The 251,898-nt window shown below is 44.4% G+C and overlaps 4 protein-coding genes across 4 annotated transcripts; 3 read left to right on the top strand and 1 right to left on the bottom strand.

Annotated features, from left to right (window-relative positions):
- Nucleotides 1-35,261: 35,261 nt before the first annotated feature.
- Nucleotides 35,262-71,153, top strand: LOC311138135 (sodium-coupled neutral amino acid transporter 3-like; the record flags this gene model as incomplete). Its single annotated transcript, XM_084172802.1, has 16 exons — nt 35,262-35,470; nt 36,078-36,110; nt 36,351-36,435; nt 36,590-36,705; nt 52,616-52,689; nt 52,974-53,066; nt 55,642-55,723; nt 60,744-60,826; nt 62,066-62,124; nt 62,588-62,725; nt 66,587-66,666; nt 67,095-67,195; nt 67,730-67,854; nt 68,071-68,215; nt 69,275-69,378; nt 71,049-71,153. 16 exons carry the CDS (start codon nt 35,262-35,264, stop codon nt 71,151-71,153), a joined length of 1,632 nt encoding a protein of 543 aa, XP_084028928.1.
- Nucleotides 71,154-79,811: 8,658 nt separating this feature from the next.
- On the top strand, nt 79,812-191,371 carry LOC311138601 (guanine nucleotide-binding protein G(i) subunit alpha-2-like). The gene is made up of 9 exons (XM_084173353.1): nt 79,812-80,670; nt 159,197-159,239; nt 161,337-161,478; nt 167,530-167,690; nt 183,750-183,878; nt 189,368-189,497; nt 189,660-189,813; nt 190,083-190,297; nt 190,445-191,371. Exons 1-8 carry the CDS (start codon nt 80,553-80,555, stop codon nt 190,271-190,273), a joined length of 1,068 nt encoding a protein of 355 aa, XP_084029479.1. The 5' UTR covers nt 79,812-80,552; the 3' UTR covers nt 190,274-190,297; nt 190,445-191,371.
- Nucleotides 191,372-193,051: 1,680 nt separating this feature from the next.
- LOC311138687 (cadherin-related family member 4-like) lies at nt 193,052-217,022 on the bottom strand (the record flags this gene model as incomplete). The annotated part of the gene is made up of 20 exons (XM_084173475.1): nt 193,052-193,107; nt 193,257-193,284; nt 193,383-193,439; nt 193,531-193,591; nt 193,678-193,728; nt 193,987-194,120; nt 194,246-194,445; nt 194,550-194,691; nt 194,869-195,008; nt 195,122-195,325; nt 195,452-195,554; nt 195,792-195,942; nt 196,656-196,836; nt 197,688-197,824; nt 197,977-198,080; nt 198,178-198,285; nt 198,412-198,503; nt 198,648-198,804; nt 199,264-199,477; nt 216,952-217,022. The coding sequence occupies 20 exons, from the start codon at nt 217,020-217,022 to the stop codon at nt 193,052-193,054; spliced, it is 2,391 nt and encodes a 796-aa protein (XP_084029601.1).
- A 4,150-nt stretch (nt 217,023-221,172) lies between these two features.
- On the top strand, nt 221,173-226,694 carry LOC311138213 (PAK4-inhibitor inka1-like). Its single transcript, XM_084172885.1, has 3 exons — nt 221,173-221,289; nt 221,408-221,445; nt 224,633-226,694. Exons 2-3 carry the CDS (start codon nt 221,443-221,445, stop codon nt 225,596-225,598), a joined length of 969 nt encoding a protein of 322 aa, XP_084029011.1. The 5' UTR covers nt 221,173-221,289; nt 221,408-221,442; the 3' UTR covers nt 225,599-226,694.
- The last annotated feature ends 25,204 nt before the right edge of the window (nt 226,695-251,898 follow it).

Below are 251,898 nucleotides of genomic sequence, written 5' to 3'. Positions count from 1 at the left end.
AATTCCCTGTCTTAGGTCAGTTAGTTTCCCCACTTTATTTTAAGAATGTGAAATGTCAGAATAATAGTAGAGAGAATGATTTATTTTAGCTTTTATTTCTTTCATCACATTCCCAGTGGGTCAGAAGTTTACATACACTCAATTAGTATTTGATAGCATTGCCTTTAAATTGTTTAACTTTGGTCAAACATTTCGGGTAGCCTTCCACAAGCTACCCATAATAAGTTGGGTGAATTTTGGCCCATTCCTCAAGACAGAGCTGGTGTAACTGAGTCAGGTTTGTAGGCCTCCTTGCTCGCACACACTTTTTCAGTTCTGCCCACACATTTTCTATAGGATTGAGGTCAGGGCTTTGTGATGGCCACTCCAATACCTTGACTTTGTTGTCCTTAAGCCATTTTGCCACAACTTTGGAAGTATGCTTGGGGTCATTGTCCATTTGGAAGACCCATTTACGACCAAGCTTTAACTTAATGACTGATGTCTTCAGATGTTGCTTCAATATATCCACATAATTTTTCTTCCTCATGATGCCATCTATTTTGTGAAGTGCACCAGTCCCTCCTGCAGCAAAGCACCCCCACAGCATGATGCTGCCACCCCCGTGCTTCACGGTTGGGATGGTGTTCTTCGGCTTGCAAGCTACCCCCTTTTTCCTCCAAACATAACGATGGTCATTATGGCCAAACAGTTCTATTTTTGTTTCATCAGACCAGAGGACATTTCTCCAAAAAGTACGATCTTTGTCCCCATGTGCAGTTGCAAACCGTAGTCTGGATTTTTTATGGCGGTTTTGGAGCAGTGGCTTCTTCCTTGCTGAGCGGCCTTTCAGGTTATGTCGATATAGGACTCATTTTACTGTGGATATAGATACTTTTGTACCTGATTCCTCCAGCATCTTCACAAGGTCCTTTGCTGTTGTTCTGGGATTGATTTGCACTTTTCGCACCAAAGTACGTTCATCTCTAGGAGACAGAACGCATCTCCTTTCTGAGCGGTATGATGGCTGCATGGTCCCATGGTGTTTATACTTGCGAACTATTGTTTGTACAGATGAATGTGGTACCTTCCGGCGTTTGGAAATTGCTCCCAAGGATGAACCAGACTTGTGGAGGTCTACAATGTTTGTTCTGAGGTCTTGGCTGATTTCTTTTGATTTTCCCATGATGTCAAGCAAAGAGGCACTGAGTTTGAAGGTAGGCCTAGAAATACATCCACAGGTACACCTCCAATTGACTCAAACGATGTCAATTGTAGCCTCCTGTAGCTCAGTTGGTAGAGCGTGGCGCCTGCAACGCCAGGGTTGTGGGTTCGATTCCCACGGGGGGGGGGGGGCAGTATGAAAAATGTATGCACTCACTAACTGTAAGTCGCTTTGGATAAGAGCGTCTGCTAAGTGACTTAAATGTAATTAGCCTATCAGAAGCTTCTAAAGCCATGACATCATTTTCTGGAATTTTCCAAGCTGTTTAAAGGCACAGTCAACTTTGTGTATGTAAACTTCTGACCCACTGGAATTGTGATACAGTGAATTATAAGTGAAATAATCTGTCTGTAAACAATTGTTGAAAAAATTACTTGTGTCATGCACAAAGTAGATGTCCTAACCGACTTGCCAAAACTATAGTTAGTCAACAAGAAATTTGTGGAGTGGTTGAAAAACGAGTTTTAATGACTTCAACCTAAGTGTATGTAAACTTCCGACTTCAACTGTACATTACATAAAACATTTCGCCAAACAACCAGTAGGCTTACATGAGGGAAAACCAATTAATTAATAATTCTGGAAAGGCGGCCAGGGCCATAAAGGTTGTAGCTTACCATTTAGAAGAGTTGCAGCCTCTTCGATGCTTTGTTGAACCTCATGAGAAGTTTCTGATTCCCTTCTCCTTCCTAGGCAAAATGTACTTGTCAGGTCCCTCTCAAATTCCAGCTGGAAAAGTTGGGCTTTTTGTTGATGTAACATACTCTGTGTTCAGAGTCTGTGTTCACTGAATACGTTCTTCAGTGTGGAGAACACATTTTCGCACATTGCTGTAGATGCCCCAATATTTATTTTTGCATGTTTCAGTGCCAACAGCTGTAATGTAGTGGTGTTGAAGGAGTCAGGTGCAGGAGGGTAAATCACAGAATAACAGGCTTTAATCAGCACAAATACAGGGTTACGCAGAGATGCGTCAAACACACTCCAGGGCACAAAACAGGTGCACTGGAAAATACAAGGCACACGGGAAAATACTCCCGTCGAACAAAATACACGATCTCCACCGAGCTTCACTAACTTTCACATTAAAACAATCACCCACAAGGACAAGGGGGCAGAGGGAACACTTATACACATACTAATTATGGGATTAGAACCAGGTGTGTGGGATAACAATACAAGACAATTGTGATGATGATTGGGGCGGCAGTGGTTAGTACTCCGGTGACGACGAACGCCGAAGCCTGCCCGAACAAGGAGGGGAGGCAGCCTCGGCCGAAGTCGTGACAACAGCACGGTCGGCATTACTGACAAAGGCCCGCCGTATCTTTGAAGAACACTGAGTGGGGTCCATTTGTTGTTGCTGTGGTTTCGATTTCACTTCGCAATAATGTGCGAGCCATAATAAACTCTGCTTCCACTTCTTCAGTTTTGGTTAGATTCAACAAGTTGTCATGTGCTAGTGGCCGGGGTAACGGAGGTGCAGGTGCTTGTTGTGATGTTACCCTCGTGCTGCTGGTGCTAGGCCCTGGCTCTTCTCGATCTTGTTGGTCAGAAGGCGGCGTGGGGGATGGGCTGGTATTACATTTGATGCTAGGCTACTCAACCTTGGGATCGGGCCTGCAGGCTGGTTGGTGAGCTTGGCATCACTCTCAACATGGTGGTCCTCAGTATTTTGGCTCTTGGCAGTGCCCAGCCATTTTTGGGTATCCATGCTGATCAAAGCGTAGCCAACTAGCTATATTTATTCAGCGCGCTGCTACCAAAACTTAACAAAGCTAGTAGCCACTAGCTAGACTATTATTAGCTGTGGGCCTAGCTGTCTGCAAAAGTGAAACACTTTTCCCACTCTCTGTGAGAAAGAAAACCCCACCCTGGGATCCAATGAGCTTCCTAAACAAAGTAATGAAGGCGGTTTCTTAAGACTTTGCAAGGCTAGGTGCCCAATCAGAACGCATTTTTGGATTTTAACTACTAAATATTAAATTATTACATCCCCCCTTCATTACCCCTCCTCAGATCATGAGTGCACACCCGGCATATAGCCTCTGTCCCGGTCTGTGCTACTGGCAGGCCAGGAAGCGCTACATTGGCAAAACCGGGCAGGGTAATTCATATAACATTTGTTATGTTTATGGGGAAACAAAACTGGGGGGGCACAAATTCTATCTGGGGGGTCCATGCCCGGCTTTGCCACCCCATAGAGCTGGCCCTGCAGGTTAGGATAATTAACGTTGTAGGTTAGGTGAATTAGCGTGGCAGGTTAGGAGACTGAGGTTAAGGTTAGGAAAAGGGTTAGGGTTAGGCTTAGCTACAATACTACAGTTGTCAACAACTGTTGTCCCCGACAGGAAAGAAATGGCCACGGAACAATGGTGAGCTTCAATGGGTGTAACTTGACATACAGAAACACCGATATCACAAAACGCCCCTAATTGTGTTCTGCAAATACACCCATCTCAAAAATGCAATTTGTACGGCCCACACTGCAAAACAATTTGATCTTACCTAGATGACCCCAAGATGGTGTTCTTGGGGTCATAGGCAGCATTCCTCCTCCTCCAAACACGGCGAGTTGAGTTGATGGCAAAGAGCTAGATTTTGGTCTCATCTGAGCACAACACTTTCACCCAGTTCTCCTCTGAATCATTCAGATGTTCATTGGCAAACTTCAGACGGGCCTGTATATGTGCTTTCTTGAGCAGGGGGACTTTGCGGGCGCTGCAGGATTTCAGTCCTTCATGGCGTAGTGTGTTATCAATTGTTTTCTTGGTGACTATGGTCGCAGATGCCTTGAGATCATTGACAAGATCCTCCCGTGTAGTTCTGGGCTGATTCCTCACCGTTCTCATGATCATTGCAACTCCATGAGGTGAGATCTTGCATGGAGCCCCAGGCAGAGGGAGATTGACAGGTCTTTAGTGTTTCTTCCATTTGCGAATAATCGCAACAACTGTTGTCACCTTCTCACCAAGCTGCTTGGCGATGGTCTTGTAGCCCATTCCAGCCTTGTGTAGGTCTACAATCTTGTCCCTGACATCCTTGGAGAGCTCTTTGGTCTTGGCCATGGTGGAGAGTTTGGAATCTGATTGATTGATTGCTTCTGTGTACAGGTGTCTTTTATACAGGTAACAAACTGAGATTAGGAGCACTCCCTTTAAGAGTGTGCTCCTAATCTCAGCTCGTTACCTGTATAAAAGACACCTGGGAGCCAGAAATCTTTCTGATTGAGAGGGGGTCAAATACTTATTTCCCTCATTAAAATGCAAATCAATTTATAACATTTTTGACATGCGTTCTTCTGGATTTTTTTGTTGTTATTCTGTCTCTCACTGTTCAAATAAACCTACCATTAAAATTATAGACTGATCATGTCTTTGTCAGTAGGCAAACGTACAAAATCAGCAGGGGATCAAATACTTTTTTCCCTCAATGTACATACATATAAATACATATATATATACATATTCTTTTTAAAAATATATTTCCCTTTATTAAACTAGTGAAGAACAATGCTTAGGCCTCTACTTCCAGCTTAAACATACTATACACATTTTATGGACACAGTCAATTTAACAATAATTCTATTTTGTTTGTTTTTACTCCTGAACTTCTTCTACCCTCAACCTCCAATCATTTTCATGATGTCCATCCGGTTTGCTTCTATATGCCATATCTTTCTAACTGTGCTCTTTCACAAAAGCTCTCAACCTAAAACCCATATTCTTATTTATTATGGACACAGTATGCTTTACATTAGTTATCCTATTGTTATTAGTTGTTATTAGTCCCATCCTTCAGCTCCATTCAACACCTCCCATCTATCTCTTATTTGCCATATATTTTTCAACTGTACTGGGATGTTTCACAAACGTTCTGAACCCTTCTATTCTCATTGTTTCTACAGATTATAAATTGAATTTTTTTTTGTTGCTAAAAGTATTATTATATTATTGATCGATTGATTATGACTTTTCAGATCACTCAATAGTGCTATCTGCAGGGTAAGATATATCTTACCATTATAATCAAATCAAATCAAATTTTATTGGTCACATGCGCCGAATACAACAGGTGCAGACATTACAGTGAAATGTTTACTTACAGCCCTTAACCAACAGTGCGTTTCTTTTTAACAAAGAAAGTAAATATAAAACAACAACAAAAAAAGTGTTCAGAAAAAAAGAGCAGAAGTAAAATAAAATAACAGTAGGGAGGCTATATATACAGGGGGGTACCGGTGCAGAGTCAATGTGTGGGGGCACCGGCTAGTTGAGGTAGTTGAAGTAATATGTACATGTGGGTAGAGTTAAAGTGACTATGCATAAATAATTAACAGAGTAGCAGCAGCGTAAAAAGGATGGGGTGGGGGGGCAGTGCAAATAGTCCGGGTAGCCATGATTAGCTGTTCAGGAGTCTTATGGCTTGGGGGTAGAAGCTGTTGAGAAGTCTTTTGGACCTAGACTTGGCACTCCGGTACCGCTTGCCTTGCGGTAGCAGAGAGAACAGTCTATGACTAGGGTGGCTGGAGTCTTTGACAATTTTGAGGGCCTTCCTCTGACACCGCCTGGTATAGAGGTCCTGGATGGCAGGAAGCTTGGCCCCAGTGATGTACTGGGCCGTACGCACTACCCTCTGTAGTGCCTTGCGGTCGGAGGCCAAGCAGTTGCCATACCAGGCGGTGATGCAACCAGTCAGGATGCTCTCGATGGTGCAGCTGTAGAATTTTTTGAGGATCTGAGGACCCATGCCAAATCTTTTCAGTCTCCTGAGGGGGAATAGGCTTTGTCATGCCCTCTTCACGACTGTCTTGGTGTGTTTGGACCATGATAGTTCGTTGGTGATGTGGACACCAAGGAACTTGAAGCTCTCAACCTGTTCCACTACAGCCCCGTCGATGAGAATGGGGGCGTGCTCAGTCCTCTTTTTTTTCCTGTAGTCCACAATCATCTCCTTTGTCTTGGTCACGTTGAGGGAGAGGTTGACTTGGTTGCATTGACTTGACGTCTTACCAAGATAAATTATCACTGGCAGATAATTTAGCTTTCTTTAACATAAAAGTGGCTTGAAACAAGTCAGAATATATTAAAACAATACAAATTATCTTGATGCATTTTCTGGGTAAGCAAAATCAACTAAAAGCAAGTACATGCATTTTCTGGGTGATAGAGATCAAATAAATGTAACTTCATTATCTCAATACCTAAAATTGTAGGTAAGATTTATATTTTTTGCAGTGCACTGTGCTCCAACCCCTTCATAAGCAGAATGTGAGGAACTCACTGAGAGAAGCTCCAGCATAGTGGGGTCAGTGAAGGCTTACCATAGGGAGGTCAGTGAGTGCTGCGGTCCACTTGTCTAGGGACAGATCCCTGCATTTGCTAGTACAAGATACAAGATAGATAGCTTGGGTTCTTCATCATATACTTCAGAAGACTTCTACTGCATCAACACAAACATACTTCTTATGAGCATCCTGAACAGGATATAAGAATCTTCACATCAAAGCCTGATCTTTTATTTATTTTTATTTCACCTTTTATTTAACCAGGTAAGCCAGTTGAGAACAAGTTCTCATTTACAACTGCGACCTGGCCAAGATAAAGCAAAGCAGTGCGATAAAAACAACAACAACACAGAGTTACACATGGGATAAACAAAACATACAATCAATAACACAATAGAAAATATATATACAGTGTGTGCAATTGTAGTAAGTTATGGAGGTAAGGCAATAAATAGACCATAGTGCAAAATAATTACAATTTAGTATTAACACTGGAGTGATAGATGTGCAGAAGATAATGTGCAAATAGAGATACTGGGGTGCAAATTAGCAAAATAAATAACAATATGGTGATGAGGTAGTTGGGTGGGCTAATTACAGAATGGGATGTGTACAGGTGCAGTGATCGGTAAGCTGCTCTGACAACTGATGCTTAAAGTTAGTGAGGGAGATAAGAGTCTCCAGCTTCAGAGATTTTTGCAGTTCGTTCCAGTCATTAGCAGCAGAGAACTGGAAGGAATGGCGGCCAAAGGAGGTGTTGGCTTTGGGGATGACCAGTGAGATATACCTGCTGGAGCGCATACTACGGGTGGGTGTTGCTATGGTGACCAATGAGCTAAGACAAGGCAGGGATTTGCCTAGCAGAGATTTATAGATGACCTGGAGCCAGTGGGATTGCCGACGAATATGTAGTGAGGGCCAGCCAACGAGAGCGTACAGGTCACAATGGTGGGTAGTATATGGGGCTTTGGTGACAAAACGGATATAGGTATTTGTAGTTGTTCACATATTCTAAGTCAGACCCGCCGAGAGTAGTGATTCTAGTCGGGCGGGTGGGTGCAAGCAGCGTTCGATTGAAGAGCATGCATTTAGTTTTACTAGCGTTTAAGAGCAGTTGGAGGCTACGGAAGGAGTGTTGTATGGCATTGAAGCCACTCCTTTGAAGAGGAGGATGACCGCGGCAGCTTCCAATCTCTGGGGATCTCATATGATACGAAAGAGGGGGGGGGGGGGGGGGGGGCATGGGCAAGTTGCAGCGGAGGGTGCAGAGCTGGTGGCCGGGGTAGGGGTAGCCAGGTGGAAAGCATGGCCAGCCGTAGCAAAATGCTTATTGAAATTCTCGATTATCATACATTTATCGGTGGTGACAGTGTTTCCTAGCTTCAGTGCAGTGGGCAGCTGGGAGGAGGTGCTCTTATTCTCCATGGACTTTACAGTGTCCAAAAACGTTTTGGAGTTAGTGCTACAGGATGCAAATTTCTGTTTGAAAAAGCTAGCCTTTGCTTTCCTAACTGATTGTGTATATTTGTTCCTGACTTCCCTGAAAAGTTGCATATCGTGGGGGCTGTTCGATGCTAATGCAGTACGCCACAGGATGTTTTTGTGCTGGTCAAGGGCAGTCTAGTCTGGGGTAAACCAGGGGCTATGTCTGTTCTTAGTTCTTAATTTTTTGAATGGGGCATGCTTATTTAAGATGGAGAGGAAAGCACTTTTAAAGAACAACCAGGCATCCTCTACTGACGGAATGAGGTCAATATCCATCCAGGATACCCGGGCCAGGTCAATTAGAAAGGCCTGCTCGCTGAAGTGTTTTAGGGAGCGTTTGACAGTGATGAGGGGTGGTCGTTGACCGCGGACCCATTGTGGACGCAGGCAATGAGGCAGTGATCGCTGAGATCCTGGTTGAAGACAGCGGAGGTGTATTTAGAGGGTAAATGAGTCAGGATGATATCTATGAGGGTGCCCATGTTTACGGATTTAGGGTTGTACCTGGTAGGTTCCTTGATCATTTGTGTGAGATTGAGGGCATCTAGTTTAGATTGTAGGATGGCCGGGGTGTTAAGCATATCCCAGTTTAGGTCTCCAAGCAGTACGAACTCTGAGGATAGATGGGGGGCAATCAATTCACATATTGTGTCCAGGGCACAGCTGGGGGCTGAGGGGGGTCTGTAGCAAGCGGCAACAGTGAGAGACTTATTTCTGGAAAGGTGGATTTTTAGAAGTAGAAGCTCAAACTGTTTGGGCACAGACCTGGATAGTATGATAGAGCTCTGCAGGCTATCTCTACAGTAGATTGCAACTCCGCCCCCTTTGGCAGTTCTATCTAGACTGAAAATGTTGTAGTTGGGGATGGAAATTTCAGAGTTTTTGGTGGCCTTCCTAAGCCAGGATTCAGACACTGCTAGAACATCAGGGTTGGCAGAGTGTGCTAACGCAGTGAATAACTCAAACTTAGGGAGGAGGCCTCTGATGTTAACATGCAAGAAACCAAGGCTTTTACGGTTACAGAAGTCAACAAATGATAGCGCCTGAGGAGTAGGAGTGATACTGGGGGCTACAGGGCCTGGGTTAACCTTTACATCACCAGAGGAACAGAGGAGGAGTAGAATAAGGATACGGCTAAAGGCTTTAAGAACTGGTCTTCTAGTGCGTTGGGTACAGAGAATAAAAGGGGCAGATTTCCGGGCGTTGTAGAATAGATTCAGGGCATTATGTACAGACAAGGATATGGAAGGATATGAGTACAGTGGCGGTAAACCTAAGCGTTGGGTAACGATGAAAGAGATAGCATCATTGGAGGCACCGATTGAGCCGGTCTCTGTGTGTGTGGGGGGTGGGACAAAGGAGCTATCTGAGGCAGGTTGAGCGGGACTGGGGGCTCTACAGTAAAATTTTATAATAAGAACTAATCGAAACAGCCATAGGCAAGGCATATTGACATGGGAGAGAGGCATAAAGCAATCACAGGTGTTATTCGAGAGAGCTAAGACAACAACTGGTAATGGTAACGAAAGTTTGGGCTGAGGCTAAACAGATAAACAGGACAGATAAACAGGATGGGGTACTGTGTAAAGGAACAGTCCAGCAGGCATCAGCTGTGTAGCTGAGTGATCATAAGGTCCAGTGAACAGCAATAGGTGAGTCCGGGAGCAGTTAGATGGCTGCAGTTCGATGGCTGCTACGGCACAGGTGAGCAGGAGGCACGGCTGTTGATTGCGTGTGCTAGCGGGCTGGGGCTAGCAGATGGATATTCATGGTCGTCGCAACGGGAAGCCTGTTGAAACCACATCAGGCGATTACGTCGGCAGACCAGTCGTGATGGATCGGCGGGGCTCCGTGTTGGAACTAGGAGGTCCCGTCCGGTTGACAGAGAGGTAGATAGCCAGGAGATGTGGTGATTAGCCAACAACAACATCCATTCTGTTGCAGCTAGCTAGTTGCGATGAACCGGTGTTAAATGTTCAGTGATTCAGTGATTCCGGCAGAAAATCCGATATGTTCTTGGTCGATAGCGCGCTGTGCAGACTGGCCAATAATTGTCCAGGCTAGAGCTGGCTGGTAGGTAGTGCAGGCCACGGACAATGGTGAAAACCGCGGCTAATCGCAAGTAGCTAGCAAGTAGCTAGTTAGCTGGCTAGTTTCAGCCGGTTCTAGATAAAAAGGTATAAGAAATAATAGAATCCGTTCCAAATTGGGTGAGGCGGGTTGAAGGACAGTATATTTAGTTGAAGGATGAAAGTGACATTGAGAAATATATACGAAAAAAAAACAAAAAAAACTGGCTATTTACACAAGCGCACTACAGAATACAGAATATAAATATCTCAAGGATTTGTGAGATTGTGGTTTCTGGTAAGTCTTTGAGCCTTGATCTCATCCCTTTCAAATGTCTATTGATGTATAATTTCAGTTCCACCCCCACCTACCTCCCTCTTGGGGCCTTGTCCCTCTTTGTCTGGGGCACCTGGTGTCTCCCTTCGTGGAATTCCTCCTGCAGAGAGGACCAATGCTCAGGGGTTCTTTGTTTCCAATACAGTGTCTGTGCTCCACGGCGCAGGTTCTCTAATGGCCTGAGCGCGAGGGGGCGGGAGGGAGGGGGGGGGGGGGGGAGGGAGGGAGGGAGGGTGGGGGGGGGGGGGGGGTCCGTGTGTGTGTTTATGTGTGTGAGAGGGGGTGCTCTGTGAAGTTGTCCTGTGAAAACTTTCTCTGTCGCTTGAAGTCTTGAGGAAATAACAAACAACACTTCAGTGGTATGACAGATGTCTCCTGTTGATGAACACTTCAGAGACTCGCTGATTACACCGGCTGGCTGGTACAGCAGCATTATGTAACAGCCACAAATGCTGCATGTCAATTTACACTGCTGCTGTCTATTGGTGCCACTCCAATAGATCTGCTGGACGATTCAGTTGCCCATGCTAGTATGACAGTTATTTTACCAGAAATGAGCCCAGCAGACTTTTTGGCAGAGATCTCAGACACTGTAGTGAATTGGGTATTTGGGGGTTTTGAGGGCATCTGACTAAACCAAAATCCCCTAGTAATTACTGTCTGTGTGTCTCTGTGTGTGTGTGTGAGTGTCACCGCCACAGGATCTGAAAGTTCACACCATATCAGCCTCTAGGTGATGACACAGCCTTCACTGATCTCCCGCTGATGATGTCAGTCATGCCGCTGCTGCAAATACACACAGGAGATGTGTGTTTGTGTGTGAGAGGACATGCACGAAATACAGTGAACATTTGAGGACACTTGCTTTAAATTGGTCCTCAAAATACAAAACCACCATTCACAGTCAGCAACATAGCGCTGTGCAAACACCCTGTTGATATTCTTGAAACGCACAACTATTACAGCTGTGCTCCAGTTTTATTCTTGATGACTCAGATGACTTTTACATTCCTACACTGATTGCTCCATTGTCGAGCATGAAAATGATGTGAGATCTTATCTCGACTTCTTGGTTTTTATCTCTATTCCTGGAACAAATCAAATAGCTAGTTAGGAGGGAGTTTACCTAGAGCAACTAATGTTAGATGTTCTACATACTGTAGTCTCACTGAGCTCCTTTGAGACCAAATTTGGCTTGATTATTAAAATCACTGAGAGGATGGAAATTAAATGGGAATCCAGCCAGTGTTACAATGGGATTTAGTGAGGGGTTTACGCAAGGCTGCCTCACTTGAGGAAAACCAGATAGGGCCTCAGATAGACTCTTAATGGTGTAGACTTCTATGCCAACTGGGAATATCAGAAGCTTTAGAGTGGTTTGTCAATCATATTTCTAATTGATAGAAGTCATATACTGTCCATCATAAATGTACTTTGCCCCTTAGGGTCACCATATTACACTCCCTAATGCCACCAGATTTAGAGAGATCACTAACTGGTCTTCGTGGACCAACAGGGCAACCAACCACAGTGAGTCATTGGAAGTTAAGGGATGACTGAGTCTGTAAAGGCACCATCACAGAGATGTAATCACAGAATGTCATGAAACAGAATAAACATAAAGGTTTGAGCTTCATCATTTGATTTCTAAGTAGAAAAACTATTTGATTATTCAGTGTAATGACCCTGCTCAACAGAGTCAGCATTAGAGGTGCTTTCTTCAGACACCTATGTGACTCACATCCTCATTCACGCAGGCAGTGTGTCAAGTGTCATCAGTGTTAGCGCCTCCGATATCCAGCACCTCTCACAAGGATTTAGTGATTCACTGGAACAACTTCTGACTTTCTATAGCATTACACATTATTCTTATATCATAATCTGCTCCCTCATTTCAGTAAAGAATTAGGGCGTTTGCAGACTCATTTCTAAAATATTTCCTATCTTATTTGTGAGGCGCCCACTAAACAGGAAGAAGTGCTGATGTGTCACTTTATAGTGACATTAAACATTACTCACAATATGGTGAGTCTCTCTTATTCATATGGCCCAACATGTTGTTTATGAAAACAAAGTGAATGGCAATCCTCCCCCGACAGTCAAAACCAGGGGGGCCTGAAACATTGACCTTAATTGGGTTTGATCGTAACATTTCCCAACAGAACTCAGCCAATTGATTGGGTGTAGTGATCTGTGAGGGGATCCTTTTCTTTCTCTGACCCCATTATGTGCTGAAGGTAGAGGGTTGCTTGGCTCTGTGTTCATGTCCATCTCCATAGGCCACAGACACACAGGCTTGACAGGACATGCAGACGCAGGCAAAGCAGGCTAACGGCAGTTTTGATGTTGTCATTGCACAAGACAGCCTGTCAAAGGTCTCTTCTTGAGGTATGGACCATCGCATCAATGGACCATCGCTGTCAGTATGGTTTTGTCTGTCGGGGGAGGATTGCCATTCACTTTGTTTTCATAAACAACATGTTGGGCCATATGAATAAGAGAGACTCACCATATTGTGAGTAATGTTTAATGTCACTATACAGTGACACATCAGCACTTCTTCCTGTTTAGTGGGCGCCTCACAAAGTCGCTCTGGATAAGAGCGTCTGCTAAATGACTAAAATGTAAATGTCAGTAAAGAGTGTTATCATGGGAACACTTAATATGCAATTGAGCTACTCCAATTAGGTAAACAGGAATATTATACCTCGTTTTGCCTGATTGGTTTTCATTTAAAATGACACTATCTGGGCCAATTATTTTGTAAACATTAGACTTGGACCAATCCAGTTTGGGAAATTCGATGATGGTTTGAATAATCTCATCCACCAGTCAGCTAACTTGGCCCAGTACATCCAATATCTCTCTCTCTCTGTCTATATGCAGTAGCAATTGAGCCTTGGGATGAGGTTATGGCTTGAAAGGCGATTAATACATTAACCATGGATGTAGTAGCCCCTCAAAATGTTATGAATCAGGGATTTTTCAAAATGATGTTTAGCCTATACACCCTAACTTTTGTGCTTTTTTGAGAGTCCCTCTGCAGTAGAATCACTTTATGAAGGAGACAGCTTTGAAGTCACACACACCTGAGCCCAGCACAGCAGGAGAAACCAGGAATGAACACACGCATGCACACGCACGTATGCAGGCATGCACGTACACATACACACACACACACACACTTGGATGATTCAGCTGGAAGGAAATATCAGCACCTTCAAGGGCCAGTTACCAGGTGTCCTCTTCATTGTTCCTGTCTGAATTATTTTTCTTCATTACCTGATAAGACAAATAAAAGCGAGAACCATAGTGTATCTATTGTGTGCGAGTATATTTCAAGTGTCCAAATGTAGGCTAAAGGTCGAACAGTTCCAAATGGATACTGTAAATCAACATCTCTCTAATGAGAGACAGAACTGTGTCATAGTGTACATCTGCCCTTGTTCTCCACTGACCTTTGAACTGCGCATGGTGCTGCCTGCGCCTCCATGGCCCCTCCTCACTAGGTAACCGATCCCCACCGGGCCCTCTCGGAACAGCTGCTGGGCTTCTAGATTCCAGAGGTGAAATGTCTCCTGCACTCCAAACTAGGCCTGCAGTCCTCTGACAACTTCAAAGGCGATGGAGTGGCCCATCCATATAGAAGATAGAAGAGACACCACAGGAAATAAAGCTTGTTTGAGCATGGTATTTGTAGGCTATGTGTAGTGTCACGAGGGAGTAAAATATCGCAGCTGTAATTCCGGTGGCCATATAGTGCTGTGTCTCTACTCCTATTAATAATTCACACACTGAATGTATCCTATACCTGTGATGATGTATCTATGTGAGCCTTTGTAGAAAAAAATGGCAGGGCATCACAATCATCATCCTATTCATAAGCTATTGGAGCCCAAGGTGCTGTTTAGAGAGGAATTAGATATAGCCTCCAGGCAGTAGGCTATAAAGCAGGTAGGGAGCTTCCCCTGTGAACATGAGAAAAAGGACACCTTGAGCATATGACATCAGTATGCACTCTCATGAATAGCCGACAGTCAATGACCCAGAAATGGTGTGTGTTTGTAAAAAATGGCATCACTGTGGAAGCTGCTTCAATGCAGGTCACTGCAAGTGGCTGCTCATTCTGCCTTGAACAGGAATGAAATGGCCAAATAAATTAGAATACTTTAAAGAAAACACTGTCTATTTTTTTTACATTTTATTTTACATTTTAGTCATTTAGCAGATGCTCTTATCCAGAGCTACTTACACTTAGTGAGTGCATACATTTTCATACTGTTTGTGTGCATATATTTTGTGTGATATGCTCCCTTCCATATTATTGGGTAAATTGTCTATGCTCTATGATGCAGTTATTTAATCATGCATCTTTTGTCTTGATTAAGTCTAAACGTTGAGAAAATATAAACATTTGTTAAAAACCAAGCAATCATTTCAAATAGTATGCTACAGGCAACATGCTTATTAGGCAATCATGGATATAATGATTTCTGCATAGTTTATTCAACGTAAAATTCAAGTCTAGAACGAAGAAATGTAGGCTGCCATGTAACACAGACTAGTACATGTCATTTTGTTGCGCTCCAAGAGAACGCGTGCCGCGTGAAAAACGCTCCGCGCGCTCTGGAACCGCACAATAGAACCAATTGATTGGAGGTTGCATGCAGTAGGCGGAACCTGGACACGCTCAACATCCCACATTCAATAGATTATGAGGAAAATGTTAATGGTGAACACATGACATTTACACAGCAATTGAGAAGGAGCACACACGGATCTCATAAAATATTTATTGCCATATAACAGGTAACGGAGAGAAGAGCCACAAGACAGAAAAAACAGCAAAGAAGCGGAGGCAAGATTCGTGTGGAGATATTCGGACTGAGTTCACATCGGCACACTAGTTATCTCTGGTAAGATTATTATTCACCGTCAATATTCAGTGGAATGTCTTTACATAGTCGGCTATTCATTCCTTCATTCCCTTTGTGGTCTACTGAAACCATATCCAATATGGCTATCAGACAGTCAGGAATATTAATATCTGAACCGGTTTATCGAATAGTGTTGCCATCAAGAGCCATGGCATGCATTGTAGCTCGAATAAAAAGACAGCCTATCTTCTCGAGTTAATTTTGGCTAAAGAATGGTGTTATGTTATAGTTACATTGTTACATTATTGTTAAATTGGTGTTATATTACTGAAGTACAGGTTCTCAGTGAGCGCTGATCCAGGTGATAATTGATGCTGCACGCTGGTCTTGTCATGCCTTGGTTATCTACAATTTCACAAAGTAATTTAAATAAAAACAGTTTACTGGTCCTCTAGAGTAGGCTAGACTATACTCACCATCAGTTTAGTATCCAGCATGTGGTGTATTTGCCACAGGTCTTCGACACCTCTATAGATTATTGGGCATTCTTAATATGCATATATACTACACTGAACAAAGATATAAACGCAACATGTAAAGTGTTGGTCCCATGTTTCATGAGCTGAATATAAGATCCCAGAAATGTTCAATATGCACAAAAAGTTTATTTCTCTTACATTTTGTGCACAAATTTGTTTAGATCCCTGTTAGTGAGCCTTTCTCCTTTGAAAATATAATCCATCCACCTGAAAAGTGTGGCATATCAAGAAGCTGATTAAACAGCATAATCATTACACAGGTGCACCTTGTGCTGGGGACAGTAAAATTCCACTCTAAAATGTGCAGTTTTGTCATACAACGCAATGCCACAGATCTCTCAAGTTTTGAGGGAGCGTGCAATTGGCATGCTGACTGCAGGAATGTCCACCAGAGCTGTTGCCAGAGAATTTAGTGTTCAGTTCTCTACCATAAGCCGACTCCAACGTCATTTTAGGAATTTGGCAGTACGTCCAACCGGCCTCACAACCGCAGACCATGTGTATGGCGTCGTGTGGGTGAGCGGTTTGCTGATGTCAACGATGTAAACAGTGTGCCCCATGGTGGCGGTGGGGTTATGGTATGGGCAGGCATAAGCTAGAGAGAACGAACACAATTGCATTTTATCGATTACAATTTGAATGCACAGAGATACCATGACGAGATCTTGAAGACCATTGTCGTGCCATTCATCTGCCGCCATCACCTCATGTTTCAGCATGATAATGCACAACCCCATGTCGCAAGGATCTGTACACAATTCCTGGAAGCTGAAAATGTCCCAGGTCATTCATTGCCTGCATACTCACCAGACATATCACCCATTGAGCATGTTTGGGATGCTCTGGATCGACATGTACGACAGCGTATTCCAGTTCTCGACAATATCCAGCAACTTCGCACAGACATTGAAGAGGAGTGGGACAACATTCCACAGGCCACAACCAACAGCCTGATCAACTGTATGCGAAGGAGATGTGTCGTGCTGCATGAGGCAAATGGTCGCAGGTAGCTTAGTGGTTAAGAGCATTGTGCCAGTAACCAAAAGGTCGCTGGTTCTAATCCCCGTGCCGACAAGGTGAAAAATCTGTCTGTGCCCTTGAGCAAGGCACTTAACCCTAATTGCTCCTGTAAGTCGCTCTGGATAAGAGCGTCTGCTAAATGACTAAAATGTAATGTAAAATGTGGTCACACCAGATACTGACTGGTTTTCTGATCCAACAGATGCATATCTGTATTCCCAGTCATGTGAAATCCATAGATTACGGCCTAATGAATGTATTTCAATTGACTGATTTCCTTATATAAACTGCAACTCAGTAAAATCTTTGAAATTGTTGCATATTGTGTTTATATTTTTGTTCAGTATATTATAGGCACATATAGGCCTAACTGTATTATCAAATAGGCTAGTCCAATATTGTTTTCATTTGCCCTTTGCAAATCAGGCCCCTTTAGTTCCAAATGCCTCAAAAGTGACAAAGGCTATAGTGCATTTAGAAGCAAGTTATCTGGTGTGTTTGGTTGTTTTATCCAATGTAGGCCTACACCCCCACACACTAACTCTGTGTCACTCTGCACTAGACAGGTAACGACCATTCCTCCGCTAACGAGCACCCTCCGCTGCAACTTGCCCATAACCCCCCCCGCTTCTCCTTCACCCAAATTCAGACAGCTGTTGTTAATAATAATAATAATATGCCATTTAGCAGACGCTTTTATCCAAAGCGACTTACAGTCATGTGCGCATACATTTTTACGTATGGGTGGTCCCGGATGCCATGCTCTACCAATTGAGCTACAGAGGACCTCTTCTGAATGAGCTGCAAAATCTGGACCCCTACAAATCAGCTGGGCGAGACAATCTGGACCCTTTCTTTCTAAAATTAGCTGCCGAAATTGTCGCAACCCCTATTACTAGCCTGTTCAACATCTCTTTCGTATCATCTGAGATCCCCAGAGATTGGAAAGCTGCCGCAGTCATCCCCCTCTTCAAAAGGGGTGACATTCTAGATCCAAACTGTTACAGACCCATATCCATCCTGCCCTGCCTTTCAAAAGTATTTGAAAGCCAAGTTAACAAACAGATCACCGACCATTTCGAATCCCACCGTACCTTCTCCGCTATGCAATCTGGTTTCTGAGCTGGTCATGGGTGCACCTCAGCCACGCTCAAGGTCCTAAACGATATTATAAACGCGATCGATAAAAGACAGTACTGTGCAGCCGTCTTCATCGACCTGGCCAAGGCTTTCGACTCTGTCAATCACCGCATTCTTATTGGCAGACTAAATAGCCTTGGTTTCTCAAATGACTGCCTCACCTGGTTCACCAACTACTTCTCAGATAGAGTTCAATGTGTCAAATCGGAGGGCCTGTTGTCTGGACCTCTGGCAGTCTCTATGGGGGTGCCACAGGGTTCAATTCTCGGGCCGACTCTATTCTCTGTGTGTATCAATGATGTTGCTCTTGCTGCTGGTGACTCTCAGATCCACCTCTACGCAGACGACAGCATTTTGTAAACATCTGGCCCTTCATTGGACACTGTGTTAACAAACCTCCAAACAAGCTTCAACTCCTTCCGTAGCCTCCAACTGCCCTTAAACGCTAGTAAAACTAAATGCATGCTCTTCAATCGAACGCTGCTTGCACCCGCCCACCCGACTAGAATCACTACTCTCGGCGGGTCTGACTTAGAATATGTGAACAACTACAAATACCTAGGGGTCTGGTTAGACCGTAAACTCTCCTTCCAGACTCACATTAAGCATCTCCAATCCAAAGTTAAATCTAGAATCGGCTTCCTATTTCGCAACAAAGCCTCCTTCACTCATGCTGCCAAACATGCCCTCGTAAAACGGACTATCCTACCGATCCTTGACTTCGGCGATGTCATTTACAAAATAGCCTCCAACACTCTACTCAGCAAATTGGATGTAGTCTATCACAGTGCCATCCGTTTTGTCAACAAAGCCCCATATACTACCCACCATTGTGACCTGTACGCTCTCATTGGCTGGCCCTCACTACATATTAGTCGCCAAACCCACTGGCTCCAGGTCATCTATAAATCACTGCTAGGTAAATCCCCGCCTTATCTTAGCTCATTGGTCACCATAGCAACACCCACCCGTAGTCTGCGCTCCAGCAGGGATATTTCACTGGTCATCCCCAAAGCCAACACCTCCTTTGGCCGCCATTCCTTCCAGTTCTCTGCTGCCAATGACTGGAACGAACTGCAAAAATCTCTGAAGCTGGAGACTCTTATCTCCCTCACTAACTTTAAGCATCAGTTGTCAGAGCAGCTTACCGATCACTGCACCTGTACACAGCCCATCTGTAATTAGCCCACCCAACTACCTCATCCCCATATTGTTATTTATTTTGCTAATTTGCACCCCAGTATCTCTATTTGCACATCATCTTTTGCACATCTATCATTCCAGTGTTAATACTAAATTGTAATTATTTTGCACTATGGCCTATTTATCGCCTTATCTCCATAACTTACTACATTTGCACACACTGTATATAGATCTTCTATTGTGTTTTTGACTGTACGTTTTGTTTATTCCATATGTAACTCTGTGTTGTTGTTGTTTTTATCGCACTACTTTGCTTTATCTTGGCCAGGTCGCAGTTGTAAATGAGAACTTGTTCTCAACTGGTTTACCTGGTTAAATAAAGGTTAAATAAATAAAATAAAAAAGATCCTAGAGACACCTGGGTTGCTGAGACGCCGCAGAGTGCGGAGCCCCTTCTGTGGGCTATTTGTAGGGAGGGCAGCAGGTGAGACTACTGTGTCTGCTGGACCTGACAGGAGGGAGCAGGTGAGATTTCCTGTTCTGTCAGCCTGTCAGGACTGTACTGTTGCTATATTTGAATGAGCGCTGGCCTGTCAGTGAGTCGTGCTCTGGCTCACTCTCCCCCTTCAAACCTCCACCCCCACTCCAGAGCATTGGTTCACAGCTGAGTGGACTGATGCTCCAGCCGGAGCTGTGTGCTCTGAACTGCAGAGTCACACAAGTCTGTTTTATGGAAGGTATTTTTTGATTGAGCGTAACTTAGCATATATTTTTATCGTAGGCTTATGGGATGAGGCTTGATTTTCATCCTTTCAGAGTGCCATGTCTGACTGAACATGACTCTGCATATCTCAGCGCTACAGGCAGTAGTCAGTGGGTTTGTGCAGAGCTAGCGAGAGAGATACAAGTGTAATCGTTTTCTCATTGAGTCATTATCCATGTGAAATTACAGTTATTTTCATCTTATTTGATATACATTTTGCAGTAGGCCTTCAGTTCAAGTATTTTAATAATGACCTAGTAGGGAGTGCCTTTGATCAGCCTCAGATTGTTTTCCATGCATTCTGAATCTCAATCTTAAAGGGCAATTCCACCACTTTTCAACCTCATCTCAGCACAATACCACTGTCTACATATATGAAAACATCAAAAGTTGACATTTTAAAAACAGTGATTTTCAAACACAAATACAAGAGGGAGATACAAACACATGTTAACATACATGCAAGACTGACAAGTGCAAAAGGGATAAATAACAAATGCATCCCACATGCTGGACTGACAGGAAATTGTACTAAGGAATTTGGCAGTAGCATATAAACTTTAACATCAACTAAACAGGATCTTAATGTTAACAGTTATACATATTTTTCAGTCAAGTGCACACACAACATAGAAAGGAAAACAAGTTGGCCGCCCCCTGCATTCACCAAAAGGAATAAGAAAGACTGGAGGGAGGAACTGCTGCTTAAATAGTCAATGGTGCTAATGAGCAGAGTGGAGTCAGGTGAGGTGAGTGGCAAGGGAGGTGGTGGCTAGAGTAGAGTTATAGCCTGGTTTCTGCCTTTAGCCTTTGTAACATACCCTTTAAGTGCATTTGGTTTCTGCTGTTCATGTAATCATGTAATCCCACATTACAGCGCCTTGTATCATCTTCTCTATGGTGTGTGAGAGTTAATGGCCTGGTAAGTTGGTAGAGGGGTTCACTTTATTCCTACCTTATTGGATCAAAGTATTTCATCCATTTGTAATATTTCCCCCTCCTGCCTACAGGTATTGCTTTACCTCAGCTGGAATGACAAGTCAACATGAAGTGAATTACATTTAAACATTTTGAACTCACAATGCAATGCAGGAAGACTGAACTCCCCTACAGAGACTTGAGCCCCAGAGACTTAGATTATGAGAATGCATAAGCCACTGTCTCGTCAAGTGTTTTGATGCTGTGATTTGCTGTGTCTCACTGAAATAATGAAATGATGGGAACATCAACTTCAACAACAACTAATGTTTTTGCACTCAACCTCTTTCACCTTAATATGATGGTTACTTGTAGCTAAGTAAGAAATTAGTCTTTGAAATTACATTGAACAGCGTTACGATTGATGTGGTTATTACATGTGTTATAACACATGTAATAACATATTAACTTATGTTTCCCCACATAGCTGAAGCCAGCCACTGCTTACTGTGTGCTCCTGTTCAACACAATTTCAAAGTGTATCAGAATGATAAGAAACACCTAACCTAGTATGTATGATCAGACACAGTAGTCCAAACGAATTAGAGAAATCCTCAGCCATGAAAGCCAAATTATTTTTGAAGTTCTGTTTGTACATTGAAGTACTTTGTAAATCCGTAGTCTGGGAGGGAAAATTGACCTGTAATCTCTTAAATTGTCTAAACTACCAAGGCTAGGGAGTTAGGAAGGTAGTTTGAAAAATACTTTTTTGGCTGACCAGTTTGAAGCAGGTGAAGTGAGCTTTTTTCTGGAAATGTTCATGACATCAGCGCGGCATTGTAAGAGCATCCACTCAAAGATCTTTGGCCTTCTTTGAACAGTTTTAAAAGAGTGCTTAAAACGAATTATTTCACTGAGTCTTAGAATACCCAGCACTCACATGCTTTTAGATTTGCTGGAGAGAAAGTGATGAAAACCTCAAATGAAATTGTTAGTGTCCAATTTGATGGTGAGAATGCCTCCAGGTCCACCAGACAACTGTTTCATATTCTACTGTTGGACTTCTATACCACTGCATCGGTAAAGCTCATGTGTTTGTCACAAGTTAACTCACAATTTAACATCCGTGAGCTCAGTGTTTGCGGGCTCGTGGAAGACATCTCAGAGGAAGTGCATAAGGGAGTCACACTCTTTAACTCAGCATTGATCAGGGTGTCATTAGGCATGGGATGCAGGGCTAGAACTAGAAGTAGGCCAGACTCAGAGACATGCCCTTACCCCTCTATTATCTCAATGGCCTCACTGTGACATCAGCAGCAAGGGTGAGGAGAGGTACTAATCTATTTAGGACAGCTGCTTGGGAACACAGCCCATTGGCCGGGATTCACTTCCTAGACTGTCAGTAATCAGGATGTGACTTTATACATTCTGAATGCATTACTCTGTTCTCACTCAGCAGAGCCAGAGCCCTCTATTTCTGTTTCCAAATAGAAAGGTCTGAGCTGAGCCAGAGCTTTGTTTTGGGTTCTAATTTAGAGGTATGGCACACATCTCACAGTTTGTGAAGTCCTAGTAGTTATCTCAGCTGTTTTGTGGAACTATAAATGCTTTTGAAAGAATTGAACCTAAAACCCTTGGCAACATGTGCTCACAAGTCCTATGAAAGCGGGGTTAGCCTAGCCCTAGACCCACCTGGTACGATGGCATATGATGTAGTCTGGTCCACGGCGCTGAACCATGGTGGAGGCCCCTTGCTGGGAGTTGTATTTCCAGCTGGATGGTTTCACCAGTGATGATCTCTCTCCTCGTCCACGTGATGGAGAGAAGAGAAGATAGGGAGCCAGGAGAGGATGCTCTTTTGTCTGGGGCCACATGACTGAGATAAGTAGGCGCTGGCACTGAGTGGTGCAGGAAGAGCCTCAGCCATACATACAGGCTACAAGCCCATGTGCTGACTAAAACTCTGCCATTGTCACAGCTGACACATGCATACCAAGCATCCATATAATGGTTTCCTCATGGGCCCCATGCCTTCTGCTGCTGCTGTGTCAATGCTCTCCTTTATGACAAGCACCTTGCTCAGTGCCACAGACAAGCTGCTTTGTGCTATGGATGGATGGAGCCACAGTGGAAACTATACAGCTGGCTGGCCCTGTGAACGTATAGGAAACTACTTCTGATGTGGGTACAGTCTTAGCTGTTTGGTTACGGCTTTTAATATCTTGAGGATATCAAATCAAATCTAATGTTATTTGTCACATGCTTGGTAAACAACAGGTGTAGACTAACAGTGAAATGCTTACTTAAGGGCCCTTCCCAACAATGCAGAGAGAAAAATTATAATACAAGGAATAAATACACAATGCGCCACAATAACTTGGCTATATACAGTACATGTGGTACCAGTATAGAGTCGATGTGCAGCAGTACGAGGTAATTGAGGTTGATATGTACATATATGTAGGGCTAAAGTGACTAGGCAACAGGATAGATAATAATTTAAGCATTAGCAGTAGTAGCAGCATATGTGATGAGTCAAAAGAGTTAGTGCAAAGGGGGTCAATGCAGATAGTCCAGGTAGCTATTTGTTTAACTATTTAGCAGGCTTATGGGGTGGAAGCTGTTCAGGGTCCTGTTGGTTCCAGACTTGGTGCATTGGTACCACTTGCCGTGTGGTAGCAGAGAGAACAGTCTATGACTTGGGGGGCTGGACAATGTTTAGGCTTTGACAATGTTTAGGGCCTTCCTCTGACACCGCCTGGTATAAAGGTCCTGGATGGCAGGGATCTTCAGTCCCAGTGATGTACTGGGCAATACACACTACCCTCTGAAGTGCCTTGTGGTCAGATGCCAAGCAAAAGTATTTGGACACCTACTCGTCGAACATCTCATTCCAAAATCATGGGCATTAATATGGAGTTGGTCCCTCCTTTGCTGATATAACAGCCTCCACTCTTCTGGGAAGGCTTTCCACTAGATATTGTAACATTGCTGTGGGGATTTGCATCCATTCAGGATTCAATCTTAGTCCTGTATTGACGCTTTCCCTGTTTGATGGCTCGTCGGCGGTTGTAGGGGGATTTCTTATAAGCGTCTGGATTAGTGTCCTGCTCCTTGAAAGCGGCAACTCTAGCCTTTGGCTCAGTGTAGATGCATGGCTTCTGGTTGGGATATGTACGTACGGTCACTGTGGGGACGTCGTCGTCGATGCACTTATCAATGAAGCCAGTGACTGATGTGGTAAACTTCTCGATATTATCGGATGAATCCCAGAACATATTCCAGTCTGTGCAAGCGAAACAGTCCTATAACTTAGCATCCGCTTCATCGGAGTTCTTAGTTCATCTCCCATTCACCCAGCCGGCTAATCACGATGGGACTCAATGGGACTCAATGGGCCTGGAATCCCTCTGAGAGCCACTGAACAGAGAGAAAAGAGGAGAGAAGAGAGAGCGAGGCGGAGAGGGGAAGAGAGAGGGGATTAAGTATTGAGTGGGGAGAGGAGATTGGGAGCGAAAATCGAATAGAGAGATTGTAAAGGTGAGAGTAATATTAATAGTAATATTTTGGTAGGTGCTTATTTTTGTCCTAATTCACACATGTACAAGTGTGTATTAGTACGCATGTGTGAATTGGAAATGTGTTTTTTGCATATCCCAAGTCCCCCTGAGACACTCTCGGAGAGTGGGGTCAACCCTGGATCAATTAGGTTTAACCCAATTAACAACAAACGTTCCCACAACTTTAGAGAATGTTCCCTTAAGAGTCTCATTAGGTCATTACCTAACATTTTCATAGGAATGTTCAAGTGATCTGCAAGGACTGTTTCCAAGAGACCATTCCCATAATGTCAAACAGAATTTACCCAGAACGTGGTTAACATGTTCTCAGAATATTCAATATTAATGTTCTAAACGTTGCAAGAATTTTCCAGTGTCCTATTTTCTGAGGGTTAGGAGAATATTCCATCAACGTCACACCAAACATACACAGAACATAGTTGCCATGTTCTCAGAATATAAGATATTAATGATCTAGACATGTTTCATGGGAACGTTGCAAAAACATTCATGTGTCCAATGATGAATAAAACATAGGACGTTCTGTCACGGTCCCCTGGAGGTTTTTGTGTAGTTCCCAGCTTGTTCTGGGGACGTCCCTTAAAACAATTTTAGGGCGTCGCCTGATGGTCTGAAAGAAACGTTCTCTCCACCCCTCAAAAAACATGTTTCTTTATAAACCACCCATTGTTACTGTTGCAGAGCCCATCAAGGCCCTGATTGGTGAACCACTAATATATTTACAGCTTTTTGTCTGTTGGCAGGAATAGGGACACACACAGTGCTTTTAATGTACAACGTTTCAACTTACATATTTGACACACATGATTACATTGTGCATGTTCATTTATACAGTAAATATTATTCAACATGTCCTCACCTGGGATTTAAATTCATAACCTCTTGGTTCACAACATTCCAATCTTCCTGCTACACCACCATGTCTGTGTCAGTTGTCAGTTAATCTCTCATTATTGATTTGATTTACTAGTTTCAGCAATTTTATGGTTGTCTAATGTTGGTGGGGCATATTACTCTGTTTTAATGTTAATCCTTAATCACTATGATAAAAAAAATAGTTTTTCTTGAGTGTGCACAATGTGTGATGAAACAAGTCTTTTTGGGACCATCACGCGACGTCCTAACAACATCTTTAGTGACGTCCCTGGAACAAGCCGGGAAGTAGACAAAAACCTCAAGAGGACCATGACAGAATGTCCTATGTTTTAAACGTTCTTGGGCACAAGTAACCATGTTTTGTGTATGTTGGGTGTGACGTTGATTGAATATTCTCCTAACCATCAGAAAACTGGACACATTTACAGTGGGGAAAAAAAGTATTTAGTCAGCCACCAATTGTGCATGTTCTCCCACTTAAAAAGATGAGAGAGGCCTGTAATTTTCATCATAGGTACACGTCAACTATGACAGACAAAGTGAGAAAAAATAATCCAGAAAATCACATTGTAGGATTTTTAATTTATTTATTTGCAAATTATGGTGGAAAATAAGTATTTGGTCAATAACAAAAGTTTCTCAATACTTTGTTATATACCCTTTGTTGGCAATGACACAGGTCAAACGTTTTCTGTAAGTCTTCACAAGGTCTTCACACACTGTTGCTGGTATTTTGGCCCATTCCTCCATGCAGATCTCCTCTAGAGCAGTGATGTTTTGGGGCTGTCGCTGGGCAACACGGACTTTCAACTCCCTCCAAAGATTTTCTATGGGGTTGAGATCTGGAGACTGGCTAGGCCACTCCAGGACCTTGAAATGCTTCTTACGAAGTATTGAGAAACTTTGTTATTGACCAAATACTTATTTTCCACCATAATTTGCAAATAAATTCATTAAAAATCCTACAATGTGATTTTCTGGAGAAAAAAATTCTCACTTTGTCTGTCATAGTTGACGTGTACCTATGATGAAAATTACAGGCCTCTCTCATCTTTTTAAGTGGGAGAACTTGCACAATTGGTGGCTGACTAAATACTTTTTTCCCCACTGTATGTTCTTGCAACGTTGCCTAAAACGTGTCTAGAACATTAATATCTTATATTCTGAGAACATGGTAACCACGTTCTGGGTAAGTTCTGTTTGACATTAAGGGAATGTTCTCCTAACTCTAATGCCAAACATGCTAAATACATTTTTTTCTAACATACATAGAATGTTCCCGTAACTAAGAAAACTGGACACTGAAATGGCAAGGGCACATTACAAAGATGTTCTCTCTCCCTATAATTGTTAGCTGGGTAGTGCCTTGCTCAAAGGCACATCGACACCTTGTCGGCTCGGGGATTCAAACTACCAACTTTTCAGTTACTGGCCCAACGATCTAACTACCTGCCGCCCATCTTGGGAGGACGAGAGAGAGGATGGTAGGAGTGTGAGAAAGAAGGGATAGAGTGAATTAGAGCAGGGGAGAGCAGTGAGTTCTTGGGGAATGGGTAATGAAAAAGAGAGACACCTGATCACATGCACTAGCACTAGCAGTAGCCATAGGGCACGGGTCTGTGATGTGAGGGTGAGAGGAATTCCGTCTGAGCATCAGAACAGAAGTGTCTGACTTTGTTAGTGTCTCAGCAACCTCACTTGCCATTCAATGTATTGGTCTGTGACTGACTGGAACTATTTGAAACAAAGAGAAATCAACACACGTAGATATAAAGTGGAGCTGAAGGGTCCCATGTGTAGATTGATTTAGTTGGTTAAGCACTTAATTTAGCAGTCCAGTCCAGGTTATGCTGCTGAAAGAACACCAAGTAGTATGCTGAATGGAAAGCTGATGGTTACAGCTGGTGCCAGTGCATCCCCCTCACACTGAAGTATTTGTTGAATGAAATGAATATAGCAATGTGGATAAATGTGAAGCACACCCTTGTCTGATTGCTGTGTGTGAAGAACCAGAATAGACAGATGACAGTTCAGCCCATCCATAATGTTTACTAGCACTGGCGTTTCACAACTGTTTACCAGGCAGGTTTACTTCAGGTGTCCACTGCATCCATCCATCCATTCATCCGTCCGTCCATATTCACACGTGCTGCTGCTCAACACGCCTCTGTGACATGAGGCTATTTTTAGCAGCATAGTGAGTTTGTGTTTTTGTGTGTGTGACACGCATGGGAGGTTAAATCCTGATTTCCCACCTGAGTGAGAGTGGCTCTAGTATAATCCAGTCATCCTAGGGATAGACAGAGACAGGCTGTCAGAAGCCCCCAGACTCTCCTCTCCACTGTTTGCTCTTAAACACAGGGAGACACACATCTATTAATATAATAATAATAATCACGCACACACACACACGTGGGCGATAGAAGTAATCAGTGTTGGTAGATGTGGTGTGTGGGTCAGGGCCCTGCTTTGGAGTGGTCCTGGGATAGTGGTAAACACTAGCAGCTCATCAGATAAATTGTGTGGAAAAGTGTAATCTCTTAAACTGTTGGAAATCTCTCCACACTGAACGTTCAGCCCGCTAGAGAGATGAGATGTTTTCTAGTCAGACGCGTTGTCACTCAGGGCCCTGGAGATTTCAATTTGACAGCCAGCTAGACGGAAAAAACGAAATACCTCAGTGGCACAATATGATATTTTCTCATGGTAGCCGAATTGTAGCCTCTGTAGCCACAGGGGTTAGGGAAAATCGAAGGGTTTTGCTGAGGAGAGTAACAAAACTGCAAAAATAAATCCCTTATGGTTTAATGATAGTCCAGAGCCTCTTCAACAGATTAAGCTCAAATGAAATTACAGTGGACTAATGAAGCACAGGGCCTTGACAGTGTTGGAGAAGGGTTGGGTATTATAGCCTGATTATTCCTCAAGCAGACTATTCACACACACACCCACCTACAGACACGCACACCCACCCACACACACACATACATACACACACACACCGCACACACACACGCACACGCACACACGTGGGCGATAGAAGTAATCAGTGTTGGTAGATGTGGTGTGTGGGTCAGGGCCCTGCTTTGGAGTGGTCCTGGGATAGTGGTAAACACTTCTCATCTGGTCCTCATACATCTCCCTCCTGGGGTGACGTCATTAGCCATGTAGCCTACGTCAGAGCAGCCTCAGCAGCACAGACGCTGGTCTGAGGGTGAGAAATGTAGGAGTTTATTTTGGGATCATGGCTCTTCAAGGCTTGGATAAACAGCAAGCCTCTGACAGATTAGACAGGGAAGGAGGACATTGATTTTCTCCCACACGAAAGCGTAACACTGTGACATTTGCTCTTGCGTAATTCTGCCCCTATTCCCACCCCCCACCCCCACCCTTACCGAACAAGCTCCCTTTCCTCTGGGACACGGCCTTCTGTCTACACAAAGCAGAGACCCAACAACAACACCCATGAAACCCTGCGAGAACAGAACACAACAGCGGTTTATAAAACCACTGCATCCACAACATCCACTGGCTTAGGGCGCAATATAGGGATCATTGCCAATAGTCATTCTGTGTCAGCCTTTCCATGTGTATCTTAATGCAGCATGCAGAGCCGTAGCAAATAAACTCCATCTATTAATAGTTTATGATAGAGAGACCTTTAAAAATAACAGCATGTTGAATTTAATTAAACGCTCTCAATGTAATTAGCCAACGCCACATGTGCACCTCCCTAGAGGTGGTGAGTAAGCCTGCATGACGTTCTCCCAACAACCCACTTCCTGTCAAACTGCTCACACACACACTTTTAGGAGGCCAATCTGGGAAAGTGAGGTGTTGAGATTTAAGTGATGATGTCTGGGCAGGCAGGCTTTGTTAATTGTGTATGAAGGGTTTGTGATGATGGTGGCGTCATGCCGTACAAATCAGTGGAGAGCGGTGCCGTTTAAGATGAGGGAGGACCATTTTTTTGTTTTATGAGCATGGCCTTATTTCTATTACTGTCACGTTCGTTGTATAAAGGATTGGACCAAGGTGCAGCGTGGTATGCGTACATAGTCGTTTATTCTAATAAACACCGACAAAATAACAAAATCCAACAGAACGTGAAGTTCAAGAGGCTAAACATCAAACAAGCCAAACAAAACAGAAACAGACTCAGAAACAAGATCCCACAACATAGGTAGGCAAAATGGCTGCCTAAGTATGATCCCCAATCAGAGACAACGATCGACAGCTGCCTCTGATTGGGAACCACACCCGGCCAACATACAAATGTATAACCTAGATCTGTCAACATTCACACCCTGACCAAACTAACTAGAGAATAACAGGGTCTCAAGGTCAGTGACAGTACCCTCCCCCAAAGTTGCGGACTCCGGCCGCAAAACCATGACTCAATAGGGGAGGGTCCGGGTGGGCATCTAGCCTCGGTGGCGGCTTCGGACGCAGTACACTCCTCTCCCATCCTGCCTCCCCTTTGCACGCCCGGTCCGGTCTGGACTCCGGCGCGATGCTTCCCCTCTCAGTCCTCCCACGATGCACCAAGCCCTGTCTGGACCCTGGTGTGGGAGCCCTCGACCCTGGAGAGGCGTTGACGTCTGGTTCCGGCTCGGCAGTCCTCCCGCGATGCACCAAGCCCTGTCTGGACCCTGGTGTGGGAGGCCCCGATCCTGGAGAGGGGTTGACGTCTGGTTCCGGCTCGGACCCCGGTGGAGCAGACGGCTCCGGCATGGAGGAAGAGTAGACGACCGGACCCGGACTGGGCACCGGTGAAGTGGACTGCCCCAGCTCTGGTAGGGAGCAGATAACCGGAGCTGGACTACCCACAGGTGGAGTGGACTGCTCTGGCACTGGAGTGAAGCAGCTGACCGGTGGAGCGGACTCCTCTGGCACTGGAGTGGAGCGGCTGACCGGAGCTGGACCAGGCACCGATGGAGTGGACTGCTCTGGCACCACTGGTTTGGTGCGAGGAACAGGTACGGGGCGCACCGGGCTGGCGACACGCACCACTGGTTTAGTGCGAGGAGCAGGCACGGGCCGTACCAGGCTGGGGACACGCTCCACTGGTTTGGTGCGAGGAGCAGGCATGGGCCGTACCAGGCTAGGGACACGCGCCACTGGTTTGGTGTGAGGAGCAGGTACGGGCCGTACAGGACTGGAGACACGCACCACTGGTTTGGTGCGAGGAACAGGTACGGGGCGCACCGGGCTAGAGACACGCACCACTGGTTTGGTGCGAGGAGCAGGCACAACCCGTCCTGGCTGAACGCTCATTTTAGCCAGGCAAGAGCGGGGCGCGGGCACCAAGCGCACCGGGCTGTGAATGCGCACTGGAGATACAGTGCGTATCACAGCATAACAGGGTGCCTGTATGGTCCCACGCTCCTTAACGCGAGTGCGGGGAGTTGGCTCTACTCTGAAAGCTGGCTCCGCCAGCCTCTGCTCATTCTCTTTTGCTGTAGGGTTAACTCCTCTCTCAGCTCCTGTTGTCTGGCCAGCTCCTCTCTCCGTGCATCCACTGACTCCTTCTCCCTGTGGGCCTCCTGCAGCACCTCCCTCTGAAGGGAGAGCTCCTGCTCCCTCTTATCTATCAGCCCCCGTAAGGTGGTGGTCTCCTCTCTCAGAGTGCTGAGCTGCAGGTCTTTCAGGGCCTCCTGCTGCTTCACCCACCACCCTGTATGCCCCCCCCAATTTTTTTTTCTTGGGGCTGCCTCTCGGGCTTCCTTAGTGATCGGGACCTTTTGAGTCGCCATTTTTTCTCCCTCGCTGTCTCCGTCTGCTCCCAAGGAAGCGATCTCTTCCCACGTCCATGATCCTTTTCCGTCTAATATCTCCTCCCATGTCCATGATGTCTGCTCCTCCTGTTCACGCTGCTTGGTCCGTTGGTGGTGGGATCTTCTGTCACGTTCGGTGTATAAAGGATTGGACCAAGGTGCAGCGTGGTATGCGTACATAGTCGTTTATTCTAATAAAGACAGACAAAATAACAAAATCCAACAGACCGTGACGTTCAAGAGGCTAAACATCAAACAAAACAGAAACAGACTCAGAAACAAGATCCCACAACATAGGTAGGCAAAATGGCTGCCTAAGTATGATCCCTAATCAGAGACAACGATCGACAGCTGCCTCTGATTGGGAACCACACCCGGCCAACATAGAACTATATAACCTAGATCTGTCAACATTCACACCCTGGCCAAGAGAATAACAGCGTTCTCAAGGTCAGGGCGTGACAATTACAGCATATTGGATGACTGTCATTCATATTCCATTCACTCAGCTCAATGTAACATTGATAAGTTTAGGCTACTACATGATACTCAAATTTTCCCTATATCCTTCATGAGGTTGCTACAACCTAGCCTACAAATGAAAGTTTACAATGTAGGTGCACAGGTCGAGATATATTTTTTTGTAATCTGATAGACAGTGGCATATTCAATACCGCCTTGCACACTCTTTCTTGCCGGCATCTAGCTGATCTAGGTTGTAATCATTAGTCCAACAGTTGCAAATGAGAGTTTCTGTTGTACAAATTCAGGTATGTTTATACCCGTTTCGTTCCGTTTGCTTCCGTTTAAGAAAAGATTTTCAACAGAATCGGCGGAATGAATACAGCCACATACAAACAGCATGATTACACTCTCTCCTCCTCTCACCTTTTCCCTTCGCTTGTGGACTTCAGCGCACAGTACAACAGCTGTCTTCGACCAGGCGAAAAAACCTTTCCAAACCAAACCTTCATACCATAACCGCTAACCGCTACACACAGCCTACATCGTTGTCACCATATTAGCTAACGTCATAGTCAATGTAGCTATCTAGAACTAACACGTTAGTAAACCCGCTACAATTATGCAGTACAGTGTACAGCAAGCAGTTTAGCATTTACACTGGCGGTGGCAATACATTAATAAAACCAAAAGCTTACCTTGACTTGGAAGAATTCCAGTGTTGGATAGTCATAGCCAGCTAACTAACATAGCATATGTCTCTGTTTGAGAAAGGGTGTTTGATTAGGCTCAACTAGCTAGTTGCATTCGCTAGCTAAGTAAGTGAAAGTGGAAAAAAAATTATACAACTCTATCTCTTGCTTCTCCTTCATTTCTTAAGAAATTAATTGGTTCAAAACTGTTCAATTATTCAACTTTCTCTGTCTTTGAGTCAACTACTCACCACATTTTATGCACTGCAGCGCTAGCTAGCTGTAGCTTATGCTTTAAGTACTAGATTTATTCTCTGATCCTTTGATTGGGTGGTTTTGTATTGAAGTCAATGTTCCCAGAGGAGGAAGGAAACTAGCTGTCCTCCGACTACACCATGGTGCTACCCTAGAGAGTGCTGTTGAGGCTACTGTAGACCTTCATTGCAAAACAGTGTGTTTTGTGAATATATTTAGTATATTTTTATCTAAAAATGATAACTTTTTAAAAAATGGACTATTTTGGTTTTTATGAAATTCACTGAGGAGGATGGTCCTCCCCTTCCTCTTCTGAGGAGCCTCCACTGGTACAAATGTGCTATCTTAATTTAACCAGTTTCTCACAGCAGGAAAATAATCCTGCAGCAACAGAAAATGTGAATTATTATGTGGATTATAATTAATTGCCATTTTTGTAGGGGTTGTTAGGATAAATCAAGTCTGACATTTTAAAGCAGAAATTACAAACTTTAGAAGCCTTTTTAAACCTCGAATACACTACAATTTACATTTCCTACTGCACAGGAAAATCCTTTGTGACAACAGAGTGATCAAATTAAGATAGAACATCTGTATGTTATTCAGGATGTGATCTCATCGCTACTGTGACTTGACCTAGATAGACCTCTCCTCATCAACACACAACCTCCTTTTCTCTTATGTTTCATACTGTACTATATGTATACTGTAGGTGTAGTATTCCGGTATTGTTCTATGTGTGATATCCTGGTGGGAGGTCTCCCAGTCCTTCACATGGAGATCTGTGTGTATCCTTGCTGCTTACATCACATGGTGACTGTCCTACATTCCCCATTGTAAATGTCCTCTTCTTCATCGCAACACATTCTCTTTCATTTTCAGTGGCTCGCTCTCTCAGGAGCTTAGTGGAACAATCAACTAAGTCTTCAAACATACTATATTCATACCGTATTCCCTGTGTCTGTGGCTAGAGATCTGTCAGGCATTCTGGCTGAATGAAAACACATTGTGTTTGTGTTTTCACACCCAGCTAGCTGAAGGAGGTCACATGTTGCTTTTGTTAATTTATACAATGGTCATCGGTGATGTGATTCTGCCCAATCAGCTTTGGCGTGGAGAAGCTCCACCCTGTGAGTTCATCCCAGAGATCCCCCCGTGGTTCAGCCAGCCAATCACAGATTCCGCTTCAGTGACAGAGAGACTCCTCACTGGTGATGGGCTCCTAGTGTGTGTGGCACTGCCCCCTGCCCTTCCCCTGCCACACATGTGCGTGAGCGCGGGACCCTGGTAGCTGCGGAATTCAAGGTGGCGTCTTTTCAATTAGGGTGCAATGAATTACCTTTTAAGCCCCTCGAGTGGCCTGGCAAGCTGCAGCCAAGGGGGCCCCGGCGGTATAATGATGCCTGGCACAATAGTGTCACTGTTCTCCGGCCCGTTCCCAGGAAACCACACAACATGCGCCATTGTGTGCCGTGTTTTGCTGGCCGACCACGTTGCCCGGCTTTAGCCAAAGAGACAAAGGAGCCTGGCTGTGCAGTAAGGCTCACATCACAACGTGGTTGGTGGAGGCCAGTAACACAGTAACACAGGCCATGAGGGGCTGCTACTCGATGGAGACCCAGGGTTTATTCACCTCCCTCAGTATTTGATGTGCTAAAATCATTTTACGAAAAGCTACATTTAAAAGGCGGGCAGGGGAGGGGAGGTGGTGGTTGTAGGAGAGGGGAGGTGGGGGTGGGGGTGGTGGGAAGCAGGAGCAGGGGGCTGCTGAGGGGAAAGGCCCAGTGAAGAGGGCTGAAGCACTGAGAGAGAGAGCACTGCCACTACGCTAAGCCCTTCCTAATTAAATAAAAAAAATTGGCAAGCTAGAACTAAAAAATTGGGCACAAAGATGCCCAGAACTGGTTCTAAGCTGGTTGTAGCTGGTTCTGCTGCCTTTCATCTCCTTCTTCTGTGGGTCCCACTATGTGTGTGCCACCTTCTCTAACCCCCCCCCCCCCCCCCCCCCCCCCCCATCCGCACTTTACCCCTGTTTACGCTGCATAGCTAATGGGGAAATTAGTGGTGGTGGCTTTCAGGGACAGCCAGGAGGGAACCGAGGTAGACAGGAACCAGGAGACGCATGTCACAGGAGCCTTTCAGGGGCGTTTCAGGGTCCCGCACACCAGCAGCTCTGCTTAGACACCACTGCAGGGGACCTAGGACACAGGGGCCCCGAGCAGAGGGGCCCGAACCATCCCTCACAAAGCCTAGAGTGTCACAGCTAACTGGGGCCTTTTCTCCTCCGAGGAAGGAGAGAGGAAAATACCTGTCAGCTGACAACTCAATAATGTCAGAGATTCTCCCCGGAAACAAAGGCTTTCCGACTTCAGTGGTGGTGGCTGGTGTTTTTATCTTATGTGCGAAAAACTGAAAATAGAAAGTGTTTGTGTTGTGTTGTCTGCTCCTCTAGCGTTCTTAGAAAGCACTTTATAACTCAGGCACGTTTCCCAGGGGCCTACCAGGAAGACACAGACAGACTCATTATAACTGCCAAGAGCAGGCCTCATTTATCTTTCAACATGTATCTTATAGTCGCCAGCAACTAATTTGTACTCAAGTTGTACAATTTGTATCCCAATTCTGGAGCTAGATGGCTGTGTAAGATGTGTAAGATAAGCGAGCTTATCTGCATTGAATTAACTGTCTGTAATATTCCAGTGATTGTGAACATAATTAAATCATCAGCTGTAGTCTAACTGCCGCTTGTCTATTATTTCATAGACTCCTGAAGGAAACAAGGAAAAGAAAAGAGGACATCAGACACAAACACACACACACATCCATCAGCGCAAAGATGAGTGATGATAAAGCAGCTGAAAGTGTAGAACCTGCTCCACCAGCAGCAGCACCAGCTCCATCACCAGCAGCAGCACCAGCTCCATCACCAGCGGCAGCACCAGCAGCGCCAGCAGAGATGAACTCTATTCCCAATGGGAAAGGCCATGAGCCTGGGGAGGAAGCCATAGCGGCAGCCAAAACACCCCCAGGAGACACCACAGAGCAGTAAGTATTCACTCAAGTACAAGATAGCAGACTACAAACATACGAAAGTATACACAGGCTTCTCATCTGAAAAAGGACAGTATACACTCAGTCAGATAGAAGATAACCTCGTCCCCAGGCTCATTCGCTACCGCATATAGTGTTCGACAGAGAGAGGCTTGGAGAGAGGCTACTAGCTGCCTTGTCCTGCGGGTGGGCTGCGCATGTGACCTACTGCCATCTGAGAGTGTCACATGTCTCCCTTCACACATCCCACAACCACAACACTGCTCTTTGTTAACTACTCCGGATGTGTATGGAAATGTGTGTCATGCGTACCTAGTACTACCTAGCATCAGAGCCTGCGTTACTTTGGCCTACTAATCATGAGGTCTCCTCCATCAGCATGCAACAGACCTGCCCCTCAGTCACAGGAAATGACATGAACTGTTTAACATACAACGTACAGTCTCTCCCCATGCCCCCTTTAGTGCTTAGAATGCATTAGTTTACACAGACTGTGTCATTGTCTCCATCATGGCTGCATTACTGAGGGTGTGGTTATGTTGTTTTTTCTCTTTGTGCTTTCATTGGATGATGGATCGTCTTTCTCTACGCTACTTTGTAGGGAAATTGTTCCTAATAGTGCCCAAAATGTCAGGTATGTAACATTGACAAGGAAGGGATATGTTTCAGTGTACTGTTTATCTCACCTATGACAATCATGAGTTGTGATAAGGACAGAACAGTACCAACCAGCCCCAGACTCCTATAGCAGTAGAATGTTATCCTATATGAGTCCACAGTTTTCTCAGAGAGTGTGTCCTTGAGTTGTGGTTGTATAACATTGTTGTTGTTTAATGTGCTTATGACTGTGCTTTTTTCCCATGAGTCCCCACAGAAGTGAGGATCCAGAGGCTAACCTTGCAGAGAGTGAGGAGTTCCTATCTAACATGGAGGACAAGAAGACCACAGGCTTCACAGACGTAAGCCGAACCAATAGGGTGCTATGGCCCCAGTGGATGTTTCAGATTAATATGTAACGTGTGTTCATTCGCTCCTTCTGTGAAGCAAGTTTGATTGTTTTAAGCATTGTGCTAACAAGCGTGTTCTCCTCTTTGTCTTTATCCATGGAATCAGTTTGAGGGGAAGACCTCTTTTGGAATGTCAGTATTCAACTTGGGCAACGCCATCATGGGAAGTGGAATTCTGGGATTGTCATACGCCATGGCCAACACAGGGGTCGTCCTATTCCTGTGAGCCAACAAGGATGGATGGATGGATGGATGGATAAGCGGATGAATGAGTTCATGATTGTAATGAACATACAGTAGATTACATACAGTTCTACAGAGATGTGGACTCAAGTCACATGACTTGGCAAAAATAAAAAACACTTGACACTCGCCTTCTACTTGAGCATCTATGACTCTGGACTTAAATTGGACTTGAGCTGTAACACTCAAGAGACTCGAGAGACTTGGATTTACCCTCTCAAACAAGCAGCACCACCTTCCTCTCCTTATAAATTCTGCATTACACGGTGAACATACATTCGTGGCAATTCCGTTGCTCAAAGCGGCGAGTCGCATTGTGTTATATGGGAAATAACTCTTAAATTCAGTTCTGCCTAGCGCCGCCAGATGCAGAAAGGCAAGGGGAAAAATAGTGTACTGTCCTATTTTTTCACTGCTTCTCGTTCGAAAATATGCACTCTGAGTAAGAGTTTCCATGAATGTTTATTCTTAGCCAACCACAGACCTCTCAACGTGCATTTAGTGGGCGGGGTAAAAACATCACCACTTTATTCTAATTGGAGATTTCACAATGTTAGTCAAACTGTAGCTGTACTATCAACACTAACTGTGCATCATCATTTGGATGGCCTTTCTATTAGTAATGATGATTCAAAAAACCTTTATTTCTTGATCTGTGATGTTTATTATGTAGACATACAGTACCAGTCAAAAGTTTGGACACACCTACTCATTCAAGGGTTTTTCTTTATTTTTACTATTTTTTACATTGTAGAATAATAGTGAAGACATCAAAACTTTGAAATAACACATATGGAATCATGTAGTAACCAAAAAAGTGTTAAACAAATCAAAATATATTTGATATTTGATATTCTTCAAATAGCCACCCTTTGCCTTGATGACAGCTTTGCACACTCTTGGCATTCTCTCAACCAGCTTCACCTGGAATGCTTTTCCAACAGTCTTGAAGGAGTTCCCACATATGCTGAGCACTTGTTGGCTGCTTTTCGTTCACTCTGCGGTCCGACTCATCCCAAACTATCTCAATTGGGTTGAGGTCGGGGGATTGAGGAGGCCAGGTCATCTGATGCAGCACTCCATCACTCTCCTTCTTGGTAAAATAGCCCTTACACAGCCTGGAGGTGTGTTGGGTCATTGTCCTGTTGAAAAACAAATGATAGTCCCACTAAGCCCAAACCAGATGGGATGGCGTATCGCTGCAGAATGCTGTGGTAGCCATGCTGGTTAAGTTTGCCTTGAATTCTAAATAAATCACAGACAGTGTCACCAGCAAAGCACCCCCACACCATAACACCTCCTCCTCCATGCTTTATGGTGGGAACTACACATGCAGAGATCATCCGTTCACCCACACCGCGGCTCACAAAGACACAGCGGTTTGAACCAAAAATCTCCAATTTGGACTCCAGACCAAAGGACAAATTTCCACCGGTTTAATGTCCATTGCTCATGTTTCTTGGCCCAAGCAGGTCTTTTCTTCTTATTGGTGTCCTTTAGAAGTGGTTTCTTTGCAGCAATTCGACCATGAAGGCCTAATTCAAACAGTCCCCTCTGAACAGTTGATGTTGAGATGTGCCTGTTACTTGAACTCTGTGAAGCATTTATTTTGTCTGCAATTCCTGATGCTTGTAACTCTAATGAACTTATCCTCTGCAGCAGAGGTAACTCTGGGTCTTCCATTCCTGTGGCGGTCCTCATGAGAGCCAGTTTCATCATAGCGCTTGATGGTTTTTGCGACTGCACTTGAATAAACTTGAAAAGTTCTTGAAATGTTCCATATTGACTGACCTTCATGTCTTAAAGTAATGATGGACTGTCGTTTCTCTTTGCTTATTTGAGCTGTTCTTGCCATAATATGGACTTGGTATTTTACCAAATAGGGCTATCTTCTGTATACCACCTCTACCTTGTCACAACACAACTGATTGGCTCAAACGCATTAAGAAGGAAATAAATTCCACAAATTAACTTTTAACAAAGCACACCTGTTAATTGAAATGCATTCCAGGTGACTGCCTCATGAAGCTGGTTGAGAGAATGCCAAGAGTGTGCAAAGCTGTCATCAAGGCAAAGGGTGGCTATTTGAAGAATCTCAAATATAACATATATTTTGATTTGTTTAACACTTTTTTGGTTACTACATGATTCCAAATGTGTTATTTCGTAGTTTTGATGTCTTCACTATTATTCTACAATGTAAAACATTTTCAAAATAAAGAAAAACCCTTGAATGAGTAGCTATGTCCAAACTTTTCACTGGTACTGTATATACTGTACTAGTTGGCCTAGTGTAAGGAAAACAGAAAAAATATAACATAAAACACATAACCATTGACTTGAGGACTCGAAACTCAAAATTAGGGACTTGTGACTTGACCTGAGCTTTGGAACTTGGGACTTGACTTGAGACTTGCCCATTATTACTTGGGAATTGACTCGAGACTCGAAGGTTAAGACTTGAGACTTGCTTTGGACTTGCTCAATTGTGACCTGGTCCCATCTCTGCAGTTCTATATGATGAATGCTAAGATCAATGAGTAGATGCATGTACACGGATGTAAACCCAGTCAGGCATGCTCACAGTAGCCACAGATGTTCCTCTGATTCAATTGCGCGCCGTTTAGTCCCTCTAAACGGAGCTCTTCCCTGGATAGAAATAGCCCTGTAATTATTTAAAGGCAATTAACCAGGCGGTAGACTCTGTATGTAACAGGCCTAATTGAACAGTCACTAGATAAAGGCTAAAGAGTAAATACATAATTACTGTGTAATAGGTATCATAACTACAGCTGTGACACACTGGCAGGTGTGGAACACCTTGTGTTTCATGCAATACATGTGCATTGAGATGAATAGGGGCTTCAAGCCATGTGTGGACTAATGAAACGTAATGTAATGGGGCCGGGGTGGAGAGCTTTCATTAGTATGCCAATAGCAGTGTTGTGCTGCTGTGTTAAACCAATGCAATTACAATTATGGATGCTGGAAATAACCTCAATGTGCTTGCATCTGCATGTCCTATATTTTGCTGTGATTGAATGTGTGAATACTGAGTATACATGAATGCGTTCTCAGGAGTCTGCCATGCCAGCTAGGAAGAATAATCTGGGCTGTGGTGGCGTCTGCTGTCAGGATGAGTCACAGAGAGTTTAGCTTCACAGGTGTCAGATTGGTCATGTAGGGGTTATGTAATGTGTTTGTGGGTTTAGCACTGAACCTGGCCCAAAATATTCTGTGCTGATTATGAGTGTTGCTGCGTGTCTTTACATGACCCTACTGTCCAGTTCAGGTTTCCAGTCTCACCCATAAATCAATGACATATACCATAACATCCACAGTCCCTTGTCTTCCTCCTATTACCATCAAACCTCCTCACCCCAGCAGCTAGGGTACAAGGTGGCAGCAGCCATGGGATCTAGGTAGCTAAGTCTTGTTCCATGAAAAGCTGTATGTGCTGTGTGCTGTAAACTCTCATAATGCTGCTTTTATTAGAAAACTCTCCTAGCCCCAGGGATTTGTTTACCAAGCGACCTTGGATGCATTACAATACAATAGCTCTCTACCTAGAGGTAAAGCAATGTTTGGGATGTGTGTAGTAATGCCAAATCCATTGACTGTTTACTAGCAGGGTCTAAATTCGGTGGAATTGTAGGTAGGGTGACTAACAAAATCTTCTCTTTCCTAACTAGAGGTATACTACCTCTAGTTAGGAAGGAGAAGATTTTGTTAGTCTTACTGGCAGCGTGCCCGCATTTCTCACCAAATGTGACTAAATAAGCGTTGATACTATTGTAGACAACCATCACAGACACAAATATTATTCATAGGCTGTCTCCAAGCTTTCTGCCTCGAGTCATGTCTAGAGGATTTCTTTACACAGTGAGAAAAAACTATTTATTTTGAGCTGAGTGGTTTGTCTGGTCTGGACCGGCTGAACTCTGGGTTACTAAACTACACTGTCTATCTGTCTGTCTGGCTGTCTGGCTGTCTGTCTCGGACACCTGGCTTACTGTATACAACTCATCTGCTCCTGTGCAACATAAAACGAAACATGCCTCACTCACTGTTCATGTGGAATGTAATATAGCCATGTGTGAAACACAGTACAGTACATGTATACTATCTACTAAAAATTACATAGAACCACATGCCTCAAATAATTATGCTCTCCAGCAGCCATGTTGAGTTGACTAGTATCCCAGATAGAGAAAGAGGGAAATAAACATGTAGGGGGAAGGGGACAGCCAGTCAAGCAGCTTTTCAGTTGACCACTGTGTGCTGTGCTCTAGCCTCCAGCGTGCAAGTCCCTCTCCTCTCCTCTCCTTTCTATTTTTTCTGCCAGAGTACCGTGTCAGTCTGAATCTTAGCTGCTCGTTCCCAAAGGGGGACCGCAGACCTACATAGCAGCAGCACACGCTTCTCTGAACACAGAAAAACAATGGGAAACTCAACAACACACCAAACTAACATCACAACAATACAGTGGCATCCCATCCCTCCAGTGTATTCTCCTACCCTTTCCTTTGACCTCATCTAACATCTACTCTGTACATTGGAGCCATAGAGCACTGACTAGCATTCTAGTCATCCACTATTGGTATGGCCTGCAGTCTGCTCTAAGGCATGATGTGTCAGACCACACATCTGACACCATTCATGCCTGTGTATGAGTGTAGGTCCAGGGGGGCCATGGGACCTGTAGCCTATAGCCTCCAACGGGGACCAGCAACTGACTGGTAGGATTGCTGTAAGGACATTACCCAGCTAGCACATTTGGTTCCTTAGAAGTTGTGGGAACATGTGTTTTTGGTTTCACATTGGTTGTGTGAACAAAGCCATACTTTTCCTGACTGGAAATACTGTAAGTTTAAAAAAACATTCTGAGAACAGAAGCTAACATTTTGCCTGTTCTGGGAACGTTTAATTTTTTATTGCAGTGAGGTTCTCAGAATGTTTTACTCTGGTTCCTTAAAGTTTTGCTGGGAGGTTATATTAACGCTCTGAGAATGGAAATGATAAGTTATTTGAAAGGTTTTTAAATAACTTCCTTAAAACTTTCACTGAATGAGACTTTCAATATGTGGACCCCAGGAAGAGTAGCTGCTGTATTTGCAGCAGCTAATGGGGATCCTAATACATACCAAATAACACTGCTAGCTAATTTGTATTAATTTTTTCTTGTGACACAGAATCAGTGATATTCGAACCTATAATGTTATGTTCTTTATCCATGGAATTAGTCCACTGCGCTACCAGGATGGAGCTAGCATGCAATGTTTTTTTACGCATACAAAGCTGGTCATTTTAGTCTATTCAAACAGACCCCATTTCAAAGGAAACAAGCACTTATTAAGATCAGGTGTGGCCAATTAGTGAACGCGGCCAACTGACCTGAACACACTTAACAAGATAGAGGATAGAGAGAGTTTTGTTGATGCTGAGAATGGAATGTGTATGTTTTTAAATAACATTCTTAGATTGTTCTCTGAATGTTGCTAAAGTTTTCTTGTGGTTTTTATGGAACGTTTTCTTAACGATCTTGGAACAATTTGAGGACATTACTTTAAATAGAACCATGAGGAAACATGTAGGGAACATTATGCTGAAGTACTGAAATTCCCACAGAAGAATGTTGTTTCTTAACGTTCTCTGAACTACAGTGGGGAAAAAAAGTATTTAGTCAGCCACCAATTGTGCAAGTTCTCCCACTTAAAAAGATGAGAGAGGCCTGTAATTTTCATCATAGGTACACGTCAACTATGACAGACAAATTGAGAAAAACTCCACTATGGCCAAGACCAAAGAGCTGTCAAAGGACACCAGAAACAAAATTGTAGACCTGCACCAGGCTGGGAAGACTGAATCTGCAATAGGTAAGCAGCTTGGTTTGAAGAAATCAACTGTGGGAGCAATTATTAGGAAATGGAAGACATACAAGACCACTGATAATCTCCCTCGATCTGGGGCTCCACGCAAGATCTCACCCCGTGGGGTCAAAATGATCACAAGAACGGTGAGCAAAAATCCCAGAACCACACGGGGGGACCTAGTGAATGACCTGCAGAGAGCTGGGACCAAAGTAACAAAGCCTACCATCAGTAACACACTACGCCGCCAGGGACTCAAATCCTGCAGTGCAAGACATGTCCCCCTGCTTAAGCCAGTACATGTCCAGGCCCGTCTGAAGTTTGCTAGAGTGCATTTGGATGATCCAGAAGAGGATTGGGAGAATGTCATATGGTCAGATGAAACCAAAATAGAACTTTTTGGTAAAAACTCAACTCGTCGTGTTTGGAGGACAAAGAATGCTGAGTTGCATCCAAAGAACACCATACCTACTGTGAAGCATGGGGGTGGAAACATCATGCTTTGGGGCTGTTTTTCTGCAAAGGGACCAGGACGACTGATCCGTGTAAAGGAAAGAATGAATGGGGCCATGTATCGTGAGATTTTGAGTGAAAACCTCCATCCATCAGCAAGGGCATTGAAGATTAAACGTGGCTGGGTCTTTCAGCATGACAATGATCCCAAACACACCGCCCGGGCAACGAAGGAGTGGCTTCGTAAGAAGCATTTCAAGGTCCTGGAGTGGCCTAGCCAGTCTCCAGATCTCAACCCCATAGAAAATCTTTGGAGGGAGTTGAAAGTCCGTGTTGCCCAGCGACAGCCCCAAAACATCACTGCTCTAGAGGAGATCTGCATGGAGGAATGGGCCAAAATACCAGCAACAGTGTGTGAAAACCTTGTGAAGACTTACAGAAAACGTTTGACCTGTGTCATTGCCAACAAAGGGTATATAACAAAGTATTGAGAAACTTTTGTTATTGACCATATACTTATTTTCCACCATAATTTGCAAATAAATTCATTAAAAATCCTACAATGTGATTTTCTGGATTTTTTTTTCTCATTTTGTCTGTCATAGTTGACGTGTACCTATGATGACAATTACAGGCCTCTCTCATCTTTTTAAGTGGGAGAACGTGCACAATTGGTGGCTGACTCTAACCCGGACGCTTATAAGAAATCCCGCTATGCCCTCCGACGAACCATCAAACAGGCAAAGAGTCAATACAGGACTAAGATTGAATCGTACTACACTGGCTCTGACGCTCGTCGGATGTGGCAGGGCTTGAAAACTATTACAGACTACAAAGGGAAGCACAGCCGCGAGCTGCCCAGTGACACAAGCCTACCAGACGAGCTAAACCACTTCTATGCTCGCTTCGAGGCAAGCAACACTGAAGCATGCATGAGAGCACCAGCTGTTCCGGATGACTATGTGATCACGCTCTCCGTAGCCGATGTGAGTAAGACTTTTAAGCAGGTCAACATTCACAAGGCCGCAGGGCCAGACGGATTACCAGGACGTGTACTCCGAGCATGTGCTGACCAACTGGCAAGTGTCTTCACTGACATTTTCAACATGTCCCTGACTGAGTCTGTAATACCAACATGTTTCAAGCAGACCACCATAGTCCCCGTGCCCAAGGACTCTAAGATAACCTGCCTAAATGACTACCGACCCGTAGCACTGACGTCTGTAGCCATGAAGTGCTTTGAAAGGCTGGTCATGGCTCACATCAACAGCATTATCCCAGAAACCCTAGACCCACTCCAATTTGCATACCGCCCCAACAGATCCACAGATGATGCAATCTCTATTGCACTCCACACTGCCCTTTCCCACCTGGACAAGAGGAACATCTACATGAGAATGCTATTCATTGACTACAGCTCAGCATTCAACACCATAGTGCCCTCTAAGCTCATCACTAAGCTAAGGATCCTGGGACTAAACACCTCCCTCTGCAACTGGATCCTGGACTTCCTGACGGGCCGCCCCCAGGCGGTAAGGGTAGGTAACAACACATCTGCCACACTGATCCTCAACATGGGGGCCCCTCAGGGGTGCGTGCTCAGTCCCCTCCTGTACTCTCTGTTCACCCATGACTGCATGGCCAGGCACGACTCCAACACCATCATTAAGTTTGCCGACGACACAACAGTGGTAGGCCTGATCACCGACAACGATGAGACAGCCTATAGGGAGGAGGTCAGAGACCTGGCCGTGTGGTGCCAGGACAACAACCTCTCCCTCAACGTGACCAAGACAAAGGAGATGATTGTGGACTACAGGAAAAAAAAGAGGACTGAGCACGCCCCCATTCTCATCGACGGGGCTGTAGTGGAACAGGTTGAGAGCTTCAAGTTCCTTGGTGTCCACATCACCAACGAACTATCATGGTCCAAACACACCAAGACAGTCGTGAAGAGGGCACGACAAAGCCTATTCCCCCTCAGGAGACTGAAAAGATTTGGCATGGGTCCTCAGATCCTCAAAAAATTCTACAGCTGCACCATCGAGAGCATCCTGACTGGTTGCATCACCGCCTGGTATGGCAACTGCTTGGCCTCCGACCGCAAGGCACTACAGAGGGTAGTGCGTACGGCCCAGTACATCACTGGGGCCAAGCTTCCTGCCACCCAGCACCTCAATACCAGGCGGTGTCAGAGGAAGGCCCTCAAAATTGTCAAAGACTCCAGCCACCCTAGTCATAGACTGTTCTCTCTGCTACCGCACGGCAAGCGGTACCGGAGTGCCAAGTCTAGGTCCAAAAGACTTCTCAACAGCTTCTACCCCCAAGCCATAAGACTCCTGAACAGCTAATCATGGCTACCCGGACTATTTGCACTGCCCCCCCACCCCATCCTTTTTACGCTGCTGCTACTCTGTTAATTATTTATGCATAGTCACTTTAACTCTACCCACATGTACATATTACTTCAACTACCTCAACTAGCCGGTGCCCCCGCACATTGACTCTGCACCGGTACCCCCCTGTATATATAGCCTCCCTACTGTTATTTTATTTTACTTCTGCTCTTTTTTTCTCAACACTTTTTTTGTTGTTGTTTTATTTTTACTTTCTTTGTTAAAAATAAATGCACTGTTGGTTAAGGGCTGTAAGTAAGCATTTCACTGTAATGTCTGCACCTGTTGTATTCGGCGCATGTGACCAATAAAATTTGATTTGATTTGATTTGACTAAATACTTTTTTGCCCCACTGTATTTGAGAAAATTCCCAATGTCAAACCAGTTGGAGAACGCTCGTAAACATTAACTAAAAACTACATTTATATGATATGTAACCATTTTTTAACTTTTAGGAAATGTTCTATTAAAGCAATGAAATACCAAGAAAATAACTTTTTTTTTTCTGAAGTTCCATAAATGTGCTGAGAATGTTCCAAAGCCAATCAACTATCATGCACCCCTCCCATAAAGTTGTGGGAAGGTTGTATGCAAAATAACCATAGGACAACCACGCTCTCACCAAGCTCTAAGACACATACAGTGAGGGAAAAAAGTATTTGATCCCCTGCTGATTTTGTACGTTTGCCCACTGACAAAGAAATTATCAGTCTATAATTTTAATGATAGGTTTATTTGAACAGTGAGAGACAGAGAGACAGCTCTTTGGTCTTGGCCATGGTGGAGAGTTTGGAATCTGATTGATTGATTGCTTCTGTGGACAGGTGTCTTTTATACAGGTAACAAGCTGAGATTAGGAGCACTCCCTTTAAGAGTGTGCTCCTAATCTCAGCTCGTTACCTGTATAAAATACACCTGGGAGCCAGAAATCTTTCTGATTGAGAGGGGGTCAAATACTTATTTCCCTCATTAAAATGCAAATCAATTGATAACATTTTTGACATGCGTTTTTCTGGATTTTTTTGTTGTTATTCTGTCTCTCACTGTTCAAATAAACCTACCATTAAAATTATAGACTGATCATTTATTTGTCAGTGCGCAAACGTACAAAATCAGCAGGGGATCAAATACTTTTTTCCCTCACTGTATGGTTCTCAGAACATTATGTGCTAGCTGGGTAGTGTGTTTCCTCAAAGCGAAGGGGCTGGAGCAGAGGCAGGCAGAGGGATACTGACTGTGTGTAACACCTCTGGGCCTGACTGTTGTGTCATGTGGGCTTTAGCTGAACAAAGACGGTGTTCAGAGGCTGTATGGAGGGAGCTGGCTGTGCACTGGCCCTTATTTGCACCCCACTCACATCCTATTCACATTTCAATCCCCATTAAACTAGCAATGCGCATGCCCCACCCACCTGAGGATCTGTCTTTTTCAGCCATCTATTTCCTAAGTTTGAGGGGTGCAAAATCCACTTGTCACTTAAATCTGGCTGGCTGGATTGATTTAATTTTACTCCTGTGACTCTTTCATACTTTTGCTTGTGCCTGTTGTTTTTTCCCGTTAATGTTACGACCACGGAAATGTTTGTGATGACCTATCAAACACACCCCGGTAATGGTTGAAATGGGCTCAATGGTTTACAAAAATACAAAATTGTCAAAGACTCCAGCTACCCAAGTCATAGACTTTTCTCTCTGCTACCGCACGGCAAGCGGTACCGATGCACCAAGTCTGGAACCAACAGGACCCTGAACAGCTTCTACCCCCAAGCCATAAGACTGCTAAATAGTTAGTTAAATAGTTACAGTGCCTTCAGAAAGTATTCACACCCTCTTGACGTTTTCCAGATTTTGTATTGTACAGCCTAAATTTAAAATGTATTTTGATTTTTTGTCACTGGCCTACTACACACAATACCCCCTAATGTCAAAGTGGAATTATGTTTTTTCATTTTTTTCTTCAAATTAATTAAAAATGAAAAGCTGAAATGTCTTGAGTCAATCAGTATTCAACCCCTTTGTTATAGCAAACCTAAATAAGTTCAGGAGTAACAATGTGCTTAATAAGTCACATAATAAGTCACTCTGTGTGCAATAATAGTGTTTAACATGATTTTTTAATGACTACCTCATCTCTGTACCCCACACATACCATTATCTGTAAGGTCCCTCAGTCTAGCAGTGCATTTCAAACACAGATTCAACCACAAAGACCAGGGAGGTTTTCCAATGCCTCGCAAAGAAGGACTATTGGTAGATGGGTATTAAATGTAAAAGCAGACATGGAATATCCCTTTGAGCATGCTTACCTTGACTTGGAAGAGTTCCAATGTTGTGTTGGATAGTCATAGCCAGCTAGCTAACATAGCATCTCTCTGTTTGAGTAGGCTAAACTAGCTAGCTGCATTTGCTAGCTAAGTAAGTGAAACTGAAAGTGAAACAACATTTTGAAATCTCTCTCTCGCTCTTGCTTCTCTTTCATTTTGGAAGAAATTAATTTGTTCAAAACTGTTCAACTATTGTCTTTCTCTCTATTTGAGTCAACTACTCACCACATTTTATGCACTGCAGTCCTAGCTAGCTGTAGCTTATGGGTAAAGTTATTAAGTACTCTTTGGATGGTGTATCAATACACCCAGTCACTACAAAGATACATGCATCCTTCCTAACTCAGTTGCCGGAGAGGAAGGAACCCACTCAGGGATTTCACCATGAGGCCAATGGTGACTTTAAAACAGTTACAGTTTAATGGCTGTGATAGGAGAAAACTGAGGATGGATCAACAACATTGTAGTTACTCCGCAATACTAACCTAATTGACAGAGTGAAAAGTAGGAAGCCTGTACAGAATCAAAATATTCCAAAACATGCATCCTGTTTGCAACAAGGCACTAAAGTAATGCTGCAAAAAACATGGCAAAGCAATTCACTTTATGTCCTGAATACAAAGTGTTATGTTTGGAGCAAATCCAATACAATACATTACTTAGTACCACTCTCCATATTTTCAAGCATAGTGGGGGATGCATCATGTTATGGGTATGCTTGTAATCGTCGAGGACTGGGGAGTTTTTCAGGATAACAAAGAAACGGAATGGAGCTAAGCACAGGCAAAATCCTAGAGGAAAATCTGGTTCAGTCTGCTTTCCACCAGACACTGGGAGATGAATTCACCTTTCAGCAGGATAATAACCTAAAACACAAGGCCAAATCTACAATGGAGTTGCTTACCAAGAAGACAGTGAATGTTCCTGAGTGGCCAAGTTACAGTTTTGACATAAATCTGCTTGAAAATCTATGGCAAGACTTGAAATGGTTGTCTAGCAATGATCAAAAACCAATTTGACAGAGCTTGAAGAATTTTGAAAAGAATAATGGGCAAATGTTGCACAATCCAGGTGTGGAAAGCTCTTAGAGACTTACCCAGAAAGACTCACAGCTGTAATTGCTGCCAAAGGTGATTCTAGCATGTATTGACTCGGGAGGTTGAATACTTATCTAAGCAAGATATATTATGTTTTATTTTTATTTTTTACAAATGTTAGAATTTTATTTCACTTTGACATTAAATAATATTTTGTGTAGATCTTTGACAAAAAAAATGACAACTAAATCCATCTTAATCCCACTTTGTAACAGAACAAAATGTGGAAAAAGTAAAGGGGTGTGAATACTTTCTGAAGGCACTGTAACCAAATAGCAACCCGGACTATCTGCCCTGACCCTTTTTGCACTAACTTTTTTGACTCATCACATATGCTGCTGCTACTGTTTATCTATCCTGTTGCCTAGTCACGTTATTCCTAGTTATATGTACATAACTACCTCAATTACCTCATACCCCTTCACATCGACTCTGTACTAGTACCCTGTGTATATAGCCAAGTTATCGTTACTCATTATGTATTTATTATACATTTTATTATTACGTGTTATTACTTTTCTATTATTTCTCTATTATCTTTCTCTCTGCATTGTTGGGAAGGGCCCGTAAGTAAGCATTTCACTGTTAGTCTACACCTGTTGTTTACGTGACAAATAAAATTTGATTTGATACGTTGGCTTTCCATTGAATCTATAAGAATGCTAAAGCTTCATCAGGGATTGAACGCACTGTCTTGACACTTAAATCACAAGAAAGAGAAGAAAGACAACTTTATTTTGATGTGTGTTCATTTTTTGTGGAATTTAAAAAAGTAATAATTTAATACAGTTTACATATTAGATGCACTGAAATGAAAGCCACTTCTGAAAATGTACACTCAGATTATAGTGATAATATGTCCGATCTCGCAAACAATGTAAAGTATGTATAGATAGGTGTAATCTAGAGCCAAACATGTCGATTTTTTATCCACGGGTATCCTGCTATTGACACACTTGTTGAATTATGTAAGAGACTGTGATAACATCAGTGATTCATTAGGCATTCTATACAGCACAGGTGAGTGCAGGTAGGGTAGACAGAGCAAGTGTTTGGTGGATGCAGCCCTGTTCCTCCCCTTTATGTTAATGTTTTCATATATACAAATACAACCAGTGTATTTATGCAAATGAGACACATATATTATAATTATTTTATTACCCCTTTTTCTACACAATTTCGTGATATCTAATTGGTAGTTACAGTCTTGTCCCATCCCTGCAACTCCCGTACGGACTCGGGAGAGGCGAAGGTCGAGAGCCATGCGTCCTCCGAAACACGACCTTGCCAAGCCGCACTGCTTCTTGACACACTGCTCGCTTAATCCGGAAGTCAGCGTGCATGCGCCCGGCCCACCACAAGGAGTCACTAGAGCGCGATAGGACAAGGACATCCCAGCTGGCCAAATCCTCCCCTAACTAGGACGACGCTGGGACAATTGTGTGCCGCCTCATGGGTCTCCCCGTTGCGGCTGGCTGCGACACAGCCTGGGATCGAACCCGGTTCTGTAGTGATGCCTCAAGCACTGTGATGCCACTCGGGTGACGGTCTCATTTTCTTTATTTTAACACAAAATATGAACAAAATATATTGCATTTATTCAAATTGTTTTTAAAACCTTTTAACAATTTCGATGACCGTTGCTAATTAAACCTTAAACCAGCATGGTGAGCCTGAGCCAATATCCCCTGTAGTGTTTTTATACTCTTTGAACGTTACCAATTGTTTTCTTGTGTTTTTTATGCAACGTTTTCTTAATGTTCTGAGAACATGACTTTAAATAAAACCATTAAGAAACCTGCAGTAAACATTATGCTGAAGTACTGAAATTCCCACAAAAGAATGTTGTTTCTTAATGTTCTCTGAACATTCTGAGAACATTACTTTGAATAGAACCATGAGGAAACCTGTAGGAAACGTTACGCTGAAGCATTGAAATTCCCACTGAAGAATGTTGTTTCTTAACGTTCTCTGAACAATTTGAGAACATTACTTTAAATAGAACCATGAGGAAACCTGGTGGAAACATTATGCTGAAGTACTGAAATTCCCACAGAAGAACGTTGTTTCTTAATGTGCTCTGAACGTTCTGTGAACATGACTTTAAATAGAACCATGAGGAAACCTGTAGGAAATGTTATGCTGAAGTACTGAAATTCCCACCGGAGAACGTTGTTTCTTAACATTCTCTGAACTAGTTGTAGAATGTTCCTAGAACATGACCAAAAATGTTATTAAATGTAACCAAGTAACTTTTTAGGAAAAGTTCTGTTAAAGTAATGAAAGACCAAGAAAATAACGCTATTTTGTCAAGTTCCTTAAATGTGTGTGCTGAGAATGTTCCAAAGCCAAGCAACTATCCCGCACCATTCCCAGAATGTTGTGGGAAGGTTGTATGCAAAATAACCATAGGACAACCACGCTCTCACCAAGCTCTAAGAAACATATGGTTCTCAGAACATTATGTGCTAGCTAGGTATACATTAACTGAATGTTTTACATGAGGACTGCAGTGAGGTTAGGACACATGGCAGTAGTACCTCATCATGAGAGCTATAGCATTAATAAGGTTGCATTGCAGAGCTACCTCGCCACCCACAGTCAGACACATCACATGCTAGAGCTATACCACGACTTGCATTGGAGCTTTTTTGATCCGTAGTAGTGGTCTAACGTTTCAGATCATAGTTGGCACAGATCATAGGTCTCAGCCGAGCGCTGGCATGGGCTTTGGCACTGGCCCTGGCAGGAATGCAGTGGGGGAGAGTTGAGTTGAGTTGAACAGCACACAGAGCATATGTCTGTCTGCCTGCCTGCCCGTCTGTCCCACTGTTCCCACCACTGCACCGGCTGACTTCTCCTCCACCACAAATCAGCCTGTACTGCATTCTTACACCACGCCGCCCTAGACACAGAACCATGTGAAACGGCGCAGAGTTGATGTCGAGGTGAAAGACGTGCTTGGCCACTCCGAAGCAAGCTCAGCTCCAGTTGCCAAGAGTAACAATTAGAAAGAAATTCGATAGAGAGGAAACAATTTGGAGTAGGAGAGGAGGAGGAGATGCTCTGGGAAGTGAGCAGAAAGATCAGGTTTCTGTGTTCCGTCTGTCCAGATTGGTCTGTTTGGCCAGATGTTGGCCGCTGGGGGCTGGAGCAGTATTTGGGGAGATCTTGGACCAGAGAGTCTTGTACTTTCCCTCTTTGTTAACTCTGTGGTTTTTCCTCAGCTCGCCAATGTCAGCATTACCTTGTAAATATTTCTCCCTTTAAATAGCGCCCTTCATGTCCTTGTGGTTATTTCTCGTGGTGGGGGAATGGAGGAAATATTTGCAGATAATGCAGCCAGCGAAACTGAGGCTTTGTAAGGCTGAAGCTCTGTATGAGGCTAACCCTGGGTGAACCTGAGTCAGTGGGTTGCTTATTATGAACGCACCCCATAACCCAAGACCCCATAACCCAACACCCAGCTGTACATCCAGCTGAATCAATGGTTTACATGGTCATCTATAGAGCCATGGACTAGGACAGCTGTTACTGTCATAATGCACCAGAACGTACTGCAGGCTGGTCATCAAGTTCAATAAGGATGAGGATGATGATGATGATGAAGATAAAGATGATGATGGTGATTATGATTATTATGACAATGATGGTGTTGATGATGAAGGTGGTGATGATATGATGATGGTGATGATGAGGATGAGGATGATGATGGTGATGATAATGCTCTCTCCTCCTCTCCTCTGCAGGGTGCTCCTGACAGTAGTGGCTGTCCTCTCATCTTACTCCATCCACTTGCTCCTCAAGTCCTCTGGCATTGTGGGTATGTAATCTTCAGACCATGAGCAAAACCTTATTGGAGACCATACAGACCATACAGTCAACCACTACAGGCCATGTCAGGAAGATTAATGTCATGATAACATCCCACAGGCTTACAGGTTGCTTCTTCTCTTTAGCATATTTTTAATTACACTAATCACTTTGAATTCACAGCCCCCTCCCCAGTGCCCTACATTCTACTATGCTTTAATAGCATGGCTTTTCTGCATGCTCTATGCGGCAGTACAGTACTCTATGTTAATGTGCTTGGTGACTGTGACTCAGGCATCCGGGCGTATGAGCAGCTGGGCCAAAGGGCGTTTGGAACGCCAGGCAAGATGGCCGCCGGCATCGCCATCACACTGCAAAACATCGGAGGTGAAGGCTCACACACACACACACACACACACACACACACACACACACACACACACACACACACACACACACACTGCTAGCATAGCACTTGCATAGAAACACGTCATCGGGTCTAATGGTTGTGTTGCTCCGAACTGCACATGTGCAGGCGTCAAATTAAAGGCACTCCTTTGTTTTTGACAAAAATGAAAACGTGTCAGTTTGTCAAGGTTGTAGTAATGACAGGACATTGGCTCAAATCTAGGTTTTGCCTTTACAATTTGAGAAAATAACAACTAAACATACATTTTTCACTTCTCTGATTGACTTGTCAAATCCCAAACCCCGGTCTGGTCTGTCAAGTCTGCTTCGCGACACGTTCCTGGAAGTATTGCGATGTTGCGCCTCTGGGTTTGAAAACTGTGATATGTCCTTGCCAATGGATACCCTGAGAGCAGCCTAGCTCTATGGCCAATTAGCATTGCTCCTTTCTCTTCCTAGTGCCTACATACTGTATCTCTATTCTTCTGTTTTCTCTCCCTGATGTGTATATTGGGAAGATGAGGGGATTCTGAGTCTGTATGATGGGATGCAGGCAAGACCAGGCACACAGCAAATTGGCCAGTGTTACCTAGTGTTGATTTTTCAGTGTAACATTTCTATTGTTGATAACTCTCTAAACGTGAAATTAACACTCAGTGGTGTAAAATAACCCCAGTGTTGGTGTTCTTAACCAGTGTTGAGTGTAAGAGTGTGATTGTGTCAGTTTTACTCTGTGGAAAGTAAAACATTCCCATCAAACTCAGACCCATCGTTATCATATTTCCCAGCATGCTCTACTGCAGCTAGATTTTTTAAAGATTGTTTTTAATATCTGCATTTTTGCATGTACATTGATTGATTACATACATTTTCCTAAACTAATCCAATCAGTTAGTCAGATTTATTGCTCCCATTACTGAAATGGTTGTTCCAGCTTAAATGGTTTAGGTAGTCTCCTTTATCAATGTTCCTAAACCTGACAGTCATTGTGAAAGCAGGTTGCAGTTGAATAAAATGTTCAACTGTTGGATGTCCTTACTCTGGATGGATTCCAATAGGAATTCCACATCACTGCAAGCCAGCATAATGTGACTTGCAGGCCTGATGTGGCCTGTAAACCAGGAGGTTCCTAACACCACTGTGTTAGGGTATAACTTGGCAGTCAAAGTAAGGCCTTATGATATACTGTATGTGTAATGTATTGTCATAAGCCATTTAATTTTAATGATAACATTCACCTACAGTACGAACTCACTTGGTGAACTCCACAGGACTGAAAATGAATGAATTCAACAACCATGTCTCTGTCAATAACAAATACAGTCATGGGTGGTAACTCTACAATTCACTCAAAAAGGCAAGGCACACTGAGGGGTGACACGTCATAAAAAGGACACGGCCAGCCAGCCTATTCCCTATAACGTAAACTCCGACAGTAATATCTTCAAATGTATAAATTCTAATTTAGCCAAATCGTGTGCACTCATGACTACTGGTTTCAATTACATTTTCAGCCAACTTACAAGCAAATACTTTTACTGTTACAAATCAGCTTGCAAGGTTACTAGCCAACTAGCCTGCTAAATGTAGCCCTACCAGCTTGCTATTTTAGCACTGCATGAGTCAGCCAGTGGCTATCAACACCTAGGTGGCTAATCTACAGCTTTGATAGTGAATTGAGCTAGCGAGCTAGCTAGCATACAAACTCAGTAGCACAGAGTAGGTACTCTGAATGACACTGACAATAGTCCATCGAGGGTAATTCCGAAAGACATCAGAAAATAAGTTAATAAATATAAAATAAAATAAAAACAAAACTATTTTTGGAGTTGTAGGTAACCAGATCGTGACTACAACTAAGTTACTAAGTCTTTGACCACACTGTGTTGTTACTTTGGTGAGTAAAAACTCCTGCTTCCTACCCTTTAACTAGTGTTAAACAGAGATTGCCAGAGAGACCGAACACTGTTTTCATTATGTTTTCTATTGTTTTCTAAAGGGGATTTATCAGCACAACATCAAAGTATTACACACTTAAATCTGAAAGGGATAAAACGTGTGTGTGTGTGTTTATGTCATTCGTCATTGTGTGTTTTAGGATATATTTAGATTTGCTGGAATATGAGTGTCTCACTTCGTGATATTTGTTGTCCAGGTTAATATGCACAACCTGCACTAGGATTGAGTATGTATCTGGGTGTGTGTGCATGTGTGCGTGCGTGCGTGCGTGCCTGCATGCTTGTATGTATGTATACTGTGTGTGTATACTGTGTGTGTATACTGTGTGTATACTGTGTGTGTATACTGTGTGTGTATACTGTGTGTGTATACTGTGTGTATACTGTGTTGTATACTGTGTGTGTATACTGTGTGTGTATACTGTGTGTGTATACTGTGTGTATACTGTGTTGTATACTGTGTTGTATACTGTGTTGTATACTGTGTGTGTATAAGTATGAGTGTGTGCGTGTGCGTGCCTGTCCATGTCTGTATACAGTGTATGTGTGTGATCCTATTACTAAAAGCTGTGTGTCTTTGTGTGTCCCTCCCACAGCTATGTCCAGTTACCTGTATATCGTGAAGTATGAGTTCCCTCTGGTCATCCAGGCCTTCCTGGGGGTTGACAAGCCATCAGGGTGAGTAACATACTGCATGTTCTTTACTTATCACAAATATTTCAAAAGTAACATACACTACATGACCAAAAGTATGTGGACACCTGCTTGTCGAACATCTCATTCCAAAATCATGGCATTAATATAGAGTTGGTCCCCCATTTGCTGCTATAACAGTCTCCACTCTTATGGGAAGGCTTTCCACTAGATGTTGAAACATTGCTGCGGGGACTTGCTTCCATTCAGCCACAAGAGCATTAGTGAGGTCGGGCACTGATGTAGGGCGATTAGGCCTGGCTCGCAGTCGGTGTTCCAATTCATCCCAAATGTGTTCGATGGGGTTGAGGTCAGCGCTCTGTGCAGGCCAGTCAAGTTCTTCCACACCGATCTCGACAAACCATTTCTGTATGGACCTCGCTTTGTGCACGGGGGCATTGTCATGCTGAAACTGGAAAGGGCCTTCCTTAAACTGTTTCCACAAAGTTGGAAGCACAGAATCGTCTAGAATGTCATTGTATGCTGTCGCGTTAATATTTCCCTTCACTGGAATTAAGGGCCCTAGCCCAAACCATGAAAACCAGCCCCAGACCATTATTCCTCATCCACCAAACTTTACAGTTGACTATGCATTGGGGCAGGTAGTGTTTTCCTGGCATCCGCCAAACCCAGATTCTTCCGTCGGACTGCCAGATGGTGAAGCAAGATTAATCACTCCTGAGAACGTGTTTCCACTGCTCCAGAGGCCAATAGCGGCGAGCTTTACACCACTCCAGCCAACGCTTGGCATTGCGCATGGTGATCTTAGGCTGGTGTGCGGCTGCTCGGCCATGAAACCCATTTCATGAAGCTCCCGACGAACCGTTCTTGTGCTGACGTTGCTTCCAGAGGCAGTTTGGAACTCCGTAGTGAGTGGACAGGACAGGCGATTTTTACGCGCTATGCGCTTCAGACCTCGGCAGTCCTGTTCTTTTATCTTGTGTGGCCTACCACTTCGCGGCTGAGCCGTTGTTGCTCCTAGATGTTTCCACTTCACAATAACAGCACTTACAGTTGACCGTTGCAGCTCTAGCAGGGCAGACATTTGACGAACTGACTTGTTGGAAAGGTGGCGTCCTATGACGGTGCCACGTTGAAAGTCACTGAGCTCTTCAGTAAGGCTATTCTACTGCCAATGTTTCCCTGTGGAGGTTGCATGGCTGTGTGCTCGATTTTATACACCTGTCAACAATGGGTGTGGCTGAAATAGCAGAATCCACTAATTTGAAAGGGTGTCCATATACTTTTGTATATATAGTGTAGATATATATATTATATTATATTATATATTAGATATGGAGGCCACTGTTCTGAAACAGTTCTGAAAGTATCCGGCAGGCAGGGAGAGGTGACTAGCTGTGTTTTCATCCAGTTGGATGGAAGGACATTAATGTTCAGCAGAAGGAGATATGATCCAACAGCATGTGAATTCCTCCAGTGATCCTGAGCCAGTGTTAAATCACCAAAGAAGAAGAAACCTCCTCTCAGGTTGAGCCAATCTAATTATGTGGTGCCAACTGGCACTGGGAGGCCTGCAGCCCTTCGTGTCACCATGCCAAGCAGCTGGCCTGAGAACAGCTGTTTGTGAGAACGACCCTGGGAGAAGAGGGCACACTGATACAGGCACACATCATTACACAGCCAGGCTCCACAGCTGAAATGTAAACCAGAGGATAACACTATGTAGACCAGAGCAGGTGGCCTGATAGTACAGAGACAATGGCTATTACTCTGGAAGAGGCTGAGGAGCATGTTGCTGTTTGGTATATGATGCCTGCTTGGCTTGTGTTGGCGTGTTATGGCCAGCTGTCTGTGTGTTTATGATGCAGACTGAACTGAATGATGTCCAGGAGGTGTTTTACAGCTACACAGAACATCTTATCTTCTCAGTCTGAACGACATAGTGTGTGTGAGTTGTCCAGAGAATCACCACCCAAGGCTGGGTGTGTGTATGTGTATGCGCGTGCATGTGTGTGTGTGTGTGTGCGTGCGTGTGTGTATGACCAGCCAGGCTATCAGATATCTGCTGTTTGCCTAGAGTGTTGATTTGTGGATTGAGGGTTTGTTTGTGTGAGTATGTTGTTGTTGATGTTTGTGTCTGAATCTGCAGTGGTGTTTTTGCGCATGCATGAGTGTGTGTATGTGTCCTCTATGGTTTGGAAGGTCAGTCCTCTCTGCCCCTCTCTATGATGATGTGTGACTGTGTCACCGGGCCAGATGGTTGGCTGGGGTGTAGGTGAGGCAGCTCTAGTGGGCACACTGAAGGCACAATAAATGGACCACTCTCACAGGTTACAACTCTAGAATACAGATGCTGGATTTCTCTGCCATAGAGAAAACATACATTTAACCTCCAAAAATCTCAATCCCAAAATAGCTACTAAACCCATGTTCAGCGTGGGAGGAACATTTTGTGGATTTGGTTAGTACAGTGCATTCGGAAAGTATTCAGACCCTTCACTTTTTCCACATTTTGTTACGTTACAGCCTTATTCTAAAATTGATTCAAAAGTGTTTTTCCCTCATCAATCTACACACAATACCCCATAATGACAAAGCAAAAACAGGTTTTTAGACATTTTTGCAAATGTATAAAAAAAAAAAAATGGAAATATGACATTTACATAACTATTCAGACCCTTTACTCAGTACTTTGTTGAAGCACTTTTGGCAGCGATTACAGCCTCGAGTGTTCTTGGATATAACGCTACAAGCTTGACACATCTATATTTGGGGAGTTTCTCCCATTCTTCTCTGCAGATTCTCTCAAGCTCTGTCAGTTTGGATGGGGTGCGTCGCTGCACAGCTATTTTCAGGTCCCTCCAGAGATGTTCGATCGGGTTCAAGTCCAGGCTCTGGAGTGCTCTGGAGCAGGTTTTCATCAAGGATCTCTCTGTACTTTTCTCTGTTCATCTTTCCATCGATCCTGACTAGTCTCCCAGTCCCTGCCGCTGAAGAACTTCCCCACAGCATGATGCTACCACCACCATGCTTCACCATAGGGATGGTATTGGCCAGGTGATGAGCGGTGCCTGGTTTCCTCCAGATGTGACGCTTGGCATTCAGGCCAAAGAGTTCAATCTTGGTTTCATCAGACCAGAGAATATTTTTTCTCATGGTCTGAGAGTCCTTCTGGTGCATTTTGGCAATCTCCAAGCAGGCTGTCGTGCCTTTTACTGAGGAGTGGCTTCCCTCTGGCCACTCTACTATAAAGGCCTGATTGGTGGAGTGCTGCAGAGATGGTTGTCCGTCTGGAAGGTTCTCCCATCTCCGCAGAGGAACTCTGGAGCTCTGTCAGAGTGACCATCGGGTTCTTGGTCACCTCCCTGACCAAGGCCTTTCTCCCCCGATTGCTCAGTTTGGCCGGGCGGCCAGCTCTTGGTGGTTCCAAACCTCTTCCATTTTTAGAATGATGGAGGCCACTGTGTTCTTGGGGATCTTCAATGCTGCAGAAATGTTTTGGTACCCTTCCCCAGATCTGTGCCTTGACACAATCCTGTCTCGGAGCTCTACGGACAATTCCTTCGACCTCATGGTTTGGTTTTTGCTCTGACATGCACTGTCAACTGTGGGACCTTATATAGACAGGTGTGTGTCTTTCCAAATCATGTCCAATCAATTGAATTTACCACAGGTGTTCTCCAATCAAGTTGTAGAAGCATCTCAAGGATGATCGATGGAAACAGGATGCACCTGAGCTCAATTTCAAGTCTCATAGCAAAGGGTCTGAATATTTATGAAAATAAGGTATTACTGTTTTTTGTTTTTAATAAATTTGCTAACATTTCTAAAAACCTGTTTTCGCTTTGTCATTATAGGGTATTTTGTGTAGATTGATGAGGGGAAAAAAATATTTCATCCATTTTAGAATAAGGCTGTAACGTTACAAAATATGGAAAAAGTGAAGGGGTCTGAGTACTTTCCGAATGCACCGTATATCCAAAATCAAATCAAATCAACTAAAATGTTTATTGGTCACATGTTTCGTAAACAACAGGTGTAGACTGACAGGGAAATGCTTACTTATGGGTCCTTTTCCAACAATGCAGAGTTAAAGAGAATAAAATAGTTAGTAATATTATTAATGCAATGGATTCCATGTGTCATACATTGGCTTATTTCACTTGTTATCAGACTCTCTATGCATCAACACCTTGGGTGTAGTAGACTATATGAGTGGTCTGCTCCAGTATGCTTAGGGCATGGTGTGTCCGCACCCTAGTTACTTCCCAGACACTGCCGCCTCAGACGGGGCCTTGACCCCATGTTCTCACCCTCCAGACCAGCCAGTGGTCACTAGAGACCTAGGGGAGGCGGACGAAAGGAGGACTGGTGAGGAAGAATATCACTGTGGCCCACTTGGCTAAGCTCTCTAGTTTGGCTCTCTTTCTCTTTCTCTGTCTCAAACACACTCACGTATGCACGCAAACTCTCTCTTTCTCTCTCTCCCTCTCAGAAGCTCTCTTGTTAATGTGGAGTGTGGTAATGTGTAAGTGTGACAGATTTGACAGAGCCTGTTGTTGAGTGTGCTGTCTGTGTGCTTTTAAACGGATTGCTTGGAGAGCTCCGTTTGATGTGGGTCTTAGTAGAACGAGGAGTAGCAGGCAGGCTTATTAAGAGCTTTAACACAGTGCTGTCCCTCTCATACCAGCACCACCTGGGTTAAATGTCTAACGGTTCTGGAAAGACGTGTAGATGTGTGTCATTGAGGGAACACTCCCAGTTCCTCAGGGGGTAAGTCAGTCAGTCCTACTGCTGGCTGTAAAGAGGTGATGAGTTGATGGATGATGATGAGTTGATGGGATGATGGGTCATCACCATCCCTGGCGGCTTGCTTTACTGTTAAGAATTTCTCCTCTTGCCATTTAATAAAACAGAGACATTTAACATTTCCCTTACAAATAAGGACTAAAGATGTAATAAATTAGTTACATAAATATCATAAATATCTCTCTCTCTTTCTCTCCTCCCTCTTTCTCTTTCTCTTCCCCATTTCTCTCTCCAGTGAGTGGTTCCTGAATGGGAACTACCTGGTCATCATGGTGTCCATCAGTGTCATCCTGCCTCTGGCTTTGATGAAGCAGCTAGGTGAGTTTCTGTTAACTGTCTTAATTAAAACCTTAATAATAGTATCATTATTTAATAATCTATCATAAGTAACATTTGTGTTATGTTTTGTAAATTAAGGTTCTCAGAATTTATTTTCGACTTGTAGATGTAAAATGACAGATTCCTACTCTTTTTTCACGCAGGAAAAAAAATCCCGCTTGAACAGTCATTTCATTTCATCATTGTGTTTCCCCATAACCCTTCCAGGGAAAGAAATTATTAGAACCAGTGACCTTTGTCTCATTTTTCCTCTTTCCCCTCTCCTCTTCTCTTCCACCTACTATTTCCCAATCCCCCTCTCCTCCCCCTCTCCTTTCTCTCTCTCTCGTGTTAAGTGGCAAACAATCCCCCACTGTTTTAGGATGGACTTTAGTAAATAGCCGTGTCATGTGAGATAATGTTACTGTCAGCAGTCCTATGAAAATATACAAATACCCAGCTCAGAATACCCTGGCTTCAGCTCCATTTAATGAGCTCTCTAGTTTAACAAAGTGAAATGTCTACACAGATTTCATCAAGTGAGAGTGAGAGTATCTCCCTCTCTGTTGTCTCTGTGTTTTTCTCCTATATGCTCTGTGAGAGAGACCCAGCGTCATGCAAGCCCCGTTCACTGGGGTAGCACTGGCAAAAACGGCTCATATTCAATTACATAAGATAGACAGGGAGAATGAGAGAGAGAGAGGGAGAGGAAGACAGAGTAGAGAGAGGAAGACAGAGTAGAGAGAGGGAGAGAGATGCAGAGAGAGAGAGAGGGAGAGGAAGACAGAGTAGAGAGAGGGAGAGAGATGCAGAGAGAGGGATGGAGGGGCTGGGAGATAAATCTTGACCTCTTATTAAGCGTTTCTCTCCTACAGAGAATTGAGCCGAGAGAAGAGAGAGCAAGAGAAAAAGGGAGAGAGAGAGAAAGGAAAGAGAGCGAGTCCATGCTACCGGAGCCCAGTAATGAGCTGCAGCTCTCAGTACTCCAGTCCTGTTCAGTCTAGTCCTCTGGGCACTCTAAGAACAAACACACTTATGATCTCAAGCCCAAACACATTGTCTTGAAACTGGGAATGTTTGTATGTGTTCCCTATAATTAGCATTGGGAGAAAATATTAAACATGCGGGAAATAAGAGAGTCATTCTAACCTCCCACGCCCCATCCCCGTTTGCCAGAGGATGTGAGAGTGTGATATCTGATGTGAATAGTTCTGATGAAGTGTCTCTGTGTTGTTTCAGGGTACTTGGGCTACACCAGTGGCTTCTCCCTCACCTGTATGGTCTTCTTCCTCATCTCGGTATGCACTGTCATACTCAGCTACTGTATAGACCTCCACGTGTTGCATTGCTCTCATAATGGTCCAAATGACTTTAATGGATTTCCATTGACTTGAATTGATGATTTTTGCACATGTCAGAGTTATGTGCACAGATCTCAAGTTATGATAAGTTATATTCTTCATATCTGCAGTAATCGTCATGTTTTGGCATTCTTGCAGAAAAAGCAAATCAATCACTACGCCTAGCTTAGTCTCACTATCAGTCAGTGATCTGAGGTTCAACCTCATTAATATTCCTCTCTCAGATTTCTGTGGACAAGTTTTGTACCCTGCAGTTTCAGACCGCGTTGGTCTGTGTGTGTGTGTGTGTATGTGTTTGTCTGACCTAATTTTGGTTTTGTGTACTGTGCTGTTATGTATGCAGGCCCATGTCCTCCATGCTCCTCATCTCATCCAGCCAACTCCTCTTTCCTCTCTGCAGGTCATATATAAGAAGTTCCATACCCCCTGTCCCTTTATGGACTTTGCCTTTAACAGCACAGCCATTGTGACTGCTGTTACCAATGACACAGGTTACAACCAAGCCTGTGTTCCCAAAATGGTCAACCTCAACTCACAGGTGGGTTCCTGTACAGTCGACTCCATCAGCCCATCCTTTCCACCCCTGGTATTCAAGAAAATATTTAGCATATTGCTAATGACAATGGAAAAAACTGATCACACACTAGCCTGTTGGCGCTATGAACTATCCCACTCTGTTGAATCACAATGCATTCATCAGACCCTTGTGCTCCAGAAAGAGTAATAGGTCTGAATAGGATGTAATAGGATCATCCATCATGTGAAGGTTAGGGCTCAGCCTCCCAATGTTCTCCCAGTGTTCCCAGACTGAGATGTCAGCTCCTGTCTGACTGGAGAGTAGAACCACTCAGGGGCTCACGTCATTCTCTGGCACTGTATCACAGACTGTAACAGTTCTCTCTCTGTGGGCTAACTCTGGGGAAATGGCCCTGATGAGAAAGGCCTGGCATTTCTGGGGCTCAGTCTCTCTCATGTCTGACTATGACAATCTCTGCAGCTAGTACTCTGCAGCTACACTGTAAAAACAATCCTGTTGTTTTTACGGTACCTTGCTGGCAGCCAGTTATGTAAATTACAAATAAACTTTGGGTTAACAGTACATTACTGTAAACTTTACAGTAATGTGCTGTTAAACCAAAGTTTCGTTGGAATTTACGGTAACATACTGTACTTTAAAAAAAAAAAAGTAACATACACACTATTAGGAAAAAGTGGTGCTAAGTAGAACCATACAGGGTTCTTCGGATTGTCCTCATAGGGGAACCCTTTTTGGTGCTGGGTAGAACCCTCTATGTATGTAGAGTTCTTCAAAGAACCCCCTATATATGGTTCTACCTAGAACCCTCTATGAAGGTTTCTACCAATAACCATTTTATAATCTAAAGGTTCTTCCTAGAACCATCTATGAAGGGTTCTACCAGCCTTATTAGCCTTTCAAATTTAATTATTAATTATTTATGACACTACATTACATATATCATTTGGCCTTTCTTTGAGTGCCTAGTTATACCCAAACACAGTGGTTTTAGGAATCTCCTGGTTTACAGACCACATCAGGCCTGCAAGTCACATTATGCTGGCTTGCAAAGTGATGTGTAATTCGTATTGGAATCCAGCCAGAGTTAGGATATTCAACAAGTGGAATTGTTAATCACCCGCAACCTGCATTCAGAATGACTGCCAGGGTAGATATGATTGAACACTGAGACTACCTCAATCATCTAAACTGGAACAGCCATCTCAGTAATGGGTGCAATAAATCCAATTATTAACCGAATGGATCAGTTTAGAAATCTGTATGTTGTTTACCTTTGTGTAGCATAATATTAATCAACCAATCAATGTACATGCAAAAACACAGATATTATAGTAAAACAAACAATTCTGAAAATCTCCCTGCAATAGAACATGCTGGGAGATATTATATATGGTTCTATGTAGAACCCTTTTTGCCTATCAAATAATAGTTATTGCCTTCCAAAGAATCATCAAAGAACCATTTCTTCCAAAAACGGTTCTTAGGATGTTAAAGGTTCTAAGTAGAACCCTTTGCCTTACATAGAACCCTTGTCTTCAAAAAAGGTTATTCTGAACAAAACGGTTCTTGGTAGAACCCTATTCCTCCGCAAAGAACCCTTTTGGAACCCTATTTTCTAAGAGTGCAGGTAAGCTACTGTAAAAACAACAGGATTTTCTTTTTACAGTGTAGGGCTATTGAAGTGGTTTAAAGCGTCAACTGCTTTTCACCCCCTACCTACATGTACAGTTGAAGTAGGAAGTTTACATACACTTAGGTTGGAGTCATTAAAACTCGTTTTTCAACCACTCCACAAATATCTTGTTAACAAACTATAGTTTTGGCTACTTTGTGCATGACACAAGTAATTTTTCCAACAATTGTTTACAGACAGATTATAACACTTATAAGTCTGGTTCATCCTTGGGAGCAATTTCCAAGCGCCTGACGTTCATCTGTACAAATAATAGTCTTCAAGTATAGACACCATGGGACCACGCAGCCGTCATACCGCTCAGGAAGGACACTCGTTCTGTCTCCTAGAGATGAACGTACTTTGGTGCGAAAAGTGCAAATCAATCCCAGAACAACAGCAAAGGATCTTGTGAAGATGCTGGAGGAAACAGGTACAAAAGTATCTATATCCACAGTAAAAAGAGTCCTATATCGACATAACCTGAAAGGCCGCTCAGCAAGGAAGAAGCCACTGCTCCAAAACCGCCATAAAAAAGCCAGACTACGATTTGCAACTGCACATGGGAACAAAGATCGTACTTTTTGGAGAAATGTCCTCTGGTCTGATGAAACAAAAATAGAACTGTTTGGCGATAATGACCATCGTTATGTTTGGAGGAAAAATGGGCATGCTTGCAAGCCGAAGAACACCATCCCAACCGTGAAGCACGGGGGTGGCAGCATCATGCTGTGGGGGTGCTTTGCTACAGGAGGGACTTGTGCACTTCACAAAATAGATGGCATCATGAGGAAGGAAAATTATGTGGATATATTGAAGCAACATCTCAAGACATCAATCAGGAAGTTAAAGCTTGGTCACAAATGGGTCTTCCAAATGGACAATGACCCCAAGCATACTTCCAAAGTTGTGGCAAAATGGCTTAAGGACAACAAAGTCAAGGTATTTACATATTGTAAAGTGGTTATCCCACTGGCTATAAGGTGAATGCACCAATTTGTAAGTCGCTCTGGATAAGAGTGTCTGCTAAATGACGTAAATGTAAATGTAAATGTATTTGAGTGGCCATCACAAAGCCCTGACCTCAATCCTATAGAAAATGTGTGGCCAGAACTGAAAAAGCGTGTGCGAGCAAGGAGGCCTACAAACCTGAATCAGTTACACCAGCTCTGTCAGGAGGAATGGGCCAAAATTCACCCAACTTATTGTGGGAAGCTTGTGGAAGGCTACCCGAAACGTTTGACCGAAGTTATACAATTTAAAGGCAATGCTACCAAATACTAATTGAGTGTATGCAAACTTCTGACCCACTGGGAATGTGATGAAAGAAATAAAAGCAGAAAATACATCATTCTCTCTACTATTATTCTGACATTTCACATTCTTAAAATAAAGTGGTGATCCTAACTGATCTAAGACAGGGAATTTTTACTAGGATTAAATGTCAGTAATTGTGAAGAACTGAGTTTAAATGTATTTGGCTAAGGTATATGTAAACTTCCGACTTCAACTGTACATAGTACTTAAATCAATCACCTAACCAAATCTACATGTACATATTATCTCATTCAATCACCCCAACTACCTTGTACCCCAGTACACTGACTCAGTACCGGTACTCCTTGTATATAGCCTCGTTATTGTTAATTTATTGTATTATTTTATTGTGTTACTATTTTATTTTAATCTATTTGTTAATTTGCTTGCTTTTTAACTGCATTGTTGGGAAAGGGCTCGTAAGTAAGCATTTCACGGTACAGTCTACACTTGTTGCATTCGGCGCATGTGACAAATACAATTGTATTTAATATTCGTATTATGAAGTACTCTTAGTAACAGTATAGTTGTAGTCTTGTGTAGTCAGTCATACACTAGGGAATTAGCGGTAGATTATTGACTAGTATATACAATCCTATTATCAGCATCCCCTAAAGATGCATGAGATTTCCCTAGTCGCTCCGGCTAGTTAGACCAATCCCTCCTGCTTTTCAGCTTACGGCCCAGGCATCCCTAAGCAGGCTAAAAGCTGGTCAGTAGCCAGGTCCAAGTTAATCAGAGGAAAGAATTTGCTCTGTGTGATGTGTGCTTCAAGGCCCTAATGGGGAGTAAATGCTAGGTTGGTGGTAAGAGGGTTGGGGCTGGCGCCACTGTATCCATGGTGACTTCACAGTGTTCTATTTTTTTCCCAGACTGCCTACACCATCCCCATCCTGGCGTTTGCCTTTGTGTGCCACCCTGAGGTCCTGCCCATCTACACCGAGCTCAAAAAGTAGGTGCCCCACTTTCCCAGGATGCAACATTGTTGCTGTTTACTATTATACCCTGAATTTAGTTCAGTCATCCTGCAGATAGGAAAATCAATATGTCAACTTTGTGCTTGGCTACTCATATGCCAGTGTCATATAGCACACTGCTTTGCATTCTCAGTAATGTCATGTGTAAATACGCATGGCTAGCTTGGTGATAATCTGAATAATCATCCTACTGCCCAATATAACATCTGTCTCTTTAGATCAATCTGATATGTGTTCAGTCACAATATAATATTCCATTGTAAGAGTCTTGGATCTTATTTAACTCCCAAACCAATCAAAAATGCCCTAAAACTCAAACTGGCCTTTTTTTGTGGGCATATTGGTGTGTGGTGTGTGTGTAAGCGTGTGTGACATCACATCATCCAATATTCTCTGATTTCAGCCCTACCAAGCAAAGGATGCAGCATGTGTCCAACATCTCCATTGTAGTCATGTACACCATGTACTTCCTGGCTGCTCTGTTCGGATACCTGACCTTCTATGGTGAGGCCCACTCATCTCCATGTCATACCCCCCAGGCCCATTTTACATAAGCTTCAGGCTAGTTCAGTTCGCTAACAGCAAAGCCACTTCTCACATTTGCTATTCATTTGTACGGACAAAGCTCTTTTTGGCTTCTGAAGCTGTTATAAAATCAGTTAGTTTCAGATGAGATGATGGGTCATGTGGCTTCAGCAGTTTAGATAGTGGTAGAGAATCATTATAAAGTAACTGCTCCACCTGGTGGCCTTTGCTCATATCAGACCATTTTGTAATATGCCAGTGATTCTACTCTATGACATTGTTATAAGCACAATCATAGCAGTATATTACTGTAGTATATATCAATATAAGACTCCGAGCACATAGATGAGCAGCATGTAACATATAAGCCAGACTTTTTATGCTTTCTGATGGAAAAACATTGATGTGATGATGATATGGTGCATATAATTTGTAATACATTTTCTGCTCTTACTGGAGTTGGTGGTTATTGATGCTTCGATAAGCCCTCCTCTGTGTGTCTGCCCCCTATAGGTGAGGTGGAGTCAGAGCTGCTGCACACCTACAGCCGTCTGGACCCATATGACACCTTGATCCTGTGTGTCCGTCTGGCTGTGCTCACCGCTGTCACACTCACCGTCCCCATAGTGCTCTTCCCTGTGAGTATTACCTCTTATCACACACTGTGTCTGGCTCAATTAAACTTTGTATGTCTAGAAGTAAAGATGTATACTATGTATACTTAACATGTATGTCACTGTCACAAACAGCATATTACCATATTAAAGCAGTGGCTTTCTGCTCTTTGATGGAAGGGTGTGTCTGTGAATAAGAATAGTGTTGTAACTGTGCTTTTCTCCCTGTGGTCTCCTCAGGTAAGGAGAGCCATCCAGCAGTTGTTTTTCCCCAACAAGACGTTCTACTGGCCCCGCCACATTGCCATCGCTGTCACCCTGCTCTCCCTCATCAACATGCTGGTCATCTTCGCCCCTAACATCCTGGGCATCTTCGGCATCATCGGTAGGAATTCTAAAAATGCACATCTCTAGAATGTATGCCTCTAGGCGCAAGGCTACCTGTAATTGGACCTCATTGAACGGAAAAGGTCACACCTGCCTGTGAGCAAAAGCTTAGGAATTTAGGTGGTTTGTAAAAAATTATAATGTTTGGTACTAAGGATTTGTGGTTTAATGAGGTGAGACATTGATTAATCTAACATATTATGTGTCATTTAAATTTGTGGCAAAATGAAAAACAATTAGTAACTAAACGTCAGGAATATACTTTTAATTCAAACCTTTTTGGAATAAAGCTGTCTAACTTTCTGCACTGTCATTGTGACTTTGCTAAGAGGAAATATAATTGTGCAGACAGACGGAGGTCTAGTTGCCCTCGGCTACCTTACAGTAAACTAGTAAACTGGGGGGGGGGGTCCTCGCAGCGTGATGATCATAGCCTCTTTCATTTCACCCTAGACCCTTTGATTCCCTATGCATTAACTCCTCAGCCCATAATACTGTACTTACAGTGACAGATTTGGAGACATTTTAGGGGAAAGCTCTTAAATCACCTCAGAAATGCATACTTTCATTTCACCCTAGACCCTTTGATTCCCTATGCATTAAATCCTCAGCCCATAATACTGTACTTACAGTGACAGATTTGGAGACATTTTAGGGGAAAGCTCTTAAATCACCTCAGGAATGCATACTATAAATGATAAAGTCTTGTGATCGAAGCAACTGAAACGTTCAATCATTTCATCAAGAATTATAATGCACTTTACATGTATTTTGTAGTTTTAGCACCTTACTGTCCTAACTCTGAGTAGTTCCATGAGTATTGTTGGGTGAACAGTAATCTGTTGTGTTTAACACTAAGTTTAACACTTTCCATGCCAATAAAGCCTGTTGGTGTCATTCTGACAGTCAGCGAGACAAAGGATACTTTTTGGTGACTTTCCTGACATCGGTAGGCTACTTCCTGGCTGTTAACTTGGGCTCTTGTTATTCTATGGTTCTGTAGATCTTGTTGTTTGGCACAGTGGCTACAGAGTGTCTTTGTCCTCTCCTCCCTCAGGTGCCACGTCTGCCCCCTGCCTCATCTTCATCTTCCCTGCTGTCTTCTACATCCGCATCGTACCCGAAGAGGAGGAGCCCATGCGCTCTACCCCCAAAATCCTGGTGAGTGATGTCCCCTAGCGCCCCCCTACATCCTACAGCACTAAAGACTCCTGTCATTTCTTACTGAAACTCAGCAGATTACTTTTAACTATTGGTTTTTAACCCATAAGAGTCTATGCCCTGTAAGCAGAGGGAGGGGGTCTACTAAGCTATATGGAATTGTCCATGTTTGTGCTGCTCAATTGCTGGATTTTGAGTGGTGCGACGTGTATTGACGCTTGAGGGAGGACGGTCACGTGTGTTTGTAAAGCAGAGGACCCGGGTTCGAGCTCGGTATGTGCCGAATCAACAGGAAGTGGTACTAAGCAGTGTGATGTCCTTTACAGTGGTGCGCAGTGATTCGAATTTACAGTTGCGCTGAGCTCAACGCTAGGGTCACTGTTGAATACGTTTGAGTGGAGTATGTAGAGGTGTGAAAGGGCCACATTTGCGCTGCTCAAATTGCTAGCTTTTGAGTGGCGCGACCGGTAGAGACGGTCAAATGTGTTTGTGAAGCTGTCCACAAGAGATTAAGAGCAGTCCATAGACTGCTTATGTGGTAAGGAAATAAATATCTGAATACATTATTTCACTGAACTATCCCATTACTTTTAAAGAGTTACTACCTTTAGAGGCCCAGTAAAGGTTCCGCCAAATAAAGTCATGTGTGAAAATAGTCTGCGGTTAAAAGACTGAAGCACAGGAAGCATTTAAAGGTTATACATGTAACATTTCTGCCTGCTAATCATACATGTAACATTTCTACCTCGATCACATATCAGTAGTAATTAAGGAATAAAAATCCACTAGAGAAAAAATGGCCGGTCCGGACAGCTGTTGTGTGTAACTACATCTCCCTGTTTTATGATTAGTTTGCATTCGCAAGGTTGACAACATTAGCAAAACATTCACATTACAACTCTTCCTTAAGTCCTTGCAACAGTTGTTTCACAACAGTTTTTGTGAATAAAATGTTTGATATGTTTCCTGTTGTGTGCTTATTCTTTTACCATTGTATGTTCTAGGCTATTTTGAGACCTTAAGGAGCATTAGGTATTGCTGGAACGTCTACCAATGTCCATCTTTTTGTGAGAAATTCCACTGGTCAAGCAAAACATTTATAAAATATTTATAAAGTATAAATAGCCCACACTTTAGATGAGGCCACTCTAAAATATGTAACTAATGATTAGTAAATGGTTTATAAGGACCTATATTAAACTCATGAACCGAGTACAAATCCATTATAAATGCTTTATTACGTGGAGTTATTATAAAGTGCTACCGGAATTTGACTGTGAGCTTTCAATTATATTAGAATATCTACAGAGTGCCTGAAGATTATGTGCTGAAACAATGTTTGAAGTGTTAAATATAGATGATGCAGATTAAATCCATTCAGTATCCATTTGAAATATGTGTTGAGTGAGTAATGCAGTTTTAATGTCATGCCACTCTAATATCATAATTAAAGTAAAGAAATTGGTACACAAGCCCTAGACTACAATAATGATGGTTTAATCACTTTGAGTGCATTAAGGCTGAAACTCAGTGACAGAGTTATCAACTGTGTGAATTACCTCTCTCTCATCCTCTCTCTCTCTCTCTCTCTCTCTCTCTCTCTCTCTCTCTCTCTCTCTCGCTTCCCACTCTCTCTCCCTCTTCTCTGCCTCTCTCTCCCTCTCTCGCAGGCTGCCTGCTTTGCTGGAATAGGCTTCCTGTTTATGATAATGAGCCTCAGCTTTATTCTCATTGATTGGACGTCGGGGAGTAGCAAAGCCAGCAGCGGTCACTAGGCTGCTTCTAACGTCTTCTATTTTTATATTGTAAGTCTAGACCTGTATTGTATTTTCTCTGTTTTGTCATGGATCATATTTAGTAGAAGATGCACTATCTCTTCCTCCAGAAAGAGTGGGCCACAGTGTCTAGAGATGGGGAGTTCAATCTTCTGGAGGTTTCTGCTCCCCGTTGGACTGCTTCTCTCTCAAGGCACATGGAATTGTAGCCCCAGCCAAACTGTGTATAGAGGGCAAGGCCAACAAACTTTCCTGGGGAAGACGATAGTGCATTAGAAACAAATGGAAAGTCATGCTGGCTCGCTGAAACTGCCACCACCTCCCATTCCAGCCCTGCCCTTCCCTCCAGACCAGACCAGACCCATAACCTATTACCCTATAAACTTGTACTCTGTGAATCACAGCAAGAATCTAACTGCCACACTCTAGTCTAGACAACCACATAACTTTCTTCAGCAGTAGGGGAGAAGAAGACACAACAGATCGTTGGGGGCTGGATAGTTCTTTCATATTTGTAGGTCAAGTCTACTGTGTTAAGTTATTCATGTAATTAGGTCATGGCAATATTCGTTGCAATAGCTGAGGAAATGTGGCATTAAAAGCTATTGGACAGAGGCAGAGTGGTGGTTACTGTGGCAATGTCTAGTGACCCGTGCTGGTGTTGTCACCCTGCTGGCCAGGTGCTGTCCTTAATCTACATGCTCGGCTTCACTCCTCACAGATATCAGAGGATGGAACCATACAACTGATATGCAACTGTACAGTGCACAGTGTGTTGACTCTACCATTACAATACAGTATGATATATATACTGTGCCTTCGGAAAGTAAAGTATTCAGACCCCTTGACTTTTCCCACAATTTGTTACGTTTCAGCCTTCTTCTAAAATTGATTAAATATTTTTTCCCCCCTCATCAATCTACACACAATACCCCATAATGACAAAGCAAAAACAGGTTTTTAGAAAATTGTGCACAATCTTTTTTTCAAAAACCCTGAAATACCTTAATTTAATCCATTTTAGAATAAGGCTGTAATCTAACAAAATGTGGAAAAAGTCAAGGGGTCTGAATACTTTCCGAAGGCACTGTATATACAGAGATATATATTTTTTTCATCATTTGTATTTGATAAAGAAAGATATGGTATGGACTTTCCAGTCTATCCTCAGCAACAGTATCAAGGCTATCATATCACATTGGTGTGTCTCTTTGATACATGCACTGAACCTTTTTCATGGTTCGAGGAGTAGCTCTGTCTAAAATGGAAGGAAAGCCTGGCTATGAGCTGCCTCCTCAGTATGAGAGTCTGTTATCGAGGTGTTGGAGGTGGAGGGTACTGTTAACCTGGTCCTGGATCAGTGGGGTTGTATATCGCTGCATCGTCATGTTTTGATGGTGAGCGGGTTCACTGATCTAGGACCAGTGTTCTAAGTGGCAGAGGAGGCAGAGAATCAAGGATGGCGTGTGTATATATTGTTATTTCCAGGACAAGCCCGTTTTTGAGCTTGGTCCCTAACTAAAGTTCAGTCTAGTGACATGGTGCCATGATGAGCACACAATATGGTATCTATGTCTCTCTAACACCCCTGCAAAGTAGGTGGTTAGTTATAGCACTTTCAGCTGATAAGCACAACTTCTTCCGATAGCCAATTAATCAATTGACATGCAAACAATTTATTGTAAGATACTCATACATTTTATAGATATGATTTTAAGGGACTAATGCTAATAATAATTTCTGAAAAATGTGTCTAAATCCTAAGTAAGTTGTATAATCATTTGTATGTTACATTACAAAAATATATGTACAGTGGGGGAAAAAAGTATTTAGTCAGCCACCAATTGTGCAAGTTCTCCCACTTAAAAAGATGAGAGAGGCCTGTAATTTTCATCATAGGTACACGTCAACTATGACAGACAAAATGAGAGAAAAAAATCCAGAAAATCACATTGTAGGATTTTTTATGAATTTATTTGCAAATTATGGTGGAAAATAAGTATTTGGTCAATAACAAAAGTTTCTCAATACTTTGTTATATACCCTTTGTTGGCAATGACACAGGTCAAACGTTTTCTGTAAGTCTTCACAAGGTTTTCACACACTGTTGCTGGTATTTTGGCCCATTCCTCCATGCAGATCTCCTCTAGAGCAGTGATGTTTTGGGGCTGTCGCTGGGCAACACGGACTTTCATCTCCCTCCAAAGATTTTCTATGGGGTTGAGATCTGGAGACTGGCTAGGCCACTCCAGGACCTTGAAATGCTTCTTACGAAGCCACTCCTTCGTTGCCTGGGCGATGTGTTTGGGATCATTGTCATGCTGAAAGACCCAGCCACGTTTCATCTTCAATGCCCTTGCTGATGGAAGGAGGTTTTCACTCAAAATCTCGCGATACATGGCCCCATTCATTCTTTCCTTTACACGGATCAGTCGTCCTGGTCCCTTTGCAGAAAAACAGCCCCAAAGCATGATGTTTCCACCCCCATGCTTCACAGTAGGTATGGTGTTCTTTGGATGCAACTCAGCATTCTTTGTCCTCCAAACACGACGAGTTGAGTTTTTACCAAAAAGTTATATTTTGGTTTCATCTGACCATATGACATTCTCCCAATCCTCTTCTGGATCATCCAAATGCACTAGCAAACTTCAGATGGGCCTGGACATGTACTGGCTTAAGCAGGGGGACACGTCTGGCACTGCAGGATTTGAGTCCCTGGCGGCGTAGTGTGTTACTGATGGTAGGCTTTGTTACTTTGGTCCCAGCTCTCTGCAGGTCATTCACTAGGTCCCCCTGTGTGGTTCTGGGATTTTTGCTCACCGTTCTTGTGATCATTTTGACCCCACGGGGTGAGATCTTGCGTGGAGCCCCAGATCGAGGGAGATTATCAGTGGTCTTGTATGTCTTCCATTTCCTAATAATTGCTCCCATATTTGATTTCTTCAAACCAAGCTGCTTACCTATTGCAGATGCAGTCTTCCCAGCCTGGTGAAGGTCTACAATTTTGTTTCTAGTGTCCTTTGACAGCTCTTTGGTCTTGGCCATAGTGGAGTTTGGAGTGTGACTGTTTGAGGTTGTGGACAGGTGTCTTTTATACTGATAACAAGTTCAAACAGGTGCCATTAATACAGGTAACGAGTGGAGGACAGAGGAGCCTCTTAAAGAAGAAGTTACAGGTCTGTCTTGCTTGTTTGTAGGTGACCAAATACTTATTTTCCACTATAATTTGCAAATAAATTCATAAAAAACCCTACAATGTGATTTTCAGGATTTTTTTTCCTCAATTTGTCTGTCATAGTTGACGTGTACCTATGATGAAAATTACAGGCCTCTCTCATCTTTTTAATTTTGGAGAACTTGCACAATTGGTGGCTGACTAAATACTTTTTCCCCCCACTGTATTTACGGTCTAACATGGTACAAGGATGTTTCCTCCAACTACTTGAAGCTCTTTCTCTCCTGTTCTGTGTCTGCATAGTGCTCAGCAGTCCTGCAATGATTTAAGTATGAACATGGTGTGTGAACATGATGTATGTCTGTTCATCTGCTCCAGTATGGAAAGAACACAACTGTGTACAGTGGATATACTGTAAGGATTGTAAGTGTGTCCATGTTGTTGAAATGAAACATGGATCTATTGTATTTTAATTGTGGTACTTATACACTATATTGTATTGTGAAACGATCAATGGATACATTAACCATATGTGTAATTGAAGTGTTGATCTCTTATCATTATACAGTATTTAAAGAGCATATAAGATTCAAAAGCCTGAATGAACCTTTCATGAATGAATGAATAATCTCAGACTAGAGTGTTGTCAAGTATGAGTGGCATAGTATTTCTGGTCAGTTGTCTAAACATCCCTGTAGCTGCCTTTGAGGACTGTCTGGCAGCTCCTTGTGTTGAGCAGGTTTGATAGATCAGGTGAAATGTCCCCTGTCTCTCTCTGTTGTTTTCCTTGTGATGAAGTTGCAGATTCAACACTACAGTGAGTGCTGTAATATTGTATATGAGTATTGTATCATTGTTCTGTCAAACTTAGTTGTGAGGGCAAAAAACCTCCTCTCTCAATCAATCATTGATCAGAATGATGACCAGTCTGCATGTGCCAGTATATAGAGAGACTTGTCAGTATCAGCCTCTCTATCTAATACTCAATTATGTCATAGTTTAACAGATTATTCTGTTTCCATTTAGATAAAGATCAATGTTTAAAGTAATATATTTTAACAACATGTTTGTGTTATTCTGATGTCATATACAACTGTTACCGATCTGTTATTCTATGTGACATACAGTATCAGCCCTTAAAAGTACAATTTATTAGCACCAGGGGGAGACATTGTGAAAGTGGCTGATATGATACCTCTGACTAGTGTCTGGTAACTGGTTCCATACAGTAGCCTACTCTCATTTCCTTGTGTGATTTAATGAAATTGGTAAATGAGTTTATAACAACTTTAATGAAATATCGACTTCGGCCAGCATTCATAAATAATGTATATAAATGTAAACCCTTTTCATTCAATATGCATATCTAGTTTGCATAATGTAAATAGCAGGTACAGTTTTAGTCTGATAATTAAAAAGATACATGTAATCATTTTTTAAGTGCTTTTAAACCTATTTGCCCTTCAATTTATGTCTTTATTTTCTTGTATATCAATATATTTGAATACATTGCTGGCAGTAATTGTACTGTAAACAATGTTGCAATAAAAATAATAAAATAACATTATACTTTTGGATTTTTCATCATCATGATTTTGGAACTACTAAACATGTCCTATTGCACCAAATACGTCCCTCACTATGGCACTATGTACTAAATAAATGTATAATAAACATATTGCTTCATACTGTGCATGCAAATCATTTCCTAGTTGATGTTCATCAAACAGACACACAAATCACACACATTCTGTCCCATCACCTCTATTAAGCAGTGCTGTTTACTGCACCCAGGCAGATTGCTCACTGAAGTATGATGCGTTTATGTTTATGTGAAAACACACGCTGGCCTTAACTGACACTGTATAGTTACCAATGGTGACAATGAATCACTAGGTTTCAACAGATCACTAATTTGTCAAAACCCCTCCATCAATCAACAAATAGTTATTGTATGCTTCATTATTGGAACAGAATATTGGAACAGTTAATTGGTGTTGAGAAGCTATACGAATTAATGGTTTTGAAAACAAGATTAGTCTATCACTGTGATGTACAGTGAGGGAAAAATCCCCTCCTGATATTGTACGTTTGCCCACTGACAAAGAAATTATCAGTCTATAATTTTAATGGTAGGTTTATTTGAACAGTGAGAGACAGAATAACAACAACAAAATCCTGAAAAACGCATGTCAAAAATGTTATAAATGTATTTGCATTTTAATGAGGGAAATAAGTATTTGACCCCCTCTCAATCAGAAAGATTTCTGGCTCCCAGGTGTCTTTTATACAGGTAACGAGCTGAGATTAGGAGCACATAAGAAACACAAAATAACTGTCAATCTCCCTCGGCCTGGGGCTCCATGCAAGATCTCACCTCGTGGAGTTGCAATGATCATGAGAACGGTGAGGAATCAGCCCAGAACTACACGGGAGGATCTTGTCAATGATCTCAAGGCAGCTGGGACCATAGTCACAAAGAAAACAATTGGTAACACACTACGCCGTGAAGGACTGAAATCCTGCAGCGCCCGCAAGGTCCCCCTGCTCAAGAAAGCACATATACAGGCCCGTCTGAAGTTTGCCAATGAACATCTGAATGATTCAGAGGAGAACTGGGTGAAAGTGTTATGGTCAGATGAGACCAAAATTGAGCTCTTTGGCATAAACTCAACGTGTTTGGAGGAGGAGGAATGCTGCCTATGACCCCAAGAACACCAACCCCACCGTCAAACATGGAGGTGGAAACATTATGCTTTGGGGGTGTTTTCCTGCTAAGGGGACAGGACAACTTCACCGCATCAAAGGGACGATGGACGGGGCCATGTACCGTCAAATCTTGGGTGAGAACCTCCTTCCCTCAGCCAGGGCATTGAAAATGGGTTGTGGATGGGTATTCCAGCATGACAATGACCCAAAACACACAGCCAAGGCAACAAAGGAGTGGCTCAAGAAGAAGCACATTAAGGTCCTAGCCAGTCTCCAGACCTTAATCCCATAGAAAATCTGTGGAGGGAGCTGAAGGTTCGAGTTGCCAAACGTCAGCCTCGAAACTTTAATGACTTGGAGAAGATCTGCAAAGAGGAGTGGGACAAAATCCCTCCTGAGATGTGTGCAAACCTGGTGGCCAACTACAAAAAACGTCTGACCTCTGTGATTGCCAACAAGGGTTTTGCCACCAAGTACTAAGTCATGTTTTGCAGAGGGGTCAAATACTTATTTCCCTCATTAAAATGCAAATCAATTTATAACATTTTTAACATGCGTTTTTCAGGATTTTTGTTGTTGTTATTCTGTCTCTCACTGTTCAAATAAACCTACCATTAAAATTATAGACTGATCATGTCTTTGTCAGTTGGCAAACGTACAAAATCAGCAGGGGATCAAATACTTTTTTCCCTCACTGTATAGCCTCAATGCATTTTTTGGCATGCACTGTAATACATTTTGTTACGTTCAGATGGCATTTTTCAAAGAGAGTCTCATTTTGAACTACACTTTTTGTTTTAAGATTTGCTTGGCAGGGAAACAATTCAAGTACATTTCGACAAAGCATAAGAGACCTCTGTTGTAATGAGCCATCATCAGACAGTGATACATCATTCTGCACAAGATGTGGACACATTCGATACAAGTGGCATATTAAGTGTGTTTCCCTTATACTGTCTAATACTAATAAATTCATTTCAATACTCCTCCAGCAATTTTTAATACTGAAATGTAATTAACTTTGAAAAGGGGCCTTGGGAATTAATGAGTGTAGGCAGCTGTGCTTAAGATGAAGTGGCATATCTTCTGACAACAAGCTAACACAGTTACTCTGCTAAGGAGAGCTCATCAACTAGCATATTTTTTTGTCAAAGACCTTAGTGTGCAGAAATATGCTTCACTCACATTCAGATACAGTACCTGCCATATCAGTTGGCTGTGAGGAAATGGTCGCCTGACCAGTAGACTTAGTACCACGTAGAGTATAGGGTCTAATTGATCTAATCTTAATAGCTGACATTCAGTGTCTTGAGGTTTTTAGCTTTGATTCAATGATTAAGGTAAATAATGCATCCTGAGTCATTTCATGGAAAGGGTCAGTATTTGTAATGTATGTTTTCATTCTGATCATAGACTACAAGACCACAAGGGGACACCCAAGAGCCATAAACGGGATGCTCTCAAACTGGGCGGCAGGTAGCTTAGTGGTTAAGAACGTCGTGCCAGTAACCGGAAGGTCGCTGGTTCTAATCCCCGTGCCGACTAGGTGAAAAATCTGTCGATGTGCCCTTGAGCAAAGCACTTAACCCTAATTGGTCCTGCTAAATGACGTAAATGTATGCGTACGTCAACATTCAATTAAACGCAGCCGTCTGTCCCTTTTAATAGCCGGGCATCGGCACATATTTCAGCAAATAAAGCCTGTTTCAAATAAACATTGGGTCTAAATAAATTGTTTACGCGCAAACTTCAGTGAGTACCGTACAGATTGCGCAAAAGAAGATTGCGGAGAGCAACATCATTGCCATGGATGACACAGCGGCAGGTAGCTTAGTGGTTAAGAGCTTTGTGCCAGTAACCGAAAGGTCGCTGGTTCTAATCCCCGAGCCGACTAGGTGAAAAATCTGTCGATGTGCCCTTGAGCAAGGCACTTAACCCTAATTGCTCCTGTAAGTCGCTCTGGATAAGAGCGTCTGCTAAATGACTAAAATATGTAGAATGTTTGACATGTACATTATTTGTCATTCCAATTGTTAAACTGTTTAGAACAGGTATTTTGCCTCTGTGAAGGCTGCCCGCTCCGACCCTCTGTCACGGCATACTTTAACATGGGGTAGTATGGCTTGTATGTAAATTATGTCACGACGTCGTCTGGGTTTTTGTACTTTCAGCCTTAAAGTTTTGGTCCTGTTTAACTAGGTGGGGATACAAGGCGCAACAAGGTGTGTGAGAGAATGGACTTTATAATGTTTATACTGGTCATACTGGTCACAATAAACAGTGTGGTAGTCTTTTCAAAATTGTATTGAGCAAAAGCTGTGTGCATTAAGGAAATAGACACCTGGCTCAAATAGAAGCCTGTCTCTAATAAGCGGCGGTTGTGTTCAGTGATTGAAGCAAATAAACACCCCGACTACTAATCTAAGTTTTATGGCACTCTGAATTTAGAGCTTTGACTATAACAAATAAAATAGAGTAATTTATTCTGTCTCTATTTACTTTTTACAACTGTTAAACAATCAGAGCAATGTTGACAGGTCTCTTAACATGATGAGTTAGTCTTGTAACAAGCTGAGAATAAATCAAAGTAAATACTCCACTAAACTGGAATATGGTCTTAGTCATGTATTAAATGTTTTGATTGATATCTCACTGCCTAGTTAAATAAAGGTTAAATAAAAAATAAAAAATAAAACAGAGAGTGACTACAATTTTATGCAACACTACATTTCCCATGAAGCAAAGTAGGTGGGCGTTTTTCGCAACGGGCTGGCACTGCTAAATTGGGAGCATAGGGGATTGGGAGGTGACAGAACTGTCTTCGGTTTGTCGGATAGACTGAGGAACTTCACAGCGGTTACGGGTGTGGCTTTTAAACGTGATAAATCTTAACGAAGAGAGGAATGCATAACAGCACTCACACGCTGAACGACTAAATTAAAAAACAGAGGAAGAAGAGAAAAATAGAATAGCTTCTTCATTGCAAATTGGCAACGGAATCCATCTGCTCCGCCGTCTTCACAGCTGGAATACTTTTGCTGAAGTTCCGTGGGCCCTTTTCCTTGCGTTATAACCTGCGAGGCTGGTCTTGAAAAGTGAACTTGAATGATTTTATTGACGCGCCTCAAAATAAATTGTTGTTGCTCAAAGAGTGTCCACGTAATGACAAACAAATTACTTTTCGGTGTCGGCTTGGATAGCATGTCACTGGAGTTGAAAAAATAGGCGTCAAATTTGGCTTTGAAATATTAAAAACGATTAAACATCTGGAATAGAAAACTGAATTGGGACTAAATCGAATAAAGTATTTGTTTGCTGGTTTGTGGGTGAATCAAACGTATATCCTAGTCGTTTTTCTCAAAGGGGAAGTTGAATTTCTCAACCTCACAACACTTTCCTGGGAACGCTTTTAGTTTTGAAACGCTCCCAGGCATACAGCCCTAAATAGGCGAAATATATATTTTTTGTGTGATATTGTCCGAAAAACAGCAGTCCTGAAGCGTGCACTTGGAACCATGGGGTGCACAGTGAGTCAGGAAGATAAAGCAGCACAAGAGCGGTCCAAAATGATTGACAAAAATCTTCGAGAAGATGGAGAGAAAGCGGCGAGAGAAGTCAAACTGCTCCTGTTGGGTATGTACCACCAAACATTCCATTCTAATGTCTGAATCCATTCGATGTAGATTCGCATGAACACTTGCTACATTGTATGCAGTTACGATGTTGTGAGCTGGCGATAGATATTTTAATGTAATTGTAATTTTGCAACGTATCACAGTTTGACTGTTGCCTAGGGTTGCGTTTTCGAGACTAGGCATTGATCATGATGCATAGAGAAAATTGTGGTAAGGCTTTGAGGTACAGTATGCTAGGTATCCTACGACGCTACCGAATCGCTCTCATTAAACATTTTGATGTACAGCTAGCTACATGGCCGAGTTTTTGTCTAATTTCATAGGTTCTCTAGCCTCCAGTACACAACTGGAACGGAGTAGGCTAGTCAGAACCAGTAAACATAAATTTGAGGCCGCGCTCCTGCTTCTGTCATACCTTCAGTGAATGCCTCGCCGCCGAAATTGTATGAACTCGAAGTATTCAAAATAGAAAACTTGCTGTCAACGCACGACTTATGTCCAGGTTTTATTACACTCAAGCAGCAGTCAACACAAACTAACATATCCTAACATAAGATGACACCACAAATGCTAGCTGTGCCACTAGAGCCACTAGAGATCCTGGTTCGAATCCAGGCTCTGTCGTAGCCGGCCGCGACCGGGAGTCCCATGGGGCGGCGCACAATTGGCCCAGCGTCGTCCAGGGTAGGGGAGGGAATGGCCGGCAGGGATGTAGCTCAGTTGGTAGAGCATGGTGTTTGCAACGCCAGGGTTGTGGGTTCGATTCCCACGGGGGGCCGGTATGAAAAATAAATAATGTATGCGCTCACTAACTGTAAGACTCTCTGGATAAGAGCGTCTGCTAAATGACTAAAATGTAAAATGTAAAATGTAAATCGAGTGGTTTCTAAATGATTCCAGCATAATGTAGACTATAGACCCAGGCCTAAAAGTGTTATCAATCACTTAACAGCCAACTAAGGTCTGGCCATTTCAAGTTTTACGTGTCAAGTACATAAATAATAATACTATTTTAAACTAATGAAGGGAATATTCCTGATTGCTTTCATAGCTCTCCAGCTGTGCCTATTAATGAAGACGCCATTACGTCCATAATTAGGTTTTCAGACCTCTCCAAGCAATGGCAGATCATTCACCCCATGTGTCAATGTAGGTCCTAATAGATAATGATTAACCGCAAGCAATAGACTCTGGCTTACAGTATTGCAGTCTGTAAAGTGCTCACTATGTTAGAGAATTTAACCATTATACATGTATTTGGTTGGCTACATTTTGATCTGTTGTCTGTACTCTGGATCTGTTCAGTTTGCACCTCTAACCCATAACACCCCTACTTGTTGCAATCAATGTAAACCTCAAGGTTGCGTCAAAGCCGATTGACAGTGACTTTGTTGGTTGTAGGTCAGGTGCTTCGGGAATACTAGAGTGTAAAAAAAAAAGCTGTGGCCACCTTAGGGTACAGTAATAACGTTTTCATTAAAGTGGTGTGTTTGCACTGTCAAATGAAATTGACCACCTTTATCCCCTTCTCAGAGGACTGGCCTGAGTGTGACAGAGTAGGGACTGTCATGACACGGTCATTTGGATCCTCTATTGAGTCTAGTGCCATGACTGTTCTGACAGGTTTTTGACAGATCATATCATAGCCACCCTCTCAACCCCCCCATGCTGAACAGTGACAGTAAAGTCTTGTTTGCTGTGCACTTAGCTCCCATTCTCGGTATTGTTTTGACAGAAACACAGGGCTCCTGTTTTGAATAGGTTGGAGCCCAAATAGCCAGCCAAAGCATGTGCTTGACCCAAAACCAAATACTCTGTTAACGTCCTGATGAATGGTGAGTGGCGTGAGCCTCGGGAAAAATCAGCTCATGACTCTAAACACTTCCTGAAAACTGAAAGGTGGATTAAGAGGGAATCCTGACATCTTGTTTTGGATTACCTTGAAAATAATGACGTTACAATGATTTTAGAGCTTTTTAATGGAAATTCCAAAGCCATTGACAATATTCCATTGTCTCAGATCAGGTCCACATTGGGTAGACAGCAATAGACAAATAGGAAATTATAAATAATACAATATTTCAGATATGTATATTACTTAGTTTTTATTTGATTACTTTATTATTTTTAATTCCTTAAAGTAATTATCTAATCTCTGCTCAGGCAGTAGCAGTCAGCCAGCCAGCCAGGCCATCTAACATTATGTGCTCCCCATACTGTACTGTCTTTAGTCATCCTATTTAGCGCCTGCCTAAGTATGCTGCAGAGCTGTCTGATTAAATCATTTGACTAGTTTTTCAGTAGATAAGGCATACTTTCAGGTACTGTCTCTGTCCCTCTTGTCGTTGTGTACATTCCTCTCTCATGCTTTCTTTGTGGTCTGTGTGTATCTAACCTAACGTAGTAGCCGTAAAAGTGTATACGTCCAGAGATCTGTATATAATGACGAGATGCTCATGTCTCCGCCCTAACAATGGGAGTCGTTGTCCCAAAGGCGGGAGCTTAGGTCCAAAATAAGCTCATAGAAATGCATTGGGCTTATTTTGGAAAGATTTTGGCGAGAGTGAAACCTCTCACTTTGCCTCTTCCACTCTGATCCGTCTGAGCAGGAAAAAACTGGTGCAATGGATTATGGTCCTTGTAGTTAATAACCACGTTTCTGCACTGAACTAGGTTGAATATTTTCTTAATGAAAACTACATCTCCCTTCAGTCCAGCGTCCCACATAGTTCTTGACGGAACGGAACTAAATGTAATGGAGCTAAAGGTAATTCAAGTAATTGAACTGATGTTGGTCAATTAGTAGTTTAATAACCGGAAAACCACTGAAATGTAAGTTTATCGCTCAGCACTAGCTACCCATTAACTTTCCATCCAGACAAATGGAACCATGTGCCATTGTCAATCAAACAAATAACTTTACTGTTTCCTGAGGACGTTGTTCTTCTGCTGCAAAAAAAATCAATGTTTGGATTAAATTCTGCATTGTCTACAAAGCGTTATCGGTTTGAATCCTGGCCTAGGACTCTATTCGATCAGATCCAGTGACTCATATTTGGGATTAAGTCAGATAAAGCATTCTTCCTCCTATTTATTTTTATTTTTTACCTTTATTTAACTAGGCAAGTCAGTTAAGAACAAATTCTTATTTACAATGACGGCCTACACCGGCCAAACCTGGACGACACTGGGCCAATTGTGTGTGCCCTATGGGACTCCCAATCACGGCCGGGGGGTCTGTAGTGCCTCAAGCCTTGAGATGCAGTGCCTTAGACCGCTGCGCCACTCGGGAGCACATTCTATAGCTAGAATGCATATTTGAATTAACTTTTAGACGAGTTTATTTTTTGTTTCACACTGTAAACATTGCCTTTGTTAAACGCATTAACCAGGGGTTAAAGGTAAATTCCAATTGAGCCGACATATGCAGCGTTTACCGTGAATGTGGTCTCTGCGAAAGTGGCAACATTGCCTTTAAAAGGTGCATTGCCGAAAAAGCCCAATCGAATTGAATCCCAGCCCTAAAGTAAATAAGGCTGCATTGTCTTTATTCAAGGTGTATCGCTGGAGGAGCCTGCAGGATAAAGTGTGGTGGATCAGTTCTTGACAGGTTACAATCACACATTCCCTCCTTGGCTTGGACTTGTAAACTAAAGTATGTGTGCAGCCATCAGTGTAGAATAAGTGTGACATCCTTTCAGAAGTGCAACATCTCACCTCTTCGAAGAAGCCCTTTTAGGTCCCTCATTTGGTGCAGAACAGCTGAGAAAGCCTTTCTACTATTTCCTGTTGGCTTGAAGACACCAGGGAGAAACCTCCTCCCGACTGTTTGTCTGTGATAAGTGTCTTCTGAACTATCCTTCCCCCTTGTCTCCCCCACCACCCCTCCCCTCTCTCCCCTAAAGCAAACTTTGAGATTAGGAAGAGTGCTATGGGGTTTAGAGATGAAGGATGGAGCCGTCTGCTATTTTTGGACCTGTGGCAGATACAGTAGAAGGAAATGATGGATCTCTTTTCTCCCCGAACTGGGAGTTAGGGCTGTCGAGGTAGCAGGGAATGGTAAGAGGACATCTACTACGTTACTTAAGAACCTCAACTTTGACATGGGTGTTTGTAGCTACACCCCCCCCCCCCCCCCCCCCCACAAATGAATAATTTATTTAAACAGAGAGGAGTTTATGCGTCCTAAAGGCTCCAGTGTTCATTAACAGGAAGCACACGTTCAATGACTTCCCTTCAGATTTTGGACTTTGATCGACGTTTAATCTCCTCCCCCCAGCAACTTGAGCATCTGTGAATTCCATCATTGTTTATTTTTTGTGTGCTTCTATATATATATTTTTTAACCTCCCATTTTCAGTTAAGCTGGGATGGAAATTTCCCTTGGCAGCTTCTTCCTCTCTCTTGAACTGTGTGTGAGAGCGGCAGCTCGGTTTGTGTGAACATGTCTGTACAGTTCACTGGCTTTGCTGAAGACACCCGCACACTTACGCGTTTTCGCTCTCACACTCTATATATATACACTGCTTATAGACATGCCTTGCATTTATGTAAATACACAGACACATGCTTGCATGGCAACACGATATGGGGGCAGGGCATAATAAGTGCTGTTATGTCTAAGCGCTGTTATTTAATGCACAAGAATGATTTTAAAATGTGTGTTTGTGAAAGAGAGGTGCAGTTCTGAAAGTGGGTTCATCCACGTTCCTCCCCAGCTGTCTGCTTGACAGGGATGAGGTGATAAAGGAAGCTAGGAGAAAACAAAGGACGGCTTCTTCACAGGACATGACTAGAGTTTTTTTTTTATTTGGACTATGGACAAGGAATGCGGATCACGGTCTCGGGGAAGAAACCTTGTCTATTTTAAGTTGGAAAAACAACTGATATGGCAGCCCTGTTATTTATTTCCATTGGTAATGAAACTAAAGGAGTGTTCTTTTATGACATGATATACAGCACATCATTTACTTCATTGCGCATTATAGTTACGATTTACAACCATGCTTATGGCTAGAATGTAGGGCTAGATTGGATTCAACTGTAAAACTCTTCATGGTCACATAATACACTGCAGTACATGTTAACAAGGCCAATAACAATGTAAGGCTGATATACGCTATTGCCTCTGGCTGTTTCAAGTCACAGTACTATAGGCGTCACATAGTTAACTACTGTGGGGGGATGGAAAGGCGAGGCGACAACGTTTCATCATTTTGTGCTCATTAGTTACAGGACACCATAAGGACTGAAACTAACTAGCCCAGGCTTTCTGTGCTTCCAGGCCAAATGTATCAGGCCTTCTGTTCTGTGTGTGAGTGCTGTGGTGACATGACTCAATTTATGATGCAGCTCTGATCATTCACATTCGAGAGAAGTTTTGATTACAATAGAAAAGGAGAGCCTTTCAGAAAAGCCCCTTTTTGCATGTGTGTGAGAGAAGGTCAGTATGCGTCAGTATTCCGAAACATCTGAGTTTCTGAGACTGTCTGCTCTAAGAGATGGACCAGTCTCCTGTCCCCCTCACGGTGGTTCTCCCTGGATGTTGAGCTCAGGGCAACCTAGAGGAAATCGCTCAAGCCTGATACCGTTAATACAGTTGCCACTTCCCATATACATTGCCTCTGAGTGCAGAAATCCATGCTAGCTAACTGATTTACAGATTGAGCTGCCATTTGAATGTGGCTTATCTCCCTATCTGTGACCACCAACGTGCACTCCCATATCTGTCACTGGGAAAACACTACACCAGCCGAGTACCAAGTTTGATGCACATACCTCCCCTTTTCTGGGAGTGCTTTCCCCCCCAGAACTCAACATCAATTGTTGTGGCTGTGTGTGTTCTTTCTCACCGAGAATAAAGAAGAAAGCCGACAGCTGCAGGATAAGATGTTTGCTGAGCTAACTTGATTAGAATGTAACCGCTTTGACACATGTAGCTTCATGGAGGACAAACGGCTGCCTTTATTTATCTAATCGCCTTGATTGAGTCTCTTCCCCTGACCTGCACTCAGAAAACACTCTGTATTGATCACACTGAGGGGCTGTTTTGACCTGCCTGCTGGTGGTCGAGAGCCATCATCAACTGGAGCGAGTCCCAGACTGACACCTGAGAAACGGCCATGGTGTGATCTTAAGAGCAGAGTGCTAGAGCCTCGGAGGCATGGCTGCCGTCCTCACTTTGAACATAAACCTGCAGACACCTATTGGCTATGTATGTGTGGTTAGATTGGTTCATCCTGGAAACTGTTGTTTCTGTCACACCTGTCTGCTTTTCTAGCAGTTTCCTCACCAATATAACAATTGAGGTGCAGCTAAATTTTAGCTGAAGTATGTAGCCTACATGCTTTATTTAATTGAGTGGATGAGGTTTAGTGGAGTTTCCAGTAGCAGCCCACCCCAGAGTGGTTTGAAAGTACAGTAAGAGACCATTCCAGCAGAGATGTTGTTGAGTGGAGGTGCATGTTATAATGGCTACATGAGGAGACATGTTCTACAGCTACCTGTAAGAGCCCTGCATAAACCAGGGTTAGTCCCCCTTATTACAGCTGGTAGAAGAGTTATTTTATTTATTTTTTATTTTATTTTTAGTCATTTAGCAGACGCTCTTATCCAGAGCGACTTACAGGAGCAATTAGGGTTAAGTGCCTTGCTCAAGGGCACATCGACAGATTTTTCACCTAGTCGGCTCGGGGATTAGAACCAGCGACCTTTCGGTTACTGGCACTATGCTCTTAACCACTAAGCTACCTGCCGCCCATAGTTATGTCGGCTGGAGGTTAATTACAGTACACTGATTACACAGACGGAGCAGTGTTTCACTGGAAGGAACAGAGTCTGTCTGACCCTGTCTGCTGACATCAACAAACGACCTCTGTCTGTCTGCTGCTCCCAGCAACTCAGACACGACTGAGAGCACCCAGAGATCTAGGGAAATCAGTCTAGTCTAATGTTGAATTATTACTATTCACAGCCAGGTGCTGACATGACAACAGCTTTAGGGGATGATATGTTCAGCATCAAGTGAGCTCCAGCGCATGTTTGAAGGTGTGATACTGTTTACAAGTAGGCTACATTTGTACCATTCCATTTGTTGTGCCGCCCAATTTGCAGTGAGACGTGGTGGTTATGAGATCATCTGTGCAAAGGGGGAGGTGAACATCCTGTAATTACAGTGCTGTGAGGATAAAGCCTGGTCCTGCACACACTAGGTCTCAGTGTGGGTCCGCTGGGACCCTCCAACTAACAGCACTGATAACAGGATGGATACACTACTGCTGAATCTGCTACTCTCCTCCCTCCCTCCCTCCCTTCCTCCACCTTTCCTTCCCTCTCTGCCTCAACATACACCGACCATATCTTCAATGGTCTCCCTGGCTGTTTAATAAGAACACCACAATATCATCCTGAATATTTAACTGATGAGAAAATTCCTCTGGGCCCATTTGGGCTTGCCGTTTTGTATCTACACTGAACAAAATTATAAATGCAACATGTAAAGTGTTGGTCCCATGTGTCATGAGCTGAAATAAAAAATCCCAGAAATGTACATCCCTGTTAGTGAGCATTTCTCCTTTGCCAAGATAATCCATCCACCTGACAGGTGTGGCATATCAAGAAACTGATTAAACAGCATGATCATTACACAGGTGCACCTTGTGCTGGGGACAATTTAAGGGTCACTTTAAAATGTGCAATTGTGTCACACAACACAATGCCACTGATCTCTCAAGTTTTGAGGGAATGCATAATTGGCATGCTGACGTCCAACCGGCCTCACAACCGCAGACCACGTGTAACCACGCCAGACCAGGACCACCACAATCCGGCTTCTTCACCTGCAGGATCGTCTGAGGGGGAGTGGGGGTGTATGCTGAGGAGTATTTCTGTCTGTACTTTTGTAGGGAAAAACTAATTCTGATTGGCTGGGCCTGGCTGCCAAGTGGGTGGGCCTATACCCTCCCAGGCCAACCCTTGGCTGCACCCCTGCCCAGTCATGTGAAATCGATAGATTAGGGCCTAATGAATTCATTTAAATTGCCTTATATGAACTGTAACTCAGTAAAATCTTAGAAATTAATTCATGTTGCGTTTATATTTTTGTTCAGTGTATGTAAAGCTGTGTCAGAGCAGCAGCAGTAGCTGTGCTAAACCCACACACAGCCCTGTGCTGTGTTCTGTTGAGCTAGGGTCTGGTCTGGTCTCACGGGTCTGCTCTGGTCTGGTCACACCGTGGTGTGAGAGGCAGGGACAGGTCACAGGGCTCATTTGGCTGTGCCGTTTACCTCCGATAACATCTCTGTGTGGGAGAGCGAAGTGGGCACTGCTGCATGCTAGCTAGTCTGCAGACAAGCCTGTACAGCGTTTATAGGAACTGTTGACTCATTACAAAACTGTGGTTTTTGCTCTGCCCATAGGCAACAATCTACCAAAGGTCTACTTTACTCCACTGTTCTGTCATGTGGCCCCAGGACAAGATAAGCCTTTGTCTGTTCCAGATATAGCCCTGGCTGCCCTGCCTGCCACCATACACTAGCATGACCCTTTCTATCTCTGGACCACTCTCTGAAATCACAACAGATTTGCCAACAGCTACAAACCCCCATTGAATCCCGAGGCCACAACCTCCTAAAGGCGTCCTCATGCTTCCCAGCCGAAACCGTTCGGAAGAGTTTGTGCATATATTATGACATTCTGTGACGTTTTTTTGTTCGTTTCAGGAACACAATGTTTTCTGGAGGCAAGCCGAAGTCGGTAGCCGAAGTCGGTAGCCGAAGTCTACGCCCTTTCGTTGGTGATTGGTCAGCAGTAGGGATTCTTCAATAAAGTCTTTGTCATTCAACGAGAGATTACTCATTTTCATGCAATTTTTTTTTATTGCTAAATACTGCACCAAACATCTTAGTTAGATGTAAAATTGCGCGACTAAGATCTCCTCTGCAAAAACATAAATGAATGACCTATTTCTTGAGTTAGATTAATACTGACTATTTTGAGGAAGTGTATACTGGCTACGGCGTCTTGAAATGCACAAACAGTACTATTGCCGCTTTTTTTCTCATTTTCCAAGTGAAGGTCTTTTAAGCATGCAAGCACACTCGTTCGGGTCGCCTAGGCGCAGGCCTAACTGAACCATGCTGACGCCTTTAGCATCACAGCAAATGTCAAAGTTTGCTTTATCAGATTGTTTACATTCTTTGGTTTTCATGGGGGATTCTCTCTCTCTCTCCATGCCATTAAACACACACAGCACCCCTCTGCTCCATTATATGACAAGAACTCCCTTCATCCCTCCCCTCATTGGGTTATCATCGTGTCATTTCCTGCATGGAGAGGGATTAATCCTGGGTTCCCACTCCTCCTTGCCGGTAGAAGTAAGAGTGGGAAAGAGCCCACTTATGTTCTACCAAATGTCAGGCTGTTGCTCCTGCCAATAGAAGGGAACAATGACATGCAATAAAGGGCTGAGCCTTCACAAGAATACTGCCTTCAGTAGCCCTGAGGGTATGAATCAAATCTAATCAAATGTTATTTGTCACATGCATCGTAAGCAACAGGTGTGGACTAACAGCGAAATGTTTACTTACAGGCCCTCCCAACAATGCAGAGAAATAAATTAGAGAAATAATAGAAACATAGTAATACAAGTAAAAATAAATACACAATGAGTAAAGATAACTTAGCTATATACACGGGGTACCAGTACCGAGTTTATGTGCAGGGGTACGAGGTAATTGAGGTAGATATATACATATAAATAGGAATAAAGTGACAGATAGTAAACAGTAGCAGCAGCGTATGTGAGGAGTCAAAAAGGTTAGTGCAAAAAGGATCAATGCAGATAGTCCGGGTAGCTATTTGGTTAACTATTTAACTCACTATTTAGCAGTCTTATGACTTTGGGTAGAAGCTGTTCAGGGTCCTGTTGGTTCCAGACTTGGTGTATCGGTACCGCTTGCTGTATGGTAGCAGAGAGAACAGTCTAGGACATTGGGTGGCTGGAGTCCTTTGACAATTTTCTTGGGCCAACTATCTGACACTGCCTGATCTAGAGGTCCTGGATGGCAGTGAGCTCAGCCCCGGTGATGTACTGGGCCGTACACCTACCCTCTATAGCACCTTGCGATCAGATGCCAAGCAGTTGCCATACCAAGCGGTGATGCAGCCAGTCAAGATGCTCTCAATGGTGCAGCTGTAGAACTTTTGAGGATCTGCGGGACCATGCCACATTTTTTCAGCCTCCTGATGGGGAAGCGGCATTGTCATGCCGTCTTCATGACTGTGTTGGTGTGTTTGGACCATGATAGATCCTTAATAATGTGGACCCTGAGGAACTTGATGCTCTCGACCCGTCAATGTTTTGGGGGTGTGCTCGGCCCTCCGTTTCCTGCAGTCAATGATCACCTACTTTGTTTTGCTGACGTTGAGGGAGAGGTTTTTGTCTTGGCACCACAATGCCAGGTCTCTGACCTCCCTATAGGCTGTCACATTGTCGTCATTGATCTGGCCTACCACCGTCGTGCCGTCGACAAACTTAATGATGATGTTGGAGTTGTGCGCGGGCATGCAGTCATGGGTGAACCGGGAGTACAGGAGGGGACTAAGCACGCACCCCTGAGGGGCCCTCCTTGTTGAGGGTCAGTGTGGCGAATGTGTTCTTGCCTGCCCTTAACCCCTGGGGGAATTCCGTCCGGAATTCCAGGATCCAGTTTCAGAGGGAGGTGTTCAGTCCCAGGGTCCTTAGCTTAGTGATGAGCTTGTAGTGCGCTATGATGTTGAACGCTGAGCTGTAGTCAATGAACAGCATTCTCATGTAGGTGTTCCTTTTGTCCAAGTATGAAAGAGAAGTGTTGAGTGTGATAGAGATTGCGTCATCTATGGATCTGTTGGGGCTGTTTCATGGCTACAAATGTGAGCGCTACGGAGCGATAGTCATTTAGACAGGTTACATATGCATTCTTGGGCACAGGGACTATGGTGGTCTGCTTGACGCATGTAGGTATTACAGACTGGGTCAGGGAGAGGTTGAACATGTCAGTAAAGACACTTTGAGAGGAGGGGATAGGATGAAAGGAGAAGGAGTGAAGAAGAGGACTGGAGAAGAGAGGATGGAAGGGCAGAGGAGGAGAATGGATGAGGAGAAGGGAAAGGCTATGACAGGGGGATAGCATCTCTGTGGTGAGGTGTCAGTGCTCCTGTGTATAGCGCCTGGGCCCCAGGTTGAGCTGTTTAATCAGCAGGGTGGCTTTGCCAAACCACAGCTCTCACTGCTGCCGTTGTTCACGGCTCGGCACTAATCTGATCTCCTCAAGTGTCATCTTTTCCCCCTCCATACAATAATTATGAGAGTCCTTTAATGTGTGTGTTCTGTGTCTGTCAGAGAGCCTGGAGGGATGGGAAGTTAAAGAGAGAGAGAGTTTAAGTAGCCGCCAGAACAGAGCAGAACAGCGACGCTCACTCTTAGATTACCTCTGGAAACATGTTGAATCTTTAATTTTTTGAAGCATCTCTTGCTGTGTGTATTTCTGTTCTTTCCGCTCTACTGTCTTGGTGAGTCCCAGTGAGATATGATGAACCTGTAGGAAACCTATCTCTAACAAAGGAAAGGAAGCGCTTAAGGTGGAGCTGGTAATGTACTGATAATCACTGTCCTAGTCCTGTTACTTTTCACTCCTCCTCCTCTTCCCCTCAACGCTCTCCCAGAGGGAGCATTTTAATGTATCCGGTGGAAGAACTTAAGCCCCACCCCTAACCTGAACCTTGATGCAGCTCAGCCATCTACAGTACACTACTGCTCTGAGAAGTAATTTGATCAGTTAGAGGCCATGGCTAGGGTCTAGTATGACTATTATTGTTTTATAATGACTTTTCATGGTCAGGTCACATGGTCAGGAAAACATTATGGGGACCACTTTCCCAGTTCCTGCATTTAAAAAAGGAATACAGAAATTAGGGGGTAGATCAGCTTTAATATTGCAGACAATGTAATTGTCTGCATCATTTCCAATCCCCCATATATTTTGGGGTAAATGTATATTTAGTAAATATTTTCCTTCTTTATTATTTTCCCCTAACCCTATCATCCCTCCCCTAATTGGAGTAAACTAATGGACAACAATACTTAGGCTTCTACTTCCAGCTTATACATACTATATACAGTACCAGTCAAAAGTTTGGACACCTACTAATTCCAGGGTTTTTCTTTATTTTTACTGTTTCCTACATTGTAGAATAATAGTGAAGACATCAAAACTATGAAATAACACATATGGAATCATGTAGTAACCAAAAAAGTGTTAAACAAATCAAACTATATTTTATATTTGAGATTCTTCAAAGTAGCCACCCTTTGCCTTGATGCCAGCTTTGCACACTCTTGGCATTCTCTCAACCAGCTTCATGAGGTAGTCACCTGGAATGCATTTCAATTAACAGTTGTTAATTTGTGGAATTTCTTTCCTTCTTAATGCGTTTGAGCCAATCAGTTGTGTTGTTACAAGGTAGGGGTGGTATACAGAAGATAGCCCTATTTGGTAAAAGACCAAGTCCATATTATGGCAAGAACAGCTCAAACAACAGTCCATCATTACTTTAAGACATGAAGGTCAGTCAATACAGAACATTTCAAGAACTTTGAAAGTTTCTTCAAGTGCAGTCGCAAAAACCATCAAGCGCTATGATGAAACTGGCTCTCATGAGGACCGCCACAGGAATGGAAGACCCAGAGTTACCTCTGCTGCAGAGGATAAGTTCATTAGAGTTACAAGCATCAGAAATTGCAGGCCAAATAAATGCTTCACAGAGTTCAAGTAACAGGCACATCTCAACATCAACTGTTCAGAGGGGACTGTTTGAATTAGGCCTTCATGGTCGAATTGCTGCAAAGAAACCACTTCTAAAGGACACCAATAAGAAGAAAAGACCTGCTTGGGCCAAGAAACATGAGCAATGGACATTTTAGACCAGTGGAAATTTGTCCTTTGGTCTGGAGTCCAAACTTGAGATTTTTGGTTCCAACCACCCTGTCTTTGTGAGATGTGGAGTAGGTGAACGGATGATCTCTGCATGTGTGGTTCTCACCATGAAGCATGGAGGTGTGATGGTGTGGGGGCGCTTTGCTGGTGACACTGTCTGTGATTTATTTAGAATTCAAGGCACACTTAACCAGCATGTCTACCACAGCATTCTGCAGCGATACGCCATCCCATCTAACCGGTGTGAAATGGCTAGCTAGTTAGCGGTGCGCACTAGTAGCGTTTCAATCGGTGACGTCACTCGCTCTGAGACCTTGAAGTAGTTGTTTCCCTTGCTCTGCAAGGGCCGCGGCTTTTGTGGAGCGACGGGTAACGGTGCTTCGAGGGTGACTGTTGTCGATGTGTGCAGAGGGTCCCTGGTTCGAGCCCAGGTAGGGGCGAGAAGAGGGATGGAAGCAACACTGTTACACTTAGTGGGACTATGATTTTGTTTTTCAACAGGACAATGACCCAACACACCTCCAGGCTGTGTAAGGGCTATTTTACCAAGAAGGAGAGTGATGTAGTGCTGCATCAGATGACCTGGCCTCCACAATCCTCCAACCTCAACCCAATTGAGATGGTTTGGGATGAGTTGGACCGCAGAGTGAAGGAAAAGCAGCCAACAAGTGATCAGCGTATGTGGGAACTCCTTCAAGACTGTTGGAAAAGCATTCCAGGTGACTACCTCATGAAGCTGGTTGAGAGAATGCCAAGAGTGTGCAAAGCTGTCATCAAGGCAAAGGGTGGCTACTTTGAAGAATCTAAATATATTTTGATGTAACACTTTTTTGGTTACTACATGATTCCATATGTGTTATTTCATAGTTTTGATGTCTTCACTATTATTCTACAATGTAGAAAATAGTACAAATAAAGAAAAACCCTTGAATGAGTAGGTGTGTCCAAACCTTTGACTGGTACTGTACATTTTATGGACACAGTATATTTTACATTAGCCATCTCCCCTCAACCCCTCCTATCTATCTCTGAACACCATCCAGTTTCTATTAGCCATATATTTTTCAAATGTGCTGTGATGTTTCACAAAAGTCCTGAACCTTTCTATTCTCATAGTTTATACTGATTATTTATTAGAGAATATTTAAGATTATTATTATTATTAGATATTATTAACATATGGTTGTGAAGAATGGGAGAGGTCTGTCCATAATAAAGAGATCTGCCTTTTTGATGCCACACTCCATTAAGCAAGTTCTGCAGACTCTTATCTTGATTATTGTCCAGTTATATGGTCAAGTGCTGCAAAGAAAGACCTGGTTAAGCTGCAACTGGTCCAGGACAAAGCGGCACGTCTTGCTCTTCATTGTAATCATAGGGCTAATATTAATACTATGCATGCCAGTCTCTCTTGGCTAAAAGTTGATCAAAGACTAACTGCGTCACTTCTTGTTTTTATAAGAAACAATGTGTTGGAAATTCCAAAATTGTTTGCATAGCACTGACACACACTTATGCCACCAGGGGTCTTTTCACAGTCCCCAGGTCCAGAACATATTCAAGGAATCATACAGTATTATGCAGAGCATTGAGTGCATGAAACTCCCTTCCATCTTATATAGCACAAGTGAACAGCAACACTGTTTAAAAAAAACAAAGAACCTCACGGCACAACGCCTCTCCCCCATGTGACCTACTTGTTGTGTGTATGTACTGACATGCATGTGTAACTTATAGATGCACACACACTACATGTTAATGTTTTTAAATGTAAACTCAGAAAAAAAAAGAAAAGTCCCCTTTTCAGGACCCTGTCTTAAAAAGAGAATTCTTAAAAATCCAAATAACTTCACAGATCTTCATTGTAAAGGATTTAAACACTGTTTCCCATGCTTGTTCAATGAACCATAAACAATTAATGAACATGCACCTGTGTAACGGTCGTTAAGACACTAACAGCTTACAGACGGTAGGCAATTAAGGTCACAGTTATGAAAACTTAGGACACTAAAGAGGCCTTTCTACTGACTCAAAAAACACCAAAAGAAAGATGCCCAGGGTCCCTGCTCATCTGCGTGAACGTGCCTTAGGCGTGCTGCAAGGAGGCATGAGGACGGCAGATGTGGCCAGGGCAATAAATTGCCATGTCCATACTGTGAGACGTCTGGGACCTATTGGATCGGAGGGTGAGGGCTAGGGCCATTCCACCCAGAAATGTCAGGGAACTTGCAGGTGCCTTGGTGGAAGAGTGGGGCAACATCTCACAGCAAGAACTGGCAAATCTGGTGCAGTCCATGAGGAGGAGATGCACTGCAGTACTTAATGCAGCTGGTGGCCACACCAGATACTGACTGTTACTTTTGATTTTGATCCTCCCTTTGTTCAGGGACACATTATTCAATTTCTGTTAGTCACATGTCTGTGGAACTTATTCAGTTTATGTCAGTTGTTGAATCTGATGTTCATACAAATATTTACACATGTTAAGTTAGCTGAAAATAAACGCAGTTGACAGTGAGAGGACGTTTCTTTTTTTGCTGAGTTTATATAAGTTGTAACGTCTTTTGTCTGTAATGTCTTTTTCGTTATATGTCGGGCCCCAGTAAGACTAGCTGTCGACATTGGCGTCGGTTAATGGGCATCCTAATAAATCAAATCAAAATATTATTGATTGATCTATGACTTTTCAAATCACCCAGCAGTCCTATTTGCAGAGTTAGTGGGAATAGCTGGGATATCCCCTGGAGGTATGCCTGGACTGCAGCAGGCCAGGGGGCCTAGGTGTTAATGTTGTGACAGCTGGCCCGTCAAGACAGTAATTGATAGGTCAATTTGTTTTGATAGGATCTCCTGCCACAGGACTGCACTGACATGACCTACAGCTATCCAATGTCTGGCAACTGGACCAATATAGACCAGTGGGAATGGGACAGGAATTAAGTTAGCCACTCTTCAATAATTTTATTTCTACTGGATGGTATTCTATCCTTTACCATAACTATCCTCTCACTTTCTTCTGTTTAGAAAACCGTATAGTATAGGACACTGGAGCTGTGGGGCTCTCTGTGTGCTCTGGCCAGTGTTTCTGGCCTTGTGCTAAACTCATACTCTATGTGCACCCCTGCCAAATGACCTAATCATTTTAAATATTCCCCCGATGCTCCAATAGGCTGCAAGAAATCGACTTGAGAGCACAAAATTAGACTTTGAAATGAAATATGCGATTTTCTATGTGGAAATTACTTGCTACATCCAAACATTGTGTTAACCTTCCAAAACTAATCACAGCTCCCCTTGCACTGTGTTAAGATCCTCCCTGGATAGGTAACAATTTTATGGTTGTAGAGTTAGTCATGCAAAAATGGAGAGGAAATGAAGCCCCAAACTCGAGGTCTGTGTGGGACTGATTTCTTCATCCCGCTCCCGCTGGCTTTCTGGCCGACTCCCACCCACTCCAGCAAGAGCTTGTCCCGAACCCGACCACAGTCCTGCAATGTTATTTTAGGTGTATGTGATGCAGCTCGCTTGCCAGCCATGGTCCCAGCAATTTTGCGCCCTATAGGCAATATCAAAATGCGCAGAAATAACCTAAGAAATAGGTTAAATTACCAGAGATTCTCATGTGGCCCATTTTTATATTAGGATATTGCTATTACTGGGCTATAGGCCTATCAGCCAATAGGCTAGACATAGTTTGAAGAGAGCATAGTTGGAGAGAGAGCAGACACCTGCACTTTCTCTGGAGCTACATTTTGCGCATAGGAAAAAGCCAACCTTTTAGGAGCGGGACGTTTTGCAGGCAGAGACAAATAAATGGGTAATCAATATTTATTGAGAAGGTAAAAGCGCAACGCTCGCTCACCATGGTATGTGTGCGGTGCACCTTTTTTCCTTTTCAATTATCAAATATTTTTATTGTACCTTGACTAACATTGGTTGAGCGCCATCCACTTCTTTCCATTATCAATATTTATTTACAGACTCTGTAGTAAACTATAGCCTAATATTTAAGTTAATTTCTTGGAAAGCTAACTGCCACGTGATTCTCTGCCCGTGCATAGGCAGCCTACTATATTTCGTTGAGACCACACATACATATACTGAAGGTGCACTTGAACTCACATGCCCAACTAGATGAGGAGAGGTAGGCTACTTAACTTGAAGCAGCGAATGCTGAGTGTGTGACTAATGCGACGGAGGTGCTTTTTAATTCAAGTAGGCTAACACATAGCCTACAAAGCAGAAAGATTAATGATCTCTGCATTGATCGCGGGAATGCAGCCCTCTACCCCAAACCATCACTATGCATGAGCACACCTTTTCAGTGTTCTTTTTCCGTTTTGTCTTGACTCACATAGAAGCAATTTTTTAAAACTCTTAATTAAGGTTGTTAAAATAACTGCTTAGGGCAGATGTTCATTAAAGACAGCACTCTGCTATATCACCTAAATATTCATCTCAATTAGTAAGCTTCCTCTACTTTTTGGATTATGTTCAGCCTGACACCACCTTCAAGGCTTTTGACTCTCTGTTCCACACTAGATTTAAAGGCTATTGCCCATAGCCATGTCTTTTCTTCCTCCATTTGAATTTGTTGATGCTGTCGAACAGATGGAGTGATGTCATTTCCTCTCCAACCTCCCCACCCCCCCCCATGTCTGACTTCCTCCTTCGGCTGGCTGCAGTTACAAATAAAACAGAAGTAGATGCTTATCCTTTATTCGGCTGGCTCAGGAAACCAGCACACCCATCCTGTGTCAGTTGGCTGAGCCATGCAGAGCTACAGGCTGACTCCAACTGACAGACACAACTCCAACTAAAACTCTTTCTCCTTTAAGTGCGATTAGCATTTTAAAACACTCATATAAAACACCCAATGACTCAGTCTATCCATTCTGAATCAGCTGTCTCTCTTCCTTAGTGTCTGTTTAGTAGTTTTTATTCTCATCTTTGGAGTAGAGCTACGTTTGACACGTCAACCCAAAACATCTTCCTCTTCTCAGTAACTCTTGTCAGTGTTGTGTGAATGTCTGCCTCGTTTCCAGCGTTGATATGTGCATGTGTGCATTACTCTGGGTCACTGACCAGACCCCAGCTGCATAAACTCTTTGACTTGTGCTTTGCTAAACTGTTGACTTTGGGGTCACAGAGAGCTCTGCTGGCCCCTGGCCTTTTACACTGATTGTTTCTCAATGCCTCCATGCGCTCGCTCATGATTCATGAACTATGTCATTTATTACCAGGGCTGTGGGAAGTACTGTATGTATGTAGTATAGGATTCTCCAGTCATTTGTATGATTGGTTTACTAGAATTTCGGTGTGAATCAGAATGGTAGGTTTCCTGGGAAAACAGAGTTACTCATGGGAACTGTATCGCACCGGGTGCTATAGATCATTTTCATGGATTTGCCATTACAAGGGTTACAAGTTCCCCTTTGTACAGTACAGGACCTAACATGAAGTTGACCACTGTTTAATCTCCTATTTGACAAGTGAGAAGTCTACTAACAGCTCCTCTACTGCGCATAATTGAGACTTTAGTCTTTAGTTTGTTGAATGAAAACTCCCCCCGGGCTATTTAATGATTTTGGAAAGAATGTGGGGACCATAATGAGTTTTTGTACTTTGGTGTGCTGTTTTGTTTTCCACCCAATAAAAACAGCTCTTAAAACAGCGGGGAGCCTGTGGGGAGCTGTGTGTGGGGCCCCATACTGGGACTGCTGCCCAATTTGGCCCAGCCCAGAGAGTGCGTAATGCTAAAGCAGGTGTGTGTGTGAGAGAGGGAGATTTGAGGGGGGTGGATGGCAGTCTGACAGTGACTGATCCAGAGAGTCAAAACTCCACACTTTCTGCTTGCACCCCAGACTTCACTTCACACACAGCTAACAGAGAGTCTCTGAAGTGTGTGTTAGTACGTTATGCCTATATTTCCCTAGTGTACCACACACACACAAGCCATTTTGTTGGCAGAAAACAGGTGAGTTGGATAGAAATACATTTTTAAGGGGAAGTGTTGCTGATAATTCTGCATTATTACCTGAGTGAAGAGCGCGGTAGAAAAGGCTGATACTGCTCCTGGGTCTGAATAGCACCGCTATCGATGCAGATTATGTCTCCTCCCAGGAAGGCTTTAATCAGCCGCACTGGCAAGCAGGAGGCTGCAGGCACTCTGCCACCACAGCTGTGTGTGTGCGCCCCAAGGTCCCAGGATGTCCCCCGCTAGCGCCACACAGTGGTGTGTGTAAGGGCCACACATAAACTGGACTGGAGCGGCCCCACCAAACTCAATGTCAGCGTGACCTTTTAAAGTGTGTGTGCTCATAAATACATCGGAGCCCACAGCAGAGGGGTTTATGCGTAGTGTCTCCTCTTTGATCTCAGCCCCACCCAGACACTACCCTGAAACCTTCCGACCGAACCCTGGCTGAGCCCCTGTCCTATTGTGAGGCCCCAAGTTAAACTGAAACCTAACCCACTTCTCATTAGCCATGGATGGGGGTCAGAACTGAGATGGGAAATCCCCTGGAGATTGACTCTGAGCACAGATCACTACTAGTGCTTGCTTCCTCCAAAACAGTTGAGAGCTACTGAAATGTGATCCACTACATATCTTAAAAGCAGTTTATTTCCACTATGCCTCATTCTTAAAAGTAGCTATTTGAATGTGGACTCTGACCGCTGAACTTGCTTTTCCTTTTTTTATCCAGATGTTGACGTTTCAGGACTACAACCCATGACATTTCTCTCTCCAGATCACTCGTTATGCTCAGCGTTGACTAAGAGTATTACCATTTGAGTCAGTCTCTGCTCCGAGGGTAGGAAAACTCTTACTACACATTATGTAACAGGCTCATCCTCATTTTTAAGACATTATTTCCCCAAGGACAGCAGAGTACAAGGCAGTTTGAACTGATGTTGGCGGTGTTGGGCAATTCCATGGTTACAGAATTAAGCTGAAACTCAAGATTTTTCACTTTAAAAAACATAACTATGCACAAGGACTACTTTTAACAATTTCCACAAAGTTTTACAAAAACAGATTGAGAGGAAGATCTGTGCAGCTACAATGTTTGGTAACAGAATAAAACTGAGGGAGATTTACCCAATTCTGTTATCAAACTTTGCATCTGTTATCAAACATTGCATCCCAGTATTTTATTTTTTTACGGTAAAAATTGTTAAAAATAGTCATTGTACATAGAGTTGTATGGTTTGTTAAACTTTTTGTTTGGCATACACATTTTAAATATGTTTTAGAGTCTCAGCGTAATTCTGTTACTGTGGAATTGCCCTGTCCTAATAATAATTATACTGGGAGACATATATTACCCAGGAATGGGGCCTCTCCACTTCAGAAATACAGAGAGAAAATGAGAAGGGAGAGAGTGCAGCGAAAGAGAGCAAGATTCAAAAGAGAGCATTGTGCCACTGTATATGCCGTAGTGAGACAGGCAGGCTGCTGGTTTTACAGTGTTGGTGTACTACAGCTGCCCTAAAACAGCCATTATGGCAGGCAAAGCAGGAGTAATTGGGATAATTGCACAGTGAAGCGTGGCCCCGCCGGTTTCCCTGGCCTGCCTCTGCACAGGGCTGGCTGGTTGGTTGGTTGGGCTGGGTGACTGACTGGTCGGGAAAGCTGTGTACTGTACGGCCGTGCCATACGTGTATCCCAGAGCCCTGTCATTCGCTGGTGACCCTTTGACCCTGGCGGCTTGACCCTGAGGCCCTCAGCCAATTAGAGAGAGATGACAGCGTGAACAGACTGTACAATGATGGTGACGATTTCACTGAAGCAGAAATAATGAGTGGAAGATGTGATGTGTTAGAACACTTACAGCACTCAGAGATAATCACTGTGCTCAGTCACTCAATAGTGGAACACTGAGGCCTTCTCTCATGCGTTATGTAACAACCCAGTATTGAGCCACGCCAGCCAGGCCCTCTATTGAGCCATGCCAGGCAGGCCCTGTTGTTCCCCTGATACTGATGTATGGTGAAGACCTCAGTGAGTTGAAACAGGGGGAGTATTATTCCCGACACACCATCCATCCTAAGTCTATTCTTCCCATTTAGAGGGAACAGCTTATGTAAGGTGTGTGGACTTGTGGCCACAAGGAACACTTACAGTTCTCACACAGTCACGTCAAAGAACACAGAGAAAAGGCCACAGAACTTCATACACACAGAGAAAGAGAACGGTAGAAATAAGAGTGTAGTGTAATGGTGGGCCATTAAATCCTCTTTAGAAAGATAGGCCACCTATCTGTGTAGGCGCGTGTGTGCACCATCATACTCATTCTAACCCAGCCAGCATACACATCATCATCCCCCAGGCTTCTCCAGGCTAGTTGACCAGACTTTAAAGTATGCTATCTCTGTCTCTACATAGAGCTCTGTCTCTTAGTGTAACTTAAGGTCATTTACAGTGGTGGCCACTGATTGGCTGAATAGCCAGGTCGTGGGGTGGTTGAAGTTGACAAATATGAAGCCACATTTTCAAACTACCGATTTTAGTTTCTTTGAGAAGATACAGTATTCAGACCCCTTGACTTTTTCCACATTTTGTTATGTTAGTCTTATTCTGAAATTGATTTAAATAAAAACATTTCCTCATCAATCTACACACAAAACCCCATAATGACAAAGCAAAAACAGGTTTTTAGACATTTTTGCAAATGTATTAAAAACAAAAATCTGAAATACCTTATATACATAAGTGTTCAGACCCTTTGCTATGAGACTTGAAATTGAGCTCAGGTACATCCTGTTTCCATTGATCATTCTTGAGATATTTCTACAACTTGATTGGAGTCCACCTGTGGTAAATTCAATTGATTGGACATGATTTGGAAAGGCACACACATGTCTATATAAGGTCCCACAGTTGACAGTGCATGTCAGAGCAAAAGCCATGAGGTCAAAGGAATTGTCTGTAGAGCTCTGAGACAGGATTGTGTCGGAACAGATATGTACCAAAGAATGTCTGCTGCATAGAAGATCTTCAAGAACAGAGTGGCCTCTATCATTCTTAAATGAAAGAAGTTTGGAACCACCAAAACTTCCTAGAGCTGGCCACCCGGCCAAACTGAGCAATCTGGGGAGAAGGGCCTTGGTCAGGGAGGTGACCAAGAACCCGATGGTCACTCTGACAGAGCTCCAGAGTTCCTCTGTGGAGATGGGAGAACCTTCCAGAAGGACAACCATCTCTGCAGCACTCCACCAATCAGGCCTTTATGGTAGTGGCCAGACGGAAGCTACTCCTCAGTAAAAGGCACACGACAGCCCACTTGGAGTTTGCCAAAAGGCACCTTAAGACTCTCAGACCATGAGAAACAAGATTCTCTGGTCTGATGAAACCAAGATTGAACGCTTTGGCCTGATTGCCAATCGTTATGTCTGGAGGAAAACTGGCACCATCCCTACGGTGAAGATGAACGGAGCAAAGTACAGAGAGATCCTTGATGAAAACCTGCTCCAGAGCGCTCAGGACCTCAGACTGGTGCGACGGTTCACCTTCCAACAGGACAATGACCCTAAGCACACAGCCAAGAAAACGCAGGAGTGGCTTCGGGACAAGTCTCTGAATATCCTTGAGTGGCCCAGCCAGAGCCCACAACCCTGACAGAGCTTGAGAGGATCTGCATAGAAGAATGGGAGAAACTCCCAATATACAGGTGTGCCAAGCTTGTAGCGTCATACCCAAGAAGACTCAAGGCTGTAATCGCTGCCAAAGGTGCTTCAACAATGTACTGAGTAAAGAGTCTGAATAATTATGTAATATTTAATTTTATTAAAAGATATATATATATATATATATATATATATATATATATATATATATATATATATATATATATATATATATATATATACACATTTGCAAAAATGTCTAAACCAGTTTTTGATTTGTCATTATGGGGTATTGTGTGTGTAGATTGAGGAAGGCTGTGACGTAACAAAATGTGGAAAAAGTCAAGGGGTCTAAATAATTAGAACCTGATGAACACCATAGGGGGAAACAATAAAACAATGCTTTTTGTTCTAGCTAGACTCTCATCGCTGCTATATCTTTTGACTCCTGTTGGATGTAGTTGTCCAGTTTGAGGTCCCAGGCTCCCATGACTGTAATGATTTATTTATTTACAAGTTAATTACAATTAGCTTTTTGCTTTAGCGCCATCTGTACCTGATAGAGTAGATCTAGTCTCACGTGCGGAAGTAAGCCGTCTGGCGCGAGAGGCTCATTGGGAGGGAGACTAGAGCACACCCAGAAGTTCTGACTGAGTGCGCATTTGAGCACCCCAGGACAGTCATTTACTTTGCTGTTATAATTTATGCTATGAAATCCTGCAATTTTGCTCTCAAACGCTGGGTCATCGCTTAGAACTAATGTCAGTTCTGGACTTGGTCTCTGTCCATCTCATGAACTTAACAAGCATGGCAATTTAATTAGGCAGTCTAGCACACTCTCTCCTCTCCTCAACTGACTCCATCTGTCTGGATCTGACAAGGGACTCTGTCCGCCACTAACCTGCCATTTGAATAATTGAACTGTAATTGACGTTTAACTTGGAGCTGCTCCATCTGCTACACTTCAACATGACTTAATGGCTGCCGTCAGTCTGTGTACACAAAAACACACAGGTATGTTTGGCTTTGTATTAGTTTCTAATTTGTGTGCCAACTCATAGCATGACTAATGGAAGTACATTCCTGTTAGAGTTCCCTCTGAGAATCACGAAGGGAAAATGTGGCTCTCCTCACATCTACCACAGCATGTGCTCACATTTTTTGCTGAGACTAATTACATCGCAGCACACACTGGGAGGTGAAGTTCTACTTTTTTAGATTTGAGCAAAGATCAGACAGGCAGTGTGTGTTTGTCTGTAAAGGCTCTTTAAGGACATATACCAGTTTCTGGCGGTGTGCCAAAGGTTATGATATGGTGTCAAACCGTACCCATCTGTGTGTGTGTACAAGTCAAACCTGTATGAGTGTGTATTCTGGGGTAGTGCACAGTACCATCATGGACCTTTACACACTTACATGGCTCAATATACATGTTTTTAGGTCACTGTGTTCTCTGATATGTCAGTCAATTCAGCATACAGTGAGGGAAAAAAGTATTTGATCCCCTGCTGATTTTGTAAGTTTGCCCACTGACAAAGAAATGATCAGTCTATAATTTTAATGGTAGGTTTATTTGAACAGTGAGAGACAGAATAACAACAAAAAAATCCAGAAAAACGCATGTCAAAAATGTTATAAATTGATTTGCACATTAATGAGGGAAATAAGTATTTGACCCCCTCTCAATCAGAAAGATTTCTGGCTCCCAGGTGTCTTTTATACAGGTAACGAGCTGAGATTAGGAGCACACTCTTAAAGGGAGTGCTCCTAATCTCAGTTTGTTACCTGTATAAAAGACACCTGTCCACAGTAGCAATCAATCAATCAGATTCCAAACTCTCCACCATGGCCAAGACCAAAGAGCTCTCCAAGGATGTCAAGGACAAGATTGTAGACCTACACAAGGCTGGAATGGGCTACAAGACCATAGCCAAGCAGCTTGGTGAGAAGGTGACAACAGTTGGTGCGATTATTCGCAAATGGAAGAAACACAAAATAACTGTCAATCTCCCTCAGCCTGGGGCTCCATGCAAGATCTCACCTCGTGGAGTTGCAATGATCATGAGAACGGTGAGGAATCAGCCCAGAACTACACAGGAGGATCTTGTCAATGATCTCAAGGCAGCTGGGACCATAGTCACCAAGAACACAATTGGTAACACACTACACCGTGAAGGACTGAAATCCTGCAGCGCCTGCAAGGTCCCCCTGCTCAAGAAAGCACATATACAGTCCCGTCTGAAGTTTGCCAATGAACATCTGAATGATTCAGAGGAGAACTGGGTGAAAGTGTTGTGGTCAGATGAGACCAAAATCGAGCTCTTTGGCATCAACTCAACTCGCCGTGTTTGGAGGAGGAGGAATGCTGCCTATGACCCCAAGAACACCATCCCCACCGTCAAACATGGAGGTGGAAACATTATGCTTTGGGGGTGTTTTTCTGCTAAGGGGACAGGACAACTTCACCGCATCAAAGGGACGATGGACGGGGCCATGTACCGTCAAATCTTGGGTGAGAACCTCCTTCCCTCAGCCAGGGCATTGAAAATGGGTCGTGGATGGGTATTCCAGCATGACAATGACCCAAAACACACGGCCAAGGCAACAAAGGAGTGGCTCAAGAAGAGGCACATTAAGGTCCTGGAGTGGCCTAGCCAGTGTCCAGACCTTAATCCCATAGAAAATCTGTGGAGGGAGCTGAAGGTTCGAGTTGCCAAACGTCAGCCTCGAAACCTTAATGACTTGGAGACGATCTGCAAAGAGGAGTGGGACAAAATCCCTCCTGAGATGTGTGCAAACCTGGTGGCCAACTACAAGAAACGTCTGACCTCTTTGATTGCCAACAAGGGTTTTGCCACCAAGTACTAAGTCATGTTTTGCAGAGGGGTCAAATACTTATTTCTCTCATTAAAATGCAAATCAATTTATAACATTTTTGACATGCGTTTTTTCTGGATTTTGTTGTTGTTATTCTGTCTCTCACTGTTCAAATAAACCTACCATTAAAAGTATAGACTGATCATGTCTTTGTCAGTGGGCAAACGTACAAAATCAGCAGGGGATCAAATACTTTTTTCCCTCACTGTAGCCTTTTCAACTGTAAGTACAGTGCTGTTCTAAAGGAGAAAACAGATCCAGGACAGGAGAGTGAATAGAAAGTTTTACTAGGCCTAGGTGAAAAGAACTGCAGTACTCTACTCTTCAAAACCTCTTCTTGCTGTTAATTTCCAGAGAAAATCCATTGTTCCATTTCACGGCACATTGAGAGCTCATAGCCACTATGGCTGTAGCTAGGCAGCATAGCAGTAGCCCAGTCCAGCTGCCCAGTTGTCTGTGTGTAGCTTAGGACACAGATAGTATGAAGTGACACTGGCCTTGGCTCGCGTTGAGACTAAAGCGAATGAGGGAGACGAGAGAGAGAAAGAGGGTGAGCAGTGGCTTGAGCAAAGGGAAGACTGAGGGGAGGGGGCAGGAGTTGGAGCGGGGTATGGTGCAGCTGAGCCTCTGGCAGGCAGGCTCACAACACTGAGGGCTTTATTGTGATTTGTAATTATGTGGATTTACTGTGGGGCCTCAGTTTGCTGCTCTCCCACACTGGGGCTGTTTTTAGCCGGAGGAGACTGGGAAACCAAAAGAAAGGGGGAACAGAGGGAAAGAGAGAGAGAGGAAGGGGGCAGCTTTAACTCTCCCAGCCAGCTCCACCCTTAGAGGGAACAGAGTAAGGATGTGACAAATGGAAAGATTTTCTTAACGATTTTCTGTTAAAACAACAAAAATCAATGCAGCTGCACTGCTGCCAGCAACAGTTTGGGTCTCACGATGTGTTCCTTTTCATATGGTTAAGCATTGTACCTCTACTACAATTACTCTACCTTAAAGCCACCTCAGAAAGTTTGCATTTCCTTCTCAAAGTATTGCCATACAGGACTTTGCTGCTGTCACTTGCCTTTCTCTTCCAAGTTAACGACGATGACATAGTGGTGGAGTGTCGACTCCAAAATAATGTATTTTTTCCTTGCATGTCGACTCCCATTTTCTGAGTCAAGATTAGATTCCGCTAGGAATCGACTTTTAAGATTCAGTATTTTTGGAACGGAGGAGACTGATTTAGTTGCCATACTTCCGAGAACAATGTCTCACAACTTCAGTAAAGCAGGGGCTATCATAATAGTTTCCGGCATGTCTCATGGTCTGACAAACACCGCTCTAGCTCTCTCACCTTTCACCGCAGATGCCAAGTGCGACATCGGTGGATGTGGTGGATTGAGACTCATCCAATGCAAAAAACTAAAAGGACAGATTTGTATGGGGATATTTTGTTACTATGCTAATTATATTTCAACGGGCCGTGGAAATCAACTTTTAAGAAAGGTGATCAGCAATAGCCAATGAGAGCTCGCCAGAGAAGAAGCCAGTGAGATGATGAAGTTGTTTTGCATTACACAGAATGTGTAAACTCTCGAGCAGGAGCAATGACTACTACTAGTATGCGTTTGTACTTGCCATTAACCAAAGCCAAAGTGTCATTGTTACAGCTCTGAAGTTCTCAAGCAATGTTATTCAATTCAAAATATTGGCTAAATAATTCAACTCTGTATGGCAGGTGTGAATTTCTGACTGAAAACATTTTGAGGCTGCTTTGTTCAAGCTACGTTAACAATCTAATCACCATATTGTTTTCGCGAGACAGTGTGGTGGTATCGAGAATCCTCACGACCAAGTGAAGAATCTTGTAGTGTGTGACACTTCGTCTGTGCCACATCGTGTAGTGTGCACACCACAATATTGACAAGACAAAAAATGACAGGAAAGATGGTAATTTAACGTGAGAGACTCAGCGATGTTAGGATTTTGAAAGACGTGTAGTGTACACCCGGCTTTAGGGATCATTTTTAACGTTAAGGATCTCAACTTCGTTTAAACATTTCACACCCCTAGAACAGAGAACACTACAGAGCCTTTTACGGAATTCCAAATGGTGGCCCCCTAGCCTGTTTTGTAGGCATTTATGTAGAGAGGTGTATCCCACCTAGCGTATCAGGGCAAGATGGAGCTACGTATTGGCATGTTGCTGGTATTACCTATCCAATCTCTTTTATATGAAGTACCTAGGGTTAGTGGGCAAGGTTAGGAGTTGATTTGGAATTCAGCATCTGAGTGTGTGAGTGAAGGGACTTGGGGACCCAATGTTTAGTTTAAAAGACAGAATAGAGTTCTCACCCACTAGTTGTGATAAAGTCAGATATGAAGAATATGCATTATGTTGACATTCAGTTAAATTGGTTCTCCAGTCCATAAGCACAAGACACGTGCTGTTTAACTTGTATGTTTTATTGAGTGTGTGTAGAGCCGGATGGCCCCACTGAGTCCGATACATTTCCTGCTATGCTAGGTAAATCTGCTTGCTGCCTTCTCCCCATCAGGGGACTGCAGGACTGTTGCGCCTACACCTGATATCAACACAAATCACTATCCAGAGTGACTGGACCAGATTGCTTACTGTGCGTGTATGTGTTCTTGCACTGTTTGTTTATTTATTTGCATATCTACATTTTACATTTTAGTCATTTAGCAGACGCTCTTATCCAGAGCGACTTACAGTTAGTGAGTGCATACAGTGAGGGAAAAAAGTATTTGATCCCCTGCTGATTTTGTACGTTTGCCCACTGACAAAGAAATGATCAGTCTATAATTTTAATGGTAGGTTTATTTGAACAGTGAGAGACCGAATAACAAAAAAAAAAAAAAAAAAAAAACGTATGTAAAAATTTTTATAAATTGATTTGCATTTTAATGAGGGTAATAAGTATTTGACCCCTCTGCAAAACATGACTTAGTACTTGGTGGCAAAACCCTTGTTGGCAATCAGAGGTCAGACGTTTCTTGTAGTTGGCCACCAGGTTTGCACACATCTCAGGAGGGATTTTGTCCCACTCCTCTTTGCAGATCTTCTCCAAGTCATTAAGGTTTCAAGGCTGACGTTTGGCAACTCGAACCTTCAGCTCCCTCCACAGATTTTCTATGGGATTAAGGTCTGGAGACTGGCTAGGACCTTAATATGCTTCTTCTTGAGCCACTCCTTTGTTGCCTTGGCTGTGTGTTTTGGGTCATTGTCATGCTGGAATACCCATCCACAACCCATTTTCAATGCCCTGGCTGAGGGAAGGAGGTTCTCACCCAAGATTTGACGGTACATGGCCCCGTCCATCGTCCCTTTGATGCGGTGAAGTTGTCCTGTTCCCTTAGCAGAAAAACACCCCCAAAGCATTATGTTTCCACCTCCATGTTTGACGGTGGGGTTGGTGTTCTTGGGGTCATAGGCAGCATTCCTCCTCCTCCAAACACATTGAGTTGATGCCAAAGAGCTCAATTTTGGTCTCATCTGACCACAACACTTTCACCCAGTTCTCCTCTGAATCATTCAGATGTTCATTGGCAAACATCAGACGGGCATGTATATGTGCTTTCTTGAGCAGGGGGACCTTGCGGGCGCTGCAGGATTTCAGTCCTTCACGGTGTAGTGTGTTACCAATTGTTTTCTTGGTGACTATGGTCCCAGCTGCCTTGAGATCATTGACAAGATCCTCCCGTGTAGTTCTGGGCTGATTCCTCACCGTTCTCATGATCATTGCAAATCCACGAGGTGAGATCTTGGAGCCCCAGGCCGAGGGAGATTGAGAGTTATTTTGTCTTTATTCCATTTGCGAATAATCGCACCAACTGTTGTCACATTCTCACCATGCTGCTTGGCGATGGTCTTGTAGCCCATTCCAGCCTTGTGTAGGTCTACAATCTTGTCCCTGACATCCTTGGAGAGCTCTTTGGTCTTGGCCATGGTGGAGAGTTTGGAATCTGATTGATTGCTTCTGTGGACAGGTGTCTTTTATACAGGTAACAAGCTGAGATTAGGAGCACTCCCTTTAAGAGTGTGCTCCTAATCTCAGCTCGTTACCTGTATAAAATACACCTGGGAGCCAGAAATCTTTCTGATTGAGAGGGAGTAAAATACTTATTTCCCTCATTAAAATGTAAATCAATTCATACAATTTTTTATATGTGTTTTTCTGGATTTGTTTTTGATATTCTGTCTCACTGTTCAAATCAACCTACCATTAAAATTATAGATTGATCATTTCTTTGTCAGTGGGCAAACGTACAAAACCAGCAGGGGATCAAATACTTTTTTTCCCTCACTGTACATTTTTCATACTGGCCCCCCATGGGAATCGAACCCACAACCCTGGCGTTGCAAGCGCCATGCTCTACCAACTGAGCTACGTATCTGCATAGATTTTGTGCATGCATTTGTGTGTGGGTGCATGTGTGTTAGGCAGGACGGTGGTCTTTGAAGGGCAGTGGGTTAGGTCTTGAGCTATGTCTGTCTGTGTGTGTATATGTTTGTTTGAGTGATGGCAGTGTGCTGGCGGATGGGTCTGGTTTCCCCAGGCCGGTGCTGACTGAGAAATAGCTCTTTCATTCTCAGAGAGAGAGACTAAATCAGTGTTCCCCAGCTGAAAATAAACAAGAAATGGAGAGGGTGATGGACGAGGAGGCTGGAGGGGAGGAGGAGTAGAGGCCAAAGTTGAAATTGGGTTGTGGAATGCTGGTTTGTTGTGGTGCTGTCTGTCTGTCAGTACTGCTAGCTTTCTTGAGGCATGTGGACAGCTGTCCTCCGTGGACTTTTCCAAAGTACCAACCCTGGCTCCAAGTCTCCTCATGCTAGTCTAATTGTGGTCTGCTGAACTTAAGAGGCAAAATGTCCTCTATGGTCTGCATAGCTGCTCCATTTGTACTGGTCTGGACTGGGACTGCAGTCTGTGAAATCCTTCTGAGGTCCACCATATCTTTAGCTGCAGAATATACACTACCGTTCAAAAGTTTGGGGTCACTTAGAAATGTCCTTGTTTTCGAAAGAAAAGCTATTTTTTTTGTCCATTACAATAACATCAAATTGATCAGAAATACAGTGTAGACATTGCTAATGTTGTAAATGGCTATTGTAGTTGGAAATGGCTGATTTTTAATGGAATATTTACATAGGCATACAGAGGCCCATTATCAGCAACCATCAGTCCTGTGTTCCAATGGCACGTTGTGTTTGCTAATCCAAGTTTATCATTTTAAAAGGCTAATTGATCATTAGAAAACCCTTTTGCAATTATGTTAGCACAGCTGAAAACTGTTGTGCTGATTTAAAGAAGCAATAAAACTGGCCTTCTTGAGACTAGTTGAGTATCTGGAGCGTCAGCAATTGTGGGTTCGATTACAGGCTCAAAATGGCCAGAAACAAATAACATTCTTCTGAAACTCGTCAGTCTATTCTTGTTCTGAGAAATGAAGGCTATTCCATGCGAGAAATTGCCAAGAAGCTGAAGATCTCGTACAACGCTGTGTACTACTCCCTTCACAGAACAGCGCAAACTGGCTCTAACCAGAATAGAAAGAGGAGTGGGAGGCCCCGGTGCACAACTGAGCAAGAGCACAAATACATTAGTGTTTAGTTTGAGAAACAGGCGCCTCACAGGTCCTCAACTGGCAGCTTCATTAAATAGTACCCTCAAAACACCAGTCTCAACGTCAACAGTGAAGGGGCGACTCCGGGATGCTGACCTTCTAGGCAGAGCCATATCTCAGACTGCCCATCTTAATCTTTTCTTTTTATTGGCCAGTCTGAGATATGGCTTTTTCTTTGCAGTTTTATTGCTTCTTTAATCAGCAGTTTTCAGCTGTGCTAACATCATTGCAAAAGTGTTTTTTAATGATCAATTATCCTTTTTAAAATGATAAACTTGGATTAGCAAACACAACGTGCCTTTGGAACACAGGACTGATGGTTGCTGATATTGGGCCTCTGTACGCCTATGTAGATATTCCATAAAAAATCAGCCATTTCCAGCTACAATAGCCATTTATAACATTAACAATGTCTACACTGTATTTCTGATCAATTTGATGTTATTTTAATGGACAAAAAATGTTGCTTTTCTTTCGAAAACAAGGACATTTCTAAGGGACCCCAAACTTTTGAACGGTAGTGTGTGTTAAGCAGTGTTATATCGTCAATCTGTGAGGCAGTGTTGTAGCCTATAACAAAGCCATTCATGCAGCTAGCGAGAGTATCAATGCTTAACTGATAGTCTGATGTGAATAGAGATTAATTCACTGTCGCTTGCCTTATATCCCCACATTGATCAACCTCCTTGTAAACGTCTGGATTTGATAATAAAAAAGCAAAGTCCAGATAGAGGCAGTAGTATGCATTGAGTATAGTAGTCTGTCTGTCAACCCCTGGCAGTTGTAGCTGTTTGATATCCTGTTTTTCTTCAGGTCTGTGGTTGTACTGCCTCTCCTACCTGACGTTTTCACACAGTGATTGAAGTGTCTCTGTTCCTGCAAACTTTCTGACTTGATGCTGTTGAGAGAGACCTCCTGCCACACACACACACTCGCTCGCTCACTCACTCCCCCACAAAAATGTGCACTAATTCACAGCCAGTGATGTGGATTGTGTTTTAGAGTAGATTAAAGTAAATGTTCTGAATTGCTGTTATCCTTGATTCCCTGTGACTCAGGCAGACAGACATGTTTTTGTTAACATTGTCACCATGCAATTACAGCCCTGTGCATGCAGTTCCACCCGGCCACATGTGTATTCCTAATGTTTTTCAAGGGTCTGTCAGCCTCTCAGCGTTTCGGCAGATGAAATGAGCCACGTTGTCTCAGTGGTTGAGGAGCCAAGGCAAGGTGGTTGGGGATTGGTCTACTGAAGGGGAGGGAGGCAAGGGAATCGATAGCCCTGGTTTCACTGCTTAGGCCAGGGTGCTCAGGTGTTGGGCTAGATCAAGGGTCTCCAACCCTGTTCCTGGAGAGCTACCCTCTTCTAGGTTTTCACTCCAACCCCAGTTGATTCAGCTTATCAACCAGCTAATTATTACAATCAGGTGCGCTAGATTTAGGGTTGACTCAAAAACCTACAGGACGGTAGCTCTCAGGAACAGGTTAGGAGAGCCCTGAGCTAGATTTTACTTCAATAAGTTGACCAGAGAGGAGGCAGACAGGGTGGCTATCACCTCATAGTAGCATTTCAGTAAACCATATAGTAATGTTAACAACTGTTAATGATGCAGCAGTGACAGTAGAAATAAGTAATGTATGTTGCAGAGAAATAGATGGTTAGGGAGACGAGAGAGGGGGAGAACAACAGAGAGGGAAAAAAGAAAGACACGTATGATAGTGGTAAGTGTCTGACTTTGAGCCGTGGAGCAGGAAGGGCACGGCTGAGCCGAGTGGTAGAGCCGAGCAGCGTTTCCTGCCAGGAAGGAAGTGATGCGGGTTGAGCCACATAGCGAGAAAGAGGGAGTAAATTAACGCTCGACACCGGCCCAAAACAAACTCCCCGCTGATACCTGACCCCTCCCTCACACTCAACCACTGACTGACTGAAACCCGGAGGGAAAGAGGGAGATAAATTAGCACGGGGAGAGACTGAAGCAACTCCTGTTAAACACCCATATTAAACTCTACTATCCTTTGACATCAAATGATTTGTTCACCTTAAAGGTTTTGCACATTCCCTTTTGATTGTACCTACTGCTAAGTTCACTGTGACTATCACTTGATCCTGATGGGGAGCCACCATGATGCAACAGTATGGCACCCCACTGAGACCCAGCGTCTATTAGGAATGACATTAATCAATAGGCTGAGCCTGGATTATACCACACGTCTAGGGATGGCAGTGGCACACTAATTCATTTGGCAACACAAATACCATTATGTATTCATGCCAGTCTGCTCACTGTTCTGCATTAACATTTCACCACCTGTTGTTGGAAATGAGCCTATCAGTAGGGAGACTAACTTGACATTAGTTTGTTGACGGAGCAAGCTGTCTGTGACCTTCTGGATGAAAGGAGAGGAGGATGAAGAAAGCAGAGAGATGACGCAGACGCTTGGGACTCGTGTTTATTCTGTTTACGCAGACATTAAAAGTGAAGGGCACACACCAGAACAAAACAGGTGTGTGTGTGTGTATTTGTGCTGGAGTATGTTTTTGGAATATGTGTGCCTTTCCCTCTATAACTTCCCTCTATAACTTCATGCACTGTTTAGTGTTTTACATTAAGTTTGTCAATTTAAAACCGTGATCTCAACTTTACTTTAGCATGTTTCATGGGGGTGGTGGGGGTGACGAGGTGGGGGTGACAAGATATAAGATAAGAGTTTGACTTCATTTCCCCACTCAGGGCAATTTGATTCTGTTGTGAGAGATCTGGAGTATAGATAAGTATTTTAGACAGTATATTCCCTTCATATTTATTCTCTCCACCATACTTCTCTCCTCCCTTTCTGAAAAAGCTGTCTGTAACTAATGAACATACAGACCTTCACTTGATAGCCCCTTTAATGTTTGATACAATTATTCTAGGTAAAACCTTTTCATGAACGCTGTGAGGGGTCGTGGTCCAACCATGATGTTAGAGACGTGTGTATATATAGCATGTGAAATCTCATTCCATCTGACCTGCTCTGTGTGTTTTTAAGCCCTGCCCACTGTAGAGTCCCTGAGAGGAACTGCTACTGCAATGTGCTCTGCTTCCTGTTGACTATGCCGGAAAGGGAAGGGGACGGTTGGAGTGTGTGTGTGTATTAACCTCATATCATTCAGAACTAAAAATGATTGTCTATAATTTCTTCTCCAATTAATTTCTCACACAGGCCTATTGTGAGCCAGCTCATTTATTAGATTGTCAAATTAGATGTTCAACGAACACACAGTTCTGAAGTTTCTTTTGATATATTTCAACAAGTCAGATCTTCAGATGCATTTTGGCAGGCGCTTCAAGTCGAGGCTTCTGATACATTGCATATTTTTATTTTAGTTTAGTTTACTTTTCTTTCCCAGCCTCCCATTTCCCTTCAGCAGTGAGCTACAGTGTGCCAGACCAGCACTACAGACCTGTCTGTCCTTCTCTTAAAGAGACAACACCAACTTTAGAGGATGTAGAACTAGACTACAACCTGTATGACCAACTCTCTTTGATACAAGAGCGCAACTGACATGACTAAGCCTCTCCGATCAGTTTGATTGAGGCCACTGAGGTGTTGTGCTTAAAAAGAAAGTGGGAATAGTGAGTGTCCTGTAGCAGACCTGACATAACATGTTTAATAGAATCCTTTTCATGGAATCGTTGTTGTTGTGGTGTGTGTGTGTGTGTGTGTGTGTGTAACAGTGTCTCCATGTAAAGCTTGCGACAGATGATATGTACTTCACCTGTCTTTGTTTCATCTCCCCATCTCCTCTCTGAGACTGCAGTAGAGTTCACTCACTCATCACTGCTCCTTTGTACAGTATCAGGTTTATGGAAGCTTAGGGCCATGGAGCTCATTGGAACACTGATGAACAGTAGTGATAAGGCTACTGTCTGTTAGGGACAACAAAGACAACTCTTATCACAGCTTTTCCCTTACATGTTCTCCTCCATGTGTTTAGAATGCTCTTTGTCAGGCCTAATTGTACAGGTTGTCAAGGAAGTGGGTTATCTTAGGGGAAAGTCAACTCTCACGGGTGGCTGTCAGTGAAGCAGTTTGTTAGAACAGTTTATCTGCTTTCTCCGTCCATCTGTACTTCAATATTTGAGTGCTGGCTGAGTGCTGCCTGTGTGCGGTCTCTGGTTCAGTGAGGTCTTATTGTGAACGTTTGGAAAGGCTTTGGCAGCGATGGGTTTTGCTCCATGTGGTTGCCATGGCATTTATCGCTGTGGATGATTTGTGTTTTGAAAGCAAACAGGTCTGATGGCCAATGATTTATATGTATACACTAGATGACTGACGTGGGTGCATTTTGAAACTACCATGCCTCCATCTTGGCACTCCCCCACCATTGTTAAAAAAATATTTTGGAAGCTACAGAAATGCATTTATTAATGTCGACATTTGTTTTTGCCGTGTTTATTCTATTAGACACCTTAAAGGGAAATTCCCCGAAATGTCTACTTCATATTCATAATCTCCAGCACCACCCCAACATCAACATATGGGACAATTCCGTTTTTCTGTGTTTTGTAGTAAAAAATATCAAGGAAGACACTTGGAAACACTTATCTTCTGCTATCTTTTAAACTACAAAACAAAGAAACGTGCCATTTTCACATATGCTGATGTTGGGGTGATGCTGCAGATGAGTACGAAGTAAAAAAATATATACAGTGGGGAGAACAAGTATTTGAACACTGCCGATTTTGCAGGTTTTCCTACTTACAAAGCATGTAGAGGTCTGCAATTTTTATCATAGGTACACTTCAACTGTGAGAGACGGAATCTAAAACAAAAATCCAGAAAATCACATTGTATGATTTTTAAGTAATTAATTTGCATTTTATTGCATGACATAAGTATTTGATCACCTACCAACCAGTAAGAATTCCGGCTCTCACTGACCTGTTAGTTTTTATTTAAGAAGCCCTCCTGTTCTCCACTCATTACCTGTATTAACTGCACCTGTTTGAGCTCGTTACCTGTATAAAAGACACCTGTCCACACACTCAATCAAACAGACTCCAACCTCTCCACAATGGCCAAGACCAGAGAGCTGTGTAAGGACATCAGGGATAAAATTGTAGACCTGCACAAGGCTGGGATGGGCTACAGGACAATAGGCAAGCAGCTTGGTGAGAAGGCAACAACTGTTGGCGCAATTATTAGAAAATGGAAGAAGTTCAAGATGACGGTCAATCACCCTCGGTCTGGGGCTCCATGCAAGATCTCACCTCGTGGGCCATCAATGATCATGAGGAAGGTGAGGGATCATCCCAGAACTACACGGCAGGACCTGGTCAATGACCTGAAGAGAGCTGGGACCACATTCTCAAAGAAAAGCATTAGTAACACACTACGCCGTCATGGATTAAAATCCTGCAGCGCACGCAAGGTCCCCCTGCTCAAGCCAGCGCATGTCCAGGCCCGTCTGAAGTTTGCCAATGACCATCTGGATGATCCAGAGGAGGAATGGGAGAAGGTCATGTGGTCTGATGAGACAAAAATAGAGCTTTTTGGTCTAAACTCCACTCGCCGTGTTTGGAGGAAGAAGGATGAGTACAACCCCAAGAACACCATCCCAACCGTGAAGCATGGTGGTGGAAACATCATTCTTTGGGGATGCTTTTCTGCAAAGGGGACAGGATGACTACACCGTATTGAGAGGAGGATGGATGGGGCCATGTATCGCGAGATCTTGGCCAACAACCTCCTTCCCTCAGTAAGAGCATTGAAGATGGGTCGTGGCTGGGTCTTCCAGCATGACAACGACCCGAAACACACAGCCAGGGCAACTAAGGAGTGGCTCCGTAAGAAGCATCTCAAGGTCCTGGAGTGGCCTAGCCAGTCTCCAGACCTGAACCTATTAGAAAATCTTTGGAGGGAGCTGAAAGTCCGTATTGCCCAGCGACAGCCCCGAAACCTGAAGGATCTGGAGAAGGTCTGTATGGAGGAGTGTGCCAAAATCCCTGCTGCAGTGTGTGCAAACCTGGTCAAGACCTACAGGAAACGTATGATCTCTGTAATTGCAAACAAAGGTTTCTGTACCAAATATTACGTTCTGCTTTTCTGATGTATCAAATACTTATGTCATGCAATAAAATGAAAATTAATTACTTAAAAATCATACAATGTGATTTTCTGGATTTTTGATTTAAATTCCGTCTCTCACAGTTGAAGTGTACCTATGATAAAAAAATTAGACCTCTACATGTTTTGTAAGTAGGAAACACTGCCGATTTTGCAGGTTATCAAATCCTTGTTCTCCCCACTGTATATCCCTTTAATGCATACTTTTAAATTATAGTGAACAAAAATATAAATGCAACATGCAACAATTTCAAAGATTTTACTGAGTTACAGTTCATATAAGGAATCAAATCAATTGAAATAAATTCATTTAGGCCCTAATCTATGGATTTCACATGACTGGGAATATAGATATGCATCTGTTGGTCACAGATACCTTTAAAAAAAAAAGTAAGGGCGTGGATCAGAAAACCAGTCAGTATTTGGTGTGACCACCATTTGCCTCATGCAGCGCGACACATCTCCTTCGCATAGTTGAGCAGGCTGTTGATTGTGGCCTGTGGAATGTTGTCCCACTCCTCTTCAATGGCTGTGCGAAGTTGCTGGATATTGGGCGGGAACTGGAACACGCTGTCGTACACTTAGATCCAGAGCATCCCGAACATGGTCGTAGGTGACATTACATTTACATTTTAGTCATTTAGCAGACACTCTTATCTAGAGCGACTTACAGTTAACATATCTGAGTATGCAGGCCATGGAAGAACTGGGACATTTTCAGCTTCCAGGATTTGTGTACAGATCCTTGCGACAACTATGCAATATCATGATGAAACATGAGGTGATGGCGGCGGATGAATGGCACGACAATGGGCCTCAGGATCTCGTCACGGTATGTCTGTGCATTCAAATTGCTATCGATAAAATGCAATTGTGTTTGTTGTCCGTAGCTTATGCCTGCCCATACCATAACCCCACCGCCACCATGGGGCACTCTTTTCACAATGTTGACATCAGCAAACCACTCGCCCACACGACGCCATACACGTAGTCTGCGGTTGTGAGGCCAGTTGGACATACTGCCAAATTCTCTAAAATGACGTTGGAGGCGGCTTATGGTAGAAATGAACATTCAGTTATCTGGTAACAGCTCTGGTGGACATTTCTGCGGTAAGGAAGTACTATTGTTACTGTCCCCGTTTTTGTCTGTTTTTTTTAAATACATGTAATTTTATCCTTAACATTTAATTGAAATACTGTAGAATTCCATTCCTTCCTCTGTAGAACTGCGCATTCTGGGGAGTACCAATATGGCGGCCGGTGACTTCCAAAGCCTCTCATTGGCCTATACATAGCATCAGCAATCCTGGGTTTATTTACACTGAGTATGGCTGTCCCCAACTAAAAAACATATTGGTTGACCGAGAGTCCTCCTGTTCTTTTGACCAATCGATTGGTCGAAATGTTTAACCTTATCTCCTATATATATATATATATATATATATATATATATATATATATATATATATATATGACAGACACACCATATGTGTTTGAATAAAGTCAACTACATATGCACTGAGCTTGTCTGATGCTTTAAGCACACTGTTTGATTAAATAACTAATACACACAAATGACTCAAAGAGCCTGATGGTCACACTATATTTAAAAAATGACAGCGAGTGCCTGTGTGACTGGCGCACGTTGTCTCGCTCTCCTCCCTACTGCATCGAAGGCACCACAGCACAGCAGGTGTTTATTGCGCAACATCATTTCAACCATTTTAGGTTCTTACTTGTTAATGACTGAAAAGTTCTGTTACTGAAATCCCTAAATTGTTTAGGGAAAACATTCCCTATTCCCTCAAACTTTGCTCTCTTTACATGAAACATGTACACATTGCATGCATGTGACAAATAGGGCCTGACCTATAGTCATCATAATCACATCAATAAATTGGTTATAACAAACTCTGAACACAGTAACACGTGACAGCAAAATGGATGCGGAGGACATGAAAAAGAAACTCGAAACGGGCAAATTTTTACTGGTTGCTCAGGAGGGAAAGGGGAAGTCGGATCAGTGGAAGGCATTTGACTTAGTTGTGAAAACTACTGGAGATCAAGAAAAAGGAGGGTTTAGGAGCAAGTATTGAGTGAGTATTATGTGTGCCAAACAGTTGCTGTTAGATTACAATATTAATATTTTTTCTGAACATTTGGAACTGTGTAAACAACACTAAATAAATAAGTTACAGCAGACTAAAAACTGCAGTTTTTAATTATTCAAAGCTCCCTTTGTTATTTAATTTTAAAACTAAAATGCTTGATTGCATTTCAAGGCATGACTGTCTCGTATGCTGTGTGATTGCATGAACAAATTAATGATTGATTTATAATAGTAGGCTATATATTGAAATATAGGCCTAAGGAAGTTATGGTATTAAGACTAAACAGGACGCGCACTTTGGCCTACAGCTCAATGGTGGTTATACAAGGCTACTATACAAAGCATACTAATGATAACGACATTACTTATTATTATAATGATAATAATAATTGTAATAATAAGGAGATCAAGAAAAAGGAGGATATAGGAGCAAGAGCTGCGTGCATATTATGTGTGACAAACAGCTGCTGTTAGATTACAATATTATTTTTCTTCATGTTTATAACAGTGTAAACAAAGAAATTATAAGTAATACCAGTCTTTTGAAACATAAAAAAAATTGTCTTTATTACAGCATAGCAAATATTAAAAACAGCCGAATCTGTGAAATTGCTTTTTCCGACATTTTGCAGTTGCATGAGGCTCATGGAATCAGTAGGCTGTTAAACAAACACTCAAACGGGTGACAGAAGAAAGGTCTGTCTTATTTCTATAGCTATATATGGATGATGTCTAAAGCCAGGCACATTTAACAGTTAGGCTATTGATTATAGACCTAATTAAGTTGGGGTTTCCTGTCTCCTCAATTTTCTTAGACAATTAGGCTAAGGCAAGGGCTGTTTCCTGTTTCCTCCTGCTGTTTCTCTGCTGCTGCCTGTTCTCAATCACAATATGCTGGTAAATGTGCTATTATGCACATAGCATCAAAGGGAAAGGCGTCAATTCTACGGCGCACTAAAGGTTATATTTCAGAGCTGCGGACAGCGACCGTTTACAACGCGGGAGAAAGCGTGTTATAAAATAATTGTGTTTGTGTTGCACCATTATTTTTACATAACCATATACAATTTCAGTCTTAGTCTTGGAGTGATGGACTGTGCCATCCCCGTGGCCTCCGCAATGGATTAGTCCACTGAGACTGAATTTTGTATTATTATTATTATTATTATTATTATTATGCAAAACATTAAGAACACCTGCTCTTTCCATGACAAAGACTGACCAGGTGAATCCAGGTGAAAGCATTGATACCTTATTGATGTCACTTGTTAAATTCACTTCAATCAGTGTAAATGAGGGGGAGGAGACAGGTTAAAGAAGCATTTTTTTTTTTAAGCCTTTGGATAATTGAGACATGGATTGTGTGAGTGCCATTCAGTGTGACTGGGCAAAACAAAATATTGAAGTGCCTTTGAACGAGGAATGGTAGTAGGTGCCAAGCAGGAATGGTAGTAGGTGCCAGGCGCACCGGTTTGTGTCAAGAACTTCCAACGCTGCTGGGTTTTTCACGCTCAATTGTTTCCTGTGTGTAACAAGAATGGTCCACCAGCCAAACGACATCCAGCTAACTTGAAGCATTGGAGTCAATGGCCCAGCATCCCTGTGGAACGCAGGTGTTCCTAATGTTTGGTGTTCTCAGTGTACATTATTTGTTTTTGCCCAAACCAGCTGAGGGGTAAGAAAGTGACAGTTGGACAGTTCTTTGTGAGGGTGTCTGTCTGTGCACATGCGTGCAGTGACGCGAGATGTATAGAATGCTGGCAGTGGTTATTATTATTATCTTACTGTTGTGTCACAGCTGGTAGGCTTTACACACACACTCACTCACACACACACACACACTCACTCAGGATGAATTGAAAAGGTTTGAGTAGAATGTCCTAGCTGTATTGTATGGATCAGTCATGTTTGATCCACTTCCTCAGAACATTTCAAGGTGTATCCTTTATTATTCTCCCCTCCACACCATCACACTGAGTCACACAGCCACTGAAGGTGAGCTCCAGGATGTGTGTCACATCTCATATGTATATACTGTACTCTATTTTATAATATTCTACTGTATCTTAGTCCATGCCACTCTGTCATTGATTTTCCATATGTATATATTCTAAAATTCCATTCCTTACTAGATTTGTGTGTATAGGGTATATGTTGTGAAATTGTTATATATTAATGCACTGTCGGAGCTAGAAGCACAAGCATTTCGCTACACCCGCAATAACATCTGCTAAACACGTGTATGTGACAAATCAAATTTGATTTGATTTGTAGAGTCCTCAGCCCTGGAGCAGTATTAGTTGTGTGGAGAGCAGGCAGTAGCTAACAGCTATATACGGTGCCTTCAGAAAGTATTCACAGCCTTTTACTTTTTTGGGGGGGTCACTGGTCTACACATAATACCCCATAATATCAAAGTGGAATTATGTTTTGAGACATTTTTACAAATTAATTAAACATGAAAAGCTGAAAGGTCTTGAGTCAATACGTATTCAACCCCTTTGTTATGGCAAGCCTGAATAAGTTCAGTAGTGAAGTTTGCTTTATAAGTCACATAATAAGTTGGATGTACATTGGCACCCCAATGGTGGAACAAGCTCCTTCACGACGCCAGGACAGTGGAGTCACTCACCCCCTTCCGGAGACACTTGAAACCACACCTCTTTAAGGAATACCTGGTATAGGATAAAGTAATCCTTCTACCCCCCCTTACCCCACCCAAAATGTAAAAATAAATTACACTTTGTAAAGTGGTTGTCCCACTGGCTATCATAAGGTGAATGAACCAATTTGTAAGTCGCTCTGGATAAGAGCGTCTGCTAAATGACGAACATGTAAATGTACTCACTCTGTGTGCAATAATAGTGTTTAACATGTATTTTGAATGACTACCTCATCTCGATACCCCACGTGTACAATTATCTGTAAGTAGGCATGGGCGGTATCCAGATTTTCATATCATCATACTGTCATTCTCTCATCCTGGGATTTACGGTATTACCGGCATAGCACACAAAAAAAGCCCATTGGGCCTCTATTACCAGAATGCTAACAAATTAAGCACAAACTAATAGTGAAATCACATAGACGCTGTTAGCTAAATGCTAACGAATGAAAACTAACCTAATCTAATTGCAAAGACAGGCAAATCCAGCTCATAAAGTTATACAAGCATAGCTAGTAGCTACGGAATATCATTTTCGGTGTTTGTGGACATTTACAAGCGAAAGTGAACGAGGGAAATTGTGCAAATGAACAAAGTTGTGATGCATGCTTTTCTGAAGGTAGAAAGCCATTATAAGATATCTGATGGCAAACATTTTGTAGTGAATTGCATACAAGTGTAACATCATCACCTCGTGTGCCGCACAACACAGACTCGCCGATAGATATAGAATGCTATGGACTCACCAGCTCGCTTTCTCCCGTTGTGCTATATACAAACAAACACGTGACTGGCTCAACTTGTCTAGGGAACTACGGTAAGTTTCATAATGTAAAATAATGTGACCAGTGAAATGAAGAAAGCAATCTACTTTATCTCCTAACTTATTGCACAATTTGACTGCAGGAATTAACTTAAAAAGTAGCTACAAATATTCCAATTCATTGAGAAACTTCAAATAAATAGTTTTGATGGTATTGAAAAAACCCATCTCGTAGCTTTTTCCAAATAACACTGTATACGGTATACCACCCAATCTATAAGGCCCCTCAGTCGAGCAGTGAATTTCAAACACAGATTAAACCACAAAGACCAGGGAGGTTTTCCAATGCCTAGCAAAGAAGGGCACCTTTTGGTAGATGGGTAAAAACAAATAGCAGACATTGAATATCCCTTTGAGCATGTGGCAAAGCAATTCACTGTTTGTCCTGAATACAAAGTGTTATGTTTGGGGTATATCCAATACAACACATTACTGAGTACCACGCTCCATATTTTCAAGCATGGTGGTGGCTGCATCATGTTATGGAAATGCTTGTAATCGTCAAGGACTGGGCAGTTTTTCAGGATGATGATGATGATAATAATAATATGCCATTTAGCAGACGCTTTTATCCAAAGCATTTATCCAAAGCGACTTAGTCATGTGTGCATACATTTTTCCGTAAGAAACGGAATGGAGCTAAGCACAGGCAAAATCCTAGAGGAAAACCTTCTTCAGTCTGCTTTCCACCAGACACTGTGAGATGAATTCACTTTTCAGCAGGACAAAAACCTAAAACACAAGGCCAAATCTACACTTGAATTGCTTACCAAAAAGACAGTGAATGTTCCTGAGTGGTCGAGTTACAGTTTTACATTTACATTTTAGTCATTTAGCAGACGCTCTTATCCAGAGCGAATGACAGTTAGTGCATACATTTTTTTTTTTTCATACCCCCTGTGGAAATCAAACCCACAACCCTGCCGTTGCAAACGCCATGCTCTATCAACTGAGCTTTGACTTAAATCTACTTGAAAATCTATGGCATGACCCAAAAATGGTTGTCTAGCAATGATCAACAACCAATTTGACAGAGCTTGAAGAATTCTGAAAATAATAATGGGCAAATTTTGCACAATCCAGGTGTGGAAAGCTCTTAGAGACTTACCCAGAAAGATTCACAGCTGTAATCGTTGACAAAGGGGATTCTACAAAGTATTAGCTCAGGGGTGTTAATACTTATGTAAATTAGATTTCTGTATTTCATTTTCAATAAATTTGCAAAAATGTCTAAAAACATTTTCATATCAACATCAACATATTCACTTTGTCATTATGGGGTATTGTGTGTAGACCTCCATAATTTACTACATTCGCACACACTGTATATATATTTTCTGTTGTATTTTTGACTATGTTTTGTTTACCCCATATGTAACTCTGTTTTTATCACACTGCTTTGCTTTATCTTGGCCAGGTCGCAGTTGTAAATGAGAACTTGTTCTCAACTGGCTTACCTGGTTAAATAAAGGTGTAAAAAAATAAATGGATGAGAAAAATATATATTTAATCAATTTTGAATTCAGGCTGTAACACAACAAAATGTGGAATAAGTCAAGGGGTGTAAATACTTTTTGAAGTAGGTAACAGCCTACTGGTCTGGTCCAGTTATTAAAGGTGTAGTCTGACATGATATTGGACTCCTCATCAATCTCATTCTCTATAGATGTTGCAGTGCTGGAGTTTTAAGGAGCCCATGGATACTTGCGCTGAAATCTGACCATCTTTTGGGATATTTTTCCACTCCGTTAATTCCACCATAGTCCAAGTGCCGTGGTGTCTTTTGTAGTGAACCTAAACTTGTGTCCGTTAGAATTCACCACGGACTGTGTGTGCACTGCCTTGGCCATCTCTCCTCGCTCTCTCGCGTGCTCTCGTCCTCTCTCGCGCTCTCGTCCTCTCTCGCGCTCTCGTCCTCTCTCGCGCTCTCGTCCTCTCTCGCGCTCTCGTCCTCTCTCGTGCTCTGTCTCTCTTGTTCCCGCTCTCTTGTTCCCTCTCTCTGAGGCCAGGGCAATCGCTCCGGTCAGCTGCAGAGGGAGGTCTGAAAGGAAGTGGGATAAACAAAAGCAAACCAAACCAAGCTGCAGCTAGCTAGTGAGGGTTTAGCGGTCCAGGGGCAGTGTGCTCAACACAAAGAGCTCTCTGTCAGAGTGGTGGCGTAACCCGCTCCATATTCCTGCAGAGTACTTATATACACACACACGCACTCACATACTCGCACACACTCACAAACACACAGCGGGCACAGACAGCTCACACACCCCTCTCAACAGACAAGCAGACCACCTCTCTCTCAGTAGCTGTTGTGGATGCATTTCCCAAATCAACATGAGGAGGAAGCTGCAGGCATTAGGATAAAATTAAACATGTAAGAAAAGAACAGTGAAGGATATTTATATTTTGGTTGTTGCTTTGGACATGTGATATTTTACACTGTCAGCACATTAGAGAGATTAGAGTGGCGTCTTCTGAATGACCAACACAGCTTCTTGCACGAACACCTCTCTCTCTGTCCATTAGCAACACACTTACTCAGGCTGCTTTAAGTGTTATTACTCACCTGTTAACACTGATAAGCTGTCTCTCCCTTTCTGGGCAGCTTGTTTCTCTGATCACAGCTGTAATTAAAGACCTCTGAGCTGAATTACACCCTGGCTTCTGACTGCTAGTGTAATACGCTGCTCTGCTGAGCTGAGCTCCTCACCAGCCCTGGACTGGCTCTCCCTCCCTCCCTATCCACCAGTAACTCCTAGTGTTGTTGGTGCAGGTGGCTAGGCTTTCACACAGCACACATGCTAAAGTCCTGTATCATCCTGCACAGCTTGGGAGAGATGGGAGATAGGGTCTCCTCTAGCTGCATCTCTGTCCCTCCCCCTCAGGCCTCCTCTACTAGCAATGAATCGCTTGTGCTCTCGCTCTCTCGCTCTCTCGCTCTCTCACTCTCTCGCTCTCTCGCTCTTTCTTTCTTCCTTCTCTGATAAATGGATCCCTGATGGTGGTACTCCAGTGGTCTGGAGGGATCAGTAACGGCGGCTCCTCTGTAAACACTAACTTGCTACTGATGTTGTTTCCCACTCTACTTTATTACCCCATCCACTGAGCCTCAGCTGGGCCCCGGGGCTCAGAGGGCACTTATACACCAACTAATGACCAGGAAAACACCAGCCAGGAGGCTGCCTCAGACACCACTCACAAAGTTCACAAACCAAACTCTGAGTCTGAGAAGATGAAATAAAGGTGCAGTTTTATAGCTTAAACCACAGCCTTTGGGTGAAATTAAATGGACTTTCTGTCTGCTGTGAGAGGGTGTGTTGCATTTGGAATGTGTTGTATCACAGTTTGGTTGTCAGGGGTTTAGTACTGGGCAGTTAAACCAGTGAAACTGGGTGGGAGTGGAGCAGATGGCTTTGTTACTGCTGTGGTTGTGGAGCCAAGTGTTGGCCTGGGCCCAGGGAGGGAGATTAGTTGAGGCAGGCCGAGTGGTGTGGTGTGGCCTGGCCTGGGGGTGGGGTTGAGAGGCAGAACTGGGGAGCCCGGTAGAGTGAGACTGAGCTGGATTGGAGACTCCCTGGTGCCCAGGCAGGGCCTCACATGCTCACAGTGTGGTGGAATGGACCTTCAATTCTCAACCACCAGCCCATCTAATGGAGCAGGCAGGGGAGACATTCCAACTGTCTGGGAATATGCTGCGGTCACACACCACCCTGCCTCATCCTGCAGTGCTGTCTTCACTGCAGTCGCGTACAGATCAGGTCTTGGAGGGCGTACGTTATGATACAAGAGGACATGTAATGGTCAACAGGGATGGTTGTGTATGCTGAAGAGTTGTTGCATGTTCCATGCGCGAGTGATGTGAGTTTGGAAAAAGTATGCATCTTAAAACGTTTTCACATATAAACATTATATGTCCGAACTCAGAATCAAATAGTCTTCGCAAGAATAACATGGTCACTGTGGTAGAACGTTTATTTGGATTGGTGATTTTCTGCATTTATCAAAAGGCCCATCAGTATCCTGATTTCAGATGTGTCCATGTAAACAGGCTAGTCAGGATCGAGGCAAAGATGGAGCAAAGTAGAGACATCCTTAATGAAAACCTGCTCCAGAGCGCTCAGGACCTCAGACTGGGGCGAAGGTTCACCTTCCAACAGGACAACGACCCTAAGCACACAGCCAAGTCAAGCTTTGCACACTCTTGGCATTCTCTCAATGTGTATTTCCCACCGTAAAGCATGGAAGAGGAGGTGTGATGGTGTGGGGGTGCTTTTCTGGTGACACTGTCTGTGGTTTTAGAATCAAGGCACACTTAACCAGCATGTCTACCACAGCATTCTGCAGCGATACGCCATCCCATCTGGTTTGGGCTTAGTCCCACTATCATTTGTTTTTCAACAGGACAATGACCCAACACACCTCCAGGCTGTGTAAGGGCTATTTTACCAAGAAGGAGAGTGATGTAGTGCTGCATCAGATGACCTGGCCGCCACAATCCCCCGACCTCAACCAAATTGAGATGGTTTGGGATGAGTCGGACCGCAGAATGAAGGAAAAGCAGCCAACAAGTGCTCAGCATATGTGGGAACTCCTTCAAGACAGTTGGAAAAGCATTCCAGGTGAAGCTGGTTGAGAGAATGCCAAGAGTGTTTAAAGCTGTCAAGGCAAAGGGTGGCTATTTGAAGAATCTCAAATATAAAATATAGTTTGATTTTGTTTAACACTTTTGGTTACTACATGATTGTGTTATTTCATAGTTTTGATGTCTTCACTATTATTATACAATGTAGAAAATAGTAAAAATAAAGAAACCCTTGAATGTGTAGGTGTTGTAAAACTTTTGACCGGTAGTGTACATTGCATCCTGAACATTGCATCCTCCTGAACATGACACATGATGGAGGCATAGAGGGTTTCAAACCCACTCACACTAAAACACAGTGAAACAGCATCAGAGGATAGATAGGATTATACTGCAGAGAGAAGAGAAACAACTGACAGCTAGTTTATAACTTCTCTGCCAGTTCAATTTGTCCTCATGATTTGTTGACCAGATTTTAGTCTGCTACTCCTTCATTCAGTCGCTGTGGCTGGCGCTGCGAAGCTTTCTTGACACGTCTCAACAATTAACTATTTCATTCAGTGAAAGGTTTTAGTGAGCCGCCTCAGTCCTGTGTACCCTCGATCCCACTCCCTCCTCTTTTTTCATTTCCTGTGTTTCTTTCTAGCAGACTTTACGGGAAGGGGTTACCATGGCAACCATGGAGTAGAAAATCAGCTACCTGTCTGTTCCCTGTGGTTGACTGCTCTCTTTGGGCGCCTCTTGTGATCCTTCTCAAAAGTGTCCCTGTACTCTTCAAACAAATTGATTTCACGCTGTATGGCTCATCAGCATCTCAAGCCTCTGTCGTCTAGTGTATGCTTATGAGTATGCTACATACTCACCATGAATGTGCACTTTGCAGAATGCATTTGTTAGGCTCTAAAGACTCTTGTGTGTTTACTTCTGAAGAGTATCGAATGGATGAATTATCACTTGTACATGACCTCGAGGTCAGTACCCGTAAGACGGCTTGATCTTTTTTTTTGTATAGCTCTATTTAATTTCATGGTTGTAGCCTACAGTTTAAGGCCTCTAATTGAAAAGTATCTCTCTTAGTCCATTTCAGTGTTTTCTTGGGCTACAGCGATGGAGGAGGCTTTTCTGATGTGGTCTTTCTGTAAACAAGCAAGCCTTTTTTATACACATCACAGGTCCTCTCACTCAGCTGTGGAAATTTAAGAGGTTTTTCACCGGACCATTTCTCCAGTCAGTATAAGAGTTTGTTAGCTGACAGAGAGCGTTATGTTGAGCGCAGCCAGTACACTTTTCCTGTTTCAAAGAGGGCTACAATGTGTGGGCATGCTGAGTGTCTCATCTAAAAATAGACCATTTGACTTTTTCATTATCCATGAGTTTAATCCTGCCCCCCTCCCCCTGCCATACAGCGGTGAACGCTGGCTGCCGCGCTGCTTTTAAACAGCTCCCAATGTCAGGCCCAATGTCACACAGTACTTTGACAGGGGTGAAAAATAAACACCTAGCTACAGCTAGACAATTTTAATCTGAGAAATAACAGGAATGACGATGATGGAAGAACAGAGGTCCAAGTGACAGATCAGTCGGGAAGGCATTTGGGACTGTACTGGTAAAGTTGCCAGCGTAGACGGGGCCCAGCTACTGCTGTAGAAATTGATTTAACAGATGCTTATCTGCCTTCACTGGGCCATTTCAGTCATTAATAAGGAGGACCTGAATGCAAGGAATGTTTTAGTCGGTGCCCTGCCCTTACAGCTGTTGCATAAGGCTGAATGCAGAGTATCTTTTTTAAATAAAGTTGAATTGCACTTTCCTTCCACAATGACCATGAAAAAGTTTATGCAGAGAATTGAGTGATTTATAAAGGGCTTATATGGAGAAAGTTAGAAGTGTGTGGACCTTCGTAATGGCTTCACTCCAGTCTTTATGAAAACATACAGATCTGTCCTTAACCTCTCTGACCTCCGTCCTGACTCCTGACGGTGACAAACATGGTGTCTGTCTGGTAAAGAGATGATATCTCCTCACACTAAACCTTCTCTGGCTGTCATAATATACCTAACACAGGGTCAGCATACCAAAAACAAGCCTATTTTAACACAATTCATGACCTAACACAATGTCTGCTGTCACACAACATTCTTAACACATGGTCCGCTCCTGTTAGCCACCTGTCTATCTAATGGAGCAAAGCAAGGTGGCTCTTATTATTTGTGACAGGATTCACCCAGTCTCAAGTTATTATTTTTTTATACATCACATTTTGCCTCTATTCTGGTAGATTTTGTCCTACCATAAGACAACTAACTTACCGGGAACATTTTACATTTACATTTTAGTCATTTAGCAGACGCTCTTATCCAGAGCGACTTACAGTTAGTGAGTGCATACATCTTTTTTCATACTGGCCCCCCGTGGGAATCGAGCCCACAACCCTGGCGTTGCAAGCGCCATGCTCTACCAACTCAGCTACACGGGACCCACTATCAAATTAAATTTCTGGAACTATCTTGCGTTACAGTAGCAACGATTTCTGATATGTATAACCTTTGGTTTCACTAATCACTGATGTCAGTGTGCCAGAATGTTTAATAAACAGTTTGGCCTCAGAGGTCAGGCACCCTTTCACAAACAAGCAAACTACTTTCAAAGAGTTTACAGCATCGGGGACCTGAAGGTCTCATAAAAGTGACTGGGTTTTAATGTCACATTTGAATAAGTTCAGTTGAGATGGTGAGGGATGATGTCTACTCTCGGACCACCTTGTGCGCACCAGCCGGCGCCTCCTTTTATTTCTCGCCGGGCTTCAAGGCAACCATTTTCCCCGATGGTGCCATGAGACGTTCTGATTGGTGGGCTGTGAACTCCTTGATGGTTGCCACTGGCAGCCTCGGTTGCCTCATCTGTCCTTTGATCGATGGCCTTTCAGTTTGGAGTAATTATCGTGTGTGTGCGAATGCGCCCTAGCAGATGTACGTTGACGAGTTGACAGCGGGAGGTTACACCTGAGGTTACTGAATTCAAGCAAGCTGAAAACAAACTGAACTCATCCATATTTACACTCCCAGTTTGCCAGTGGTCTCAGTACACAACATGAGGCTATGAATGTTTGAATAACACTGTGGCTTCAGTGTTTCCCCTAGGATTCTTTTCAGCAGCGATGGCAAAGGTACCGTAGGGGGCGGAGATTTGTCAGGTTTAGTATTCTGACCGGAAGAGGAGCGTGATTTAATAGTCCAGAAACATATTCTGCATATCTGTGCTTCCAACTGAGAAGTAGGTCTAATACTATTCCTTCAATCCTCTGCCTTGCATGGAGCAATGCCACGGCAGTTTTTGCTTTCTGCTTTATTCATGTGGTTGTTACACAACTGCAGGGTCTTGGAGTTCAGTTCCGTGTTTACCATGACTACTCACTCCTATGTCATGACTTATAACACAGTTGATTAGCTGATTATCAGACAACTTATCTGGGTTCTAGAGTCATTTGAACTGCCTGGTTACACTGTACTGTAGGACAGGTTATTTGTGTGTTGATGTGAAATGTAATTTTGAGACTACAGAGCCAAGTGTAATCACCATAGATGATTTGCTTTTAGAGAGATACCCATGGTGGTGTCTTCAGGCTCTTCTAGTAATTGATTTACGTCAGCCTCAATACCTCTGATGCTTTTCCATACTCCGCCTGTGTTTCTGTGCCTGTCTGTGTGTCTGACTGGGTTTGTGTAAATGTGTGTGTGTTCTTTCCATGGAGCTGGCTCGGTCATGCTGTTCTGTAGCTCGTCTCCCCTGCCCTGCCACACTGCTCCATCATTCAAATCAAAGAGCGACACTGTGTGTGTGTGTGTGTGTGTGTGTGTGTGTGTGTGTGTGTGTGTGTGTGTGTGGTGGTGGGGGGGGATTGGTGGACTGGTAACGCTGCACATCAATTGACGAGAGAGGGAGAGGAATGGAGTAAGATGTGTTCACTGGAGGCTGCTGATGCATGATGGGCCACTGCAAATGTACTGGTGTTGCATTTGATATATAAAATGCAACACCAGTACATTTGTAGTGGCCCATCATGCACCAGCAGCCTCCAGTGAACACACCTTGCTCCATTCCTCTCTCTCCTTCGCTCCCTCATCAGGTGATGTGCTGTTGATGGCAGCGTTACCTGTCCACCAATCCCCGACCAGACAGGAAGGGGAAGGAAATAGATGTGGAGAGAGGACATGTTCAACTCTTATTTTCTTTAATGACTATCTTTAAAAGGCTGCTATAAGCCAGGGAACTGTATGATCTCACAGTATGATATTTTTTTTTTTAAGTCCAGCACTCACAATTAATTCAACATTTTTGGATCTCATGATTGTGAACGTTTGGAAGAGTAAAGTAACTGGCCAGTGAAAATCTCCCTTTTAAAAGTTAATATTATTTCAACTCATACCCAAATACTGTTGTTGACTCGTCCTATACTCGTATTTGTGGCCAAAGCATACATTGGAGAAAAAACACAGAAAAAGCCCCACCTGTATCTCAAACAGACAGTTTAAAAAATGCTTGCTATTTCCTGAGGAGGTTGAGCTGGCCAATCAACTGTCTACTGCATTAATATTTTTAGGACAGGTATACGCCCACACCATTCTGCTGTTTGGGTACGCCCACACCATTCCAACAAAGAAAAGCTGCTTTTTAACATACTTCATTACCATTTTTTGGAAGGAAAACTATTTCACTCATATATTGTCATTAATTGTAGGTCATATTTAATAGAAATCTGGAAATACTGGACAGTTACTTTAAGAATTGATAAATAAATGAATATCAATAGCCAAGACGGATAGTGTGCTCTCAGCTATGTGGTGTGAGATCCGAGGTCAGATAACGGTTGTGTGTATGTGGAGCTGAGCGGTTATTTTGTGTGAGTAAGTATGCAAAGGCATTTTTATATAAAAAATGTTGTGCTATTTTTAACTGTCCAGGGGTTTCCTAACACAGGACAATATAGAGAACCGAGACAGGGAATGTAATTGTTTTTCAGTGGTGTGCCTTGAACATGTGGTGCCCAAGTCTCCTGTGTAGGGGAGGTCAATGTACTTGAGAAATAAGGACATTAGGACAGCGGCATCTGGCCCATGCCCCTCATGTGTTTCATGTTTCTCTATCCAGATGAAGGATGTTGTGGTCATCTCTCTCTTGCTCTCATACTCTCTAGATCTCTCGACCCCTAAGCCCAATCTCACTACTGCTGCTTTAAAGGTCAGGGGCCAAGGGTCACCTAACCCAACCTTGAGTCTAACCCTAGGAGATGTATACAGGGGTTTAACCATGATGAAAGGATAAGGGACAAGGTCAGGGAGCTCAGTGGTCTTCTACAAACGCATGCATGCACTAACAAACAACGTATTTGTTGTCATTGTGACATGTTGTGCTGGGTTCTTCTCTGTAAAGTATTACATGGGACATCTTGTCCCCACTGTATTTGGTAGAAACACTTTACCCTGAGATGGTTGTTTATTTTCTCTAGCAGGTCTCCAGGGCCTGCGTTGGCCTGAAATGCCTGTTCCAGATGTTTCATGTTATCATCAAATCAAATTTTATTTGTCACATACACGTTTTTAGCAGATGTTATAGCGGGTGTAGCGAAATGCTTGTGCTTCTAGTTCCGACAGTGCAGTAATATCTAACAATTTCACAACATATACCCAATACACACAAAAGTAAGGAATGGAATTAAGAATATATACATATATGGACGAGCAATGACAGAGCGGCATGGACTAAGATGCAGTAGAATATTATAGAATACAGTATATACATATGAGATGAATAATGCTAGAAATGTAAATATTATAAGTGACTAGTGTTCCTTTTCTTAAAGTGGCCAGTGATTTCTATAGGCAGCAGCAGCCTCTAATGTGCTAGTGATGGCTAGTTAACAGTCTGATGGCCTTGAGACTGAAGCAGTTTTTCAGTCTCTCGGTCCCAGCTTTGATGCACCTGTACTGACCTCGCCTTCTGGATGATAGTGGGGTGAACAGGCAGTTGCTCGGGTGGTTGATGACCTTCATGATCTTTTTGGCCTTCCTGTGACATCGGGTGCTGTAAGTGTCCTGGAGGGCGGGTAGTTTGCCCCCGGTAATTCGTTCGGCAGACCGTACCACCCTCTGGAGAGCCCTGCGGTTGCGGGCGGTGCAGTTGCCATACCAGGCGGTGATACAGCCCGACAGGATGCTCTCAATTGTGCATCTGTAAAAGTTTGTGAGGGTTTTAGGTGCCTAGGCACATTTCTTCAGCCTCCTGAGGTTGAAGAGGCTCTGTTGCACCTTCTTCACCACACTGTCTGCGTGGGTGGACAATTTCAGTTTGTCAGTGATGTGAACACCAAGGAACTTGACGCGTTCCACCTTCTCCACTGCGGTCCCATCGATGTGGATAGGGGGGTGCATCCTCTATTGTTTCCTGAAGTCCATAATGATCTCCTTTGTTTTGTTGACATTGTGTGAGAGGTTATCTTTCTGTCACCAAACTCCCAGAGCAGCAGCTAACACACTGACAGGGCCGTTTTCACTAACACTCAGCTAGTCAGCGCCGATTATAGATGTATCCTTTCCAACTGTTTTCCCCTGATTTAGTATTATAGTGGTTACAGCACATTGATCACTGTATAAGTTATAGTACTCACTGTTACACCTGAGGGTACATAGGCAGGATAGAGACATTGGACATGAGCTGAGACATTAGGTATATGTGTCAGTCAATCAGTCAGTCAGGCCAAACACTCAGTATATGTAGACATAGGGCCCAGAGTTCCTGCTCTTGTGGTTACATAGTCAGGGAAAACTTGGCACTTTTATGCATTACAATAAAGAGCTGAAAATATGATGCAGACAGTGAAAGTACTATTTTGCTGAGTACTGACTGAGCAGTGCTATTTTTAGTGAGCCAATGGTAGTATAGATAGTGGTGATTATAGAGTAATTCCAGTGTTTGTACAGTTAGAGTAGTGGTAGTTTAGTGTGTGGCAGCCAGGAAGGCAGAATGTATCAGCAGAGAGCGGTGTAGCCTCTTAAGGGGGTTACAGACGCAGTCCCAGGCTGGGGAGTTTATTAGGAAGCCCACAGTGGGGTTTCTATTGTCTCCAAGTCTCTCTCCCCCTCCTCCTTTCCCTCTCTACCTCTCCTCCTTTCCCTCTCTACCTCTCCTCCTTTCCCTCTCTACCTCTCCTCCTTTCCCTCTCTACCTCTCCTCCTTTCCCTCTCTACCTCTCCTCCTTTCCCTCTCTACCTCTCCTCCTTTCCCTCTCTACCTCTCCTCCTTTCCCTCTCTACCTCTCCTCTGTTTTGTTGTTATTCCTCTCTTCTGTCTGCCAGGATTAATGGGCTGCAGTCCCGCTCCTCTGACTCCCATCAGCACCCTCTCTACCCACTCTCTCTCTCTCGGCTCTCCTGTTTCTCCCCAGTCTTTTACTCTCTCTCTCTTTCCCTCCTGTCCGTTCCCCTTGCACCCTCTACCGACTCTTTCTCTCTCTTCATCCCCCCCCCACCTCTCGCTTCTCCCGCTTTCTGCCCTGACTTCCTCTCGCCCAGTGGATAGGAAGGCAGGTGGTTTAGAGAGATTACCTGCTTCACATCCTCCACTCAGTCGCTCTAATTAGACTAACACATTGTTTCCTAATTACTTAAACAGGGCCACCAGAGAAAGAGGGAGAGAGTGTGTATTGGGCAGGGTTAGGGAGGGTAGCTGTAGGGCAGGGTTAGGGAGGGTAGCTGTAGGGCAGGGTTAGGGAGGGTAGCTGTAGGGCAGGGTTAGGGAGGGTAGCTGTAGGGCAGGGTTAGGGAGGGTAGCTGTTGGGCAGGGTTAGGGAGGGTAGCTGTAGGGCAGGGTTAGGGAGGGTAGCTGTAGGGCAGGGTTAGGGAGGGTAGCTGTATGGCAGGGTTAGGGAGGGTAGCTGTAGGGCAGGGTTAGGGAGGGTAGCTGTAGGGCAGGGTTAGGGAGGGTAGCTGTAGGGCAGGGTTAGGGAGGGTAGCTGTAGGGCAGGGTTAGGGAGGGTAGCTGTAGGGCAGGGTTAGGGAGGGTAGCTGTAGGGCAGGGTTAGGGAGGGTAGCTGTAGGGCAGGGTTAGGGAGGGTAGCTGTAGGGCAGGGTTAGGGAGGGTAGCTGTAGGGCAGGGTGGCCCAAGAGGAAAGGCTGTTGCCAGGGGAACTGAGAGATTGCTTTAGGAGAGAACGACTTCAAAACTAACTTTAAAGTACTCCATCCTTTGGGATGATGACAGGAAAATTAATATTTTGCTCTCTGCCAGTACATTTACATTTTACATTTTAGTCATTTAGCACATGCTCTTATCCAGAGCTACTTACAGTTAGTGAGTGCATACATTTTCATACTGCCATCTCATCTAACTTACAGCACTGTTGCTAAGTAGGCTTGGGCGAGATACCATTTATACCGTATACCGGGGTATTTCGAAATACAGACGTTATGATTGGGGGCTGGTGGTTGGGCTAGAACCCCTGCCTCGCTGGGGTGCGTGCAATGCCACTGCTTATAACTATAAGTTAAGTATAACTATAAGAAATCTAATGTGTCAAATAAATGATATCCAGCTCAGGGCTCCAGCTATGCATTTGGTTTGCTAATTTGCTAGCTAAGTGACTAGATGTCAAAATCAAGCTTCTTGGTTACAGCAGATACATTCAATCTCCTCCTGGATCAAGATCCCTGTTGCCTAAATTGCTTTGTGCATCAAAATAGCGCACCTTGTGTGCACATTCGGTAATACCGTATACCCCGGTATGGTACATAAACGGTATGATGGTATGAAAATCTGGATACTGCCCAAACCGATTGCTATTTATTCCAGTTTGATATGTTGATATTCTGTAATGAATGGACAGAGATGTTAGACCGGCACCTGCAGCTTTAAAAATACTGTATGAAAATTGAAGTGAAATGGTGGCGCGCTGTCAGTAGCCATCACAAACGGGCGGGCATTAAGGCAGGCAGGGAGGAAGGGGAGTAGTACTGTGCCTCTGGTCCCACCAGCCTGTCAGAACACATTACCACCCAGACACTTCAGATGGGACTGTGTCCTATGTGTGAAATGACGGCCCCCCTCCTACTCCTCTTTTTGACGAGCTGTGAAGTCACGACAGTGCAGAAAGTCTCTAGGGTCTGCTGTGTTGTACTGTAGGCCGAACAGTTCACAAAGCACGCTTGTTCCACACATCTTTCTGCTTTCCCTTTTTTCTTTTTCATATCCCCTCATCTACTCTCCTTGTGTTTCTCCTCCTCCTTTCACCACCCTCCCCACTGTCCATCTTGTGGACTTCATGAGAAGGGTGTCATGTTTTGACTGCTCCAGCGCCGTGAGTGAGGAAGCCACTTACGGGGCTTCTCTGTGGTAGGAGAGGAAGCAGGTTTTTATGGTGGGTCAGGAATGTACATGACCCTCCCCGCCTTAGGCCTCTCCAGGGACTAATCCCAGTCCATTTCAGGGAGGGTAGTACCTTCGTCCTTCTGTTAAAGGATGGCCTATTGATCCACTTCCTGTTGATGACTATTACCGTCAGGACTCAGGAGTGTTGCATATATAGTTACATATACTCTCTCTCTCTCTCTCTCTCTCTCTCTCTCTCTCTCTCTCTCTCTCTCTCTCTCTCTCCTTCTCTCTTTCTCTCTCTCCTTCTGTCTCTCGCTCTCCTTCTCTCGCTCTGGCTCGCTCTCCCCTCTCTCTCTCTCCTGTCTCTCTCGCTCTCCTTCTCTCTCTCATTCTCTCTCTCATTCTCTCTCTATATTCTCTCTCTCTCGCTCTCCTTTCTCTCTCCTCTCTCGCTCTCCTTTCTCTCTCTCTCCTTCTCTCTCTCCATCCTTCTCGCTCTCCCCTTCTCTCTCCTTCTCTCTCTCCTTCTCTCTCTCTATCCTTCTCTCTCTCTCTATCCTTCTCTCTCTATCCTTCTCTCTCTCTCCTCTCTTTCTCTCTCTATCCTTCTCTCTTTATCCTTCTCTCTCTTTATCCTTCTCTCTCTATCCTTATCTCTCTCTATCCTTCCCTCTCTCTCCTTCTCTCTATCCTTCTCTCTCTCTTTGCTCTTGCTTACTCTCATTTACAACCTCTCCTCTCCCATCATCCTTCCCAGCAACAGTTGTCTGTGTGCTGTCCAGACCTGCTCTCTGCCCGGGGTTGGGAGTTGTAACCATCTGTGTGAGGGGAGAGAATGTCCTCTCAGATGGACAGCAGCCGAGCCCTGATCCGTGTGTGTGTGTGTCCGGATTTCCATTAGGAAAATATGGCGCCTGACAGTTGACCGGCAACATTTTATATTTAACAGATATTTGAGAAATGTACCGGACCCATATGCATCGGGTTCATAACCTGATTAGGGCATCCACCCACGGTGCTCAGAATGACAGAAATCATATTTAGAATATGGTAATTCATATTAACAGAACACGCGAATCAAGGATGCAACAATGTGTGGTCTTTCTTACCAAATTCAAATGTGCACTTTGAATATGCTATAATAACTGTCCACATTTACTTTTCCTCAGCCAAAAAGACGAGTAACGAACAGCAAAGTCACAAGTAATGAACAGCAAAGGCTACCTATTCAATTGGTCAGCTTGTCGAGAAAGATAGAACCTATTCCAAACAGACTCTGGGACAGTTGTGGGACGATAGAGCCCAAAATAATACCCCCAGTAGGCCTCGGCTACATTAAACCAATTACGTTAAAAAGCAATGAGTCTGATGCAACAGCTTAAAATGTTGATAAACTATTAATTATTGACATTATAAGCGCAGCAATGCGCAGAAGGCAGTAGGCTACGTGTGAATGTTCGTTCCAGAATGCAATTAGCAGGAAAACACTGTTGTCAAAAGGGCACTGCACGTGCGAGCGGTTTCATGTGACCGAGAAGAAAATCTGTTAGAAATCATATACTTTGAAGCAAGGTAAGACAGGCCTCATAATATGTATTAAAACGTTCAGGTTTCAAACAATTAAGTATATGCTTTCAAAATGCATACTGCCTCCAGCGCATTGCAAAGTGGTGTGTGACACGCGATGAAGCCTGCCTTCCGTTACCATTTGATGCCGCGTTCAAAACAACTGGAAAGTCGAAAATGTCAGACTTCCGGTCATCCAACTCGGAATTCCAACGCGGGCCTCTTTCTAGAGCTCCGACTTTCCGACCTGAAGATCACTTAGGTCATGATTTGACCTCATATTTTTCCTGAGTTCCCAGTTGTCTTGAACGTGACATCTGTATGCTGCATGTGTGTGATAAATAAGATAGCCTACATAACAAATATACTGTACACTCGCCAATTTAATTCCACTAAATTATGCTAATTAACCTATAGACCGATAAGCATGACCAGTCAAATGGTATTTCCATCAATGAATAGGCTAAAAAACATTATTTTGCAATGGGATCTTTTCTTCATCTCCTGGACAATTGGCCTCACCAATTTTTATTTTTTGGCTTTTCTGACAAAAGCCGGCTCTTACCGGCTAATGGAAACCCTGGTGTGTGTGTGTGTGTGTGTGTGTGTGTGTGTGTGTGTGTGTGTGTTATGCACTACAGCACAGATCCAACAAAGGATCTCCCTCCCTCCATTTCCTCCCTTCCTGCAGCCTTAGGAAGGAACTGAAAGTAGAACTGAACCAGGGGAGGCAAGCAGGGAGAGAAAATGTCTCCCTCACAGACCTGCTGCTGCTGTACGCCTCCAGTGACTTCAGACCTCTGTCTGCTCTGGGCAGGAAGGAACACAGCCTGGGCTAGAGAGAGGAACTGTGTGTGTGAGAAGGGAAGTGGAAGAGAGGAATGGTAAAGGCCAAGTAGGGGAGAAGAAAGAGATGAGGATATGGAGAAACAGAGGAGGTAGGAGGAACGGACAAAGGGAAGAGAAGTGAGGGAGAATTAAGAGAAGCCACTTTGTTGCATTAGAGCCGTGTGTGTGGCAGTGCTGGCTGGAAGGCAGAGGGAAGCTCTCCTCTCACTAGCGGCAGCTGGTGGCTCTCCTGCAAACTCAGCTCTTTTCAAAGCACGATCAGAGGGAGGAGGAGGGAAAGGGGGAGAGAAAGCCCTAGGGTTATGATGTGTTAAATCAATACCCACGTAGGGGAGCGAGAGATGACTAAACGCTGTTTGGCTCATTTGACGCCCATTTATTGTGCCTCCAAAGTGCTGGCTGGTGAATGCAGGCCTCTCCGCGGGGAGTTGGATTTTACTGTCATATTTTACCACCAAGCGCTGTGTTATCTGAATATTCACCCTCAGCAGCCGTCCAGGCATCCACACACTCACTGGAGGTCTGACAATTTACATACACAAACAGGATGCACACATACTTTTAGATGTGAGTCAGACTCTAAAGGATTATGAAATGCTGGAGGCATTAAGACATGCATTAATTCTGAACATGGTAAAAGTAGTGGAGGGGGAGATGGTAGACAGAGAGACTAAAGTAGCTACTGTATATAATAATATAGAAGGTATTCCATGGGTCAGGTATATACTGCCGGTCAGATATTGCGTTATTCACCAGATCTAATCTCATTACTTGGTGAAAACCAAAGGATGTGCGATCGCCTTGGAAGTCCTGGGCTTCTTTACAACCTGAACCTGACATTCACCCCCAGTTCTGAGACAGAGATCATAGGACCGAAGGGTACATTCTTCCCATAGTGGATTCAAAGGAAAGACCGACCGAGCGGCTCCTGAATATACCAGTCTGTTTTCAGCTATGTCCTTACCTCAAAACATGAATATTGAATAACAGCCTCCATCCAGCCTTCCTTGCTTGTGGTGCTAATTCTTTGACAAGCTAGAGCCTTCATTAACTTTTCATTCTGCTGTCTCTGTGCCCTGGAGAACTCATCTCTACTGCTACTACAATAACAAGCCAGACGCAGAGCTCAGCTGGCTAGTCCTGTCAGACAGGAGAAAGGTCTTGTAAATACTGTAACTGGAAGAACCATTGCAGTGTCTTTTAAAGGACTGGGTAATAAGGAGAAAAACCCACATCACGATCATTTACCCAATACCACAATATGCGCTTGTGAGAGACGAGCAGTTGTTTTGTTCAATATATTGTCAGTTTGAGAAGGTTGGCTCCAGTTTGCTGGAGGCAGCCTAGTAAACATGACTCAGGTAATGTGGTTACAAGTTACAACAGCATTAGGCTAAAGCTGTTTGGGCTTGTAGAAAGACTGTTGTGGAATGCTGAAATCCAACTATGTATATTGTTCACATCCATAGGGATAACATGCATTATAAATGTCCCAAACCTAACACTATGACTGCAGCAAAACAACCAGCTTTTATTTAGTATATTGGATCATTTGGATAACTTGTTTATCCTGATCAAAGAAAAGCCTGATCAAATCAGCATTAGGAAATGCCTCTGAACTCAAAGTATTGTACTCTTTTGCTCTCAGTAGTACAGTGCATGCATAAATAATCAATTTAATCCATGGTTTGTTTTGTATTTGCATGTATTCTTTGTTTATACATGTGATCCCACTGATATATATATATATATATATATATTTTTAAAAACATTCACAATGGAGTTCTATGCCAAGACAGAAGCAATCACAATCAACAACTGCTTGAGTGCTTGTACAGCATACAGTGCCATTTAGATTATAATGCGGTTTCTAATTTTTAGGGGCGTTTTTCCAGACATAGATTAAGTCTAGTCCAGGACCAAAAATATGAATTTTTAGTCCTGGACTAGGCTTAATCTGTGTCTGGGAAACTGGCCCAGTCATCTCATTAAGCTCCCTGTTCAAGACTTGTAAATTACTAACTGCTACGGTACTTAGACCTTGTCTTGACATCTTCTATATGTTTTGTCCACCTCCGTGTCGGCCACTAAGTGATGCAGAGTGACATGGCGAGGTTGCTTTGATAATCACAGATCAGGACCGTCAGGGGATGTGACTGAGGGGAAGTGAGATGGCAGTGGCCTAAATGCCAATCAACAGTAGTGCCCCTGTGCTCCGTGCCAGCATGAGCCTCATCACTGCTGCCTTTGTGTCCCCCTCTCAGTTCCACCAGGACACACACAGAGCCAACACCAACATCCTGCTATGGAAAGCGCAGATACTCAACCATGGCATCATTTGAATGTTGGAGGATATAGGATGGCGGCGCAATGGCAACCGCTCCGGGTTACATATATACAGGGTGGCAGGTAGATATATTGTTGGATGCGATAAACCGCTCTAGTAGTATATGCAGGTGCGGTATACAAAGTCTTTGAAAAACAATGCTTAGAGCTTAAAGGTCAGCGTCGATATAATACTTTTCCTCAGAACCATTTGTCTGTGTCAGCTCCTGATAAGTTCACTAGACTGAACAGACAAGCAGGACAGACAGTGTCTCCTTGGAACGACTGGCATTGAAACTACAACACTGCCATTATTCCTTGTTTCAACAAACCTGGCAGGAAGCCTAGCGGTTAGAGTGTTGGGCCAGTAACTGAAAGGCAGACTAGGTGAAAAATCTGTCGATCTGCCCTTGAGCAAGGCACTTGACCCTAATTGCTCCAGGGTCGCTGTCAATAATGGCTAATCCCTGGCCGTGACCCCACTCTCCGATGGTGTCTCGGGGAGTGGTATATGCAAAAAACACATTTCACACCACACACCCTATTCATATAGTATTGTGCTGTTTAGACAGTGTATAGTGCTGTGTCACACTAAACAACCGACAGAGGCAGCATGGCCAGAGAGCTGTATTAGTGGTAATGAATGGGACCAGTCACAGTACAGGGGTAGTGAAGGAGATGAGGAGGTGTTCAGCTCCAATTGTCACCACCCTCTAATCATGCAGCAGAACTAGCTACACGCTAACCAACTGGCATTTACATTTGCATCATTTAGCAGACGCTCTTATCCAGAACGACTTAAAATTGGTGCATTCAACTTATAATAGCCAGTGGGACAACCACTTTCTATTATGTTTTATGGGGGGTGGGGGAAGAAGGATTACTTTATACTATTCCAGGTATTCCTTAAAGGGGTAGGGTTTCAAGTGTCTCCGGAAGGTGGTTAGTGACTCTGCTGTCCTGGCGTCGTGGGGGAGCTTGTTCCACCATAGGGGTGCCAGAGCAGCGAATAGCTTTGACTGGGCTGAGCGGGAACTGTGCTTCCGTAAAGGTAGGGGAGCTAGCAGGCCAGAGGTGGATGAACGTAGTGCCCTCGTTTGGGTGTAGGGTCTGATCAGAGCCTGAAGGTAAAGAGGTGCCGTTCCCCTCACAGCTCCGTAGGCAAGCACCATGGTCTTGTAGTAGATGCGAACCTCAACTGGAAGCCAGTGGAGTGTGCGGAGGAGCGGGGTGACATGAGAGAACTTGGGAAGGTTGAACACCAGACGGGCTGCAGCATTCTGGATAAGTTGTAGGCAAATAGGCATTATTCAGGGAGCTAGTGATATGCTAGGCTAACACACCCACAGTCATAGCCTTGTATAATAGGCTTCATTCACAAGCAGTGCCAAGTGAAGCAACCACGGGTTCAACCCAGTCTGCTACAGAGTTCTGTACAGAACAACTAATGACTAATCAGCTCCTCTCCTGCTGACTCGATCACAGCCATTGTTCCAACTATATCAATGGCATAGCGGGGCAATCTGTCTATTTTAGGTACACTTTCTATGACCCCAAAACATCACCCTTTGCTGAAAGATCTGAACAATTCATTCACTGTATCGCTGCTTCTGGAAGTATGTAGTAGTATATGCAGGTGAGGTATACAAAGTCTTTGAAAAACAATTCTTAGAGCTTGAAGGTCAGCGTCGATACAATACTTTTCCTCAGAACCATTTGTTTGTGTCAGCTCCTGATAAGTTCACTAGACTGAACAAAGAAGCAGGACAGACAGTGTCTCCTTGGAACGACTGGCATTGAAACTACAACACTGCCATTATTCCTTGTTTCAACAAACCTGTGAATGTATTTGTATTTATTATGGATCCCCATTTAGTTCCTGCTAAGGCAGCAGCTACTCTTCCTGGGGTCCAAACACATTAAGGCACTTACATAACATATAAAACAAAATATATAAAACAGTAAATCATATAACATTATTACACCACTACATATCTACAATACAAAATGTATAATACCACCATACAACAGTATTACAATGTAGGTGTGTGTGCTAGCGCTTGCATGCGTGTGTCTATACCTTGTGTGTGTCTCTTCACAGTCCCCGCTGTTCCATAAGGTGTATTTTTATCAGCTTTTTTAAAATCTGATTCTACTGCTTACATTAGTTACCTGATGTGGAATGGAGTTCCATGTAGTCATGGCTCTATGTACTACTGTGCGCCTCCCATAGTCTCTTCTGGACTTGGGGATTGTGAAGAGACCTTTGGTGGCATGTCTTGTGGGGTGTGCATGGGTGCTAGTAGTTTAAACAGACAGCTCGGTGCATTCAGCTTGTCAACACCTCTTACAAAAACAAGCAGTGATGAAGTCAATCTCTCCTCCACTTTGAGCCAGGAGATTGACATGCATATCATTAATGTTAGCTCCCGGTGTATTTTAAGGGCCAGCTGTGCTGCCCTGTTCTGAGCCAATTGTAATTTTCTTAAGTCCCTCTTTATGGCACACGACTGAACAGTAGTCCAGGCACGACAAAACTAGGGCCTGTAGGACCTGCCTTGTTTATAGTGTTAAGAAAGCAGAGCAGCCATTTGTTATGGACAGACTTCTCCTCATCTTAGCTACTGTTTTATCAATATGTTTTGACCATGACAATTTACAATCCAGGGTTACTCCAAGCAGTTTAGTCACCTCAACTTGCTCAATTTCCACATTATTCATTACAATATTTAGTTGAGGGTTAGGGTTTAGTGAATGATTTGTCCCAAATACAATACTTTTCGTTTTTGAAATATTTAGGACTAATTTATTCCTTGCCACCCATTCTGAAACTAACTGCAGCTCTTTGTTAAGTGTTGCAGTCATTTCAGTTGCTGTAGTAGCTGACGTGTATAGTGTTGAGTCATCCGCATACAAAGCCAGTGGCATGTCATTAGTAAAGATTGAAAAAAGTAAGGGGCTTAGACAGCTGCCCTGGGGAATTCCTCATTCTACCTGGATTATGTTGGAGAGGCTTCCATTAAAGAACACCCTCTGTGTTCTGTTAGACAGGTAACTCTTTATCCACAATATAGAAGCGGGTGTAAAGCCTTAACACTACTTTCTTCCAGCAGCAGACTATGATCAATAATGACAAAAGCCACACTGAAGTCTAACAAAACAGCCCCCACAATCTTTTTATCATCAATTTCTCTCAGCCAATAATCAGTCATTTATGTATGAGCTGTGCTTGTTGAATGTCCTTCCCTATAAGCGTGCTGAAAGTCTGTTGTCAATATGTTTCTTGTAAAATAGGATTGTATCTGGTCAAACACAATTATTTCCAAAAGTTTACTAAGGGTTGGTAAAAGGCTGATTGGTCGGCTATTTGAGCCAATAAGGGGGACTTTACTATTCTTAGGTAGCTGAATGACTTTTGCTCCGTCCATGCTTGAGGGCACACACTTTCTAGTATGCTTAAATTGAAGATATGGCAAATAGGAGTGGCAATATCGTCCGCTATTATCCTCAGTATCCATCCAAGTTGTCAAACCCCGGTGGCTTGTCATTGTTGATAAACAACAATAATTTGTTCACCTCTTCCACACTCACTTTATGGAATTTAAAAGTACAAAGATTGTCTTTCATAATTTGGTCAAATATACTTGGATGTTAGTGTCAGGCTTTATTGCTGGCATGTCAAATAAAATAAAATGTTATTTGTCACATGCGCCGAATACAACAGGTGTAGACATTACAGTGAAATGCTTACTTACAAGCCCATAACCAACAATGCAGTTTAAGAAGAAGATAAAGAGCAGCAGTAAAATAAAATAACAGTAGGGAGGTTACAGTGGGGGAAAAAAGTATTTAGTCAGCCACCAATTGTGCAAGTTCTCCCACTTAAAAAGATGAGAGAGGCCTGTAATTGTCATCATAGGTACACGTCAACTATGACAGACAAATTGAGAAGAAAAAAATCCAGAAAATCACATTGTAGGATTTTTTTATGAATTTATTTGCAAATTATGGTGGAAAATAAGTATTTGGTCACCTACAAACAAGCAAGATTTCTGGCTCTCACAGACCTGTAACTTCTTCTTTAAGAGGCTCCTCTGTCCTCCACTCGTTACCTGTATTAATGGCACCTGTTTGAACTTGTTATCAGTATAAAAGACACCTGTCCACAACCTCAAACAGTCACACTCCAAACTCCACTATGGCCAAGACCAAAGAGCTGTCAAAGGACACCAGAAACAAAATTGTAGACCTGCACCAGGCTGGGAAGACTGAATCTGCAATAGGTAAGCAGCTTGGTTTGAAGAAATCAACTGTGGGAGCAATTATTAGGAAATGGAAGACATACAAGACCACTGATAATCTCCCTCGATCTGGGGCTCCACGCAAGATCTCACCCTGTGGGGTCAAAATGATCACAAGAACGGTGAGCAAAAATCCCAGAACCACACGGGGGGACCTAGTGAATGACCTGCAGAGAGCTGGGACCAAAGTAACAAAGCCTACCATCAGTAACACACTACGCCGCCAGGGACTCAAATCCTGCAGTGCCAGACGTGTCCCCCTGCTTAAGCCAGTACATGTCCAGGCCCGTCTGAAGTTTGCTAGAGTGCATTTGAATGATCCAGAAGAGGATTGGGAGAATGTCATATGGTCAGATGAAACCAAAATTGAACTTTTTGTTAAACTCAACTCGTCATGTTCGGAGGACAAAGAATGCTGAGTTGCATCCAAAGAACACCATACCTACTGTGAAGCATGGGGGTGGAAACATCATGCTTTGGGGCTGTTTTTCTGCAAAGGGACCAGGACGACTGATCCGTGTAAAGGAAAGAATGAATGGGGCCATGTATCGTGAGATTTTGAGTGAAAACCTCCTTCCATCAGCAAGGGCATTGAAGATGAAACGTGGCTGGGTCTTTCAGCATGACAATGATCCCAAACACACCCGCCCGGGCAACAAAGGAGTGGCTTCGTAAGAAGCATTTCAAGGTCCTGGAGTGGCCTAGCCAGTCTCCAGATCTCAACCCCATAGAAAATCTTTGGAGGGAGTTGAAAGCCCGTGTTGCCCAGCGACAGCCCCAAAACATCACTGCTCTAGAGGAGATCTGCATGGAGGAATGGGCCAAAATACCAGCAACAGTGTGTGAAAACCTTGTGAAGACTTACAGAAAACGTTTGACCTGTGTCATTGCCAACAAAGGGTATATAACAAAGTATTGAGAAACTTTTGTTATTGACCAAATACTTATTTTCCAACATAATTTGCAAATAAATTCATAAAATCCTACAATGTGATTTTCTGGATTTTTTTTTCTCATTCTGTCTGTCATAGTTGACGTGTACCTATGATGAAAATTAAAGGCCTCTCATCTTTTTAAGTGGGAGACCTTGCACAATTGGTGGCTGACTAAATACTTTTTTCCCCCACTGTATATACAGGGGGTACCGGTACAGAGTCAATGTGCGGGGGCACCGGTTAGTCAAGGTCATATGTACATGTGGGTAGAGTTAAAGTGACTATGCATAAATAATAAACAGAGTAGCAGCAGTGTAAAAGAGGGGGTTGGGGTTGGGTGGGGTGGGGTGGGGTGGGGGGGGGCAATGCAAATAGTCCGGGTAGCCATGATTAGCTGTTCAGGAGTCTTATAGCTTGTGGGTAGAAGCTATTAAGAAGCCTTTTGGACCTAGACTTGGCGCTCTGTTACTGCTTGCCGTGCGGTAGCAGAGAGAACAGTCTATGACTAGGGTGGCTGAAGTCTTTGATAATTTTTGGGACCTTCCTCTGACACCACCTGGTATAGAGGTCCTGGATGGCAGGAAGCTTGGCCCCAGTGATGTACTGGGCCGTACGCACTACCTTCTGTAGTGCCTTGCGGTCGGAGGCCGAGCAGTTGCCATACCAGGCGGTGATGCAATCAGTCAGGATGCTCTCGATGGTGCAGCTGTAGAACCTTTTGAGGATCTGAGGACCCATGCCAAATCTTTTCAGTCTCCTGAGGGGGAATCAGCTTTGTCGTACCCTCTTCACGACTGTCTTGGTGTGTTTGGACCAAGACAGTCGTGAAGAGGGCACGTCAAAGCCTAAGTTTGCTAATCTTGCCAATGAAAAAAATAATTAAAGTAATTTGCAGTATCAGTGGGTTTTGTGATGAATGAGCCATCTGATTCAATGAATGATGGAGCTGAGTTTGCCCTTTTTGTCAAATTTAATTTAAGGTCCTCCAAAGCGTAACTTTTTTTACATAATTTATTTTTGTTTCTTAGTATAGTTTGTTATTTTGTATTTAGTTTAGTCACATGATTTCTCAATTTGCAGTACGTTTGCCAATCGGTTGTGCTGCCAGACTTATTTGCCATACCTTTTGCCTCATCCCTCTCAACCATATAATTTTTCAGTTGAAGTGCTGTTGAGTAGATCACTGCCCTCTATTGAAATTCTTAGCAATTACCTATTGTTAGAAACCTTGTGGATATGGATGTTCTGAAATTAATCCAACGCTGGATGACAACACCTGGCTGTTGGCAATACCGGCAGTCACTTGGCAATACCGGCAGTCACTTGGCAATACCGGCAGTCACTTGGCAATACCGGCAGTCACTTGGCAATACCGGCAGTCACTTGGCAATACCGGCAACCTGTTAGCAGTAGAGAACCACAGGATGGCAACACAGGTGGCCATGTTTTTCTTGTCTTATACTCTAGCTAAAGTTGCTCTTATAATATAATCCTAATTTACCAAGACCTGAGCCCTCATCAGCCCTGATGTTATCTCTGTCTATGGCCAATTACTGTTATGCAGGCTCCTCAGAACCCTAAGAAAGCACAGAGCACTAATCAATGAGTCCCACGTAGGCCTATAATAAGGGCTGCAGCCTCTCCCTAACCACCCAGCGTATACACTTTAATTAATGAGAGCCTGCTCCCTCCCTCCCCTCCCTTGGGTCAAATATAGAGATAGTTTTTTATGTCTTCCTCTACCTCAGGGATCGATGTGTTCTCCCCTTATGCTATTAGTGGTGTAGCTCTGTGGGCTGGGTGCTCAGAGGGGACCTGTGTGCTATCAGGCACCTCACAATATAAACAGCTCCTATGTACGGCCAGCTCTGGTTCCTCTCCTGAGACATGGAGTCCCATGTGTTTTGCAAAAGATACAATATTGATTTGCCCACCAGGATAGGTGATTTAAGTGTGCGTGTGAGCTTGAGCATGTGTCTGTTTGTTTCTGTGTGATGGGTGTGTTATTGTGTCTGTATTGTACCCATGTTCTCTAGAACAGCTCCCAGCTCCACAGGTCCTTCAAACTGTGCATTGGTGAGCTGCCGCTCTCCCTGGCTGCTGTGGCAATGTCAATGTCAGTGCTCCATGTTTTCTCTCTACCCTTCATAGACCTGACCCTGGCTCTGTACCGCTGCAGCTGGGTCTCCTTTACTCCAGTGGGCACTCTGGCACAGCCACCCCGGGCACAGCCACCCCGGGCACAGGCTCCTCTATGTTGGTTGTGCTCCCTGCCTCTGCTCCAGTCCTCCCTCTCCTCCCCTGCCAGTCCACACTGGGCCTGATTTGATAATGATGCAATTTCCTGGGTCTTGGCAGGGGAGGAGAGGGAGGACTGGAGCAAAGGCAGGGAGCACAACCAACATAGAGGAGTCTGTGCCCGGGGTGGCTGTGCTGTGCCAGGGGTGGCTGTGCCAGGGTGCATAGGGGTGGATGTGCTGTGCCAGGGTGCCCACTGGAGTAAAGGAGACCCCCACCCTGCCAAAGTCTGCCCGCATCAGACTAATGAGCCCCCCCCCCTTACACAAACACACACACACACACACACACACACACACATACTCCCCTCCATCCTTTTAGTTTAATCAATGAGGGTGAGGTGAGGAAAGCGTGACGGACCTACAGATCCTCACTAATCTCATTCAAATAGACTGTGGAGCTGAGCTGGCCCTTTTCCCTTGCACCCTCTCTTTTTTCCCTCTCTTTCACACTTTTTGGAAAATGCCCTCCCTACTCAGCTTGAGTCAATGGATGCGACCACAACTGTCTCCTCCATTGGCTGGTTACTTGGCAGCGGGCAGTATTTATTTTGCTCATAGTCCTGGAAGTGGAGCGTGATCCCACTGTCTGCCCATTGAATATACATTCAAGTACAAAATTATTGGCACCCTTGATAAAGATGAGCAAAAAAGACTGTAAAAATAAACTGTAAATTTATACTAATTCAGTTGCTCAGAGATTTTGTTTAACAAGTAATAAAAAGTCTAAAAAAGATGGAGGTCAAAATTATTGCCACCCCTGTTTTCAATACTTCAGCACCCTCCCCTTGCGAGGATAACGACACTGAGCCATTTTCTAATATGTTTAATGAGATTGGAGAACACATTGGGAGGGATATTAGACTTCCTCTGTACAGAATCTTTCCAGATCCTTGATATCCTTCATCTGTGTTTATCGACTGCCCACTTCAATTCAAACCACAGGTTTTCAATGGGGTTCAAGTCCGGAGACTGAGATGGCCATTGCAAAATGTTGATTTTGTGGTATGAAATAATGTAATTTCCTTTTTCTTTTTCTTTTTTTTTGAGTTGAGAAATAAAAAGTATACCCACAGAAAGCTGAGAACATCCTCGCTCCATCTGTGACAACAGGATAGCTGTGTTTTCCCAGCAATTGGATTTTAAAATGTCCCGGAGCATTTCTTTCACCCGGTAATGGAGAGCGAGTGGCTTGCTCGACACAGCAGCAGGCCCTAGCGAAACAGGGACTGGCAGACACTTTCATTACAGGAATCATGAGGATAATGTACTTTGTTTGACCAAATCATGGTTTTAGCCTCCTAAAAAAATATAATGGTTTCTCGGGAGAGGCGAAGGTCGTGAGCCGTGCGTCCTCCGAAACACGACCCCGCCAAGCCGCACTGCTGCTTGACACACTGCTCGCTTAACCCGGAAGCCAGCCGCACCAATGTGTCAGAGGAAACACAATACAGCTGGCAACCGAAGTCAATGTGCATGCGCCTGGCAGCCACAAGGAGTCGCTAGAGTGCGATGGGACAAGGACATCCCGGCCGGCCAAACCCTCCCCTAACCCGGACGACACTGGGCCAATTGTGCGCTGCCTCATGGGTCTCCCGGTCGTCGGCCGGCTGCCACACACAGCCCGTGAACGAACCCTGATCTGTAGTGACGCCTCTAGCACTGCAATGCAGTGCCTTAGAATGCTGCGCCACCCAGGAGGCCAACAGGATGTTTTTAGTGAGGTGAATGAATATGCAGCCAGCACCGACGCGACCGTATATATTTTTTTCACTCGCGCAGCCAAGTCAGAGGGTCACTAAGGCGACTAAATGGTCGCAGTCTGGAGCCCTGCCTTGTAGGCTTTTCATTATAGACATACTCTCTAACTTTAATTTTACTTTAATAAAAAAGGCCTCCATCTTCGCAATCAACAGTAGCCTAGGCCAAGGCTCCTCTCTCGCTTTCTCTCTCTCAGCAGCAAGGCAGCCACAGACAATTTGGCCGGCTACAATTTATCGGCTTTTTATTTATTTTATCGGCCAAAAGCCGGCAATTACCAGCTAACTGAAACCCTGGCGTGTGCGTGTGTGTGTGTGTGTCCAGGCTGTCACTGTAGGGCTCTGCTAATCAATAGGGAAATGTTGTAGTGAGGCAGCATTAGTCACAGATATATCTGAGGGGGAGGGACAGTGTGTGGCGCAGTAATAACCACAGGATCAGTGTTACAGAAACCTGCAGAGAACAACCACTGTCTCCCCATGACGCTGTCATCATGATTTTATTACAGTGGAGGGACGCTCTCAATGGCCCTGTTATTCACTCATACACTCATCCTCCAATCTAAGTCACACTAAGGCAGGAAGACCAAATCAGTCTCCTCGTAATAGCTTCCCTCTGCACAGCTTCCCTCTGCACAGCTTCCATCTGCTCAACAACCAGCCAGCCATCATATTACTGCTTTTATTCAAAGGCTGCTGTGTTGAAAGAGATTGTTTTCTCCTTGTAGAGTGAAAGTGAATAAGTAAAAGTGATTATAGTCAGAATGTGATTAAGGCTGTTTGTTTCGTTAGAGAGAGAGTAGTCCCTATTGGGGTTGTCGCTGGCCTTCCTCCAACTGGAAGAAGGGAGACGGAGAGAGAAGCTCTGAGAGTCCGTGCAGATAGAAGCCTGGGGCAGCATTTGAATTGGTTGCGTTTGATGCAATTGGATTCTATTAGATTTCACTATTCAAAAGACCTGTTCTAGTTGAAAAAGCAAATGGCACCAGGCTTGCATACGTTTAAGTGGCTTGACTTGTAGTCTGAATGACTTTGGTCAAATGTGTGTGTGTGTATGTGTATACATATGTGTTTGCGCTTGTGTATGACTGTACTGCAAGTGTGCTGTGAACATCATAGTGGTCCTTTGCAGGTTGGCAGGTACATTAAATATTAAAGCTCTCCAGTGCATTGCTGGTTTGTGTGTGTGTGTGTGTGCGTGCGCGCGCTGACTGAAGGTGCATTATTAATGCAGGAGAATGGCTGAGCAGCAGTGCAGTATGATAACACACCACCATATTTGGGAGTGTGTGTGCAGGAAGTACCTCAAGCTTCACCAGTGAGTCAGTTTACATTGTGGTTAACTGGTCATTCCCCATAGGCAATTTGGCTGTTTTTCCATTTAAACAAGTAAGGCAGCATAAACTTTGATTTGTTTCTGCACAGTGTTTGAGAGTAGTGCTCTTTATGGGCATGGTCTTTTTTTTGCATTGTATTGCGTCTCAAAGTAACCTTCACATATCTAAGGGGTAAAATAATAGCTAGAATGCACACACCTTTTTAGAGCGTAATCTAACACACACACACACACACACACACACACACACACACACACACACACACACACACACACACAGAGGTATCCATCTAGAGGAGATAAGTGTATGTACAGTCAATAGATCTTCTCTCTTGTTGCCATAAACCTCAGTGTTTTACTCTTCCTGTCATTACATCTCCTAATGTCCTCAGCTTCACTGGACAAACTCCAAATGTCTATTTACAATCGGCAACATGGTGGGACGGAGAGAGACAGTGTGAGAGAAATAAAGAGGGGGAGATCCAGTGAAGGTTAAACGCGTGTGTATGTGGTGAGAGAGAGGCCTTGCTGAGTTCAGTCACATCACGCCACTGTGCTAACAGGTCTATGAACTCTAAGGGAGTGCGTTTGCAGCTTGGCACTATGTAGCCACTGGACATATATACTTGTATCTGTAGCACTCGCTATAGGGGCTCTGGTGGCATTCTCTCTCTGTCTCCTCTCTCTGTTAGGAAGAATATCCTGTAGGACAGGGGTCATCAACTAGATTCAGCTGTGGGCTGATTTTTTTTCTTGAGCGGATGGTTGCGGGGCCGAAACGTAATTATAAATAATTTTTAGACTGCAAATTGACCGCAAGAAGGCCAAACTGATATAATATTTGACTGAAACAGTAATTTCAAACCATGCTTACGTTTGTATATGATCATATATATATATATATATTTATTATGCGTGGGAATAATTGGGAACAGATTTCCAAAATGTTAATCACTTTACTATTTTCATGTCTAAAATAAATATGTGCTCAGAAATCTTGGGGGCCAAATGCCAGTTGGGGAACCCTGCTGTAGGAAAATCAAGATTGAAATCTGATCTCAGTACCTCCCCGACGATTTCTAGAACGCAAACACATTCTAACCGTTCTGATTGGTCATAGAAACTGAAGGTTTGCGGCAGAACATACGTGGGTAAAGCAGCGTTTTGAAAAGTGGGAAACTCTGATTGGTTAGAGATGATCCAATCGCTGATTTTATTTTGTTTTGTACAACACACCTCATTTAGACGTCACCACAAATTACTTCAACGATGGCAGTCTGACTGAAGTATCCTATGTAGCGAACAGAGCAGCGTAACAATCCTGTTTGAGTCGTCAGGCAAACAGAACATAGGCTCACATATCTCATTACATTTCTTCATAATGTATTATTGCTTCAACCCCACCCTGCACTCACAGATGCGCAAGGGTGCATACACACACCTGCACGCTTTCCACTGTGTCTCTGAGTCACTTCCCTCTGAGTTCCCTCTCGCTCAAGACTTGGAGCCTGAGATCCATCTCTCCTCCATCTCTCCACCCGTTCTTTATTTGAGCTCATCAATTCAGCCCACATACTGGAGCAGATGAGTGAATGCTTCATTGCAGGGTGATTTGCCCACTGCGGTATGCTGAGAGTGTCCTCTTAAGAATGAGAAATGGAGTAGAGCATGTCTCTCCTAGATTGGCCAGTTAGCATGGGGAATATAAGGAGGTTTTAAATGGAGAGTTTCAGACTGTCTGTAATTTGCTGTTCTGTATTCACATCACTGTTGTAATGGAAGGTAGAATGTCAGTGGCTCATATTGTAGGTGGAAGAATATGGTTGTTGTTTGATACATGGACACACTGCATATAAACAGTGAATGGTGTTGGGTCAGTGTGACCGTGACCCTAGTGGTGGACTGTGGATCATTTACATGTGCTGTGTGACCAGTTAACTCAGTGCTACTGTTCTCTTCCTGCCAGCTTGTCCGGACAGCCAACTACATTACATTACAAAATACCCTAATGCGTTTCCTGTGGAGCCTGAACATGAAACAAGCAACATGACGTCATCTGAGAATTCCCAGAAAATTGGTACAGAAATGCTAATGCTAAGTCTTGCTTAAGGCTATGTGATGTATGATGGAGGCAGGGCTGGCCACACTGCCACTCCTGGACGGCCAGCCCTCTCCTTCTCTCCTCTTCTCCAGTCACAAGTCACATAGCATGAAGGCAGTGAGTTGACAGCTGCCAGTAAAATGAATCTCCTCTCCCTCTCTTCCCCTGGGGCCTCATTTATAAACCGTGTGTACATACAAAATATACCCCAAAATGTTTGTGCACCAGTTTGACGTGAGAATGTGTTCACCTCCCCGCAAACTTTAGACCATGCTTACACACATCTGCTAGTGGTTGGAATATTGTATTGCAAGCTGTAAGTAAGTATTTTGTGCAAATGGGGGTTATGATGAAAAGCTTATTCATACAAATTTAAAAACAGGAAAACGTTTTGACAAGAATGCATCCATTTGCCATTAGTGAGAAGAGCGAAAATCAATGTTTTATTTGTAGAATTTAAAATAGACATATGAATCTTATAATTAGACTTGATTTTATTTTGATAACCATTGCAGAATATACCTCACCTTTTCTGGCCGTGATAAGGTTCATTTTCCTGAAGGAGCCATACAACAAATTACCATGCGCATCTCTCATTTAATTGGACCTAGTAGCCTAGTAAATAAAAAGGTTATAACCTATGTATTTCAAGTTTTTCAATATAATAGGCAGCGTGATTTATAATATCGCTATACAGTCGGATTTAACAGGTGATCTTTTACATTGAAGTAGGTCTATGTATCTAGTTTCACGTTTTTGTCACGTGCACAAGTACAGTAAAATGCCTTTCTTGCTTGCTATTTCTCAACAATGCAGTAATGAATATCAGTAGTACTTTTTAAAAAGTCAAGTAGGAGAATGAGAAATGGAGCTAACTACTGTAAGTACTGTAATTGTGTTTTTTTAGTAGCCTGCCCTACAATGTTTCAGAATTTTAGGTTGGGTGAAAAGTCAAGATAAAACATTGTTGAATTGAAACCTTCTGCTGATAGATCCATAACAATTAGCCATTGTTTTCTCGTCCAGAAACTGACAGTCATTTTCCAGATACAGTATAAATTACTGCTAAAGATTAAATCAAATCAAAATCAAATCAAATTGTATTTTGTCACATCTGCCGAATACAACAGGTGTAGACCTTACAGTGAAATGCTTACTTACAAGCCCTTAACCAACAATGCCGTTTTAAGAAGAATAAGTGTTAAGTAAAAAATAGATAAAAATATACAAATTAAATAAAAAAATTTAAAGGCATTCTGCCAACACAGTAAATAGACCAGTAGCTTATGTAAAATATTTAACATTATGGGTAGGCTACAGTATTGCTGTGAGTGTGATAGTAGCGCAACATTGCCTATTTATTCTCAGTCTATACCAAGGCAGCACATATTTACATTTACATCATTTAGAAGATATATAAACTAAATCTATTGATAAACTAAATATTGAACAACAATTCGTCTTTTGCATGCCGTGGCCTAATGATGCCAATACTTGCATTATTATACAGAATTATTATTATACAGAAAATAAAGGGCGTTATTGTTTAAATTAAAGCCATTAAAGCCATTAAAAGGTTTTGCCATTAGTTTTAATGCTTGTTCACGCGTGTACAGACCTGTACGACAGGTCTGATTTTATAACGGGAAACATTTGTACTTCCAAAGATTTTTCAGAAATGGCGCATGCAGAAATGAATGCAACGGTTATAAATGAGGCCCCTGGTCTGTGCCAATTCCTGTGTGTGACAGAGTTCCCGAGCGAGAAAGCAAGTGTGGAGCTACACTATATATACAAAAGTATGTGGACACCCCTTCAAATTAGTGGATTTGGCTATTTCAACCACACCCGTTGCTGACCGGTGTATAAAATCGAGCACACAGCCATGCAATCTCCAAAGGTAAACATTGGCATTAGAATGGCCTTACTGAAGAGCTCAGTGACTTTCAACGTGCCGCTGTCATAGGATGCCACTTCCAACAAGTCGGTCAAATTTCTGCCCTGCTAGAGCTGCCCCAGTCAACTGTAAGTGCTGTTATTGTGAAGTGGAAACGTCTAGGAGCAACAACGGCTCAGCCGCAAAGTGGTAGGCCACACAAGCTCACACGGGACCACCGAGTGCTTAAGAGTGTAGCGCGTACAAATCGTCTGTCCTTGGTGGCAACATTCACTACTGAGTTCCAAACTGTCTCTGGAAGCAACGTCTGTACAATAACTGTTTGTCGGAAGCTTTATGAAATGGGTTTCCATGCGATGAATCACTCTTCACCATCTGGGAGTCCGACAGACGAATCTGGGTCTGGCGGATGCCAGGAGAACGCTACCTGCCCAAATGCATAGATGCCAACTGTAAAGTTTGGTTGCAGTGAAGGGAAATCTTAACACTACAGCATACAATGACATTTTTTACGGTTCTGTGCTTTCAACTCTGTGGCAATAGTTTGGGGAAAGCCCTTTCCTATTTCAGCATGACAATGCCCTGTGCACAAAGCGAGATCCATACATAAATGGTTTGTCGAGATCAGTGTGGAAGAACCTGACTGGCCTGCACAGAGCCCTGACCTTAACCCCATTGAATACCTTTGGGATGAATTGGAACGCCGACTGCAAGCCAGGCCTAATCGCCCAACATCAGTGCCCGACCTCACTGATGCTCTTGTGTCTGCTGCGGGAACTTGCTTCCATTCAATGTTCCAACATTGGGGAAAGCCTTCCCAGAAGAGTGGAGGCTGTGATAGCAGCAAAAGGGGGACCAACTCCATATTAATGCCCACGATTTTGGAATTAGATATTCGACGAGCAGGTGTCCACATACTTTTGGCCACGTAGTGTGCTCGCGCCCGTGCTCTGAGACCGTGGCAGATGAGCTCGCCTCACCACCGGCTGGACTGCAAAAATAAATATGAGTGCCGATAAGACCAAGAATATCCTTTTTGTGAAAGCACTCAGACGTTTTCACTAAAGGTTAATGATGATAAAGTGTCTCGTCTCAGAGGCTGTGGGGAGGGAGGGTTACAACAGGACAGGGTCCCTCTGAAGTTTAGACACAGGATGTGGTGTTGGCACAGGAGTTATGAAACTCAGTGAAACACTATGAACAAGTGACGCACTCACCGAGTGGAGAGGGGGCCTCACGATACGATATTATCATACTTAGGTGCCGATTTATGATGTTTTGCGATTCTCACGATTCTATATGTATTGTGATTTCAATATTGAGGTTTGATGTTCAAACATAATGATCACTATGTCTGCTACAGAGAGATGATAGAGCATAAATGAGTTTTGATCAGGCATGGAAATAAGTGCTGAAAACATTTTGGCTCACTATTTAAAAAGAAGATGGAGAACAAGCTATAGGATGAAAAATACCAGCATTTTGGCACAGGTATAGCTGACTAGCGCTAGCTAGCGCTACCTAGCAAAAAACAAACAATATACTGAACAAAAATATAAACGCAACAAGCAACAATTGGGAATACAGATATGCATCTGTTGGTCACAGATAACTTAACTTAAAAAAGTAGATGTGTGGATCAGCAAACCAGTCAGTATCTGGTGTGACCACAATTTCCTTCAAGCAGCACGACACATCTCTTTCGCATAAAGTTGATCAGGCTGTTGAATGTTGTCCCATTCCTCTTCAATGGCCGCAGCACAAGGTGCACCTGTGTAATGATCATGCTGTTTAATCAGCTTCTTGATGTGCCACACTTGTCAGGTGGATGGATTATCTTGGCGAAGGAGAAATGCTCACTAACAGGGATGTTAGCAAATTTGTGCACAAAATTTGAGATATAAGCTTTTTGTGTATATGGACAATTTCTGGGATATTTTATTTCAGATCATGAAACATGGGACCAACACTTTACAAATTGCATTTATATTTCTATTCAGTGTATGTATATTTATTTAGTTATTTATAGATTTTTCTACAAATCAAGACTTGGAGTCAAATATCGATAGAATGCCGTCCAAAAATAATATTGCGATATGTAACTATCGATTGTCTTCCCCATCACTACTCAGAGGCAAAGAGACACTACCGTTTATACACTGTATGCACTACTGTAGATTGACATGACTGTTAAGCTGTAACTTGAAAGGGAGTGCCTGGCAGGCAGATTCACTCAGAGAAAAGAAGAGAGGGAGAGAGGCCTGATGAGGAGGCGGGATGGTGGGGTATTCAGGAGTCCAGATGTGAGGTGGCCTCGCTGGCTGCCTGTTTACATTTCACCGCTAATGGGAGCATATTTTTAACCGCTGCCTTTTTTTGTTCTCTGTGCAGGTGCTGGAGAGTCGGGGAAGAGCACTATTGTGAAACAGATGAAGTAAGTAGAGCTGCCTGCCTGGCTCCTCATTGTTTTAGTTGTTTTGCTGCTGTTCCTGTCAAGCATGAGCAATTAACCCAATATCGCAACCAGACTCTGTCATTATCAACACAAGCAGACAGGGACAGTACATTCTTAAGCTAGGTTCCCGGAATCCTCTACATATCCTTTCTCCCAGAGTCCATGCCCTCATGCTATATACCTACAGTCTGAAGCCTGTTTCTTTCTCAGCTGTTACATTCGTATGGGTTAGAGGCCTCCCCAGGAATGGACAGCCGTCACACACACACACATACACACACACACACACACACACACACACACACACACACACACACACACACAGGCAGCTGTATCTTCCCCCACATAGCAGCAGATAAATACCTATGGACTGGATGAGTTTCTCTCACCATGATTAAGGCATTAACACTCTCCCTGCTAACTGATATTCCAAGCAGCTACTCTGACAGTAAAGTATGCAGTTAGCTTAAGTCAACGCTTTACAGGATGCCCCCTATTAGACACGCTGGATCATTTAGAACATATAGAGAGGATACAGGTTATTAGCCCCTGGTAGCAGATCTGGACCTGTATGTTCTGTATCACTCCTTTGTCATGTTTGTTGTCATACCAAACTGGCTGGTTGTATTATAATACCCCCTTCACCTGTCCTTGGACCATGCAGGTTTTTACAGGAGCGGCTCTGGAGGCACTGTTGTCTCTGTATAGCCCCGCTGCTCAATCTCACAAATGAACACACACTTAAACACTCAATCCCTCTCACGGACACAAGCGCGGACATTCATGAACACATACACAGATGTTACTACCTGGAATACCGAAGCACACACACCTACTCTCCCGACACATGCATACAGATCCATGCAAGCACACACAATGATCCGTTATATATACACTCACACTCTTCACTCGATGGTTTAATTATTCCTCCATATTTTTCTGGACGTGCCGTGCTTTCAATACATCTTTCATCTACTCACACAGACCACTTCAACTGACGCTATTAAACCATTTCTCTCTCACACATACACCCCCCCCCCCCCCCCCCCCCCCCCCCCCCAAATGTTGTAATGTGCAAACACTTTGTCAAAACAGTCCTGATGAAATCTCTTTCTACGTTGCCCCTTAGAAAGTACCTTATTTTCACTTGAAAATGATTGTAATTGTGTTCTGTTTAAATAACTTCAGGGCTCCACTTACAAGGAAAAGGCTTCATCAAGATTTACTCGGAATTTCAAAATTGAACTTAGATTTCAGGATATGAATCTGCCGTGGTTCTTCTTGACTATTACCCTTATTAATTTGCAATATCATCCGGTTCTTGGAAAATGTCTCTGCATGAAATCTAATGAGATATTTTTGGGAATTACGTTTTTGTTAAATTGGACATGACTTTACACAACTAAATCTCCCTGGCCCACATCCAACCTCCCCAGCCAGCGTGGATCTTAGATAAGATTTAGTGTATCTGTTTCAATTGAAGTTGAAAAAAAACACTTCTGTGGGCTCATTCTTTAAGTCTGTGTTGGCCTTCGTCCTAGTGGTCTCCCTTGCATTACAATGAGGTTCGATTGAGATCGCCTCACAGCCAATCAGCAGCCATCTGGAATTCGCAGGGCCTCACTTTCCCAGAGGGCATTGTTGTGAATAGACAGAGAAAATATGCACAGCCTAGGGGCTCCTGTCATGGCCTGGCCACTTTTCACTGTCGACATCTTTTTCGGTCTCCCTCCATACTGTAGTCCATATTTGTTTTAGTTGTAGTACTCTCCAGCACCTGGCTCTCAGCAGAGACCTGAGCTGCCCCCAAAGCCTCAAACCAGTAACGTCAGTCATGCATAGTACCGTAATCTGTATAGTACAACCAATTATTTATATACTAAATGTGTCTTCTGATGGCTTGGTTTTATTTAAAAAATGAATGGACAAACATGGAGATGTAAACACTGACATTGAGTGTTATTGAGCAAGATTTTAGTGACACCTGCGTTGCTATATTTAAGAGCTGCGCTTGTGTGTGCAAGTGTGTCTGTGCATGTGTGACCCAACGCCCTCTCTTTTTCCTGTGCCTGTCAGGATCATCCATGAGGATGGCTACTCAGAAGAGGAGTGTAAGCAGTACAGAGCTGTGGTCTACAGCAACACCATCCAGTCCATCATGGCCATCATCAAGGCCATGGCCAACCTCAAGATCGACTACGAAGACGCAGCCAGAGCGGTAACACACACACACACACACACACACACACACACACACACACACACACACACACACACAGTGTCTGAGCCCATCCACCAGAGCTGCCACTGTTCTCTCTTCATACACTCCACTGCTGCTCCAAAGGCCAACCAGACCTTGAACCGCTCCCACTCTTCTCCAACACAAACTTCTCCACTCTGTCCCTCTTATCAAATAAACGTTTGTTGGTCGCTACACATATTTGCAGATGTTATCGCAGGTGCAGTGAAATGCTTGTGTTTCTAGCTCCAACAGTGCAGTAATAATACCTAGCAATTATTTTTTACAAAACAATATGCACATAATCCAAAAATATATTAATTTAATATATATACACACAAACACACACACCGCACAGTTTATTAAGTACGCTACCCCGTTCATGAAAATGCATCGCTCCTACAGACAGTGAGTCGCATTTCTGTGGCTGGATATATAAAGCAGGCAGACCGGTATCGAGGCATTCTGTTACTGTTCGATTGAACATTAGAATGGGCAAAACGAGTGACCTAAGCGACTTTGAGCGTGGTATGATCACCGGTGCCAGGCACTCCGGATTCAATATCTCAAACGGCCACCCTCCTGGGCTTTTCACGCACGACAGACAATGGTGCGACAAACAAAAACCATCCAGTCAGCGGCAGTCCTCTGGGCAAAAACAGCTTGTTGATGAGAGAGGTCAAAGGAGAATGACAGGAATCGATCAAGCTAACAGTCGGGCCACAAACAGGCAAATAACGTTGCAGCAGAACAGCATCTCAGAACGCACAACTTGTCGATCCTTGTCACGGATGGGCTGTTGCAGTAGACGACCACACTGGGTTTCACTCCTATCAATTAAAAAGAAGTGGCTGTTTTGGCGTATTGCTGCAGAATGCTGTGGTAGCCATGCTGGTTAAATGTGCCTTGAGTTCTAAATACATCACAGACAGTGTCACCAGCAAAGCACCATTGCGCCACCTCCTCCATGCTTCACGGTGGGAACCACACATGTGGAGATCATCCACACACACACAGTGCGTACATATACAGTGCATTCGGAAAGTATTCAGACCCCTTCCCTTTTTCCACATTTTGTTACGTTACAGCCTTATTCTTAAATGGATTAAATAACAATCTTAATCAATCTACACACAATATCCCATAATGACAAAGCGAAAACCGGTTTTTATGACATTTTTGCGAATGTTTTAAAAATCAAAAAACGAATACCTTATTTACATAAGTATTCAGACCCTTTACTATGAGACTTGAAATTGAGTTCAGGTGCATCTTGTTTCCATTGATCATCCTTGATGTTTCTACAACTTGATTAGAGTCCACTTGTGGTAAATTCAATTGATTGGACATGATTTGGAAAGGCACACACCTGTCTATATAAGGTCCCACAGTTGACAGTGCATGTCCGAGCAAAAACCAAAGCCATCAGGTCGAAGGAATTTTCCGTAGAGCTCCGAGACAGGATTTTGTCGAGGCACAGATCTGGGGAAGGGTACCAAAACATTTCTGCAGCATTGAAGGTCCCCAAGAACACAGTGGCCTCCATCATTCTTAAATGGAAGAAGTTTTGACCCACCAAGAATCTTCCTAGAGCTGGCCTCCTGGCCAAACTGAGCAATCTGGGGAGAAGGGCCTTGGTCAGGGAGGTGACCAAGAACCCGATGATCACTCTAGCAGAGCTCTAGAGTTCCTCTGTGGAGATGGGAGAACCTTCCAGAAGGACAACTATCTCTGCAGCACTCCACCAATCAGGCCTTTATGGTAGACTGGCCAGACGGAAGCCACTCTTCAGTAAAAGGCACATGACAGCCGCTTGGAGTTTGCCAAAAGGCACCTAAAGGATTCTCAGACCATGAGAAACAAGATTCTCTGGTCTGATGAAACCAAGATTGAACTCTTTGGCCTGAATGCCAAGCGTCTCTTCTGGAGGAAACCTGGCACCATCCCTACGGTGAAGCATGGTGGTGGCAGCATCATGCTGTGGGGATGTTTTTCAGCGGCAGGGACTGGGAGATTAGTCAGGATCGAGGGGAATAATGAATGGAGCAAAGTACAGAGAGATCCTTGATGAAAACCTGCTCCAGAGCGCTCAGGACCTCAGACTGGTGTGAAGGTTCACCTTCCAACAGGACAACAACCCTAAGCACACAGCCAAGACAACGCACGAGTGCCTTCGGGACAAGTCTCTGCATGTCCTTGAGTGGCCCAGCCAGATTCCAGACTTGAACCTGATCGAACATCTCTCGAGAGAGATCTGAAAATAGCTGTGCAGCAACACTCCCCATCCAACCTGATAGAGCTTGAGAGGATCTGCAGAGAAGAATGGGAGAAATTCCCCAAATACAGGTGTGCCAAGCTTGTAGCGTCATACCCAAGAAGACTCTCTAGGCTGTAATCGCTGCCAAAGGTGCTTCAACAAAGTACTGAGTAAAGGGTCTGAATACTTATGTAAATGTGGTATTTCATTTGTTTATTTTTAACATTTTAAACATTTCTAAACCTGTTTTTGCTTTGTCATTATGGGGTGTTGTGTGTAGATTGATGAGGAAAAAATACTATTTTATCCATTTTAGAATAAGGCTTTAACATAACAAAATGTGGATAAAGTCAAGGGGTCCGAATACGCTGTATGTATGTATGTAACTGTGTGTATGGACAGTATATGAATAGAAAAGGTGTGTGTATAGCAGTGGTTATATAGGATGAGCCATGACTAGAATGCAATATATACATGTAAAGTGCGTAAAACAGTATGTAAACATTATAACGTGACCAATGTTCAATGACTATGTATGTAGGGCAAAGCAGTCTCTAAGGTGCAGGGTAGCCGGCTAGTAACAGTGACTAAGGTTCAGGGACAGGGTACTGGGCGGAGGCCGGCTAGTGTTGACTGTTTAGCTGTCTGATGACCTGGAGATAGAAGCTGTTTATCAGTCTCTCGGTCGCAGCATTGATGCACCTGTACTAGTCTCTAGTCCAGCTCTAGTCTGTCTGAAGTGAGACCGGGGAAATTATCTGGCTCAAATATCACTTCTTCCTGGAGTGCTAAGTGCCAATAGCACCCAGACAGTTTAGAGTTTCGAGTAGTATAGCCTCCCAGACCTTTGTATGAGGTGGAGTGAGTGCCATAAAGTGATGTGCCATGTGTACTCAGTCCTGCTGCCCATGTGTGTGTCATTAGATTAGAGGGACCACTGCAGAGCTGAGCTGCCTGTCTGGCCAGTGGGCACTACTGAGAGAGATGACACAGCAATACAAAACAATCCATGTGTTCTTAGTAAGAGACAATTTAGTCATGCCCCCCATGTTTCTCCCAAATATGATTTACAGATCCTCTCTATGCAGATAGGAATCTTATGAAAGATTTGCCTGTCCTTTTTATTACCAAACTATCAAGTATTAATAGCTGAGCAATTTGTCCACTCTCTTTAAAATGTCCAGGATTTGATTTAATCAAGTGTTGAGATAAAGACCTTATTGTGTACTACTTGCCAGTACTACTTGCTAGTGGAGACGAGGTATGGAGAGAGCAGGGTGTTCCCCAATTGGAGGTAGCTAGCTCTGCAAGACATATTACTGCTACAAATCTCTGCAGGTCTGGCAGTGTCTTGAATTAATTTACAATCTTAAATACATTTCTCTCCTCCACCCCCATAACCACAGATGCCCAGAGAGCCTCAAATAGCCCGTTTCACAGATTTAAGTCAAATAGACAGATTTTTCACACAGCCTGAGGGGATGCAATCAACAGAGAAATATGTTTCACAAGACCCCACATAAGTCTCTGCAGAACGTGCTGGAGTGAGAGTGAATGAGGGAGAGTTAGGTGGTACGGTAAAGTAATCTTGTTTATGTACTCTTATATAATGATTTGCCAATGTTTGAGTCCTAAATCTGTCATTAAGTGACAGTAAAAGGTAACGAGTGGGAGAGCGAGCAGAGCCAGTACACTGTCACATCCACTGATGGAAGACTGTCCCCTCAGGCCCTCGTTTACATAACACACACACACACACACACACACACACACACCTCTCTCGCCATATTACCGATCCTGATCAACATAATGAATTCAGAATGATGTTGTAAACAGGAAGACGGGCTACATCCTTCTACAATGAGCTTTGTGGATTATGCTGTTCTACTAGCTACAAGCAGAGCCATGTATTTAGATGTATGGCTCTGGAGTCATGGAAGCTTGCAGAGGAAATGCGCACTCATGTACCTAGAACTGTTCCAATATCTGGACTGAGGGATGTCGCTTAAGATTGCTTTGTGAAGCAGTAGATTTGGATTTATCATAGTAAATGTTAGGCTCTGTTGCCGTACCTTTTTTTTATTTCATTTAGGTGAATAGTTGCTCTGTCTTTGAAGATAGTGGTTGATAAAGCGTTTTACATTGTATGGGGTAATGCATCTCATTCACTACCAATGTGCAGCACCCACACTGGAATGGAGTAGGAATGGGCTGTAAGATTATTCCTGTCTCAGACCCATCTGTGCACACACACTCACACTACAGCTTGCTCATCTAATCCCGCTCCCTGTGATTGTGTAGTGCTGGAGGGGACAGGGCTCTCTCGCTAGTCCGCCACTGCAATATACATTATATATCAGCTGTATTCACTGCTGCAGCGGCTAACTCTGCCATGCTAACTTCCTCTACAAAGCAGCTCCTCGGGGGAATCTGTAAGATGGAGTGCTATTTAAAATGTAATGGTGTCTTACTCTCTCGGCCTGATAGTTTTGGTTTACTACATGTTCTTTTTAGATTGCCTTTTAAAAGCCGTTGACTTAATGTAACAACACAGATCTGCCTTAGTTTTTATTTTACACACTTAGGGTTGCGAAATTCCGGTAACTTTCCCAAAATTCCCAGGTTTTCCGAAAATCTATGTTGGAGGAATCACGTAATCCGGAGGGAGTAAGCAGAAAAAACGGAATCCTCCAACGTGGATTTCTGGAAAACTGGGGAATTTAAGGACAGTTACTGTAATTTTGCAACCATATACACACTCCATTATTTTCTCTCTAATTGTGCACTCCTTAAGGGCCCTCGACGGGAGGAAGTGGACTCAAGTGTCATAGTCTTGACACACTACAGTACATCCTCCTTCAGTCCCCATAAAACGAGTCTGTTTATCACAGACTTTAATTACAACACTCACTCAAGGTCACACTCCATTTCCTTTGACCCACTTTAGAGAGGCCTTGAAATCACCTGGTGTGAGGAGTTGTTTAGATTCTTCTTCTTATCACTCCCTTCACTTATTAACCAGTCCATGGGCTGGGAGGGGGCTGGACTGGGTTGGACTAGACTGGGCAGACAGGTTAACCAGTTGTATGGAGCTTAGGCGCACACACCTCTTCCCAGTCAAACAGCTTTTCCCTGGAACGCTTCAAGGCACGGAGGGAGGGTCAAGAGGGGTGTGTGGGCAGTGTGCTAAGCTGATGTGGGAGCTGTGTAATCAGTCCTTTTCATGCTCTGTGTGTGTGTACGTTTTTACATGTGTTTGTGTGTGCGTGCGTCAGTGTGGGCCCATGCTAGGGGAAAGCCCTCCACCACATTCTGTGTGTAAATCAGGGCTGAGACCTGGCTGTGTCTACAGGTATAATTACCTCTGAGTCATCCTGTTCTCATGGACCCTTCTAGAGGGGTGCTGTGCCCTGGGATGCTCCCCTGTGGCTACTCTGAATGATTAGTCCCTGTATGGCTGGCTAGAACGTGTGTGTGGGCGCTGTGTCAGAGTGAGGACAGTCTCTCCAGTGAAATTGGATGATTACTGTGTTTAATGGTTCTTCAGTTTGTAGTTCAGACTGTCTGATTGTCTCCTTCAGTCTTATTAACCTTGAGACCTGGGCCCGGTTTCCCAAAGCATCTTAAGTTAATCTTCTGTTAACAGTCTGCTTTACCACTTCCACGTTTATTAACATTGATTAGTTAAGGTGTCAGAGAGGCATCTTGTCTGTTCCACTTGGTCTGACTCATTTCTAACCCTGTGTCTGTCTGTCTGTGTCTCCCCTCTCCAGGATGATGCCCGCCAGCTGTTTGCCCTGTCGGGGGCCGCTGAGGAGCAGGGCATCCTGCCAGACGACCTGTCCAATGCCATGCACCGGCTGTGGGCCGACCTAGGGGTGCAGGGCTGCTTCACGCGCGCCCGCGAGTACCAGCTCAACGACTCAGCTGCCTAGTGAGTAACGACCACCACCACTCTGCCCACTTGGCTACGTACCTGTGCCAGGCTCATAGTCTACTTTGTCATTGGCCTCCTCATCTCCCTGTCACTGCTGGGTCTCTATCTATCCTTGATCACACACCTTTTTGAGGCGTGTTTAAATAGCCTGGGCTGTGCTTTTACTGGATTCACCTTCTGAAATCTGGGGGCAAAGAGTTTTGTGGAAGCAGCAGCAGCAGATCTGCGGGTTCTGATACTGATGGCTTCACAGCACAGTGACCCCTCAACTCCCCCCTTCCATCCCTCCCTCGGTCTTCCATCGATATCTTAAGGGGATTAAAAGATCAAGGAAGTGTGCGCTACGTGTTATCGCTTCATTGAGAAACCAATTGCTTTTCAAATAGGGGTTAGCACGGCTCTGAACTTCCAGGAATTTTCCCATGCCTAATTTCCCTCGAATCAATTTCTGAAGAGAGCACCAGTTCCTGAGATAATAGATTGGATCAATCCACTTTGATGATGTAAGTAAAGAAAGAACCAACATGTTGTTTACAAACTGATGACTCATGCTTGTTTAGAGAGTAGTTTACAGAGAACAGCATGTACCTTAACTGTAATGTGATAATATTTTGAATCACTTGTATAGTCCCCTGCACAGTACCATGCCCTCAATATGTTTTCTATGTTGTTGTCAGCCACCCATGCTAGTAGAGCTGTCCTGTACTGTACTGTCATGTCCTGTCACGCTGTGTGTGGGAACGCCCCTGAATAGCAGCAAGAGCTCTGAAGTCAGGTTGGAGGACAGTGTGGTTTCACAGTGACTGCTTACATATGCAGTCACTTCACCTCTCCCGCTTTCCCTCCCTCTCTGCTGGTCATGAGGCAGCCATCAGGAAAATGTAGCTTGAATGAGGAAGTCACTGGGGTTTCCAGGGATTGCTGGCAGTTTGCCTGGCCATGTTAAAGGCCATGTTATGCCTGGTTGTAGCCTTTAGACAAGGGCTATTAAAATACTGTCTCCAGGTCTGTAGTACTGCTGCTTTTCTTTTCTAATGTACCAGACTCTTAATTAATGTAATTTATTGGCCAGAGAGACCACTCACCTGGTGTTCCAAGTCTGAATCAGTCCCTGAAACCAGCAGTGCGATTTACCTCTGTGCCCTGATTTGCAAGGCAATGCTTTAGAAGTTGTCTGTTGTTTCAAGGTTCTATGCTCTTGTTCTCACAGTGATCAGTTAATAGGTGCCACAGTGTAAGGCTATGCTATTGTCCCAGGTTAGTCCTTTATAGTTCCTCCCATTCTACTTATTCCTCTATGTGGAACAACAACACGTCTCATGTCACTTCCCATATAGGTTTAGTCATGCTTCTAATGTGTGACCAAAGCATAGCCTGCCTACAATACCGCCGACTATATGCTCTCACTAGAGCCTCTCCACAGAGCCACTCATTAACTCTGAGGCCTTTAACTGAGGAGTCATTCCATGTCATTGCAGCAAGCCATGACACCCGTCATATCAGATTGTTCTGAAATTGTTTATGTAGTTCGAAAAAAAGGTAAGATTGGCGTTCCCGAAACATTATTTTGTTTAAATGTAATTTTATCTCCGGGAAATTAAGCTAATTGATTGCACCCAAATTGTCCATTTATAGGATTCAGATCAAATCCAAAAATATAGTACCTGACATCGGATTTGGACCAAACTTCTTCATACCAATGAGTAAGACATGAGGAAACGCAAAAAATATATAAAAGCCATCCAACAGACCTCCCACACCCCATGCCAATCCCACCCCAACAACCAGTATACAGTATCAGTTCTCTAAGTAGTGTGAAGCTGCGGCTTGGAGTATTGCTTCTCCATACTATGTCATGTATTCCCTGTGAATCTGGTAATGTTTTTTTTCCCCTGTTCAGAGAAATTAGATCAATGAAGTCGTTATTTACCATGAAGTAGTGTGAAAATACCAGGTTTTGACCACTAGATGCCGCTGTTCTTGCTATACCGCCACACTCTTTTATCTTGTGTTTATTGAAAAGATCGCAACATTTTCTTTGCAACTTTGGGTAGAAAGCCAATAGGTTTGGCTCATGATGACAGTAAATTGTGTGGTCATCCTCACAATTCAAGCCAGTCCTCAATGAAAGCAAATCAGTTTATCGTTCTTTTACACTTCATCTGTGTCCGGGAAATGGACCCTTTGTGTGTGATTTATTCCCTTAAAAAAACATACAATATGTCATTTATATATACAGTACCAGTCAAAGGTTTGGACACACCTACTCATTAAAGGGTTTTTCATTATTTTTACTATTTTCTACATTTTAGAATAATAGTGAAGACATCAAAACAATGAAATAACATATGAATCATGTAGTAACCAAAAAAGTGTTAAACAAATCAAAATATATTTTATGTTTGAGATTGTTCAAAGTAGCCACACTTTGCCTTTGACAGCTTTGCACACTATTGGCATTCTCTCAACCAGATTCATGAGGTAGTCACCTGGAATGCATTTCAATTAACAGGTGTGCCTTGTTAAAAGTTAATTTGTGGAATTCCTTTCCTCCTTAATGCGTTTGAGCCAATCAGTTGTGTTGTGACAAGGTAGGGGTGGTATAGCCCTATTTGGTAAAAGACCAAGTCCATACTATGGCAAGAACAGCTCAAATAAGCAAAGAGAAACGACAGTCCATCATTACTTTAAGACATGAAGGTAAGTAAATCCGGAAAATTTCAAAAAAGTTGAAGGTTTCTTCAAGTGCAGTCGCAAAAACCATCAAGCCCTTTGATGAAACTGGCTCTCATGAGGACCGCCACAGGAAAGGAAGACCCAGAGTTACATCTGCTGCAGAGGATAAATTCATTAGTTAAATGCACCTCAGATTGCAGCCCAAATAAATGCTTCACAGAGTTCAAGTAACCGATACATCTCAACATCAACTGTTCAGAGGAGACTGCGTGAATCAGGCCTTCATGGTCGAATTGCTGCAAAGAAACCACTACTAAAGGACACCAATAAGAAGAAGAGACTTGCTTGTGCCAAGAAACACGAGCAATGGACATTAGACCGGTGGAAATGTGTCCTTTGGTCTGGAGTCCAAATTGGAGATTTGTGGTTCCAACCGCCGTGGCTTTGTGAGACGCGGTGTGGGTAAATGGATGATCTCCGCATGTGTGGTTCCCACCGTGACGCATGGAGGAGGAGGTGTTATGGAGTGGCGGTGCTTTGCTGGTGACACTGTCTGTGATTTTATTTAGAATTCAAGGCACAGTTAACCATTATTGCTACCACAGCATTCTGCAGCAATACGCCATCCCATCTGGTTTGGCCTTACTGGGACTATCATTTGTTTTTCAACAGGACAATGACCCAACACACCTCCAGGCTGTGTAAGGGCTATTTGACCAAGAAGGATAGTGATGGAGTGCTGCATCAGATGACCTGGCCTCCACAATCCCCCGACCTCAACCCAATTGAGATGGTTTGGGATGAGTTGGACTGCAGAGTGAAGGAAAAGCAGCCAACAAGTGATCAGCATATGTGGGGACTCCTTCAAGACTGTTGGAAAAGCATTCCAGGTGAAGCTGGTTGAGATAATGCCAAGAGTGTGCAAAGCTGTCAAGGCAAAGGGTGGCTATTTGAAGAATCTCAAATATAAAATATATTCCATGTGTTATTTCATAGTTTTGATGTCTTCACTATTATTCTACAATGTAGAAAATAGTAAAAAAAATAAAGGATAACACTTGAATGAGTAGGTGTGTCCAAACTTTTGACTGGTACTATGTGTGTGTGTATATACAGTGGGGGAAAAAAGTATTTAGTCAGCCACCAATTGTGCAAGTTCTCCCACTTAAAAAGATGAGAGAGGCCTGTAATTTCCATCATAGGTACACATCAACTATGACAGACAAAATGAGATTTTTTTCCCCAGAAAATCACATTGTAGGATTTTTAATGAATTTATTTGCAAATTATGGTGGAAAATAAGTATTTGGTCAATAACAAAAGTTTCTCAATACTTTGTTATATACCCTTTGTTGGCAATGACACAGGTCAAACGTTTTCTGTAAGTCTTCACAAGGTTTTCACGCACTTGCTGGTATTTTGGCCCATTCCTCCATGCAGATCTCCTCTAGAGCAGTGATGTTTTGGGGCTGTCGCTGGGCAACACAGACTTTCAACTCCCTCCAAAGATTTTCTATGGGGTTGAGATCTGGAGGCTGGCTAGGCCACTCCAGGACCTTGAAATGCTTCTTACGAAGCCACTCCTTCGTTGCCCGGGCGATGTGTTTGGGATCATTGTCATGCTGAAAGACCCAGCCACGTTTAATCTTCAATGCCCTTGCTGATGGAAGGAGGTTTTCACTCAAAATCTCACGATACATGGCCCCATTCATTCTTTCCTTTACACGGATCAGTCGTCCTGGTCCCTTTGCAGAAAAACAGCCCCAAAGCATGATGTTTCCACCCCCATGCTTCACAGTAGGTATGGTGTTCTTTGGATGCAACTCAGCATTCTTTGTCCTCCAAACACGACCAGTTGAGTTTTTACCAAAAAGTTCTATTTTGGTTTCATCTGACCATATGACATTCTCCCAATCCTCTTCTGGATCATCCAAATGCACTCTAGCAAACTTCAGACGGGCCTGGACATGTACTGGCTTAAGCAGGGGGACACGTCTGGCACTGCAGGATTTGAGTCCCTGGCGGCGTAGTGTGTTACTGATGGTAGGCTTTGTTACTTTGGTCCCAGCTCTCTGCAGGTCATTCACTAGGTCCCCCCGTGTGGTTCTGGGATTTTTGCTCACCGTTCTTGTGATCATTTTGACCCCACGGGGTGAGATCTTGCGTGGAGCCCCAGATCGAGGGAGATTATCAGTGGTCTTGTATGTCTTCCATTTCCTAATAATTGCTCCCACAGTTGATTTCTTCAAACCAAGCTGCTTACCTATTGCAGATTCAGTCTTCCCAGCCTGGTGCAGGTCTACAATTTTGTTTCTGGTGTCCTTTGACAGCTCTTTGGTCTTGGCCATAGTGGAGTTTGGAGTGTGACTGTTTGAGGTTGTGGACAGGTGTCTTTTATACTGATAACAAGTTCAAACAGGTGCCATTAATACAGGTAACGAGTGGAGGACAGAGGAGCCTCTTAAAGAAGAAGATACAGGTCTGTGAGAGCCAGAAATCTTGCTTGTTTGTAGGTGACCAAATACTTATTTTCCACCATAATTTGCAAATAAATTCATTAAAAATCCTACAATGTGATTTTCTGGAAAAAAAAATCTCAATTTGTCTGTCATAGTTGACGTGTACCTATGATGAAAATTACAGGCAATCAGAAGGATTTCTGGCTCCCAGGTGTCTTTTATACAGGTAATGAGCTGAGATTAGGAGCACACTCTTAAAGGGAGTGCTCCTAATCTCAGCTTGTTACCTGTATAAAAGACACCTGTCCACAGAAGCAATCAATCAATCAGATTCCAAACTCTCCACCATGGCCAAGACCGAAGAGCTCTCCAAGGATGTCAGGGACAAGATTGTAGACCTACACAAGGCTGGAATGGGCTACAAGACCATCGCCAAGCAGCTTGGTGAGAAGGTGACAACAGTTGGTGCGATTATTCGCAAATGAAGAAACAAAAAATAACTGTCAATCTCCCTCGGCCTGGGGCCGACCTCACCTCGTGGAGTTGCAATGATCATGAGAACGGTGAGGAATCAGCCCAGAACTACACGGGAGGATCTTGTCAATGATGTCAAGGCAGCTGGGACCATAGTCACCAAGTAAACAATTGGTAACACACTACGCCGTGAAGGACTGAAATTCTGCAGCGCCCGCAAGGTCCCCCTGCTCAAGAAAGCACATATACAGGCATGCGTTTGCAATTACAGAGATATATGTTTGCAATTACAGAGATCATATGTTTCCTGTAGGTCTTGACCAGGTTTGCACACACTGCAGTAGGGATTTTGGCCCACTCCTCCATACAGACCTTCTCCAGATCCTTCAGGTTTCGGGGCTGTCGCTGGGCAATACGGACTTTCAGCTCCCTCCAAAGATTTTCTATTGGGTTCAGTTCTGGAGACTGGCTAGGCCACTCCAGGACCTTGAGATGCTTCTTACGGAGCCACTCCTCAGTTGCCCTGGCTGTGTGTTTCGGGTCGTTGTCATGCTGGAAGACCCAGACACGACCCATCTTCAATGCTCTTACTGAGGGAAGGAGGTTGTTGGCCAAGATCTCGCGATACATGGCCCCATCCATCCTCCCCTCAATACGGTGCAGTCGTCCTGTCCCCTTTGCAGAAAAGCATCCCCAAAGAATGATGTTTCCACCTCCATGCTTCACGGTTGGGATGGTGTTCTTGGGGTTGTACTCATCCTTCTTTTTCCTCCAAACACGGCGAGTGGAGTTTAGACCAAAAAGCTCTATTTTTGTCTCATCAGACCACATGACCTTCTCCCATTCCTCCTCTGGATCATCCAGATGGTCATTGGCAAACTTCAGACAGGCCTGGACATGCGCTGGCTTGAGCAGGGGGACCTTGCGTGCGCTGCAGGATTTTAATCCATGACGGCGTAGTGTATTACTAATGGTTTTCTTTGAGACTGTGGTCCCAGCTCTCTTCAGGTCATTGACCAGGTCCTGCCGCGTAGTTCTGGGCTGATCCCTCACCTTCCTCATGATCATTGATGCCCCACGAGGTGAGATCTTGCATGGAGCCCCAGGCCGAGGGTGATTGACCGTCATCTTGAACTTCTTCCATTGTCTAATAATTGCGCCAACAGTTGTTGCCTTCTCACCAAGCTGCTTGCCTATTGTCCTGTAGCCCATCCCAGCCTTGTGCAGGTCTACAATTTTATCCCTGATGTCCTTACACAGCTCTCTGGTCTTGGCCATTGTGGAGAGGTTGGAGTCTGTTTGATTGAGTGTGTGGACAGGTGCAGTTAATACAGGTAATGAGTGGAGAACAGGAGGGCTTCTTAAAGAAAAACTAACAGGTCTGTGAGAGCTGGAATTCTTACTGGTTGGTAGGTGATCAAATATTTATGTCATGCAATAAAATGCAAATTAATTACTTAAAAATCATACAATGTGATTTTCTGGATTTTTGTTTTAGATTCCGTCTCTCACAGTTGAAGTGTACGTATGATAAAAATTACAGACCTCTACGTGCTTTGTAAGTAGGAAAACCTGCAAAATCGGCAGTGTATCAAATACTTGTTCTCCCCACTGTATGTATGTATGTATGTATGTGTGTGTGTGTGTGTGTGTGTGTGTGTGTGTACGTGTACACACACACACGCACTACTGTTCAAAAGTTTGGGGTCACTTAGAAATGTCCTTGTTTTTGAAAGGAAATCAATTTTTTTGTCCATTAAAAAAACTCCACAACGGGCTCGGGAGAGGCGACGGTCGAGTCATGCGTCCTCCGAAACATGACCCGCCTAACCGCTCTTCTTAACTCCCGCCCGCTTAACCCGGAAGCCAGCTGCACCAATGTGTCGACGGAAACACCATACTCCGTCTGTGTAATGTAGTGCTACGGTGATAGTCTAATGATGAAAGAACGCACAGTAATGCTGCAAGGCTCTCTCTCCTCAGTGCTTTTGCAGTGTGGTGTAGGTGAGAGGCCCGTATCACCAGGGCAAACAGGGCCCCTCATTCACTCTATATGGAAATGTAGAAAAAAACACAACACATCCCCTATTCCTGTTACACTCACCGTCCATGTGCCTGGAATTTCACTTGTACATGTATTCCCACCTGCAGCAGAGAGAGTGCTGTATTTGTTCTCAAGGCAGTCCATTAGACACAAGGGCTCTTGGTGAGATTGCATAGCGCCGGAAATGGGCTCTAAAAGGCATGACAGGATGGTGTTTCACAAAATGATTGCCTGGCAGCCGACTAAATATTGATCTCACTCACTGTTGTATTACGAAGTCTAATCCTATTTTTATCATTCTCTCTCTCTCTCTCTCTCGCCCTGCTCTTATTAAAGCTCTGGCTTTCTGCTAAGCGTATTGTTGAGATGGCCCCCGAGAGGTTGGGGAGGAGGTGCCGGTGACAAGGATTTACGTTATTTCATCAGGGCTCTACAGAGCACTGTGACTGCTGTAGTTAGAGAACCTTCCTGTGTGCTTCAACAATATCAGCCTCCAGACTGTCATCAATATCAGAGCACATGGAGAGGCCCTATCAGCTCTCAGCTACACCTCTCAGCAGGCTAGAATCACTCCTACAGCTCCGCTACTGTAACTCACCTGCTCTCCAAAGGTCAAATCCCTGAGCAAATGAATCAAAGCATAGAGCTAATAACCACAAAAATGTTTAACTAGTGCTAGGAGGTGGAGCATGAGGAGTTAGTGGAGGGTTTGTAAATTGTAACTGTAAGCCCACAGGATTCAATTAAGCTCTGGATACTAGAAATCTAAATCTCAAATCAAGTAATGTTTCAATATGTGAATCGCAGACAACTAAGGAGGCCTTTCTCTGTGGGGCATGCGATTAGAGTTCTTCGATCATAGACAGTGGTTTGAGACGAAGGAAGGAGTGTGTGTGTGGAGAACACTTTAATATACGCACAGACTTGGCTTAGGCAGGACTATAGGCAGAGAACGCGAACAGTTGTGTAAAGTACTTTAGTAAAAATACTTTAAAGTACTTCTTAAGTAGTTTTTTTGGGGTACCTGTACTTTACTATTTATATTTTTGACGACTTTTACTTTTACTGCCCGTGTACATTACTGGCGGCACCGCGCGGTGAAACACCGCTTCCCTTTCATTTTCAGTTTAAGGAAAGTGGTGAGACGCGGAGGGGGCGGGGGACCGTTGGGCAGCTCCAACGTGGCGTGGGTGGTGAAAAAGTTAAACATTTCCCAACTTCATGCAAATCACCAGCGGCGACCGCTGGGCGATGACCAATCATATCGAGTGGTTCCCATGACGAATTTGACACTGCGACCAAACGCTGGAGAATTTTCATGATGGAAGCAAATGTAAGTAATTATAACGTTAGAACGAATCATGCAAAACATTTGCAGTTGAAAGGAATTTAGTTAAGGTAGAGAAACAATTATGCATATTTTTTGGTCAAAGTTAATTTACGAAAATCGCTATTTAGCTAGCTAGCTTTATGGGTGTTGTGACATGAGTATGAAATTGTAATTTGTGTTTAATGTTTTAGGGACACCTGAGAACCAGAAAACCAGGCTGTCGTCTTGTGAAACAGTGGATGTAAAGACTCTAGCTAGCTAAAGCATTTCCTGCAAATGTAATGTACCATTTTGTAAGCTTACCTTGCTGATATTTGCCATGCAATGCAGCTGAAGTAACATAGCAAGCTAACTATTTTCTTGCTTATTGTGTAGTGGAGGATAAAAATACCTGTATGCCAATGGATGTGTTGCTAGCTATGTAGCCGATCTGTGTATGGACCCTAAAACGTTTTGGTATAAATATGAACCTCCAGCTATCATAGCCGGTTATATCGACGTCAAAACAGTCTGAATGGCATCAATGAAGCCTATGGATTGAGTAGAATATAATATAACTTTGTGCCAAGGATGCAAGTCGTATGTCAGAGCAAAAACCAAGCCATGAGGTTGAAGATATTGTCCGTAGAGCTCCGAGACAGGATTGTGTCGAGGCACAGATCTGGGGAAGATTACAAAAACATTTCTGCAGCATTGAAGGTCCCCAAGAACACAGTGGCCTCCATCATTCTTAAATTGACAAAGTTTGGAACCATCAAGATTCTTCCTAGAGCTGGCCCCCCGGCCAAACTGAGCAATCGGGAGAGAAGGGCCTTGGTCAGGGAGGTGACCAAGAACCCGATGGTCGCTCTGACAAAGCTCCAGAGTTCCTCTGTGGAGATGGTTGTCCTTCTGGAAGTTTCTTCCATCTCTGCAGTACTCCACCAATCAGACCTTTATGGTAGAGTGGCCAGACGGAAGCCACTCCTCAGTAAAAGGCACATGACAGCCTGCTTGGAGTTTGGCAAGAGGCACCTAAAGACTCTCAGACCATGAGAAACAAGATTCTCTGGTCTGATGAAACCAAGATTGAACTCTTTAGCCTGAATGCCAAGCGTCACATCTGGAGGAAACCCGGCACCATCCCTATGGTGAAGCATGCTGTGGGGATGTTTTTCAGCGACAGGGACTGGGAAACTAGTCAGGATCGAGGAAAAGGTGCACGACGCAAAATAGAGATCCTTGATGAAAACCTGCTCCAGAGCGCTCAGGACATCAGACTGGGGCGAAGGTTCACCTTCCAACAGGACAACGAACCTAAGCACACAGCCAAGACAACACAGGAGTGACTTCGGGACAAGTCTCAATGTCCTTGAGTGGCCCAGCCAGAGTCCGGACTTGAACCCGATGGAACATCTCTGGAGAGACCTGAAAATAGCTATGCAGCGATGCTCCCCATCCAACCTGACAGAGCTTGAAAGGATCTGCAGAGAAGAATGGGAGAAACTCCCCAAATATAGATGTGTCAAGCTTGTAGCGTTATATCCAAGAACACTCGAGGCTGTAATCGCTGCCAAAAGTGCTTCAACAAAGTACTGAGTAAAGGGTCTGAATACGTATGTAAATGTGATATTTCCGTATTTATTTTTAATTAAATTTCTAAAAACCTGTTTTTGCTTTGTCATTATGGGGTATTGTGTGTAGATTGAGGAAAAAACAATTTAATCCATTTTAGAATAAGGCTGTAACTTCAAAAATGTGGAAAAAGTCAAAGGGCCTGAATACTTTCCGAATGCGCTGTATATATGCAAACATATAATTTAAGAAACAGTACACTACATTTCCTATGCATCATGTAAATACTCTAAAACAGGTTCATCTCAATATCTAATTTCCTTCACCAGCACTGATCTGAGGACACAGGATAGGTGTAGTATTTCATCAAATTAGTTACTTAATTTCATCCAGTAGAGAATGTGAAATGCGTTATTGGAAGTTCATTATCCAAGTGTTATAAATACAAAATAAATGCATTATAAATATTATAATTGTAATATTATAAATACAAGTTCAATTTCGACTTCAATGCACAACTGAGGAAGAAAGAGAAGGTGGGGAGAGAAGTGTGAGAGTGTAAAAGACAGAAAGGGAAAGAGGTAAGAACAGAGGAGCACTGCATTTGATTTAATGAATTACAGTGCTACTCTCATGTCATCAAAATGACATAATAGTGTCTCTAGCGGTGTCTCTTAACCAGCCTTGGGCCTCCAGTTGTCCGGACAGTTCAAATGCATTTGGAGTTTTATTTTATTTTTACAATGATAAATACATCAAGATAGCTAGCTAATATGAAGTTAGGTAGCTGGTGATATTCAATTAGCTAGCTAGCTATCTATACAGTATGTACGTTTGTCTAGATAGCTAGCTACGTTAGCAGCTCATTTGAGTTAGCCTGCACTGTAGCTAGTTAGCTAATAATACATCGTATTTCTTTTACATTTTTTAAATGGTTCTGCCGGCCATGTGGACGATTGGAAACAGGGCAGCAAAGTTTTATTTGTCACCAGAGCGGTTTAGAGCATATTACTATTTACCTGTGAATAAATTCATGAAATGAAGAATGGATTAAATTATTTACCCATTTTAATAATATACCTTCATACAAGCTTGCTATGCTGAATTCTTGATGCCCAACTGAACTGCTGCTATATGCTGCCATCACGCCCACAAGCGAGCCACTCTGGGCGGCCGACGTGGCACTCTGCAATTTATTGCGTGTTAGAGTACACGAGCCGTTACTCCACTACATTCCTAAAGAAAATAATGTACTTTCTACGCCATACATTTTCCCTGACACCCAAAATTACTCGTTACATTTCGAATGCTTAGCAGGACAGGAACATTTTCTAATTCACGCACTTAAAGAGAAGATCCCTGGTCATCCCTACTGCATCTGATCTGGCGGACTCACTAAACACAAATGCTTTGTTTATAAATTATGTCTGAGTGTTGGCGTGTGCCCCTGGCTATCCATAAATTAATAAAAAATGGTGCTGTCTGGTTTGCTTAATATAAGGAATTTGAAATTATTTATACTTTTAATTTTGATACTTAAGAATATTTGAGCAATTACATTTACTTTTGATACTTACGTATATTTAAAACCAAATACTTTTGTATGACAATTGGGTACTTTTTCTACCACTGAACACGAACACTGTGCCATGATGTTTATGTACCATCTTCTGGCCGGCCGCTGTATTATTCGAATGGCTCTGGGTTTCTCTATGGTTCTGTGATGATGCTGGCATAGCTGTGTAAACCTCAGCTCAGGGCACACTGTTTATCCAACAGTCTCTAGAAGTCAACCTCTGCAGGTATAAACACAGAGAGGGAAACTGAGAATGTGAGGGTGGTAAGTCTGTGGTAAAATGAGGTGAATATGACGGTGGGTGTGGCTGATGGTAGTGGTACTGTACAGTGAGGAAGCACACCATCCAGAACATCTTTATTAGGCAGAACAATAACTAATGTATTAGGTACACCCATCTAGTGCCGGGTTGGACCCCAATTTGCCTCCAGAACAGCCTGAATTCTTCGGGGGGTGGATTCTACAAGGTGCAGCATTCAAACGTTGCTCAGTTGGTATCAAGGGACATAACGTGTGCCAGGAAAACATTCCCCACACCATTACACCACTGCCACCAGCCTGTACCGTTGACACCAGGCAGGATGGGGCCATGGACTCATGCTGCTTACACCAAATCCTGACTCTGCCATCAGAATGACGCAACAGGAACCAGGATTCGTCTGACCAGGCTGTTTTTCCACTCCTCAATTGTTCAGTGTTGACAAGGACCGATGAGTTGTGTGTTCCGAGATGCCGTGCTGCACACCACTGTTGTACTGCGCCGTTATTTGCCTGTTTGTGACCCACCTGTTAGCTTGCACGATTCTTGCCATTCTCCTTCGACCTCTCTCATCAACGAGCTGTTTTCACCCACAGGACGGCCGCTGACTGGAATGTTTTTTGTTTGTCGCACCGTTCTCGGTAAACGCTACGCTTTCGTGCGTGAAAAGCCCAGGATGCTCGTTTCTGAGATACTGGGACCGGCGTGTCTGGCACCGACGATCATACCATGCTCAATATCACTTAAGTCACTCATTTTGCCCATTCTAACTTTCAATCGAACCGTAACTGAATGCCTCAATGCCTGTCTGCCTGCTTTATGTAGCAAGCCACGGCCACATGGCCATTTTTGTGAACGGGGTGGTGTACCTAATAAACTGTGTGTTGAGACATTGATTTGATCTTAAATATGAAGCCCAGCCTCCCAGCTTCTATCTCCACCATTCAGATATGTGTCAATCATCCTCATAGGGCCAAGAACTGTGCTCTATATTCAAATTACACCACAGGGCCACTACTGCTAAGGAAATGAACAGACAGCTGTTGATAAACAAAGCTCCATTTCCATGAACTAAAGATCTCAATTAATGAAACCATTCAATTAACTCCTGGCCGCAACATGAGAGGAATCTGACAGTACAACCTGGACTCGAGGGTAGACGTAACATAGTAAACGAAAATCCAGGACACTCAAATTAGTATGATATGTAACATTTGTATATGGTATGTATTAATTTGTGGATGTCCATCATCCAATTTTGTATTATATGTTACGAATTACAATTTGTATGATATGTTACGATTTAATTCGTACAATATGTTACGAATTTGCGATACATGTTACAAATCCAATTTGTTATGGCTAACGTTAGCTAGGTGGCTAACACTAACATTGGCTAGGTGGCTAACGTCAGCTAGGTTTTAGGGTTAGGGGTTAGGTTTAGGAGTTAGGTTAAAGTTAGGGTTAGGGGAAGGGTTAGCTAACATGCTAAGTAAACTCAGCAAAAAAAGAAACGTCCCTTTTTTCAGGACCCTGTCTTTCAAAGATAATTTGTAAAAATCCAAATAACTTCACAGATCTTCATTGTAAAGGATTTAAACACTGTTTCCCATGCTTGTTCAATGAACCATAAACAATTAATGAACATGCACCTGTGTAACGGTCGTTAAGACACTAACAGCTTACAGACGGTAGGCAATTAAGGTCACAGTTATGAAAACTTAGGACACTAAAGAGGCCTTTCTACTGACTCTGAAAAACACCAAAAGAAAGATGCCCAGGGTCCCTGCTCATCTGCGTGAATGTGCCTTAGGCATGCTGCAAGGAGGCATGAGGACTGCAGATGTGGCCAGGGCAATAAATTGCAATGTCCGTACTGTGAGATGCCTAAGACAGCGCTAAAGGGAAACCGGACGGACAGCTGATCGTCCTCACAGTGGCAGACCACGTGTAACAACACCTGCACAGGATGGGTACATCCGAACATCACATCTGCGGTACAGGTACAGGATGGCAACAACAACTGCCCAAGTTACACCAGGAACGCACAATCCCTCCATCAGTGCTCAGACTGTCCGCAATAGGCTGAGAGAGACTGGACTGAGGGCTTGTAGGCCTGTTGTAAGGCAGGTCCTCACCAGACATCACCGGCAACAACGTCGCCTATGGGCACAAACCCACCATCGCTGGACCAGACAGGACTGGCAAAAAGTGCTCTTCACTGACGAGTCGCGGTTTTGTCTCGCCAGGGGTGATGGTCGGATTCACGTTTATCGTCGAAGGAATGAGCGTTGTACTGAGGCCTGTACTCTGGAGCGGGATTGATTTGGAGGTGGAGGGTCCGTCATGGTCTGGGGCGGTGTGTCACAGCATCATCGTACTGAGCTTGTCATTGCCTGCAATCTCAACGCTGTGTGTTACAGGGAAGACATCCTCCTCCCTCATGTGGTACCCTTCCTGCAGGCCCATCCTGACATGACCCTCCAGCATGACAATGCCACCAGCCATACTGCTCGTTCTGTGCGTGATTTCCTGCAAGACAGGAATGTCAGTGTTCTGCCATGGCCAGCGAAGAGCCCGGATCTCAATCCCATTGAGCACATCTGGGACCTGTTGGATCGGAGGGTGAGGGCTAGGGCCATTCCCCCCAGAAATGTCCGGGAACTTGCAGGTGCCTTGGTGGAAGAGTGGGGTAACATCTCACAGCAAGAACTGGCAAATCTGGTACAGTCCATGAGGAGGAGATGCACTGCAGTACTTAATGCAGCTGGTGGCGACACCAGATACTGACTGTTACTTTTGATTTTGATCCCCACCCCTTTGTTCAGGGACACATTATTCTATTTCTGTTAGTCACATGTCTGTGGAACTTATTCTGTTTATGTCTCAGTTGTTGAATCTTATGTTCATACAAATATTTACACATGTTAAGTTTGCTGAAAATAAACTCAGTTGACAGTGAGGACATTTCTTTTTTTGCTGAGTTTAGTTGCAAAGTAGCTAAAAAGTAGTAACTAGTTGCAAAGTGGCTAATTAGCAGAAATGCTAATGTTTTCCGTGATGAGACTCGAACACGCAGCCTTTGGGTTCCTAGACGTTTGCGTTATATGCCCACCTATCCACCCTGACCAACCACCTTCATTTTTGTTTTTGACTTAAATAACCTTCTGTGTTATGTAACCAAAACTAACATATCATACTCATTTGAGTGTCCCAGATTTTAGTTTACTATGTTACGTCTAGTCTGAGACTAGGCTGGACAGTAATGATTTGCAGTGGTCTGACACAATAGTTTTCCCTCTCAACAGGCAAAATCAGATGGTTTCCCAATGATCTAATACCACTATCATCTGTATGTGTGTGTAAATGGGTTAAGAGTCAGTCTGTCGGAATCTCCTGGCAGATTGAGTGCTGATGCGTATCATATCCACCATAGAGAGGGCACTTCAGACTTATGTTGATGGATCTTTATCTACTTAGTGTGTGTACTTGTTAAGTGATGAGTTTATATTGATGGGGGTTAAATAAACAGATTTCACCAATACCATTAACAATGTGGGAAAGCCAGTGGTGTAGAGTTAGATGCCTGAAACCCTGTGACCCTAGGCTTAGTGAAAGTCCACCTGGTTTTTAATCTGACAGCTGTCTATATTCTGACCCATGTGTGTGTGTTGTCCCTGTCAGCTACCTGAATGACCTGGAGAGGATAGCCAAAGCAGACTACATCCCCACACAGCAGGACGTGCTGCGGACCAGAGTGAAGACCACCGGCATCGTTGAGACACACTTCACCTTCAAAGACCTGCACTTTAAGTAAGTGGACCACTGACTTTCCTAGTGTGTGTGTGTGTGTGTGCGCGCGCCAGTGCACTAGTTCCCCATTGTGAATCAAAGGTTCCTCCTTTATATTCTGATATGTATTGTTCCAGCAGAAAGCACTGCTTTAATTTCTGTCTGTTGTTGATGGTGAATGTGAAATGGGTAGCCTAATCCTTTCTCATAAGTTAGCATCAGGATGTGGTTCATTTTGAAACCACTGCCCGCACCATTGCCCAAACACAAAGGAACCTCTGTTTCTTTCCTCTCTGTCTTTCTTCTTCACTCCAAGACACCATCTTGTCTGGTTGTTACTTTGAAAAGGCCATTTCCAGCTGACTGACTTGGTCTGGTTCTCTCTCTGTGTGTGTGTGTGTGTGTGTGTGTGTGTGTGTGTGTGTGTGTGTGTGTGTGTGTGTGTGTGTGTGTGTGTGTGTGTGTGTGTGTGTGTGTGTGTGTGTGTGTGTGTGTGTGTGTGTGTGTGTGTGTGTGTGTGTATGGTGGGGAAGTGGTGTGAAAAAGTGTTGATGGACTGGCCTGTTGCGTGGCTATTTGCAGGCTGGTTTATGTGTTCAATGGCAGTGGCTTCAGAAATCTCTGATCATTTGAATGTGGGAATTGGATCCATTCCTCCATTACCCTTTTATCCTGGGTAACAGAACAATTTCTCAGTCATCTATCTATCTATGTATTAATTGTAAACTACTGAGGAAGTTCCAGGTTAAATGTCAATACCACCACCACAACCACCTTTACACGTCAAATGGAATAGAGGTGTTCAAATGGAGTCAGCATACACTTCCATTTAGTGTTTTGAAGGAATCTCCAGTTGCAAGGTACAGTTGAAGTCGAAAGTTTACATACGGAAGTTTACATCTTATAAGAAATCCCGCTATGACCTCCGACGAACCATCAAACAGGCAAAGAGTCAATACAGGTCTAAGATTGAATCATACTACACTGGCTCTGATGCTCGTCGGATGTGGCAGGGCTTGAAAACTATTACAGACTACAAAGGGAAGCACAGCCGCGAGCTGCCCAGTGACACAAGCCTACCAGACGAGCTAAACCACTTCTATGCTCGCTTCGAGGCAAGCAACACTGAAGCATGCATGAGAGCACCAGCTGTTCCGGATGACTATGTGATCACGCTCTCCGTAGCCGATGTGAGTAAGACTTTTAAGCAGGTCAACATTCACAAGGCCGCAGGGCCAGACGGATTACCAGGACGTGTACTCCGAGCATGTGCTGACCAACTGGCAAGTGTCTTCACTGACATTTTCAACATGTCCCTGACTGAGTCTGTAATACCAACATGTTTCAAGCAGACCACCATAGTCCCTGTGCCCAAGATAACCTGCCTAAATGACTACCGACCCGTAGCACTGACGTCTGTAGCCATGAAGTGCTTTGAAAGACTGGTCATGGCTCACATCAACAGCATAATCCCAGAAACCCTAGACCCACTCCAATTTGCATACCGCCCCAACAGATCCACAGATGATGCAATCTCTATCGCACTCCACACTGCCCTTTCCCACCTGGACAAGAGGAACACCTACGTGAGAATGCTATTCATTGACTACAGCTCAGCATTCAACACCATAGTGCCCTCTAAGCTCATCACTAAGCTAAGGATCCTGGGACTAAACACCTCCCTCTGCAACTGGATCCTGGACTTCCTGACGGGCCGCCCCCAGGTGGTAAGGGTAGGTAACAACACATCTGCCACACTGATCCTCAACACGGGGGCCCCTCAGGGGTGCGTGCTCAGTCCCCTCCTGTACTCTCTGTTCACCCATGACTGCATGGCCAGGCACGACTCCAACACCATCATTAAGTTTGCCGACGACACAACAGTGGTAGGCCTGATCACCGACAACGATGAGACAGCCTATAGGGAGGAGGTCAGAGATCTGGCCGTGTGGTGCCAGGACAACAACCTCTCCCTCAACGTGACCAAGACAAAGGAGATGATTGTGGACTACAGGAAAAAAAAGAGGACTGAGCACGCCCCCATTCTCATCGACGGGGCTGTAGTGGAACAGGTTGAGAGCTTCAAGTTCCTTGGTGTCCACATCACCAACGAACTATCATGGTCCAAACACACCAAGACAGTCGTGAAGAGGGCACGACAAAGCCTATTCCCCCTCAGGAGACTAAAAAGATTTGGCATGGGGTCCTCAGATCCTCAAAAAATTCTACAGCTGCACCATCGAGAGCATCCTGACTGGTTGCATCACCGCCTGGTATGGCAACTGCTTGGCCTCTGACCGCAAGGCACTACAGAGGGTAGTGCGTACGGCCCAGTACATCACTGGGGCAAAGCTTCCTGCCATCCAGGACCTCTATACCAGGCGGTGTCAGAGGAAGGCCCTCAAAATTGTCAAAGACTCCAGCCACCCTAGTCATAGACTGTTCTCTCTGCTACCGCACGGCAAGCGGTACCGGAGTGCCAAGTCTAGGTCCAAAAGACTTCTCAACAGCTTCTACCCCCAAGACATAAGACTCCTGAACAGCTAATCATGGCTACCCGGACTATTTGCACTGCCCCCCCACCCCCATCCTTTTTACGCTGCTGCTACTCTGTTAAGTATTTATGCATAGTCACTTTAACTCTACCCACATGTACATATTACCTCAACTACCTCAACTAGCCGGTGCCCCCGCACATTGACTCTGCAACGGTACCCCCCTGTATATATAGCCTCCCTACTGTCACTTTATTTTACTTCTGCTCTTTTTTTCTCAACACTTTTTTTGTTGTTGTTTTATTCTTACTTTTTTTTGTTTAAAATAAATGCACTGTTGGTTAAGGGCTGTAAGTAAGCATTTCACTGTAATGTCTGCACCTGTTGTATTCGGCGCATGTGACCAATACAATTTGATTTGATTTGATTTGACCTTAGCCAAATACATTTAAACTCAGTTTTTCACAATTCCTGACATTTAATCCTAGTAGAAATTCCCTGTTTTAGGTCAGTTAGGATCACCACTTTATTTTAAGAAGGTGAAATGTCAGAATAATAGTAGAGAGAATGATTTATTTCAGCTTTTATTTCTTCACATTCCCAGTGAGTCAGAAGTTTACATACATTTACATTTTAGTCATTTAGCAGACACTCTTATCCAGAGCGACTTACATGAGCAATTAGGGTTAAGTGCCTTGCTCAAGGGCACATCGACAGATTTTTCACCTAGTCGGCTCGGGGATTAGAACCAGCGACCTTTCGGTTACTGGCACAACGCTCTTAACCACTAATTAGTATTTGGTAGCATTGCCTTTAAATTGTTTAACTTGGGTCAAACGTTTCAGGTAGCCTTCCGACAATCTTTCCACAATAAGTTGGGTGAATTTTGGCCCATTTCTCCTGACAGAGCTGGTGTAACTGAGTTAGGTTTGTAGGCCTCCTTGCTCGCACACGCTTTTTCAGTTCTGCCCACAAATGTTCTATAGGATTGAGGTCAGGGCTTCCAATACCTTGACTTTGTTGTCCTTAAGCCATTTTTCCACAACTTTGGAAGTATGCTTGGGGTCATTGTCCATTTGGAAGACCCATTTGCGACCAAGCTATAACTTCCTGACTGATGTCTTGAGATGTTGCTTCAATATATCCACATAATTTTCCTTCCTCATGATGCCATCTATTTTGTGAAGTGCACCAGTCCCTCCTGCAGCAAAGCACCCCCACAGCATGATGCTGCCACCCCCGTGCTTCACGGTTGGGATGGTGTTCTTCGGCTTGCAAGGCCCCCCTTTTTCCTCCAAACATAACGATGGTCATTATGGCCAAACAGTTATATTTTTGTTTCATCAGACCAGAGGACATTTCTCCAAAAAGTACGATCTTTGTCCCCATGTGCAGTTGCAAACCATAGTCTGGCTTTTTTATGGTGGTTTTGGAGCAGTAGCTTCTTCCTTGCTGAGCGGCCTTTCAGGTTATGTCGATATAGGACTCGTTTTACTGTGGATATAGATACTTTTGTACCTGTTTCCTCCAGCATCTTCACAAGGTCCTTTGCTGTTGTTCTGGGATTCATTTGCACTTTTCGCACCAAAGTAGGTTCATCTCTAGGAGACAGAATGCGTCTCCTTCCTGAGTGGTATGATGGCTGCGTGGTCCCATGGTGTTTATACTTGCGTACTATTGTTTGAACAGATGAACGTGGTACCTTCAGGCATTTGGAAATTGCTCCCAAGGATGAACCAGACTTGTGGAGGTCTACCATTTTCTTTCTGAGGTCTTGGCTGATTTCTTTAGATTTTCCCATGATGTCAAGAAAAGAGGCACAGAGTTTGAAGGCAGGCCTTGAAATACATCCACGGGTACACCTCCAATTGACTCAAATGATGTAAATTTGCCTATCAGAAGCTTCTAAAGCCATGACATCATTTTCTGGAATTTTCCAAGCTGTTTAAAGGCACAGTCAACTTAGTGTATGTAAACTTCTGACCCACTGGAATTGTGATACAGTGAATTATAAGTGAATTAATCTGTCTGTAAACAATTGTTGGAAAAATTACTTGTGTCATGCACAAAGTAGATGTCCTAACCGACTTGCCAAAACTATAGTTTGTTAAAAAGAAATGTGTGTAGTGGTTGAAAAACAAGTTTTAATGACTCCAACCTAAGTGTATGTAAACTTCCGACTTCAACTGTATCTATTAGACTTTTGTCATTATTAGAGGTTTGTTTGTGTGTGTGTGTATACTCGATATACACACACACAACCCCAAACAAAAGTAACATGCCCTGCAGCAGTGTTAGCTAGTGTTTAGCTGGGCTGATGGAATCAGGCTACAGTGAGTGATATTAGAGCTGACTAGAGCCCTGTTGAGGTGAGCGCTACTCATTACAGCCCTGAACATTACAGCCCTGTGTTGGCAGGCTTACACAGCCTATCAACACATAGCATAGCAGCACTCCATTACATACGAAATTCATCCAAATATCAGCAGAATTTCTAGCAGGGCTCACAGTACAAAACATTCCAACAAAATGCCAGGGTCTGTGCAGCGAAGGTTTTTGCCCAGTGGAGACAGTCTGCCTCGCTCTCTCTCCATCTCTCTCGAACTGCAGTGCACATAGCGAGATGTCCCCAGAGGAAGGCTAGCTGCTATAAGTACAGAGAGACCCTCAGGCCTCCCTTCTCCTCTGGGCCAGCCTGGTTTGATGGAGTGTGGGGGCTCCCCCAGGAATGTCACATCATCATGGTGCTTCCCTCTCAGTGGTGTAATTATGGATCCCAATACAGAGGACATGAATGGCCCTGCAGAAAACCTCCCCTCCTGTGTTTCCAGATCCAAATAGACTGGATAAGTGTAAACAACATTGGGGAAATCCCGTAAGCCCATGAAAATCTGTGCAGCCAGCACCATATTGTTTACACCTATCCACTTCACAATCTGCACACATCAAAGAGATACAGGGTTAGACTAACAGCAGTAAAAGGGTGACCCTCACTTGCTGCTTGTGTCCCTGCAGGATGTTTGACGTGGGCGGTCAGCGTTCCGAGAGGAAGAAATGGATCCACTGCTTTGAGGGAGTCACAGCCATCATCTTCTGTGTGGCCATGAGTGCCTATGATCTGGTGCTGGCTGAGGATGAGGAGATGGTGAGGAGGCAGAAGACTGTTTTAAGTACCACTGACGGGATCTCTCTTATCCCTTTAATGCAGTTTTATTTCTAAAGGAAATTACTTCACATTCATTTTGAGTTGTCTGGATCAACTGGAATTAAATTATGTTCTCTGTTTTCATTTCCTCTCTCCCCATAGAACCGTATGCACGAGAGCATGAAGCTGTTTGACTCCATCTGCAACAATAAGTGGTTCACAGAGACCTCCATCATCCTGTTCCTCAACAAGAAGGATCTGTTTGAGGATAAGATCACCCACAGCCCCCTGACCATCTGCTTCCCAGAGTACTCTGGTAAGACCACAACACAACTTGGAATCCCCTGAATGTTCCATGTTCTCTTGTAGTTGGCAGTGCTTTATGTTGAAATTCTCATGTCAGGCTAAGAGGTGTCGTTTTTACCAGTAGAAGGAATCTAGTGGCAAGATGTGTAGCTCAATAACCCCATGAATCCCATCAGTAGAGCAGATCAACTTCTCCACCTGATACTAGATTTCTCCTGTCGCGTACAGAATCGGTAGCACAACCATTGTAATTCTATGGGCCTCCTCTCCTATGCCCAGGTCCCAACACATTTGAGGAGGCGCAGGCCTACATCCAGACCAAGTTTGAGGACCTGAACAAGAAGAAGGACACCAAGGAGATCTACAGCCACTTCACTCAAGCCACCGACACCAAGAACGTTCAGTTTGTCTTCGACGCCGTCACCGACGTCATCATCAAGAACAACCTGAAGGACTGTGGTCTCTTCTAGAGTGAAGCCAGAGGAATAGTCAAGGTGAGCTTCTACACATGTACAATAGAGCACACACTGAGAGATATCTGTTCATAAATGCACAGAAACCAGTTACTTAATGTGCTTTGAATGCAACTTAAAGGTAAATGTTGGATGCATTAACCCCTCCCTTTCTCTGTGTTCCCTCAGATTACTTGAACAGCTCTGATGACTAGAAGGAAGGTTGGGGAAGAAACATGTTGTGAAGGAATGCACTGGCCAACCACGATTTCTGCTTTGATCTGCTTTTTTTAAGGACACCTAAGAGACTGAGAACTCGGAGAGCCTTGCAGAATTTCAACGATTGCTGATCCAGTTGCTCGTATTGTTAACTCTTTGGGCTAAGACCACAAATCAAACATTTATTATTGTATTGTTGTTTTTTCTTAGTTTATTTTCAATTATTAGAGGAGGTAATGGAAAAAGTTTTTATATAAATGCGTTCATTTTACTTTCGAAAATCTGATGTGCAGTGCAAATTCTATTAAACTTTTAATCGCATAAAGCTCATTTTTTAAAAGAAGCACAGGCATGGATAAAGATTATGAATGGAAAAAGGAAGTGCTTTTTTTTATCATGTTTACATATGTTCCTCATTCATAGCCAAACCGCATATTGTTCCTGCATGACTCAAGATGGCAAATATATTAGCTCTGTAATCTGCACAGAATATTTTAACATTCCTTTTACAAAATCTAAATAAAAATATTAAAAAGTAAAACAAAAAAAGCATCACAACCAGGGGAAAGAATGGCAACAATTCTAACTGATTTAAAGTATGTATGTACCTAACATTGTTATTTTTTTTATAGTACCAATTCCATGTCTTTTGCAGTATGTTTGTGCCTTCACTTAAGTTTACAACCGATTCGTAGATATGCTTTTATCAGTACTGTTTGATCGACCGTATGCCTAAATTTTCCTTCCATTTTCGTCAAACCATCTTAAGGATAAATAGTGATTAAGGAAAGACAAAATCTAATTGGGGAAAAAAGGTTAGTGTTTTTGGTCAATATTAAAATGCTTTGAAAGTCTTATATAATGATTTAATTTAAATAAAAAGTAGAGATCATCTGATTTACTTGCTCTTGTGTGTTTTTTCCTACACATTGTTTAGGTCATTTTCACATACTAATGGACAAGTTGTTCATAGAACACAACAGATATAGTTTAATTCCACCAAACCACATAATTTAAAGCATGTTAGAACTGTTGGTGTAATAAAACCAAAACAAATTGTTATTCCACAAGTCAGACAAAACGACGTACACTACATGACCAAAAGTATGTGGACACCTGCTCGTCGAACATCTCAAAATCATGGGCATTAATATGGAGTTGGTCCCCCCTTTTGCTTCTATAACAGCCTCCACTCTTCTGGCAAGGCATTCCACTAGATGTTGGAATATTGTTGCGGGGACTTGCTTCCATTCAGCCATGAGCATTAGTGAGGTTGGCCACTGATGTTGGGCGATTAGGCCTGGCTCGCAGTCGGCGTTCCAATTCATCCCAAAGGTGTTCAATGGGGTTGAGGTCAGGGCTCTGTGCAGGCCAGTCAAGTTCTTCCACACCGATTTCGACAAACCATTTCTGTATGGACCTTGCTTTGTGCACAGGGGCGTTGTCATGCTGAAACAGGAAAGGGCCTTCCACAAACTGTTGCCACAAAGTTGGAAGCACAGAATCGTCTAGACTGTCATTGTATGCTGTAGCGTTAAGATTTCCCTTCACTGGAACTAAGGGGCCTAGCCCGAACCATGAAAAACAGCCCCAGACCATTATTCCTCCTCCACCAAACTTTACAGTTGGCCCTATGCATTGGAGCAGGTAGCGTTCTCCTGGCATCCGCCAAACCCAGATTTGTCTGTTGGACTGCCAGATGGTGAAGCGTGAATCGTCACTCCAGAGAACGCGTTGCCACTGCTCCAGGGTCCAAATGTGGTGAGCTTTACACCACTCCAGCCGACGCTTGGCATTGCGCATGGTGATTTTAGGCTTGTGTGCGGCTGCTCGGCCATGGAAACCCATTTCATGAAGCTCCCGACTAACAGTTCTCGTGCTGACATTGCTTCCAGAGGCACTTTGGAACTCCGTAGTGAGTGTTGCAACCGAGGATAGACGATTTTTACGCGCTTCAGCACTCAGCTGTCCCGTTTTGTGAGCTTGTGTGGCCTACCACTTTGCGGCTGAGCCGTTGTTGCTCCTAGACTTTTCCACTTCACAATAAGAGCACTTAGTTGACCGGGTCAGCTCTAGCAGGGCAGAAATTGTATGAACTGACTTGTTGGAAAGGTGGCATCCTATGATTGTGCCACGTTGAAAGTCACTGAGCTCTTCAGTAAGGCCATTCAACTGCCAATGTTTATCTATGGACATTTACATGGCTGTGTGCTCGATTTTATACACCAATCAGCAACGGGTGTGGCTGAAATAGCCGAATCCACTAATTTGAAGGAGTGTCCACATACTTATGTATATATAGTGTATGTTGTTGATGCTGAACTAGAGGTACACACACAGGAATAGTAATTTAGTAGTAGGCTCCAACACAGCATGTCAGTATGATTATGTGTTATAAGTACAGTATATATTTTAAAATTTACTCACACAAACTTCAAATCGACCTGTAATTGAAATCAAAATTATGCTAGAATGCCTGATTGCACACATCATATGAATCCTCTTCAGGCAGAACCAGATGATGTAAACAGCACATAGATCACTGCAGGTCGTTGATGGTGAGGCTGTGGACGTCCCCTACAACCAACGCCGTTCACCAGTGGTCGACTTGAACAGGTAACTGCGCCCTGAAACTAACAAAAAACATGTTTTCGAATTACTTCTCACATTTTAGGCCTGAAAACATTGGATTAATTCGTATGTTTTGATAAATTCCAGAAGATGATTTGCTTAATATGAATATTGGAACATTTTGAAACCGGTTTGTAAGCACAGCTCTTACCTGGATCTTGTGCCTTCCCATCAAACCTCTGAGAGAACAGAAATGACAAGTTAAATCTCTATTAAGCCTGGACCTCATGCAGACTGTAACCCATAATAGAGTTTTCCATAGGCAATGAACACCTACCATCAGGTCGTCTTGTATGCTGACTTTAGACAGACTTAGAGTGCCATCTAGTGAGGCCTTGGAGAAACACATTCAAAGGTAAACCCATGTTGTTCCACATCATTTATTCTTAGCAGGATGCAATTGGAAACCATTGATCCAAACTTACCTGGTCATTTTCATTGGCTCCATTTTGACTCACTTCTGTGCTCATTTTGCCGATCTCTTCCCTGCTCAGATAACATATTATACAGTACGTTGTGAGTTAGTGGTAAAACGTTTATAATTCACAACTTGGTTCTCTAATGGCACTCACGTCTTATTTGATGTAGGTTCAGGCACGTATTTTAGTCCCCAACCATAGACGCTGCAGGCATAAACATAAAATGCTTATTATGAACTGTTATAATACCTTAACCCCTGCCCGAAAACCCTGCTGCTTCCATGGGAGAGCAGGTCTTGTGAACTCTTCAGTGAGCGGATTAATTGAACAGAGGTCGTGAAGGACCAGAGTTGTGCAACCTTGCTCGACATCATCACTTCAGACTTATTTTTATCTCTTTTATAGAGAGTCTAGAGCGAGAGAGTTGGGCACAGGTGATCAGTGTGTGCGGGGGGTGATCACCGGCTCAGTATGGTCCAGATGAGCAGACTTGTGACTACCAGGAGCAGGACACCGGTAACCGTCACCACGGCAACAAACCAAGGTTCTGGATCCCAGTAGTCTGACATCACAGTGACCACCTGTGGAGGCTTGGCCTAGAGGAGGGACAGCAGAGAGATGATACAGTCTCTTATGGGTCTCCTATTGTAAAAGGTTTTCCTTCATATGCAGTAGCTGTGTTACAGTGGTGTGTACCATGTCTCTACAGGGCTGATCTTACTGTAGTGGTAGTAGTAGGAACAGTAGTGGTCCAGGGAACTACATAGATGTAGGCCACAGTCGCAGTGTGATGCCTGCCATCCGACACAGAAATGGTGACTTCAAACATGGTGCGGTCATAAACCCCATCCACTACGTAGGAGAACACATTTTTGGAGAAGAGACTCAACCCGGTCATCAGAAACCGGTCCACTGCAGCACCTGTCATGAATGAAATCACACATGCTCAGATATGCAAAAAATCTTCAGCTGGGGAATATTAGTGTAAACTGAAACATACACTCAGTTACATAAACACACTGTACCGTTAGCGATGGTAGCTGTTAGTTCGTCGTTGTCTGCATCAGTGCAGCTGAGTGAGAGGATGGGGAGTTTATTAGACAAGGTGGAGAAGATGGTGGACTCATAGGAGATTGGGTCACACACTGGAGCATTATCATTCACATCCTGACAGAGAAGAGAGAGGATGGAATGGAAACACAGTAATCATATTAGTTTTCACAGTTTACATCCAAAGCTATTTAATCTATGGTATTATATGGATAAATGTCTGAAAGTATGTACTCTGTTATACTGTACTAGATAAATGTACAATGGGGCTTTAGCTCTCTGTCCATTCCTCACCTCCACTTGCACAGTGATGTCCACTGTTCTTCTCTTGCGGTTGGTACGGTCCACATCCTGGTCATAATCCTCAGCCTGAGCCCTCACTACATACACCTGCTGCTCCTCAAAGTCCAGCTCTCCGCCCAGATACAGCTCCCCTGGAGAGAGAGAAGGGGCCACTCTACATGTTGGTACATGCAACATATTTATGGATGTTAAATGTTAACTAATAATCTTAAGATGATCCCTGTGTGCTCAGCTGTAGCCTCACCTCCCTCAGGGTCAATAGTGAACATGGCATCTCCTGAAGTGATGGAGTAGCGGATGTTGTCAAAGGGCCAGTCTGTGTCTCTGGCCACCACCGTCCCCACTGCCGTACCAGGCCTGGTGCCCTCTGGGACACTGAAGAACAAAGTCTGAAATGCTGGATCATGTTCATTGACTGGGGTCACACTGACCAGCACACGCACCTGGGCTGGATACAGAGAGAAACTGTGTTATACTGCCATCCTATAACTTTGAAGTAAACTGCCACATACATTAGATGATGGTGTACTGTGTACATGACACACACACACGGAACAACACAAAGTAAACTGACATGTGAGAGGAGGGGTGCCTGTGTCCATAGCCAAGATGGTGGCCTCATACTGGAAGTTATTGGTAGCTATCTCTGCAGAGTCGTAGTCCAGAGTGTTGTTTACCTGGCAGGAAGATTCAGGGCTCAATTCAATCCGTATCGCTGAAGATCGGCTTTATAGCGCGATTGACAATTAAAGGCAGTCGCAGAGACTGCATTCACTGTAACCGCTGCATATGTCGGCTCAATCGGAAAAGACCTTTAAATGTGAACCGCGCTACAATGCAGATATTCTGCGCTACGGATTGAATCGAGCCCTCACTTCAAATGTTATGCATTGTTATGTCATTATCATGGTTACCTGGAGCTGTCCGTCTCTGAGGCGGAATTTGAACAGTGATAATCTGTTCTCGACAAGTGTGAGAGACACACTCTGGTTACTGACGTCAATGTCAACACAGGTCAGTGAGCCCAGACTGCTGCCCACCTCAGTGGTCTCTGACACCTCCAGCCTACAACACAACAGGACACACAGTCTGTGTTCAATCTGGCAAACTGCTGTTCTATTTCCGTTTCCAAAACCATTTACAGAAAGGTGAAATTATCAAACTGTTTAAGTTCAGCTTCTTACATTTCTTAGACTATAAACATCTGTTTTATTTGAGCTAATATGTATAACAATAATTAACCTCACACTGCATAAGCGCCTTATCCCAGACCCAAATGGGACTAATTTCTCTGCACTGATTCAAAGCAGTTCTAAAGTAATTCAGCTAAGACCCAATTATCTCCAACCTCTGTCCAATAATACATATCATCATTCATAATTAGGCTGTAGCCTGATAGGGATAATGATGGTGGGTATGAAGTAGGTCATACAGGCTGGGTGGTCATTCATCTGTAGTGAAGGAGACTGTATAATGATGCTTGTCTTGTCCTAATGACCACCATTAGTCTAACACTATACACCCCTATATCCTCTCTACGCTTCCTCCTCTTGAGTCAGCCTTTGGGGCACTGCAGTCTGCACATGAGTAGGCCCCAGAGTTTCTCCTAACCAAAAAAACTATGGACCCCAGTTATAGGAGTTATGGTCACGTAACATGGTCATAGAAAACTCCTGGCCATAGACATGACCTAATGTAATCTATCAAAAATATACATTAGTAATATAAGGCTGATTTTAGTCAGGTGCCCAGTGATCCAGTGGAGTCATGTTACTTACACAAACACTGAGGGGAAGCAGAAAGGTGGGAACTCATTGACATCCAAAACGTTGACCGTGACAGTGGCGGTAGCAGAGCGTTCCACTGCCACACTGTAGGCTCTGACCAATAGAACACTTTGGGCCAGGGCCCGCTCCGCCTCCAGGTCCAGGTTATAGGCTGTTCTGATGATACCGTCCTCTGATAGGACAAGACAGGAAGAGAGACAGTTCAACACTTTGGGCGCAAATCCTTCACTGTTAGCCGTTTTTTGTAATGTTATCGGTAACTTGATGTATTAATCGACCAAATGACACTGTATAAACTGTACACACTAGATTACTGTATAATGCCCAGTAAAATACCATACATTTGTTTTGCAGCACACTGTAAGACCGTCATGTACTTTCAACAGTAAAATACTGTAAGATGCACCGTAAAATACCGTAAATGTGCTTTACAGTATTAATTATGGTGCACTGTGGGAAAATGTGGGAGGGCAAAGAATCTCTGGCTCATTAACATATTAAGGTTGTAAGAGGCTATATTTGTTGCACCCAGGAATGAGAACGGTGTACCACCACAGAATAAAGTAAAATACTGTATTTTAGGAATTCTACAAACCATGTCCTGAAACTCTACATTAACTAATTACTGCCAGTTATTTACTGTAATTCAGAATATAGTATCATACCGCATTTTTGGAGCGCCAAAAACCTTTTGAACACCAGTGGGTGCATGGTATTGTTGTTTCTCACTGATTAACATATTTTGAGGTGTGCCTTGTAATTGGCTATATTTGTTGCACCCGTTAGTGAGAGTGCTGTACCAATTTAAGTGATATTTGGTAGTAGTTCCCTAACAATTAAATATATGTAGGAAACAGATCATTATGCACTGATGTTGAGGATTTACGCAAAGAAAATTGAGTTTCACGTTGAAATCCCAAATTAGGATTCAGCTATTTATGCATCTCAATGCATAGAGGATATTATAAAAACATTGATTTTCTTCACATATTATTGGTGAGATAAGAATTAGAAAATCCGAACCTCTACCAATCTTGAAATGGGGATAATCTTTCACAAAAGTGTAGAGTACATCAGGGATGGTGAGGTTAGCTCTGACGATAGCTACAATATCCTCGGGTCCTTGGTTCTCAAAGGTGGACACATTCTGGGAAACAAGACTGACAAGAGATCTGGATTAACCAAGCTTTTAACATTTAAATCTGATAAACACAAATCGTATCATAAACCCCAGAAATGAAACCTCTTAGGACTGGGGGTGATAGATAAACATTCAGAAGGCAAGGCATCATTCCATCTCTGCTGAACTCACAGCAGATCCAGGGGAGGGTTGTAGACTTTCAGCACCTTGATCCTGACTGTCCCAGTGCAGTTAGCCCCATGTTTGTCTCTCACAACCACAGACAGCATCAACTCCTGTTCAACAGCATCACACGAGGAGGAAATCATTCTGATAAAACAAACTTCTAAAATCTCTCTTTATACATAAAGGTCAACCATATCACACCCTCACCCTTGGCCCTGTGTGATAATCAAATGGTTGGTTTGAGATGATGCTGCCACCTCCACTGATGTGGAACTGTTCTTTGGAGGTGTTGGGCAGGACCTGACTGATAGAGAACTGCCGCACAAACCAGAACGGGTATCAACACTCGGTCTAAACCTATACTAAATATGATTAGACAATGTATTGGTACAGTAATACAATTGAGATCATAAAGTAATGAGGAGGTAGTGTGTATATTACAGAGAGAGTGTCGTTGCGGTCTGGGTCGGAGGCCAGGACAGTGTAGAGAGTCACAGGAACAGGAAGGTTCTCAGGGACATGAACCTCAGCTCCTGTACACAAACACTCATCAGCCCATCTATTCATTACAACGTCCCTCTTAACAATACACTGACCTTATACCATAGTATAACATCGAAATAGCCACGTAAACAGTGTATAATGTATGTGTAGTGGTTGGGGTGAGGTTGTGTTACCAGGCAGCTGGAACAGAGGTTCACACTGTGGCGTGTTGTTCTCATCCACCACTCTGATATGGAAGGTTTGGTCTACACGGCCTGATGGAGTGACCAGGCCCAGACGAACACTCACCATGCTGGCCTTCTCATAGTCCAGAGAACCGTTCAACACTATCTACACATATACACAATATTAGTTGCAAAACATGTATCTTTACTAATGTCTCATTTGTCCATGTGCAAAACAGAGGTTAGGGTTAGGTGGCTAGGTTTAGGGTTAAGCTGGCGTATGGACATAACCCTAGGGTTATGGTTGGGGGTCAGGGTTGTAGTTGAGGCTAGGGTTAGGGTTGAACTGGTATGTGGACATGAAGCTAGGGTTATGGTTGGGGGTCAGGGTTGTAGTTGAGGCTAGAGTTAGGGTTGAACTGGTATGTGGACATGAAGCTAGGGTTAGGGTTGAACTGGGATGTGGACATGAAGTTAGGGTTGAGACTAGGGTTGTGCCAGGGTGTGGACATGAAGCTTGGGTTAGGTTAGAATGTTACATTTTTTAATGTCTTCATCAGTATAAAAAGCAGATGACAATAAAGATACCTGAGAACTGATATTTGACTAAATTGGCTGTTCCGACCTGGACATTGAAGATCCCAGAGACTTTAGTAGGGTTTACGATGGGCGTCTCAAACACTGCTAACTCTGGGTTGACAGAGAGGATGATGACTGTGGGGAGAAGACTGGAGCTCTGCACCTGAAACTCCACCACCACACTCCTGGGACGGGTGCTCTCCGATACAGACACAGAGGCTGGGAGGTCTATGAACCCTAGAGGGAGCCACAGCACAGCACTGATCTAAATACTAAACAGAACATTCAGAGCTCCTGTCCAAATAAAATAAAATTGTATTTATCACGTGCCGAATACAACTGGTGTAGACTTTACAGTGAAATACTTGCTTATGAACCTTTCCCAACGATGCAGAGTTTAAAAGATAATACAAAGTAAAATAGTAACTTACACAAGGAATAAAATAAGAATGGGTCTATATACAGGGAGTACCAGTACCAGAGTAAACCACTGCACTGAATAGAAATATGTAGTGTAGTAGGGCATGGCTACTGATATACTGGCATATTATACATGGTGTAATCATAGACTGTTAGATGGGGAAAAGAGAAACATTTCAAATGAATGACAGAATGGGGAATACTCTTATAGTTCACCTGGGCTGAGTGTTGTCAGTGGCGGTGGTAGTTCTTATTTATTTTTATTTATTTATTAACCTTAATTTAAATAGGCAAGTCAGTTAAGAACAAATTCTTATTTACAATGACGGCCTACCCCGGCCAAACCCTCTGTCACGATCGTCGAATACAGTGGACCAAGGCGCAGCGTGATGAGTGAACATACTTCTTTTTATTTGAGTCACCACACGAACAAAACAACAAACGATACGAAACATGAAGTCCTACGGTTACACAAACCAAACGGAACAAGATCCCACAACACACTGTGGAAAACAGGCTGCCTAAGTATGGTTCCCAATCAGAGACAACAAGCAACAGCTGATACACGTTGCCTCTGATTGAGAACCACACCGGCCAACATAAAAACAAAAGAACTAGATAATAACCCTAGCACACAAAACACATAGAAACCACACACCCTGGCTCAACATAACAGAGTCCCAGAGCCAGGGCGTGACAGTACCCCCCCCCCCCCCAAAGGCGCGGACTGCGACCGCGCCAAACATAAACCGAACAGGGCCGGGTGGGCATTCCTCCTCGGAGGCGGTTCCAGCTCCGGGCATGACCCCCACTCCCTCTCTAACCCCCCAAAGCGCCCCTGGTCCGGTCTGGCCCTGCTGGCCGGAGCTGGACTGAACACTGGTGGAGCGGATTGCTCTAGCTCCGGAGTGGAGCAGCTGACCGGTGCCGGACCAGGCACCGGTGTAACAGGCACGGGCTGTACCGGACTGACGACGCGCACCACAGGCTTGGTGAGGGGAGCAGGGATGGGCCTGACCCGGCTGACGACGCGCACCATTGGCTTGGTGCGGGGAGCAGGGACAGGCTGAACCGGGCTGACGAAGCGCACCACTGGTTTGGTGCGGGGAGCAGGAACAGGCCGGACCGGGCTGACGACGCGCACCATTGGCTTGGTGCGGGGAGCAGGGACGGGCCGAACCGGGCTGACTAAGCGCACCACTGGCTTGGTGCGGGGAGCAGGGACGGGCCGAACCGGGCTGACGAAGCGCACCACTGGTTTGGTGCGGGGAGCAGGGACGGGCCGAACCGGGCTGACGAAGCGCACCATTGGCTTGGTGCGGGGAGCAGGGACGGGCCGAACCGGGCTGACGAAGCGCACCACAGGCTTGGTGCGAGGGGCAGGAACATGCCGGACCGGGCTGGCGACGCGCACCACAGGCTCGGTGCGAGGGACAGGAACAAGCCGGACCGTACTGGGGACACACACCACTGGCCCTACGCGGGGATCAGGAACGGGCCGGACCGGACTGGCAACACACCCCAGTACCTCTCGCCGTGCCTCTACATTCTCCTTCCCCCTGGTGACCAGTGACTCCCGTAACCTGGCGGCCTCCTTTGCCAACCCGCTGAACCACTCTATCCCGGCCTCCTGCTGCCCCGTCGTCCACGGCGTGAGCCCCCCCCTAAAAAATGTCTGGGCGTCTCTCCTCCCCGTGGGCCAGGCCTCCATGGCTCTCGCCAGACTCTCGCTCCTCTGCTCCAAAGTCCAGCCTCTCTCCTCCTCCCGCGGCTTGACCCAGTCGAGGTTGATATCCTTCAGAGTCACCTCTGGCGTCGGCTCCTGGACACGCTGCTTGGTCCAGTTATGGTGGGATCTTCTGTCACGATCGTCGAATACAGTGGACCAAGGCGCAGATGTGATGAGTGAACATACTTCTTTTTATTTGAGTCACCACACGAACAAAACAACAAACGATACGAAACGTGTAGTCCTACGGTTACACAAACCAAACGGAACAAGATCCCACAACACACTGTTGAAAACAGGCTGCCTAAGTATGGTTCCCAATCAGACACAACAAGCAACAGCTGATACACGTTGCCTCTGATTGAGAAACACACCGGCCAACATAGAAACAAAATAACTAGATAATAACCCTAGCACACAAAACACATAGAAACCACACACCCTGGCTCAACATAACAGAGTCCCAGAGCCAGGGCGTGACACCCTCCCCTAACCCGGACGACGCTGGGCCAATTGTGCGCCACCCTATGGGACTCCCGATCATGGCCAGTTGTGATACAGCCCAGGATTGAACCAGGGTCTGTACTGACGCCTCTAGCATTGAGAACAAATCAAATTTTATTTGTCACATGCGCCGAATACAACAGGTGTAGACCTTAAAGTGAAATGCTTACTTACAAGCCCTTAACCAACAATGCAGTTTTAAGAAAGAATCCCAAAAAAAAGCACAAAAAAATACTATATAAAATAATACGAAATAAAAGTAACAAATAATTGAAGAGCAGCAGTAAAAATAACAATAGCAAGGCTACAGTTGAAGTCTGAAGTTTACATACACTTAGGTTGGAGTCATTAAAACTTGTTTTTCAACCACTCCACATATTTCTTGTTAACAAACTATAGTTTTGGCAAGTCGGTTAGGACATCTACTTTGTGCATGACACAAGTAATTTTTCCAACAATTGTTTACAGACAGATTATTTCACTTATAATTCTCTGTGTTACAATTCCAATGGGTCAAAAGTTTACATTCACTAAGTTGACTGTGCCTTTAAATAGCTTGGAAAATTCCAGGAAATTATGTTCATGGCTTTAGAAGCTTCTGATAGGCTAATTGACATAATTTGAGTCAATTGGAGGTGTACCTGTGGATGTATTTCAAGCTCAGTGCCTCTTTGCTTGACATCATGGGAAAATCTAAAGAAATCAGCCAAGACCTCAGAAAGAAAATGGTAGACCTCCACAAGTCTGGTTCATCCTTGGGAGCAATTTCAAAACGCCTGAAGGTACCACGTTCATCTGTACAAACAATAGTATGTAAGTATAAACACCATGGGACCACGCAGCCGTCATACCGCTCAGGAAGGAGACGCACTCTGTCTCCTAGAGATGAACGTACTTTGGTGCGAAACGTGCAAATCAATCCCAGAACAACAGCAAAGGACCTTGTGAAGATGCTGGAGGAAACAGGTACAAAAGTATCTATATCCACAGTAAAACGAGTCCTATATCGACATAACCTGAAAGGCCGCTCAGCAAGGAAGAAGCCACTGCTCCAAAACCGCCATAAAAAAGCCAGACTACGGTTTGCAACTGCACATGGGGACAAAGATCGTACTTTTTGGAGAAATGTCCTCTGGTCTGATGAAACAAAAATACAACTGTTTGGCCATAATGACCATCGTTATGTTTGGAGGAAAAAGTGGGGGCTTGCAACCCGAACAACACCATCCCAACCATGAAGCACCATGCTATGGGGGTGATTTGCTGCAGGAGGGACTGGTGCACTTCACAAAATAGATGGCATCATGAGGAAGGAAAATTATGTGGATATATTGAAGCAACATCTCAAGACATCAGTCAGGAAGTTATAGCTTGGTCGCAAATGGGTCTTCCAAATGGACAATGACCCCAAGCATACTTCCAAAGTTATGGCTAAAAGACAACAAAGTCAATGTATTGGAGTGGCCATCACAAAGCCGTGACCTCCCTCCTATAGAACATTTGTGGACAGAACTGAAAAAGCGTGTGCGAGAAAGGAGGCCTACAAACCTGACTCAGTTACACCAGCTCTGTCAGGAGGAATGGGCCAAAATTCACCCAACTTATTGTGGGAAGCTTGTGGAAGGCTACCTGAAATGTTTGACCCAAGTTAAAGAATTAAAAGGCAATGCTACCAAATACTAATTTAGTGTATGTTAACTTCTGACCCACTGGGAATGTGATGAAAGAAATAAAAGCTTAGATGTTCAGGAGTCTTATGGCTTGGGGGTAGAAGCTGTTTAGAAGCCTCTTGGACCTAGACTTGGCGCTCCAGTACCGCTTTCCGTGCAGTAGCAGAGAGTACAGTCTATTACTAGGGTGGCTGGAGTCTTTGACAATTTTTAGGGCCTTCCTCTGACACCGCCTAGTATAGAGGTCCTGGATGGCAGGAAGCTTGGCCCCAGTGATGTACTCGGCCGTACGCACTACCCTCTGTAATGCCTTGCGGTCGGAGGCCGAGCAGTTGCCATACCAGGCAGTGATGCAACCAGTCAGGATGCTCTCAGTGGTGCAGCTCTGGAACCTTTTGAGGATCTGAGGACCCATTCCAAATCATTTCAGTCTCCTTAGGGGGAATAGGTTTTGTCGTGCCCTCTTCACGACTGTCTTGGTGTGTTTGGACCATGTTAGTTTGTTGGTGACGTGGACACCAAGGAACTTGAAGCTCTCAATGTGCTCCACTACAGCCCCGCCGATGAGAATGGGGGCGTGCTCGGTCCTCTTCTTTTTCCTGTAGTCCACAATCATCTCCTTTGTCTTGATCACGTTGAGGGAGAGGTTGTTGTCCTGGCAATGCACGGCCAGGTCTCTGACCTCCTCCCTATAGGCTATCTCGTCGTTGTCGGTGATCAGGCCTACCACTGTTGTGTCATTGGCAAACTTAATGATGGTGTTGGAGTCATGCCTGGCCATGCAGTCATGACTGAACAGGGAGTACTGAAGCGGACTGAGCACGCACCCCTGAGGGGCCCCTGTGTTGAGGATCAGCGTGGCAGATGTGTTGTTACCTACCCTTACCACCTGGGGGCGGCCCGTCAGGAAGTCCAGGATCCAGTTGCAGAGGGAGGTGTTTAGTCCCAGGGTCCTTAGCTTAGTGATGAGCTTTGAGGGCACTATGGTGTTGAACGCTGAGCTGCAGTCAATGAATAGCATTCTCACATAGGTGTTTATTTTGTCCAGGTGTGAAAGGGCAGCGTGGAGTGCAATAGAGATTGCATCATCTGTGGATCTGTTGGGGTGGTATGCAAATTGGAGTGGGTCTAGGGTTTCTGGGATAATGGTGTTGATGTGAGCCATGACCAGCCTTTCAAAGCACTTCATGGCTACAGATGTGAGTGCTACGGGTCGGTAGTCATTTAGGCAGGTTACCTTAGTGTTCTTGGGCACAGGGACTATGGTGGTCTGCTTGAAACATGTTGGTATTACAGACTCAGACAGGGAGAGGTTGAAAATGTCAGTGAAGACACATGCCAGTTGGTCAGCGCATGCTCGGAGTACACGTCCTGGTAATCCGTCTGGCCCTGCGGCCTTTTGAATGTTGACCTGTTTAAAGGTCTTACTCACATCGGCTACGGAGAGCGTGATCACACAGTCGTCCGGAACAGCTGATGCTCTCATGCATGTTTCAGTGTTACTTGCCTCGAAGCGAGCATAGAAGTAATTTAGCTCATCTGGTAGGCTCGTGTCACTGGGCAGTTCGTGGCTGTGCTTCCCTTTGTAGTCTGTAATAGTTTGCAAGCCCTGCCACATCCGACGAGCGGCGGAGCCGGTGTAGTACGATTTGATCTTATTCTTGTATTGACACTTTGCCTGTTTGATGGTTCGTCAGAGGGCATAGCGGGATTTCTTATAAGCTTCCGGGTTAGAGTCCCTTTCCTTGAAAGCGGCAGCTCTACCATTTAGCTCAGTGGGGATGTTGCCTGTAATCCATGGCTTCTGGTTGGGGTATGTACGTACAGTCACTGTGGGGACGACGTCATCGATGCACTTATTGATGAAGCCAGTGACTGATGTGGTGTACTCCTCAATGCCATCGGAAGAATCCCGGAGCATATTCCAGTCTGTGCTAGCAAAACAGTCCTGTAGCTTAGCATCACTTCATCTGATCACTTTTTTACTGACCGAGTCACTGGTGCTTCCTTCTTTAGTTTTTGCTTGTAAGCCGGAATCAGGACGATAAAATTATGGTCAGATTTGCCAAATGGAGGGCGAGAGAGAGCTTTGTATGCATCTCTGTGTGTGGAGTAAAGGTGGTCTAGAGTTTTTTTTCTCCCTCTGGTTGCACATTTAACATGCTGGTAGAAATGAGGTAAAACAGATTGAAGTTTCCCTGCATTAAAGTCCCCGGCCACTAGGAGCGCCGCCTCTGGATGAGCGGTTTCCTGTTTGCTTATGGCCGTATACAGTTAATTGAGTGCGGTCTTAGTGCCAGCATCGGTTTGTGGTGGTAAATAGACAGCTACGAAGAATATAGATGAAAACTCTCTTGGTAGATAGTGTGGTCTACAGCTTATTATGAGATACTTTACCTCAGGCGAGCTAAACCTCGAGACTTCCTTAGATATCGTACACCAGCTGTTGTTTATAAATATACATAGACCGCCACCCCTTTTCTTACCAGAGGCTGCCATTCTATCCTGCTGATACAGTGTATAACCCGCCAGCTGTATGTTATTCATGTTTCGTTCAGCTATGACTCAATGAAACATAAGATATTAAAGTTTTTAATGTCCCGTTGGAAGGATATTCGTGCCTGTAGTTCGTCCACTTTATTATCAAGCTAGCAGTGGAAGGACCTTGGGCGGCAGTTAACCCTAAGATTTGACGAGACCCTACGAGACCCGACGAGATTTGACGAGATTTGACGTGACTTCCGTCTCGCTTCCGCATTGTCTCCGTACTGCTGTGCTGTTTGTTGCTACTTGGCTACCTGCCAAACTATTCACGTTTTACTTTTAATAAACGTTTAATCAATCTTTGTGTTCAACAAATTTACCAACTTTTTAGTTTTGTCCTCACTCATCTTTTTTCGTTAAACTTTTTCACCCCGGACGTTTATCCCGAGACAGAAGAGTCATTTTCCTGTGCGTTTTAGCTGCCAACTTTACGTTATTTTCCTTTTTTCCATCGCAACTTTTTTCCCTTATTCAACTTTTTCACTCCGGACGCTTTATCTGGACATGGTTCATCAACATCTTCAACAGCCGAAGCTAAGTAGTAACATTAACATGATGTCTTCTAATTGCAGTCGCTGTACTCATAATATACAGGAGAACGATCGCCTTACGGCGAAAATAGCTGTGCTACAAGCCCAGCTTCAGACGCAATCGTTAGGCAAGGGTAATCTCAGTGTAGGAAAGGAAGAAACAGCGTCTGTGCCACCAGTAAGTACAGACAGTAACGTTAGTATAAATCCCCCCGCACAGTCCCTGCAGCCGGACAACTTTCTCATGGCTTCTGGAGGGAAATACTGTTGGAATGCTCAACCGGTGTCGCTCATTCAGCCGACAGAAACCTTCAACCGGTTTTCCCCATTATGTAGCGAGTCGGAGTCTGAGTCTGAGTCTTCTCTAGTCTCTACTCCTCCCGTTACGGGGTCTGAGACGCCGAAGGCTCCCACCATTAGCTCTGACAAATTGAAAACCCTAGTCATTGGCGACTCCATTACCCGCAGTATTAGACTTAAAACGAATCACCCAGCGATCATACACTGTTTACCAGGGGGCAGGGCTACCGACGTTAAGGCTAATCTAAAGATGGTGCTGGCTAAAGCTAAAACTGGCGAGTGTAGAGAGTATAGAGATATTGTTATCCACGTCGGCACCAACGATGTTAGGATGAAACAGTCAGAGGTCACCAAGTGCAACATAGCTTCAGCTTGTAAATCAGCTAGAAAGATGTGTCGGCATCGAGTAATTGTCTCTGGCCCCCTCCCAGTTAGGGGAAGTGACGAGCTCTACAGCAGAGTCTCAGCACTTAATCGCTGGTTGAAAACTGTTTTCTGCCCCTCCCAAAAGATAACATTTGTGGATAATTGGCCCTCTTTCTGGGACTCACCCACAAACAGGACCAAGCCTGACCTGCTGAGGAGTGACGGACTCCATCCTAGCTGGAGGGGTGCTCTCCTCTTATCTACCAACATAGATAGGGCTCTAACTCCTCTAGCCCCAAAGTGAAATAGGGTGCAGGCCAGGCAGCAGGCTGTTAGCCAACCTGCCAGCTTAGTGGAGTCTGCCAATAGCACAGTCAGTGTAGTCAGCTCAGCCATACCCATTGAGACTGTGTCTGTGCCTCGACCTAGGTTGGGCAAAACTAAACATGGCGGTGTTCACCCTAGCAATCTTATTAGGATAAAGACCTCCTCCATTCCTGCCATTATTGAAAGAGATCGTGATACCTCACATCTCAAAATAGGGTTACTTAATGTTAGATCCCTCACTTCAAAGGCAGTCATAGTCAATGAACTAATCACTGATCATAATCTCGATGTGATTGGCCTGACTGAAACATGGCTTAAGCCTGATGAATTTGCTGTGTTAAATGAGGCCTCACCTCCTGGTTACACTAGTGACCATATTCCCCGTGCATCCCGCAAAGGCGGAGGTGTTGCTAACATTTACGATAGCAAATTTCAATTTACAAAAAAAAAAATGGCGTTTTCATCTTTTGAGCTTCTAGTCATGAAATCTATGCAGCCTACTCAATCACTTTTTATAGCTACTGTTTACAGGCCTCCTGGGCCATATACAGCGTTCCTCTCTGAGTTTCCTGAATTCCTATCAGACCTTGTAGTCATAGCAGATCATATTCTAATTTTTGGTGATTTTAATATTCACATGGAGAAGTCCACAGACCCACTCCAAAAGTCTTTCGGAGCCATTATCGACTCAGTGGGTTTTGTCCAACATGTCTCTGGACCTACTCACTGCCACAGTCATACTCTGGACCTAGTTTTGTCCCATGGAATAAATGTTGTAGATCTTAATGTTTTTCCACAAAATCCTGGACTATCGGACCACCATTTTATTACATTTGCAATCGCAACAAATAATCTGCTCAGACCCCAACCAAGGAGCATCAAAAGTCGTGCTATAAATTCTCAAACAACACAAAAATTCATTGATGCCCTTCCAGACTCCTTCTGCCTACCCAAGGACGTCAGAGGACAAAAACCAGTTAACCACTTAACTGAGGAACTCAATTTAACCTTGCGCAATACCCTGGATGCAGTTGCACCCCTAAAAACGAAAAACATTTGTCATAAGAAACTAGCTCCCTGGTATACAGAAAATACCCGAGCTTTGAAGCAAGCTTCCAGGAAATTGGAACGGAAATGGCGCCACACCAAACTGGAAGTCTTCCGACTAGCTTGGAAAGACAGTACCGTGCAGTACCGAAGAGCCCTCACTGCTGCTCGATCATCCTACTTTTCCAACTTAATTGAGGAAAATAAGAACAATCCAAAATTTCTTTTTGATACTGTTGCAAAGCTAACTAAAAAGCAGCATTCCCCAAGAGAGGATGGCTTTCACTTCAGCAGTGATAAATTCATGAACTTCTTTGAGGAAAAGATCATGACCATTAGAAAGCAAATTACGGACTCCTCTTTGAATCTGCGTATTCCTCCAGGGCTTAGCTGTCCTGGATCTGCACAGCTCTGCGAGGGCCTGGGATCGGGAGAGACACTTAAGTGTTTTAGTACTATATCTCTTGACACAATGATGAAAATAATCATGGCCTCTAAACCTTCAAGCTGCATACTGGATCCTATTCCTACTAAACTGCTGAAGGAGCTGCTTCCTGTGCTTGGCCCTCCTATGTTGAACATAATAAACAGCTCTCTATCCACCGGATGTGTACCAAACTCACTAAAAGTGGCAGTGATAAAGCCTCTCTTGAAAAAGCCAAACCTTGACCCGGAAAATATAAAAAACTATCGGCCTATATCGAATCTTCCATTCCTCTCAAAAATTTTAGAAAAAGCTGTTGCGCAGCAACTCACTGCCTTTCTGAAGACAAACAATGTATACGAAATGCTTCAGTCTGGTTTTAGACCCCATCATAGCACTGAGACTGCACTTGTGAAGGTGGTAAATGACCTTTTAATGGCGTCAGACCGAGGCTCTGCATCTGTCCTCGTGCTACTAGACCTTAGTGCTGCCTTTGACACCATCGATCACCACATTCTTTTGGAGAGACTGGAAACCCAAATTGGTCTACACGGAGAAGTTCTGGCCTGGTTTAGATCCTACCTGTCGGAAAGATATCAGTTTGTCTCTGTGAATGGTCTGTCCTCCGACAAATCAACTGTACATTTCGGTGTTCCTCAAGGTTCCGTTTTAGGACCACTATTGTTTTCACTATATATTTTACCTCTTGGGGATGTTATTCGAAAACATAATGTTAACTTTCACTGCTATGCGGATGACACACAGCTGTACATTTCAATGAAACATGGTGAAGCCCCAAAATTGCCCTCGCTAGAAGCCTGTGTTTCAGACATAAGGAAGTGGATGGCTGAAAACTTTTTACTTTTAAACTCGGACAAAACAGAGATGCTTGTTCTAGGTCCCAAGAAACAAAGAGATCTTCTGTTAAATCTGACAATTCATCTAGATGGTTGTAAAGTCGTCTCAAATAAAACTGTGAAGGACCTCGGTGTTACTCTTGACCCTGATCTCTCTTTTGACGAACATATCAAGACTGTTTCAAGGACAGCTTTTTTCCATCTACGTAACATTGCAAAAATCAGAAATTTTCTGTCCAAAAATGATGCAGAAAAATTAATCCATGCATTTGTTACTTCTAGGTTAGACTACTGCAATGCTCTATTTTCCGGCTACCCGGATAAAGCACTAAATAAACTTCAGTTAGTGCTAAATACGGCTGCTAGAATCCTGACTAGAACCAAGAAATTTGATCATATTACTCCAGTGCTAGCTTCCCTACACTGGCTTCCTGTTAAGGCAAGGGCTGATTTCAAGGTTTTACTGTTAACCTATAAAGCGTTACATGGGCTTGCTCCTACCTATCTTTCCGAGTTGGTCCTGCCGTACATACCAATACGTACGCTACGGTCACAAGACGCAGGCCTCCTAATTGTCCCTAGAATTTCTAAGCAAACAGCGGGAGGCAGGGCTTTCTCCTATAGATCTCCATTTTTATGGAACAGTCTGCCTACCCATGTGAGAGACGCAGACTCGGTCTCAACCTTTAAGTCTTTACTGAAGACTTATCTCTTCAGTAGGTCATATGATTGAGTGTAGTCTGGCCCAGGAGTGTGAAGGTGAACGGAAAGGCTGGAGCAACGAACAGCCCTTGCTGTCTCTGCCGGGCCGGTTCCCCTCTCCACTGGGGTTCTCTGCCTCTAACCCTGTTGCAGGGGCTGAGTCACTGGCTTGCTGGTGCTCTTTCATGCCGTCCCTGGGAGGGGTGCGTCACTTGAGTGGGTTGAGTTACTGACGTGATCTTCCTGTCTGGGTTGGCGCCCCCCCCTTGGTTTGTGCTGTGGTGGAGACCTCTGTGGGCTATACTCGGCCTTGTCTCAGGATTGTAAGTTGGTGGTTGGGGATATCCCTCTAGTGGTGCGGGGGCTGTGCTTTGGCGGAGTGGGTGGGGTTATATCCTTCCTGTTTGGCCCTGTCCGGGGGTTTCTTCGGATGGGGCCACAGTGTCTCCGGACCGCTCCTGTATCAGCCTCCTATATTTATGCTGCAGTAGTTTATGTGTCGGGGGGCTGGGGTTAGTTGGTTATACCTGGAGTACTTCTCCTGTCTTATCCAGTGTCCTGTGTGAATTTAAGTATGCTCTCTCTAATTCTCTCGTTCTCTCTTTCTCTCTGAGAACCTGAGCCCTAGGACCATACGTCAGGACTACCGGGCATGATGACACCTTGCTGTCCCCAGTCCGCCTGGCCTTGCTGCTATTCCAGTTTCAACTGTTCTGCCTGCGGCTACGAAACCCCTACCTGTCCCAGACCTGCTGTTTTCAACTCTTTAATGATCGGCTATGAAAAGCCAACTGAGAGACCTGAGCCCTAGGACCATACGTCGGGACTACCGGCCGTGGTGACTCCTTGCTGTCCCCAGTCCGCCTGGCCTTGCTGCTATTCCAGTTTCAACTGTTCTGCCTGCGGTTATGGAACCCCTACCTGTCCCAGACCTGCTGTTTTCAACTCTTAATGATCGGCTATGAAAAGCCAACTGAGATTTATTCCTGATTATTATTTGACCATGCTTGTCACTTATGAACATTTTTGAACATCTTGGCATGGTTCTGTTATAATCTCCACCCGGCACAGCCAGAAGAGGACTGGCCACCCCTCATAGCCTGGTTCCTCTCTAGGTTTCTTCCTAGGCTTTCGCCTTTCTAGGGAGTTTTTCCTAGCCACCGTGCTTCTACACCTGCATTACTAGCTGTTTGGGGTTTTAGGCTGGGTTTCTGTACAGCACTTCGAGATATTAGCTGATGTAAGAAGGGCTATATAAAATAAAATTGATTGATTGATTGATTGTAAATTGGCCAATAGTATCGATGGCAAAGTGTCACGAACGTTGAGAGACGGGTCGGACCAAGGTGCAGCGTGAAAAGCGTACATGTTTATTTAACTAAATAAACATACAACAAAACAAGAAACAACGTAACGTGAAGTCCTCCGGCTATACACATACAAGCCTAATACGGAACAAGATCCCACAACTAAGGTAGGCAAACAGGCTACTTAAGTATGATCCCCAATCAGAGACAACGAGCGACAGCTGTCTCTGATTGGGAATCACACCCGGCCAAACATAGAAACAACACTTCTAGATCCTAAACATAGAAATTCTAACATAGATCCTCACGCCCTGACCAAACCAACTAAAAACAACCAGCCTCTCAAGGCCAGGGCGTGACAGTACCCCCCCTCCCCCAAAGGTGCGTACTCCGGCCGCACCAACCTGACTCTTTAGGGGAGGGTCCGGGTGGTCATTCAGCTTCGGAGGCGGCTCCGGCTCCGGGCGTGACGACCTCTCCCTCTCTGCCTCCCCGTTGCGCCCCTGGTCTGGTCTGGACCTCAGCGCAATGCCTCCCCTCTCCTTCCTCCCGCGATGCACCAAGCCCTGTCTGGACCCTGGTGTGGGAGACCCCGAACCTGGAGAGTGGCTGACGTCTGGGCCTGGATCGGCAATCCTCCCGCGATGCACTAAGCCCTGTCTGGACCCTGGTGTGGGAGACCCCGAACCTGGAGAGGGGCTGACGTCTGGGCCTGGATCGGCAATCCCCCCACGATGCACCAAGCCCTGTCTGGACCCTGGTGTGGGAGGCCCCGAACCTGGAGAGGGGCTGACTTCTGGGTCTGAAGTGGAGTCGCTGACCGGAGCTGAACTGGACCCCGGTGGAGCGGACTGCTCTGGCTCCGGGGTGGATCCGCTGACCGGAGCTGGACTAGGGCACCGGTGGAGCGGACTGCTCTGGCTCCGGAGTGGAGCCGCTGACCAGAGCTGGACTGGACCCCGGTGGAGCGGATTGCTCTGGCTCCGGAGTGGAGCCGCTGACCGGAGCTGGACTGGACCCCGGTGGAGCGGATTGCTCTGGCTCCGGAGTGGAGCCGCTGACCGGAGCTGTACTGGACCCCGGTGGAGCGGAATGCTCTGACTCCGGAATGGAGCCGCTGACCGGAGCTGGACTGGGTGGAGCGGACTGCTCTGGCTCCGGAGTGGAGCAGCTGACCGTTGCTGGACCAGGCACCGGTGGAACAAGCCGGGCCGGACTGGGGACACATGCACCACAGGTCTGGTGCGAGGAGCAGGAACGGGCCGGGCCGGACTGGGGACACACGCACCATAGGTCTGGTGCGAGGAGCAGGAACGGGCCGGGCCGGACTGGGGACACGCACCACTGGTCTAGTGCGAGGAGCAGGAACGGGCCGGACTGGAGACATGCGCCACAGGTCTGTTGCGAGGAGCAGGAACGGGCCGGGCTGGACTGGGAACACGCACCACAGGTCTGGTGCGAGGAGCAGGGACGGGCCGGGCCAGACTGGGAACACGCACCACAGGTCTGGTGCGAGGAGCAGGTACGGGGCGTACCGGGCTGGCGACAGGCACCACTGTTTTGGTGCGAGGAGCTGGCACGGGCCATACTGGACTGGATACACACACCACTGGTTTGGTGCGGGGAGCAGGTACGGGGCGTACCGGGCTGGATACATGCACCACAGGTCTGGTGCGGGGAGCAGGTATGGGGCGTACTGGACTGGCGACACGCACCACTGGTTTGGTGCGAGGAGCAGGGACGGGCCGTACTGGACTTGGAACACGCACCACTAGTTTGGTGCAGGGAGCAGGCACGGGCCGTACTGGACTGGTGAGGCGCACTGGTGACACAGTGCGTAGAACCGGTGCAGGATATACTGGACCTTGAAGGCGCACTGGAGACCAGGAGCAATGAGCCGGCACAACCCGTCCTGTCTGGATGCCCACTTTCGCACGAGCGAAAGTGTGGCGCTGGCACAGGACGCACTGGGTTGTGAATGCGCACTGGCGACACAGTGCGTATCTCTGCATACCTAGGTTCTTCTATGAACACACACTCCTTCTGTTGCCTGACCAGCTCCTCTCTCCTTGCCTCCACTACTTCCTTCTCCCTTTGAGCCTCCTGTAGCGCCTCCCTCTGAAAGGATAACTCCTGCTCCCTCTGACCTAACAGCCCCCGTAACGTGGTGGCCTCCTTTCTCAGACAGCTCCAGTCCTTCTCTCTCTCTCGCCAAAACTCCTTCAGTGAGGACTCCTCCAGAAGCCCCCACGAGTTAGGGAACAGAAACTCATCGTCGTCGTCATCCTCCGACTCCTCAGAGTAAAACTGTTCCCATTCCTGTTCCCATGGTCGTAGGGACTCCAACTGGAACCCCACCGGGTGCAGTGGTCGGGGCTCTTCTCTCTCGATCCCCGACCACCCCTCTAGCCCCCCCCCCAAAAAAATTGGGGGTTGCTTCTAGTGCTTCCTCAGCAGTTGTTCCCGTTGGCGTTGTCATTGATCCTCTCTTGCCAGTGCCTGTACCTTCGCTCAGGGTCCTTTCCAAGTGAGTATCTCCTCCCATGACCACCATTTGCCCACCTGTGACAAAGCTATTCGCTCCGCCTCGGCACGCTGTTGGTCCTTTTGTGGTGGGATCTTCTGTCACGAACGTTGAGAGACGGGTCGGACCAAGGTGCAGCGTGAAAAGCGTACATGTATATTTAACTAAATAAACATACAACAAAACAAGAAACAACGTAACATGAAGTCCTCCGGCTATACACATACAAGCCTAATACGGAACAAGATCCCACAACTAAGGTAGGCAAACAGGCTACTTAAGTATGATCCCCAATCAGAGAACTAGCGACAGCTGTCTCTGATTGGGAATCACACCCGGCCAAACATAGAAACAACATTTCTAGATCCTAAACATAGAAATTCTAACATAGATCCTCACGCCCTGACCAAACCAACTATAAACAACCAGCCTCTCAAGGTCAGGGCGTGACACAAAGGCAGATTAGCCACTCGTCGCTGGCTCCTTACCAAGCACCCCGATCTCCTTCCGCGATATCTCATTTTCTTTCTACTGCGAATGACAGGGATGAGTGCCCTGTCGGGTGTCTGGAGCAAATCCCACTCGTCCGACTCATTAAAGAAAAATGATTAGCCCAGTTCAAGGTGAGTAATCACTGTTCTGATGTCCAGAAGCTGTTTTCGGTCATAAGAGACAGTAGCAGCAACATAATGTACAAAATAAGTTACAAACAATGCGAAAAAACACACAAAATAGCACGGTTGGTTAAGAGTCCATAAAACGGCAGTGCCTTAGACTGTTGCGCCACTCGGGAGGAAGGGAGAAAGAGTGAGAGAGGGGGATTAATCAATTATATGAATGATATTAGAAATACAAGATGAGTGGCTTTAGCGCAGCACAGCAGTGCACTGGGGAGCACTGCAGACATACAGCTAGACATAAACTCCTTAACTGTAGGTAGGAAACAACATCACCACTTCGCCGATCCTCAACACTGGGGCCCCACAAGGGTGCATGCTCAGCCCCCTCCTGTACTCCCTGTTCACCCATGACTGTGTGGCCAAGCACGCCTCCAACTCAATCATCAAGTTTGCAGACGACACAACAGTAGTAGGCTTGATTACCAACAATGACGAGACAGCCTACAGGGAGGAGGTGAGGGCTCTGGGAGTGTGGTGCCAGGAAAATAACCTCTCACTCAACGTGAACAAAACAAAGGAGATGATCGTGGACTTCAGGAAACAGCAAAGGGTGCACCCCCATATCCACATCGACGGGACCCCAGTGGAGAAGGTGGAAAGCTTCAAGTTCCTTGGTGTACACATCACTAACAAACTTAAATGGTCCACCCATGCAGACAGTGTGGTGAAGAAGGCGCAACAGAGCCTCTTCAACCTCAGGAGGCTGAAGAAATGTGGCTTGGCACCTAAAACCCTCACAAACTTTTACAGATGCACAATTGAGAGCATCCTGTCGGGCTGTATCACCGCCTGGTACGGCAACTGCACCGCCCGCAACCGCAGGGCTCTAGAGAGGGTGGTGTGGTCTGCCGAACGCATTACCGGGGGCAAACTACCCGCCCTCCAGGACACCTACAGCACCCGATGTCACAGGAAGGCCAAAAAGATCATCAAGGACATCAACCACCCGAGCCACTGCCTGTTCACCCCGTTATCATCCAGAAGGCGGGGTCAGTACAGATGCATCAAAGCTGGGACTGAGAGAATGAAAAACAGCTTCTGTCTCAAGGCCATCAGACTGTTAAATAGCCATCACTAGCACACTAGAGGCTGCTGCTGCCTATTCAAATCACTGGCCACTTTAAGAAATGGAACACTTTAATAATGTTTACATATCTTGCATTACTCATCTCATATGTATATACTGTATTCTATAATATTCTACTGTATCTTAGTCCATGCCGCTCTGTCATTGCTTGTCCATATATGTATATATTCTTAAATTCCATTCCTTACTTAGATTTGTGTGTATTGGGTATATGTTGTGAAATTGTTAGATATTACTTGTTAGATATTACTGCAATGTCAGAGCTAGAAGCACAAGCATTTCGCTTCACCCACAATAACATCTGCTAAACACGTGTATGTGACAAATACAATTTGATTTGATTTGAGTTGACAGCAGACACAGGTAACTCACCAGTCGCTATGGAAACTTGTGCTCCTTAAGACAATGAACAGCACAGAATAAGTTAAATTAATAAGAGCATTTGAAGAGTATCTCATCAGACTTTTGACTTCACAAAATTGTACAGCTGTGGCAGTATAAAATCAGGTTTCTCCACTACATATGCAAATAGTCTCAACTTGTTCGGAAGTCCTATTTTCAATTGATTATAAAGAAACTTGGGCTTTTAGTTATAATGTCCATCTACAGCTTGTCTATCGGAGTAGATTCATGAAGACACATTTTCACGAGCACGAGTACCCATTCATCGATACGTCCAACTGAAAGATGTATGTTATAGACAGATCTTAATGAACTCACCGGTCAAAATGTGAAGCTGTAAAAAAGATGGTAGGAGCAGGAGACAGAGGAGATTGTAGACACCCATAGTTGGAGGTTAAGGCTGACTGGGAAAGCTGATTATCTGGACTGTGTAGAACTGGGCAGACCTAGTAGAGCTAGTATGGCTGTATGTTCTGTGTTCCTCAGCCCTGGTTACCAAACAAACACCCCTCCTCAGACGTAAAGTACATGACCACATCAGCTCTGCCTGGTCTTGACACATTTATGATCCTAAAGTCAATATGAACTGATAACATGTTGTATTATCTAGGTCATATTAACAGGAACAGAACAGAGACTGGGCAACACATGAAAATGCCATAGCAATACGTGTATACTGACTGACACATTAGATATACTCTGTAAACCAAGGAGGGAGAAGGAAAGGCCTGGATGTTCCTAAAATGAATTGACATTTCGATCCGTCGTAATGCAGTAATGGTCAAAAACCCACTCAAAGTGGCACAGTGTAATTACTTAGGCCTAATGCATGTAGATAAAAACAGACATAATTGATCCAAAATGTATGGGGAGAGGCATTTACAGTTGCTATTAGAGACATAGAAAGGTTTATCATTGAGGTGTGCAGTTGTTAATGGACAATTTTTCAGAGACATTATTCAATTATGAAGAGGGACCCTTTTATAGAAATCAGGGGCCCTTTCACAAAAACACACAAAAGACCCTAAAAGCAAAGATGGGAACATCTTGTGAATTTCTTAATTCACACATGGCACATCATTATAAAATCAGCCCCATGGGCACTATAAGATGTCAATGAGGTAGCTGGGGCTGGTTTTAGTGGACTACATTAGAAGTAGGCGTACTTAGTAAAACACCATTACCAGACTGAGTTGTCAGGCATCTGGAGAACTAGGTTATATATTTGATTTTACACTGTATGGGAAAATATGTGTGGACTAAATAAACTACTCACTTCCCCCCAAAAAGGACAAGTTGTAGAAGCAGGTTGAGACATGTCACATATGATGCACTCTACACAGTCTGGTCACATCATGGTTGATGAGATGTGTACATCTGCACATGAATAGTAGACTATCAAATTTGGATTTGTCCAATTAACAGTGATAGTCTACTATACATCGCTCACCTTAACACTGACATGAATAACAATACATTACAAAAATGTTGCAAATGAATGCTGAAGACCCATTGACAGTAGGTGATTATCACCTGCTCTGTGGCATTCTATACAGTACAGCATCTATCTCACTAGATGGCGACATATGTGGACCTATACATTTCTATTACTGTGGCAACCTTCATGCGCTATAATTTTCAAATATTTAATTAATCTGTCATTTCAGAAATGTTTGTGCACAATATACTTAAAGGGGCATTCTGCAGTTGCTACATCCATTGCTACATAAATTAATTACATGTAATAATAATAATATGCCATTTAGCAGACGCTTTTATCCAAAGCGACTTACAGTCATGCGTGCATACATTTTTACGTATGGGTGGTCCTGGGGATCGAACCCACTACCCTGGCGTTACAAGCGCCGTGCTCTACCAATTGAGCTACAGAGGACCACGCATTGATATTGGAGAGGTGCAATTCTTATTATACTGTGTGTGAAGACATTTATTGTCACTGAGTGTCAGGCTGTGTTGGTTCATTGTAGTGAACACTTGTCTTCTGCGCTTGTCATGTGTGGTTGCATCCTCCCCATACACCATAATGTCACCAAGTCAACATATAAGGCAACTCCAGGGCAGACAGCCAGGATGGTGGACATGATTGTACCCATTGATTGTACCCATTGATTGTACCCATTGATTCTTGAAGAATATCACTTATAAATGCTTCATGAGCTTAGTGCAACCATTGTACCCCATCAGAACACAAAATATAAGCTTGTTTTACTCCAATGTTTGTAAACAAAGGAAATGTAAACAAAAACTAAATAGCCTGAAAACATGGTTAAAACTCTAATTTTGATATATGAATTTGAGAGTGGTTCCATTTCTCCAGCCCCATCCCTTAGCTTTTTACCGAAACAGGGGCAGGGAGATTGCTTTGTTATTGTTTCAACTTGGCGCTTTAAAGCACTTACATGTATGTTATTTAATGTACTTATACTGTAGATGACATTCCGTTGGAGCCTCCACAATATAGGGCAAATTTGAAAATGTTTTCATGGCTGATTTAATTTTGACCAGTCAATTGAGTTCCGTTTGCTGGCATACCGTAAAATCATGAGTTAAAATCATCAGCAAGAGCACAATGCAGCCTCACACACTTTACAGATTTAACTGTTTCCCATTTGGTTTGCTGGTTCCGCAGGGTTCTCCCAGAGACTAATCTTTGTGACTAATTTCACTCATGTGACCTCAGAGACCAACCTGGACTCAGGGATAGATGTAACATGGTAAAGTAAATCCGGGACACTCCAATTAGTATGATATGTTATGTTTTGTATAGTATGTATTCAGTTGTGGATGTCCATCATCCATTTCATATGATATGTTACGAATTACATTTCATATGATATGTTATGAATTGCAATTAGTACAACATGTTACGAATTGCAAATCGTACAAAATGTTCAACAATTAGCAAAACGTGTGATATGTTACGAATTCCAATTTGTGTGGCTAACGTTAGCTAGGTGGCTAATGTTAGCTAGGCTAGGGGTTAGGGGTTACGGTTAGGGTTAAGGTTAGGGTTAGGAGTTAGGTTAAAGGGTTGTGGTTAGGGGAAGGGTTAGCTAACATGCTAAGTAGTTGCAAAGTAGCAAATTAGCTAAAGTTGTACGTGATGAGATTCGAACACACAACCTTTGGGTTGCTAGATGTTCTCTTTATACGCCCACGCCGACCAACAACCCTACTTTTGTTTTTGCCTTAAGTAACCTTCTGTCTTATGTGACTATACCAAACGTAACATATCATACTAATTTCAGGGTCCTGGATTTACATTTACTATGTCACGTCTAGTCTATGAGACCAGGCTGTAGAGACGCCTAAATAATTTCTGGTCTATATTTATCCTCCTGAGACCCAGCAATTCATTTTTGTCCTCTCTAGTGGACATCAGTTCTTGGTCCCTATCTCTGAAGCCATACAAGACACTGTATTAAGTCCTGTTGTCCCTTTGAGAGGACATTACCTGGGGCGGCAGGTAGCTTAGTGGGTAAGAGTGTTGTGCCAGTAACCGAAAGGTCACTGGTTCTAATCCCCGAGCCGACTAGGTGAAAAATCTGTCGATGTGCCCTTAAGCAAGGCACTTAACCCTAATTGCTCCTGTAAGTCGCTCTGGATAAGAGCGTCTGCTAAATGACGTAAATGTACATTCTGGGCTTTTCAATGATATCACATGTGCAGGGGTGTGACCTTGACAACTTTATCTTCCTGGTTCTTAAAAAATGGCTGCCATCAAAATTAGCACATTTTATGGAAATGTGAAAAGAAGTGTGTGCAATTATCCATTTTTTTGTGAGTTTGATATTCAAATTGTTTCTAGTAAGTGAATGTCTCAGGAATAGTTAAGTGAGTTGTCAGGACTGTTTAATAATTTTAAAACATTAAATAAGAGCTTATCAAGAAATATCCTCTGTAGTGGACACCCGGATGCCGCAACTATGTTTTTCACCTACTGTACCCATTGACTGTAATGTAAAATGTTTCATATTAATGTCCTAATGACCACTACAGAGGAACATTTTTACTTACAATAAAAGATCAATAACAATATATATATATATTTATATATATATATATGTTTTAATTCTCACCCCAAACACTTATGTTATGTAAAAAAACAAACATATAGGAGGATAATTATAGTAGCCTAAACCCTAGGGATAAAATAAAAAAGCGGGCATGTTTAGTACAAAAAAGATAACACAAACATTTGCACACATCTGTCATTTATTTAATATTTTTTATTATTAAATACATAGCTCTATGATAGGCTACATTTTTATGACCAAGTAGGCCTATTTTAATATGCAATTTATGCCACCGATGACTATCTGAATCTATTTCTATTCAGTCCTGCGCATGATACAGTATGTCCAGATGTGCATAAATAACAGGTGATGATTTGCTAATTCACTTGCTCAGATCTCAAACTCGGATTGGCTGCTTCAGAGATGCAACGCTCTAACTGGCTGGAGAGTGCACATTGGAAAAAAAACGAATCTGACAAAATCACTACACTTCACAGTGCGCCTTCAGTCCCGAGGATTCATACCAACAGCTGTGCGCAAAACTGACTTCCTTATGGGAACATATCAACCCTTTATGGATTAATGTCAAACTGGATGCAACGTACCATATCAAATGTGAGTATTAACAGACTAGTTAAAGTGGATTATAGGCTACAATTATGATGGATTTTGCTCTTACTGTATTTTAGACTAAAACTTGCAGGAATTCATCTCCTCGTATTTTCTCTTTCAGGAGTTAATTGTGACGGTCACTCTGAAATAAATAAAATGGTAAGTATTTTTCCATTCTGTCACCTAAGCATAGACTGCCATGCAATACAGTACAGTAGTAGGCAATGGCATTGAAATTGGTTTATGCTCAGTTTGCTCCAATTGTAATTTTTCTGTGCATAAAATGGCAATGAATTAGATAAACTATAGGCCTACCATATTTAAAATTAAATAGCCCAATTGTATTACAAGATACTAAATGAACTGTCTGTCCCTGAAATGATGGGGTTTTACACCAGCATATAGGGACAACATCTGCAGGGCAACAACGCTCTGTGCACAGACGGCGTTATCACGCATAATGTCTGACTAAATACCCAAATGCCTCTCCAGAGTGATGCTATCCACTGTAGGCTATGCCATGAGTCAGTTAAACAAACACATGGCAGTTTGTTAATGTGCTCTAAATCTATGAGGCAGATGGGTGTCTAATTTGTTAGATATACTTTTCATTTTCACTGTATGAAAAGGGCATCATAATTTCCTGTAACTGTAAAGGGTATTTTCCTTTGTGGAGGCCTATCTCTTGAAACTATACATGTGGTTTTACCACTTTGTCCATTTTGGCAACAAAAAAATCATCCCTGCAGGAAAATCATCCCTGCATAAGTCTGACTTTTATAAGCAAGTTGTGTCTGTTGTGTCTATGAGTGTACCACACAACCTGTGTTGTGGCTGCATTCTCAAGTTCCCGCTGTATCTAACATTGTTGTGATGAGAGCAAACAGAGGCAGAAGGTCTTGGCACAGGGTCAAATGCTTCAGTGGATAATAGAGGAGTTGGGGCACTTACCCACTGCATGAAAGGGCATAGGGTCACACACACTGACAGGACAGGAAAGAGAGGACTGTGGGGTGAACAGGACTGTTCATTCACTGGATGTGACCTCTATGGTCAGATATAAACCTGTGTCTCAGAGGGCTCCATGTTTCTCCTCCTCTGGTCTGCTAAACATTTCTCACCTCACTCTCAGATCAGTCCCCCATAAAGGTATGGAAGGTAAAGGTACGGTGGCCATGTCCGTATACCCATACTAGTGTACTACATACTTAAACTGCATACTATTTTCTCATCGTCATTGTCTAGTAAAAAGTATGCAGTATTCCACGGCTGCAACGCAGTAGCGGCTCCTGATTGGCTGAGTAGTTGGGGCGGGGCCGAGTGTGGGTGGATTTTCCCAAATTCAAAAGGCTATTGCACAGGCCTGATTAACGTGACATCAATAACACAGCTACATATCGAGTCCCCGGTGCCGCCACATTCAGAAATCAAAAGATGGTTTAGTATTTTGTTTAAAAGCTCTGACGAAGGCCAAGAGAACAAGAAACACTTTTCAAAAACAGAAATCCACTTTGGGTAGATGTAGCCTATGATGCAATACTCCTGATAATTTTAAGGAGAACAAAAACTACTTAGCCTATATTTGAACACCACCACAGAAGCTTCTGGAATCTTCTCAATTAAGTAGCTTAGTTTTGTTGTTGGCTATTTGAAGAGAACTAGGGCCTATCACTCGCAGCCCAACTCTTTCAGTTCATTGTGGAAAAGTGTGCATCGAATTCTACTAGAGGAAGAGCCGAAATTAGTATAACATCCTGTCATTTAAACCATACTAGATTTAAAAAATGTTTGGCATACTATTCAATATTATATTTTCGCATACTGAGAATGTGTCGTGCGTGGTTGCGTTGTTTCCTGCTATTCGTTGATTTCGGTAGCGCGTACCCATATCTAATTGATCAGCTGTTGTCAAAGCCAAAATGAGTATGACATCCGGGCATTTAAAGTATACTAGATTTTCTAAATGTTTGGAAAGAGGGAACCACTCCCTTGTATCTCCATTACAGGACATCATTATTATTGTAATGCTATTTGGTACTGTCGCAAGGTATTATCACTGTCATGAAAGGACTTAATGGATCCTCTCAATGTTTTATTTTTAACTAAGTTAACATTTCTGTCAGGACTACATGATTTACTCTTCTATCCCACTTTTTGAAGTATCAGTTTGTATATGTTTTGTAGCCCACCTTTTTCATTCAGAGGTAATGTTGTACGTGGTTCACACACCGTTATGCTCAGTCAACCCTGTTTGATTTTGAGTGTGAGCCGACTCTGCTCACTGGTTGGTTTGGACCAATCAGAGTGGGTCCCTGTGAATCAAAGGGAGAGGAAATGAGAGTATATGCTCTTTAGTGTGTCACAGCTGACTTTCATATGCAGGCATGCCGCACCTTTAAAGAGACTCACAGTTATACCTACATCCTGTGCCTTGAACTACATCAGAGAAACCTCAATCCCCCTGCACATCCCCCTACAGCAGGGATCATCAACTAGATTCAGCCACAATTTTTTCTTGAGCGGATGGTCAGGGGGCCGGAACATAATTACAAATAATTTGTAGACTGCAAACTGACCGCAAGAAGCCCAAACAGATATAATATTTGACAAAAATATTATCATTTCAAACCATGCCTATATTTCTATATGATCACATATATCTCTCTATTATGCGTGGGAATACTTTGGAACAGATTTCCAAAATTAAAATCACTTGGAGCTGATTTGCTGGTGTTTTTACAGTCTTTTATGTCCAACAATAAAATAAAATAAAACATTTTTTGTTGTTGCTAAAACAACTTGGAGTGGGTGGATCCATATGAAAACTGGTCAAGTGTGGTGTGATAGTTTTGTTTCTGAGAAGGGTGTGAGGTGCAGGACAGGTGAAGCAGGACAGGTTGAGCAGGACAGGTAAAGCAGGATAGGTAAAGCAGGACAGGTAAAGCAGTACAGGTAGAGCATAGGTGTTGTTAACCGCTCAAATGGATGATTGAGGGGAGTATTTACGGCCGTTTGGCTGTGTGAGTTCAAGTTTACAGAAGAGGCGTAGCTCTTCCAGACAGTCGAAACTTAGCAGCAGTCACCCACTCTTCAAGTCTGAGCCTGCCCTACAGAGCCGGTCTCCACTATAGTCACCAACAAATGCAGTGTGCTTATTAGAAATAGCTCTTTCTAATAAGCACACTACATTTGTGTGATTTTGTATTCACCGGCTTAATAGAAAATCTTTGCTATGACAAAAGAATAGCACTCAACCACTGACTTTGTTTTCTTTATCTAAACATAGTAATGTGTCATAGTGTGTGTGTACCAGCCTATGTCTGACCGTGTCCCCTGTCCCTCCCAGCTGTGTCTGCGTGACTCTGGGGACTGCCTGCGGGACCAGATGCACTACATGATGAGGTCCCTGCAGGACCTGAAGCACCTGAGGAGGACCTGCCCTGCTGCTGCCCCTGCCATCCCCCCTGCCCCTACCCTGGTCCACCGCTCTGCAGTGGCACGAGCCTGCCATCAGAGAGCACCGCAGAGGGAGCACCGTACCCGGCTGCGCATCTCTGACGCCAGTACGGCCAGCACCTACGACTCAGCCTGCTGTCTGGCCAGTCCTCTGGAGGAGGAGGAGGATGCAGGCAGCCGGCTGGGTCTGGGCCTTGGCCTGGGTCTGACCTCCCCCAGCAGTGAGAAGAGTCTTGAGTTTGACTCTGGCTACTCTGAGGCCTCCTGGCAGGACGAGGCCGTGGTGCTCAGGAGGACCAGGAACGTACGGGTGTCCTCCTCTGCCTGCCTCCGCACCAACCGGGCCTCCAGTGACCTGGTCCGGCCCAAATCCACATCAGACGCCTGCCTGGAGAGGTGGACCTCATTCGAGGCCAGTGACCCGGAGGACTGGACTACGTCACTGCTGACACGGGGACGGAACAGACAACCTCTGGTACTGGGGGACAACAGCTTTGCTGACCTCATACAGAACTGGATGGACCTACCGGACTGCCCTGAACCAGCAGAACTGAAGCCCATCTCTGGCTTCTTAGTAAACATGAGGCGGAAAATAGCTGGGATGTCAAAGAGTGTAGAGGGGAGGGTGAGGATGAGGTCCTCAGACTCTTCTTCACATGTGAGTCGGACAGCCATGGCCCCCAAACGACTCTCCTGCCCCCTAGGGGTGCAGGCCCCTGCCCCACGCCAGTCCCCCTTCTTCCACCAGTCCCATTCTGGCCTGCATGAACTAGACACAGACTTCTATCAGTTCACTGCCCTCATGAAGACTGGCAGCAGACAGCCTATTATCTGTAATGACATCGGCTACATCTGACTCCAGGTCAGCCACTAACAGACTCTCATTCTAAACAATGGACAATCCCCAAAGTCACTATTTTCATATGATAAACGTTATCACTTTGTTCTGACTATAAACTGCCAAAAATAAAACATATTATTTGAGATTGGAAATATTTGTTGTGTCATTGACATATTCAACTATAAGACTCAGGCTTTACAGTTGCTGAATACCAGTCAGAAGGAATGGAGAGCTATTACGGTAATAGTATTACCCAAAGGAAACTCTGCCTAGTAACAGTTAGACAAAGTGAGGCCAGAGTATTCAAATGAAATGAAATCAAATTTTATTTGCCACATGCGCCGAATACAACAGGTGTAGATATTACCGTGAAATGCTTACTTATTTAGCCTGCTGTCTTCACCGGAGATTAATTAATGTCCGTCAGAGTGAGGGGCGCTTCACTACTCACTGCACACACATGATCAAAAACATTTTTTACTACCTGCTGTGGGAGATGGAACACAAAGTAAGGTTAATTACGTTGTTAGAATCATATAGAAACTCAAGGCAAATAGCATAGAGATTGGTGGGAATCATGCAAGCTTGAGAAGAGAGGGTAACCCATTTGGACCGCTTAGTCACCAGACCACTGTTTATTTAAAACCGTTTTTATCATTCAAGTTATGTAACAATTGAATGACAAAATGAAAGTCCAAAGTTACCTCAAAGTAGGAAGAAATTATATTTTCCAAGGCCTCTTTCGTCTCAATTAATCCCCCAGTGCCTTCAGAATGTATTCATGACTTTTTCCACATTTTGTTGTGCTATAGCCTTTTTTTTGTGAGAGTCTGTGTCTCTGGCCTACACACAATTCCCCATAATGTCAAAGTGGAATTATGTTTTTAGAATTTTTTACAAATTAATACAAAATGAAAAGCTGAAATATCTTCAGTCAATAAGTACTCAACCCCTTTATTATGCCAAGCCTAAATAAGTTCAGGAGTAAAAATGTGCTTAACAAGTCACATAAGTTGCATGGACTCGCTCTGTGTGCAATAATAGTGTTTAACATGATTTTTTAATGTATCTCTGTACCCCCACACATACAATTACAGTGCCTTCGGAAAGTATTCAGACCCTTTGACTTTTTCCACATTTTGTTACGTTACAGCCTTATTCTAAAATGGATTAAATAAAACAAAATCCTCAGCAATCTACACACAATACCCCATATTGACAAAGTGACAACAGGTTTTTAGAAATGTTTGCAAATTTATAAAATATGAAAAACAGAAAATCTTATTTACGTAAGTATTTTGACCCTTTGCTATGAGACTCAAAATTGAGCTCAGGTGCATCCTGTTTCCATTGATCATCCTTGAGATGTTTCTACAACTTGATTGGAGTCCACCTGTGGTAAATTCAATTGATTGGATATGATTTGGAAAGGCACACACCTGTCTATATAAGGTCCCACAGTTGACAGTGCATGTCAGAGAAAAAACTAAGCCATGTGGTTGAAGGAATTGTCCGTAGAGCGCCAAGACAGGATTGAGTCGAGGCACAGATCTGGGTAGGGGTACCAAAACAATTATGCAGCATTTAAGGTACACAGTGCCTCCATCTTTCTTAAATGGAAGAAGTTCTTAAATGAAACCACCAAGACTCTTCGTAAAGCTGGCCGCAATCGGGGGAGAAGGGCCTTGGTCAGGGAGGTGACCAAGAACCCGATGGTCACTCTGACAGAGCTCTAGAGTTCCTCTGTGGAGATGGGAGAACCTTCCCAAAGGACAATCATCTCTGCAGCACTCCAACAATCAGGCATTTATGGTAGAGTGGCCAGACGGATGCCACTCCTCAGTAAAAGGCACATGACAGCCTGCTTGGAGTTTGCCAAAAGGCACCTAAAGACTCTCAGACCATGATAAACAAAATTCTCTGATCTGATTAAACCAAGATTGAACTCTTTGGCCTAAATGCCAAGCGTCACGTCTGGAGGAAACCGAGGCAAAGATGTACGGAGCAAAGTTCAGAGAGATCCTTGATGAAAATGTGCTCCAGAGCTCTCAGGACCTCAGACTGGTGCGAAGGTTCACCTTCCAACAGGACAACGACGCTAAGCACACAGCCAAGACAATGCAGGAGTGCCTTCGGGACAAGTCTCTGAATGTCCTTGAGTGGCCCAGCCAGAGCCCAGACTTGAACCCAATCGAACATCTCTGGAGAGACCTGAAAATACGCTCCCCATCTAACCTGACAGAGCTTGAGAGGATCTGCAGAGAGGATTGGGAGAAACTTCCCATATACAGGTGTGCCAAGCTTGTAACGTCATACCCAAGAAGACTCAAGGCTGTAATCACTGCAAAAGGTGCTTCAACAAGGTACTGAGTAAACGGTCTGAATACTTATGTAAATGTGATATTTCCGTTTTTATTTTATTTTATAAATTTGCAATAATTTCTAAAAACCTGTTTTTGCTTTGTCATCATGGGGTATTGTGTGTAGACTGATAAGGGAAAAAAACCGATTTAATCAATTTTAGAATAAGGCTGTAACATAACAAAATGTGGAAAAAGTCTAGTGGTCTGAATACTTTCAGAATGGACTCTATCTGTAAGGTCACTCAGTCGAGCAGTACATATCAAACACAAATTCAACCACAAAGACCAGGGAGGTTTTCCAATGCCTTGCAAAGAAGGGCACCTATTGGGTAAATATGAAAAAAAAGCAGACATTGAATACCCCTTTGAGCATGGCGATTAATTACACTTTGGATGGTGTATCAATTCATCCAGTCACTATACAGGTGTCTTTCCTAACTCAGTTGCCGGAGAGGAAGGAAAGCACTCAGGGATTTCACCATGATACCAATGGTGACTTTAAAACAGTTACAGAGTTTAATGGCTGTGATAGGAGAAAACTGAGGATGGATCAACAACATTGTAGTTACTCCAAAATACTAATCTAAATGACAGAGTGAAAAGAAGGAAGCCTGTACATGCATCCTGTTTGCAACAAGGCACAAAGTAAAACTGCAAAAATGTGGCAAAGAAAAACTTTATCTCTTGAATATGAAGCGTTATGTTTGGGGCAAATCCAACACTGTCACGTTGTTGATGTGGATGCGGTGGTGAAGTCAGGCGCAGGACACAGAGGATAAGTCAACACGACTTTACTGAGACTCATGAACAATACAAAGTAAATGGCCTCGAAAACACCGGAGGCGAACTAACACGCGCACCTTGACACTAACACGCGCAACCTTGACACCAAACGACAGGCGGACAATAACACACAACTGCAAACAAAACCAAAGGAAACTTATAGGTGACATAATCAATACAGAAGATGAAACAGGTGCGACCAACTAGACAAGACCAAACAAACATCGAGAACATACAAGCGGTAGTAGCTAGTACTCCGGGGACGACGAACGCCGAAGCCTGCCCGAGCGAGGAGGAGGTGCAGCCTCGGCGGTATTCGTGACAGTACCCCCCCCCCTTGACGCGCGGCTCCAGCCGTGCACCGACCCCGGCCTCGGGGACGGCCAGGAGGACGCGGAGCAGGGCGCGTGGGATGACTACGGTGGAACTCCGTCAGGAGGGAGGGATCTAAAATGTCCCTCCTAGGCACCCAGCACCGTTCCTCCGGACCGTACCCCTCTCACTCCGTACCCCTCCCACTATTGTAGACCCCCCATCCGACGTCTCGAATTCACGATGGACCGGACTGAGTACGCCGGAGCCCCCTCGATGTCCAGTGGGGGCGGAGGAGTCTCTCTTATCTCACTGTCCTGGAGTGGACCAGCTACCACCGGCCTGAGGAGAGACACATGGAACGAGGGGTTAATGTGATAATCATTAGGCAGTTGTAACTTGTAACATACCTCGTTCAATCTCCTCAGGACTTTAAATGAGCCCACAAACCGCCGACCAAGCTTCCGGCAGGGCAGGCGAAGGGGCAGGTTTCGAGTCGAGAGCCAGACTCGATCTCCAGGTGCGTATACTGGACCCTCACTGCGGTGGAGATCGGCGCTCGCCTTCTGCCTACGGATAGCCCGCTGCAGATGTACGTGTGCAGCGTTCCACGTCTCCTCCGAGCGCCGAAACCACTCATCCACCGCAGGAGCCTCGATCTGGCTCTGATGCCATGGTGCCAGAACCGGCTGATACCCTAACACACACTGGAAAGGGGTCAGGTTAGTAGAGGAGTGGCGAAGAGAGTTCTGGGCCATCTCTGCCCAGGGGATATACCCCGACCACTCCTCCTGCCGGCCCTGGCAATACGATCTCAGAAACCTACCCACATCCTGGTTCACTCTCTCCACCTGCCCATTACTCTCAGGGTGGAAACCCGAGGTAAGGCTAACCTAGACCCCCAAGCGTTCCATGAACGCCCTCCAGACTCTAGAGGTGAATTGGGGACCCCGATCAGACACTATATCCTCGGGAACACAGTAGTGCCGGAAGACGTGGGTAAACAAAGCCTCAGCGGTCTGTAGGGCAGTAGGGAGACCCGGCATTGGGATGAGATGACAGGCCTTAGAGAACCGGTCCACAACGACCATAATAGTGGTATTCCCCTGAGAGGGGGGAAGGTCCGTGACAAAGTCTACCGAGAGGTGAGACCACGGCCGTTGTGGAATGGGCAGGGGTTGTAACTTCCCCCTGGGCAGGTGTCTAGGCGCCTTACACTGAGCGCACACCGAGCAGGAGGAGACATAAACCCTCACGTCCCTAGCCAATGTTGGCCACCAGTACTTAACACTAAGGCAGTGCACTGTCCGGCCAATACCTGGATGTCCAGAGGAGGGTGACGTATGAGCCCAATATATGAGACGATCACGGATCTCGAGCGGAACGTACGTCCGCCCCACTGGACACTCTGGAGGAGTAGGGTCGGTGCGTAACGCCCGCTCGATTTCCGCATCAACCTCCCACACCACCGGTGCCACCAGACAAGACTCCGGCAGTATGGGAGTGGGCTCAATGGACCTCTCCTCTGTGTCATACCGCCGGGACAGGGCGTCTGCCTTACCGTTCTGGGACCCTGGGATGTAAGTTATCCTAAAAACGAACCGGGTCAGAAACATGTTCCACCTAGCCTGACGAGGGTTCAATCTCCTAGCTGCCCGGATGTACTCCAGGTTACGATGGTCAGTCAGAATGAGAAAAGGGTGTTGAGCCCCCTCAAGCCTCCACACCTTTAGGGCTTGAACCACGGCTAGCAGCTCCCTGTCCCCTGCGTCATAATTTCGTTCCGCCGGGCTGAGCTTCTTAGAATAAAAAGTGCAGGGACGGAGCTTAGGAGGCGTGCCTGAGCGTTGAGACAATACTGCCCCAATACTGGCCTCTGACGCGTCCACTTCCACCTGGAACGCTAAAGCGGGGTCCGGGTGCGCCAGCACCGGAGCCGAAGTGAACAGGTCCTTCAGTTTACCAAACGCCCTGTCCGCCTCAGCCGACCACTGCAAACGCACCGGGCCCCCCTTCAGCAGGGACGTGATGGGAGCTGCTACCTGTCCAAAACCCCGGATAAACCTCCGGTAGTAATTGGCAAAACCCAAAAACCGCTGCACCTCTTTAACAGTGGTTGGAGTCTGCCAATTACGCACGGCTGACACACGGTCAATCTCCATCTTCACCGCTGACGCGGACAACCGATGACCCAAGAAGGAGATGGACTCCTGGAAAAACAGACATTTCTCTGCCTTGACATACAAGTCATGCTCCAACAGCCTACCCAACACTCGGCGCACCAGGGCTACATGCTCGGCTCGTGTAGAAGAGTACACTAGAATGTCGTCAATGTACACTACCACACCCTGCCCATGCAGGTCCCGGAAGATCTCGTCCACAAAGGATTGGAAGACTGAAGGAGCATTCATTAACCCGTATGGCATGACGAGATACTCATAATGACCCGTGGTGGTACTAAATGCTGTCTTCCATTAACTCCCTCCCTAATGCGCACCAGGTTGTAGGCGCTCCTGAGATCCAGTTTTGTGAAGAAACGCGCTCCGCGTAATGATTCAGTCATAGTCGCAATCAGAGGAAGGGGATAACTTTATTTAACAGTGATCTGATTGAGACTACGGTAATCAATACACGGGCGCAACCCTCCATCCTTCTTCTTCACAAAAAAGAAACTCGAGGACGCAGGGGAAGTGGAGGACCGTATGTATCCTTGTCTCTGGGACTCGGCTATGTACAGTGGGGAAAAAAAGTATTTAGTCAGCCACCAATTGTGCAAGTTCTCCCACTTAAAAAGATGAGAGAGGCCTGTAATTTTCATCATAGGTACACGTCAACTGAGACAAAATGAGAAAAAAAAATCCAGAAAATCACATTGTAGGATTTTTAATGAATTTATTTGCAAATTATGGTGGAAAATAAGTATTTGGTCAATAACAAAAGTTTCTCAATACTTTGTTATATACCCTTTGTTGGCAATGACACAGGTCAAACGTTTTCTGTAAGTCTTCACAAGGTTTTCACACACTGTTGCTGGTATTTTGGCCCATTCCTCCATGCAGATCTCCTCTAGAGCAGTGATGTTTTGGGGCTGTCGCTGGGCAACACGGACTTTCAACTCCCTCCAAAGATTTTCTATGGGGTTGAGATCTGGAGACTGGCTAGGCCACTCCAGGACCTTGAAATGCTTCTTACGAAGCCACTCCTTCATTGCCCGGGCGGTGTGTTTGGGATCATTGTCATGCTGAAAGACCCAGCCACGTTTCATCTTCAATGCCCTTGCTGATGGAAGGAGGTTTTCACTCAAAATCTCGCGATACATGGCCCCATTCATTTTTTCCTTTACACGGATCAGTCGTCCTGGTCCCTTTGCAGAAAAACAGCCCCAAAGCATGATGTTTCCACCCCCATGCTTCACAGTAGGTATGGTGTTCTTTGGATGCAACTCAGCATTCTTTGTCCTCCAAACACGACGAGTTGAGTTTTTACCAAAAAGTTATATTTTGGTTTCATCTGACCATATGACATTCTCCCAATCCTCTTCTGGATCATCCAAATGCACTCTAGCAAACTTCAGACGGGCCTGGACATGTACTGGCTTAAGCAGGGGGACACATCTGGCACTACAGGATTTGAGTCCCTGGCGGTGTAGTGTGTTACTGATGGTAGGCTTTGTTACTTTGGTCCCAGCTCTCTGCAGGTAATTCACTAGGTCCCCCCGTGTGGTTCTGGGATTTTTGCTCACCGTTCTTGTGATCATTTTGACCCCACGGGGTGAGATCTTGCGTGGAGCCCCAGATCGAGGGAGATTATCAGTGGTCTTTGTATGTCTTCCATTTCCTAATAATTGCTCCCACAGTAGATTTCATCAAACCAAGCTGCTTACCTATTGCAGATTCAGTCTTCCCAGCCTGGTGCAGGTCTACAATTTTGTTTCTGGTGTCCTTTGACAGCTCTTTGGTCTTGGCCATAGTGGAATTTGGAGTGTGACTGTTTGAGGTTGTGGACAGGTGTCTTTTATACTGATAACAAGTTCAAACAGGTGCCATTAATACAGGTAACGAGTGGAGGACAGAGGAGCCTCTTAAAGAAGAAGTTACAGGTCTGTGAGAGCCAGAAATCTTGCTTGTTTGTAGGTGACCAAATACTTATTTTCCACCATAATTTGCAAATAATTCATAAAAAATCCTACTGGATTTCTTTTTCTCTATTTGTCTGTCATAGTTGACGTGTACCTATGATGAAAATTACAGGCCTCTCTCATCTTTTTAAGTGGGAGAACTTGCACAATTGGTGGCTGACTAAATACTTTTTTTCCCCACTGTATGTCTCCATAGCCGCCGTCTCCTCTTGAGACAGAGGATACACATGGCTCCGCGGAAGAGCCGCACCTGCCTGGAGGTTTATCGCACAATCTCCCCGTCTATGAGGTGGCAATCGCGTCGCCCTAGTCTTGCTGAACACGAGTGCCAAATCCTCATACTCGGGGGGAATGTGCATTGCGGGCACTTGGTTCGGACTCTCCACCGTGGTCGCCCCGACGGAAACAAATAAACATCGCCCGACACACTGGACAGACTACTCCTTAAGAGCCCTCTGTTGCCACGAAATGGTGGGGTCATGGGCGATTAACCAAGGAAGCCCCAGCACCACGGGATACGCAGGAGAGTTGATCAGGTACAACTGAATGATCTCCTCATGACCCCCCTGCGTCTTCATCTTTAGTGGCGCTGTGACCTCCCTAATCAACCCAGATCCCAACGGACGGCTATCTAGGGCATGGACAGGGAAGGGTGCATCAATGGGCAGGAGGGGAATCCCTAACTTAACACAAAATTTATGATCAATGAAATTCCCAGCTGCGCCAGAATCGACTAGCGCCTTATGCTGGGAATGAGATGCAACCTGAGGAAATACTACAGGTATACACAAGTGAACAACAGAGAGCTCTGGGTGAGTTGGGCACCTACTCACCTGGAATGACTCTCCAGTGCGCGACCTGTTGCCTCGAATCCCAGGAGACCCTCCCCAGCACCTAGCCGCAGTGTGTCCTCCACGGCCACAGTTGGTGCAGGGGACGGCCCCCCTCGGGCTCTCTCTCCTCCTCTCTCTAGCGCCAGCACCCCCGAGCTCCATAGGGCTCGGCTCGGAGGTGCTGGGGGATGGAATGGACGGCCCCAACTCTGGACATCCGCGGGTGGCCAGCAGGGTATCCAGACGGATTGACATGTCCAACAACTGGTCGAAGGTCAGATTGGTGTCCCTGCAGGCCAACTCTCGTCGAACGTCCTCACGCAGGCTGCACCGATAGTGGTCGATGAGGGCGCTCTCATTCCACCACGCATCCGCCGCTAGAGTCCGGTAGTCCAGGGCAAACTCCTGTGCGCTCCTCTTCCCCTGTCGAAGGTGGAACAGACGCTCCCCCGCCGCTTTACCCTCAGGGGGATGATCGAAAACAGCCCTGAAGCGGCGGGAGAACTCCGCGTAGCTGATGGTGGCGGCGTCTATTCCCCTCCATTCGGCATTGGCCCACTCCAACGCCTTGCCGGAGAGACAGGAGTTCCACCTGAAGGAGGAACCCCTGACACCCGGCTGCGGTGCCATCATATGCCCTCGGGAGCGAGAGCCGAATCCCACCGGACTCCGGAGCTGGTCTGGTGGGGCTGGCCGATGGTGGTGGTGATGTAGGAGGAGGTGTGGGCAAGCCTCCTCTCTCCCATCGGCGCAGGGTGTTCATGACCTCTTGCATGGCGGATCCGAGTTGCTGGATCCTGGCGTCCTGGCAGCTGACCCGATCCTCCAGCGACTCGGTCCCCGCCGCTGCCCCTGCTGACTCCATAGTAATGGTGTGTTATTCTGTCATGTCACGTTGTTGATGTGGATGCGGTGGTGAAGTCAGGCGCAGGACACAGAGGATAAGTCAACACGACTTTACTGAGACTCATGAACAATACAAAGTAAATGGCCTCGAAAACACCGGAGGCGAACTAACACGCGCAATGCGTAAAATACTCTTAAACACAAAAGTACCGAACCTTGACACCAAACGACAGGCGGACAATAACACACAACTGCAAACAAAACCAAAGGAAACTTATAGGTGACATAATCAATACAGAAGACGAAACAGGTGCGACCAACTAGACAAGACCAAACAAGTAGCTAGTACTCCGGGGACGACGAACGCCGAAGCCTGCCCGAGCGAGGAGGAGGTGCAGCCTCGGCGGTATTCGTGACAGTACCCCCCCCTTGACGCGCGGCTCCAGCCGTGCACCGACCCCGGCCTCGGGGACGGCCAGGAGGACGCGGAGCAGGGCGCGTGGGATGACTACGGTGGAACTCCGTCAGGAGGGAGGGATCTAAAATGTCCCTCCTAGGCACCCAGCACCGTTCCTCCGGACCGTACCCCTCTCACTCCGTACCCCTCCCACTATTGTAGACCCCCCATCCGACGTCTCGAATTCACGATGGACCGGACTGAGTACGCCGGAGCCCCCTCGATGTCCAGTGGGGGCGGAGGAGTCTCTCTTATCTCACTGTCCTGGAGTGGACCAGCTACCACCGGCCTGAGGAGAGACACATGGAACGAGGGGTTAATGTGATAATCATTAGGCAGTTGTAACTTGTAACATACCTCGTTCAATCTCCTCAGGACTTTAAATGAGCCCACAAACCGCCGACCAAGCTTCCGGCAGGGCAGGCGAAGGGGCAGGTTTCGAGTCGAGAGCCAGACTCGATCTCCAGGTGCGTATACTGGACCCTCACTGCGGTGGAGATCGGCGCTCGCCTTCTGCCTATGGATAGCCCGCTGCAGATGTACGTGTGCAGCGTTCCACGTCTCCTCCGAGCGCCGAAACCACTCATCCACCGCAGGAGCCTCGATCTGGCTCTGATGCCATGGTGCCAGAACCGGCTGATACCCTAACACACAGTGGAAAGGGGTCAGGTTAGTAGAGGAGTGGCGAAGAGAGTTCTGGGCCATCTCTGCCCAGGGGATATACCCCGACCACTCCTCCTGCCGGCCCTGGCAATACGATCTCAGAAACCTACCCACATCCTGGTTCACTCTCTCCACCTGCCCATTACTCTCAGGGTGGAAACCCGAGGTAAGGCTAACCTAGACCCCCAAGCGTTCCATGAACGCCCTCCAGACTCTAGAGGTGAATTGGGGACCCCGATCAGACACTATATCCTCGGGAACACAGTAGTGCCGGAAGACGTGGGTAAACAAAGCCTCAGCGGTCTGTAGGGCAGTAGGGAGACCCGGCATTGGGATGAGATGACAGGCCTTAGAGAACCGGTCCACAACGACCAGAATAGTGGTATTCCCCTGAGAGGGGGGAAGGTCCGTGACAAAGTCTACCGAGAGGTGAGACCACGGCCGTTGTGGAATGGGCAGGGGTTGTAACTTCCCCCTGGGCAGGTGTCTAGGCGCCTTACACTGAGCGCACACCGAGCAGGAGGAGACATAAACCCTCACGTCCCTAGCCAATGTTGGCCACCAGTACTTAACACTAAGGCAGTGCACTGTCCGGCCAATGCCTGGATGTCCAGAGGAGGGTGACGTATGAGCCCAATATATGAGACGATCACGGATCTCGAGCGGAACGTACGTCCGCCCCACTGGACACTCTGGAGGAGTAGGGTCGGTGCGTAACGCCCGCTCGATTTCCGCATCAACCTCCCACACCACCGGTGCCACCAGACAAGACTCCGGCAGTATGGGAGTGGGCTCAATGGACCTCTCCTCTGTGTCATACCGCCGGGACAGGGCGTCTGCCTTACCGTTCTGGGACCCTGGGATGTAAGTTATCCTAAAAACGAACCGGGTCAGAAACATGTTCCACCTAGCCTGACGAGGGTTCAATCTCCTAGCTGCCCGGATGTACTCCAGGTTACGATGGTCAGTCAGAATGAGAAAAGGGTGTTGAGCCCCCTCAAGCCTCCACACCTTTAGGGCTTGAACCACGGCTAGCAGCTCCCTGTCCCCTGCGTCATAATTTCGTTCCGCCGGGCTGAGCTTCTTAGAATAAAAAGTGCAGGGACGGAGCTTAGGAGGCGTGCCTGAGCGTTGAGACAATACTGCCCCAATACTGGCCTCTGACGCGTCCACTTCCACCTGGAACGCTAAAGCGGGGTCCGGGTGCGCCAGCACCGGAGCCGAAGTGAACAGGTCCTTCAGTTTACCAAACGCCCTGTCCGCCTCAGCCGACCACTGCAAACGCACCGGGCCCCCCTTCAGCAGGGACGTGATGGGAGCTGCTACCTGTCCAAAACCCCGGATAAACCTCCGGTAGTAATTGGCAAAACCCAAAAACCGCTGCACCTCTTTAACAGTGGTTGGAGTCTGCCAATTACGCACGGCTGACACACGGTCAATCTCCATCTTCACCGCTGACGCGGACAACCGATGACCCAAGAAGGAGATGGACTCCTGGAAAAACAGACATTTCTCTGCCTTGACATACAAGTCATGCTCCAACAGCCTACCCAACACTCGGCGCACCAGGGCTACATGCTCGGCTCGTGTAGAAGAGTACACTAGAATGTCGTCAATGTACACTACCACACCCTGCCCATGCAGGTCCCGGAAGATCTCGTCCACAAAGGATTGGAAGACTGAAGGAGCATTCATTAACCCGTATGGCATGACGAGATACTCATAATGACCCGTGGTGGTACTAAATGCTGTCTTCCATTAACTCCCTCCCTAATGCGCACCAGGTTGTAGGCGCTCCTGAGATCCAGTTTTGTGAAGAAACGCGCTCCGCGTAATGATTCAGTCATAGTCGCAATCAGAGGAAGGGGATAACTTTATTTAACAGTGATCTGATTGAGACTATGGTAATCAATACACGGGCGCAACCCTCCATCCTTCTTCTTCACAAAAAAGAAACTCGAGGACGCAGGGGAAGTGGAGGACCGTATGTATCCTTGTCTCTGGGACTCGGCTATGTACAGTGGGGAAAAAAAGTATTTAGTCAGCCACCAATTGTGCAAGTTCTCCCACTTAAAAAGATGAGAGAGGCCTGTAATTTTCATCATAGGTACACGTCAACCGTGACAGACAAAATGAGAAAAAAAAATCCAGAAAATCACATTGTAGGATTTTTAATGAATTTATTTGCAAATTATGGTGGAAAATAAGTATTTGGTCAATAACAAAAGTTTCTCAATACTTTGTTATATACCCTTTGTTGGCAATGACACAGGTCAAACGTTTTCTGTAAGTCTTCACAAGGTTTTCACACACTGTTGCTGGTATTTTGGCCCATTCCTCCATGCAGATCTCCTCTAGAGCAGTGATGTTTTGGGGCTGTCGCTGGGCAACACGGACTTTCAACTCCCTCCAAAGATTTTCTATGGGGTTGAGATCTGGAGACTGGCTAGGCCACTCCAGGACCTTGAAATGCTTCTTACGAAGCCACTCCTTCATTGCCCGGGCGGTGTGTTTGGGATCATTGTCATGCTGAAAGACCCAGCCACGTTTCATCTTCAATGCCCTTGCTGATGGAAGGAGGTTTTCACTCAAAATCTCGCGATACATGGCCCCATTCATTCTTTCCTTTACACGGATCAGTCGTCCTGGTCCCTTTGCAGAAAAACAGCCCCAAAGCATGATGTTTCCACCCCCATGCTTCACAGTAGGTATGGTGTTCTTTGGATGCAACTCAGCATTCTTTGTCCTCCAAACACGACGAGTTGAGTTTTTACCAAAAAGTTATATTTTGGTTTCATCTGACCATATGACATTCTCCCAATCCTCTTCTGGATCATCCAAATGCACTCTAGCAAACTTCAGACGGGCCTGGACATGTACTGGCTTAAGCAGGGGGACACATCTGACACTACAGGATTTGAGTCCCTGGCGGTGTAGTGTGTTACTGATGGTAGGCTTTGTTACTTTGGTCCCAGCTCTCTGCAGGTAATTCACTAGGTCCCCCCGTGTGGTTCTGGGATTTTTGCTCACCGTTCTTGTGATCATTTTGACCCCACGGGGTGAGATCTTGCGTGGAGCCCCAGATCGAGGGAGATTATCAGTGGTCTTTGTATGTCTTCCATTTCCTAATAATTGCTCCCACAGTAGATTTCATCAAACCAAGCTGCTTACCTATTGCAGATTCAGTCTTCCCAGCCTGGTGCAGGTCTACAATTTTGTTTCTGGTGTCCTTTGACAGCTCTTTGGTCTTGGCCATAGTGGAATTTGGAGTGTGACTGTTTGAGGTTGTGGACAGGTGTCTTTTATACTGATAACAAGTTCAAACAGGTGCCATTAATACAGGTAACGAGTGGAGGACAGAGGAGCCTCTTAAAGAAGAAGTTACAGGTCTGTGAGAGCCAGAAATCTTGCTTGTTTGTAGGTGACCAAATACTTATTTTCCACCATAATTTGCAAATAATTCATAAAAAATCCTACTGGATTTCTTTTTCTCTATTTGTCTGTCATAGTTGACGTGTACCTATGATGAAAATTACAGGCCTCTCTCATCTTTTTAAGTGGGAGAACTTGCACAATTGGTGGCTGACTAAATACTTTTTTTCCCCACTGTATGTCTCCATAGCCGCCGTCTCCTCTTGAGACAGAGGATACACATGGCTCCGCGGAAGAGCCGCACCTGCCTGGAGGTTTATCGCACAATCTCCCCGTCTATGAGGTGGCAATCGCGTCGCCCTAGTCTTGCTGAACACGAGTGCCAAATCCTCATACTCGGGGGGAATGTGCATTGCGGGCACTTGGTTCGGACTCTCCACCGTGGTCGCCCCGACGGAAACACCTAAACATCGCCCGACACACTGGACAGACTACTCCTTAAGAGCCCTCTGTTGCCACGAAATGGTGGGGTCATGGGCGATTAACCAAGGAAGCCCCAGCACCACGGGATACGCAGGAGAGTTGATCAGGTACAACTGAATGATCTCCTCATGACCCCCCTGCGTCTTCATCTTTAGTGGCGCTGTGACCTCCCTAATCAACCCAGATCCCAACGGACGGCTATCTAGGGCATGGACAGGGAAGGGTGCATCAACGGGCAGGAGGGGAATCCCTAACTTAACACAAAATGTATGATCAATGAAATTCCCAGCTGCGCCAGAATCGACTAGCGCCTTATGCTGGGAATGAGATGCAACCTGAGGAAATACTACAGGTATACACAAGTGAACAACAGAGAGCTCTGGGTGAGTTGGGCACCTACTCACCTGGAATTACTCTCCAGTGCGCGACCTGTTGCCTCGAATCCCAGGAGACCCTCCCCAGCACCTAGCCGCAGTGTGTCCTCCACGGCCACAGTTGGTGCAGGGGACGGCCCCCCTCGGGCTCTCTCTCCTCCTCTCTCTAGCGCCAGCACCCCCGAGCTCCATAGGGCTCGGCTCAGAGGTGCTGGGGGATGGAATGGACGGCCCCAACTCTGGACATCCGCGGGTGGCCAGCAGGGTATCCAGACGGATTGACATGTCCAACAACTGGTCGAAGGTCAGATTGGTGTCCCTGCAGGCCAACTCTCATCGAACGTCCTCACGCAGGCTGCACCGATAGTGGTCGATGAGGGCGCTCTCATTCCACCACGCATCCGCCGCTAGAGTCCGGTAGTCCAGGGCAAACTCCTGTGCGCTCCTCTTCCCCTGTCGAAGGTGGAACAGACGCTCCCCCGCCGCTTTACCCTCAGGGGGATGATCGAAAACAGCCCTGAAGCGGCGGGAGAACTCCGCGTAGCTGATGGTGGCGGCGTCTATTCCCCTCCATTCGGCATTGGCCCACTCCAACGCCTTGCCGGAGAGACAGGAGTTCCACCCGAAGGAGGAACCCCTGACACCCGGCTGCGGTGCCATCATATGCCCTCGGGAGCGAGAGCCGAATCCCACCGGACTCCGGAGCTGGTCTGGTGGGGCTGGCCGATGGTGGTGGTGATGTAGGAGGAGGTGTGGGCAAGCCTCCTCTCTCCCATCAGCGCAGGGTGTTCATGACCTCTTGCATGGCGGATCCGAGTTGCTGGATCCTGGCGTCCTGGCAGCTGACCCGATCCTCCAGCGACTCGGTCCCCGCCGCTGCTCCTGCTGACTCCATAGTAATGGTGTGTTATTCTGTCATGTCACGTTGTTGATGTGGATGCGGTGGTGAAGTCAGGCGCAGGACACAGAGGATAAGTCAACACGACTTTACTGAGACTCATGAACAATACAAAGTAAATGGCCTCGAAAACACCGGAGGCGAACTAACACGCGCAATGCGTAAAATACTCTTAAACACAAAAGTACCGAACCTTGACACCAAACGACAGGCGGACAATAACACACAACTGCAAACAAAACCAAAGGAAACTTATAGGTGACATAATCAATACAGAAGACGAAACAGGTGCGACCAACTAGACAAGACCAAACAAGTAGCTAGTACTCCGGGGACGACGAACGCCGAAGCCTGCCCGAGCAAGGAGGAGGAGCAGCCTCGGCGGTATTCGTGACAAACACATCACTGAGTACCACTCTTCATATTTTCAAGCATGGTAGTGGCTGTATCATGTTATGGGTATGCTTGTCATCGGCAAGGACTAGGGAGTTTTTTAGGATAAAAAGAAACGGAATAGAGCTAAGCGTAGGCAAAATCCTAGAGGAAAACCTCGTTCAGTCTGCTTTCCAAAAGACACTGGGAGACAAATTCACCTTTCAGCAGGACAATAAACTAAAACACAAGGCCAAATATGCACTGGAGTTGCTTACCAAGATAACATTGAATGTTCCTGAGTGGCATAGTTACAGTTTTGACTTAAATCGGCTTGAGAATCTATGGCAAGACTTTAAAATGTCTGTCTAGCAATGATCAAAAACCAACTTGACAGAGCTTTAAAAAAGAATAATGTGCAAAAATTGTACAGTCCAGGTGTGCAAAGCACTCAGAGATTTACCCAGAAAGACTCACAGCTGTAATCGCTGCCAAAGGTGATTCTAACATGTTTTGACTCAGGGGGTTGAATACTTATGTAAAAAATATATATTAGTTTTTTATCTTTCATACATAAAAATAAAAAAAAGTCAAGGGGTGTGAATACTTTCTGAAGGCACTGTATCTAACTCAGTAGGTTAAAACACATTGTTCTCACAAGTCCCTGTTTCACTCCTCTGTATCACCCTACAAGGACTGAATATATCAGAAATTCTGAATATATCCCAGAGAGAGTAAAGATGGTGACCAAGTTATTTACAGACCATGGAAAGAGAAAGGCTGTATCAACACAAAAATCTCTGCCTGCCTGCCTGCCTGCCCCAGCCCCAGCCCCAGCCCCAGCTACACGTGTCTTATGAGCTAATGTCCCATGTGTCCCAACAGAGCAATGTGAGGAGAAGTTAAGCAGATCAGCTGTATGCAGATGGAGCAGAAGTTTACTCTTCTCCTTATCACTCGCTTTAGGGCTCTCACAAACAAACTAACAGCCCACCCACCGCCTCATTTAAGCAGCTCTAATACTCACTGGGCTGCTGGACTCACAGGTGGTGCCCACTCATCCACACTCATTGGCTAACGGAGGGTACCATTTGTTTGCACTCATTCAGTACAGAATGCTTACTCACTCAGACAGGTTACAGACAGAGAGGAAATCTACACCAAAATGCGATAGAGATTAATTTATGGTTTTCTCTAATTATCATGTCCAGTTTCATGATAAAAGTTTACTGATAGCATTAAGAAGTAATGAGGGAAAGAGTTTCCAGTGTAGAATCTCACACATTCTCCCAGAGTTCCATAGGGGCATCCAGCATCACCAATCATGTGTGATATGGAGGACCCTGGGAGGACTCCTTTATCTTTGCCTGTTTATCTAGGTCTTCTAGCGGAAAGCCAGCCAGACCTATTCTAACTGAGGCAGCAGTGATAAAGTGAACCCTTATCCTCTGATGTCTTAAGTTTACACATTGAAAAAAAGGAAGGACAAATGTATGATGGCTGAGAATTTTTTTATATTTTTATAGAAACACGCTCAACAAAGAACAGACTGCATGAGAGTGGTTTATCTAGTATTTTAAGAAACGAGGGTTTGCACTTAGTATTCTGAGAGCGTATTGCTTCTTTTTTAGAAATATTAGGTGCCCCGGCTACTAAGTGCATCAATCTGTCTACTACGCTAGGAATAATTCATGGAGGGATAAGAGATAGAGAGAGCTGAAGCGGTAGAGTTGTGGAGCAAGCAACTATTACTCAGCCTACTTTACACCAACATACAGTCCCCAAAAAGTTTTGCTTTGTTCCTCCACCTGACTTGTTCTATAGATCATAGTTTGAGTAGGTAGATGCAGCGGTTTTATGTTTTTGCGGATTTAGAAGGTATTCTATGTGATGGCTGTAGGAGTCATTGAAGGTGCCACTCTATTAATAAGCCTGGTCCTCTCATCCCTGTCCTTATTGTACCCTGGGACACAGGATCACACAGGAGGGGATCACACAGGAGTGGATGACAGATACTAAACTGAGATGAAGATGTCTACTCTACTATCTGAATACTAGTCCATTGAACAGTAGTATCCAGTGTTGTTCAACTGCAATCAATTCAACAATACACCCTGAGTTGATCACCATTCAATAATCCCTGAATATCTTTAATAAGATCCTAAATCAAATCAAATAGATTTTTATTTGTCACATGCTTCGTAAACAATAGGTGTAGACTCCGGGTAGCCATTTGATTGAGCTATTTAGCAGTCTTGTTTAGCAGTCTTATGGCTAGGGGGTAGAAGCTATTCAGGGTCCTGTTGGCTCCAGACTTGGTGCGCTGGTACTGCTTGCTGTGTGGTAGCAGAGAGAACAGTCTATGGCTTGGGTTGCTGGAGTCTTTGACAATTTTTTGGGACTTCCTCTGAAACCGCTTGGTATAGAGGTACTGGATGGTAGGGAGCTCGGCCCCAGTGATGTACTGGGCCATAATCATCACCATCTGTAGCGCCTTGCGGTCGGATGCCTTGCAGTTGCCATACCAAGCGGTGATGCAGCCAGTCAATATGCTCTCAATGGTGCAGCTGAATAACTTTTTAAGGGTCTGAGGGCCCATGCCAAATCTTTTCAGCCTTCTGAGGGGGAAAAGCCACTGTTGTGTCTTCTTCACAACTGTGTGGGTGTGTGTGGACCATGTTAATTCCTTAATGATGTGGACACTGAGGAACTTAAAGCTCTCGACCCACTCCACTACAGCCCAGTCGATGTGGATGGGGGCGGGCTCGCCCCTCCTTTCCCTCCTTGCTGACGTTTAAGGAGAGGTTGTTGTCCTGGCACCACACTGCCAGTTCTCTGAACTCCTCCCTGTAGGCTGTCTCATTGTCGTCGTGATCAGGCCTACCACCGTCGGGTTGTCAGCAAACTTGATGATGGTGTTAGAGTTGTGCGCGGCCACGCAGTCATAGGTGAACAGGGAGTTCAGGAGGGGACTAAGCACGCACCCCTGAGGGGCACCTGTGTTGATGGTCAGCGTGGCGGATTTGTTGTTGCCTACCCTCAACGCCTGGGGGCGGCCCCTCAAGAAGTCCAGGATCCAGTTGCAGAGGGAGGTGTTCGGTCCCAGGGTCCTGAGCTTGGTGATGAGTTTGGATGGGATTATGGTGTTGAGTGCTGAGCTGTAGTCAATGAACAGCATTCTTACATAAGTATTCCTTATGTCCAGGTAGGTGAGGGCAGTGTGGAGTGCAATAGAGATTGCGTAATCTGTGGATATGTTGGGGCGGTATGCAAATTGGAGTGGGTCCAGGGTGTCTGGGATGATGGTGCTGATGTGAGCCATGACCTACAGTGCTGTGATTACCATAGTAATACCATAGTAATACCAATGTAATCCTCAGTAGATCTAGACTAATGAGAGTGGTCAACACGGGCTTTATCACTACTGAGGGTCTAAGGACTGTCTGCAGTGAGACAGCCAGGCAGACAGACAGACAGGCAGGCGTGTGGATGCCAGATGTTGGATGGTTTGGAGATCATGTAATTGCATGCGGGTGAAGGGATCAGGGCAGCAAGCAGATGTTCTAAATCAGCCAAGGCTCTGTTTGTAAACAGTTTAAAGGCAACAGACAGAAAGAAAGACAAGCAGGCAGGCAGGCAGGCAGGCAGGCAGGCAGACAGACAGACCTCTTAACCAAATCTATTTTTAATGAACAGTGGTTGTGAAATGAACCATGGCTTTTCCCTGGTCCCAACTGATAGCCTGATGAAAAGCACACACCAATCAGGCTCTGTAATCTCTCTGATTCCAATCATCCCCAGAATAAACAACAGGAGATCAACCATGTGTTAAAGTTTGGCATGTTCTTCATTCTTGTGGCTTTGTAGTGTCAGAGGAGACCAATTTCAGTCAGAGCTCTTCCAAACTGCAGTTGATCAGTTTGTATGGGAGGAAAAGTCAGTAAACCTGACACTACTCCACTCTCTTAGGGCCACAGAGCACTTTAGTTGTAGTGAGAAAAGGGTGACAGCCAGGTATAATCAGTAAACCCTCTAATCTGAAATGCACAGACACTCTGGGACCAGAATGGACCGGATCCTAAACGGGCTCAGTATTCGAATGACTTCAATAGGGGCTGTCTGGGCAGACAACCTGGACTCAGGGATAGACGTAACATAGTAAAGGTAAATCTGTACCCTCCATTTAGTATGATATGTTACGTTTCGTATGTATGTATTAACTGGTGGATGTCCATCATCGATTTCGTATGATATGTTACGAATTGAAATTTGTACAATATGTTATGAATTTGCAATATATATGATATGTTACGAATTCCACTTTGTTGTGGCTGACGTTAGCTTGGTGGCTAGGTGGCTAACATTAGCTAGGCTAGGTGTTAGGGTTAGGGGGTTAAGGGTTAGGGTTAGGCTTAAGGTTAGGGTTAGTGGTTAAGGTTAGGGGAAGGGTTAGCTAACATGCTAAGTAGTTACAAAGTAGCTAAAAAGTAGTAAGTACTTGCAAAATTGCTAATATGTTAAATCAGTCCGTGATGTGATTCGAAACATGCAAGACGGTCGCTAGACATACGCGTTTTTGTGACACCTTGTGTTGGACCAAACCCTCCCCCCCAGCAAAGTTTGATCTTTCCCTCAACACACACTATATACAAAAGTATGTGGACACCCCTTCAAATTAGTGAATTCGGCTGAGAGGTGTATAAAATCGAGCACACATCCATGCAATCTCTATAGACAAACATTTGCAGTAGAATGGCCTCATTGAAGAGCTCAGTGACTTTCAACGTGCACCGTCATAGGATGCCACCTTTCCAACAAGTCAGTTTGTCAGATTTCTGACCTGCTAGAGCTACCCCGGTCAACTGTAAGTGCTCTTATTGTGAAGTGGAAACGTCTAGGAGAAACACTCCACTACAGGCCAGTCGATCTGGATGGGGGCTCAGCCGCAAAGTGATAGGTCACACAAGCTCACAGAACGGGACTGCTGAAGCGCGTATCCTCGGTTGCAACACACACTACCGAGTTCCAAACTGCCTCTGGAAGGAACGTCCTCACAAGAACTGTTCGTCGGCAGCTTCATGAAATGGGTTTCCATGGCCGAGCAGCAGCACACAAGCCTAAAGTCACCATGCGCAATGCCAAGTGTCGGCTGGAGTGGTGTAAAGCTCGCCGCCATTGGGCAAATCTGGGTTTTGCCAGGAGAACGATCCCTGCCCGAATGCATTGTGCAAGCTGTACAGTTTGGTGGAGGAGGAATAATGGTCTGGGGCTGTTTTCCATGGTTTGGGCTAGGCCCCTTAGTTCCAGTGAAGGGAAATCTTAACGCTACTGCATACAATGACATTCTAGACGATTCTGTGCTTCCAACTTTGTGGCAACAGTTTCGGGAAGGCCCTTTACTGTTTCAGCATGACAATGCCCCAGTGCACAAAACGAGGTCCATACAACAATAGTTTGTCGAGATCAGTGTGGAAGAACCTGACTAGCCTGCACAGAGCCCTGACCTCAACCCCATCGAACACCTTTGGGATGAATTGGAACGCCGGCTGCGAGCCAGGCCTAATCGCCCAACATCAGTGCCCGACCTCACTAATGCTCTTGTGGCTGAATGGTAGCAAGTCCCCTCAGCAATGTTCCAACATCTAGTGGAAAGCCTTCCCAGAAGAGTGGAGCTGTTAAAGCAGCAAAGGAGGGGGGCAACTACATATTAATGCCCATGATTCTGGAGTGAGATGTTCGACAAGCCGATTACGCAGAAGACGACTGATTTCACGCACATCAAAAGATATCACTTGGAAGTCTGACTGGTCTAACACACTTCGCCGGAAGCCCTAGTTTTCGGTTTAGCGTCATGCAGGATCAGAGATGGAGGGAACATGAGCAGGATAAAGGAACATGTCTGAACTCATCCCACATTGCTGGCTACTGGGCTAGAACTAGGCTAAGCAATTGTCTCAGCATGAGAGTGGCCGTTTGCTGTGCTCATTCTCCAGTATACTTCTCTTTAGAAAGTATGATCCCTGCTGTCAATGCTGGCTTCTACTGAATTCATTATCTACCTCTAAGCCAGCAGTTCATAAACTTCCCATGTTGGGAGAGAGTTTAAACTCACCTCTCTGGAATGGAGGTGAATCAGCCAAGTGTAGCAGTAACGTTTCTCAGTAAGCATTATTATAGTTCAGTGAACTCAGGAGGGTCAAAAAACATCCTGAGGCCAAACATGTGGACAACAACAACACCATATGTACAGTATTTATCTCACAGGATGTCTGTTATATTAGGGAAAGAGTAACTGCGGACAATGTAGTTGAAAAGTTAGCTTATGACCACTGTGGGCCTGCAGACTCTGCAGAATCTAAAGCGATAAATGGATGAAAAATGTGTTGGAGCCCTGCCCAGTGCCGAGCTTCCCACTATCAGACCCAGACTCAGACAGACTGAGGATTAAGGATATATCTGCCACTGGGCTAGACCGCTTCTGTCTCTGATAGAAAGTACAAGTATATTCAACTCTCTCTCCCTCTCTCACTCCATTCTGTCTTGATGCCACATGAGAAGAGGTGTGCACACACAGACACACACACACACCTACGCACACACACGCAAACCATGCAAGCGCGCACACACAAACACAAACAGACAAACACCTATGCACACACATGCAAGCGCGCACGCACACACACACACACACACACACACCATTCCGTCAGTCGCTAGTCTTCCACAGAGAGAGAGCGTGGTAGGCAGAAAGTGGAGTGTGGGTGTGTGCATGGAGTCAGTCAAGGCTGGAGTCTGAGAGAGGCTGACATAGGCTGAATGTGATTAATACCCATCTCTCTGAGGGGACTGGGTAAATAAAATCAATCAGAAGGTGCAGTCAGCATAGAGTCCTCCTCACTCAGCACACAGTAATCACTCTACATATTTACAGACACAGCCTTTCACACCATTTCAGGGAGGACTGGAAGAGGATGGTGTATCTCATTTTCATTTTCTGCTTAAACTTTTGCCTTTAGTTTTATTATACACTGAGTGTACAAAACATTAGGAACACCTGTCTTTCCATGACATAGACTGACCAGGTGAATCCAGGTGAAAGCTATGATCACTTATTGATGTCACCTGTTAAATCCACTTTAACCAGTCTATATGAAGGGGAGGGGACAGGTTAAAGAAGGATTTTTAAGACCAGAGACAATTGAGACATGGATTGTGTATGTGTGCGATTCAGAGGGTGAATGGGCAAAATAAAATATTTAAGTGCCTTTGAATGGGTTATGGTAGTAGGTGCCAGGCGCACCGGTTTGAGTGTGTCAAGAACTGCAACGCTGCTGGGTTCAAGAATGGTCCACCACCCAAAGGACATCCAGCCAACTTGACACAACTGTGGGAAGCATTGGAGTCAACATGGGCCAGTAACCCTGTTCGACATCTTGTAGTCCATGCCCCGACGAATCGAGGCTGTTCTGAGGGCTCTATGTTAGGGGAAAGGGGGATACCTAGTCAGTTGTACAACTGAATGCGTTCAACTGAAATGTGTCTTCCACATTTAACCCAAACCCTCTGAGGAAGGTTGTCCTAATGTTTTGTACACTCAGTGTATACTGTAGTCTAAGATCATGTAGATGGTTATTCTTCTTCCCATCAAATAAGAAGAAACTTTATCTTATTCATGAGAATTAAAGGTTGCATAATAAAATAGCCATTTGTAAAAGAGAAGACTTTGTAATAGTTTCTGCTTTCATGATCTAGTGCCAACACACTCACACATGTCATGGTATGGCTTAAACTTTTACCATGAGGTTCATGAGAAACATAACAGAAGAGCTGACCCACACAGAGAGAGGGAGCATCCCACGGGGTCTTGGCTTGCTCTGAGCCCGGCCAGCCTGCCTGGGTTCTCATGGCCATGACACGATGAAGGCCAAACATAACCGCTGGGGTCAAACCCCACTTCCTCTGCTGGGCCAAACAGGCTCTTTCACAAGCAAATAAGACATGGCTCAGTATAAATACAACTTTGGCATTTACAGCCATGCTAGAGGTTGAATCACAGTTGTTGTAGAAGACTATAATAAATAATGTGAATGTTATGTACGTGTGTTTTTATGCAAGCAGGTTTTTTGGGGGTGGTCATAGGAAGTAGATTAATGTAGCAACACTTTGCAAGATGGAAATGATAATGCATAATTTAAATGGTTGCAGCATTTACAGTACACGCTTAATTAGCAGTGTGAGAATGGTAGGATTATCCCTTTTCAGGATCAAAATGGTTTCCCCCACGATATTAATGGTGTAGAAAAAATGACTTCTTCAGTCTGCCAGACTTTTCTTGTGTAGAATTTAGCCACTACCCCCTAGAGCAGAATGTAAACTATGCTATTTCTGCACTTTTCTCCCTCTGTGTGCCCACATACGCATTTGTGTGTCTGTGTGTGTGTGTGTGTGTGTGTATCAGTGGAGGCTCCGAAGAGGAGGAAGGGGAAACCCATCCTAATCAGTGAATTTCATAAAACTAAAACTAGTAAAACATTTAAAAATTATAATTTTTTGATAAAACTATACTAAATATATTCACGTCAACAAATAACTGATTAAAACATACTGTTTTGCAGTAGCCTCAACAGCACCCTCTAGGGAAGCACCATGGTGTAGCCGGAGGACAGATGTTTTCCGTTCTCCTCTGGGTACATTGACTTCAATACAAAACCTAGGAGGCTCATGGCTCTCACCATAAACTTACACAGTAATTATGACAACTTCCGGAGGACGTCCTCCAACCTATCAGAGCTCTTGCCGTAGGAACTGACATGTTGTCCATCCAATCAAAGGATCAGATAATTAATCTAATACTGAAAGCATAAGCTACAGCTAGCTTGCACTGCAGTATCCTTTGCATGGATATTTCTGATAATCTTCCGATATTCCTAATGTCATCGACATCAGTGAGGAGACAGGTTAATGGCATCAATCAAAAAGTTATAGGATAGTCAACCAGCATACAACCAATCATTTTTATAATCTGATACAGCAAGTTTCTTGGAATGAGACTTTAGAGGCTGATGATCCTCAGCAAGCCTATACACAGTATTTGAAATATCCAGATTTTACAATCTTGCATTCCCTGAAAAAAGAAAAATTACTTAAGTACAGTCTAAAATAAGAAAACCCTGGCTGACCAATGGTATTATTAAATCCCTTTCTTTTAAGAACAAATTATACAAAAAGTATCTTTCAAACCCTATTCCATACAACCATGTGAGATTCAAAACATATAGAAACAAATTCAATCAAATTATTAAAACAACCAAAAAAGTATACTATGACCGTAAACTCTCAAAGCGTAAGAACAATATGAGAGCACTATGGAGCACCATTAATTAAATCCTCAATAAAAAAGATGAAACCCAAATCCCTCCCCAATTAATTCCTAGTCGACGGATCACTTACTACTGATCTAAAAAAGATAGCTGTCACGTTCGTTTAAGGACGGGTCAGACCAAGGCGCAGCGTGAAATGCGTACATGTTTATTACAACGATAAACATACTAACAAAACAACAAACCAATGAAACGTGAAGTCCTAAGGCTAAACACAAAACAAGCCTCCACACGGAACAAGATCCCACAACTAATGATTCAAACAGGCTCCCTAAGTATGATCCCCAATCAGAGACAACGAGCGACAGCTGTCTCTGATTGGGAATCACACCCGGCCAAACATAGACATACAACACCTAGAACGAGAACATAGAAAATACAACATAGAACTCCACACCCTGACTCAACATACTAGAGTCCCATAAGTCAGGGTGTGACAGTACCCCCCCCCCCCCCCCCCAAAGGTGCGGACTCTGACCGCACCAACCTGACTTAACAGGGAAGGGTCCGGGTGGGCATTCCGCCTCGGAGGCGGATCCGGCTCCGGGCGTGACGACCACATTCTCTCAGCCTCCCCGTTACGCCCCTGGTCTGGTCTGGACCTCGGCGCGCTGCTTCCCCTCTCCTTCCTCCCACGATGTACCAAGCCCTGTCTGGACCCTGGTGTGGGAGACCCCGAACCTGGAGAGGGGCTGACGTCTGGGTCTGGACTGGAGCCGCTGACCGGAGCTGGACTAGGCACCGGTGGAGCGGACTGCTCTGGCTCCGGACTGGAGCCGCTGACCGGAGCTGGACTGGGCACCGGTGGAGCGGACTGCTCTGGCTCCGGAGTAGAGCTGCTGACCGGAGCTGGACTAGGCACCGGTGGAGCGGACTGCTCTGGCGCCGGAGTGAAGCCGCTGACCGGAGCTGGACTGGGCACCGGTGGAGCGGACTGCTCTGACTCCGGAGTGGAGCAGCTGACCGGAGCTGGACTGGACCCCGGTGGAGCGGACTGCTCTGGCTCCGGAGTGGAGCAGCTGACCGATGCCGGACCAGGCA

This window comes from Coregonus lavaretus, assembly GCF_964263955.1.
Source record: "Coregonus lavaretus genome assembly, chromosome: 12".
NCBI classification, from domain to species: Eukaryota; Metazoa; Chordata; class Actinopteri; order Salmoniformes; family Salmonidae; genus Coregonus; species Coregonus lavaretus.
Note: the sequence above shows the minus strand (reverse complement) of the source record. Positions and strands in the feature narration are given on the sequence as shown.

Excerpts from the sequence above, each read along its gene's own strand:
- LOC311138601 (XM_084173353.1), top strand. The coding sequence starts at position 80,553 with ATGGGGTGCACAGTGAGTCAGGAAGATAAAGCAGCACAAGAGCGGTCC. Across the intron at positions 161,479-167,529 it reads ACGAAGACGCAGCCAGAGCG|GATGATGCCCGCCAGCTGTT; the intron begins GTAACACACACA and ends TCCCCTCTCCAG. Across the intron at positions 183,879-189,367 it reads TTCAAAGACCTGCACTTTAA|GATGTTTGACGTGGGCGGTC; the intron begins GTAAGTGGACCA and ends GTGTCCCTGCAG.